This window comes from Mastigoproctus giganteus, chromosome 12 (genome assembly GCF_048544385.1).
Source record: "Mastigoproctus giganteus isolate SK-2022 chromosome 12, ASM4854438v1, whole genome shotgun sequence".
Classification (NCBI taxonomy): Eukaryota; Metazoa; Arthropoda; class Arachnida; order Uropygi; family Thelyphonidae; genus Mastigoproctus; species Mastigoproctus giganteus.
In genome coordinates, this window is record NC_143586.1 from 44337960 (window position 1) to 44570306 (window position 232347).

At 36.2% G+C, this 232347-nt stretch overlaps 2 protein-coding genes across 2 annotated transcripts; one reads left to right on the top strand and one right to left on the bottom strand.

Moving 5' to 3' along the window:
* The first annotated feature begins 11526 nt into the window (after positions 1–11526).
* Positions 11527–51131, top strand: LOC150076999 (uncharacterized). The gene is made up of 3 exons (XM_090386450.1): positions 11527–11604; positions 30807–31700; positions 51084–51131. Exon 2 carries the CDS (start codon positions 30816–30818, stop codon positions 31692–31694), a length of 879 nt encoding a protein of 292 aa, XP_090242576.1. The 5' UTR covers positions 11527–11604; positions 30807–30815; the 3' UTR covers positions 31695–31700; positions 51084–51131.
* A 43100-nt stretch (positions 51132–94231) lies between these two features.
* LOC150077000 (uncharacterized) lies at positions 94232–226348 on the bottom strand. The gene is made up of 13 exons (XM_090385753.1): positions 226266–226348; positions 212062–212118; positions 197054–197300; positions 174655–174935; positions 170642–170708; positions 162036–162394; positions 147874–147937; positions 135407–135763; positions 133048–133520; positions 121569–121901; positions 102370–102435; positions 94398–94483; positions 94232–94301 (listed from the first exon to the last, which is right to left on the bottom strand). The coding sequence occupies exons 3-13, from the start codon at positions 197289–197291 to the stop codon at positions 94232–94234; spliced, it is 2394 nt and encodes a 797-aa protein (XP_090241879.1). The 5' UTR covers positions 197292–197300; positions 212062–212118; positions 226266–226348.
* Between the last annotated feature and the right edge of the window lie 5999 nt (positions 226349–232347).

The window sequence follows — 232347 nt, forward strand, 5'->3', positions numbered from 1 at the left end:
CAATAGGTTGCACATGCATGGCCACACTACACTTTGATCTTAGCCAAAAGGCTGAGAAGCGATGTTTGCACATGGCTGATAGATTTCTTCATGGGCAAACGCCTCAAGTTTCACAGTCACTAGATACGGACCTTTTTAAATTCGCTACCAACTGGAATTATCACCGGAATACCTTAGACCAAAGACTTATTCTATTGCGCAAATTGAGCCAGCTCTACCATTTTAGTTATATTGTAAAACAATGTAACTGAATGATCTCTAGTAATTTGCTAAATTTGTTAATACAATATTTCCTATTAAGCATGTTTTGAAGAGAATATAGTGTTCAAATTTTCCTAACCAATTAACTCGCTACTTACTAATCCTATTAACACCTGACGGGAGGTTCTGGATATCTCGATGTCAGCTTCCTCCTCGTCAGTTAATTCTTCATTATGTAAATCCACTGGCTATCTTTCCGGCCGTGGAGGGAACGCTGCCTTTATATATATACGTATATACACTGTGCTGCCACTTTATTAGGTATACCTACCCAGTAGCGTGTTGAGCTTGCTTTAGCTTTCAAACCAGCCTGAATTCGTCTAAGCATGGATTGAACAGGATGCTGAAAACGTTGTGCAGGAATGGAGTACCATGCAGACACAAGTGTGTCACGCAGTTCCTTGAGATTCGACGGAGGTGTAGGCCTGCAGCAAACAGCCCTTTCCAGCTCATCCCAAAGATGTTCAATAGGATTGAGATCCTAGGACTGAGCTGGCTACTGCAGCAAAGAAAAGTCATTGTCATGTTTCTGGAACCATTCCATAGTGACTCGGGCTTTGTGCACCGCCGCATTATCCTGCTGGAAGTAACCATCTGACTGAGGATAAACTGTCAACATGAACGGAGGCACTTGGGCAGTAACGATGTTTAGGTACGATGTGGCATTCAGACGTGAATCTATGGGTATCAATGGCACCAATGTGTGCCAAGAAAACATTCCCCACACCATAACACTGCCCCCACCACCTTACACAGTAGTCGTCAGACATGACGGGTCCATGTTGTTTTCGCCAAATTCTGAGCCTTCCTGGAACTCGAAGTTCCTGGTTGATGCACCAGGAACTTCGACTCGTCAGACCAAGCAACTGTTTTCCAATCCTCGATAGTCCAGTGCTGGTGTTGCTGTGCCCACAGGAGGCGTGCTGTCTTGTTCTTCATTGATAACGAAGGTAAGCGATGTGGCCGTCGGCTGTTGTAGCCCATTCGCGACAAAGTGCGACTAGTGGTCCGTTGCGATATTTTGTTCTATGCACCAAGGTTGTATTCTGACGTGATGTGCGACATTGTGGCCCGTCTGTTTGCTTGCACAATTCTAGCCATCCTCCTCTGACCTCTCTCATCAACAAGCGATTTTCTTCCACAGGAGTGCCGTTGAGAGGATGTTTTCTGTTCGTTGCACCATTCTCGATACACCCTTGAAACTGTGGTGCGTGAAAAGTTCAGGAGAACTGCCGTTTGAGAAATGCTTTGTTCACCACGCCTTGCACCTACTACCATGCTACGTTCGAAGTCCATTAGATCACTCCTTTTCCCCATTCTTGCTACGGTTTGTACGCTTAACTGATACTAGAAAGGTTGTTCTGCTGTATTTATATCCACAACTGTGCTCATGGGACTTGCAACGTTGTGAGACAAACCATTTGTGTGCACAGCAGGGGTGTACCAAATAAAATGGCAGCACAGTGTATATACTTTGTTGTTTGTATGTATATCCAAGATTTATTTAATGCAGTATTATATTTTCTCCAGTCATCATTCTGGAAAAGGCGATGGCACATCTGGTGGTGACATCAAACCATGACGTCATTCCAACTTTAGCTAATATATATACTTTGTGAAGAAAGTATTTAGAAAAAAAAAGGTGTCTTAATAAATGGGTATTTAGTAATATCTAAAGTCATATTTTAAGGAATAAAATAATTATAGGAAATTGAATTTCAGTTTTCAAAGGATTTTATAAACATAATTCTAGAATGATCAGAATAAAATAATAAAATCTGAATTAAGATTATAAGGAGTTTCGCATGACGTCAGATGCGATATACACAGTTCGCCTATCTGAGTAAGACAAAAACATTTAGAATAGTTTTGTTTGTTTTATCTTATATAAACTTTATAAAGGAAAATTGCGCCATACCTAATTTATAAATGTAGAAATACAAGAGAAAAGAATAACTTTTAATAAACAACCTCTTTATGTCGATCGCCAATGGAAAAGATGCGCGTAATCAAATGCGCAGTGACCTACCAATCGTAGTTGTACAGCAGGATCAGTGTTGCCATTTTAGCGGTTTTCCCGCTAGATTTAGCGGAATTGCTTCAGGTTTAGCGGATTAAAAAGTCATTTAAAAACTTCCAAACATTAAGTCAGCAGAACCATTTTCACCTAATAGATCAGGCAACCAATCTAAATTAAATTTTCCCACCAAGAATTTACAAACAGTGGAAGCCGAAGCAAAGTTAAGTTTGTTTGTTCGTGCTCACTCTTCAATACTGGCAATAGACCACCTTGGTGAATTATGTAAGAATGCATTCCAAGGTCAAACAGCCAAAACTTTAAAAATTCATCGAACAAAATGCAGCGGCATTATAAAATATATCGTACACCCCCCACTTTCAGAAAGATTTATTGAAGTCAGTGCTCATGATTTTGCAAATTATAGTTTGTTACTAGATGAATCAAACGATATTAGTGTGACAAAACTATTAGGTATTGCAATTGTGTATTATGATGAGCAATTCGATAAAAGACTTTCTACGTTCTTAGCTCTTGTAGAATTAGATCAGTGTAATGCTGAAAATATTTCAAATTCAATTAAAATAACGCTGGAAAAATTTAAACAATCTTGTGGGCATTGGGACAGATAATGCTAGCGTTATGATTGGAGTTGATAACAGCGTTTATACACATTTGAAGTCCGATGTACCGAACTTGATATTAATTAAATGCGTACAGTATGTCATTCTTTGCAATTAGCAGTATCTCATGCAACACGCGAAACATTCCCTAGAAGTCTAGAATTCATGATCGCTGAAACTTATAATTGGTTTAGTAAATCCACTAGTCGACAAAATAAATTCAAATATTTATACAGTGCCACAAACGATGGTGCAGATCCGAAAAAGATAGTTCATTCGTGTCAAACAAGGTGGTTATCCATTGAAGTTGCTATAACAAGAATTTTAGAACAGTATATTGAATTAAAAGCCCATTTTGAAATAACTCGCGTTTGACTGACAAATGTTATACCGTAGAACTTCTTTATTCAATGTTCAAAGATGAAAGTAATTATCTTTTATTTTTAAAACCTATCTTATCTGAAGTACAAAGAGTAAACAAATCTTTTGAATCAAATACTGCTGATCCTACATTATTACTACACGATTTAAACACGCTATTGTCGATGATTGCCAATAAAATGTTTTTACCAAATACACATATTGAAAGGATAGAAGAGGACATTAATAATTATTTAGACCCTAAACCATATTTAGATTACCAATTTGAAATAAAAATAAATGAGTTAATAATGAATAAACTTATCAGATGAAATGGCAATAAGAGAGGGAGGTCGTAATTTCTTGATTGATTTGTATCATCAATTAAAACAACGCCTTCAGGACAACATAAAGAATTAGAAAAAATATCATTAATCTCAGTTAACAATATATTAAAGCAACAAAAAGAACCACTGATAAATTTATTACAAAATTTAAAATTTTCTGAAGTAGAAACTGAAAAAATTGAGCAACAGTATATAAACATTACTCTCGTTAAATGGGAAACCATCTACAATACAATGAATTTTTGGTCAGGAGTTTCGAAATATCGAGATGCAAGCGGTGAAAATCCATTTAAAGAAATTAGCCAATTTGCATTGGGTATTTTAATTTTGCCATTATCCAATGCAGATGTGGAAAGAATATTCAGCAACTTAAATCTAGTAAAAAACAAAACACGCAACAGAATGAGTGTTGGCATGGTTAATGCAATCTGATCAATACGATACGGGCTCAAAGGAGTTGAAAAGTTTTCTAAAAATTATGTTTTACCTGAAGAAGTGCTTCGCAAAATAGGTACACAAGAAGCATATGATGAGGAGGTATTGAATTTCGAAATTAATTTAGATTTTTAGATATTGATTTTATATTAAAAACAGAAAAATAAATAACTATTTATATATACTATTTGTTTGTTTGTTATTATTCACTACAAAGTACAAACAAATGAAAATTTAAAAAATTTGGCGGGTCAAGTGTTAAAAATAGCGGATTTTGAGTATGCGGCTAGCGGGAAATATTATTAAGAGTTGGCAACACTGTGCAGGATTAGTTCAAAACAAGATGGAAGTGGCGAAGGGTTGTTTATCCCTTCCGTTCTAATTTTAACAGGTGAACATTGAATGAAATTGAACTTTTTGAAGTGAAACTTCTTTAGGCGCGCTCCAGTTTTTAAATGGGAGTAACTTGCGTTCGTGGATTGACAAAAAACGCAATGAAAATGCGTAAGCCATAACGTAGTGATCACATAACTCATGTGATCACTTAAGTTAACCAATTGGGACAGCGGAAAAATTACAGCGTGCGATGGAGTTGAACAAAGAAGCCGGAGAAGGTCCATCCACATCTTCAGAGCCTTACATCTCCCCAGAAATGTTAGAAGTGAATTTGGAAGGAGTCATGGAAGTTGATACTGCAAATGAAAACGACGAAGAGCCCTCGAAGCCCAACGAAAAGTGAAGAAGCCAAAACCCACTGCCAGAAGTAGTCCATCAAATCGTTCAACACGTAGCGGGCGTAAGCAATAAGATTTTATGAAATCCACGCACAGTTTAAACGTACATTCCTGGATAATGATTTCGGTTGTTTGTTCCGTGTGTGATCGGCTTTGGTTTTAGAATGAGGTGAAGATTGTTGTAACAGATCGAGATCACGCTCTTTTTCAAACAGCATTTCCAAATAAAGATGTAAGTCAAATGTCGGCCTGTAACAGCTGTCGTGGCTCTGTCAAGAACAAAATGATTCTTGTTCTATCGAAGTCAAATGGTTTAAATATCATCCGATGCCACAGCACTTGCCGAAACTAGATTTGGTGACGGAACGCCTCATATCTCCGAGGCTCCCATTTATGCAGATTCGTCACCGGCATTCATACAGTCAATACGGGATCCTCGATCGAGTGATAAATGTTCGCCTGAAGAAAGTTTCACTTAACTTCTGCTATGCATGCTCGGCACACACAATTTTTTTTTTTTTTTTTTTTTTCAAATATTGTCTGCTATATTTGAATTTTTCACAGATAAACAAGAGAAATGGCCTACGAACACTATGAAAGCGAGATATACATTTTATGTGCAATTCATGGAAGTTATACATATAAGTTCTTTTAACAAAACTAAAGGTAAAAAATTATAAAATAACCAATACTATTTGATTTTATTGAAATTATATAAAGTTAGGCAGGATATCTCGTCCTTCCATATGTGTTTGCAGCAGGATTTAAAGTGCTGCACAGTGTTGCCAACTCTTAATAATATTTCCCGCTAGCCGCATACTCAAAATCCGCTATTTTTAGCACTTGACCCGCCAAATTTTTTAAATTTTCATTTGTTCGTACTTTGTAGTGAATAAAAACAAACAAACAAATAGTATATATAAATAGTTATTTATTTTTCTGTTTTTAATATAAAATCAATATCTAAAAATCTAAATTAATTTCGAAATTCAATACCTCCTCATCATATGCTTCTTGTGTACCTATTTTGCGAAGCACTTCTTCAGGTAAAACATAATTTTTACAACACTTTTCAACTCTTTTGAGCCCGTATCGTACTAATAAGATTGCATTAACCGTGCCAACACTCATTCTGTTGCGTGTTTTGTTTTTTACTAGATTTAAGTTGCTGAATATTCTTTCCACATCTGCATTGGATAATGGCAAAATTAAAATACCCAATGCAAATTCGCTAATTTCTTTAAATGGATTTTTACCGCTTGCATCTCGATATTTCGAAACTTCTGACCAAAACTTCATTGTATTGTAGATGTTTTCCCATTTAACGAGAGTAATGTTTATATACTGTTGCTCAATTTTTTCAATTTCTACTTCAGACAATTTTAAATTTTGTAATAAATTTATCAGTGGTTCGTTTTGTTGCTTTAATATATTGTTAACTGAGACATTTTTTTTAATTCTTTTATGTTGCCCGGAAGGCGTTGTTTTAATTGTGGATACAAATCAATCAAGAAATTACGGCATCTCTCTCTGTTATTGCCATTTCATCTGTTGTTGTTGTGATAAGTTTATTCATTATTAATTCATTTATTTTTCTTTCAAATTGGTAACCTAAATATGGCTTAGGGTCTAAATAATTATTAATGTCCTCTTCTATCCTTTCAATATGTGTATTTGGTAAAAACATTTTATTGGCAATCATCGACAATAGCATGTTTAAATCATGTAGTAATAATGTAGGATCGGCAGTATTTGATTCAAAAGATTTGTTTACTCTTTGTACTTCAGATAAGATAGGTTTTAAAATAAAAGATACGCTAAATTACTTTCATCTTTGAACATTGAATAAAGAAGTTCTGCAGTATAACATTTGTCAGTCAAACGAATTATTTCAAAATGGGCTTTTAATTCAATATACTGTTCTAAAATTCTTGTTATAGCAACTTCAATGGATAACCACCTTGTTTGACACGAATGCACTATCTTTTTCGGATCTGCACCATCGTTTATGGCACTGTATAAATATTTGAATTGATTTTGTCGGCTGGTGGATTTACTAAACGCACGATTTTGCATTGCACGAGGGTTTCTAGGAATACAACTATCGTGTTATACGAGGACTGACTATACTAAGATATTATTACACTGTGGTTATTAGAAATAATTATTACTTATTACTCTTATTACTTATTGCTCTGTGGTTATTAGAAACGTTGAAAGAGATGTCGGTAATTCGGATCGCATTTCTCGGAAGCCAAACAAATACGACGAAGAAAAATTATCCAATGCCATTCCTTCGCTGTTTCAAAAAAAGGCGTCATTAGAATTTTTTCCACATTTTTAGATTTGATTCAACAATTTAAAGCCATGACCCAATGATCAGGTCGTTTGACCGCGAGCGTAACTACGTAAAATTGTTGGGGTTCTCCTCAGGGAAATCCAGAATAATATAAAACCGATTCTTCGCTTTATAAAAAAAAAAACTATGAAATATGATATCCCTACTATTTCAATTATGAATTATTTTTATTGTTAATTAAATAATTAATTGAACAATTAATTTAATATTTCTTAATATAAATGTTACATTGCCAAAATACATAAAATGCTAAACATTTATACTCTTCCCGCTAAAAAATCCGCTATCCGCTATTTCATATTTTTATCCGCTAAACCTGAAGCAATTCCGCTAAATCTAGCGGGAAAACCGCTAAAATGGCAACACTGGTGCTGCAATGGCCTGAACAAACTTTGCCTTCACAACGAGTTGCCTGATATTGCACTGCTCTAAAACAAACTGGATCGCCAGAGATGATTAATCTGACAAATTTTAGACAGATTTTAAAGTGAAATTCTGTGTTAGGTATTCAATCCTATATTGATATTGGTGTCGAAATATTTATTGATAAGGAACAAAATTGACATATATATATATATAACATGAGAATTAATTTAATAAGTTAATTTTCATTATTAAAAGTATGAAGTCCTTTAAGTCGTATGAAGTTCGGAGCCAGGGCCATGCAAAGGTACTTGGGAGGCAAAAGGGGTTAAGGGGTCTCGTTTATTTATTTTGAGATTTTGCTGCCTCCCACGATTGGGGACCACTAGACCGCGGCCTGCAGTGCGGCGCATCCCCCATTTGCACGGCCCTGTTGTATTTTCATGTTTCTGCAGCTAGCAGCATTTAAACTGCCTAGTTAATGAAATGGTCGCAGCATAACAAACGTTGCTTTTACAACAAGTTGCCCTGATATTGCACTACTTTCAAATACTTGCCTTGACAAAAGGTTTATGCTTTTTATTAAAAAGAAACCGCCTGCTATTGTGAGAGGAACTAGTAATTCCTGAAATTGGGGGATATGTTAAGTGAATGATAGATTAACCTCTTGCCAATGCCATTTATTTGAAAGTACTGTAGTCTAATACCAGTGCAACCCTTTGCGAAGGTAAAGCTTGCTGTTTCTGAACAGTAGTGTTTCTTTGACTGGGCAGCTTGGTAGCCGTAAAAACCGGTGAAATCACAAAAATAGTCCTGCCGTCTAGCTGTTACTTTATTGAATTAAAGACACCCCCTGCTAAGCAGGATGCCGTTAGCTATATCACTATCCAGGGGGCATCAGGTGGCAACAGCGTGGCCTGATAAACAATAAAGGCAGATTATAATTCTAGTTAACCACAATAAACACAGAACACCATCAGCTAAGCAGCCCAAAGTGGAAGTTCTTGAAACACCTTGGCCTTAAGTGAGAGGAGATAATACAGTGTAACAGTTTCTTGAATATGATCACACACACACATAGAGGGGATGTGAGTGAGCTGACTCTATTAAGACAGTGTGCTAAGATTTTCCGGCTATTGATACAGAATTTGTGAAGGGCTGCATAAAGTGACTGTGTGTATGTACTAGATAGTATGAGCTCCTGCGAGAAACCCGCCAAAACTAGACTCCTCAACCCCTCTGGTGGCCCAAGCCAGAGGAAAAAAAAAGAGTGTGACAGCCTCCTAACGTACACTTACCTCCATATAAAAATATACCTCACAGTTTTCTAAAAAAAAAAACAAAAACCCTTCATCATATAAAACCTCACTAGTAACTCATCTAGAAATAAGATGATCGTAGCTACCAAGTATTGTAACGTCGTAAACAGACTTCTAGAACTCTAAATATCTTCAGTCTCCTTTGACAAAAGCGAATCTTCTTACTTTCCAATAGTATCTTTAGACGAGGTTGATCTATGATTAAAAAGCGTACAATAAGCAACATATCCCATCAATAAAACGGGGATTACACTGTAAAATGTGATCCGATGACTTCTTGGAAGTACTTAAAAATTTAAAAATGACTTAAAAATAGTCAGCACTATTTCCCCAACAATCAACAAAGGGCGATTGCATCAAGTGACTGTACGACCATCAGTCCGTGGAGGATTCTATCATAGCAACCACGTGCAACCCAAAGTGTGCAGAGTGTGTTTTCCAATGGGCACTCACAGATCAGGAGTTCTTCAAGTCTTCTCGCAGAGATACGGCTATGGACTGCGCCAGGTGATAAGGGGGGGGGGGACATCGTGTTTGTGAGCTGCCCACTTCAGTAGCCAGCATTCCGAAGTGCATAACTGTTTCAAAGTTTTAGGGGCCGCAGAAGCCCTTTGTGGAAGAGTATGCATCATAATAATGAAATCACGACAACGAAATCATGGTTGTACAAAACTGAGTACAACTAGACTCTTCTAGAACTCTAAATATCTTCAGTCTCCTTTGACAAAATCGAATCTCGCTTTTGTCAAACACATATTCACATATAATTCATTTAACAGGACACACAATAAGATTACCTGACGTTTCTGGAAATTGGAAACGTCTGTCAACTTACTGTTTTACCTGCCTGTCCCCGATTTTTAAAATGTGTCAATGGAAAATGACTCGCAAGAACCGCAGATCATCATGTACTTCAACTACTCTCTTTAATCACTTTATTATGATGGTGATGCAGCGATTCGTTCCATCATCAGCTGTCTCCAAATGCTCACCGACAACATATTCGCCTTACAGCCAGTTGGATTTAAACCGCTTTGTTAAGAAAGCAATCCGGTACGCGTATCAATGAGTATTTAAGAATGTTGCCAAATAAAAAAAGTAGCATTTCTTTCTTTATAAGATTCTTTCAGGATTATCTGTTTCTACAGTCAGCAGGATTTAAACCGTATAGATAATGAAATCATGGTCATATGGTCTTAATTCCTACAGTAGAACAAACTTGTCTTTATAACGAGTTGCCCTGGTATTGTACTCCTTTAAAAGTTATGGTTCCATAATAATAATGAAGTATACTTCTTATTTTCAGCACTAGTATACTATGTACTTGCATTTTCACATTGATAATGATTTTAGCATTAGTAGAGGCATATGATGCAAGAAAGCAAGCTTATAGCAAGCTTATAAAGCAAGCAGCATCAGCCAGAAAAAAAAAAAAATAATAAAATAATAATAAAAAATCCCATTTCACACATATCCATTCGCTCTAAAAGTTTGTCTAGTTGTTCCTTGAATTTATTTAAACTATGAACTTCCACAACGACAGATGGAAGTTTGTTCTTGCAATCAATCACCCGCTGGCTAAAGGAAAATTTCCGCACATCTATTCTACAACTGTTTTTACTCAATTTGAATTTATGCCCCGTAAGGTTTGTAATCTGAGCAAGAGGAAGAATCCCATCAGCATTGAGCATGCTCAACCCATTCAAGACCTCAATCAGATCACCTCGCAGGTGCCTAGTCTCCAGAAGTTGCAATTTGCAGAACTTAAGCCTTTCTTGGTAAGAGGACCCCTTTGTTCCTCTCACCAATCTTGTTGCCCTTCTCTGTACTCGTTCTAGCAACTTTACATCCTTTGCCTTAACCATTGTCTTATACAAAGAGATAATCACCTCCTTTTCACTAGCAAAATTTTAACTTAGCTGTAGAAAGAAAAAATTAATAACTTTATTGAAACTTATGTTATTTAAATAATTCGATGAAATAAGATATCTTAAAAACAGAAGTAAAAATTCTTATCAGAAGCTGAATTCACGCCGTGAGAATTTAGTAGAATGAGCGTACTGTACTTTTATACGTAATCACACTAGAATTTTCACTTTTTCTTTTGCTTGTTTTTGGTTATTGTTAAGACGAGAACGATGCACAATAAAGAAAGAGAGAAATATTTGCCACTGACGTCTATGCTTGAGACATTTTATGGGCTATCGTCCACAAAATGAGTCTTACGCATTAGATCTGTTAAGTCCAGAGGGATTTTCGTCAAAGTTTAAGTGATTCTTGTTTTTCAAGAAGCAATAAAGACCAAGTCTTTAATTTAATTCTACAATGGTGAACAGCCTACAATGGGAAAGGCAATAATTTTCTTAGGCCATCAACATGTAAATGGTCACGTTTCATTCATTAACTTGTAGAGATTTCTCCATCCTGGACGGTTGGGGTGGGACTGTGCAGGCCATCATTCCCTAATAACACCGACCTGGCGCGACAGAGCAGTTTGGAAGCTTTTGTTCACCTTTACAGTTCACTTGTCAATGCAATTTCAGACCGGAACTAAGAATACTATTAAATTAGTCGGGTGGTGAAAGTCTGGGAATTTTTCATGGGCATGTCATTACTCATCGTGACGTCATGATTTAAAAGTCATGACGTCTTTTAGCAAACAGAAAACCATTTCGTCTTGGGCAAAGCTTTGAGTTCGCCCTGCGCTCGTGGAGGTAGCAATGGTTTGATTTTTCTAAACGTTTCCATCCTGACAAAGAAAGTAATCGATATATCTGGGACATAAGGTATGTTCACTTCAGATGTTAGTTAAATTAAGATTCTTCCCATTAATTGAAGTTGAAATCAATGTTACATGTTATTCATTCGACTAGGATTGTGCAATAGCATCTTTGGAACTGGGTGCATGTTGTGTTTGGCTCATCGTAACTTTTGTTATTACTGTGTTAAAGTCGTTTGACAAATGTTATGCAAGGCCTCTTTTGTGTCTGGACTTAGGACGCTTTGCATCCAGTGCACCACAATTTTTGGACGACCTCACTGCCTTCCCTTGCCATTAATATAGTCATTCCTCTAGTTTAAAGTTATAATCCCGCTTGCTCTCACCCTTTCTTCACAATTCGACTGCCATTACTAATTTATAAAGCATTTTGTATTTTCGTCTACCATGCTAAGCAATATTACACCGAAATGCACTACACTCTCAAAGGTATTTAGACAGTGGTACTTTTTTTAGAATAACTATTTTCACTCTGGTAATTAATGTGTGGTTTTCTAATATACTTAGTTTCTTTGGGTAGAGCTGGGCGTTCTGTCTCCACTGTTATTGGCCTCAACTTATATTAGTCCTTTTATTTCCACCTATTTTACATCTTAACGCTACTATCAACTTCGTATAAAGAAAAAGCTGCCCTACTAGCGTCTTCGTTTCTTACGACTAGTATCATATATCTTTTATTATTATTATTTTTAATAGTAATCTCAGCTGTGAGTTTTCTGAAAGTTGGAAGACAAGAAGAAATTTATTGACTTTATTTCTATTGCTTATTATTTTCAGAGAGAGAGAGAGAGAGAGAGAGAGAGAGAGAGAGAGAGAGAGAGCTCGAAAAAATAGAAGAGAAGTAGATAAATAGAAGACAAAAGAGAACAAATTCTTCGTTAATGAACCCTGAATGATTGTAGGCTGAATGTCTGTGTAAGAAACAATCCTTGCAGTACTGAAGTTTGAAGTTAAGTGTAGGAAGAGCAGAATTTCTTATTTGTTTATTAAAATAATAATTATTATTTTATTTTTTTAGAAATAAGACAGAATTGGGTTCTTGAAGGATTGTAGATAACTAAGTTTTTCTCCCCTCTCCATAGGGAAATTAGCATATAAATAGATCTTAGTAAATTTTTTTGATTATATCGAACACGCTATACTTACTGCATCCTTTGGTGTTTTTTGAATAGAAAGAGGGGTAGAAGACTACATAATCTTGATGTGGTACTTTCCAGTTGCTGATAAAACTTGTATGCTGCAGAGTTACAGTATCTTATTAGAATGGTTAGGAGACTATTAGGACTCTTGGACTCGAAATAAAATATTCATTTTATTTATACATATTTTTATAATTTTACTGTTTCGATTTATGCTTTTATTTTAAACATTCGATTTTCCATTGCTTTTTTTTATAAATCTTTCATCGTATGATTAATTGGCCATTTACAGTCGAACTTGGTTATAACGAGCATCAAGAGACCGATAAAATTTCCTCGTTATAACCGTTACTCGCTATATCAGTGAAAGTGGAGATGGAGAAAACCCCTGGGGCCGTTAAACAATGAACACTTTATCTCAGTGATGAGTTAAATTCCTATTTTTTTAAATCCTCAATAACTTGATAAAAAGATAGATTCAAAAAACAAAAGAAATATTAGAGAGAAAAAAAAAAAAGTATATACCTACATATAATTTTATTAATATGCTTGTAGGGCAGCTTTAACTGTCATTAACACTCAAAGTGATAAAACAACTGGAAAACTGTGTTCCTGGAAATAAAAAAATTGCTTAAGAATTTGGTATTGGACAACAAGCTGTGCCAGATATTAAAAAACATAAAGAATCTATACAGACATTTCCTTTCAAATTCGATGTGGGGAGTGATAAAAGCAGTCTATCAAATAGACAGACATTAAAAGAAGTATTGCTGGAAGAATCTGAATTTCAGTGGTATTCACAGCAACGATGAAATGGCGTGCGATGGCAGCGCCACCTCATAAATGCAAAAGACAAAACATTTATCGATGGATAAATGTATTGTCTTTTTATAGTTTTTAAATAAAGGCGTTACAGTGGGTTTTTTAATTTATTTTCATCGGTTCTACCAATATCATTAAATTTTCCATTTATTTGTGTTCTAAGTTTTTGTTTTTAGGGCTATCTTTTTCTTCACTAATCCGGATAACCTTCCCCCCCACCATTTACCCCGTATTAGCGAGGGTTTACTGTAATAATAATAAAAATACATACTTCTTTTTACAATAGGAATTAAATAATATGTAATTAAATATATTTTCTCCACCGAGTGCATTTTTCTTAATAATTTTTCATTATTTGCTGTTCCTTCGTAAGATTCTTCGCAAGAATTAGCAAAATTGCACTTAATTTGTATTGTTTTCAGCATTTCTACGATCAGTTGTGTTTTTCTCAATTCCACAACTTATTTACTGCCAAAGAAACTCTTTCCGTTGCACCATTCCCGACAAACATAATGAAAATCCAATTATTCTTTCAAATGCAATTTCAAAATGTTAAAATATTTCGACCCACCTCATATCTGTTGGCATTCTTTGGCCATTCCAGTCTTTTATTTTTGAATCATTAGCACAATTTTTAAAATGTGATATCTCGTAAAAAACCCCACTTTCTTCATCCACATCAATTAAATTCATTTTATCGCGACTTATTAAGTATGGAGGCTACATAGGACATTTTGCAATACTGGGCAAACGACTTAAATCCGGGACTGTCCCGCATAATCCGGGACGTCTGGTCATCATCATCAGCCATTTTCAATCCACTGCAGGATGAAGGCCTCTCCAGCAACTTTCCAGTTCCTTCTGTTTTGAGCACTGGCCATCCATTTACTACCCACAAACTCATGAATTTCATCTATCCATCTCCGCCTTTGTCTTCCAGGTTTTCTTCTAGCTCCTCTTGGATACCATTCTGTTATTTTCTTAGTCCATCTGTCATCATGTCTTCGAGATATGTGTCCTGTCCAAGACCATTTTAGTTCTTTAGTTTTGATAAGAAGGTCCTTTACTTGAGTTTACTGCCTAATCCATGTGTTTCTCTTCTTATCTACCAGTCTGATTCCCAATATAATTCGTTCCATTCTTGGCTGTGTAGTTCTCAGCTTCTCTTCGATTCTTTTGGTGAGTGCCCAAGTTTCACTTCCATAAGTCGTGGTGGGGAGTATACATTGGTTCATTATTTTACGTTTCAGACAAACTGGGATATTGCTCTTCAGTATGTGACTATATTTCCTGAATGCTATCCATCCAAAATTTATTCTTCTCTTGACTTCCAGCCATTTATCATTATTACAGCTAATAACCTGTCCCAGATAAGTATATGACTCCACCTTTTCAATTATTGCTCCTTCAATCGTTATTTCCCTTTCTGTGGCATACTTGTTCATCATTACTTTTGTTTTAGCCATATTCATCTTTAGTCCAAAATCCTTACTAACTGTGCATAACTGATTAAGATTTTCCTCTAATTCTTTGGGATCGTGGCTTATGACCACAATGTCATCTGAAAATCGTAACCAGTCTCCTTTCTGTGACCAGTCTAATCTTCTGAAAGCTTCCTCAAGGCAGCAGTAAACAGCTGAGGAGATATTGTGTCTCCTTGAACTCCTTTCTCGATTTTAAATTTCCTACTGTCTTTGTCTAGTCTAATAAAGGAGGTAGCACTCTCATATATTTTCTTCAAAATCATAATATGTGGGGTATCTATGCCTTGTCTTTCCAGTGTCCGAAACATTGCCTTATGCTGTATGGAGTCAAATGCCTTTTCATAATCTACAAATGCCAGGCATAATGGTGTTTTATATTCATTTGCTTTCTCCATTAGCTGTGATATTACGTGAAGGTGATCCATAATTGAGAATCCTGTCCTAAAGCCAGCTTGCTCTTTCGGTTGATTCTCATCAAGTATTCTTTCTAATCTGTTAGTAATGACCCTTGTGAACAACTTGTAGATGTGGGATAACAAGCTAATTTATCTCCTTTCTTATTCAGCAAAACTATGACTGCATTATTCCACTGCTTAGGTGTCACACCTAATGAAAGCGATCTCCTTTGTTAAGTAAGCCCGGTATGACGGAAACCTAAGTAAAAATTTTCAGTATAAAGTTTTTTCCCAAAAATATGTCCAGATGAGCAGAATTTTAAGCATTTGAAGGGATTCCCTTGAAGGTGATCAGTGTTCCTGGGGCGCCTCCGTAGCCAGGTGGGAAGGAGCAGCAGTGCGCAGCACACGCTTCTTGATTAAACCGGGGTTCGAGCCCGTCACCACCAAATACGGAGGATGCGGAAAGGTCAGGGAATGACCACCGCATATCCTGGAGCAATATGGCCTTAGTTGCTAATGCTCCTAAAAACCAAATAACAACAACAGCGTTCCTGTGTACTCATTACGTTTTATTGTAGTTAAATCTTGAGGATGATTGAGGAGGACTAAATCTTGAGGATGAATATTAACCCCAGGGGCTCACATCTGGTGAGTATGGGCTTGGCACACCCAGGGTCTTGAGCTGGATATCAGCATTCTTCTTTTTCTTGGCGATTCCCTTCTACTTTCTCTCTCTGGGTAATTCAGAATTTTTTTTTTTTTTTTTCTGGCTGGTGCAGCATAAGCCTCAGGCTTCCTTGCACCATATGGCTAATAATAATAATAATTATTATTATATCCATTTGGTCCTTAACAAAATTCTTACTTCATAAATCTCATAAAGTTTGCAGATACCCAACTTTGCTCTCTAATGAGACTGGTAAACCTTTAAATTCCAAACTTAAAGCTCACAAATCCTGGAAGCAAGTACCAACGTACCAACGTTTTTTGAAATTATCTACCTTAAGAAAAAAAATTCGAATCATTACTTAAACGAGATTATCAGTCGTACTTGAAAATTATTCAAAATACTGCGGTCAATAATGAGGATCTTAACTCTTTCTGGGCTTGCATAAAATTTGTTAGAATCCAGCTGCCAATACCCGCATTGGCGCGCATCCTTCGCATTCACAATTATTCGCCTCTTTATAAGAAACCCTATATAAGTCAGTATGGATTACTTATTCTTCAAACAACTTCCGTCATCGCTCTCTTGATAGTTTGAAATTTCTGACCATCTAATTTTTCTAGCCTTAAACGGCCTAATTATGGCAAGGATTTAGCCCTTAACTGGCTGCTATGCCTTTTAATTGCACGTACATCATCTCCATGCAAGTGTGGTGTTTCCATCTATCCATTTCAATTAAACAGGGGTGTCCTTCACTGTTCCACTTTTGTTTGGAATTTTTTGAATGATATTTACTTGTACCGAGGGCATCAGTTTTTCTTACTTATGAAGATGGTATCAAAATTTTCTTCCCAATATCCACCTTTCCAAGTGAAGATTAAAAATTTAATTGATTATTAAAATGTATCGTTGTGCATACCGTATATTAACTGTGATCTGGATGAAGGCAAGAGAAGTAAGTTTTACTTCTTAAGATGTTCTTAAGCAGAATAGCTCAGGTAAACTATCTAGTCTCAAAATAACCAATTAACGTTTTTCGTGGCTACAGTCGTAGCTAAGTTAAACCCGAACTCGTGTTTTTCAATGTGTAATTCTGTCAAGGTTTTTTGCTTTTTTCCACTCTGCGATGGTTTTTGTCCAATAATTGCAATTAAAACAGACACTGTAATTCTCAAAATATTTTTTTTTCCTCATTGTTGAAGCATCCTGAGTTTCCTGTACAAATTATCAATTGTGACTCTGCACGTCACAATACTAATATAGAGTATAAATATAACATCCAAAATCTCGACTGATCAGAAGTTCAGTGCACTAATTAGCCATTGGGTGTTGTCTTGAGGGTATTCGGGCTTGCCACTGAACTTTCTCTAGAGATTTTCTCAACGGGTGAAAAAAATATATTGCCTTCGCTGACAGTGTGGTGGTTTCGCCACTTGTCCCTCTTTTTGGAGAGGTCTGGGTTCGAATCCCGTCATAGACTGGAGGAATTTCTAAAGACTTCTTCAATCGAGGTTGTAGTTAGCCGATCTCAGACGGAGGCAGCGGGATTTTTCCCTGTAATTATTCCAGGTTTTTCATCCCGCATACATGCAAATCGGCCCGTGTACACACGCTTATACATTTATAATACAGAATGGCGCAATGTAGTCTAAGTCGCTGACGCGCCTAAAACTCAACAAAATAAATGATGTTCATGGATACTGTTAATTACGTGACGAGTATTTTTATATATTTTTTTTGTTGTTGTTTAGTAGCCGGACTGAGAGTCTAATCTAGTTCTGGAACCAGGTGATAGTGGGGCATTAGTGTGGCAGATATCTGACCGTGAGGTTGGGGGAGGGAACGGTAAACTGTCTGTTATTTCTGATGTCTTTCCTTATGGGTAATCTCTCCGAAGGTTCCAGTTTGCTAGACCAAGTAGGATTTTATCATTACCCAGCCAATACACAAGAAAAACTAGTTTCAATTTATCCAAATGATTTATTTTAATATTTTCAGTGAGAATTATTAACTGTAAATTAAACACTGATAAACGAATTCATCAGCAATAATTTTCTAGCTGTGAATTGTTCCAGTGTTAGAATTAATTGGTGACATCACACATTTCACTGTCCCAGTAGATTTAAGATTCTTTAGGGATGAGCGATGGGTATGTCGAGTACCCAATTGTAGCAGCACACTGTTGTAGCGAATATGACCGTTAGGCGGATTGGAGGACACGAGATTATTTTCTACACAATGTCATGCGTAGTTGGGATTTGGCGTATCCATCCGTGAAGAGGAAGCTCATAGGGTGGGTGGTGGGTTGAGCTGGAAAACTAAGGACATACTAATGTCCATAGATTTTCATTTCATTAATTTCCTCTTAGAGTTTGGTTATAACAGAATAGGTTAAAGTCGAGTTCAAAGGATGTGGTTAAAATATGCTTAAAAGTATCTGGTTATAACTCAACAAAAGGTGCTTTTTCAACCAGTGTGGGACAAATTGGAAAAAAAAGGAATGAAGTTACATCCGTTGTCCGATGGAGAGTTCTGCTGGATGAATGGAGGAATACGTCCATCTACTCACAAATTGGAAAATGTTCCGCGGAAAATGTGTGCTTTGGTTCGTGCCTTAATAAAAGCTGATTTGCACACCTTGCAATCTCGTCTCTTGATGTCTCAACATTTTCTAGATTAAATGATATATGTTTCAGAATTCCTTAATACTGTACATAGATTTAAAATTATGAAATATTGAAACATTGTTTCTTCTAGACCGAGTAGGCGCAAGGGTTTCAAGCGTCCTAGTAAAGACTTAGAATTTGCACCCCAGTTGTATTTTGTACCATCCATCCGCCATGAGTTAATATAAAAACAGCAAATGGCATTTTTTATATTAACCCATTTGAGGGGATGGCCATGATATTTTCTAGTTTGAGTTCTGTTATTCTGTGTGGTTCGGATCGTATAGGGACATCTAACATTTTGCTGTGATAGTAGTAGTAGTAGTAGTGATCGCGGTCAGTGATGAAATAGGATTCTTGTTTGAGTTCACAAGCTCATGTGGTGCATTCTTACCACAACAGTGCGAACGCTAAGAGACCTAGAGATAATTCTACAATTCGACATGAAGTTCTCCGGCAGTTCATGGGGTTTTCTCAATGATGTACAGAATTTTGCTAGCAGAGACAAGGAGGCGATTATCTTATTGCCTTGTAAGTGTAAGTGTGTGTGTTGTCATATGGCACCGGGGTTTCCCCCATCTCCGCGTTGTTTTCATGAACCAGTTCGCTGGGAAATGCCAGAGAAAAGTGTGTGGGACTTGTTCGTATGTAGTATCCTGTACCGTTGTTCATCTGGTTATTTAGCCGTTGGACCCCTACCCAGGCCCAACGTTGCCCCACTTACGCCCTGTGGAGGCAAACCAGGAACGCAGTAGCCTTAGATTCACTCTGGCAGGTCCTGCCGCTTAATTTCCTTATACAATGCCATTGTATTGTAACAATGGGATAATCAATGCAAGTATACAGGTCTGGAAGCTTCATCTTAGAAAGTATGTGGATCTGTTGGAATGAGTGCAGAGAAGAGTAATGAGATTAGTAGTCAGAGACACAACAGGTATTCTTGCCATAAAAGAAGTATCTGGAAACTAAGCACCTGTGAGGAGCCCTTATTGACAAATGGATTACATAAACTAAATGAGGATGGCATCCTTATGTGAGGAGCCCTTATTGACAAATGGATTACATAAACTAAATGAGGATGGCATCCTTATTCTTGAATAATGGCACATAACTAAAATTAAAGGTTGGTCACCAGAATGAAAATTTTCTTTCAGAAGAGTAATACATTGTTGGAACAAATTTTAACTGGCGTAAAATTGGATATTGCCCTCGTGGGTAGCACAGCTAGTAGAATCGCCGCCCTTTCCACACAGAAAAGACCGAGTTCAAGTCCCATCGATAACATGAGGAATTTTTGTGGGCCTTTTTCACGTGGCTGTGTTAGTTAGTCTCAGGAGAAGGTAGCATGGTTTTCATTCCTAGCAACTTGGGTTTTTCGTCCAGCAAACAGAAAATCAACCTCAACACACATGCGATTTACAGACAAATATCACAAATATTTACAGAGAACACGGCCTTAGTCGCTGATGCTCTTAAAACCCAAAATCAATCAACTAACCAACCAATAATTGCGCAAAAAGTTATTATGGGATCGGAATGATGAGTTTCATTTTTTACTAATACGGATCGAAATGAGTTGGATATTTTCTAATACGCAACTCGTTGAGATCATATTAATAACATATAGAATCTCTGTGCGCTCCATTGTGGTACTCTGGGGTGGCCCCTGGTATATATATAGTAACACCACACAGTACCATGGTGGAATATAATTAATGTTTAGGAGCTGCCATGTACAAGGCCCCTGTCCGCATGGTATATATGGTACTGATGTATATAGTCAAGGTGCGCTTTCCTTTCTTAAGAAAATTTTTATAGCCCATAATTTAGTTTTTAAACCCATAATCCCTGTAAGTTATTAGAATCCTATAACCACTATGTATGTGGTAAAACTCTCCACCAGCTAAGCGGATTACTATGAGGTGAGTGCTGAAAATTAAGCTAAGCTATACATACGATCTAGGATAATCAGAGACCAAAGCCATTCGCGCTGTATATATTGTCTGAAAATGGCGTGTTCTGTGGTCGATTTTCTGTTTGCTGGATGAAAAACTCGAGTTTCCAAGAGAGAAAAGCATGCTACCCTTGTCTGAGCCCGACCAACTCAGGCACATTATGAAAAAGGTGCATAAAACTTCCTCCCTTCTTCGACAGGACTCGAACCCAGGTCTTTTCAACCTGGTGTGGGGTGCACAGTGATTCTATCAACTGTGCTACACACGAGGGCATGGTTTTCTCTCCCGGAAACTCTAGTTTTTCGTCCAGCAAACAGAACATGCCATTTTCAGACAATATATACAGAGCAATATATGAAGATAAACACCCTAGTCAGTTACCTCACAAGTGACTAATCCAGATGCTGTAATTTGCAGAACTGAAGCCTTTCTTGGTAAAAGCACTCCCATTGCTCCCCTCACCAATCTTGTTACCCTTTTCTGTATCTGTTCAAGCAGCTCTACATCCTTCCTCCAGACCTGTATTCAGTACTCAAGATGTAGCCCTACTAGGAAGAATTTACTAGAGAAAAGAATATCCTAGACCTCATCATCACCCATGAATCAGATGACATAACAGGGCTGACAGTAGAGGAACCAGTAGCAGGAAGTGATCAGGGAGTTCTACGGTGGATGATGAAGAGAGAGGTAGCAGTAGTAAAAGGCAAAGGAATGGGTTATAATTTCAGAAAAGAAAATTACGATGCCTTAAGGTGCTACATGGCCTCTATTAACTGGGTAGATATTGCACAGAGAACAAATACAATTTAACTGTGGCATGCTTTTAAAACATTAATCACAGATGCCTTGAATGCATATTTACCATTAAAAAAATACTGCATGAGGAGGGTTCCAAGTAGGATGAATAGTGAAGTTGCCACATTACTTGAGCAGAAAAAGGTGGCATGGAAAAGTTGGAGCAATAAAAAGTACTGAAGCCTATAACAGCTACAAGGTGATGTGTAATAGAGCAACAGAAAAGGTTCGACAGGCAAAGGCAGTTTATGAGAAATCACTAGCAAACAGAGCAAAGAGGGGGGGGGGTAAAGAATTCTTCACATATATAAATGCCAAGAAGAGCAGGACAAACCAGATCGGCCCTTTACGTAAGGGAAAGGGGATAGTAATAAATACACCAGCTGCCGTTGCAGATGAACTCAACAGTTATTTTGCATCGATATTTACAAATGAAAAGCCTTTTGTGGCAATGGGAAATTGTGGGAGCGAAGTTAAAAAATATGTAATTAATGATATTGAAAATTTTCAAGATTATTTAATGAAAAAACGTTCGAGCCTACAGACCAGCAAGGCTCCTGGAGTTGATGGAATATACCCTATAATCTTAAGGGAGGCGGCAAGTGAGTGCATTGAACCATTGAGGCTAATTATGCGAGCATCACTAGACTCTGGGGACCCTTGGATTGGAAAAGTGCAAATGTATCTCCCATACATAAGGGTGGCTCTAAAAGTGAAGTTGGAAATTATCGACCTGTCAGTCTGACTTCAGTAGTAGGGAAAATCATGGAGGCAATGATCAAGGGTGGAATTCAGGATCATTTGGATCGAATTCAAATTCTCAAGGATACTCAGCATGGTTTCGTAAAGGGAAAATCATGTTTAACAAATCTGGTTCGCTATTTCGAAAGGGTCACTCACGAGCTGGATTTAGGGAATAATTTCGACATTGTTTATTTAGATTTCAGCAAAGCTTTTGACTCAGTCCCACATGAGCGGTTGCTTTATAAGCTGGAACAGGTTGGAATCACTGGGAAAATCCTTAGATGGATAGAAGGATGGCTTCAGGGCAGGAGGCAGAGGGTTGTGATAAATGGCTATTCCTCAGATTGGGTTGATGTAAGAAGTGGGGTTCCTCAAGGATCAGTATTAGGACCACTGTTGTTTTTAATTTTCGTAAACGACATTGATGAAGGGATAGAGGGCGTGATGTCTAAATTTGCAGATGATGTTAAAATTGGTAGAGTAGTTAATGATCACTGTCAAGCTGAGTTTCTTCAGAGAGACCTAGATAGACTTCAGGAATGGTCAGAAAAATGGCAGCTATTCTTTAATCCAACAAAGTGTAAGGTATTACACCTGGGAAACAGTAATCCCAAAATAACGTATTCACTTGGTGGAGTTCAACTAAACCCAGTACTGGAGGAAAGGGACTTGGGTCTTACGATGCGGTCAGACATGAAATTCTCTGAGCATTGTAAACAGGTTACAAGGAAGGCCCATGGTGTCCTAAGTAGAGATGGAGACGTGATAATCCTATTATATAAGGCCCAGACATGCTAGGAGGGAGTATATGATGAGAGCCCTGTCAATCAATTCGGCCCTGGAAAGATTGTGCAGGGCTCAAGGGGTAGAATTTTTTTCAGCCTGGTCTGTACTTGTTAACAGGAGAGACTGCTTCTACAGGGATGGGATACACTTAAATAGAAAGGGTGCAAGAATGTTTGCTGATGCTATCGAGGCAATGTTAGGTGGGTCGGAAAACTGCTAGATTGGGGGGATACAAGGACTAATAGATTAACAGTAGCCACTGGCAGAGGTGAAAGTGATTCTTGCACTGCTTCTATTGGAATGAGCCGCAGCCTGGAAAATAAGATGCAGGATATTTCAGAGACTGCTGGGAATCATTGGGGTACAAGTAAACACATGGGTTGTGTTAGGGTAGCTAAGAAAAAGAACAGGTGCATGTATACTTGTGTGTACACCAATGCTAGGAGTTTAGTAAATAAATTTGATGAATTTGAGGTATTGCTCAAAACATCAAAGGCAGATATTGTGGGGATTTCAGAGACGTGGTGTCACACAGATATAAGAAATGCAGAACTGGAATTTGGGGAGTACAATGTCTACAGAAAGGATAGACAGGATAGGAAGGGAGGAGGGGTTATGCTATTAGTTAAAAAACACATAAAATCCAAGGAAGTGAAGCCAGTCGACATCGCTGGAGAGTGCAGTGTCGAGTCAGTTTGGTGTGACATAAGCATTGGGAGATCAAAATTGAGAGTAGGAGTGTGCTATAGGCCTAATGACTCTGATGAGTATAATAAGAAACTGTTCGGAGAAATAGAGTGGGCCAGTAAATCAGAGAGTCTTATAATGGGGGATTTTAATTTCCCAGATATTGACTGGAATTTGGGGGCTGGTCACTCACACAGTAGCAAGGCTTTTGTGGATTTATTGGATGATTGTTTTCTACATCAGCATGTTCGGGAGGCAACTAGAGGGAGTAATATTCTTGATTTGATTATCAGTAGTGATTCTTCATGCATTAAGAATCTGCAGATAAATGAACCACTTGGTGGCAGTGATCACAGTGTGCTGAAGTGGGAGTTACTCAAAGAGGTGACTACCATTAGGGGTAAAGGGAAGGGGTATTGCTTTCGTAAAGGCGACTACAATGGACTGAGACAGTATTTAAATTCTATACAGTGGGATCAACTGATGATATTGCCAACAGCAAATTCAAAATGGGAAGCATTCAAAGAACTTATTGTGGAAGCTACTAGGCTTTACATACCAACTAAGAAATATTGTTCAAGGTTTAGGCCTAAATGGTTGTCAGATGAACTAATGAGGCATATGGCAGAGAAGAAAAATGCATGGGATACATACAAATTAACACGTGACACAGAAGCCTATGATAGATACAAGTTGATCTGTAACCAAGTTACAAAGGAGGTTAGGCAGGCGAAGGCAGATTACGAGAGATCCTTGGCAAGGGATGCGAAGGAAAACAGCAAAGAGTTCCTTACTTATGTAAACTCTAGAAGGAAGGGGATGAATCAGATTGGTCCACTTGAGATCGATGGGTCAACTGTTGATGACCCTGCTCGGGTAGCTAACAAACTAAATGAATATTTTGCATCGACATTCACACATGAGGAGTTATTCAGCGAGGGGAATGCCAGAGGTGTATTCAACTCTAGCAGTAAGCTAGAGAATCTTGTAATAACTGAGAGCAAAGTGGAGGAGAAATTGTTGAAGATAAACACAAGAAAGGCACCTGGGTTGGATGGGATCTATCCAGTTATATTAAAGGAGGCAGCAAAGGAGGTAAGCAAACCCTTAGCCATAATTATGAGAGCTTCCTTGGACTCAGGGGAGGTACCCATTGACTGGAGATGTGCAAATGTGACCCCAATTCACAAAGGGGGATCAAAGGCTGACACAAGTAATTATAGACCTGTGAGTTTAACTTCTGTTCCCGGAAACTTAATGGAGGCACTGGTGAAAGAAGCACTGCAGGATCATCTAGACAAGACTTCAGTTATAGCTAGGACACAGCATGGTTTTGTTAAGGGGAAGTCTTGCCTGACCAATTTGATTGGATACTATGATGCAGTCACAAAAGAACTGGATGCAGGGAATAACTTTGATATTATATACTTGGATCTTAGAAAGGCTTTTGATACTGTTGCACATGGAAGACTGCTGCACAATTTGGAGCAGTGTGGCATTGGAGGCAAGTTGCTGCTATGGATAAAGGGGTGGTTGAGGGGGAGAAGACAGAGAGTGGTAATCAATGGACACTGCTCATCGTGGACTAATGTTATTAGTGGAGTCCCTCAGGGTTCAGTATTGGGGCCTTTATTGTTTTCTGTATTTATAAATGATATTGATGATGGTAGATCAGGCTTAATGTCCAAGTTTGCAGACGATACGAAGGTTGGCAGGGTTGTCAAGGACACTACTGACACTATGCTGCTGCAACAGGATTTGGAAAGGTTGAGCAGATGGGCTTCGAGGTGGCAAATGAAGTTTAACATTGACAAATGTAAAGTACTACATATGGGAAACAGCAACCCCAGAGCAACGTATCAACTCTGTGGTACTACACTGACAGTGGTAGAGAATGAAAGGGACCTGGGGGTGGTGGTGCAGGCAGATATGAAGTTCTCTGAGCAGTGCAGACGAGCTGCAAGAGTAGCTCATGGTGTATTGTCAATGATATATAGGAATTTTTCTAGCAGGGATAAGGAGGTGATTATTCCCTTGTATAAGGCAATGGTCAGGCCACACCTAGAGTACTGTATACAGGCCTGGAGGCCTCATTTCAGGAAGGATGTAGAGCTGCTGGAACGAGTACAGAGAAGGGCAACTAGATTGGTGAATGGGACAAAGGGGTTCTCTTACGAAGAAAGGCTTAAGTTTTGCAAATTACAGTGTCTGGAAACTAGGCACCAGCGGGGTGATCTGATAGAGGTGTACAAAGCCTTGAATGGTTTGAGCATGCTCAATGCTGATGGGATTCTTCCTCTAGCTCAGAAAAATCACCTGAGAGGGCATAAATTCAAATTGAGGAAAGACAGATGTAGGATAGATGTGCGGAAATTTGCCTTTAGCCAGCGGGTGGTTGGTGGGTGGAACAGACTTCCATCCCTTGTCGTGGAAGTTGATAGCCTAAATAAGTTTAAGGCTCAGCTGGACAGGTATTTCGAACGAACAGAGGGGTGAAGTGGAAGTGGTTATTTTTATTTATTTATGTTACTTTTTTTTTTTTTTTTTTTTTTTGGCTGATGCTGCATAAGCTTGCTTTCTTGCATCAAATGCCTCTACTAATGCTAATGCTAAATGCTAAGGCTATGTTAGACCACACTTGGAATACTGTGTTCAAGTATGGAGACTGCACCTAAAGAAAGACATCGAGCTTCTTGAAAGGGTGCAAAGACGGGTAACTCGCCTGGTGAGATCTGCAAAAGGGCGTCCTTATGAAGAAAGACTACGAATATGTGGGTTGCAGAGTTTGGAAACTAGAAATCTTAGAGGAGATTTGATTGAGGTGTTTAAGGCTGTGAGAGGCATCAGTAAAATGAATGAGGACGAAATTTTCAAGATTATAAATGATGCTAGAACTAGGGGACATAAATTCAAGTTACGGGGGGAAATGTTTAGATTGGACGGCAGGAAGTTTTATTTTAGCCAGCGAGTTATAAATTACTGGAATAAGTTGCCTTCATGGGTGGTAGACGCCGATAGTTTGGGGAAATTCAAGGGTCATCTGGATGGTGCCTTCGGGTAGGGGAGGCACGTGGAATGATAGGTTTAATTTCCTTTTTTTTTATTAATTATTATTTATTTATTTATTATTTTTTTATCATTATTTTGTTCGGATATTTTATTTATTTATTTTTTTTTTGGCTGGTGCAGCATAAGCCATAGGCTTTCTTGCACCATGCGGCCATTAATAATACTAATACTAATTTAGAGTTTCGTCAATGTCATGCAATAATGCATCCCAAAATTGTTGATGTTGGTGTCAAAAATATTAAAAAAAAACCAAAAATATTCTGCTTTTTTATTTAAAAGAACCCATCTGCTATTAACCAGTAATTCCTGAGACTGGGGATTATCAGGACTTAGTGAATGATAGATTAACTTCTTTCTGATACCACTTATTTGAAAGTAGTACAATAACATTGTAAAGTCAGAGTTTGAACTTTATGAACAATAATATCGTTTCTTTGACTAGGTGCTTGGTAGCCACAAAAACAGGCGAATCCACAAAAGCAGTCCTTTCTACTAGCTATTACTTTATTGACTAAAAGAAAATGATAAACTGACCATATGTAAACTTACTATCATTGTAAAAGAATTGTAGATGGCTCTACTAATGTTTAATAAAATTGTTAATAAAACTCTACTAATGAGTTTTATTAACAATCTGATCCATCTATTTGCATTTGAAATGTTATGGGCCTTTTCACAATGTGGCTGAGATAGTTGGTCTCGGGTAAGGGCAGCATTGTTTTTCCTCCTGAAAAAAAGAGGGTTTTCATCCAGAAAACAAAAAATTGACCTAAGAATGCATGCAATTTATGACAATATACACAGAGTAATATGGCCTCAATCACTGGTGCTCCTAAAACCCTACTACAACAGCAAAATCTAGGACAGAATCATCAATGTTTGTCTTATATGGTATTCAGAAGCAAATTATCTCCTCTCCTGCGTGCAGTGTGGCTTCTGAAGGAAGGGCCCACTTTGGACCATTTAATTAGATTCGAAACATCTATCCAAGATGCTTTCCAAAAACAAGAACATTAAGCGTCAGTCTTCATTGACACGGAAAAAGTATATGATGCAACTTTGAGATTTGGTATTTTAAAAGACCTTTATTGCTTTGATCTATGAGGTCAACTTCCTGTTTGTATGAGGGGACACTCAAAGGATGTTTTAAGTGTTACACTTTTTTTTCCAAAAAAGTGAATTCCATTACACAATTTACTCCCTTGTAAACAGTGCCTTCTATGTTGATGATTTTAGCACATTAGCATTAGCATTAGTAGAGGAATATGATGCAAGAAAGCAAGCTTATGCAGCATCAGCCAAAAAAAAAAAAAAAATCCCTTCCACTTCACCCCTCCGTTTGTTCGAAATACCTGAGCCTTAAATTTATTTAGGCTATCAACTTCCACAACAAGGGATGGAAGTCTGTTCCACCAACCAACTACCCGCTGGCTAAAGGCAAATTTCTGCACATCTATCCTACATCTGTCTTTCCCCAATTTGAATTTATGCCCTCTCAGGTGATTATTCTGAGCAAGAGGCAGTATCCCATCAGCATTGAGCATGCTCAAACCATTCAAGGCTTTGTACACCTCTATCAGATCACCTCGCCGGTGCCTAGTCTCCAGACACTGTAATTTGTAAAACTTAAGCCTTTCTTCGTAAGAGCACCCCTTTGTTCCATTCGCTAATCTTGTTGCCCTTCTCTGTACTTGTTCCAGCAGCTGCTACATCCTTCTTGAAATGAGGCCTCCAGACCTGTATACAGTACTCAAGGTGCGGCCTGACCATTGCCTTATACAAGGGAATAATCACCTCCTTATCCCTGCTAGAAAAATTCCTGTATATCATTGATAAGACACCATTCTTCACTTTTTACGAATTTTAAACTTGCACTAATGTACTTAAATTTTTTTTAGTAGCAGTCATATTCTTTTGTTTCTTTATTTATTCTTTTATATACTTTGACATAGTATCCTATATCTAGGTTACCACTAGTTTTTAATATATTTTACCTTTGGACTTGGTAGATGGACTTTGGAATTGGCATTAAATAATGGTATACACCGATGAGCCAAAACATGATGACCAGCAAGTCGTTATGCAAATCGAAGCAACTGCAGAACTACGGTGTGCGCACGGGTCAGGACATGGTATAAAAAACACCTCATACTGAGCTCCGTTAATCAGTGTTACTCTTGTTCTTCAGATGGGAAAGGCAGTGAACTTAAGTGAGTTTGACAAAGGCGAAATTGTAATGGCCAGACGACTAGACCAGAGCACATCCAAAATGGTATGGCTGGTGGGATGCTCACTGTCAGCCGTGATTAGTACCTACCGAAAGTGGTCTGAGGAGGGAAAACCCACGAACCACCGGTGAGGTGATGGATGACCATGGCTCATTAATGCTCAAGGTGAGCAAAGGTTTTCACAGATGGTATGTGGCAACAGAATGGCTACTGTGGTGCAACTCATCGGTAACTGGAATGCTGGTGATGGGAGTAATGTGTCACAACACACAGTACATCGAACCCTGCTGAAAATGGGGCTGCATAGCCGCAGGCTGCTCTGAGTGCCCATACTAACCATGGTTCACCAGCAACAGTGCCTACAATGGGCACACAAGCATCGAAACTGGACCTTGAGTGATTGGAAGAAGGTCATGCGGTCTGATGAATCATGTTTCCTGTTGCACCATGTGGATGGTCGGGTATGTGTGCATCATTTGCCTGGGGAAGTGATGGTGCCTGGATTCACCGTGGGACGAAAACAAGTCGGTTGTGGCGGTGTCATGCTTTGGGCAATGTTCTGCTGGGATACCCTGGGTCCAGTCATCCATGTGCCGGTATGATTGGCAACGGTCTTCCCCTCTGGTGGTGCCGTCTTTCAGCAGGATAATGTGCCATGCCACACCACTCAGAGAGGCGCCTCCGTAGCCAGGTGGGAAGGAGCAGCAGTGCATAGCACACGCTTCTTGATTAGATCGGGGTTCGAGCCCATCACCACCAAATACGGAGGATGCGGAAAGGTCAGAGAATGACCACTGCATATCCCGGAGCAATATGGCCTTAATTGCTAATGCTCCTAAAAACCAAACAACAAACACCACTCAGATTGCTCAAGACTGGTTCCCGGAACACAAGGAAGACTTCCAGTTATTGCCCTGGCCTCCAAAATTACCCAGACATCAATTCCATTGAGCATCTGTGGTTTGTGTTGGAACAGCAACTCCTATCTGCAGAGTCTCAACCACGGACGTTACAGGAGTTAAGAGATCTGCTGGTTACGTGTTGGTACCAAATACCATAAGACACATTTAGAAATCTCGTAGCGTCCATGTCTCGCTGAGTACGTGCTGTTTTGGCTGCACGTGGAGGACCAACATTATATTAGGTAGGTGGTCATAATGTTTTGGCTCATCGGTGTATGTTGGCCATGCCACATTAAAAATGAAAACAATTTAAAAAATTGTGTACTAGGCTCCCATATGACCTAAACCTGCTATTGTTGGGTTATCTTAAGGAAAAACAACTGCACATACATAAAAGAAGTATCTTTTATGGTATATGCAGATTGTAAAATTTTGGATTGTCTAAGTTTGGTAAAAAATATAAAACTTGTGTTATCTCACATCCTGGGTTGGGAAGGGACTCCTGTATCTAGTTCAAATTCTGAATGTAATCCCTTGTTTGATTGGTAACCTGAGAGAAAGAATGTCTTTGTACATAATATCTCCACTAAAATGCTGGCTGAAGTTGAATTCATCACAAAGTTTTAATTCAGAAGGCCCGAGTGAAGGTTTGGTTTTCGGGCAACCCCTCTATCTTGGGGCCCAGGTGCATCACATTCAGTTACCTCCCTTTCACATGGCTCTGATCCAGCCTGATACATTTTAAATTTGTAGCTTTATTTTATATATTATGCAACATTCACTATAATAATAAGGTTATACTTGTTATGTGAGTATACACGTGACTAAAGAATTACATCTGTATTATATGTCATTTATGTTTTGCAGATTTCTAAAATGAAGTTCCTAGCTGCATTCTGTATACTGGTATGCACAATTCGCTGCAGCAGGAGCACGTGCTATCAAAGTGGATGTTCAGGTTGTTACACACAAGGATGTGGAGGATTTCTTGATAAAATTGCTGCAGCTGCAGGTGGACAGCAATATCCTTCGGCAAACTACCAATATCCTCCAGCAACCTACCAATATCCTGTGAGTAAGATCATAGTTGTTACTGGATGTTATACATGGCCGTGTCAAGTTGCTACAGCAGAAAAAGATATCCAGAGGGATGAGAAAGAGGAAGAAAAGAAGGTAAAGCAAAGTCAAAGTGATTCAGCAGCAAGCAGCCCATCCCCTCCTGTTGCTTCAACTTCTCCTCCAAAGGAACAACAATCACGTACTGAGATGAACCACACCCGCATTAAAACAGAATATGAAAGCTCCTTCAGCAGTAGCTATGGTCGTGAACAACAGACTAATGATGAAGACAAGTCCCAAGAAAGCCCACCAGTAGCTACACCTCCACCAAATGACAGCCCACCCAATGTCATCTCATTCGAAGATAATCTATCATCCATCAATTTGGACAATATTTCTGTGGAAGAGTTGATCCGTCTTCTCTCTGCCAAACTTTCAACCACAAGATCACAAGGGGTTGCAAGTGTTGCTGGGAGCAGTAGTGGAAGTCAGAGTGGATCCAGTAGCAGTTTCCGAAGTCACATGAGTAGTAGTAGCAGTAATGCAGCAAAGGATCAGTCTAGAGCCACTGGTGCCTCCTCTGCAACTAGCTACAATGGTGGATATACAGGTGAAGGATATGTTGGTAGTTATGAAAGAAGATATGGAGCTTCTTGGAATGCTGGATCACGTGGTGGTAGTGGAATGAAGCTGTAGAGAAAGGTATGACCTTCCTTTTTTCTTAAATTTTTCTACATGTATACATAAAGTAAAAGTTTGTGATTAGTACTAGAAATCGACTTCATGTCTACCACAAATTCTGTTTCTTAATGTCTTTCCCAAGCTCTTCCTAAACTGAAATTACAACAATAGCTATTATAAGTTTTTTTTCCCCCTGAATGGCACTGTATGCTGCTGAAAAGAGCTAAACTTTCAGATTCTAGACCTTAAATATTTAACCACAAGGATGACAGATAACGGTTGTTGTTATTTGGTTTTTTTTAGGAGCATTAGCAACTAAGGCCATATTGCTCCGGGGATGTGCGGTGGTCATTCCCTGACCTTTCCGCATCCTCCGTATTTGGTGGTGACGGGCTCGAACCCCGGTCTAATCAAGAAGCGTGTGCTACACACTGGTGGACAGATAACGGATTCCACCCATTAAATAGGCTATTCTTAGAGTGTGCCTACAATGTAAGGTCAGACTAGTGACTCTAAACAGTTTTAAATTAAAGATTTTCTCACTAAATATCTGATCAAGTGATTGTACTGTAGTTATAATTTTAGTTATCTGGTACAATCTGGGGACTGTTTCTTTTTGTTAGTAGGTTACAAAATAAGCTGTAGTGAAACAAGTTTACATATTTTTAATCCTTTACAAAAGTAATCAATTTTTTACATTTTATTGTTTATGCTTTGGTGTAGTAGTCATGTTGAACATGACAACAACACTAAAATGGCATTAACCATGATCAGCAAATATTACGCCAGAGGTACCAACAACTCAAATGCCATCATGAATTGGTAATCTGATTGCTGTTCACTAACTGATTACTATTGAACGGATCAGTACCTTTGTGCCGTATTTTGTTCTTAGTAAACTGTCAAAGTTGATAATTGGCATCATTTTAATTGTATCTCATATTGTGAATACCTTCATGAGTGGCCGAGGTATTGCACTGCTTTGAATAAGTAACGCTTCACTGGTAGAGAAGGCTAATGTTACTTATTCTTGGTGGATACCACCCAGACAGCACAGTTTCAAAGCTGATCGAAGGTGAGGTGACAAGTTGCCTCAAATTTGCACTGTTTCAAATAAACATCATGTACTGAGATAGGGAAATGGTGTAGAGATAAAGTAATGATGTTTATTTGAAACAATGTAAAACCAAGGCATGTTATTATACTGTGAAGGTGCACATTGCTCTGTACATTACAGAAAACACTTTTTTCTTTTCTAATACAAACTATAGTTTTTAAGACTAGAATAGGAAAAGAATGCATCTGACTACCTTTCAGGTTTATACTTTACTTGAGATGAAGTTCTTATTTTCAAGTTTCATTTATTTCTACTATAAGCTAGTACTTTACATTAAACTGTTTTACAAAATTGATGTGATTACCAGATTGTCTGCATGATGAGGCAATACTAGAGTCACATTATGGGTTGATTTGGAAGTGATTACCGAAGGTGGTACTTTGGTATTTATCTTAGGGGCATTATATTTTTTTGATAGGTAGCAATTTTGTATCCAAAATCCTGAGAATTACCATGGAAACAACTATTAAGGAAATTCAGAGGTAACTCTTTGTGAAAGTAGAGAGAGGGTTGAAGGTTGAGAAGACACTTGTTGACTTTAGACCTGGATTTCTGTGGCTCATAATTTTCAAGAAATACATATGAAGGGGGGGGGGGTTGTTCCATGAAACAGAAGTTGAAGGATGAATGGGGGGAAGGAGAAAAGTTGGTTCTGTGAGTTTGAAGTTTGACATTAAATGGATGTTGAATAGTTGTGGCATGCGTTCAGACTGGTTTGGAGGAGAGAGCGATAGTCGCCAACTTATAAAAACTGTCCACGAGAAGGTGTGCAGCAGAAACAGAACAACTATGAGGCAGAGAGCGGAGTGAATTGGTAAGAGATGGGTCATTAATTAACCTAATTGCCCTCTCCTTAATGGAGTCTGGAGGCTTGAGAGAGATTATGGGGCACCATTCCAGATGCAGGAACATTTCTGGTAGGGTGGATTTGAGATTCACACAGAGTGAATAGCTGTTTAAAAGAAAAGTAATGGCAAGAGCGAAATAGAAAACTCAGTTTTTTAGATGTAGAGTAAGCAATAATTCTGATGTGCTTATGCAAAGAGAGATTAGAAGTCAGGGTAATACCTAATAAAGATATATGATCTTATCTAGAAATATGTGTTATTGAAGGTAAGCATAGGAGCTGTAGACTTTTTTTTTCTTTTGCAAGATATAAGGCATAACTGAGGCTTGAAATTAACTAAGTTATCTGTGCTTCATTTGAGAATTACCTGGAGACCAGCATTTAATGAATTGATGGAAAATATTTGAAAAGTTTAAGCTGTTTGTGCAGAGAAAGGTTTCTCAAACTGGAAGGTGGAATGCAATGTTCTATCATTAGCAAAATCATGGATATGATTTCGAGTCAATGGAAGAAGGTCAATAATATACAAGAGAAGAGTGGGAGAAAGAACTGAACATTGGGGAACACCAGTATTAGTGAAGTTAGAAGGCAGAGAGCCATCTCCCATCACTTGAAGTGGGCGATCAGACAGAAAACTGGATACCCAACTACAAAATAAAAGGAGCTGGCAATCTGTAAGATGGAAGCTTTTTAAGACCATTATGCCAAACATGATCAAAAGCCTTAGAAATGTCAAGAGCAACTGTTTGAATTTCACCAAACTTTTCCATTGAATTTGTCCATGTATGGGTAACATAAGCCAGTGATATCACCATTGAATTGACACTGATGGAATTCATAGTGTCAACCATTGATTAGATTGCTTACAAGATACTTTAGGAGTTTGCAGTTAATGGATTTCTTCATTACTTTAGAAAGAGTCCAAGTAAGGGCAATAGACAATAATTGGATGGGTGGGATTTGTCAACCTTTTTAGAAAGTGGCTGGATATGAGCAAATTGCTCCTGTGGAAACATGTGCTGTGAACTGTGAGCCTGCTAATATTTAAGGATGTACTGTACGTTAAGCTTTAACTGTTGATAAAGGAGGCAGATGCCTTTGAAAGCTTCAGTGTTTTATCATGAGATCTACATTGTTTTATTTTATTATACAGACAGTGTATCTTATTTTATCAGTTTTATCTGGCTTAATTACACTATTCATTTAATTTTATCTTATTATTATTAACAATTTTAATTTATTTTATTTCAATAAAAGTTTACAACAGTTGGTGTAGTATCATTGCAGTCATTATGAATATGAGCAAATTTCAAAGCAGAAAGAAAGAAAGAAAGAAAAACACCAATGGAATAAGAGTGTGTAAAAAGGCAACACAGAAAACCAGCAAGCTGAGGAGCAGTTTTGTAAACAAGTGAAGAAATACCATCAGGACTTTCTCGGCATCAAGTTTTTTCAACTTCTGACATCCTTTTGATGGAAGACCACAGGAAGCATTAAGGGGGGTGTACTGAGAATGGTAGGAGGTGGTTTACCAAATTATACATTGCCCTTGCTGTTATACAATATGGAATAGCGTAAAGTATATTCCGAACTTCATAGTGTAAGGTTTAATGTAAAACTAGATAGAGAAATACGTAGCACTGTATTAGAATTAATTAGTAAAATTTATTAATCTTATTAAATTTCATGGTTAATTAAATTATACTTAAATGGAATCATGACCCAGACCAGAGCAGCAAAGCAACAGGAGTGCTGTGGCTCGGGGAGAACCGAAGGGGGTGAGTCTCCAACGCATCACAGTCTAAAAAAATGTGCGAAATGTGAAATATTTGCAGACCTTTCTAGCCAAGGAGGATGTCTTTGTGTGTGTGTTAGGTGTAGAGACTGTGAAGAAATTAGGTGCCAACTCAGCATTCTGATGAGCATCTATCAGAGTTTGAAGTGTAGGGTAGATGCCCATGAAGAAATTAATATGAGGGCCCATCAAGCTTTCAGCTGCCCAACTCAATGCCAGAGCTCACTCCTGTACATCAAGCAACACAGTAGCAATCTCCAAGGCAGAATGTGCTGGTCCCACAGGAACTAATTGTCAGTGACTCTATTGTCAGGGAGACGTGGAATATATTATGCAAAAAGGATAGGTGGAACAGGACCAGGGAATGTCTGCCAGAGGTGAACGCTGATAACGTTGTAGGGCAGATATCATCTTTTAAGGGCACAAAAGGTGATATTGTTGTACACATTGGCACTAATGACCTTAAGAGTAAGAGATCTGCAGATTTACTTAACAAGTACAGGTCAATGCTGTAAAAAATGTCAGGAGTTAGGGTTAAATTTGAAAGTGTCTGCAATTCTGCCTAGAAATGATAGGAGGGAGTATATGATGAGAGTCGTGTCAATCAATTCAGCCCTGGAGAGATTGTGCAAGGCTCATGGGGTACAATTTTTTTCAGCATGGTCTGTGCTTGCTAATAGGAGAGACTGCTTCTACTGGGATGGGATACATTTAAATAGAAAGGGTGCAAGAATATTTGCTGATGCTATCGAGGCAATGTTATGTGGGTCAGAAAACTGTTAGCTTGGGGGGGGGATTCACAGACTAAAAGATTAACAGTAGCCACAGGCAGAGGTGAAAGTGATTCTTGCACTGCTTCTATTGTAATGAGCAGCAGCCTAGAGAGCAAGTTGCTGAGGATTCCAAGAGCTGCTGAGAGTCATCATGGAATGAGTAAATACATGGGGTATTTCAGGGTAACTAAGAGTAAGAACAGGTGCATGTATACTTGCATGTACACCACTGCTAGAAGTATAGTAAATAAATTTGATGAATTTGAATTGCTGATCAAGACATCATAGACAGATATTGTTGGGATATCAGAGACATGGTGTCATAAAGATATAAGCAGTGCAGAATTGGAATTTGGGGAGCACAATGTGTACAGAAAGGATAAACAGGGTAGGAAGGGTTATGCTGTTAGTTAAGAAACACAAATTCTAAGGAAGTGCATCCAGTTGACATGGGTGGACAGGGAAATGTTGAGTCTGTTTGGTGTGACATAAACAGAAAGGGAAAATGAGAGTAGGAGTGTGTTATAGGCCTAATGACTCTGATGAGTACAATGAACAATTGTGCAGAGAAACAGTGTCAGAATGTCTTGTAATGGGAGATTTTAACTTTCTAGATATTTACTGGAACTTGGTAGGTTGGTCAGGAGAAAAAAAAAAAAAGCACCTGGGGCAGATGGTCACTCACACGCTAGCAAGACTTTTGTGGATTTATTGGAGGATTGTTTTCTACAGTAACATGTTCGAGGGGCAACCAGAGGGGGTAATACTCTTGATCTGATTATCAGCAGTGATGACACATACATTAGGAAATTACAGATAAAAGAACCACTAGGTCACAGTGATGTGGGATTTACTTAAAGATGTAACTACCATCAATGGAAAAGGGAAGGGTTTTTGTTTCTGTAAAGGTGACTACAGTGGTCTCAGACAGTTTTTAAATTCTATACAGTGGGATTAACCGATCATGTTACCAACTGTGAATTCTAAATGGGAAGCTTTCAGGGACTTAATCTTGGAGGCTACAAGACTTTTCATACCAACTAAGAAATACTGTTCAAGGTTCAGGCCTAAATGGATGTCAGATGAATTAATGAGGCTTGTGGCAGAGAAGAAAAATGTATGAGATGCATATAAATTATCAGGCGACACAGAAGCCTATGGCACATATAAAATAGTCTGTAATCATGTCGCAAAGGTTAGGCAGGTGAAGGCAGATTATGAGAAATCTTTGGCAAAGGATGCAATGAAAACAGCAAAGAGTTCTTTACTTATGTGAACTCTAGAAGGAAGAGGATGAATCAGATTGGTCCACTTAACATAAGATGCTTCTACTATTGATGATCTTGCTCAAGTAGCTGATAAACTGAATGAGTATTTTGCATCTACATTCACACATGAGGAGGGGAATTCCAGAAGTTTATCACACTCTAACAGGGAGCTATGTGATTTTGTAGTAACTGAGAGCAAAGTGGAAGAGAAATTGTTGAAGTTAAACATAAAAAAAGAACCTGGGATAAATGGAATCTATCCAGCTATATTGCAGGAGGCAGCAAGGGAAGTAAGCAAACTCTTAGCCATAATTATGAAATCATCCTAAGATTTAGGATTGCACATCCTAAGAAGTTTGCCTTTAGCCAGCGGGTGGTTGATTGTTAGAACAAACTTCCATCTGTCGTTGTAGAAGTTGATAGTTTAAATAGATTCAAGGCAGAACTTCACAAACATTTGGAGCGAGGGGATGGGTGAAATAAGGTTTTTTTTTTTTTTTTTTTTTTGGCTGATGCTATATAAGCTTGCTTTCTTGCATCATGTGCCCTTGCTAATACTAATTTTCCATAATGCTAAAATGTGCAAAAGTATCCCCAATTTACAAAGGGGGTGCAAAGGGTGACACAAATAATTATAGACCTGTTAGTTTAACTTCTGTGCCGGGGAAAATAATGGAGTCACTAGTTAAAGGGGTGATAGAGGGTCACCTAGACCAGACTGTAATAATACTTCAGATACAGCATGGGTTTGTTAAGGGGAAGTCTTGTCTGATCAATTTAATTGGATACTACGATGTGGTCACAAAGGAACTGGATGCAAAAAATAATTTTGATATCATATACTTGGATTTCAGTAAAGCTTTGGATACTGTTGCACATGAAAGACTGCTGTACAAATTGGAGTGGTATGGCATTAAGGGCAAGTTCCTGCAATGGATAAAGGGGTGGTTGAGTGGGAGATGGCAGGGAGTGGTAATAAATGGACACTGCTCTATGTGGACTAATGTTATTAGTGGAGTCCCCCAGGGTTCAGTGCTGGCCCATTATTGTTTTGTGTATTATCAATGATATCCATGAAGGTATATCAGGCTTAATGTCCAAGTCTGCAGAGGATACAAAGGTTGGCAGGGTTGTTAATGACACTAAAGACAGTATGCTACAGCAACAGGATCTAGTAAAGTTAGGCAGATGGGCTGAGAAGTGGCAACTGAAGTTTAACATTGACAAATGCAAACTACAGTAAACCCCCGCTATTCGCGGTATCTGTATTCGCGGTTTCGTGTATTCGTGATCGCTGATTTAATATAAAATGAAACCTAAAAAAATGTGAATTTTAAAGCGCCGTGAACATCCGCCATAAAAAAAACATGGGTGTGGCTAAAATTATCTTCCCCGGTCAAAACAGCGCTCAGTGGGTGGGGGGAGAGGGGTGACAAAATCGTGAGCGTGGATGTTTCTCGCTAATCCTTGTTCAATATGTGTTATGCGCTTGCCACGGGAGGTTTCGTCGTTTGTTTTTAATTTATATGCTTATAAATTGAATAAATTTATCAATTTATAAGTTGATATGCTTACAAAAGTGATAAATCTACCGTTTTGCAGTGTAAAACAGACTTTTTCGAGTGTGTTAATGGAAGAAAGTGACTTTATTTGGACAAGTTCTTTCTAACCCGTACAAAAATATGGCAACGAATAACAAGGGAAATGTGAAAAGATCAAAGAAGGTGATGACATTAGCAAATAAAATTGAGTTATTAGATAAAATTTCTAATGGTTAAAATGTCTCCTCAGTGGCAAAACATAAAATCAATGAGTCAACGATACGATCAATCAAGAAATCGGAAGAAAAAATCCGCCGTAGTGTCCGTGAAAACGCGCTAATTGCTTCAAAAATTTGCTCTGTAACTCGTGATGTTAAATTAGAAAAAAATGGAAAAAGCTTTAATTCTGTGGATAGAAGACCGAACTCAAAATAAAATTCCGTTAAGTTCACTCATCATTCGTGAAAAGGCAAAACTCCTTTATCAACACTTTAACGAAACTTGATAGCACTGGCGGGATAAGTTTTTTAGCTAGCAAAGACGCTGGTTTGAAAGATTTGTTCGAAAATTCTAATAAATATTACATTTAATATTAAATTGTTTCTTATTTTCATTTTGATGCCATATGCTTGCATTTCACTATGTGCTATCTATGTACATAGTCATATTATGAAGGTACATATAATACATACATAGACAAAATTTTAGACTAGTTTTTCTTATATATTTCATACTTTGGAACGTAACCCCTTTATTACTATGGGAGCCATAACTCAGTATTCGCGTTTTTGGTATTTGCGGCATTTCTCAGGAACGTAACTCCCGCGAATAGCGGGGGTTTACTGTACTGCATATGGGTAGCAGTAATCCAAGAGACATGTAGAAACTGTGTGGTACTACACTCAGGGAGGTGGAGAATGAAAAAGACCTGGGGGTAATTGTGCAGTCAGATATGAAGTTCTCTGAGCAGTGCAGATGGGCTGCCAGAGCAGGTCATGGAGTTTTGTCAATGATATATAGGAATTTTGCTAGCAGAGACAATTAGGCAATTATCCCTTTGTATGATGCAATGGTCAGCCTACACCTTGAGTATTGCATACAGGTCTGGAGGCATCATTTTAGGAAGGATGTAGAGTTTCTAGAATGAGAACAGAGAAGAGCAACAAGATCCGTGAGAGGAACAAAGGGGTGCATTTACAAAGAAAGGCTTAAGTTCTGCAAGTTGCAGCATCTGGAGACTAGGAACTCGCGAAGTGATCTGATTGAGGTGAATGGGTTGAGCAGGCTCAATGCTGACGGGATACTTCCACTTGCTCAGACTAAGAACCTGAGGGGGCATAGATTCAAATTGAGGAAAGATAGTTGTAGAATAGATATGCAGCAGTTTGCCTTTAGCCAGCAGGTAGTTGATTGCTGGAACGTACTTCCATCTGTTGTTGTGGAAGTTGATAACTTAAATAAATTTAAGGCTGAACTAGACAAACATTTGGAGTGACAGGATAGGTAAAATGGGAAGGTTTTTTTTTTTTTTTTGGCTGATGCTGCTTTCTTGCATCATATGCCTCAACTAATGCTAATGCTAAGATCATCAATACAAGAGTCTAAAGAAAAGTAGGATAATATTAAGTCAACTTGATCTTTAGCTGAGGTGGCAACAAAAGCATCAGGTTTTAACAGGGCGATTCACTACCAGTGCGACAAACTTGCAAGAGGTGTAGGGGGCACAAAGACGAATCGGAATCACATAGCATTGCAGGGTCCGAAATGCCTTCATCATACAGTAGAGGACATTGAACGGGAGGTCGCGTGAACAGCGATCCCGCTGGAAGTCAGCATTTGCAAACCGTTTCTGTTGAAAAAACCAAGCAGCAAAAGTCCTCCGCAGTGGATAATCCGCAGGCTCTAATGATTGGACGCGTTGCAGATGGTATGAACTCATTTGGTTTGTTGACAGTATCCTCCATACAGTGGATTGAGAAATACCCAATCGTTGGCCTATTGCTCGAGTACTCGTACTTGGATTGCCTTCTGCAAGACGTAGGACATTCTCCTTATTGTCTGGTGTCCTCGTTGTTCACTCTCGATTCATGGTACCTCTCGTGAGACAACCAGTCTCACGTAACCTTCTGTGCACACGTGTGAAAATCGTATGATGAGGAGCACGCCTGTGCGGGAAACATTCCTGGTACAATCACATAGCGGCACGCCCGTTCCAGTCCGCAGTTCAATACGCGAGGTGCATGTTGGCCAGTTCAACATTTGAATACTCATCCATCCTACTGCCTCAGGAACCAGTTCGCAAATGCTGACTTCCAGTGGGATCGCTGTTCACACAACCTCCCGTTCAACGTCCTCTACCGCATGACGAAGGCATTTCGGACCCTGCAATGCTATGTGATTCCGATTCGTCTTTGTGCCCCCTACACCTCCTGCAAGTTTGTCGCACTGGTAGTGAATCACCCCATAGATTGGTAAATCTTGTGGCCAATAGTTTGGCAAGAGACTAGAATGGTCAACTGCCATTTGGACAAGAAGCAATTTTTCTTAGCCTGTCAAAGTCTAGTTTTGATGGATTACAACTTAAAACTGCTTTACAACTGTTATGAGCTTTGGTGTAGGCAGAAAATGAACTTGGATATTTGGATGCAAGTTTTTTTTACCTTGAACAGCCTTAGTACATTTATTGGAAAACTAAAGTTTTCCAATAAAGGATGAGATTTTAAGGTGCAGTGTGGAATAAAGGATTTCATTGCTACAAGAATAATTTCACTGATATGATCTGAGCAAATGTTGACATCAGATTTAAATGAACAATCTGTGTAAGGTGATTAGTAATTGCAAAGGTCTTGGCATCTTGACCAGCTGGGTCCGTGTGACTAGAAAAATGAACACAGCTGGAACATTAAAATTACATCACTGCTAAGAAAGTTCAGAGAAATCAAGTTATTATTTGTTTTTTTTTAATTTTTTTAAGGAGCATTAGCAACTAAGGCCATATTGCTCTGGGATATGCGGTGGTCATTCTCTGACCTTTCCGCATCCTCCATATTTGGTGGTGACAGGCTCGAACGCTGGTCTAATCAAGAAGCATGTGTGTGTGTGCTATGCACTGCTGCTCCTTCCCACCTGGCTACGGAGATGCCAGAAAGCAAGTCAAAGAGTTCCAAGTAATTAGTGGAATTGGAAGAGCGACAGGGGCAACAGATGAATTTGACAGAATGGGGTAGAGACATTTTAATCCAGAGAAGATTGAAGAGGATATTCCAAATTACTGTCTCTGATGGGGAATATCATAGCAGACATATGCACAAGTACCATCTTTGAAGCGAAAGGAATTGTACAGTGAATAAATATGACAACTGAGATGAACAGCAGTTGAATCAACTAATGAATCAGTGTTCTGTTAGAAAAATTAAGTAGCGCTGGCAGACTGTTGGTGGAAACGGACATCATTCAGATTTGAACTGAGACCATGTATATATGTGAGATGAACGACGAAATGATTTTGGAGTATTCTGTGTCAGAAATTACTGTCCCCACAGTGGGAAAAAAATTCTATTTTGTAATACAAGTTATGGATGGACATGTTTGTAACCTAAAATAAATATCCAGCTACTGAAGTGTAATTATTGTAACTGAATGTGTATAACATAGCTGTGTTATACAGCAATCTCTTATTTGTAGATATTCAGTTACAATCATTGGAAACCAGGGGCAGCTCATCCATAGTCGCTGCGGCACTGCAGCACCCCCAGCTATCTAAATAAAACTAGATATACAGTGAACGGAGTTATATGAAATTTTGTGAAGAACAATGCAATGCAATGAATATTTTTATTAACAAGACCCGCATATAGTATGCGCATCCTCTATTTCCAGTAATCATTTCAATAATAAACAAATAAAAACACAAAATCATTTCCGGCTTTGAAGTTTAATTAACCGTAGGTCTCACTGTGTGCCAGGCAGTGACACATTTTGCATTCCAGTGAATATCTGGTAGTTGGTTGCCATCGACAACTTGCCAATATATATTTTTTATAGGTGAAACGAATCAAAGTCACTGTAAAGCAAGCAGTGCAGATTTCATCGTTGACCATGATGGGTGTGTAGCTACAATGTTGGTGTCTTTTTGTTATTCGCCCGAATTCCCATTAAGTAACTAAATAATATCAGTGTTAAGTCAATAGTTAACATTCAACAATGTAATTATGTGATTACAACTTAATTGTGAATTGAGCTTGAACTTGGTAAGTTGAAATTATATTATGAGGTGATGTGTAAGTAAAACATTTCTATGACACACGATTTTGTGAAATTTGATTTGACCATGGCCTCCACGCTTCCTCATGAAGTAAATCACGTGACAGTGAATAAACTTCAGCAACTTAGTTTTTCACAATTATCTCTCCAAGAAAAAAATGCAATTAAAAAAGAAAGCCACACCACACTAAAGATTCAAATTTCTCAGCAGACAGTAAGTAATAATAAGAAATATATTTGCAGTTTTAAAATTGAATGGTACCAAAGGAAAAGTTGGCTTTGTGGTTGTGAATTTAAAAATGCATTGTTTTGTTTTTCATGTTTACTGTTTGCAGGTGACTTAACGTGGACAAAAAGTGGCTTTACAAACATAAACAGCATGAAAGAAAAAAACTCTAAAACATGAGAGTTCGAAGAAACATATTGATAATGTGATTCACTATCGCTTTTAGGAAGCGTAAATATTAAAGAACAGCTTACTGAGGCCTACAGACTACCAATCTGCAAACATGACAGAAAAGTTACCAAGAATTGTGAGGTATCTAAAATAATAGCTACATTAAATTTTGTGGACAGTTTGAAATTCTTTTACGTGGACATGATGAAAAAGACGATTCCAAAAATCCAGTATTCAGAGGAGTAATAAATTTCACCTGTACATTAGATTACAATTTAAAGAACCATTTAGAAAATAATGAAGCATTTAAAGGCATTTCAAAACCTATTCAGAATGATATTCTTGACTGTTTGCTACAAATATGCCGGGATGAAATGAAAAGAGAAATTAAAGAAGCTTCATTCATAGCTGTCATGGCTGATGATACAACAGATGTTTCAGAACATATACAAATGGTAATTGTTCTGAGATATGAACTGAATTGAGAAATTTTTGAGTGTTTTTGGGGTTTTTTCACTCCGGAAAACCAAATGGCAGATGGAATTGAAGTGCATATTGAAGTGCATTCTAGATCAGTTAGACATAATCCTCGAAGGAAATACTTAAAAACTGGTTGCTTAGACATTTGATAGCACAAGTGTAATGAAAAGTAAGAAAGGGGGAGTTCAGGCTAAAATAAAAGTAGTGTACAAAAATGCACATTTTATTCATTGCTATGCACACCAACTGAATCTGATGATGAGAAATGCAGCAAGTAGTACCCCCCGATTCAAGAATATTCTTTTCGAACCTCATGCCGATACCAACATTTTTCTCGAGATCACCACAGTGTCTCTCTGTTCTCAGAAAGCATATGGTCAGCCGTGCTGCCTGACCTTCCCCAACAAGATGGAACTTCAATATATGCACCGTGAACAGCGTTTATGAAAATTCTGAATCCTTAAAGTGCATGGAGAACTACAAACAATGGCAAATGCAGATAAGATGATTTCAGAAGCAACTGGAATTTTGCACATCTTGAGTAATGAAAGATTTGAGTTCTGGTTAGAACTTTTCCATCAGATAATGCCTCACGTGGAAGCTATTTATAATCAAATGCAATCTCGAGAAATTGAGGCAGTTAAAATACATGAATATATAGGAAACTTGAAGAGTGCCATTCTAAAAATCAGGAATTCAATGTACTGTGAAAATCCTTCAAAAACACTCATGATTGAAGCGAAGAAAGTATGCAACTATATAAGTGTTGACATAGGTGAGAGATATTCTTTTACAAAGCAATTAATTGCTGCTAAATTGTTTAACAAGGAGAACTTTATTTTTCATATGAAAATGCCCATGGAAGAGGTACAGAAGACTACTAAGGCATATCCCATGATTGAAAGAGAAAAACTTCTTACGGAAGTACAAGTTTTCTATAGCAGACATGATCTACACAATTACTGCAAATTAACCGACTTGCTGAAATTTATCTCAGAAAATAATGTAGCTAAAGTTCTTGGTGAACTTACAAAACTCAAAAGTTCTTTTGACCATTCCGATGACTACTTCAGAGCCCGAATGCTGCCATTCAACATTAAAAAGAATAAAAACATTTTTAAGGAGCACTATGAATCAGGAAAGGCTAAATGCTCAAGCAATGCTTCAATAGAGAAAAGCTTGGTCAATAGTGCACCAAACAGGAATGAAAAGGTTATTAATCTATTTTCAACAAATAAAAACTGAAGAATGGATTTTGTTTTTAAATAAAAGTTCAAGTCTGTTAATGGTAAATGTCTAGTTAATGTTTTGTAGTATTTTTAACTTGCTTATTATTATTACTGTGTATGTTTACATGTCTTATAACCAAGGCAATTTAATGTAACTTTAAGATGCAGCACCCCCAAACATCAGAGTTACGAGATGCCACTGCTGGAAACCCACATATTCAATAAATAACGAAATTTATTTGTGTTAGTATTATACAGATAGTAGTTATCTATATACATGTCATTTTAAAATATTTGTTGAGGGTTGATCTTTTAAATTTTCAATATACTTATACAGTTATTCTACTCAATCAGCAACATTATTTCACTTCTCACTTAGAAGGGAGAGATCTTTTCTAACTAATAAAGATTCACTACTAATAAGTAGTCACAAAGGAACTGGATGCAAAATATAATTTTGACATCATATATTTATATCTAAGTAAAGCTTTTTATACTCTTCCTGTATAAGTTGACGCTGTGCGGTATTGGGAAAAGTTGTTGCCATGGATAACAGGATGTTTGAGTGGCAGGAGAAAGATACTGGTTATTAATGGCTGCTGCTCTACATGGACTAATGTTTTGAGTGGAGTCCCTCAGAATTTGACACACAGCCCATTACTGTGTTCAATATTTATTAATGAGTATTACACATTAGTCTTGTGTTTAATGTCTAAGTTTGTTGATGATGTGAAGGGGGCAGGGGGTAAATGACATTAATCAGGGTATGCTATTCCAACAAGACCTGGAAAAATTAAGTAGATGGGCTGAAAAGTGGCAGTTCAGGTTTGTTTTGTATCCAGATCTCAAGCTGCCTATATTATCAATATATGCAGAATATCAATATAGTATCTTGCATATTATCAGTTAACATTGATGATATGCAAGATACTTCATTTGGGTAGATACAATCCCATTTGGATAGTACTGAACTCAAAGTAGTAGAAAATGAAAAAGACCTTGGGGTAACTGAAGTTTGCTGAGCAGTGCAGACAGGCTTCAAAGACATACAACAATTTTGCCAGCTGGAACAAAGAGGTGATATATAAGGCAGTGGTTAGGCTGAAAATTGAGTATATATATATAGGTTTGGAAGCCTCATTTTAGGAAGAATGTGGATCTGTTGGAATGGGTGTAGAGAAGAGCAACAAGATTAGTCAGGAGAACAAAAGCTGGTATTCTTAAGAAGAAAGAAGAGCTCTATAACTTGCATCATCTGCAAATCCTAGTCAAAGTGTGGCTATAAATGGATTGAGCAAACTAAATTATGATGGCATCCTTACTCTTTCTGAGATTATACACATGATGCAAATTATGAGATTATACATGATGCAAATGTGCATCACAGAATTTTTAATTCACTTGGAGGGGAACCACCTGACTTATGATTTTCTTCTTGCTTGGTGGAAGAAAAACCATATATTTTTGTCAAGTAACCTTTCCAGTGACTGACTAATTCATCCATAGTAAGAAGAAAGCTGAAAAATGTCTCTGCCCTCCCTAATCCAGAAGTTTTCAATCCTGGATCAAACAGGTCATATGAAAGTCAGGTCATATGCAGCAAAAGTGTTAAGTGCATCCGTTTTCATATTGTTGTGTATCTTTGCCTACTAGGTCTTTTTAGTTGCCTTGGCATTTTATACAAAAGAGAAATGAAAAATAGGCAACTTATCAAAATATTAATGAAACTGAGAAATGTCATTCATTAATATTGCATTAATAATTATTCAGCATTTAAATGAATTTCTGATGAGTGAAGTCTGGAGGAGGAATAATTGGTAGAAATGAAGAAATCACAAGGAGCTGATGGTATCTATCTAGTTATACTGAAAGAAGTGACTAAGGTGGTCACTAAAATCAATATATATATATATAGTAACAGAGGTATCCTTAGACCTTTCTTCCGATGAAGTCCCAGGAGATTGGCAGTGTGCAAATATCTCTCCCATATACAAAGGAGGTGCAAAAAGTGACTGCAGCAACTACAAACCTGTAAGCCTGACTTCAGCAGCAGAAATAATTGTGTAATCTATGATTAAGGATGTAGTGCAAGGTCACCTCGATAGTATTAACATTATAAGAGTCTCACAGTTTTGTTAAGGAAAGAGGGGAAAAAAATATTTCTTAGATTTTAGGAAGACAATTGACATAGTCCTGCAAGAACATCTTGTTAAGTTGGGGAACTGTGGCATTGGTGATAAGGTACTACAATAGATAAAGTGTGGTAGTGAATGGGCAGTGTTTTTAATGGACAACTGTTATCAGTGAGGATCCTTCTAGATTCTGTGCTAGGACTCTTGCTGTTTATAATTCTTATCAGTAATACTGATGATGATATCACATTTCATGTCAAAATTTGTTGATATTAAGATTGGCAAGGCTATTAACAATGAGAACTTATTATTATGAGGACTTAGCCTGGTGGCTCATTTATGGGTTCTTTGAAACTACATACAACATTCAGTGATGTCATGCTCTTTGTTTATTCAGTCCACTCAGCTAAAACCCTCAATACCTTTCAACAAAAGTGTTTACTTTATTTTTTCCACCAAAAATATGTTTGTTTGTTATCATTCCAAAAGTAAAAATGCAGGGCCAAGTTAAGCTTATTCTTGATAATTATATGCACTCGCTGAAAACACAAATTTAAAATTAGCATGAATCTCTTGCATCCAATTATTGAAGCATGTACTTTTTACATTTGGTAGCAGCATATCTAGTCATTATTCTCTTTGGCTTCACATCTTGGAAGAGGTTGGTTAGCATACAATTGTTGACGCATACAGGTTTTTCAACTAACATTTTGCTTGCTGTCATTGAATGATAAAAATAAAGGTAATATTCAAACAAAAAAACTTGTCTAAAGTGCTGCAGAGGGGTTTTATTTTCAAAAAAATAATAATAAAAAAATAATATAAAAAATGGATTTTTCACAGTAGTGTTCATAAAAGATTGAAAATAAAGGCAATTTTTTTTCCAATTTTAATACAATTTGTAAGGTTATAAATGGGGCATCTTTTTACCCCATTAGCCAGTGCATGTGTGAGGAACAGAAAATTGGTGGTGCACTGCACCTAGTTACAGGTTGAATAAGACTTATTTTATTGTACTAGGCAGTCCCAGTCAGCTTTTCTGGCATCCCTGCTTTGAATAAGACTTAGATAAAAATTGAGAGACTCCAATTCTGTAAGTTTCAAATTTTGGAAACTAGTCATCTGCATGGGAATCTGATTGAGATGTTTACAGCCATAAAAGAATCGGAAAAATTTAAAGATGGAGGTAAAAAAAAGAAGGGTAAACTGTAGCCATTATCAACCCACTGTAGGATGGAAGCCTCTTCAACAATTCGTGTTGAGGGAAATAGATCATAATCTGTCATGCTGGTCCAGTGTGGGTCGGCAGATCGACCGTATTTAGCAGTCAGGGGCTTGAACCCCGGTCTACTTAAGGAGCATGTGCTACTGCACTCCCGCTCCTGACCACTTGGCTACAGATAGAGGTATATTTCCCCTTTTAAGGATGACAAAAACAAGGGGACTTTTTCCTAATTCAAATTAGGAAAAGACATAAAAACATTTTCCTGTAGTGAACAACTAGACTAAGTGACCACTTTACCTTGTTATATAGGCAGAAATCTCATGTAGAATTTAAGAGGGATTAGCTGAATATTTGGAAGAGGTAGATAACATAAAACTTGGGAGATATTTTCACATTTTTTTATTATTATTATTATTTTTTTTTTTTGTCAGCAGATATTACATAAGCTTTGCTTCCTTGCATCATTCTCTGATTTTAATACAAATACTGTTTATATGCAAATATGTTTTATTAAAGTTGAAATGTGGTCCAAATTTTTGGACTGTATCAAAAAATTCAACATGACTTTTCAAAAAGGTCTCCTATATTCAATAAATATAACTAGGGTTGATGGCACCCACGGCAAATAAAAAAAATGGTTCCCCTTAAAAACTGTTCTTTTGGAATTTTTGCATTTTTAACCATAAAAAAGGCATTCCCCAAATTTGGTGCACAGGGCACATGCCCCACCTGCCTCACCCTAATTATGCCACTAAACACAGGTGAATGAATATAATAGGAATAATTTGTTTTAAAAATGCTACATACTACAATCATAAATTAAAAAAAAAAAAAATTCAGCAATTATAATCGGGGGTGCAACTTTTAAGCACCTACATGCAAACATGAAAATACTACCACTCTCCCACTACAGTACATGAAAAGTTCCATGGAAGTCTGGATGAAGTTATTTTCAGACTTCCATTCTAATAGAGCCATAATTCTGGTGATCATAGTCCAGAGCTAAAGAAACAACTCCATAAACAGTATTTTTTAATAAAATGCCAAATTTATTCTGAGAAAAGATTCAGCAGAAACTATTTTACATTAAGGCAAAAATAAAATACATGAATATTACAAATATATATATAACTACAGACTTACAAAGGTTGTACAATTTGTGAAACTATCACTGGGCTAAATAGTCTCTAGGTCACAGTTAAGCCATCAGCAAAAGTTGAAGCCTTTTCACCATGTATCAAAAGAGTATTTAACTCAATTTCTAAAAAAATGCAGAAATTATTCCAATGAAAGTATTTACTATCCTACTGGAACATATCAAGAAATTCAGGAGGTTTCATTTCATTCTAGAAACTAATCAAGCCATATACATGAGATAATCATTTGATTATACTACCAGCTATCTAATATTCCTTTTACTAATCTGAAAATTTTGACTAAATGGACATTACTGTATTATTATTTGTAAATATAGACTTTTTAGGCATCATGAAATCCAGTTAGTCAGAAGATTCTGTTCAGAAATGTATTTATATAATACCAGCTTTATTAATTATTTAAAATACTACAGAAATATTTAATGAAACCCTCCAGTTTTGACTAGCATCAATGGCATGATATCCCAGTTTCAGATGATGGCCGCAGAAGTTCGTTAAGCAGAGCAATATCATTACAACAATTAACAAAAATAATTTGTAACAGTTTTAGAATATACCTAGAAATAAGGTTCTACATATATATATACATACATACATACATACATAAATACATGTATACATATAGCTGCAAACACTTGGAAACTGTACAAGAGATCTCAGTGACTTATTTTTGTGGGCTTGGTATGCACCTATTAGATACAGCTCACAACCAAAACAATTAAAATCATTTGTGCTTTTATAAACATCACAAGGAGCTTTAAATTAGCTCATAAATAGCTCTCATTCTTTTTATAACTTTATAGTATTTTACACTGTAAAGCTTTCAATTATTACTTAATGAATGTCATGTACACATGCATGCTTAATACTTACAGTTATTAATGACTAGATTAAGATAATTCAGTAAATACCTCCCTAGAAGAAAATTACAAAGCTTGAATTATTTTCTTTCTCTCTTTCTCCCTCTCCTTTTTAGGATGAAAATTTTTTTTATAACTTATAGTATTTTCCACTGTAAACCTTTCAATTATTACTTAATGAATGTCATGTACATATGCATACTTAATACTTAATTACAGGTAGTAATGACTAGATTACAATAATTCAGTAAATATCTTCCTAGCAGAAATTAAAAATCTATTGAATTTTTTTTTTCTCTCTTTCCCCACCTCTTTTTTAGGATGGGCCATCCAAATGAACAATGCAAGACTGAAGAGCAGTAATTAAGGGAATGAAAGAATTGTTATGTACTTTTTGATTGTGTAATTCCCTTCAGAATCAAATTCAGGAATTGTTTTCTTTGTTTTTTTTTTAAATTTTCAATAAATTACTCTAACTTTACCAGAGTGGCTTATTATTTATTTATATTACAGTTTCTATCTCATAATCTTCGATTTAAAGTGTAACAAACTAAATACTTTCAAATTAATTCACATTTTTTAGAATTTAAGAAATAAGATTAAAAGGCAATATTATTCAAAACTCTGCTGAGCTAAACAAAATGAAATTTAATATTTTGATTGATATTAATACAATAGAAGACCATTTATCTGAAGTTCAAAACAGAAACAATCAAGAAAAGAAATCAAACATGTTGGCAATAGTCCCAGAATATGCCACAGCAATAAGTAACATCACTCTTCCATATTTTGTAAATTTTGTGTAGCTTGCTTCACTATTATTGAGTTAATTTTTAAATTTAATTCTATGCCATATAAAAACAATTAGCTTACTTTCTTTATACTGAATTTTGTAAATAAAAAAAGGTAAATTATCCATATAGGAATAAAATTAAATATCCTTCTTAACAAAAATCTTTAAATAAATGTACTATGGCTAATGCTTATTTATTTATAAATAAATAAATAAAACTATGATAAATGAATCAGAAGCAACAACACCTAAGCACATACCTCACTGAGCATAACAAAACTGCAATTTATGGGAGTTTTACAAGTTGGTCACTATGTTGTTTAGGCATATATTTAGCGTCATTTGTATTTAAATATCATTTCATACAAATGAAATTTTTATGGAATGACATTTTATGATGCTAGCATTATTTATATTACAGTACATGAATATGTTAGAAATACTGGTGTTAAAAGGGTGTAATTGGGTGTTAAAAGAAATTTTAACAGGTACCCTGTTAAAATTCCTTTTGGTTAATAGTTAATTAAGTTAAACATTTAAGAAAAATGACAATTTCCAAGAAATCTGGATGTACACTGCATTATTTTTGTGGAAAAACCTTGGTGTGTACTAATGAGATTTAATGTTCAAATAATAAAATATTGTTACATTATATAGTTTATATTATTATATTATATTAAATTATTATAATAAAAGCTTAGATTACTGTCATTTATTAGCATCTACAGTCAGACTGGCTCTGTGTTCTGTCAAAACACTTTCTGAAGTGACTGGCCAATAACAGTCCAATGGGAATATAACAGCTCTGGTTTGAATTACAAAATAAATGGAGAGGCATTAGAGGGTTAGTTTCAGAATTTATATTAAAAAAAAAAAAAAGAAAAGAAATGGATGTACACTATGTTATACATACATAATATATGTAAATAATTTTGTAATTTTATACATTAATTTTTTATGGATATGAAATACAATAAGCAGCACTAATCTAACACATGTAAAGATTAAGATATTTTATTTAGAAACACTTAAAATGTTATAATTTTTAGAAACAATTTAGCAAAATTTTTAGGTCAGTTTTTCTCATCGTAAGGCCCCTGTTAGAATGGCTTCCAGGCGGATATGTAATTGCTGTTATTTGGTTTTTAGGAGCATTAGCAACTAAGGCCATATTGCTCCGGTGCGGTGGTCATTCCCTGACCTTTCCGCATGCTCCGTATTTGGTGGTGACGGGCTCGAACCCTGGTCTAATCAAGAAGCTTATGCTACGCACTGGTGCTCCTTCCCACCTGGCTACGGAGGCACCACCCTGATATGGAATGAAAACTATTGGAACTGTTCAGTTAACTTTGTAACACTTTTAATAAAACAGCTTAATCTTTAGATGTGACAGATTAGTGTTGCTTATTTTATTTCATATCCATAAGATAAATAATGTAATGTCCCTATTTCAATTAATTAATGTTTCTTTTGAGTCCCTTTACTAGCCAAAGAAGAATTCAAGAGGATTTGAAACATAGTCTAAAATTTCTGACAGCTGGGAGCATTGAGCAGAGGTTCACACACGCACCTTACAAATAGCTATTAATTAACTAATAATTATTTAGTGTCTCCAAAATTTTTTTAGAAAATAATTGTAACACAATAATGACTTGAACTTAAAGGGAAAAGCTTGTGTGCTGAGTAGTGGGGAAAAAACCATACAGGTAACTGGGATTAATTCTTTATTAGCACATACATTGTTTATTAATACTGTAATATATATATATATATATATATATATTTATAATTAAAACATTTACTGCGTTTATGTGTGGTGTACTTTTTTTATATATATAAAAATTTAGTAGTTTAATTATAACATTATTTATATATAAATTTTTATACATAAAAAAACATTATTTATAACATTATTTATTTTGCTCTATCTTGTTAAAAACATTTGCTAAGGTTAATGTCTGGCTTGAGAAATTTAACATCCAAAAATTGAAAATATATATTATCCAAAATGGTTCAAGTTCCAACAATTTCAGATAAATGATATCCTACTGTACTAGGCTTTTCGCTAGTTGACTGGATTACAGAAACACATAGGTGCATGGAAAATAGTTTGATTATATTCAGCAGAGTTCATGACTTGAATGTTTTAGGATCAAATAAAAATAGTGTTTGTAAAAATAAGCCTTATCATTATATTTTATCCACTGAATACACCAAATTTTTATTTATACAATTTAAAACAAATATATTGTACTACATAATTGTATTTTCTGAGCTTGTGGGAAAATGAAAAAAATTTGTTTAATGTTGTCTTGAGATAATTCTTCCGCAAGATACAACTTAATATGTCAGATCTTAAAAAGTATTACACAATGCTTTTTTTAAAGATCTGAGTGTTACACAAAAAAGTACAGTATTATATAATAAATATAATGCCACATTAGAAACAAAACCTTTTCTGGTGCACCCTTTCTTTGCCATAGCACATTACATGGCAGAGGAATTTATGCCCAACTACATTTAGCCATTCTCCCATACTAAGTACTACATCCAATATATTTTTTATAGTAATAAAAATAGCAAGATTTGCATCAATATTTTTAATAGACTAAACCATTTTCAATTTGAATTACACAATGGTAAAGAACTAAAAATGGATGTAGGTCTTGTTATTTATATTAGTATGCTACTTACTAGGCATGAAACTTCTTTCAGCTTTATTTTTTTCACTGAGTTAGTTATTCTTTAATACATATATATAATGGGAAAACCATGTTCAAAAGAAATTAATAGATATTAAGACTACTTTAGTTTTGTAAATTACATATATCTTTTACCCCAAAGTAATTTAATGATGCAACACCTATAAGTAATTTTGAAAAAAAAAAAAAAAAAAAAAAAAGATGAAGAAATCTGTACTAATGCTAAAATAATGTATAAGATAAATGCTAATAATGTTATCAAAAATATATTTAATCAAGAATTTGAATATAATGAAATATATTTTTAAAGAAAAAAAAAAGAAAAGAAACCTGTATTAAAATATTTAAAGCTGTTTATGTAAAGCTCTAAAATAGTAGCCTGTTCTATCATGTTACATTATTTGTAAACTCATAAAATTCAAATAACCTTTTCACTGGTAAAACAACTTTCTATAGAAGATAAAAAAAAACATCAATATTTGGGAACAGCATTTATTTTAAAATTTCATTCCAGATGGAAGCCCTTTTTTGCAAATATCATTATTTTAATAAATGAAATTTTAACTTAACATACTAGTCATTCATTTTTTTTTTTTTATTTATTTGAAAAAGTCCATATCAAAATAGCAACTTCTCCAAGGAAATTACACAAAGTTATGCTATTGTCAAGCTAATGATCTCAATTTAAACAGAAGCAGTATTTGTGGCTTCAGGGATCTGTACAGAGGCAAGCTAAAAGTGATGCTATGGTATACTATATTGCTTATGGACTAGAAGGCAAACAGAGTTCTGGTTGGATAAAGTAATTTAAATTTTGCATAGAGTATTAGAGAATGTGCATTCTTCTATTTGCAGAAGAAATTTTTCTTTATTCTTTTTTCCCCCCAACATAACTTTTTTTTTGGTAGCTGTTGGCGCATCGGCTTCTGTGGCCATAATGCACCTCCCAAGGTTTTTGCAGTACTTTGATCCAAGCCCGAGGCGGGATTTGAACCCGGAACCTTTGGGTTGCTAGGCAAGTACTTTACCCACCCGGCTAGCCCGGTTGGCCCAACATAACTAAACATTAAAAAAAAGCATCACGCATACAGGCTGTTTAACTTAAAAGGAAGGGGGATTCTACCTTACTTATTTTTTAAGCTATTTGGCATCTGGAACTTTGTCATATTTGGACTAAAATTTTGAATTTGATGTTAAAATTGGCCTACATGTTACTGTTTAAATTTTATGATTTTTAAATTAAAATTTTGTTAAATCAACTATTTTTTTATCAATGGAAAAGTTATTTCCCTATCATAAGTTTAGTCAAAATGTCATCTGTGTACTTCTGAAATGAATGTAAACTGAATTTATTCGAGAAAATAAAAAAACAAACAAACAACAGCTGTAAGCATGAAAAGATGCAACATAACTACTCCTGTACAGTTAAACGTGTAGTGAAAAGTAAATATTACATACGCTCTTGTTTTTTTATCTTTCTTCAAATAAAATCAGCTTATGTTTGTTCCAAAGTACAATGATGATGTTTTTTAGACTAAACTGACGATGGGTAAAACTTTCCTATTAAGAAAAATGCAGCTGATAAGTCAAACTTTAAATTGAGAAATTTAAAAATCTAAACAGTAATATACTTAGTTCAATTTCACCAGAAAATTCAAAAAATTCAGCCCAAATTTGACAAAAATGTTCCAGATGATAAACAGCCTAAAAATAAGTATGATGGACCCCTGGTGCCTTTTAATTGAACCATCCAATATAGGTATGTGTATGTGTATTTATATATATATATATAAAACAAGATCTTTTAATTATGACTGTGTTATAATGAGCAGAATTCTGGATGATAAAGTTACTAAGAAATGATATAGCCACTATTAAAATTGTTAGCTAGCTAATGTTAGTAATGTAATGATAGCTGGACTCTACAGTTACAGCTCCACAGAATTTCATAACTGAGTGTATTTATTGCAATCTAAGTATCAACAGTTTTAACTATGAGCTAGTGAAGAGTATCATTAGGTAGTATATCTACTGTATTGTAAAACCACATAATGTGGGGAGGAAGCTGCCCAAAGGTACTATGTATTAACACAGTTACAAAGAGAAAAACTGACATAACTGGTTCATGCTAGGAGCATAAACTAGCCATGTCAATTACAATAGTTAAAATTAAAGTGGTATGCTTCCCATCCCCATTCTTCCTGATGTATATTCACTGCAAGTGAACAACCAAATTAAAAAATCAAGGATCTCATACATGTTCTCAGTAGATTTAATTTATAAATTGAATACTTGATAATAGGTTTTCAGCAATTTTTTCATAAACTGTGTAGGGAGTATCAGTGAAAGTCCTTTGTATTTAGACTAATGTCACTGATCTCTCTCTCTCTCTCTCTCTCTCATTGAAATGCTATTAACATAAATTGCCTCATACTGCATTACAGAGAAACAACTTTCCATTTACTTGTAACATATGCCACATGATAACCTATTGATAATTTAAACCATTATGTAAGAAATGTCAAATGATGGCTTATCTTCAGTTGAAATCCAAAAGGGTTTATTGAGCTTGAATCCTATTCTAAAGCATAATTAACTACAGAGCTTTACCCTGGTGTATTTTTTACACACCAAAATCAGTAAATCTTATAAATTTAAATACTTGTTAGAATTGCATCAGTGTGAATTTTAGTATTCCTTCTTTCTTTTGATCTCCATCATTATTTTTTAATTGGACAAGTATGAAAAAGCTTTGCTTCCTTTTATTATTTTGGCACTACTAATCAAGCACATATTCAAAGGTGGGCAGAGCGGGCATATGCCCAACCAAAAATTTGAAATTAAATAAAAAGAATGCAGGAGACGTTCTAAAAAAACTCAAAAACCTGGTCGCCATGCCTGACTTATGATGATACCTGGACCTGTCGCCATGCCTCCCATTACAATACTTGGATACGCCACTGCTACTAATACTATAGCCATAAAAAATGTGCTCCTTTACAATACAGTGTTCCTCAAAAAACACCCATTCCTATGTTAATTTTCCACAGAATTTTAGTTTTTAAATAACAAGACTGTTTCTAATGAAGCTTTCTGATTTTATTAAACACCTGATCAGAGCATTCCAAAGCAGGTGTCATGTTGTCTCCCAAAGGGTGTTGCCAAATTTGGATGTCACATTAACATAGTTTTCATTCTAACTATCTTTTACTGCACATACTGATGTAACTGATTGATTAAAATACAATTAGTGATTAATCCATTACAAACTTACCACATGTATTTCTTCATGTATTCAACACACCATCCAAAATACAAAATTCTGGGTGGTATGCTGAATTATTTTGGCATGTGCATAGTGTCTTGGCATCCAAAAAAGTCTGAAAAGCATTACGCACACTTAAAAGCATTTTGTGCACTGCTTTTCAGGTTGTAAATGAATTATGAACGTCAGTTGTACTACTTAAAAGGGAAGCGCTGTTTATCTGTAGTGCAACACCAAGACAACTTGCAGTGATAATATTACATCGTGAGAAACGAAGTGTGAAGTCTTTCTTTGTCCATTCCTTCTTCTCTTTATATAAATAAAAAAATAGATGCAAACTAATTTAATTACCACACATCCATTTCACTTTAGAATAAGACTAAATATCTGTAAAGCATTTTTATTTTCAAATAAAATAAAAACAAATGTAATAAATACCCTAGGAACCATTACAGAACATGTTAACACTCCATAATGGTATGTATGCAAATATACTAGGTGCTTGTTATTAACTTATATAATAATTGAAACACCAAGAGTTCACACAGAAAAGTAAAATCATAATTATTCTTATTGAAGTTCAAAATGCAGTCCATCCAAGTAAAGGTAGCAGAATGCACATTAAAAGCCAAAACATTTGAAGTCTGTATGAAAATTCAAGTCAGAAATGCAAACAAGACTTTCTTAGTTAACCGCAGTTTAAAATTTTATGAGTGCCTGCACACTTTTCTCCAGAGAAGCACAGAAAAAATGTAAATATTTTATCAGTAATTTTAAGTTCAAGGGGCTTTAATTTAAAGAAACATACATTCCAAACAAACAGCACAAGAATCAAAGCCATATAAAAAGGTAACGATTTTTTAACTTGGAAAAATTAACAAAAATATGTTTTGGAAAACAAATTCTAATGATGATAATAATAGGACTTATTGTTGTTCTATACAACAAGAATCAAGGCATATTATGGATTAAAATTAGTCTGATCTTTATCAAATGATAACAGAGTAAAAGCTAGTCTACAAAGTGGTCCACAAGCTAGGACCACCCTGTAGACTATCGTAACATGCCATGTAAAATATGAAAATGCTGCAGAAGTCGCATGCCAGTTCAAAAAGTACTTTGGACATAAACCACATACTCTTTACTATATTATCATTTTAGAAATATATACACAGTTCAATCCAGAGTTTTATGAAAAAAAAGTTATATTGCTATGCACTCTCAAATGTTTGTGCAATATCCTTTATAAGCTTCAGTCCTGTTAAATTAAAATTTCATATGCCAAAACATATTTGCAGAATTCTCTGTCTGCATGTTAACTACTATTAATATCATGTAGTAAACAGTTTTGTACATTACCTGCAGGAATCCACACGATACCATAAATATGTGGTCTGGGAATGTATAACTAATTTCTTTCATAAAATGTTTGTATTAACTTCCCCGTTCTATACCTATAAATTCTCCATGGCAGTGGTTCTCAAACTTTAGTGACACAGGGATCCAGTTTATCTTAAAAAATTTCTGTGGACCACCAAGCTTAATATTATTTCTATGCTGTAAATGCTTTCAGTTTTTAAATATTTATATGAAATTTTGGGCATTATTCACAGATCTCCTGGAGTACCTTTATAAATCCCAGTTCGAGAAATGCCAATCTCTGGAATGGTGATCCAATAACTGAGGAGGCCACTTGCTGCATTCTTTTACTTCAATATTTCTAAAAGTGTATATAAATTCATATAATGTAAATTTATTTAAAGTGAGGGGCAGATAAACCACTATTCTGGATAATCTGTTATACAGCCCTCTGATATATTTAGGAAGCTTTCTAAAAATGTCGCAAGTTGAGAGTATGATTATATGATTAATACACAGTCATTATACAGAGAAACAGAATTTTAAATTTGTGTATGAAATGCCAGATTAAAAAAAAAAAAACTTCCCAGATCTATCTTTAAATTTGTTCTTCCTATAAGCTAAAGGACAGAATGCAGACGGAAAGCTAAGAAAGGCAGTTACAAATATTCATGGGAAACTTTAAAACTAGATTATATATAGAGAAGAATGGATAGTGTATTCAGGCCCCAGAAAAACATCTAATTTTTTCTTACTGTTATTTAGCACATACATATATTTATTTAGGTTCAGTTAGTCACCCATATATCCAACACTCTAAGACAAGTACCTATTTTGCTTCACAACTTGAGTTAGGTCTAACAATAGATATCAAAACGATATTACGATACAATTTCCTTGTTCAGCATACAACAAGAATCAAGGCATATTATGGATTAAAATTAGTCTTATCTTTATCAAATGATAACAGAGTAAAAGCTAGTCTACAAAGTGGTCCACAAGCAAGGACCACCCTGTAGACTATCATAACATGCCATGTAAAATATGAAAATGCTGCAGAAGTTGCATGCCAGTTCAAAAAGTACTTTGGACATAAACCACATACAATAAAGAGTATAAAGCAAATTGTGAAGAAGTTTAATGAAGTGGGAACAGTGCACAATCTACCAAAACCTTGTAGACCTTGTATCTCAAAGACATCTGACAATTTGGAACTTGTAAGGGGAGATATCAAAAGAAGTCTGAAAAATCTCAAGTAAGTGAAGCTTTAGAACTTAAACTACCTAAAACAAACTTGAATATAATCATAAATTCATTCTGAAAATTGTAGCATCTGGAGACTAGGTACCTTCAAAATGACCTGATTGAAAGTTTTAAGGCTTTGAATAGATTAAGGAAGATCAATGCTGATGGTATGCTTCCTCTTGCTCAGAGAGGGCATAAATTTAAATTGAGGAAGGATGGTGGCAGGATCGATGTGCAGAAGTTGGATGCTTTAGCCAGTGGGAAGTTGATTGTAGGAACTAACTTCCATTTGTTGTTGTGGAAGTGGGTAGTTTGAATAAATTCAAGGAAGAACTAGACAAATGATTGGAGGGGATTGACAGGTTAAGCGGGATGTTTTTTCTTTTGGTTGATGCTTTATAAGTTTCTTTCTTGCATAATTTGCCATTATTAAAGTTAATATAGGATCCTAATTGAAAGATTTATCATTGGATGTTGCTACAAAGTTTGAATGAGGACCAATACAGAAGACTGGAATTTGCCAAACAGTTTTCTGGCTGAGCATTAGACAGTGAACATTCATTTAGTTTAAGTGAAGAGTTACCTTTCTGTGTAGCTTGAGTCCGAGGTCCTCTACTACATTTAAGAATTGATTCAATCCCATTGACAATGTTTTGTGGACTGATGAAGCCACATTTAAACTAAATGGAACTGTTAATTAACATTAGCATTAGTAGTGGCACATAATGCAAGAAAGCAAGCTTATATAGCATCAGTCAAAAAAAACAAAAAAACTTTCCATTTCACTTATCTATTTGCTCCAAAGGTTTGTCCAGTTCTTCCTTGAATTTATTTAAGCTATCAATTTCCACAATGGCAGATGGAAGTTTGTTCCAGCAATCAATCACTTGTGGCTAAAGGCAAATTTCTGCACATATATTTTGCAACTGTCTTTCCTCAATTTGAATTTATACCCCATAATCTGAGCAAGAGGAAGAATCCCACTAGCATTGAGCTTGCTCAAACCATTCAAAGCCTTATACACCTCAGTCAGGTCACCTTGCAGGTGCCTAGTCTCCAGATGCTGCAATTTGCAGAACTTAAGCCTTCCTTGATAAGAGCATCCCTCTGTTTCCCTCATCAATCTTATTGCCCTTCTCTGTACTTGTTCCAGCAGCTTTACATACTTCCTAAAATGATGCCTACAGACCTGTATGTAGTACTCAAGGTGTGGCCTGACCATTGCCTTATACAAAGGGATAATCACCTCCTTGTCTCTGATAGCAAAATTCCTGTATATCATTGACTGTGACCTGCTCTGGAAGCCTGTCTGCACTACTCAAAAAACTTCATATCTAACTGCACAATTACCCCAGGTCATTTTCATTCTCCACTACCCTGAGTGTAGTACTACACAGTTGGTACATTATTGTGGGGTTACTTATACCCATATGCGGTACTTTGCTTTGCATTTGTCAATGTTAAACTTCAGTTGCCACTTCTCAGTGCCCATCTTTTCTAGATCCTGTTGCAGCAGTGTACTGTCATTACCGTCAAATGTTTGAATCACCTGCAAACTTGGACATTAAGCCTGATATACCTTCATCAATATCATTGATAAATATAGAAAACAACAATGGGCCCAACACCGAATCCACAGGACTCCACTAAACATTAGTCCACGAAGATCTGTGTCCATTGATTATCACTCTGTCTTCTCCCACTTAACTATTTGCTATAACTATGTTTATTACTTTCTTAACAATTTCTGCTTATTCTATAAAAAAGGATTTAAATTCTCCTGGCTTGAGTAAATGCTGAAAATTGGACAGGACATGTTCTTAGACTATTTTTCTTTGAGGGAACCATAACAGGAGAAACTGAGGCTGTTAAAAGATAAAATCATTCCAATAATGCAGTTCAAAATTAAAAAAAAAATTTCAGCATTGATTTTTTTGAGAAGGATGGAGCACCAGCTCCCTATGTAAAAACTGGAAATTCTTAATGCAAAAAGTTCCAAGTTCGATAGATTGGATGGTGGGCTCCACTGAATGGCGACTGTGTTCCGTGAATTTATTACCCTGATTACTTTTTCGTGGGGATCCTTAAAGGATAAAGTATTTAGTAATAAGCACAAGTCTCTGCTGGAGATTCAGTGGGCCACAGTTAGAGAATTTCAGAATATTTCTGAAGATCTGTGCCCTGTTATATGTCACTCTGTGGCTAGAATTTTGTAAAGACAAAAATGGTAGCCATATTGAAGAGATGTAACTTTTTTTTCTTTTTAATTTTATGCATACCCTTTCTAGTGTTTCTATTAAAATATATATTTAAAATAGTGTTGCTATTTACAGCCAAATATGTTTTCGTACTTATGGACCACCTTGTAACTCATAACACAAGAAAGATGCATTTGAATTTACTACAGTTATGAAATTCTAACATAACATAACCTATGAAAACATACGCAGATTATTTGTATGTATTCTTTAAATAATTTGGACCATGTTTCACCTAAATATAATTCAACTTAACTATTTATGTGCCCAATGACAATTTATATTCTGTATGTCTCTTAAACCTTTATTCACAGTAATGGCTAATATAACATGTACAGGAGTTGTCATGTAGTTAAAAGGAGGAGCATCAATACCATTGTAATTATGCCATTTCGATATATTTTCAAAAATAATCATATAATATATATTTTTTAGATTCATATTTAACCACTCATATTCAGTAATGCATGCATGTGCGCACGCGCACACACACACATGCACGCATGCATGCGCACACACACGCACAATCAAAATATTAGAAACCTTGTCTCACTAAGAAATTGAATAACTTTGCTAATGATGGCTTTCACATACTATAGTATGGATTCTGCAAGTATGGGAAAGTATTAAGATGAATGCTGTCGATTCTTACTGCAACTGTATTGCAGTAAGAATAGATAGCTCTTTCATTTCCTATGGCTCTGAGATGAAACCACATGTATTCACCTTGCAATATCAGCTCTTTTTCTCTGCTTGGATAAATAGTCAAACCAAGAACTAAATCTAGCAATTATTGGATGGTTTGATGAATTTTCCCATTTTCCCAAAACTATCAAAAAACTAACAATCGGTTCCTGGACAAGACTTCAGAGTTTTTTGCAATTTGTCAAAAATTGACTAAGTCAGATACAGTGTGAAAAAAGCCTATAAAAAAATCCTCCTGACTCAACAGAATACGCTTTTTCCACACTATGTGGAAAGACAGTAATCATAACCACTGTGTTAACTGTAAGGGTTGTCCAGTGAAGAGAAACTTTTATAAATGCTTGAAAAATAATGAACTTTTATTCTCAAATATTTAAATTACTCCTATTATTATCCTAACAAATTACTCAAATTATATCTTGTAGACTGCTTAAATTAGAAGAAACCACCATAAATGCTTTCATAATTCAAGTATCAGTTAAATAAAGAAGTGTCAATTATTGTAACTTTTCAAGTAAATAAATATCTGAAGTAGTATAACATCTCACAATTTATGAGCTTTCTCTCTTTACAATTTATAATTTTTCTTTATTATTATTCTTTATTCGCAAAGAGTTAGATGGCCTAAGCATATCAGAATTCAAAAGAACAAGAAAGTCAATCAAGATTTAATTTTCATTCTTACTAATGTTTGGGAATTTGTATGAACATTTTACAGCAACTTCTAAAAATTATTCTAGCAATTTTCCGCAGTATATTCTAGCAAATCTGATTTCCTTTAAAACTTAATCTATGATGGAGAGCAATAATAATTTTTGCAATTCTCATATGAAATAAAAGAACAGCTACAAGCAAAGAAGGTGCTACAGTTCCAAATGCAGTACAAAATGCATTTTTTAATTTCAACTACACAGCTTAACAATCTCAAAGCACTTTAATTTTTCATACTTAATTCATTGTGCATTTCAAGGAAACCAACTTTTTTCTCAAAATGTGTTCATTTGTTGTAATGGAACTCCCAGTCAACAATATCAACAGTGAATAAAAATCTAAATTTAAAGGAACATTCTTTTCTTTAAATTCTTAAGTAGAAAAATGTGCTTTTTTATCAACAGTAATTTACTTTGCAATAATAAATTACAAAGTAACTACTTTTTGATTAATTTATTTAATTAAAATATTCAAATATATATTCAGCATATAAGTCAACTTCTATTTTTTTTTCAGTTATCTTTCACATCTTGCACAGTGGCGTATTACAATACACCACTGTGCAAGATGTGTATTACAATAAAATTGGCATTAAGAACCAGTCTACTTTTTAATTAAATTAATTTTGCTCTTTTAAAAATTTACATTGTGACATATTAAACTTCACAGTAAACTGCAAAGAAAGCAGTAAGTGTATACAGTATCACCTTATGCAGACCACAAAAACCAAAAAAATACAGGCATAGGTGATGACATGACATAGCTTTTATTGATGCTATATGGATGACATGGGAGGTTTTGATTATTAACTGAGCTATTCCTTATAAGTTTAATACTGTACTACAAATTGGGTTCTCTGTAAACAGTGCCTTAATATGAAACCACTTTTGCTATAAGAAACTGATAATCTTGAAAGTTTACATTTCAAGGCCTCAAAAAACCCGAAACACACCTACCAATGAATTTCACAAGCTTTTTGAAGAACTTGATAAAGAACAAATTCTTGGGTTTTAAAAAATGAACAACAATGTATATTTGTGTAAAAACATATAGGCCTATGGAATAAACTGTAAATATATTGGTATTAATTCAGTCTTTCTAACACTGAGAACATGCCTTTAATTGAAGCTTAGGATTTTATACCAGTTGTGTAAGTTGACCTTAAAATTTTAAACAATTTTTCATTGCTCCAAAGGTTGACTTATATGCTGAAATACAGATATATATATATATATATATAGAGTAATTAGTAATTTATTATGCACTTCAAAGAAAGTGGCTTTCTCTATAGTGAAACTACCAGTTGGCGATATCACACTGTGAATAATCAATAATAACCTAATTTTAAAATAATTTCTGCTTTCATACTGAAAGCAGAAATTATTTTAAAGCAAAAAGCCAACAGACAATCAGTTTTTGATTAAATATGCAATACTAACAATGAAATATCATAAAGTGCACATTTATTTGTAAACTTAACAGAAACGAATAATACAACTTTAGAAATGCATATGATACCAATAATAACATAAATTATAAAAAAAAATTGTCATATAATTTGCTATAAAGTCTATGAAGTATTGCTTTTGTATTTTGCCATCCCTAAGCAAAGTTCTTACAGAGATAAAATACTGAAGTAGACTATGTTATGGCAACAGATCATGTTGCAAACTAATTAACCTGTAAATATGTAATAGTTAAAAGTTAACATTTTACTAGCTATCCACGAAAAATTCTCATTGGGCTATTAAAAAAAATATTTGACTAGTATCATGTACAGTATATTATACAGGAAAATAAAGATGTTTTAATTCAATATTTTATTAATTGCAATCAAGACTACTTCTTTCCTCTCCTCCCATAAAACTATACTATGTCAGAAGATATGAAACTGTACAGCATGGTTATAAAAGAAGTTTTCTCTACTAAATAATTAAGACAGTGAGTCTAAACAAACCTAAAGTAAAATGTATGTTGAACAGATTAAACAGTGTGTCAAACACATCTGAGTTAAATAAACAGATGCAAAGATCTATTACCAATTCCTTTGTTAACACACTGTCTACACATTTTCTTTTCCTATAACTTTTTTTTTTCTTTTATTGCTATATCCATAATACTCGTTAATGGTAACAAGAAAATACAAATGGTATCTGCATGTTTAAAAGAACTCTGAATAAAACAAATACATATTCAAAATATGAAAAAACGGCATGCAAAAAAACAAAATTATATATTTCTTTTGGCAATTCCACAGTAATTCAGCTGTTGATTATATTAAGTAGCTACAGCATGGATTTATTCAAGTATGATGTAACACACATAATAAATTTTTGGTAGCTGATCCCAGACCTTCCTTACATCAGAAGGTGGGTGGAAATCTGCTTACTAAAGGAATTAGTTTTTTTTAACCAGTTTTAAATACTTTTAAGTGTGTGTGTGTAAAGCTTGCACAGATAACATTTTCTAGACTGCATAATCTGCATTACTAATACATCTATAGAAGTCTACAGATCAAATAAATTTAACTACCAAAAAACTGATTGAAACTAATTTACCTTATAATACTACTATCTATATATACAGTATTTTATAAGGCTATACTGGTCCAACAATTTTACTAGTCAATTTTAACACTAATTAAAAACTGGGGCAGGATCCTGTTAGGTCCGATTGCATTAGTAATCTCTCAGATACAATATAAATATAATCAAACAGAGTCCAAAATCTAAAATTATCATCTATTTCATAAACCTGGATAATTACTTGGTGTTTCTTATGAATATAAGTGAGTCTCAAACACTGGCTTTTGGCCATGGTAAAGATTAATGAAGTTTATCGAGACAACAGCACATTCACACTTTTTTTTACCGAATTAAAAACTTTAAATATGTTGTAAACAGTATATTTCTTAAAGATCAGTGTCAGTCATATGTAACATTCCAACAGAATAGTCTGAAGTGTAAGATTTATATAGAGTTCCCATATTTAATACTTTTCACTGCTAATTAATATATTAGAAATTATTTAAGTGAAAAAAATAGAATTCCATCAGAAATGGAAGAAAGCAAGTTTAAAGGACTACATAATAATTTACTAACTTTAAGTAGTCACAGAGTGCAGTTTGTCAAGCAGACAAATTATAAACCTACAGCAATTAAAGTCAAATCAATAAATTTTTTCTAACTTTTCAACTCTTATCCATAATCTATCCATGGCACTAGTGTACTACAGGTACTACAGTTTTATTCCACGTTCATGGTTATCATTAAAAAAAGTATTGTGAAGGCCATTCATAAAATGCAAAAAATTACAGCTGAAATGGAACTTATCACAAATTCTTTTAAAAGGAAATTTCATAGGTGATTACTAGTGGTAGTAAAGAGGAGATTAATTACCAGTTAGCCACAATTTTCTCTAACTATTTTAAAATCCTTTGTGAAATAAAATGACAAAAATTAAAGTATTACTTTTTAATAGCTTAATTTAATTAAGCTTAATCTCACAATTTACCCTACTCTTATTATTTTATTATTTCAGTTATTTTATTATTATTTATTATTAATCTCTATCATTTTTAATAGTTTAATTTAATTAAGTTTAATCTCATAATTTACTCTACAATTATCTCTTCATGATTTGCTTCAATTATCTCTTCATTTTAACATTTTAAAAATATATTATGATAAATTTAAAAAGAAAGTTCCATAAAAAAATTCTGATTAGGTCAAAACTATATGAAAAGAAATATTTCTGTAAGAGTTCCATGAAAAAGAAGAAATTCAAGTAAAAAAAAAAGTTTATTTCATTATAAACATCATAAAGACGGTACCTAACACCATTATTCTGAAATAAATATAACAATATGGCAACAACCATGGTACTGATGAGAAATATAACTGTTTGTTTAATGGTTTTTACTGATAAAAATATTTAATGAAAATATGTGGTTAGAAAATATACGTTCAGCATAATTAAGAGAAGTAATTCCATGGTGGAAAACAAAGATAAAATATTCAGTTCAAGATAACATTAGCATTGTTCAGTTAACATTATAATGAATGAATAATAAAATCATATACCCCATCCCTGCTCAACTAATATATACATAATATCACCTTGTAATTAAGATAACTAATAAAAATCCTGTAAAGAATTAAAAAAAAAAACACAAAACCAAATCTGTATGTTTTCTTAAAATAAGTAAAAATGAACATTTTAAGTAATCTTATAATCATATTAGAACTGACATTGGATTAATAAATAAAAGTAAATTTTGCAAGTTCCAACAATAGACAGTCAAGTATAGACTGCATTACTGTATCGAGTTTTCTAACTTATTTTGAAAGGGTTTGTTGTCCATTTTCTGAAGATTATAAGTTTGTATTCAATAATTTTTTAATCTGTTATCTAATGAACAGAAGTAACTTATATGATTTTGTTAAATGTATTTTATGCAAATTAAGTAAAATCTGAATTGAGCAAGTGAACTCAAATCTATTATATCTATATAAATTCTAATTAAATAACAAAAACTAGGCACAAAAGAGTATTTGTACAGCGTTATAATGAAGTACTACAAATTCACCTGTAGAAATTGTCAAATGAAAGGAATGAAATGACAAGCAAAATATATTAATGCTGAAAAGAACTATGCAACCCATATGTAAGACACTCTTATTTTCAAAAAAACTGAAATTTGATAAAAATTGCTATTTTTATTTCTTTCATTCAAAAAGTATTTTCCATAGTTTATTTATTTTTAGATTTATTTGCATGGTCATAACTGCATATTCATTCAGTTATGACCATGCAAATAAATCTATATTATCTATAAGCTGTATTTATTAAAATACACATTTTATTTATGAATTAAAATCTATATCACAGTATTTATTCTTATTCAATGAATTCTTATTTTCTGAGTGCTCAGGAATTTCAGCTTCTCACATTATAAGCAAAAATATTTTGGTAATATAAGCTGACTACTGTAAATACATTTATATAAAGAAAACAAATCCCAACTTACCACTCCAAAGTTCCAAATACCACTACTGTAAAATTTAGTTATGTCCAATTGACAAATTCTCAATTAGAAACAACAGATTTTATTAGAGGGCTGACTAAGAGAATTTTATTAAAGAAAAATATATATTGAAAAGGAACTTGAGGGGAAAAGTAATCTCCCAATTCATGAACTTTCTATTTCACAAACAAGAACTCAATTTACGAACTAAAAGCTCAATTTTATGAAATCTTGTTTAACTTTAGAAACTGTACAGTGTTTTTTGAAAGTACTTCTTTTATTCATATGTGTTCATATGAAAGGATGAAATAAATATTTTGTATTTATGTATTTAATGTATACTGTACAATGTGACACAGTAGAACCAACTTACAACTCTAGTTTCATATACCACAAAGCTGTGAAATTTAGTTATGTCCAATTGACAAATTCTCTATTACACACCCAAAAACAGATTTTAATAGAGGGCTGACTAAGAAATTTTAATTAAAGAAAAATATGTATTGAAAGGGAAATGGAGGGGGGAGTAATTTTGTGATAGTAAAGTACACTGTGATATAGTACAGTACTTTTCTGCAAAATTTTCCTAGTAAATTAAATCTAGTATAGAAAATTCTTTCCTGGTATTTATTGTAAAAGTAGAGAACATCATTATTACAACTATGAAATTTCTGAAAAGAAATTTACAATAAATAAACCATAAATAAATAAGTACTGTACAATCTATTGGATCTGCATAGTCTTCTGGATTTTGGAAACATAGTTCATCAACATAAGCACTGCCTTTTCTAATACCCATAACATAGTACTGTATTGCACTTTGTTTTTGTTATTAGTATTAGTAATGGCAAATGATGCAAAGAAGCAAACTTATACACCATAAGCAAAAAAAAAAAAAAAAAAACACTTCATTTTTCCATCCCTTTTACTAATTTGTTTAATTCTTCCTTAAATTCATTCAAACTACCCACTTTCACAAAAATAGGCAATAGTTTGTTCCAACAATCAATTACTCTCTGACTAAAAGAAAATTTTTGCACATTGATCCAGCAGCTATCCTTTTTTAATTTAAGTTTATGACCTCTTATGTGTGTTGTCATATAAATATTATATGTATGGAGGGAATTCTTATAATGGACAATATTCATATTAAATGAAATATACATCAACTATTAATACTCTTTAAAAAAAAAAAAAAAAAAGTGAAAAATTTTTGGCACACGTCTCATTATATCACAATCTATGGGAAAAAGTTAGGATCCACTTCTAAAGAACATATTGTGTTTATAAATTGGGAGATTACTGTAAAATGGAAGACTTGTGTCAGCCAACTGGAAAAAATCATCTCCACCCTCAACTTTTAAGTGCAAGCAACTTTTAATATTCTGAATATAATTCTGTTCTTCTGTATAAGGATTTTATCGACAAATCTTAACAAAAATAAAATCACAGAAAATTAATGAATGACTTGCTTTTCATCTCACAGTGCTTATATATACATAAATTCTAAAATGCTTGTTTCTATTAAAGTGCAAAAACACAGAAATATTATATACAAATAAATAAATAAATAAATAAATAAACATTTCTTATAAATAAATGCAACTCAACCTAAAAACCATTAAAACACCAATCTCAAAATTGCAATAAATTTAACTACTTAATCATTAAAAGAAAGAATATGTTTTAACCAGGCATTGTACAGCAAAACTGTTTTACATTAAAAAATTCCAATGAATGAGTGGTAAATGATTACTATTTCCAGTATATTAGCATATGCAGGAGGAAATTATTTATATATAATGACTTATAAGGAAAAATAACAAATATGATCAACTGAATTTACTTTCATATTTTTCTTTTTTTATTTCAAAATTAAAAAAGCAATGTGTTCATATTTAAAAATATCAAATTTGGAAATAGTACAATGCCCAGTGATCTGACTAGATGAATTTAATCCTTCTTAGGATATAGTTATATTAATAATCTTGATTAGAAAACATTAAAATACGAAAAATTAATTAAACATTTATTAATCCAAAACATAAAAGTAAACTGTACTAAAAGCACAATATTCATTTAATGAATAATTTATTAATATTTTTTAAATCCTTCAACTTTATGGCAACAAGGGTTGTTATATATGCCAAGTGACATATAAATTACACGTCACCAATTCATCATTAGCAATGGATACTTTGACTTGGGACTTAATGTTATTTATTACAGTAATAAATACACTGAAATAAATAGCTTAAAAATTTAAATCACACCTTCTCTGATGACAAATGGAGATCAAAAATTAAATAATTTACAAATGACCATGAGAAGCATGAATATACAAGGTGATGTTTTTTTTTGTAACTCGTTAATCTCTCCTCTGATTTATACTAGATTAACCATTTTGTGCTACTACAAATAGAGGGAGAATGCAAAAAGTTAAAGCTTTTCTTATAAAGACCAAAATAACTCCAAAATTAGGTTCTTTACACAAATTATGACTCTTTATACAAAAATGCCATTATCAAAATGTTGTCTAAAGTAATAGTAAAAAACAAGATGGAATAGGATGGAGATAAATACTCTTGGAATATGGGCTGCAATGATATGGATGGCTGACAGTAGGCAGGAAAATGGACAGTGCAGAATGTACAAGTGGACTGACATGAAAGCATTTCATTAAGATGGCAACATGTACATTGAAAAAAATGACAACTGGGAAATGGCAATTATATACATGCTATCCTTTCTTGTTTTCTGTAAAGATGTGGTGGCAGCACATATCGACTAGGATGTTTCTGAGCAAATAGTATAGTCATAGGTCACATATCGACTATGAAAAAGTTTTGTGGAGTAGCTGATTTTTTTTCTGTGTTCTTCTTTTCATTAATATCTGAATCCAGTACAGAGGATAACACTGAAATAAAAAACAGTACTATATATATCATGCATATGCATAATCGGAAATTCAACTTATTTAAACCTAAATAGCTGAGATAAACATTTTTTTATGTGTAATTCAGTAAAGTTTGTTGATAGATGATTAGTTACAATTCCTTGTTAAGCTAAAGTGTTAATCACGTTGATTTTGTTTCAAAATGATAGTTTTTGATGTTCATATAATAAATAAATAAATATCAATTTATTAGCAGGCAGTAGGTATACTATATACTGGGTGGTTATAAAATAAGCTTCCCTATTCAGGAGACCCTAGTGTCAAAACGGTTAGTTAGCTCTGTGAAAATCAGTGGGTATGTCATTTAGGGTATGGGGAAGCGATTTGTAGAAGAAAAAAAATTTGTTCAAATTTTTACCAGCAGGGGAAACACAGCGCTGTACATATGTAAAAGTTATCATTTACTTCAAGACACACTGCTTACACAAATGACATCCTGTTAGATAAAAGCAGAAGGGCCAATGCCACAACCAATAACCATTATGGCTCTTACCAAAAAGGAATGTGCTCTTTTAGTAAAACTGCTCTACCAGAATAATAGTAATGCTATTGCAGCACTATGTGAATATCAGAAACTTAAAAGGTTTGCGTAAAGAACCTTTGATGTCAGTGAGGTTTCGAAAACTAATCAAGAAATTTGAAGCGACCAGGGAGTTAAGTGTAATTCCAGGCAGGGGACGATCACGTATCGGTTGTTATTGTTGTTGTTATTTGGTTTTTAGGAGCATTAGCAACTAAGGCCATATTGCTCCGGGGATATGTGGTGGTTATTCCCTGACCTTTCTGCATCCTCCGTATTTGGTGGTCACGGGCTCGAACCCGGTCTAATGAAGAAGCTTGTGCTACGCACTGCTGCTCCAGCCCACCTGGCTATGGAGGTGCCATTACGTATCGGAATGGAGGCAGTGGATGAAGTGGCGGTTGCAATGGTCAGAATGCGAAACACTACCAGTCAGTAGTGCCTGCCAGAGGTGTGCCAAGAGACACCTCTGTCAGGCACTACTTCTGACCTTCCTTGGTCTACTGTACGTAAAGTGCTTCGAATAATTTTATGGTCGTTCCCATACAAGATTCACGTAGTGAAAGAACTAAAGTTTTGTGATCAGCAACAACGAATAGACTTTGCTCTACGACTTCTGGCTCATATGGAACTTGATGATACATGGGCTCGAATGATTGTGTGGTCTGATGAGGCACATTTCACTCTTCATGGGGCTGTAAATGCACAAAACTGCTGAATGTGGGGAACTTCTCCTCCATCTGCTATGCATGAAAGACCACTACGAAGTCCATACGTTACAGTATGGTGTGAATTCACAGCAGAGTTTATGATCGGACCATTTTGATTTGAAGAGTCTACACCTCATGGCCCCATAAGGTGTATGGTAACTAGTGCACAGTACTGTGCTCTTCTAAGAGATCCCATTATTCCTCATCTGCAAGAAAGGTAATGCTTGGAGACTGTAGTGTTCATGCAAGGCTACACAAAACTGTATCATCCGTTTTCAGAATGTCATCTTAAGTGAAGCAAAGCACAAAGAACAATATCTGTAGATTTCTAAGTTCTGATATCAAAATCTAATCCTAAATTAAGTATTCCACCTCATGTTTACAGTGCCAATCTCTCCCCTAGCGGCAGAAATTTGAACTACTTTTTTTCTTCTACAAATAGCTTTCCCATACTCTAAACGACATACCCTCCGATTTTCACAGTGCTATCTCTAATCATTTTGACACTAGGGTCTCCTGAATAGGGAAACTTATTTTATAACCACCTGGTATATCTAGCAATATATATTCTAAAAATTGTATCCTTGATTAAAAAATAAAAAAATCTAAACAACTAAAACTAAATATTTTATCCCCATACCAACTGAAATTTAAATAAAATGAATTTTGCACCTTTTTTAATACAATTTTAAATTACTGATGCTGTTTTTGGACCATGTTTACTGTTTTAGTAGTGGTAAATAATGCAAGGATGCAAGCTCATACAGCATCAGACAAGAGAGAAAAAAAAATCCACTCATATCTCATCTGTCCATACACACTAATAATTTATCAAATTCAATCGTAAATTTATTCGAACTACTCACATTCACAACACAATATGGATAGCTGCTTCGACAATCAATCACTTTCTGGATGAAAGCTGAAAGGAAATTTTCACATTCATCTACCCTGCAACCATCCTTTTTCAATTTAAATTTATATCCCCTTACGTGTGTGTCATTGAGCAAGAGATACCATCTCCACATCCATCCTAAAATGAGATTTCCAGACTTGTAATCAGTAAACAAGATGCAGCCTAACAGAAAGGTGTACAGAAAGGATAGGAAGGGAGGAGGGGTTATGCTATTAGTTAAGAAACACACAAAATCCAAGGAAGTGAAGCCAGTCGACATTGCTCGACAGTGCAGTGTCGAGTCAGTTTGGTATGACATAAGCATTGGGAGATCAAAATTTACAGTAGGAGTGTGCTATAGGCCTAATGACTCTGATGAGTATAATAATTAAATAATTTAAATAATTGTCGACCAATTCGGCCCTGGAAAGATTGTGCAGGGCTCAAGGGGTAGAATTTTTTTCAGCCTGGTCTGTACTTGTTAACAGGAGAGACTGCTTCTACAGGGATGGGATACACTTAAATAGAAAGGGTGCAAGAATGTTTGCTGATGCTATCCAGGCAGTGTTAGGTGGGTTGGAAAACTGCTAGATTGGGGGGATACAAGGACTAATAGATTAACAGTAGCCACTGGCAGAGGAGAAAGTGATTCTTGCACTGCTTCTATTGGAATGAGCAGCAGCCTGGAAAATAAGATGCAGGATATTTCAGAGACTGCTGGGAATCATGGGGGTACAAGTAAACACATGGGTTCTGTTAGGGTGGCTAAGAGGAAGAGCAGGTGCATGTATATTTGCGTGTACACCAATGCTAGGAGTTTAGTAAATAAATTTGATGAATTTGAGGTATTGCTCAAAACATCAAAGGCAAATATTGTTGGGATTTCAGAGACGTGGTGTCACACAGATATAAGGAATGCAGAACTGCAATTTGAGGAGTACAACGTCTACAGAAAGGATAGATTGGATAGGAAGGGAGGAGGGGTTATGCTATTAGTTAAGAAACAAATAAAATCCAAGGAAGTGAAGACAGTCGACATCGTTGTCTTCACAAGAAAGGCACCTGGGGTGGATGGGATCTATCCAGTTATATTAAAGGAGGCAGCAAAGGAAGTAAGCAAACCCTTAGCCATAATTATGAGAGCTTCCTTGGACTCAGGGGAGGTACCCATGGACTGGAGATGTGCAAATGTGACCCCAATTCACAAAGGAGGATCAAAGGCTGACACAAGTAATTATAGACCTGTGAGTTTAACTTCTGTTCCCGGAAAATTAATGGAGGCACTGGTTAAAGAAGCACTGCAGGATCATCTAGACAAGACTTCAGTTATAGCTCGGACACAGCATGGTTTTGTTAAGGGGAAGTCTTGCCTGACCAATTTGATTGGATACTATGATGCAGTCACAAAAGAACTGGATGCAGGGAATAACTTTGATATTATATACTTGGATCTTAGAAAGGCTTTTGATACTGTTGCACATGGAAGACTGCTGCACAAATTGGAGCAGTGTGGCAATGGAGGCAAATTGCTGCTATGGATAAAGGGGTGGTTGAGGGGGAGAAGACAGAGAGTAGTAATCAATGGACACTGCTCATTGTGGACTAATGTTATTAGTGGAGTCCCTCAGGGTTCAAGTATTGGGTCCTTTATTGTTTTCTGTATTTATAAATGATATTGATGATGGTATATCAAGCTTAATGTCCACGTTTGCAGATGATACAAAGGTTGGCAGGGTTGTCAAGGACACTACTGACACTATGCTGCTGCAACAGGATCTGGAAAGGTTGAGAAGATGGGCTGAGAGGTGGCAAATGAAGTTTAACATTGACAAATGTAAAGTACTACACATGGGAAACAGCAACCCCAGAGCAACGTATCAACTCTGTGGTACTACACTGACAGTGGTAGAGAATGAAAGGGACCTGGGGGTGGTTGTGCAGACAGATATGAAGTTCTCTGAGCAGTGCAGACGGGCTGCAAGAGTAGCTCATGGTGTATTGTCAATGATATATAGGAATTTTTTTAGCAGGGATAAGGAGGTGATTATTCCCTTGTATAAGGCCATGGTCAGGCCACACCTAGAGTACTGTATACAGGCCTGGAGGCCTCATTTCAAGAAGGATGTAGAGCTGCTGGAACGAGTACAGAGAAGGGCAACAAGATTAGTGAATGGAAAAAAGGGGTGCTCTTACTAAGAAAGGCTTAAGTTTTGCGAATTAGAGTGTCTGGAGACTAGGCACTAGCGAGGTGATCTGATAGAGGTGTACAAAGCCTTGAATGGTTTGAGCATGCTCAATGCTGATGGGATTCTTCCTCTTGCTCAGAATAACCACCTGAGAGGGCATAAATTCAAATTGAGGAAAGACAGATGTAGGATAGATGTGCGGAAATTTGCCTTTAGCCAGCGGGTGGTTGGTAGGTGGAACAGACTTCCATCCCTTGTCGTGGAAGTTGATAGCCTAAATAAGTTTAAGGCTCAGCTGGACAGGTATTTCGAACGAACAGAGGGGTGAAGTCGAAGTGGTTATTTTTTATTTATTAATTTTACTTTATTTTTTTTTTTGGCTGATGCTGCATAAGCTTGCTTTCTTGCATCAAATGCCTCTACTAATGCTAATGCTAATAAGAAACTGTACAGGGAAATAGAGTGGGCCAGTAAATCAGAGAGTCTTATAATGGGGGATTTTAATTTCCCAGATATTGACTGGAATTTAGGGTTGGTCACTCACACATTAGCAAGGCTTTTGTGGATTTATTGGATGATTATTTTCTACATCAGCATGTTCGGGAGGCAACTAGAGGGAGTAATACTCTTGATCTGATTATCAGTAGTGATTCTTCATGCATTAAGAATCTACAGATAAAGGGAACACTAGGTGGCAGTGATCACAGTGTGCTGAAGTGGGATTTACTCAAAGAGGTAACTACCATCAGGGGTAAAGGGAAGGGTTTTTGCTTTTGTAAAGGTGACTACGATGGTCTGAGACAGTATTTAAATTCTATACAGTGGGACCAACTGATGATGTTACCAACAGCAAATTCAAAATGGGAAACATTCAAAGAATTTATCTTGGAAGCTACTAGGCTTTACGCACCAACTAAGAAATATTGTTCAAGGTTTAGGCCCAAATGGATGTCAGATGAACTAATGAGATATATGGCAGAGAAGAAAAATACATGGGATACATATAAATTAATGGGTGACACAGAAGCCTATGACATATATAAGCTGGTCTGTAACCAAGTCACAAAGGAGATTAGGCAGGCAAAGGCAGATTATGAGAAATCCTTGGCAAAGGATGCAAAGAAAAACAGAAAGGAGTTCTTTACCTATGTAAACTCTAGAAGGAAAGGGATGAATCAGATTGGTCCACTGGATATTGATGGTTCAACTGGTGATGATCCTGCTCAGGTGGCTAACAAACTAAACGAGTATTTTGCATCTACATTCACACATGAAGAGTTATTCAGGAAGGGGAAATCAAGAGGTGACAATAACTCTGGCAGTGAGCTAGATGATTTTGTAATAACTGAGAGGAAAGTGGAGGAGAAATTATTGAGGATAAACATAAAAAAGGCACCCGGGGTGGACGGGATCTATCCAGTTATATTAAAGGAGGCAGCAAAGGAAGTAAGCAAACCCTTAGCCATAATTATGAGAGCTTCTTTGGTCTCAGGGGAGGTACCCATAGACTGGAGATGTGCAAATGTGACCCCAATTCACAAAGGAGGATCAAAGGCTGACACAAGTAATTATAGACCTGTGAGTTTAACTTCTGTTCCAAGAAAATTAATGGAGGCACTGATTAAAGAAGCACTGCAGGATCATCTAGACAAGACTTCAGTTATAGCTCGGACAGAGCATGGTTTTGTTAAGGGAAAGTCTTGCCTGACCAATTTGATTTGGATCTTAGAAAGGCTTTTGATACTGTTGCACATGGACGACTGCTCCACAAATTGGAGCAGTGTGGCATTGGAGGGGAATTGCTGCTATGGATAAAGGGATGGTTGAGGGGGAGAAGACAGAGAGTGGTAATTAATGGACAATGCTCATCGTGGACTAATGTTATTAGTGGAGTCCCTCAGGGTTCAGTGTTGGGTCCATTATTGTTTTCTGTATTTATAAATGATATTGATGATGGTATATCAAGCTTAATGTCCAAGTTTGCAGACGATACAAAGGTTGGCAGGGTTGTTAAGGAAACGAGTACAGAGAAGGGCAACAAGATTAGTGAATGGAATGAAGGGTTGCTCTTACAAAGGATGTTGTCTGGTTTTTTTTAGGAGCATTAGCAACTAAGGCCATATTGCTCCCGGATATGCGGTGGTCATTCCCTGACCTTTCCACATCCTCCGTATTTGGTGGTCAAGGGCTCGAACCCCGGTCTAATCAAGAAGCGTGTGCTACGCACTGCTGCTCCTGCCCACCTGGCTACGGAGGCGCCACTCTTACAAAGGAAGGCTTAAGTTTTGCAGATTACAGTGTCTGGAGACTAGGCACCGGCAAGGTGATCTGATAGAGGTGTATAAAGCCTTGAATGGTTTGAGCATGCTCAATGCTGATGGGATTGCTCCTCTTGCTTAGAATAATCACCTGAGAGGACAAATTAAAATTGAGGAAAGACGGATGTAGGATAGATGTGCGGAAATTTGCCTTTAGCCAGTGGGTAGTTGTTTGGTGGAACAGACTTTCATCCCTTGTTGTGGAAGTTGAGAGACTAAATAAATTTAAGGCTCAGCTGGACAGGTATTTCAAATGAATGGGAGGGGTGAAATGGGAGTGTTTTTTTTTTTTTTGGCTGATGCTGCATAAGCTTGCCTTCTTGCATCATATGCCTCTACTAATGCTAATGCTAACCAGTTCCTTATGCAATGGGACACTCACTTTCTTGTCCCTGCTGGAAGAGTGCCTGTATATCATTGCCAGAACTGCACAAGCTATCAAGCAGCCTGTCTACTACTCAGAAAACTTCATTCCAGACCGAAAAATTAGTTGCAACAGGTCTTCTTTCTTTCTCCACTACCTTGAGTGCAGTACTACCCAACTGGTATGTTATTCTAGGACTACTTCCCCAGATAACCTTGCATTTTAAAATGTTAAACATCAACTGCCACTTCTCAGCTTATCTTGCTAATTTTTTTACATCTTGTTATAGCATCATACCCCGATTTCTGTTATTTACTACTCTATACAATTTACTTTGTATCATCTGTAAATTTTGATATTAAACTTGATATGTCTTCATCAAAATCGTTAATAAATACTGAAAATGATAAAGGTTCACTGAACCCTGAGGATTTCCCTAAAAACATTAGTCCAAGAAGACCAGTGTCCACTGATAAGCACTCTTGCCTTCTACCATTCAACCATTTTTAATCCATAACAGTAACTTAGTAAGGAGGAGTTATTAACAAAATTTGCAGAAATCTAGGATAATCATTAAACATTTTTTTTAATAGCTTAAATATAATGCTTCATGGCATTAACTTTTGCGGTCGACCATCCGGGACACTGTGGTCTCTCCATTGAAAACACCAAGGCATGTGCAGCATAAGCCATAGGCTTCCTTGCACCATGTGGTCAGTGCTAATACTAATATTTTAGAAATGACTACAACCATCCAAGCAGTCAACCTAAAGTAACTAATATCATTTTTAATTGGATAACATCACCCATTAGGTGAATACACTATCCATTAAAAAAAAATCAGGGCACTGCTGTGACTGTTTTTGGAATTATAGACAGCCTTCGTTTTGTGCTGGTCCAAGTTGCGCTGATTTGCAATAGCACCGATCACTAACCACAAAGCAATTTTTATATTTATTTATTTTTGCAATTTTTTTATAAATTGATAGTTTAAAATCATCAGACAAAATTTATCGGCATCATACTGTGCTATGTATCACTGTTCATGTGATTTAGGACAATCTGAGCAATTAGTGCATCCATATCAGAGACGAGAAAGATTCCTGCCCTCAAAGTAGCCACTCGTGGATGCGGGTGATAAAGGTCCATGTAGCGAAGCATTCAGTTGGTTGTTGTTTACACAATTTACATGTGTTGGAAATTTATTACGCTAACATTTTTTATTAATTGTGCTATTAATAAATTAAATAATAATAATAGTGATATCCATGTTCAGTTTTTGCCAGTCGTGTTATAAAGTTTTTAATTTAATAGAATAAGGAATTGCCATGTCTGATAGAAGAAATTCATTGAATCCTAGAATGCTAATAAAATAAAACAATCGATACAAAGTGGTAGGAAAAAAGTTTGGTGCCAGGAACCCTGTTATTTCTGATTGACTCCATTATATAAAGGATTCCATTTGCACCTGTCCCCCCTACCTCACGTAAATTGAGGGCTACCTTTGGTTCCATCACCTGATAGCAGGTAGCGCTGTTAGCAACCTTCTGTTAAGTAATGAATGGAAGTATCAAATCTAAATGAGCAGTCAAGTGGTAGATTAGAAGAAAAACTTCCAACTGGAAATGTAACTTATGTTATGTGGATGCTTAATACCTATAGAAAGGCTGTGTGAGGCCAATATTATAATATAATTAACAAAAGGCTGTTCATTTCAAATGCTGGTAATTGTAATATTTGAAACAGCTTAAATAAAATGATTTTCTGTATTAACTTTTGAGATCAACTGTCAGGGCCACTCTGGTCTTTTTAGGGATGGTGACAGTGTTCAGGCATGTGTTCTGAACTGTTTTGAATATTTCAATCATGTGTTTGAAAAGGTCTCTCCCTTTTATTCTCTTCTTATTTTTTTTTGATAAAATATTGGAGTACTGGACTATTTTTTGTTGTACTCCAATAGTTGCTTGGGTGCTTAAAACAACATTGTCATCTATAACAATATCTACTGTTTTTTCCAATGCTTGAAAAGTTCACTAGGCAGTAAATAGTGAACTAGCTACAGTTCTCTTTCCGTGCTGAATCATTCAAGTTCCTCTTTGGCTAAAAAAAAATTCTATGTCATAGCGTTTTCAAAAGGAGCTGAAAAGTTATTTATTATGTATTTTTTTTTTTTTTACCATTATGTGGGAAAAACATAATATTTATTCAACAAATAAAGTTTTATATGCATACATATTATCAAAATAATTATTTAAACATGTAGCTTTTGTGCACTGGATGGAAAGAAAAACGCCACAAATGTCAAGAAAGAGATATATTTATAGTGCTGAAACAAAATGAAATGACATACAAGTTCTTTAAATGAAACAGTAAAATGTCCAGTTTGCACTGAAATAATTATGAAAGGTGTCAAACAAAATCTAAAAGATTGCAGACTAATTATGCCACACAAAAATAGGAAAGTCTGGTGCTATCTTATCAGTGGAAGTTCTAAATTTTATGCTGCGGACCATTAAAAGAATTTCAAATACTATGGCAAATAGTTGATAAAAATTTTGGTTATGAGAAAATACTTATCATAACTGGTTTCAAAACACTCTAGTTATAAATTCCTCTGACTTTATGGCCATCCCAAAGAAACAACCAAAAATTTCTTTATTCAAAAACAAAGAGTAATTTTATAAACTCAAAGAAATAAGAGTATATTGCCTGAATATATCACTTCAAGCTTTCTATAGAAGTTTTTGCAACACAGAAGGCATGTCAAAGTTGCATTATTTTATTCAATTTACAAAAGAAATGAATAAAACTTCTCTTAAACCCTCAACATAACAACTCTTCTTTATTCTTAGTAAATACACAATGGGGTAAAATGAATGTGTAATAGGCTCTGCAATTTGATCAGTAGCCAAGTTGCAGGTTTGCACAACCACCAGTTTTTTAAACAGTTTCCTAAGACAACACTCCTTTGCATTAGGTTTTTCAGTCAACTTGTTCCTGCAGTGATGGTAACAGCATTTGGGTTTTGGCTAGTTAGAAATGACTACCTTTGTCCAAGCAGTCAACTTAAAGTAACCAATACAGACACTCCCTGACTTATGTAAGGGTTGCGTTCCGCGGAACGCTGAATAAGTCGGAATTTCCCTAAATGCTTATGCAGCACTCACAAATTTGATGGAAGCAAAAAAGAAATGTTTGATGAACATGTAAATAGAATTATTTATTCAATTTTTTTTTATCTCATGCGCAGGAAAAATTACAAAAATTTTGGAATTCACAAAAATTCTGAAATTTTGTAAATTCGGAAAAAAAAGTCGGAATTTACAAAAATTTCAAAATTATAAAATTACAAAAAGAGAGAGAGGCTAAAGACAAACTTCGGCACATCTATCCTACAACTGTCTTTCCTCAATGCCCTCTCAGATGATTATTCTGAGCAAGAGGAATGATCGCATCAGCATTGAGCATGCTCAAACCATTCAAGCATTTATACACCTCAATCAGATCACCTTGCAGGTGCTTAGTCTCAAGACACTGTAATATGCAAAACTTAAGCCTTTCTTTATAAGAGCAACCCTTTGTTTCTTTCACTAATCTTGTTAACTCTTCTCTGCACTCATTCCAACAGCTCTACATCCTTCTTAAAATGAGGGCTCTAGACCTGTATACAGTACTCAAGGTGTGGCCTGACCATTGCCTTATGCAAGGGGCTAATCACCTCCTTATCCCTGCTAGAAAAATTCCTGTATATCAATGACAAGACACTATGAGCTACTCTTGCAGACCATCTACACTGCTCAGAAAATTTCATATCTGCCTGCACAATCACTCCCAGGTCCTTTTCATTCTCTACCACTGTCAGTGTAGTACCACACAGTTGATACATTACTCTGGGGTTACTGCTTCCCATATGCAGTACTTTACATTTGTCATTGTTAAACTTCAGCTGCCACCTCTCAGACCATCTGCTCAACTTTTCTAGATCCTGTTGCAGCAGCGTACTGTCATTAACAACTCTACCGACCTTCATATCGTCTGCAAGCTTGGACATTAAGCCTGATATACCATCATCAATATCATTAATGAATACAGAAAACAACAATGGACCCAAAACCGAACCCTGGGGGACTCCACTAATAACATTAGTCCACGAAGAGCAGTGTCCATTGATTACCACTCTCTAGATTGGAGACACCATAGATCAGAGTTGATGTTCCAAAACAAACCACAAATGCTCGTTGGGATTGATGTCTGGGGAATTTGGAGGCCAGGGCAATACCTGGAAGCCTTCCTCATGTTCCGTATATTATTATTTGGTTTTTAGGAGCATTAGCAACTAAGGCCATATTGCTCCGGGGATATGCGGTGGTTATTCCCCGACCTTTCCACATCTTCCGTATTTGGTGGGCACGGGCTCGAACCACGGTCTAATCAAAAAGCATATGCTACGCACTGCTGCTCCTGCCCACCTGGCTACGGAGGCACCTCCTCATGTTCCGTGAACTAGTCTTGAACAACTCAGGCAGTGTGGTATGACGCATTATCTTGCTGAAAGATGGCACCACCAGAGCGGAAGACCGTTGCGATGAAAGGGTGTACCTGGTCAGCAATGATTTTTAAGTAAATGGTAGACATCAGAGTGGCTGGCACATGGATGACTGGACCCAGGGTATCCCAGCTGAACATCGCCGAAAGTATGACACTACCGCCACCAGCTTCATCCCATGGCACATCCAGGCGCAATCACTTTCCCAGGTAAACGACGTTCACATAACCGGCCATCCACACGATTTTTCAGACAGTTGACTGAAAAACCTTTCTCATTTTTAATCAGAAAGTTAAATTTCCGGATTATTAAATTGACTTTTAAATCTGGAATTTCTTAAAGATTTAGCACTTATGATCGACATCCTGCAGGAGCTCTCTTACCTTTCAGAAGCTTTACAAAGTCACAGCATCAATAAAAGCAGATAAATTAACTATTCTAACTATAAATGCTATTGCTAATTTCAAAAATTCTGAAGGAAATTATGAAGCTAAATTTGAGAGCATGTTGAAGTTCAAAGAATTTGAAGGAATCAAAATCGAAAGTAAGAACACATTTAAAAAATTACCTCGTGATAAGTTATTAATGCAACAGAGTAATTTTAAATTAAATAAAGAATATGATACTATTGACGAAGAATTGAAAGAAATTTTAAACATATGCTACCCAGAATCGTGGAATATGAAAGAACTTTCATCTCCACAGTAAGATGGTGAAAAATGAATAAGAAATTTAAGTTTTCTGATAAAATATGAAATAAAAATTAATGATTTTAGAGATTTTGTCGAAGACAGTTTATCTTTAAAATCGAGTGAAATTTCCTTTACAATTAAGAAAGCCAAAAATATCTTTGAAACCATTCCAATTAGCAGTGCTGAAGCTGAGCGAGCTTTCAGCGTAATGAATAATATTGTATAAATGAATGAATAATGTTGACAATTAAACACGTTGCAGATTATGATGACCATTCATCTAAATGGAAAACCATTGTTCAATTTGTTCTGGATTGTTACATCAAATAATTCCTCTGTAATCATCGCTATTGAACAAAGTAGAAGATCGACAACAAATATTAATAAAGAAGTAAATTCTACATGTCAATTTTTTAGAATAAAATTTTTCTCGAATATTTGTATATTAATTTTTTTCATGTAATCTGTGATTTTTGTGTACCTTTTGTAGAAGAGTGTTTTTTTATGTGATATTTGTTTTTATATTGTAGAATTTTTTGTGATAGTTTTTGTTATTTGTGATATGGGAAATTTCATGTTATTTTTTATTCGCAATATTAAAATTTTATCATGAAAAAATGTATCCATTATATTTCCCTAGATGTTAAAAAAAAAGAGGCACGTGTGTCAAGCATGCACGGTAGATGGTTTTATGTGAATCCTTTGCATTTCTTTTAGGTATTTTGATTTGCATATTGATTACAAAATAAAAGAGATTTTGTATTGTAAATATTTTATTGAACATTTGCAAATTCATAATTTCTGGAAGACAAGATACAATGGATTTATAATAACTAAAGTAAGATGTATACTTGCAATTGCAACATATCTAAATGTCACTAGAAAACAGCATCAATTGAAGTACCGATCTTGTAGTTGAAATGACATATGCAGCTGTTAAGGTCACCTAACAATGGAATGCTACGAAAATGCGAGACAAAAAAAGAAATTGTTGACAAATATTTGTATTGTTGCAGTCATGACTGTATTGTTGCAATCATACTTACTTCAGGAAGTATGATTGTGATGCCATACTTTTCAAAAATTCTAAAAAGTTAGAACCCAAGACACTATCGTATCCGGGAATCATCGTAAAGGGGGGGGTATGATGACCAGGCTGACTCGAGATATCATACTGGTCACAAAAAATGTGTCGTGCATTCTAATCACACTACTAGTGAGTGCAGACTAGTAGTGTGAACGTGGGACGTGGCTCTGGCGGATGATGTCACTTCTGTGACTATTCAGATTTACTCGGCAGGAATCCTCAAGGATGTTTCACATCAAAAATTTGCCAAAACTGCGAGCCCATTGTTAAAATATTCACAGCTCGCCACTGGTCTTTTCTATTAGTGAAGTGTTACTTATTCGAAGTAGTGCAATACATGGGCAACTCGTTGTGAAGGATGAGATACAGATGAAATGATGCCTTTCACACTACTACTATAGTTTTCCTTTAAGAGTTGTCTATGATGTATCTACACCGATATTATATAGATATAGAATCTTAAACCTTTAAAATATTATGTCTAGTTGCATTTAGTTTTATTTAAATAATAAAAATTTAAGAAAATTTGGTCCCCGGTCAAAGTGGATTCGTTTTAAGTAGAATTTTCTGGAACAAATTATCCTTGGATAACGAGGATCCCCTGTATTAGTTTTAGTAGGAGAAATGAAGCAAAATAGCAAGCTTATACAGCACCAGCCAAAAAAAAAAAAAAAACATACCTCAATCATCCATCCCCCCCCCCCAATAGTTTGTCTAGTTCTTCCTTGAATTTACCAAAACTATCCATGTTCACAACAACAGATGGAAGTTTGTTGTTGGCTGAAGGCACACTTCTGCACATCTATCCTGGAACATTCCTTCCTCAAATTGAATTTAACACCCGCCATGTGTCTGTAGCCCAAGCAAGAGGAAGAATGCCATGATATGGAGCTTACTCAATCCATTCAAGGCCTTACACACCTCAATCAGATCTCCTTGCAGAACTGGGGCCTTTCTTTTGTTTCCTTCACTAATCTCACTGTCCCCCTCCTCTGCACTCATTCCAGCATATCAACATCATCACTAAAATGATGCCTCCAAACCTGTATGCAGTACTCAAGATGCAGCCTAAACATTGCCTTGTACAATGGGATAATTACCTCCTTATTCCTGCTAATAAAGTTTTTGTATGTCATTGACAAAACTCACGAATTGTCCTGGCAAACTATCTGTACATGTCAGAGAATTTCATATCTGCCTGCACAAGTACTCCCAGGTCATTTTTAATTTTCAACTGCCCTCAGCAAATAATATACAATTGGTACATTAATCTGTGATTACTACTACCCATATGCAGTACCTTGCATTTGTTAATGTTAAACTTTGGTTGCCATTTCTCAGCCTCCACCTGCCTAATTTTTCTAAATCTTGTTGAAGTAGCGTACCTTGATTACTATTTGTTGTTGTTGTTATTTGGTTTTTAGGAGCATTAGCAACTAAGGCCATATTGCTCCGGGGATATGTGGTGGTCATTCCCTGACCTTTCCGCATCCTCCATATTTGGTGGCTCACGGGCTCGAACCCCAGTCTAATCAAGAAGCGTGTGCTACGCACTTCTGCTCCTGCCCACAGAGGCGCCCCTCTTGATTACTATCATTAAACCTTTGTATAACCTGTAAACTTAGATATTAAGCCTAGAAAACAACAGGCCCACCTAAATCCTGGGGAATTCCACCTAACAATATTAGTGCACAGAGAATGGTTATCCATTGATAACTATTCCCTGTCTTTCCTCACTTAATCATCCCTTTATCCATAGCAGCAACTTGCTCTTAATGCAAAATTGCTCCAATTTGTACAAAAGTCTTTTATGTGAAAGAGTATCATAAACTTTCCTGAAATCCAAGAATACGATATGAAAATAATTTTTCATCCTTTTTCTTTATTACTGCATCATACTATCTAATCAAATTCATCAGACAAGATTGACCCTTAACAAGTCCATGCTGTGAATGGAATATAACTGCATTCCTGTCTATATGGTCCTGCATTACTTCTTTAACCAGTGACTCCATTATTTTCCCTGGAACAGGCAAGGCACAAAGAATCACCCAAAAGAAACAAGTTCATATTGCAATGATTCCCAACCTTTTTGAAATCCCCCCCCCATGCCACCAGGTATTATTTTCAAATGTCCCCTTTATGGAAATAAAAATAATTTTCCTGTATAACTAGTTGGAATAAACATTTACCACATAAAAATTTATGAATAACTTATGAGCAGTGTAACCAATTACAGATTTAATCAATATTTCCAAAGTGTGAGAACAATGGTAACAAATATGCAGGAATAACAAACTGCTCACTTAAAACACAGCTCTGCATTGAAATACAAAGAGATGTATTTTGGAATTATTCCTTCCTATTTAGAAAAGTTCATGTGTTTTAAGTGAGTACTTTATTCATTACATTTATATCATATCTACAAAAGAATTATAAATTTTTACTATGTGTATAAAACATTTATAATATAAATATATATTAATGAAATAATTTTTATATAATATAATTATATTTATTTAAACAAAGTTTAATTAATACCTGGCTAGTTAACTAATGTTGGGTTCTGCAGTAGCATCTCAGCTACTGCAGAACCCAACAAACTGGGGTGACAAACCAAATAGCACCTGGGGAGCAGTAGCACCCCCTTTGGAAACTACTGCCATACAGTATCCCATATTTATGGCAGCACTTTCTCCAGGAATGTTCCAAATGGGTATTTGATTAGTTCTAGCATTATCTGAACAACCCTCAGTAACTTCCCATAGTCCTATAGTGTAATGTAATATTATAAACAGCCGCAGCAGGCTCTGTTGCTATGGGTTAGGTACTGTATAACCATATAGGACAGTTCAAAATAGTGCAAAAATCTTGGCCTACACTAGTAACCTGTATCTTTTCAATGACCCCTCACCCAAAACATGCACTGATATAAAGCTTGTCTTTGTTTTGGTTAGCTATGGTAGTGATTGCATACACTTACCTTCTAGACATTGTTCTACTCTTTTCAAATTTTTCAGCACAGATGAGAGATCTCGAGTGAGGTTTCCATCTCCTGAGCTATCCATTTTTTTCTCTACTACTTGAGGTAAAATTTCATTAATCATCATCCAGTTATCACTACCTTCTGAAAAGATTTCTCTGAAAATTACATATTAAAAAAAGTTATAATTTCCATATGGCAGCGGAATTACAACTAATGTTCTTGTAGTTAGGTTAAAAACAACAAATTCTGTATTTCTAATTTTAATGCAGAAATACAAATTTGATGGGAATTTGAATAATGCACATGATACACTTATATTATAAGTAGTATACAAATTATCATTTTATATCAAATCATCTAATAATGCAGGAAGACACTGTCCTCTTTTTCAAAATAAAACTTTGAATTAAGTATTAATAATCTAAATATTTTCCTTCATTCTTTATTTTCTGTGACTTGCTCACAAGCATTTCCATGTAAAATTTCTTTAGCTCAGGGGAAAATGATGTGAACAGGATTCTTTTAACAGCTACAAACTTCTTTTCCATCAAACTGTGTTACAGACTTCATTGGAGTAGACGGCAATCTAGTGGAGTGAGGTCTAGTAAATACAGCAGATTCTGAAATTTATTCTAACTAAACTTTTTGATTTTGCCATACATGATCTGAGTTATATGTGTTTTCCTGATGAAATATGAAGATGCATTTTGCCCTAATGAAATAACATATTTGAAAATATTCAAAAGAAAGATATTTCTTGTAATTTGGTGCTCAAACTGTGAAGTTAATGGCAGAAAACTTTTCATTGTGAGTGTTTTATTGAATGCAATAATTCAAAACAAACTATGAATTGAACATCCTACAAAATGTCCAACAAAATCTTTCCTGAAATGAAGACCTCCCCTTGGCTGTGGTATGGCAGATTTTTGGCACTAATCAATGTTGACAATATATAACACAAAAGAATTTATCATGGTATTACATGCTGATTCAAAAACATCATTTGAAGTTCAGTGAAGTACGAATGTTTTATCTGATTTCCAAGAGCATCTGGAGATGTGTGGAATCTACATTCCAAGTTTTCAACCTTTTCTAGTCATTGCAAGAGGCAATGAACAGTGGAATGGATCAAAGTGAGTTTCTGGACAATTTCTTTAACATCAGAGCAAGCCATCAGCAAACTAAATACGTTTCATCAGCTAATGTACAGCCACCAGATCAGAATTTCTGGAATCTGTTGGCATTTCTGCACATTTAAAGTATCGTCTTACAGATTTTGAAGCTTTACATATCTAATGTGCTCTGACATCATTATCTTATAATGTATGGAGAGAAAGAGAGAGAGAAAAAAAACAAAACAAAACACCCAGAGTACTGTTAACTTGAAAAAAACTAACATGGAGTAATAACTAATGTCTATCAAATCAAATCAACATAGAAATGGTCCATGTGGCATGCAAAGATATTCACAAAAAAGACACGAATTTTGTAAATCAGGAAAAGGATATTTCTTATGAGATGGCATAATATAGTGCAATAGAAACTTTTTTTGGCCATCGGACTAGTCAGAGTCATATTTATACTGATGAGCCTCCAAATTTAAAAGTCTTGAGCCTCTCAGATCCTTACAGATTTGTTCATGACCACAGTTTGCATGCCACTGACCTAATATGTTAATAATGCTGTAAAAATGTCACACTCTTAAGTTAAGGAAAATGTTATGCATTATATAGATGCAAAATTTTAAACTGAAGGGAATTTTTTTTTTTATAACTATTTGTAAAAATAGCAAATCATCAGAAAAAAAAATGGTAAAATTACACATTTTAAATAAAGAGTTAAAAAATTCATTCTAGTATGAGATATGGTATCAAACTGTAGCAAGTTTTTTTCTCTTATGTTTTAATCTATAATTTAATTCCCATGGTTACATTTGTGTTTTTTATGTTTTTATTTATATTTATTAGTGAAAAAATATTGAATCACTGAAACCTTAAACGCTTTTTTATATTTTGACAAAAAATTTGTTAAAACTTTTAGTTACAGTTTTACATATACCTATGCTATAGTACCATGGTAATGATAAAATGATTACCATGGAATTTGAAATATTAGAATTACAAATGATTACCATGATTTTTTTTTTAATTCTAAGGTAATATACAGAAAAATTACCATAGAATTATACAATTCTATGTTATTTTTAATTCTACATTAAAAGAAGAAGCAAAAGAGGTAAACAAATATTTGGGAATAATTATGAAAGCATCCTTGGATTCAGGGGCAGTTTCTATAGACTGGAGGAGTGTAAATGTCTCTCCTATTCACAAAGGCAAATCAAAGGGAAACATGAGCAATTAAAGAACTTCCTCATGTTGCCTTTTGCAAGCTTCTGACCAATGTGATTAGCTACCTTGTTGTTATTGCAGAAACAAAGGAACTGGATGCAAACAAAAACTTTGACATTATATATTTAAATTTATCAAAGAATTTTCATGCTGTTTCACTAGAAAGACTGCTATACAAATCAGAAGTGTGGCATTAGGGGAAAGTTGAGTGACAGAAGACAGAGGGGTGGCAATGAATGGGCACTGCTCTTGGAGTAATGTTATTAGTGGAGTCCCCCAAGGTTCAGTGCTGGATCACTTATTGTTTACAGTATTTATTAACGATATTGATGAAGGCATATTAAGCTTACTGTTTAAGACTGCAGATGATAGGCAGAGTGATTAATGATAAGAATCAAGCCATACTACTGCAGCAAGACCTATAAATATTAGGCAGGTGGGCTAAGAAGTGGAAATTGAGGTTTAACATTAATAAATGCAAGGTGCTGAAGGGTAGCAGTAATCCCAGAATAACATGCAATTAGTTGGTAAAGAATGAAAGAAACCTAGGGTACGGTCCAACACGAAGTTCTTCGAGTAGTGCAGATGAACTAGTAGAATGGCTCATGAAGTTCTGTCAATGACATACAGGAACTATGTCAGCAGGGACAAGGAGGTGATTATCCCATTGCATAAGGTTAGGCCACATTTTGAGTATGGCATTCAGGTCTGGAAGCCTCATTTTAAGAAAGATGTGGATTTCTTGGAATGGGTGCAGAGAAGAGCAACCAGATCAGTCAAGAATACAAAGCGAGGCTCTTATAAAAGGATTTGGTTCTGTAAACTGCAATGTGGAAACTAGGCAATTGCAAGGAGATCTGCCTGAAGTATTTAGAGCTTCCAATGGATTAAGTATTAGTAGAGGAAAAATTATATCAGAAAGCAGGCTTATACTGCATCAGCAAAAAAAAATTATTCCAACATCACCTGTTCATCCCATTCTATAGTGTCTAGTTCTTCCTTGAATTTATTCAAACTATTCACTTTCACTTGATTTTATTTTATATTTTCGAATTTTCTTTCTGGTTATATAATTTACACAATTCACTTGCTTTGAAAAAGAATAGGTGGCTTTCTTTGCAGGTTGAGAAAATAGGGGTGACCGAACAATCTGCTTGAATGTACTCCTTAAAACCACAGATTGGACAAATGGCATCATCTCAACATGGCTGCTGGGAGTGGCCATATTTCTGGCTTTTGAAACAATGAATGGGATTTGGAATGTAAGCTTTAACTCAACAGTTTTAAATAGCCAGCTTTAATTGTGGATGTAAGTCGGGAGCGCTGAAGTTTAAACTGATGGATCTAGTTGGAATGAGGTTACCACCTTTTTTAGTCATGATACATTTGGCATTGATTACTTTTTGATTGCTGAGTTCCTGAACTAATTCCTCTTCAGAGCCCATAAGAACACTCTGTGACACCTTTAGAAGAATTTAAGGTATTATGAGAAGTAATGGTTACTAGCAGCCCCATCAAAGGTTATCTTTAACAGCTACTCAATGTTTTGAAGTGGCTGTTTCAATCAGGTCTCTAGATTGTGGTTGTTTTACCATTTTTGGTGATTCAGCAATACTTGGATCCAGAAATATTTGGAACCTATTGAGGTTCCAAGTATTTTTGGATCAAGAGGGATTGGATTGGATTTGGTTTTTGTTTTAATGGCACAAAAACAATGAGGGTTATAATGTGCCAGGAAAAAATTTAAATTTCAAAAAGACAGAGTTTTGTAACCTTTAAAAAGGTTAAGATCAAGAAGAGTAATAACTTACCTACAGGTTGGGTGGATAGAGAAGTTATCACTAGAAAGGTAGGTATATCATGGTGCTGTATTTACAAAGCCGTTTATGATGACTAGAGTCTTGATTGATGTGAGATAGTTTGGTTCTTGAGCTTGATGCTCTAAAGGTAGAAAACTGTTAGGATCCATGGCTCCTTTTGTCCCTGAGAAGTTTATCTTTACCACCCAGATTAACAGCCCTGCTATGGGGAGGCAGAAGCAGGGCCTCTTGGTGGCCAAGTGTGGAGGTAGTACAGTATAATTAAATAAAAATATCAAAGAAGAAAAGTTAAGTTCCTTCTTCTGGACTCTCTTTTTAGTGCATTTAAAAAAGTACAGCTACTTAACAGAAAAATTTAATAACTAACAGAGAAAACAAAGAAAACTAAATCACAGGGGAGAAAATGCTCTATAAGCCACAAGAATTGCTTGGTGATGGAAACAATGAATAGCTGGGACTGACTGATTCTCGAGGCACTACCCCAGTTATGGGAAAAATATTTTATGGTAGTGTAGATTTCAGATTTGTATAGTCTTTGTATACTTTACACAGCTACTTCTAAACAGCTACTGTTTAGAAGAAAAGTAATATGAAGAGAATCCACTTGAAACAAAAAAAGAAAATCCACTCTTGATTCACAGGAAGCAATATTTGTGGTGCTTATGCCAAGAGAGAGATTACAAACCCGAGAGTCATCGAAGACAAGAATGGGAGCAATAGACTCTTTTTTATGAGAAATCAGACAGGACTGAGTTTTAAAAGATTGATGTTAACTAAGTTTTTTTTGCCTCATTGGAGAATTATCTGTAGATTGGCATTTAAGGAATTGATGAAGGACATTTGAGAAGTTGAAGATGATTATGCAGGACAAGGTTTCTCAAACTTGAGGACAGAATGCAATATACTACCATCAGTAAAACAATGAATAAGATTACCAGTCAGTGGAAGGTCATTAATACAGAAAAGCAAAAAAAAGTGGTAGAAAGAACTAAATCTTGGGGAATATTGGCATTAGTTGAGGAGTCAGCAAATGGAGTCAGTAAATGGCTATTTACCATCACTCACAGTGAGAAAGCAATCAGAGAGGGAGCTAACCAATGGCAATCCATAAGAAGGGAGCCTGTTGTTTAGAAGACCTTTATGCTAAAAATAACCAAAAGCCTTAGAAATGTCAAGAGCAACTGGTATTTCACCAAACTTTTCCATTGAATTCGCCCCAAGATGAGTAACATAAGCCAATATACTATAACTGAGTCAACACCAGTGGAATCTATATTGCCAATAGTCTAAGATAGTGGGGATATTTCCATTACTTTGGAAAGAACAGAGGTCAGGGCAATGGTATGATAATTGGAAGGGAGGGATTTTTCATCTTTTTTTAAGAACTGGCTGGATATAAGCAAATATTCATACAGAAGGAAATACATCAGTGGAATAAGAAAGTGTAAAAAGGTGACACAAAACAGTAGCACAAGTTTCGGGAACAAGTGGAGAAATGCCATGTGACATGTAGCTGTATATTTAATTATTATCTTATTCAAATTCTAAATAAACTTTCACTAACCTAGATCACCCTTTAGTGTTTTTATTCTTCATAATTATCTGCAATGCATTTTTGAAAACAATACAACAAAATGTTATAAATTTCTCAGTAGTATCTACAGGCATGACAATGGATGAATCTTGGAGTTCTCTGTTTAACTCTGAAATGAAACACCACTTAAAGTGGAAATTAATTCCCATCACCAAAAAGTATTTTGTCAAGTGGTTTGAAATTAATAAATGATGACTCTTACATCAATTCATTTCACTCATTACTAAACACACATTTGATTTCTATCGCTTACCTTTTCAGATATTTCTACTGCCAATGTTAGTCCAAATCACACTGCCAATAGAAATATCTTAATGTTGCATGTGTATGGGTTTTAAGGCACTGGATGTTTGTTCTCTACTGCTATCAAAAATAGCACTCATCATGTGGCAATTTCTGATTTTCCTGGTGAGAAATTTTCACTACTACAATGAATTGTATAATGATGATAACTATGCAAGGAGAAAGCAACTGAAAAAATGAACTTACTACATTTTTTTTTCAACACAGCATTATGGGTGTGTACTTTGTAGTTTGGCAATGCCTACCTGTTTTTCTCTAAAAGAGAACGAGCACTGGTTCTGAGTTTCACTGATAACTGATGAATAGCTGATATTACTAGGTTATCTAAAGCCTATAATAAAGAAAGAGAAATGTTAGAAATGGGAGGAAGGAAATTTCACTTTATTTCAAAATAAATTACTATAGTGAAGATACAAATATGTTCATTTAATGATCTCATTATTAAATTTTTTTTAAAACCACTTTCTTGCAGATAAAAAATACCATAACTTATTCTTTTCCCTTAGTATACACATGTGAACCGAAGAGAAATACTGCTAAATACTATAAAACTGAACTCTAAAAATTTATTACATTGTTAAAGCTATTTCTAAATATGTTTATCCATGATCTTATTCTCAAGTTCAGCATCTAAAAAAAAGACACATCATATAATATTTGATGTATGATTAACATCTTTAAAAATATATTTATTGAATTCTGGTTAGGATAAACTTGATACCTCTAGATGAGGAATCAAATTTATATTAACCAGAATTAAATAAATGCATTTTTAATTAAATAAATGAGGCACACGAACACTATCGGTTGACTTATAAGATTTTTACAGGTCAAGCATTTGAATAAGTAATTACAAAGTATGTAATATGTATGCTACTTCAAGATCTAGATAAACTAGGTAGATGGGATAAGAAATGGCAACTGAAGTTTAACATAAAAAAATGCAAGGCACTGCATTTAGTTAGCAGTAATCCTGGAGTAACATGTCATTTGGGTAGTACCAAACTCAAGGTATCTGATAAGGAAAAAGACCTATAGGTAATTACAGTCTGATGTGAAGTTCTCTGAACAGTTTAGGCAGGCTGCTAGAACAACTCTGTGGGATTCTATCAATGATATACAGTAAAGCCTCACTTATTGGACACCTATTATCAGATACCTCTAAATAATGGCAGAGTACATGCTTTCTTACAGAGTACAATTAAAAAATCCTCTCAACAATGGATGTAGTAGTAGTAGTAGTGGCATGTGATACAAGAAAGCAAGCATAAGACCTCATGCAGCATCAGCCAAAAAAAACAAAAAGAAAAAAAAAAAAATCCCCTCTAAATATTTGTCCAGTTCCTCCTAAAATTTATTTAACCTATCAACTTCCACAATGACAGATGGAAGTTTGTTCCAGCAATTAACCACCCACTGGCTAAAGGCAAATTTCTGCACATCTATTCGACATCTGACCTTCCTCAATTTATACCCCCTTAGGGTCGTAATCTGAAAAGTGGAAGAATCCCATCAGAATTCAGCGTGCTCAAGCCATTCAAGGCCTTATACACCTCAATCAGATCACCTCGCAGATGCCTAGTCACCAGCTGCTGCAATTTGCAGAATTTAAGCCTCTCCTGGTAAGAGGATCCCTTCATTCCCTTCACCAATCTTGTTGCCCTTCTCTGTACACGCTCAAGCAAATCTACATCCTTCCTAAAATGAGGCCTCCAGACCTGCACGCAGTACTCAAGGTTTGGCCTGACTATTGCCTTATACAGAGGGACAATCACCTCCTTTTCCCCGCTAACAAAATTCCTGTATATCATTGACAACACCCCATGACCTACCCTGGCAGCCTGTCTGCATTTCTCAGAAAACTTCATATCTGACTGCACAATTACTCCAAGGTCTTTTTCATTTTCTACCACCTTAAGTGTAGTACCACAGTTGGTACGTTTCTCTGGGGTTACTTCTACCCATATGCAGTACTTTGCATTTTTCAATGTTAAACTTCAGTTGCCACTTCTCAGCCCATCTGCTCAAATTTTCTAGATCCTGTTGCAGTAACACACTGCCATTACTGTCATTAACAACCTTGCCAACCTTTCTATCATCTGCAAACTTCAATACTTAGCCTGATATACCTTCATCAATATCATTGATAAATATACAAAACAACAGTGGACCCAACACCGAACCCTGTGGGACTCCACTAATAACATTAGTCCATGAAGAGCAGCACCCATTGATTACCACCCTATGTCTTCTCCCACTCAACCATCCTTTTATCCATTGTAGCAACTTACCCTTAATACCATTCTGCTCCAATTTGTACAGTAGTCTTCCATGTGCAACAGTGTCAAAAGCTTCCCTGAAATCCAAGTATATGACATCAAAATTATTTTTTGCATCCAGTTCCTTTGTAACCACATCATAATAACCAATCAAATTTGTCAGACAAGACTTTCCCTTAATAAACCCATACTGTGTCTGAATTATTGCTGCAGTCTTGTCTAGATGCTCCTGCAATGCATCTTTAACCAGTGACTCCATTATTTTACCCTGAACAGAAGTTAAACTAACTGGTCTGTAATTACTCGTGTCACCTTTCGATCCCCCTTTGTGAATTGGGGATACATTTGCACATCTCCAGTTCGTGGGGACCTCCCCTGAGTCCAAGGATGCCCTCATAATTATGGCTAAGGGTTTGCTTAGTTGCTTTGCCGCCTCCTTTAATATAACTGGATAGATCCATCCACTCCAGGTGCCTTTCTCATGTTTAACTTCAACAATTTCTCCTCCACTTTGTTCTCAGTTATTACAAAATCATTAAGCACCCTGCTAAATTTGATAACCTTCTGCCATTTTCAAACCTTAATAACTCCTCATGTGTGAATGTAGATGCAAAATACTCATTCAGTTTGTTTGCTATCTGAGCTGGATCATCAACAGCCAGACCATCAATATCAAGTGGACCAATCAGATTCATCCCCTTCCTTTTAGAGTTTATATAAGTAAAGAAATGCTTGCTGTTTTTCTTAGCATCCTTTGCCAAAGATTTCTCGTAATCTGCCTTCGTCTGCCTAACCTCCTTTGTGACTTGTTTACAGACTAGCTTATATATATCGTAGGCTTCTGTGTTCATAGTTTATATGCATCCATGCATTTTTATTCTCTGCCACGAATCTCATTAGTTCATTTGACAACCATTTAGGCCTAAACCTTGAACAATATTTCTTAATAGGTATGAAATGTTTAGTAGCTTCCACTATTATGGGATACACTTAAATAGAAAGGGTGCAAGAATATTTGCTGGTGCTATCGAGGCACTGTTAGGTGGGTCGGAAAACTGCTAGCTTGGGGGGGATTCAAGACTAAAAGGTTAAAATTACCTGCAGGCAGAGGTGAAGGTGATTCTTGCACAACTTCTATAAGAATAAGTAGCGACCTGGAGCGAGGGATGCTGGGGGTTTCAGGGACTGATGACAGTCATTGTGAAACAGGTGGGTATATGGGATGTGTTAGGGTAACTAATAATAAGGATAGGTACATGTATACATGCATGTATACCAATGCTAAAAGTATTTGTAAATAAATTTGAAGAATTTGAAGTGTTGGTCAAGACATCAAAGGGGGTTATTGTTGGGATAGCAGAGACATGGTGTCACACAGATATAAGGAATGCAGAAATGGAATTTGGGGAGTACAATGCGTACAGGAAGGATAGACAGGATAGGAAGGGAGGAGGTGTTATGCTGTTAATTAAGAAAAACATAAAATCAAAAGAAGTGCATCCAGTTGATATAGATGAACAGTGCACTGTTCAGTCAGTTTGGTGTGGCATAAGCACTGCAAAAGCAAAAATAAGAATAGGAGTGTGTTATAGGCCTAATGACTCGAAAGAGTACAATGAACAATTGTACAGAGAAATAGGGTGGGCTAGTAAATCAGAATGTCTTATAATGAGAGATTTTAACTTACCAGATATTGACTGGAATTTGTGGGTTGGTCACTCACACACTAGTAAGACTTTTGTGAATTTATTGGATGATTGTCTTCTGCAGCAGCATGTTCGAGACACAACCAGACAGGGTAATATTCTTGATCTGGTTATCAGCAGTGATCATTCGTGTATTAAGAATTTGCAGATAAAGGAACCACTAAGTGACAGTGATCACAGTGTACCGATGTGGGATTTACCTAAAGATATAATTACCATCAGGGGTAAAGGAAAGGGTTTTTGCTTCCGTAAACGTGAGTACAGTGGTCTCAGACAGTTTTTAAATTCTGTACCGTGGGATCAACTGACAATGTTACCAACAGTAAATTCTAAGTGGGAAGCATTCAAGAAATTAATGGTGGATGCTAGGCAAAGGAGGTTAGGCAGGCAAAGGCAGATTATGAGAAATCTTCGGCAAAAAAATGCTAAGAAAAATAGCAAGGATTTCTTTACTTATATAAACTCTAAAAGGAAGGGGATGAATCTGATTGGTCCACTTGATATCGATGGTTCAACTGTTGATGATCCAGCTCAGATAGCAAACAAACTGAATGAGTATTTTGCATCTACATTCACACATGAGGAGTTATTAAGGTTTGAAAATGGCAGAAGGTTATCAAATTGTAGCAGGGTGCTTAATGATTTTGTAATATCTGAGAGCAAAGTGGAGGAGAAATTGTTGAAGTTAAACATAAGAAAGGCACCTGGGATAGAGGGGATCTATCTAGTTATATTAAAGGAGGCGGCAAAGCAACTAAGCAAACCCTTAGCCATAATTATGAGAGCATCCTTGGACTCAGGGGAGGTCCCCACACACTGGAGATGTGCAAATAGATCCCCAATTCACAAAGGGGGATCGAAGGGTGACACGAGTAATTACAGACCAGTTAGTTTAACTTCTGTTCCGGGTAAAATAATGGAGTCATTGGTTAAAGATGCATTGCAGGATCATCTAGACAACACTGCAGCAATAATTTAGACACAGCATGGGTTTGTTAAGGGAAAGTATTATCTAACAAATTTGATAGGATATTATGATGTGGTTACAAAGGAACTGGATGCAAAGAATAATTTTGATATCATATATTTGGATTTCAGGAAAGCTTTTGACACTGTTGCGCATGGGAGACTATTGTACAAACTGGAGCAGAATGGTATTAAGGGTAAGTTGCTACAATGGATAAAAGGATGGTTGAGTGGGAGAAGACAGAGGGTGGTAATTAATGGGTGCTGCTCTTCATGGACTAATGTCATTAGTGGAGTCCCACAGGGTTTCGTGTTGGGTCCTCTGTTGTTTTGTATATTTATCAATGATATTGATGAAGGTAAATCAGGCTTAGTGTCAAGTTTGCAGATGATAGAAAGGTTGGCAGAGTTGTTAATGACAGTAATGGCAGTGTGCTACTGCAAAAGGATGTAGATAATTTGGGCAGATGGGCTAAGAAGTGGCAACTGAAGTTTAACCTTGACAAATGCAAAGAACTGCATATGGGTAGAAGTAACCCCAGAGAAATGTACCAACTGTGTGGTACTACACTTAAGGTGGTAGAAAATGAAAAAGACCTGGGAGGATTTGTGCAGTCAGATATGAAGTTTTCTGAGGAATGCAGACAGGCTGCCAGGGCAGGTCATGAGGTTTTGTCAATGATATATAGGAATTTTGCTAGTAGGGAAATGGAGGTGATTATCCCTTTGTATTAAGGCAATGGTCAGGCCACACATTGAGTACTACATACAGGTCTGGAGGCCTCATTTTAGGAAAGATGTAGATTTGCTTGAGCGTGTACAGAGAAGGGCAACCAGATTGGTGAGGGGAATGAAGGGATCCTCTTACTAAGAGAGGCTTAAGTTCTGAAAATTGCAGCAGCTGGAGACTAGGCACCTGCACAGTGATCTGATTGACTGTAGTACCACACAGTTGGTACATGTATAAGGCCTTGAATGGATATAGCACGCTGAATTCTGATGGGATCCTTCCACTTGTTCAGATTACGAACTTAAGGGGGCATAAATTCAAATTAAGAAAAGACAGATATAGAATAGATGTGTGGAAATTTGCCTTTAGCCAGTGGGTGGTTAATTGCTGGACAAACAAACTTCCATCTGTCGTGGAAGTTGATAGGTTAAATAAATTTAAGGAGGAACTGGACAGGCATTTGGAGGGAATGGTGTGATTTTTTTTTTTTTTTTTTTTTTTTTGGCTGATGCTGCATAAGCTCATACGCATGCTTTCTTGCATCACATGCCACTACTACTACTACTACTATTAATTCCTTGAATGCTTCCCACTTAGAATGTGCTGTTGGTAACATCATCAGTTGGTCCCACTGTACAGAATTTAAAAACTGTCTGAGACCACTATAGTCACCTTTATGAAAGCAAAAACCCCTTCCTTTACCCCTGATGGTAATTATATCTTTAAGTAAATCCCACATCAGTACATTGTGATCACTGCCATCTAATGGTTCCTTTATCTGCAAATTCTTAATACACGAATGATAACTGCTGATAACCAGATAAAGAGTATTACCCTCTCTGGTTGCCTCTCGAACATGCTGCTGCAGAAAACAATCATCCAATAAATCCACAAAAGTCTTACTAGTGTGCGAATGACCAACCCATAAGTTCCAGTCTATATCTGGGAAGTTAAAATCCCCCATTATAAGACATTCTGATTTACTAGCCCACTCTATTTCTCTGTACAATTGTTCATTGTACTCATTCGAGTCATGCCACTACTACTACTATTAATTCCTTGAATGCTTCCCACTTAGAATGTGCTGTTGGTAACATCATCAGTTGGTCCCACTGTACAGAATTTAAAAACTGTCTGAGACCACTATAGTCACCTTTATGAAAGCAAAAACCCCTTCCTTTACCCCTGATGGTAATTATATCTTTAAGTAAATCCCACATCAGTACATTGTGATCACTGCCATCTAATGGTTCCTTTATCTGCAAATTCTTAATACACGAATGATAACTGCTGATAACCAGATAAAGAGTATTACCCTCTCTGGTTGCCTCTCGAACATGCTGCTGCAGAAAACAATCATCCAATAAATCCACAAAAGTCTTACTAGTGTGCGAATGACCAACCCATAAGTTCCAGTCTATATCTGGGAAGTTAAAATCCCCCATTATAAGACATTCTGATTTACTAGCCCACTCTATTTCTCTGTACAATTGTTCATTGTACTCATTCGAGTCATTAGGCCTATAACACACTCCTACTTTTATTTTTGCTTTTGCAGTGCTTATGTCACACCAAACTGACTCAACAGTGCACTGTTCATCTACATCAACTGGATGCACTTCTTTTGATTTTATGTTTTTCTTAATTAACACAATAACACCTCCTCCCTTCCTATCCTGTCTATCCTTTCTGTACACATTGTACTCCCCAAATTGCAGTTCTGCATTCCTTATATCTGTGTGACATCACATCTCTGCTATCCCAACAATGTATACACTGCAAAGCTGAAAATTAGAATTACACAAAGAAAGTTGTAATCCTGCAAATCCTGAACAATTGTAGATTTAACAGGCAATACAGTAAAAAGGCAGATGTTCTTGGAATCTGATTTTCTGAGAGCATAACTGGAATTACTTAAAAATATGAACTGTCCGCACTACTGGTTTCCTTGCTTATGTTTAGGATAAATGATTCAGCTGTATTTTATTTTCCCATTTGTACTTGCCTAAAATGATTAATGATACAGTTGTTTCTTACTCATTATAAAAATTTAAATGTTAGTAACACTCAAGTTCAGACATTAAAATTAGATATATTTTTTAAAGATTACTTAAATAACTTAAAATATTAAATTAATTTTTATTTTTAATCAATTATAACAATTTATTTAATTACATTAAATAAATTGTTCCCCTCCCCAAGGGTTCAGTGCTAGGCCATTGTTTTCAGTATTTATCAATGATACTGATAAATGAATATTAGGCTTAATGTTTATGTTTTTAACATCTCCAGGTCAGATCAGCAGCTTGCCTTCTCTTTTATTATTAGTTAATTGTTGATAAGAATTTTCAAATGGAAAACTGCATGTTTGTTAAATTTTTTTTTTTAATGACAGCTTCTGATGATATAAAATTTTTAAAGAAATATTACTCAAAACATTTATTATTTTTGTTACCGGTTATTACAAAATATTACCATAACATAAACAAAAAATATATTTTTAAAAGGACACTAACAATAAAGCATGATCACTTACGCTTATTTCTCTTTTACTATGTTGTCCTCTATCTTTATGGAGATCACAACTTTTACTATCACCACCCTTAAAGAAAAATTATATATTAAAAAATAAAACTGCATTAACGTTAGTGATAAGTAAATGTAAAAGTCTCTCTATGAGACAGGATAGTAAAGCTGATTAGATGAAATATTAGTCCAAAATTCATTGTTTTAATCAATTGTATAAAAACTATTTTAGAGTGGTAAATTTTGTCCAATAATCAAAGCACAGGCTAAGAAGGAATGATCTGCTGTTTTTTTGAATAGGATGCAAGGCAGAATAAGCACTCAGAAATTCTATGCTGTATAAGAATTTATGTTTTATTATTGCAATTATTATGTTTTAAATTAAAACAACTTAACTTAAAAATGTAGTTTAAAAGAAGAATCTTCAAATTATTACTAATTCAAAATTAAAGGAAATGGATGCATAAAAATTTGGTCTTGCACAATCTGCCAATTATCTGCTGGTTCACAATGCAAAATGTTCATTCCTAAACCTAAATTATGTTAAAATAGATACAAGCTCCTTACATTTTAGAAACCAATTCTTATAAATAAATACATAGAAGCTGAAATGTCAGGAGATCATTTCTTAGTAAAACTGAGATTAAAGGTGAGTAAAGTCCTCAAAAGGGATCAGTACTGGAACCATTGTTGTTTCTAATTTACTTCAGTGATATCAATGGAAGAATGCATGGCATGATGTCAAAATTTGCAGATGATATCAAGATTGGTACTGTAGTTAATAATTAGTGCCAAACAGTGCTCTTTAGGATGCTTAGATACACTTCATGGATGGCCAAAAAAGTGGCAGATATGTTTTAATGCAGCAAAATGCAAGGTCCTATCACTTTGGGAAATAGCAACACCAAAATAACTTATATACTAAGTGGGACCAAATTAAAGACGGCAGAGGAATAAAGGGATTTGGGAATTATGATATGGTGGGATGGAGTTCCCTGAGCAGTGTAGACAGACAGAAAGACCCACAGTGTCCTATTGATGACTTGTAGAACATTTGCTTGCAACGATAAGGTGGTCACAATCCCACTGTATAAACCAATTGCAAGATTGCACTTGGAATACTGTTTTCAAGTATGAAGTCCATGACTACAAAATATCACTGAGCATCCAAAGAGGGTCCAGAGATGGGCGACACAACTGGTGAGATTGAAAAAAGGGTGTCCATATGATGAAAGACATCAAATATGTGGGCTACAGAGCTTAGTAACTATGCACCTTTGAGAACACAATTGTGGTGCACAAGGCACTGAGAGGAGAAAGAAAAATGAACGAGAGTGAAATATTCACTGTTATAAATGATTATAGGAATAAGAGCCATAAATTAAAATTAAGGGGTGGGAATGGATTTAGATTGCACTGCAGGAAGTTTTCTTTTAGCAAGTGAGTTATTAATTACTGGAATAAGTTACCTCTATGATGTGATTGAGATACTACCTATTTGTCACTCTCCTCACGCTGGAGAGAGTCAAATAGGTAGTTTATTTTATTATTTTTTAATCCCATCAGTACTGAGTGTGCACATCCTTCCAGAAATGAGGTCTCCAGACTTGTATGCCATACACAAGATGTGCCCGCCTTAAACAATGGAATAATCACCTCCTTATACCTGCTAGCAAAGTTTCTGTATATCATTGACAAAATCCCGTGAGCTGTTCTGGCAGCATGTCTTAACTGCTCAGAGAATTTCATGTCTGACTTTCATGTTAGCCCAGGTCTTTTCCATTCTGCACTACCCTGAGTGTAGTGCCACACAGTTCATAAGCTATGATAGGTGCAACAGGACCAAGGTATGTCTGCCAGGGGCAAAGATTGATGACATTGTAGAGCAGATATCTTTTAAGGGCACAAAAGGTGATATTGTTGTATACGTTGGTATTAATCATATTCAAAGCAGGAGACTGGCAGAATTACTTAACAAGTACAGGTCACTGTTGAAAAAAAAAGCCGTGAATTAGGATTGAATTTGAAAGTGTCTGCAATTCTGCACAGACATGATAGGAGGGAGTATATGATGAAAGCTTTGTCAATCAATTCAGCCCTGGAGAGATTGTGCACGGCTTAAGGGGTAGAATTTTTCTCAGCCTGGACTGTGCTTGTTAATAGGAGAGACTGCTTCTACAGGGATGGGATACACTTAAATAGAAAGGGTGCAAGAATATTTGCTGATGCTATCGAGGCAGTGTTAGGTGGTTCAGAAAACTGCTAGCTTGGGGGATACATGGACTAATAGATTAACAGTAGCCGCTGGCAGAGGTGAAAGTGATTCTTGCACTGCTTCTATTGGAATGAGTAGCAGCTTGGAAAACAAGATGCAGGGATTTCAGAGACTGCTGGGAGTCAGTGCGGTACAAGGAAACACGTGGGTTGTGTTAGGGCAGCTAAGAATAGGAACAGTTGCACTACACTGTATACCAATACTTGCATGTATACCAATGCCAGGAGTTTGGTAAATAAATTTGATGAATTTGAGGTGTTGGTCAAAACATCAAAGGCAGATATCGTTGGGATATCAGAGACGTTGTGTCACACAGATATAGGGAATGCAGAACTGGAATTTGGGGAGTACAATGTGTACAGGAAGCATAGACAGGATAGGAAGGGGTTAGGCTAGTAGTTAAGAAACACATAAAATCCAAGGAAGTTCAGCCAGTCTACATTGCTGGACAGTGCAGTGTTGAGTCAGTTTGGTGTGACATAAGCACTGAGAAATCAAAATTGAGAGTAGGAGTGTGTTATAGGCCTAATGACTATAATCATCAGAGTCATTAGGCCTAAAATCATCAGAGTCATTAGGCCTAAAATCATCAGAGTCATTATAGGCCTAATGACTCTGATGATTATAATAAAAAACTGTACAGGGAAATACAGTGGGCCAGTAAATCAGAGTGTCTTATAATGGGGGATTTTAATTTCCCAGATATTGACTGGAATTTGTGGGTTGGTCACTAACACACTAGCAAGGCTTTTGTGGATTTATTGGATGATTGTTTTCTACATCAGCATGTTTGGGAGGCAACGAGAGGGAGTAATACTCTTGATCTCATTATCAGTAGTGATTCTTCATGCATTAAGAATCTGCAGATAAAGGAACCACTAGGTGGCAGTGATCACATTGTGCTGAAGTGGGATTTACTCAAAGAGGTAACTACCATCAGGGGTAAAGGGAAGGGTTTATGCTTTCGTAAAGGCGACTACGATGGTCTGAGACAGTATTTAAATTCTATACAGTGGGATCAAGTGATGTTACCAACAGCAAATTCAAAATAGGAAGCATTGAAAGAACTTATCTTGGAAGCTACTAGGCTTTACATACCAACTAAGAAATATTGTTCAAGGTTTAGGCCTAAATGGATGTCAGATGAACTAATGAGACATATGGCAGAGAAGAAAAATGCATGGGATACATATAAATTAATGGGTGACATGGAAGCCTATGATAGATATAGGGTGGTCTGTAACCAAGTCACAAAGAAGGTTAGGCAGGCAAAGGAAGATTATGAGAAATCCTTGGCAAAGGATGCAAAGAAAAACAGAAAACAATTCTTTAACTACGTAAACTCTAGAAGGAAGGGGATGAATCAGATTGGTTCACTGGATATCGATGGGTCAACTGTTGATCCTGCTCAGGTGGCTAACAAACTAAATGAGTATTTTGCATCTACATTCACACATGAGGATTTAGTTATTCAGGGAGGAGAATGCCAGAGGTGAACTAAACTCTGGAAGTGAGCTAGATGATTTTGTAATAACCGAGAAGAAAAATTGGTGAAGATAGACATAAAAAAGGCACCGGGGGTGGATGGGATCTATCCAGTTATATTAAAGGAGGCAGCAAAGGAAGTAAGCATACCCTTAGCCCTAATCATGAGAGCTTCCTTGGACTCAGGGGAGGTACCCATGGACTGTAGGCATGCAAACGTGACCCAATTCACAAAGGAGGATCAAAGGGTGACACAAGTAATTATAGACCTGTTAGTTTAACTTCTGTTCCAGGAAAATTAATGGAGGCACTGGTTAAAGAAGCACTGCAGGATCATCTAGACAAGACTTCAGTTATAGCTCAGACACAGCATGGTTTTGTTAAGGGAAAATCTTGCCTGACCAATTTTATTGGATACTATGATTTGGTCACAAAGGAACTGGGTGCAGAGAATAACTTTGATATCATATATTTAGATCTTAGAAAGACTTTTGATACTGTTGCACATGGAAGACTTCTGCACAAATTGGAGCAGTGTGGCATTGGAGGCAAATTGTTGCTATGGATAAAGGGATGGTTGCATGGGAGAAGACGAGACTCGTAATCAATGGACATTGCTCTTCATGGACTAATGTTATTAGTGGAGTCCCTCAGGGTTCAGTGTTGGATCCATTGTTGTTTTTTGTATTTATAAATGATATTGATGATGGTATATCAGGCTTAATGTCCAAGTTTGCAGACGATACAAAGGTTGGCAGGGTTGTTAAGGACACTACTGACAGTTTGCTGCTGCAACAGGATCTAGAAAGGTTGAGCAGATGGGCTGAGAGGTGGCAAATGAAGTTTAACACTGACAAATGTAAAGTACTACATATGGGAAACAGTAACCCCAGAGTAATGTATCAACTGTGTGGTACTGCACTGACAGTGGTAGAGAACGAAAAGGACTTTGATTTGGATTTTATTGACGCATTAGCAACTAAGGCTATAATGCGCCAAATCCAGGTCATATATAAAAAGTTAAACATTCAGTGACCTAATTAGTTAGGCCACCATGTCGAGATATAACATAGATATAAATGGTATAAAAGTAAAAAATATATCAACAAAGAAATAACAATACAATCTAAATTTTAAATACGAGTAAAAACATTTACTGATTTTAAATAGCTAAAAACAGCAGACACATTGTCATTGTCAGATAAAATCTGACTGAGTGTATAAGGCTCCGCCAGATGACTAAAAGCTGTAAAATAAAAATCAAGTTCGTGTCTAAAACGTGGACACTCAGTTAAAATGTGACGTATACTTAAATAGGTGTCACAGTTCTCAAACATAGGAGAGTCATCTGCCCTCAGCAGAAAGTAAGATGTGTAAGATGACTGTGTCCTATGCGAAGATGAGCTAAAACAACTTTGTCTCTGCGATTCCTGTGCAGACTAGACTGCCAATGTCAGATTACAGGCTTTATCTGATAGAGCTTGTTTGTGACTTGCTCATGCCAAGATTGTTGCCACTGGGACAGTAATTTAGTGTGTATTAGCTGCCTGTAGTCTGTATAGGGGACTAACAGGCAATAAGTGTTGTGGGGTTCTGGTGACCTGGCCGCAGCATCTGCAAGTTCATTTCCCCCTATCCCAATGTGGCTTGGAATCCAGCAGAAACGAATGTCAAAAGAATACTCAGACAGAGAGTGTAGCATTTGCTGAATCTGGGTCACAAATGGATGAGGATTATACCTTATACCTGATAAAGACTGCAGTGTACTTAGAGAGTCAGTGTACACCATACTCCTTTAATACCTATGGGTTTTAATGTGGTCCAAGGCTAACTCTATAGCATACAAGTCAGCTGTATATATTCTGCATTATTGGGGAATCTTTCCAGATATAGAACGACCTGGAAAGATAGCAGCAGATCCAACAGACAACTCTGACTTTGAGCCACCAATGAAGACAGGCAAGAAGTCAGGATATTCGGCTCGTTGGGCAGCGTAGAGTTGGTGGTAGACAGAAGATGGAATTATGGACTTACCCCAATTTTTAAGGGAGAAGTCGCATGATGGTAAGCAAGCATGCCAGGGTGGAAGTGGTTGCCTTGGTGACTGGGCAACATTGTCTACCATGATGTCGAGTTCTCTGAGTAGCTCTTGGACACAGATACCAAAAGGCCAGTTGGCAGTCTGACGAGTGTTATATAGGTTTTCCCATCGTGGCTTGAAAATGGATGTCCACGTAGGGTTGTCTGGCAGGGATTTTAATTTAAATGTATATTTTAAAGACAATTGCTTTTGTCGAAATGACAGTGGTGGTTCAGTTGCTTCAACATATAAACTCTGGACAGGGGATGTTCTAAATGCTCCAGTAGCAATACGGATGGCTTGGTGGTGAACTGGGTCCAGCCATCTAAGTACGCTGTTTCTAGCCGATGAGTACACTTGGGACCCATAGTCTAGTTTTGATCGGACAAGAGCACGATAGAGGCTGAGTAAAGTGGAGAGGTCTGCTCCCCATTTATTGGAGGAAATATAGCATAGGAGATTCAACCCTCTTGTGCACTTTGTCCGCAGTTGACGAATATAAGGTAAAATTGTCAACTTCTTGTCGAAAATGAGCCCCAAGAATTTTGTCTCGGGTGCTACTGGAATGATGTCTTGTCTGAGTTTAAGTTCTGGTTCAGGGTGAAGGTTTCGTTTGCGACAAAAATGTACATAGACCGTCTTCTGTGGCAAGAACCTAAAACCATTAGTCACCTCCCAAGAGTTGACGTGGTCTATGGAATGCTGCAATTGTCTTTCAATGACCCTCATATTTTACGACTGAAAAAAGATGCTAAAGTCATCTACAAAGAGGGCACTCTTTACGGTTGGAGGAAGTTGTTCAGTTATAGAGTTAACTTTGATAGCAAAAATCGTAACGCTTAAAACTATCCTTGTGGAACTCCCTCTTCTTGGCAGAATACCTGGGAGAGGGTGGATCCTACACGAACTTGGAAAGACCGGTCTGTAAGGAAGTTTTTAATAAAGAGGGCAATGTGTTCCCTAAGACCAAGGTTATATGTCTTTTAAAATTCTATATCTCCAAGCCGTGTCATACGCTTTTTTCCATATCAAAGAAAACCGACACCTGGTGCTCACGTTTCAGGAAAGCATCACGTATAGATGTTTCCAAGAGGATTAAATGGTCAAGTGTTGACCTGTTCCTTCAGAAGCCACACCGTATATTGGAAAGGAGGTCGTTAGCTTCTAAATACCACAAAATACGAGCACTGACCATTCTTTCCAGGATCTTGCATAAGCAGCTCGTCAGAGCGATAGGACGGTAATTTTTTGGTATTTTTGGATCCTTTCATGGTTTCGGGAAGGGAAGGCCGGTTGCCATATGCCATGAGTCCGGAAATGTCTCTTCAATATAGATTCTATTATAGAGACAGAGCAAACGATCCATGGATTCCAATGAAAGGTGTTTAATCATCTCATAATGGATGTCGTCTGGCCCAACAGCACTCGCCTTGGATAGTGAGAGTGCTGCTTTCAGCTCCCACTGTGTAAAGGGCTGATTGTATTCCTTGCAATTGTTAGAGGACAGCTTCAGGTGATGTTTTTCTGACCTTTGTTTGATCGCGAGGAACTCTGGGGGGTATGATGTTTCTGAACACACTTTAGCGAATGTCTTCCTGAGAGTATTTGCAATTGCAGTTAGATCTGCAATCGTACATCCATTATGTTCCAGGATCGATGAGGGGTGTGAGGTGTATTTTCCGAACTTTGTCCCAGATGGCTTTGGGATTGGCAGCCTGTGTAAGGGAAGATGAAAATTTGATCCAAGATTCCTTTTGGCTTTGACATCTAATGTACCGTGCTTTGGCATGTGCACGTTTAAAGACTATTAAATTATCTGTGGTGGGGTAACGACGAAATATTCCCCATCTTTGTTTTGAGCCTTCCCAGCTGCTGTGCATTCCCATTCCACCATGGTTTTGGAAAACGTGGAAAGCGGGACGATGTCCTTGAAATTGCAACTGCTGCTACCTGGACTATACTTTCTGTGATGTGTTTTACTGACTCATTAATTGGCTCCTGGCCGACTATAGTGGTATTGAATGTGGCCAGATGACGAAGGGCATTCCAGTCAGTGTGATCGATCTTCCAACATGGTATCCTCGACTGGTGACATTGTCTCCCATTTGAAATGGTGGATAACACGGGGAAGTGATCACTACTATAAAGGTTTTCTTCAACCTCCCATGTACTCAGAGGCAGGAGGGAAGGGGAACAGATGGAAAAATCAATGGCAGTAAATGTACGGGTAGCCATGTGGAAAAAGGTGTTAGATCCCACATTTAGAAGGGCCAGATCATTGTTTTCAAGCAATCGCTCGATAATCCGACCTCTTCTATTGATGTCAGAACTATCCCACAGCAGATTATGCCCATTGAAATCCCCTAATAATAGAAAAGGGGTGGCAGTTGCTTAATGAGATCATCAAGGTCTGCCTGGGAGGTGTCGTTCCCAGGTGGCAAATAAAGCGGAAGTTGATAGCCTACTGTAAGATGAACTGCTACAGCCTCTAGATTAGTGGTAAGAAGCACAGCTTGAAAGGGGTTGTGGTTACCCACAAGGATAGCGACTCCTCCGTGGAGTGTCCATCCCCAGCTCTGTCTCTGTGAATAACTGAGCAGTTACGTAAGTAAGGATCCTCATTTGCCTTTAAATATGTCTCCTGTAAGCAAAAGCAAGTTGGTTCATGCTAACTCAGGAGAGCCTTGATGTCATCTCTATTTCTACGAAATCCACGGCAATTCCATTGGAGAAATTTAAATGTACCCATTATTTTGATTTATTGGGTCCATCTGGTGGCTTCCAAAGGGCTGAGGGCTTCATTTTCTCAGTCCTGGGTTTATCTCTCTTTGGAAAGACTGGACATTGGCCTGTATCCATTTCTTCTTCTTTTGTAAAGAGTTCCAGGACAGACTTGTCCTGTACCTCCTTATCTTCGACATCCATTGTCTCTTGGATTGTGGATGCCTGTTCCCCTTTCTTCGGAGTTTCTTTAGCACTCTGTTTTGGATGTGGTGGAGCACTAGGAGGTACGGATATAGCAGTGGCGGCTGACTGTAATTTTTGGGTGGGCTTTTGGGAACTTAATAAATAGCGCGCAATGGGGGTAAATGACTCCCTTGGTGGAATACTCATATCAGTCTGAGTATCAGTGGTACTTTTCCCAGAAGCTTTCTGGGTGTATGAGGGCTTGGCGCTATTTATAGGTTGGATGCGTTTTCTGGCCTCCCGATAGATGTTTAGCTCTGTTTTGAGTTTTTGAATTTCCTCCTCATCTTTCCACTCCTGGCATGCTCGAGAGTATGCAGGGTGTTCTCCTTGGCAGTTAATACAACTTGGCTTAGAAGCTAAACATTACTTGCTCTCGTGGTCTTTAGCACCACAGCGAGCAGAGGTGCCACGACAAGCTGTTTGAGAGTAGCCATACTTTTGGCATTTAAAACACCTCAGGGGGTTCAGGATATAAATCCTCACTGGGCAGTTCAAATAGCCTGCTTTTATGGAACTTGGAGGCCGTGGGGTGTTGAACATTACAATGAGAACTCGGGTAGGGACGAGAGTCCCATCCTTCTGCATCGATATTCTTTTGACAGCCGTCACTCCTTGGTCTTTAAGTTCAGAGCAGATCTCTTCTTCAGAAACACGAAGAAGGTCCCACTCTGATATGACACCGCGTGAGAAATTCAAGGCTTTATGGGGAGTAACGATGATGGGTAATCCCCAAACGATGTGGCTTTCAGTAGTTGTTGTGCATGTTTTTGGCTTGCAGCCTCAACTAAAATGTGTCCAGAATATAGCCTTTTGACAGATTTTGGAGATCCTGTCAACCCTTCTAATCCTTTCTGGATGAAAAAGGGTGACATTTTTCATCCTTTCATCCTTTCATCCAGAAAGGACTTTCATCCTTTCTGGATGAAAAAGGGTGAAAGGCATGGTGAGGCATCCAGTGATGATAAAAAAGCAGCTGAGGCCTTTAAAATTGAATTCCAAGAATTTGTTCATCAGGAGAGTTATCTTCCCCAGCAGGTTTTTAATGTTGATGAAACCAGCCTCTTCTGGAAGAAAATGCCCAGGAGAACGTACATCACTAAGGATGAGGCTAGTAAGCCTATATAATTTCCATAGGCTTAATTTCCATAAGCCTATCTTTCCTATGAAAGATAGGCTTATGCCTATGGAAATTATAAGCTGAACCCTTTGCTAGTGTATCACTCTTAACACTCCCAGAGTATTTAAACAACAAAAAGTCAATAAATGCATGCTGGGAGTGTTTTAGCACAGTGACAGGAAGGCCTGGGTTACAAGATATATCTTCAATGAATGGATGCTTTAAGTTTTCTCTCCTTCAGTGAAGAGTTATCTTTAGAAAAATAAGCTTCCTATGAAGGCACTGCTCCTGCTGGATAATGCACCAGGTTGTGATCCCAACCTTGTTCAATCTCTTGAGGCACAATTTAACTTTGTTTAAGTAAAATTTTTGCCACCCAAAACCGCTCCTCTTCTTCAACCAATGGACATGATTGCAAACTTCAAAAATATATATACCAAGAAAATGTTCCAAGTTGCTTTGCAGCAACCTCTAGTGAAAATTCTGTCACCCTCAAAGCATTTTGGAGGTTGAAATTCAACGTACTGGACTGTGTGAGGCTGATTGTAAGTGCTTGGAATGATGTTTCCACCAGGTGCTTAAGTTCAGCCTGGAAAAATATCTGACCTTTAATCATCCATATCTTTGACAGATTGGAAGATGATGGTGCTTTAACAAATGATATTGTCACTCTTCGTAAATCAGTGGGTCTGGAGGTTGACGAAGAGGATGTGGAGGACCTTATTGATGCTCATGGGCATGAACTAATGACAGAGGAGCTTTGTGAAAACCAACTATAGGAGAAGTTTGTACCTGGGTGAAAAGATCCTGGGATATCAAGATTGAGATCGTTGTCAAGTCATTTAAGAAGTGTGGCATTTCAAATGCCATAGATGGAACTGAGGAGGAGGCAATATATGAAGACTGATTTGTAATCAGACACAGATGAGGACAAGCTAATGGATGGGAGTTTTGACAGTGATGAGGAGTTGTATGAATAAAACTTGAGTTCAATAACTTGATGTAATACATTTTTTTTTCAAATTTTGGTCCCCAAAATTAAGGTGCGTCTTATACATGGAGAAATTCGATAATCCTCAAGGGTCATTATTTCCTGCTGTTTTCACCAACAGTTTTCAGCAGTCAATTTCTGTTTAGCGATAGGCGGACATACTTGTTATAAAGACTTTGATAGTCTTTCTTTAATCGAATAACTTCCAAGGCACATTCCCTACATTTGCTCTTCTCAAATTGTTTCCTAGCCTTATTAATCTATTCTTTTCAATAGAATAAGCTGAGGTGTTCACCGCTTAACTAGTCTATGTTTTGTCTGTTTCCTTGTCACAGCAGCTACACACAAAAAAAAAAACCAAACTATTATTTTTAGGCCACCCCAATAATTAAATTTATCTGATGTGCTGTGTCTTATGTGTGTTAATTGCATGTGTTCTATGGTCAATTTGTCTGTTTTGCTGGACGAAAAACCCCAGATTCTGGGGGGAAAACCTTGCTATCTACGCCCGAGACCAAATAACTCAGCAACAGAGTGAAAAAAGCCCATTAAAGTTCTTTGCGTTATCGATGGATTCGAACCCGGGCCTCTCCACCCAGTGTGGGGAGGATGGTGACAATACCACTGTGTAACCGGCACCACAGTAATAATACATTATGCCACCGTAATATATTATTACGGTGGTGACGGTCTAACCCACACACACACAGCAGCTACAGAGTTCAGTTCAGTGTTCAACGCGTTGAGGGTCAAACGGTACTAGGGTTTCTCCCATCATCACTTTTTTTTATTTTTATTTTTATTTTTATTTATTTTTTTTTTCTTTTGCACCACGGGAAAATCTAAATATATATATATTTTTTTTCTCTCTCTCTCTCTCCTCTGGAGTGGGCCCGTAGAGGAATCTGGCCCACCTTTTGGCAACATCAGGTGGATCAGAGTCTTGTATTGAGACAGTACGTGTTTAGCTGAGACTGGCCCACCTTCCCGTGGTGTGGACGTGTACCCAGAATCATCTGTCCAGGTGACTGATGCTTCTGGGTAGCCAAGTGGCCAGAACAGAACAACAGAACACACACATAATACACACAAACCGACGTCACACACATATCTGGCCCATTTGTAGTGATACTGATCTTCACAGAGATACGAGGCGGATTTGAACTAACATTCTAGGAGCCGCCCCTTACAAAAACACATGTCCCATCATCACGAGTTTACATTGTCATGTGATACAGTACATTGTAAATGCCAGAGATTTAAGAGTGTATGGATATTGCATGGTGTAGTGTTGTGTACCATTGTTCATCTGGTCATTTAGCCGCTGAGTCCTTAATGGGACCCAACGTTGCACACACTTCACCTCGTGGAGGCAGACCAGGTACACCAGCACATAATTTGAACTCTGGCAGGCCCTGCCACCTAATTTCCTGGGATTTCAATGGAAAGGGGAGACAAAGACCAATAGATTGACAGTAGCCACTGGCAGAGGTGAAAGAGATTCTTGCACTGCTTCTATTAGAATGAGCAGAAGCCTGAAAAACAAGATGCATGATATTTCAGAGACTGCTGGGAGCCATTGCGGTACAAGTAAACACATGGGTTGTGTTAGGGTAGCTAAGAATAGAAACAGGTGCATGTATACTTGCGTGTACACCAATGCTAGGAGTTTAGTAAATAAATTTGATGAATTTGAGGTATTGCTCAAAACATCAAAGGCAGATATTGTTGGGATATCAGAGACGTGGTGTCACACAGATATAAGGGATGCAGAACTGCAATTTGGGGAGTACAACGTCTACAGAAAGGATAGACAGGATAGGAAGGGGGGAACGGTTATGCTATTAGTTAAGAAACACATAAAAACCAAGGAAGTGAAGCCAGTCGACATCGCTGGACAGTGCAGTGTTGAGTCAGTTTGGCGTGACATAAGCATTGGGAGATCAAAATTGAGAGTAGGAGTGTGCTATAGGCCTAATGACTCTGATGAGTATAATAAGAAACTGTACAGGGAAATAGAGTGGGCCAGTAAATCAGAGAGTCTTATAATGGGAGATTTTAATTTCCCAGATATTGACTGGAATTTGGGGGCTGGTCACTCACACACTAGCAGGGCTTTTGTGGATTTATTGGATGATTATTTTCTACATCAGCATGTTCAGGAGGCAACTAGCGGGAGTAATACTGTTGATTTGATTATCAGCAGTGATTCTTCATGCATTAAGAATCTGCAGATAAATGAACCACTAGGTGGCAGTGATCACAGTGTGCTGAAGTGGGATTTACTCAAAGAGGTAACTACCATTACGGGTAAAGAGAAGGGTTATTGCTTCCGTAAAGGCGACTACGATGGACTGAGACAGTATTTAAATTCTATACAGTGGGACCAACTGATGATGTTACCAACATCATCAGTTGGAAGCTTGGAAGCTACTAGGCTTTACATACCAACCAAGAAATATTGTTCAAGGTTTAGGCCAAAATGGATGTCAGATGAACTAATGAGGCATATGGCAGAGAAGAAAAATGCATGGGATACTTACAAATTAACACATGACACAGAAGCCTATGATAGATACAAGTTGATATGCAACCAAGTTACAAAGGAGGTTAGGCAGGCGAAGGCAGATTACGAGAAATCCTTGGCAAGGGATGCAAAGAAAAACAGCAAAGAGTTCTTTACTTATGTAAACTCTAGAAGGAAGGGGATGAATCAGATTGGTCCACTTGATATTGATGGGTCAACTGTTGATGATCCTGCTCAGGTAGCTAACAAACTAAATGAATATTTTGCTTCGACATTCACACATGAGGAGTTATTCAGCGAGGGGAATGCCAGAGGTGTATTCAACTCTAGCAGTAAGCTACAGAATCTTGAAATATCTGAGAGTAAGGTGGAAGAGAGGTTGTTGAAGATAAACACAAGAAAGGCACCCGGGGTGGATGGGATCTATCCAGTTATATTAAAGGCGGCAGCAAAGGAAGTAAGCAAACCCTTAGCCATAATTACGAGAACTTCCTTGGACTCAGGAAAGGTACCCATAGACTGGAAATGTGCAAATGTGACCCCAATTCACAAAGGAGGATCAAAGGCTGACACAAGTAATTATAGACCTGTGAGCTTAACTTCTGTTCTAGGAAAATTAATGGAGGCACTTGTTAAAGAAGCACTGCAGGATCATATAGACAAGACTTCAGTTATAGCTGGGACACAGCATGGTTTTGATAAGGGGAAGTCTTGCCTGACCAATTTGATTGGATACTATGATGCAGTCACAAAAGAACTGGATGCAGGGAATAGCTTTGATATTATATACTTGGATCTTAGAAAGGCTTTTTACTGTTGCACATGGAAGACTGCTACACATATTGGAGCAGTGTGACATTGGAGGCAAATTGCTGCTATGGATAAAGGGATGGTAGAGGGGGAGAAGACAGAGAGTGGTAATCAATGGACACTGCTCATCGTGGTCTAATGTTATTAGTGGAGTCCCTCAGGGCTCAGTGTTGGGTATATTATTGTTTTCTGTATTTATAAATGATATTGATGATGGTATATCAAGTTTAATGTCCAAGTTTGCAGACGATACAAAGGTAGGCAGGGTTGTCAAGGACACTACTGACATTATGCTGCTGCAACAGGATCTGGAAAGGTTGAGCAGATGGGCTGAGAGGTGGCAAATGAAGTTTAACATTGACAAATGTAAAAGTACTACACATGGGAAACAGCATCCCCAGAGCAACGTATCAACTCTGTGGTACTACACTGACAGTGGTAGAGAATGAAAAGGACTTGGGGGTGGTTGTGCAGGCAGATATGAAGTTCTCTCAGCAATGCAGACGGGCTGCAAGAGTAGCTCATGGAGTATTGTCAATGATATACAGGAATTTTTCCAGCAGGGATAAGGAAGTGATTATTCCCTTGTATAAGGCAATGGTCAGGCCACACCTAGAGTACTGTATACAGGTCTGGAGGCCTCATTTCAAGAAGGATGTAGAGCTGCTGGAACGAGTACAGAGAAGGGCAACAAGATTAGTGAATGGAACAAAGGGGTGCTCTTATGAAGAAAGGCTTAAGTTTTGCAAATTACAGTGTCTGGAGACTAGGCACTAGCGAGGTGATCTGATAGAGGTGTATAAAGCCTTGAATGGTTTGAGCATGCTCAATGCTGATGGGATTCTTCCTCTAGCTCAGAATAATCACCTGAGAGGACATAAATTCAAATTGAGGAAAGACAGATGTAGGATAGACGTGCGGAAATTTGCCTTTAGCCAGCGGGTGGTTGGTTGGTGGAACAGACTTCCATCCCTTGTCGTGGAAGTTGATAGCCCAAATAAGTTTAAGGCTCAGCTGGACAGGTATTTTGAACGAACAGAGGGGTGAAGTGGAAGTGGTTTTTTTTTTTTTTTTTTTTTTTTGGCTGATGCTGCATAAGCTTGCTTTCTTGCATCAAATGCCTCTACTAATGCTAATGCTAATGCTAATTTTCCCGAGTGCCTGCTCTCCGGTGGAATGGAGAATGAGGAAAAGTGGTGTCACAGATGGTGGTCTCTCCTCAGTTCTGGGCCTTTTTGAGCTGCAGTTATCGGTATCTTCCGATCAGTTAGGTAGGGGCCTTGTTGGGGCTCCAGAAGAAATAGAATTTAAATTACTCATATGAGTAAGATAAAAATTTCAGATGCCCTAAGTACCTCACCCACCACGGGTCCCTACGAGGGGACATCCACTTGTGAACTAGCAGATACTGCATACACGAATGGGACGCCAAGTTCGATTAGGAGCACCATACCCACATATCCAATAAGCCTTGATCCCGTCCCAGGACCAAAGGGAGGGAGACTTATTGGAATGCAGTTGACCCAAGTAGCAAGAACCACCCACTGATTGATCCCAGTCGGGCCGGTCTGGGACCATCCGTCTTGTCGAAGCAGGGGCCAAAGTGGTGTATCAAAGCTGGGCCCCTCAACCATCAGGATCCCCCTTTTCAAGTTTCCATGGGTTGTAGCGCACGGCTGCACACACCGGATTCCAAAGATGTAATGTAACTCTGGAACCAAGGTATGGGTGTTGGATCCCAGTGATGCTAATCTGGCAGCCCAGCAGCATCACAGTACAGGTGCCCATGTCGAGGGGACGAAAAGGACCTGGGGGTAATTGTGCAGGCAGATATGAAGTTTTCTGAGCAGTGCAGACGGTCTGCAAGAGTAGCTCATGGTGTCTTGTCAATGATATACAGGAACTTTGCTAGCAGGGATAAGGAGGTGATTATCCTCTTGTACATGTATAAGGCAATGGTCAGGCCACACCTTGAATACTGCATACAGGTCTGGAGGCCTGATTTTAGGATGGATGTAGAGCTGTTGGAATGAGTACAGATCAGAGCAACGAGATTGGTGAGGGGAACAAAGGGGTTCTCTTACCAAGAAAGACAAGTTCTGCAGATTGCAGCATCTGGAGACTAGGCACTTGCAAGGTGATTTGATTGAATTTTTCTAGCAGGGATAAGGAGGTGATTATCCCTTGTATAAGGCGATGGTCAGGCCACACCTTGAGTACTGTATACAGGTCTGGAGGCCTCATTTTAAGAAGGATGCAGAGCTGTTTGAACACGTATAGAGAAGGGAAACAAGATTAGTGAATGGAACAAAGGGTTGCACTTAAGAAGAAAGGCTTAAGTTTTGCAGATTACAGTGTTTGGAGATTAGGCACCTGCAAGGTAATGTGGTTGAGGTGTATAAAGCCTTGAATGGTTTGAGCATGCTCAATGCTAATGGGATTTTTCCTCAGAATAATCATCTGAGAGGGCATAAATTCAAATTGAGGAAGGACAGTTATAGGACAGATGTGCGGTTTTGTTGTTGTTGTTTGTTTGTTATTTGGTTTTTAGGAGCATTAGCAACCAAGGCCATATTGCTCCGGGGATATGCAGTGGTCATTCCCTGACCTTCCCGCATCCTCTGTATTTGGTGGTCATGGGCTCGAACCCTGGTTTAATCAAGAAGCGTGTGCTATGCAATGCTGCTCCTGCCCACCTGGCTACGGAGGCACTGATAAATGTGCGGAAGTTTGCCTTTAGCCAGCGGGTAGTTGATTGGTGGAACAGACTGCCAACTTTTGTTGTGGAAGTTGATAGCCTAAATAAATTTAAGGCTGAGCTGGACAGGTATTTGGAATGAATGGAGGTGTGAAATCGGAGCGTTTTTTTTTTTTTTTGGCTGATGCTGAATAAGCCTGCTTTCTTGCATTGTATGCCTCTATTAATGCTAATGCTAATACTCTGGGGTTACTGCTTCTCATGTGCAGAAGCTTGCATTTGTCAAAGTTAAACTTCAGTTGCCATTACTCAGTCCGTTTGCCTAACTTTTCTAGACCTTCTTGTAGTAGCATATCATCATTACTGTCATTAACCACCTTGCCAACCTTTGTATCATCTGCACATTAAGCCTGATATGCCTTCATCAATATTAATGATAAATATAGAAAAAAACAATGGGACAAGCACCGAACCTCGGGGGACTCAACTAATAACAGTCTACGAAGAGCAGTGTCCACTGATTACCACTTTCTGCCTTCTCCCACTCAGCAATCTCCTTATCCATAGCAGCAACTTGCTCTTAATGCCACACTGCTCCAATTTGTAGAGCAGTCTTATGTGCAACTGTATCAAATGCTTTCCTGAAATCCAAGTATACAATATAAAAATTATTTTTTTGCATCCAGTTCCTTTGTGACTACATTGTAGTAACTATTCATATTTATCAGACAAGATTTCCTATTAGCAAACCCATTCTGTGACTGAATGGGTTTGTTCTGCAGTCTTGTCTAGATGATCTTGCAAGTCTTTGCATCCTTTGGCAAAGGATAAGTAAATCCCAAAACAGTACATTGTGATCATGCCATGCAGTGGTTCTTTCATCTGCAAATTTTTAATACACGAAGAATCACTGATGAAAATCAGATCACGAGTATTGCTCTCTCTTGTTGTCTCTCTAACATGCTGCTATAGAAAACAATCATCCAATAAATCCACAAGTCTTTCTATTCTGTGAATGACCAACCTTCGAGTTACAGTTAATATGGGGAAAGTTAAAATTTCCCATTATAAGACATTCTATTTATTGGCCCACACTATTTCTCTGTACAGTTGTTCATTGTACTTGTTACAGTCATTCAGCCTAAAACACACTCCGACTGATTCATCACTGCATTGGCCACCCATGTCAATTTGATGCACTGCCTCAGATTTTATGTGCTTCTTAATTAAGAGCATAACCCCTCAAATCCCATCCTGTCTGTCCTTTTCATATACATTGTATTCCCTATATTCAAATTCTGCATCTGTTATATCTGAGTATCACCATGTCTCTGATATCTCCACAATCTCTGCATTTCATGACTTAACTTGCACTTCAAATTTATTTACTAAGTTCCTAGCATTGGCGTATGTACAAGTACACCAATGCTAAGAACATGCATTTGTTCTTACTGTTAATTATCCTTACACAGCCAACGTATTTCCTTGTTCTATGATGACTAATACCAGGGCCTTAGTCGCCCTTGTGCCATAAAAACCGAAACCAAATCAATCTAATAGAAGGCCTTGAAATTCCCCAGTAGTTTGCTTTCTGGGCTGTTGCATCTTCCAATAGAAGCAGTGCAAGAATAACTTTTACTTCTGCCTGTGGCTATTGTTAATCTATTAGTTTACTAGCATCACCATTCAATAGCATCACAGAATTCCAAAAGAGCTTGGTAATGGAATGAAATTTTATTAACTGAAAAATGTCACGTTACCGACATTTTAAGTTACAGTGGGTACAATTATTTCATGTTAGTTGGATTTTACCTTATTCGATCTAGGATGCTACATTTTGCATATTTAATAATGCTAGCTCTACTTGGTAAGCAATGTCTCAGACTGAGAGTAAGTAATTAAAAGTCATGTACATTTTGTGCAGAGCATCTCATTAATATGAATTTTGAAAAATTGTCCAAATTTAAATCATCCACTCATCTGTTCTTGTGGAATAATTCCTGTCAAGATAAGCATTTATATAGTGAGTTCATTAACAAGACTGTCAACATGTGCTGTGCTAACAAGGATTCCATATGTATGCAAGTCATGTCTTCAATAAGTTTGACATTCTTTATTCATTTATTGCTATCAAAAGAACTAAACACATTCTGGCTGCAGACCGCTCCATGCCGAACAGGATTCTCATTTTCTGATTAAGCTGCTAAATGGTAAATAACATTTAAATTTATAAATGTGAATATGCACTTTACTAACCTGAGCTCCTGTTGTAGCCTGCCCTTTAAAACTTCTTTCTTTGTGTTCATCCTCTATTTTTTGTTGCTCACTTCTGCTGAGAAACTCTTTTTGAGAGGCACTAGTTGGCAAACCATTTACTTTAGGGGAATCTAAATTGTCAGTGGCATTAAATGAAGCAGATCGATTAAGACTTGATTCTGTTTCATCCACTGATCTTGATAATAATAATGGCCGTCGTTCAGAATCTGAAACTGTTCCTTGCTTTGAGCCATCAATTTTCTTCCAATTGGGAATGTTTTTTCCAGGGTCACTTTCTATTCTTCTGTGTCCCACTTTGGATTCTGTTTGTAACTGTTAAAAAGAAATCAAACTATATCATACAATTACATAAAATTATAAAAGAAAATCGATGACATAATTTTAATAATGATAAAATCAGATGTATATATACCGTTACAAGTAAGCTTCATAAAACAGTTTAACAATAAAAACAAAAAAAAAAAAAAAATAGTAATAATCATTTTTACTGTATACTTTCAAGAAAATAATATTACAAAATAACATAGTACAGTCTGTCCTCGTATAGCGCGATAGTTGTGTTCCTAGAAACCCTCGTGCAATGCAAAATCGTGCAATATAAACAACAGGCCCTATGGGAAAAATAGGGTTAGGTGCTGACCACTCAAGATTGAACACACATTTGTAACCTAAACACTACCAAACACAATAAATAATCGTAATAAAATACGTAAGTATTTTATTACGACTGTTACATAAAAAAATATTGCTAATGCTTCTATTGTAAGCAAACTTGTTTTTTGTTTGATTTTCTATCCAAACAGATGACAGTCGTTCCATCTCTTCCAATTCTTTGTGTCTTAATCTGATGGATTTTAATTACACTTTGAGTTGTTCCTGCTATGAAAGTTTTTATTTTCTCTGTGTTCTTTGTAATTCTTTGTAAAGGAAGATAAGAAACAGGCCCAAGCCCTGATTCCTGAGGCACTCCACTTGTTATGCTATTTCATTCTGGAAAATATTTATTATGATCACTCTTTCAGCCTCCCCCGATCCAACTAAGTATCTTCCAAGTAATCTCAATTTTCTCCAGTTTATAAAATAATGGTTTCCACGCAAAAGTTGGATAAACTTTTGTGGATAACCATATTAAATATTTAGATATATATTATATAACTGAAATTAGAACAAGAGAAATTTTATAAATTTATTTATTAGCATTAGCAGAGGCATTTGATGCAAGAAAGCAAGCTTAAGCAGCATCAGCCAAAAAAAAAAACCACTTCCACTTCACCCCTCTGTTCGTTCAAAATACCTGTCCAGCTGAGCTTAAACTTATTTAGGCTATCAACTTCCACGACAAGGGATGGAAGTCTGTTCCACCAACCAACCACTCGCTGGCTAAAGGCAAATTTCCGCAGATCTATCCTACATCTGTCTTTCCTCAATCTGAATTTATGCCCTTTCAGGTGATTATTCTGAGCGAGAGGAAGAATCCCATCAGCATTGAGCATGCTCAAACCATTCAATGCTTTATACATCTCTATCAGATCACCTCGCTGGTGCCTAGTCTCCAGACACTGTAATTTGCAAAACTTAAGCCTTTCTTCGTAAGAGCACCCCTTTGTTCCATTCACTAATCTTGTTGCCCTTCTCTGTACTTGTTCCAGCAGCTCTACATCCTTCTTGAAATGAGGCCTCCAGACCTGTATACAGTACTATGTATTGTATAAACTTATAAAAGTATTGTATAAACTTATAAAAGTATTGTATAAACTTATAAAAGTATTGTATAAACTTATAAAAGATCTGATAAACAATTTTTAAGACTTTATTTATTAAAAAACAAGCAGAAGCAGTGGAGGTAGATGGCTGAGATGATGAGCAAGCACAGGGGAGGGGTTATTACATTCTTGTTTTGTTTCAACAAACCAGTGACGTGTAGCTCATATTGAATTTCAGATGTGTCTTAGGACTTTGTCACAATTGTAATAGCAGAACAGTAAAGCAGAACAGTAAAGCAGAACAATGCATGCATCAGGTTTTTTAAAAAGAGCAAGAAAAAGGGTGTACAATTTCTCCAAATGTTAAAAACTGCTTTTGGTTATTTAAATAAGCTGCCATTTATAAGTAGATGAAAAGATTGAAAACAAAGAATCCATCAAAGGTCATCAATAGTCAGGTTGACCTTCAACTTCAAGCATTGATGAAATAGCAGGAATGTGTATAAAAATGTTCATTCTAATTAGTAATTAAATACAAAAAAAAAAAAAAAAAAACTGCTGATGAACTGGGTTGGTTGGTTATTTGATTTTTAGGAGCATTAGCAACTAAGGCCATATTGCTCCGGGATATGCGGTGGTCATTCCCTGACCTTTCCGCATCCTCCGTATTTGGTGGTGACGGGCTCGAACCCCGGTCTAATCAAGAAGCGTGTGCTACGCACTGCTGCTCCTTCCCACCTGGCTACGGAGGCGCCTTAATGAAATGGGAATCTCCTTTGGACCATGCCAGACAATTATAACCAAAAACCTTGGTACGTGTCGAGGAGATCTGATTGAGGTGTTTATAGCCTTGAATGGATTGAGTAAGCTGAATGTTAATGGTATTCTTCCACTTGCTGAGACTACACACATGAGGGGGTATAAATTCAAGTTGAGGAAGGATGGCTGCAGGATAGATGTGAGGAAGTTTGCTTTTAGCCAGTGGATGGAACAGGCTTCCATCTGTTGTTGTGGAAGTGAATGAATTGAATAAATTCAAGGGAGAGCTAGACAATGGGTGAACTGTTTGTTTTTTTGGTTTTCTGGCTGATGCCATATAAGCTTGCCTTCTTGCATCATTTGCCATTACCACTACTGCTGCTACTATTACTTTCTAGATAAGAACACCCTTTTGTTCTGTTCACCAGTCTGGTTGTCCTTCTCTGCACCCATTCCAGCAGATCTACATCCTTCCTAAAGCGAGGCCCCTAGACCTGTATACAGTACATACGATGCGGCCTAACCATGGCCCTCTAATCACCCCTTTATCCCTGATAGTAAAGTTTATGTATAACACTAACAAAATCCCATGAGCTGTCCTAACAGCATGTCTGCCTGCACATTTCACCAGGTCTTTTCATTCTCCAATACCCTGAGTGTAGCACCCTACAGTTGATAAGTTATGCTGGGGTTACTGCTACTCATGTGCAGAACCTTGCATTTGTAAACGTTAAGCTTCAACTGCCATTTCTCAGCCCATTGACCCAATTTTTCTAGATCTTGTGCCAGTAGCTCACAGTGGCGAATGTAACTAACTACCCAGTCAACCTTTGTATCATCTGCAAATAACATTAGTCCACGAAGAGCCCATTTATAACTACTCTCTGTCTTCTTCCATTTAACCATCCTTTTATCCACAGCAGTAACTTTTCCTTAATGCCACACTGCTCCAGTTTGTACAGCAATCTTTAATTTGCAACAGTATCAAAAGTCTTCCTGAAATTCAAGTATATGATGTCAAAATTATTTTTTGCATCCAGTTCCTTGGTCACTGCATCATAGTAACCTATCAAATTGGTTAGACAAGACTGTCCCTTAACAAATCCATTCTGTGATTGCAGTATAATTGCATGCCTGTCCAGATTACTTCTTTTAACCTCTGCTTCTGCATTAGTTCTTTAACTAGTGATTCCATTATTTTTCCTGGAACAGATGTTAAGCTAACAGGTCTGTAGTTACTCACATCATCTTTTGATACTCCTTTATGAACTGGGGATACATTCACACATCCTCAGTCCATGGGGACCCCCACTGAATTCAAGGATGCTCATAATTATGGCTAAGAGTTTGCTTACCTCCTTTGCTGCCTCTCTTAATATAATTGGATAGATTCCATCCATCCAAGGCACCTTTTCCCATCTTCAACAATTTCTCTTCTACTTTCCTTTCAGTTATCACTAAGTCATTTAGCTCCTCATTAGAGACTGATAAACTTCTGGCATCCCCTTCCCTAAAGAATTCTTCCCATTTGAATGTAGATACAAAATACCTATTCAATTTGTCCACAATCTGAGTAGGGTCATCAACAGTTAACCCATAGACAAAGTGGCCCAATGTGATTCAACCCCTTCCTTCTACTGTTACTATATGCACAAAAGTCTTTGCTGTTTTTCTTTGCATTCTTTGCCCGAGACTTCTCATAATCTGGCTTAGCTTGCCTAACTTCCTTTGTGACTTGATTACAGACTAATTTATATCTACCATAGGTGCATGTATCACTTGATAATTTATACACATCCCATGAACTTTTCTTCTCTGCTGCATGTCTCAATAGTTCATCTGACATCCATAGGTGTATTATGACTTGTTATGATGAAAACTAAATTGATGGCTTGATCTTGAATAATCCATACGAGTCTATTGTGAACCATCTTTTCTAGGATTTTTCCTAATGAGTTAGTTAGAGATATAGGACAATAACTGCTGGGGCAGGAAGCATCTTTCCCTGTTTTTGCTATGGCTACTATCATTGACTATATCAGGTAATATCATATTACGACAGAGATTCTGTTGTAATATTGCAGAAGTGTAGACATGGAGTGGCAAAGCATTATGTAATAAATGCCATCTGGTTCAGCAGAACTATACTGAGAATTCTGGATAGCTTCACTGAGTTTAGTAACAGTAAATGGTAGGTTATAGGAATATGACTGATTTGTAGCAAAGTTAATTTTATACTGTTCCACAGACTTCTTTGTGCAACTAAATCAGTATTCATAAGAAGCAGAGGATGAGGTGGCAGCAAATGTTTCAGCTAATGCCTCTGCAATATTGATCAGAGAAGAAATATATTTTCCTTTCCAAGATAAAATTGGGGACAAAGTTTGCTGACACCTTCCACTAACAGTATGGATCTTTCTCTAGATTATTCTGGGATCAGTGTTTCTGAAGATGGTAGAAGTGAATCTAATCCATGCATCCTCGTTTGCTTTCCTTTAAATCCAGCGAGATTCAGTTTTGAGTTGTTTATAGATTATAAGATTCTCCATTGTATCATTTCAATGAAAGATGTTCCATGCTTTATTTTGCTTCCTTCTGGCAAGAAAGCAATCTCTTGTGCACCAAACAATACCTTGTTGTTTGGTGGTCTTTGATTTCGTTATTCCACTGTCAGAAGCTTCAAGCAGTTGTTCTACTATATTCATGGTGGCATTATTAACAGAAGTAGTAAGGATCAAGTGACTATCAAATTGGATTATATTATAATGGCACTAATAATATTAAGAGTAGGAGACCGGCAGAATTACTTAACAAGTACAGGTCACTGTTGAACAAAAGCCGAGAATTAGGGTTGAATTTGAAAGTGTCTGCAATTCTGCCCAGACACGATAGGAGGGAGTATATGATGAGAGCCTTGTCGATCAATTCGGCCCTGGAAAGATTGTGCAAGGCTCAAGGGGTAGAATTTTTTTCAGCCTGGACTGTACTTGTTAACAGGAGAGATTGCTTCTACAGGGATGGGATACACTTAAATAGAAAGGGTGCAAGAATATTTGCTGATGCTATCGAGGCAGTGTTAGGTGGGTCGGAAAACTGCTAGCTTGGGGGGAGACAAAGACCAATCGATTGACAGTAGCCACTGGCAGAGGTGAAAGAGATTCTTGCACTGCTTCTATTAGAATGAGTAGAAGCCTGAAAAACAAGATGCATGGTATTTCAGAGACTGCTGGGAGCCATTGCGGTACAAGTAAACACATGGGTTGTGTTAGGGTAGCTAAGAATAGAAACAGGTGCAGGTATACTTGCGTGTACACCAATGCTAGGAGTTTAGTAAATAAATTTGATGAATTTGAGGTATTGCTCAAAACATCGAAGGCAGATATTGTTGGGATATCAGAGACGTGGTGTCACACAGATATAAGGGATGCAGAACTGCAATTTGGGGAGTACAACGTCTACAGAAAGGATAGACAGGATAGGAAGGGGGGAACGGTTATGCTATTAGTTAAGAAACACATAAAAACCAAGGAAGAGAAGCCAGTCGACATCGCTGGACAGTGCAATGTGGAGTCAGTTTGGTGTGACATAAACATTGGGAGATCAAAATTGAGAGTAGGAGTGTGCTATAGGCCTAATGACTCTGATGAGTATAATAAGGAACTGTACAGGGAAATAGAGTGGGCCAGTAAATCAGAGTGTCTTATAATGGGAGATTTTAATTTTCCAGATATTGACTGGAATTTGGGGGCTGGTTACTCACACACTAGCAGGGCTTTTGTGGATTTATTGGATGATTGTTTTCTACATCAGCATGTTCGGGAAGCAACTAGAGGGAGTAATACTCTTGATTTGATTATCAGCAGTGATTCTTCATGCATTAAGAATCTGCAGATAAATGAACCACTAGGTGGCAGTGATCACAGTGTGCTGAAGTGGGATTTACTCAAAGAGGTAACTACCATTAGGGGTAAAGGGAAGGGTTATTGCTTCCGTAAAGGCGACTACGATGGACTGAGACAGTATTTAAATTCTATACAGTGGGACCAACTGATGATGTTACCAACAGCTCGTTCGTTCGTTATTCGTTATTTGGTTTTTAGGAGCATTAGCAACTAAGGCCATATTGCTCCGGGATATGCGGTGGTCATTCCTTGACCTTTCCGCATACTCCGTATTTGGTGGTGACGGGCTCGAACCCCGGTCTAATCAAGAAGCATGTGCTACGCACTGCTGCTCCTTCCCACCTGGCTACGGAGGCGCCCGTTACCAACAGCAAATTCAAAATGGGAAGCATTCAAAGAACTTATCTTGGAAGCTACTAGGCTTTACATACCAACTAAGAAATATTGTTCAAGGTTTAGGCCAAAATGGATGTCAGATGAACTAATGAGGCATATGGCAGAGAAGAAAAATGCATGGGATACATACAAATTAACACATGACACAGAAGCCTATGATAGATACAAGTTGATATGCAACCAAGTTACAAAGGAGGTTAGGCAGGCGAAGGCAGATTACGAGAAATCCTTGGCAAGGGATGCAAAGAAAAACAGCAAAGAGTTCTTTACTTATGTAAACTCTAGAAGGAAGGGGATGAATCAGATTGGTCCACTTGATATTGATGGGTCAAGTGTTGATGATCCTGCTCAGATAGCTAACAAACTAAATGAATATTTTGCATCGACATTCACACATGAGGAGTTATTCAGCAAGGGGAATGCCAGAGGTGTATTCAACTCTAGCAGTAAGCTAGAGAATCTTGAAATAATTGGGAGTAAAGTGGAGGAGAAACTGTTGAAGATAAACACAAGAAAGGCACCCGGGGTGGATGGGATCTATCCAGTTATATTAAAGGAGGCAGCAAAGGAAGTAAGCAAACCCTTAGCCATAATTATGAGAGCTTCCTTGGACTCAGGGGAGGTACCCATAGACTGGAAATGTGCAAATGTGACCCCAATTCACAAAGGAGGATCAAAGGCTGACACAAGTAATTATAGACCTGTGAGCTTAACTTCTGTTCCAGGAAAATTAATGGAGGCACTGGTTAAAGAAGCACTGCAGGATCATTTAGACAAGACTTCAGTTATAGCTCAGACACAGCATGGTTTTGTTAAGGGGAAGTCTTGCCTGACCAACTTGATTGGATACTATGATGCAGTCACAAAAGAACTGGATGCAGGGAATAACTTTGATATTATATACTTGGATCTTAGAAAGGCTTTTGATACTGTTGCACATGGAAGACTGCTACACAAATTGGAGCAGTGTGACATTGGAGGCAAATTGCTGCTATGGATAAAGGGGTGGTTGAGGGGGAGAAGACAGAGAGTGGTAATCAATGGACACTGCTCATCGTGGACTGATGTTATTAGTGGAGTCCCTCAGGGCTCAGTGTTGGGTCCATTATTGTTTTCTGTATTTATAAATGATATTGATGATGGTATATCGGGCTTAATGTCCAAGTTTGCAGACGATACAAAGGTTGGCAGGGTTGTCAAGGACACTACTGACACTATGCTGCTGCAACAGGATCTGGAAAGGTTGAGCAGATGGGCTGAGAGGTGGCAAATGAAGTTTAACATTGACAAATGTAAAGTACTACACATGGGAAACAGCAACCCCAGAGCAACGTATCAACTCTGTGGTACTACACTGACAGTGGTAGAGAATGAAAGGGACTTAGGGGTGGTTGTGCAGGCAGATATGAAGTTCTCTGAGCAGTGCAGACGGGCTGCAAGAGTAGCTCATGGAGTATTGTCAATGATATACAGGAATTTTTCCAGCAGGGATAAGGAGGTGATTATTCCATTGTATAAGGCGATGGTCAGGCCACACCTAGAGTACTGTATACAGGTCTGGAGGCCTCATTTCAAGAAGGATGTAGAGCTGCTGGAACGAGTACAGAGAAGGGCAACAAGATTAGTGAATGGAACAAAGGGGTGCTCTTACGAAGAAAGGCTTAAGTTTTGCAAATTACAGTGTCTGGAGACTAGGCACCAGCGAGGTGATCTGATAGAGGTGTATAAAGCCTTGAATGGTTTAAGCATGCTCAATGCTGATGGGATTCTTCCTCTAGCTCAGAAAAATCACCTGAGAGGGCATAAATTCAAATTGAGGAAAGACAGATGTAGGATAGATGTGCGGAAATTTGCCTTTAGCCAGCGGGTGGTTGGTTGGTGGAACAGACTGCCATCCCTTGTGGTGGAGGTTGATAGCCTAAATAAGTTTAAGGCTCAGCTGGACAGGTATTTTGAACGAACAGAGGGGTGAAGTGGAAGTGGGTTTTTTTTTTTTTTTTTGGCTGATGCTGCATGAGCTTGCTTTCTTGCATCAAATGCCTCTACTAATGCTAATGCTAATAAAATTGTTCCCAGTTGGCTCAGTGCAATTTCCAGGTAATTTGTTGGTTGCAGGCAACAAAGTCTGTATCCCTTTGTAATTTGCAAATTATAGAAAATATCTGCCGCACCAGGTATGATTATGGCAGAAAAAGTAAATTATTTGGATCTTGAAAAGGTACTCTTGGATTGGCCAATGATGATGTGCACAAAAACATTCCCTTAGGCTAAAATCTTTTAAAAACTGAGGCCGAATTGTTTGCACACCAAATAAATACTGAAGATTAAGTATGAAGAAGAGGACCCTACTATAGTTGGGCATGAAATTTTGTTGATGGGCATTCATTAGGAATTAGAACTTGTACATCATTTTTATTTCAAGTGAGTTTAAGTGCAAAAGTGAATTAACTGCTAACATATGCAGCCATAATAATTTTCTTTTAAAACATCTCAACTACTGAAACAGGATATTCTGACAGATTATTTTAAAGTCTGAAACCAATTCCCCTGTCTATGGTTAGGCCTTTATAAATATGTACACAGTGTAGTAAATGGTGTAGTAAAATTAATTTGAAAATTACATAAATAATTTACAAATTAATTTTATCCATGCAAAATGTACATTACCTTTGGTTTCTTGTTCAATACTGTAGTACATATTCTGAATTAAATTATACTATGTTGTATTAGTAGAATTACATTAAATGTTCAAATTCTTCTTTGTTATTTTGAAATAACAACCGTTTCTGTCATACCCCAGGGGAGAGTTGCTATAAAGAGCTTCAAATGTATTTATTTTCTATATGTTTTTGTTTATACTCTGGCGAAGGACTACTCAGCTACATCAGGCCTACATATATTTTCCCAAATCTTCCCAAGATTTTTCCTGTAGCCTGTTTCACAGATATTTTAATTCTTTCATATTTTCTTTATATTCCAATAAGATTTATTATATTAATTTGCCAAAAATTAATCTGTTTTCTGTAACTGCCTCTAACTTCTTGGATCCACCAATGGAATTCTAAATTTTCTTGTTTTATAGGCCTTCTCCTGGATTTACAGACCACATTCCTTTTACATCTTTCTCTTAAATTTTTCCCATTCTTTATTTAAAGCCATATTAGCATTAGGAATGCCTTTTGAAAAGTTTCTATATTTAATAGTATTCATAAATCCAAGAGTTTTTCAATTTTTGCCTGTTTATACCATCTTTATACCTCTTCTTTTTGGTTCTAATTACTATTTGTAATTTGCTCAATAGAAGATGATAGTCACTTCCAATCAAATCGTTTATATGTCCTTGGACCTTCAACTGGATCTGACATAACATAAAACACAATTTTAAAAAATTTTTATTTTTGGCATTTTGTGTCATATTTTTCAGGTAGAGTTTTGAGATCACTCATAACTCTATTATGAGTTATAATATAAAGGTAGGTTGTAACTCTGAATATCCTCCAGTAACTCTGCAGAATGAAATATATAACTATTTCTGAAACGGTCAGTGATAATTAACTTATTGCTTATTAACAACATAGTCTGATTTTGTTCCTTACCATTAATACTACTGACTTTTCTGACAACCTTTTTGATCTAGGTGTTTAAACCCACAGATTTGAGTCAATCTGGGCTGAAAAGCATAGAGACACTTTTGGGTTTTCTTCTCACTACAACTGAATTAATCAGCCTCCAGTGAAGGTTGCTTGACAAAAATATCCAGTTTTCCTTCTGTCTAATTGGAAGAAAAATTTCTAAAAATACGGTGATATACCTCCAAGTGGATTAAAAATCTGAAGCTGCATATTCTGTAAGGAAGCAGTGAATGTGTTAACTAGATTTTCCTTTTCTATAATGATATTATACTTTTATTTTTCAATTACACCCTCCTTCCATGTGAACTGACTACCTACCTTTGTGATGAAATACCATATTTGTAATTAAGAGTGCATAACCTGTAAAAAAATTCTAGTAGCATTTTACTGTTATTGTTAGGGTTTTCTTCCCAAAATTTCTACAAATTTTCCTAAAATATCTCTTTAGATAATTTATTTACAACTTCAACTATCCATTTTAAATTTTGCTGGATAATATTATAAACTTGCTATAATATTATAAACTTCTAATTTTGACATCAGACAGACCACGTGAATAAGCAGTGAGCATTGTGGAAATAGTGTGCATAGTGCTCAATCATTTTTGAAACACTATTATAATATCCTTTATTCAAAAAAAATAAATAAATAAAATATCTTTTGCAGACATATTTATAACTGCTATATTTTGGACAACTGGGTTACACACACACACACACACACACACACACACACACACACACACACACACACACACACACACACACACACACACACACACACACACACACACACACACAAGAAAAACTCCTCCATTAAAGGATCCCCCTCCATGAATTCCTTGGAATAATTTCATAAGCCCCTTGGGTTTTGTAAGATAATACAATAGAACACATCTCAAGCTTTAGATGTTTTTGACTTGAACTAAGAATTAAAATTACCCAAATTAAAACATATGATCTCTGCATATGAAAGGCACCTTTCATTCAATCTGTTAAAAACAATATGACACTTGGAGAACTAGAATTCTGAAGAGCAAAGAAGAGGAACTGCTAAACATACTTACCTTCTTTCTTGATATAAAAGGACTCCCTACTCTTGACACTTTTGTTTCTGTAGTAGTTCTAGTAGTAGATTTACTGATGGCAGGAGATAATCTTAGATTCAGTCGAACTGCATCTTCTCGTGCTGGACTTTTAAGGTTTTTTAGAGTCCCTCTAGGAGAAGTTGAACTTTTGGAATCTTTGCTATCCTTATCTTTGCCTTCAGATTCTAATCGTGCTCTCCGTAATGCAAAGGCTCTGTTTAGCCTCATCTGAGGACCTGTTTCAACTTTTCCTTTCCCTGAGTGTGAACTATGAGAACTAGGATCTGTACTAGTATCAGAGAAAATACTGGTAGTTTCTGATTTGCTATGATCTAATTCTAAATCTGATCCAGAAAGATTCCATGGTGTCCTCCTCCATTGGGCATTTGTGTGAGGTGACTTGGATCCTTCTGACCTACTGTCTGTTGGCCTATGAGTAGCTGTTTCATTTTCTGTATGAAGATAAAAATTGTATTTATATAGCAATCTTAGAAAATTTCAAAGATTTCAATTAAAAGTTAAATCTATTCTGGCAATATGACTTTACTTTTAACTCATATTCATTGCAAATTTTTATATTTTTAGTTTTGATAAAACATATATTAAGATGACCTCCAATTAATTAAAATTTATGTTTATTTATAACATCAATAAAATATGTATGAATAACTTTTAAGTATTAAATTTACAATAGATAAAATTAGACAAATTAGATTGGTATTTTAATCCCACAGCTTCTTTGACTTTTGTCATGCATTTTCTCCTAATACTGAATTTATTCTAAAACAGAATTTTTAAGCTCAAATAAAGACCATTATTGTGATAGTACTGTAATTTTAGTTAAAGTACAGTATAGGGGATCCTCATTATCTGAGGATAATTGGTTCCAGAAAAGTCCACTTAAAACGAATCCTCTTAAAATGAGGACCAAATTTTCGTAATGTTTATTATTTAAATAAATGAAACTAGGCATAATATTTTAAGAGTTTAAGATTCTATATCTATATAATATTGGTGTTGATACACCATAGACAACTCTTAAAGAAAAACTACGGTAGTAGTGTGAAAGGCATCACTTCATCTGTATCTCATATTGTGCTCATCCTTCACAACAAGTTGCCCATGTATTGGCCTACCTTGAATAAGTAATGCTTCACTAATAGAGAAGACTATTGTTGCTTATCCTCGGTGGGCGTCACCACCCAGATGGCACAGTTTCAAAGCTACCCATAGTTGGCTTTTCATTGGTGGGTGGGCAGGTACCTTGGTATCGGCAAGTGAAGTGTTTCTTATTTGAGGTAATGCAATACACGGGCAGCTCGTTGTGAAGGATGAGTAGACATGGTGTATCTATACCAATATTATATAGTAATGGTTATTATGTACTTCTACATACTAAAAAATGGACGAAGGAAGTGAAAAACAGGACAATTATTTTATTAGACAAGAAGATTGTTCTCACAAAAAAATATTTAAGTGCTTGGTCAATTTTCTCAAGGGAAAAAGTTTTAATTCTTTAATTTTCAAATCATCGTAACTGTGGGGACTCGGATAATGAATACTCGGATACCAGGGGACCCCCCCCCTGCACAGCTTATCACACCTTTCAACAACTCGTTGGAATGTGGGAGGAAACGGAAGAGAGGGGGGGGAGGGAGGGAGGGGGGAGAGAGAGAGAGAGATCACAGGTACTTATGAAAATGAATGGTTTTAAAAACCTCCAATAAATCTGCCAAATAATGATAATAAAAAAAAAAAGTGAGAAATAATGCACATATAATCCTTCTACCCTCCGTTACTTTGAAGGAATAACAAAATTTAAAGGAGTAGAAATGAAAATCTTAGTTAATTTTATAGACAATATGCCATTTTCAAAATCCCTCAATAAATTTGTTATGTAATGAAAATTAAAAGAAAAACAAATTGAAAAAATTATGCATAGATAATCTGTAAACTGAATAATCTGCAGATGGATAATAAACTTTATTGCACTATGCAGCTAACATTTGACGTCAAAGACTAGTTTATGTAAACCGAAAGGACACAAAGAAGTATAACATTATTGCTTATTCTGTGTGGTTAGATATAAAAATTTCCATTAAGATAATTTTGAAAACATTAAATTTTTTTGTTTTGTGAGAAACTCAATAAATATAGCCTACAAAATTTATATAAATTTTGTAGGCTATATTTTTTGCAAAGGCAAAGAAGAAATTCCCAAATTCTGATTAGTTACTGGCATATTCAGGGATTCAAAGTCAAACACACTTATTTCAATATCAATTGTGATGTAGCAATAAAAAAAATATCTTTAATAGATTTAAGATATTTTACTCACCTTCACCTGGAGTAGACTTTCCTGACTGTGAAATTACAAGACTATGAGACATGCTACCCAAGGATTTCGTGCTCCCTGGAGATTTTGGTGTTGTGGCAGAACGAGGTCGTCGACTTTTACACGGCGTTCCTTGGTGATCAGGAGTTTTGATAACTGGTCTTCTTTGATCTGTGCAGGATCTTCTATGTTTCTCTTCATCTGTTTTGCCTCGTGGGGCTGTTCCAGGAAGAATATCATGTTTTCCTTTACCTGTTGTTTCACTAGGTGGTGTTGGCAGACGACGCTTGGCATGTGAAAGTGTTATCTGTCCTCTTGAGGTTTTCCCCCACAGAGGGCTGCTGTCAGAATCTGAAGCATCTAATAATTTTATTAAATATTACAAACTAAAAAATATAAAAATAATACACTCTTTAATTATGTACAGAAATGACAACAGTTGTCATTAGCATATTTGTATTTATTACCTTTCTACTCACCATAATCACATTAAGGTGACCTCCATGACAAATTTCAAGCCTTTACAATATTTACATTACAGGTTTTTTTGTATAGTATTTATCTCATTAACTTAGTTCATTAGTAATTTTAATATAAAATAGCTAGTCAGGTAAACTTATAGGACATTTGTTACTATGCTTACAGGGATACCTGAATATTACTATCAATATAATGCACCTTAAATATTAAAAATAATGCCAATTATTTTATTATTTAAGATGTAATATTTTTTATTATTTATTTCATTTTACTGGTCCCTTTTCAAATGAGTTCAAAATTCTCGTGAAGGAAGTTAAAGCATAAAATATGACTGGAGCTCAGAGAAAAGTAAGGCCCGATTGCATACAAAATTACCTTGAATTGAGAGGGACAATGCAGGATGTACAGAGAAACATGGTGGAGACTGATGCATTCAATTTACTCAAATCACACGGCAAAGATCTGACTACCGAAGAACACCTTGAACTTGAAAACCAAAGAGTGCAAGACAAGGTTGAAGAAGTGCCCCAAAATTAATATTTTTGTTCATTATAATCAAGGACATGGAGAAGCTTTTACCCATTTAGAAGCTGTAATGATTACCACTGCTGAGAAAGATGAAGACACACAAAGGGCAGCAGAGTTAACAGTGATGTAACAAAAGAAAAGTTAGCTGAAGTCATTCATTTTTAAATGGCTTCAATCACTAGTACCTACAACAGAAGAAGTTTCCTTGTCTACAGTCGATTAAGAGATATATATATATACACACACATTTTTTTTTATTCTACAGTGTTCCCTTCTTTCACGGTAACAGGCCTAATGAGGGTGGTTCCATGTTAAATAAATCAACCATTCATGAAGTTTTAGTCTTATTATTATTATCATTAGCCATATGATGCAAGGAAGCCTGAGGCTTTTGCTGCACCAGCCAAAAAAAAAAATCCAGAGTTACCGAGAGAGAGAGAGAGAGAGAGAGAGAGAGAGAGAGAGAGAGAGAGAGAGAGAGAGAGAGAGAAATAAAGGGAATCACCAGGGAAGAGAAGAATGATGATATCCAGCTCAGAACCCTGGGTGTGCCAAGTCCATGCTCATCAGATGTGAGCCCCTGGGGTGTTATCTTTTATTATTGCACCAGTATATAACAAGACTGTTCTTATAACATTGTTTACACAAAACAGCTAAGTCCACTTCTTTCATTATTACTGTGTTACATCCCAACAACTTTATATTTAAAATTTACTATTTAATTTTTTTCAAGGAATGCATCTATCATTATAATATAGGAACATATGGAAAATTATCACTCACTTACCTAACGACTCATTTTCGAAGTTGTTAACTCTGTCATTAAGTGAGACATAGTTCCACTTGTGTTCTGGACTGTCAGTAATTATGTCAGAACATAGTTTCACGTTCTGTTTTATCATGCTCTGGTGAGCACTTCACATATTTATTTGGTTAAAACTGCATTTTATTGTATTGATGGCAGCGTGAAGTGACATTAATGTATAATGACAGTTAAAGTTAATTTACAAGATGCTCTGTATATTCTATTCTTTTAAACAAGCTTTGTTACAGCAGTGCTACTTATCTTAAACTTTTGTGTTTTTATTTGCAACATTAGAAGTTTATTGTCTCTTCAGAAAAAAAAAAGTTTTCAAACTTTGGTTTGACAAGAGATCTTAATCAGCAATTGAATGAGAGCCCTAACATTCACATGAGTGGCATTTGAAAAGTTCACAGTCTGAGTATGAAGGGTTTATTTGAGTAGTCTGGTATCGTGTTACTTTTCACATAGTCCCCTTTGGAGTTAATACACTTTTGCCACTGATGTTGTATTCCATTGATTCCAGCTGCAAATAAAGTTTTCTCTTGGGCCTCCAGAAATGCATCCACAACAGCAATAATGTCACTGTTGGTGGGGAAATGGATGCTAGCCAGGCATTTTTTTCAATTTTTCAATTTTTTTTAAAAAAAATTTATTGTATCAGGCAGTCCCTGCCAAATTCTGGCAACCCACATTATATTTACAATACCATACACACAATATTATAGATAGAATTTATAATATCATTCAGAAAATGAGATACATCCATTCAACAAGTAGGCAACAATATCTGAAGTCCATCTGTACAAGAACTATGCATAACATAGTAATCCAATTGCATGTAGTACAAGGAATTGCATGATCTCACTGAAATCATCCGATATACTTACAGTCTGAGATATACTGTCTGCCACAGCACAAGGAACTGCACATTACTACTAAGCCATCTGAAATGTTTATGTTTTGAGAAAAGCAGCAATGGATAATCCACCTGAAGTCATGCAGCACAAGGAACTGCATATACTGTAATTATAATGCATAGAACAAAAAAGTGTCATAAAATTTCACCAGTGAAACTGCACTAATAATAACAAATGATAACCCTGCTAAACAATCAGTGCAGCACAATGAGCTGCAACAGGCACTCTTATCTGAGACTAACAGAGGTGAATTATCTTTGCATGTCGTTAGTAGAGAGAGAGATTGTCGCTGCATGAGGAACGATGCAATACTTGACAATAAGTGCAATGCAAATAGTTGGAACTGACAGATTAAAGTGGGATGGCACTAAATCTGGTGAATATGAGGGATGGTCTAAGATTTCAAAGCCGCACTTATGTGGTGCAGCCACAACAATAGCAGACTTGTGAGCAGGTGTACTGTCCTGGTGGAACAAGGCTCCTTTGTTGAGTTTTCATTGGTGGTAGTTTGATGTTTTCACACAAACACCTCACAAGGTCAGCATAATATGCCCCTGTGATTGTTTGGCCTTTCTGAAGGTCAAACTTATGCTGATGGAGTGTTACACTAGCAACGCTCCACCAGCATTCCAAAAAACTGATGCCATCATCTGCATGTTTGTTTGTTTGTTTGTTTGTTATTTGGTTTTTAGGAGCATTAGCAACTAAGGCCATATTGCTCCGGGATATGCGGTGGTCATTCCCTGACCTTTCCGCATCCTCCGTATTTGGTGGTGACGGGCTCGAACCCCGGTCTAATCAAGAAGCATGTGCTACGCACTGCTGCTCCTTCCCACCTGGCTACGGAGGCGCCGCCATCATCTGCATGAAGAGCAGATCTATGATGACGGATCTGCTCTATTTGAAGATGATGCAAATGCCCATTTGACTTGATAACTCTTGTTCATTTTTGATCTGCTGTCATCACCTTTGGGACTCATCATACTGACACCTTTTTCATAGTGAGAACCCCTGTTATTATGTGCTACACAAGTTCAGATGAGTTATGTTATGTTATTTGGTTTTTAGGAGCATTAGCAACTAAGACCATATTGCTCCAGGAATATGCGGTGGTCATTCCCTGACCTTTCCGCATCCTCCGTATTTGGTGGTGACGGGCTCGAACCCCGGTCTAATCAAGAAGCGTGTGCTATGCACTGCTGCTCCTTCCCACCTGGCTACGGAGGCGCCTAAGTTCAGATGAGATGCCCAAGATGCTGGCAATATACTGAATTGTCACTCATCACCAAATTATGCACACTGCCAACAACTGGAGTGAGGGATGTTGCAGGTCTTCCACAGTGTGGGTTATCTTCCAGGCTCTCCCTCCCTCTTTCAAATCTTACTGTCCACCTCTTAACCATAGAATAAGAAGGGGCACTCCCCTAATTTTGTAACCATTAGTCCCTTTTCCCCCCCAAATATTGGATGACTGCATGATGACTGATTTTGTCCATCTTTTCTCATTCATACAGGAACTGTAAATTAAAACAGACATAAATTGGAGCTGCATGAAACTTGGTGGGTTACTATTTGAAGTGTTATACATTAAGTATAACATTAATTTTTAATGCCGTACCAGTACCCTTTCATATTCAGGCCACAAACTTTTCAAATGCCCCCATTCATACACATACTTTCATTAGCATGAAGTTGCTGAGCTATTTTATTTTAAAATAAATAAGTTGTTAATAAATGTCTTGACCCTAATTCTTACTGGCTTTAAGTGATTAGACAAATGAAGTAGTTCTGCTGTGATCAGAACTAAGCCATTCATTTATACAACAGGTATGACGGATTACCATATGGGAGGATAAAACAGGAGCGGGACATCACTAAAACAGAATACTTAAACAAGTGATCAAAAATGCAGGAGAAACAATGATCACTTTGTATTGATGAGTTCTTAATTCCTATATCTATAATCTCCAAACATAAATTTCTTATATGACAGATTCTTTATATATCTTCTCGAAACCGTTTTTATGAAAAGTAAAAAAATATAATAAAATTTAAGTAATCTTAAGAAAATTTAGGGTTAAAGCATCATGATATGACAGATTACTTTGATTTGAAAACATATATAATAATTGGATTTGTTCAAAGTGATATATTTAGAATGGGACTATTGTTGCCACAGCATTCATTTTTCTTTTTTCGATGGTCAGTGCTGAATAGACGTTGATGCCCATCTGTATGGAAATTCAGATAGGCACCTGTACTTCCACAAGTACAAGGTACATTTGCACATCTCCAATTTGTAGGGACTTCTTGAATCTAAAGTTGTTCTCATCATTATGGCTAAAAATTCAACTTTCTCTTTTGCAGCTTCTTTTAATATAATTGAATAGGTTCCACCAGCCCTGGTCACTTTGTTCACTTTTAGCTGCAGCAATTTTGCTTCCGCTTTATTTTCTGTTGAAACATTTTTACTTATTATAATTTTTTAAATTGTTTGTATACAGTTTTTCTCCGAGTTACTGCATACAAGAACCACCTGGTGCAGCACTGTCTGTGTTCTATTAGGCCCTGGAGAGATTGTGCAAGGCTCAAGGGGTAGAATTTTTTTCAGCCTGGACTGTACTTGTTAACAGGAGAGATTGCTTCTACAAGGATGGGATACACTTAAATAGAAAGGGTGCAAGAATATTTGCCGATGATATCGAGGCAGTGTTAGGTGGGTTGGAAAACTGCTACCTTGGAGGGATACACGGACTAACAAATTAACAGTAGATGCTGGCAGAGGTGAAAGTGATTCTTGCATTGCTTCTATTGGAATGAGCATTAGCCTGGAAAACAAGGTGCAGGGGATTCCAGAGACTGCTGGGAGTCATTGCAGAACAAGTAAATACATGGGCTGTGTTAGGGTAGCTAAGAATAGGAACAGGTCCATGTATATGTGCGTATACACCAATGCTAGGAGTTAGGTAAATACATTTGATGAATTTGAAGTGTTGGTCAAAATATCAAAGGCAGATATTGTTGGGATAACAGAGATGTGGTGTCACACAGATATAAGGAAGGCAGAACTGAAATTTGGGGAGCATAACGTGTACAGGAAGGATAGACAGGATAGGAAGGGAGGAGGGTTTATACTATTGGTTAAGAAACACACAAAATCCAAGGAAGTACAGCCATTCACCATGGATGGACAGAGCAGTGTTGAGTCAGTTTGGTGTGACATAAGCACTGGGAAAGCAAAATTGAGACTAGGAGTGTGTTACAGGCCTAATGACTATGATGAGTATAATAAACAACTGTACAGAGAAATAGAGTGGGCCAGTAAATCAGAGAGTCTTATAATGGGGGATTTTAATTTCCCAGATATTGACAGGAATTTGTGGGTTGGTCACTCACACAATAGCAAGGCTTTTGTGGATTTATTGGATGATTGTTTTCTATAGTAGCATATTCGGGAGGCAACTAGAGTGAGTAATATTCTTGATCTGATTATCAGTAGTGATTCTTCATGCATTATGAATCTGCAGATAAAGGAACCACTAGGTGGCAGTGATCACAGTTCAATTTGTATATAGTGGGACCAACTGATGATGTTACAACAGCAAATTCAAAATGGGAAGCATTCAAAGAATTAATCTTGGAAGCTACTAAGCTTTTTATGCAAAGAAATATTGTTCAAGATTTAGGCCTAAACGGATGTCAGATGAACTTTTAGACATGTGGCAGAGAAGAAAAATGCATGGGATACATATAAAATAACAGGTGACACGTAAACCTATGATAGATATAAGCTGGTCTGTAACCAATTCACAATGGAGATTAGGCAGGCAAAGGCAGATTACGAGAAATCTTTGGCAAAGGATGCAAAGAAAAACAGCAAAGAGTTCTTTACTTATGTAAACCCTAGATGGAAGGGGATGAATCATATTGGTCCACTGGATATCGACAGTTTAACTGTTGATGATCCTGCTCAGGTAGCTAACAAATTAAATGAATATTTTTCATCTACATTCACACATGAGGAGTTATTCAGGGAGAGGAATTAGCATTAGCATTAGTAGAGGCATACGATGCAAGAAAGCAAACTTATGCAGCATCAGCCAAAAAAAAAAAAAAAAAAAAAAAAACCAACTTGCTCGCACTTCACGCCTCCGTTCGTTCCAAATACCTGTCCAGCTCAGCCTTAAATTTATTTAGGCTATCAACTTCCACAACAAAAGATGAAAATCTGTCCAACCAATCAACTACCTGCTGACTAAAGGCAAACTTCCGCACATCTATCCTACAATTGTCTTTCCTTAATTCGAATTTATGTCCTCTCAAGTAACTGATTATTCTTAGCAAGAGGAAGAATCCCATCAGCATTGAGCATGCTCAAACCATTCAAGACTTTATACACCTCAATCAGATCACCTCGCAGATGCCTAGTCTCCAGACACTGTAATCTGCAAAACTTAAGCCTTCCTTTGTAAGAGAAACCCTTCGTTCCATTCACTAATCTTGTTGCCCTTCTCTGTACTCATTCCAACAGCTCTACATCCTTCTTAAAATGAGGTCTCTAGACCTGTATACAGTACTCAAGGTGTGGCCTGACCATTGCCTTATACAAGGGTATAATCCCCACCTTATCCCTGCTAGAAATATTCCTATATATCATTGACAAGACACCATGAGCTACTCTTGCAGACTGTCTGCACTGTCAGAAAACATCATATCTGCCTGAACAATTACCCCCCAGGTCCTTTTCATTCTCTACCACTGTCAGTGCAGTACCATACAGTTGGTGCCTCCATAGCCAGGTGGGCAGGAGCAGCAGTGCTTAGCACATGCTTCTTGATTGGACCGGGGTTCGAGCCCGTGCCCACCAAATACGGAGGATGTGGAAAGGTCAGGGAATGACCACCGCACATCCCCGGAGCAATATGGCCTTAGTTGCTAATGCTCCTAAACACCAAATAATAAACAAACAAACCATACAGTTAATACGTAACTCTGGGGTTACTGCTTCCCATATGTAGTACTTTACATTTGTCAATGTTAAACTTCATTTGCCATCTCTCAGTCCATCTGCTAAACTTTTCTAGATCCTGTTGCAGCAGTGTACTGTCATTAGTGTCATTAATAACCCTGCCAACCTTTGTATCTTCTGCAAACTTGGACATTATGCCTGATATACTATCATCAATATCATTTATAAATACAGAAAACAACAATGGACCCAACACTGAACCTTGAGGGATTCCACTAATAACATTAGTCCATGAAGAGCAGTGTCCATTGATTACGAGTCTCTGTCTTCTCCCATGCAACCATCCCTTTATCCATAGCAGCAATTAGTCTCCAGTGCCAACACTGCTCCAATTTGTGGAGCAGTCTTCCATGTGCAACAGTATCAAAAGCCTTTATAAGATCCAAATATATGATATCAATGTTATTCCCTGCATCCAGTTCCTTTGTGACGACATCATAGTATCCAATCAAATTGGTCAGGCAAGATTTTCCCTTAACAAAACCATGCTGTGCCCGAGCTATAACTGAAGTCTTGTCTGGATGATCCTGCAGTGCTTCTTTAACCAGTGCCTCCATTAATTTTCCTGGAACAGAAGTTAAACTAACAGGTCTGTAATTACCTGTCTCCCCCTTTGATCCTCCTTTTTGAATTGGGGTCACATTTACACATCTCCAGTCCATGGGTACCTCCCCTGAGTCCAAGGAAGCTCTCATAATTATGACTAAGGGTTTGCTTACTTCCTTTGCTGCCTCCTTTAATATAACTGGATAGATCCCATCCACCGCTGGTGCCTTTTTTATGTTTATCTTCAACAATTTTTCTTCTCAGTTATTACAAAATCATCTAGCTCACTGCCACAGTTTAATTCATCTCTGGCATTCCTCTTCCTGAATAACTCCTCATGTGTGAATGTAGATGCAAAATACTCATTTAGTTTGTTAGCTTCCTGAGCAGGATCAACATCCAGTGGACCAATCTGATTCATCCCTTTCCTTCTAGAGTTTAAAGAGGTAAAAAACTGTTTTCTGTTTTTCTTTGCATCCTTTGCCAAAGATTTTTCATAATCTGCCTTTGCTTGCCTAATCTCCTTCGTGACTTGGTTACAGACCAGCTTATAGCTATTACAGGCTTCCATGTCACCCATTAATTTATATGTATCCCATGCATTTTTCTTCTCTGCCATATGTCTCATTAAGTTCATCTAATATCCATTTTGGCCTAAACTTTGAACAATATTTCTTAGTTGGTATGTAAAGCCTAGTAGCTTCCAAAATTAATTCTTTGAATGCCTCCCATTTTGAATTTGCTGTTGGTAACATCATCAGTTGGTCCCACCATATAGAATTTAAGTACTGTCTCAGACCTCATTAGTCACCTTTACAAAAGCAAAAACCCTTCCCTTTACCCCTGATGTTAGTTACCTCTTTGAGTAAATCTCACTTCAGCACAATGTGATCACTGCTACCTAGTGGTTCCTTTATCTGCAGATTCTTAATGCACAAAGAATCACTACTGATAATGAGATCAAGAGTATTACTCCCTCTAGTTGCCTCCTGAATATGCTGATGTAGAAAACAATCATCAAATAAATCCACAAAAGCCTTGCTAGTGTGTTAGTGACCAACCCGCAAATTCCAGTCAATATCTGGGAAATTAAAATCCCCCATTATAAGACAGTTTGATTTACTGGCCCACTCTATTTCCCTGTACAGTTTTTTATTATACTCATCAGAGTCATTAGGCCTATAACAACAATGCCAGAGGTGTATTAAACTCTGGCAGTAAGCTAGATAATCTTGTAATAACTGAGAGTAAAATGGAGGAGAAATTGTTGAAGATAAACATAAGGCACCTGGGATGGATGGGATCTATCCAGTTATATTAAAGGAGGCAGCAAAGGAAGTAAGCAAACCCTTAGCCATAATTATGAGAGCTTCCTTGGACTCAGGGGAGGTACCCATGGACTGGAGATGTGCAAATGTGACCCCAATCCACAATAGAGGATCAAAGGGCAACATAGGTAATTACAGACCTGTTAGTTTAACTTCTGTTACAAGGAAGTTAATGGAGGTACTCGTTAAAGAAGCATTGCCGGAACATCTAGACAAGACTTCAGTTATAGCTCGGACACAGCAAGGGTTTGTTAAAGGGAAGTCTTTCTGACCAATTTGATTGGATACTATGATGTGGTCACAAAGGAACTGGATGCAAAGAATAATTTTGATATATATTTGGATCTTAGAAAGGCTTTTGATACTGTTGCACATGGAAAACTGATGCACAAATTGGAGCAGTGTGGCATTGGAGGCAAATTGCTGCTATGGATAAAGGCATGACTACTTACTGATAATAATCGTTAGTAATTTAGAAGTTGTATTTTTTAAGAATATAAATTTAATCCTAATATTTTTAGACGAATGGATAAATTTTTGACTGGTTACAAGAGAAAATCCACTAATAATGAAGATACTGATGCTGATACACGTAAAGGTAGTGGGAATAGAAGCAACAGGGAACAAGGAGGTAGAACTCCCAAGACAAGAAAATATGATTCATCCTATTTATCATTAGGATTCACAAGTGTTATTATAGATGGCTTGGAAAAACCAATGTGTTTGTTTTGTACGAAAGTTTTGGCTGTAGATAGTATGAGACCAGGCAAATTAAAAGGGGTACCTTAAAACTATGCATTCTGAATACATTGGTAAGCCCATAGAATTTTTTCAAAGAAAATTAGACGAGTTTAATAAACAAAAGCAAACGTTCAAAAAAATAGCTTCTGTTCCATCAAATGCATTGCTAGCATCGTACCAAGTTTCTTACAGAATCGCAAAATGTAAAAAACCACACACAATAGGAGAAACTCTAGTTTTGCCGGAGAACCAGAAATTGCACAATTATGGATGTTTTACTTCAAGGGAGGCGCCGGGAACATTTTACAGATCAAGGGAGGCGTGGGCTCAGAAAGTTTGAGAAACACTGCAGTAAAATGTGAATGAAAAGAAAATGTGTAGTTTTAACATTATGAACAAACAATGGAAATTATTAATAGAATTAGAAAAGGTGAAAATTTAGGAAATCTCTCCAAAGAGTTTAATGTGAGGATTTCAACAATTTATGACATCAAGAAAATTTCCAATGCTATAACAGATTTTGTGTCAATTACGGATGTGAAGGAGGGTCTAAGTGGGAAAAAGACGATGTCAAAATCTGAAAATGCCGCTTTAGAGAGTGCATTTTATTTGTGGTTTCTTCAGAAGCAAAGGTTAGGTGAACTAGTGTCCGGCCCAATGTTGTGTGAAAAAGCATTAGATTTTAATTGAAAATTAAGAGGTAAAGATTTTAAGGCAAGCACAGGTTGACTGTAAAACTTTAAAGTGTGACATGGTATCCGTGGACTTGATATTCAAGGCGAGAAACTTTCTGCAGATGAATTGGCAGCAGTGTCCTTTAAAAGGAAGTTTGCTTCAGTTATAGCAAATTACGAGAAAGAAAGTGTTTATAATGTTGATGAGACGGGCTTATTATGGAAAGCATTACTGAGAAAAACCCTAGCCACTAAAAGAGAAATGCCTGCACCAGGTTTTAAGATGAGAAAAGAATGAGTTACAATTGCTATGTGTGCAAATGCTACTGGGACGCACAGATTGTCCGTGCTCATTATTGGTAAGTGAAAAAACCCGAGAGCATTTAAAAATCTTTCTAATTTTCCTGTTTTGTATAAAAATCATAAAAATGCTTGGATAGATGTTTCTGTTTTCTGAGATCGGTTTATAAATTTTAATTTAATTTAATTTAATTGTAAGGTAAGATTAAATTTATTTAATCTAACCTTACATTTGATTATCTGGAAGAGCTCTGACATCAATTATGCCGGATAAGACTAAGATGCATTTAGGGCTAAAGCTGCGAGCAAATTTAGACTATGTATATATTAAGTGCAATAGCATCATTAATACACAGCCATTTCTGAATAAACAGAATATTTATAAGGCGGCATCGTTTTAAGTTATATCTCATATTGTGAATACCTTCACAACGAGTTGCCATAATATTGCACTACTTCGAATAAGTAACACTTCACCTAAGGAGAAGACTAACGTTACTTATTCTCAGATAGGTACCAAAGTGATGCAATGATGGCAAAACAGTTATGAAGTATAACTCCACAATATGAGAGATGCCTGATGGTGTATGATTTAGACTAAGATGCATTTAGGGCTAAAGCCTCAAGCTGTGAGCCAATTTAGACTATGTATATATTTTAAAGCATTTAGGGCATAAGCCTCAAGCTATGGAAAAGTCTAGACTATGTATAAGTATAGTGCGAAGGCATCAATAATACATAGCCAAATCTGAATGAACAGAATATTAGCAAAGCGGCATCGTTTTAAGTTATATCTCATATTGTGAATACCTTCACAAAGGGTTGCCATGATATTGCACTACTTCGAATAAGTAATGCTTCACCTGAGGAGAAGACTAATGTTACTTATTCTCAGATGGATACCACCACCCAGACGGCACCATTTCAGGGCTATTTGGCCCTTCTTTGGTGGGTGGGCATACTTGGGTATCTACCCACCCACCGAAGAAGGGCCAAATAGCCCTGAAATGATGCCGTCTGGGAAATAAAAACAAATTTTATTTCCATAAAGATTATATCAGTGGATTGAAACAAAGTCTGAAATAGTTCTGTATCATAATAATTCAAAAAAAAGAATCTTACCTTGCTGTTTCCGACTCTGAGATCTAGAAACAGTTTGCTTAATGCGAACATCTGAGCCAATACCCTAAAAACAGTTGTTTAAGCAGATACATATAAATATAGAAACACCACATATAGAATACAGAGTTTTGGATAATTTAGTTTGTTAAAAAATCTAATCATAGTCAATTTTCAAATACTACTGAAGTTTATAAATAATGCAGTTAGCTCATATTTATCCTCGGGGAAATATATTATTAACTATATTAATTAATGCCAATATCTTTTAATTTCAAGTTTTTTTTTTTTGTAAGTAGTATTATTTAATGCTATGTAAAAATTTTCAAAAAGATTCTGTTTATCTGCATTTCTTTTTTTGAATTTGGGAATGTTGATCCTGAATATGAGACTAATTTTTGCACAGTATCAACTGTTCATACAGAATTTAAACGTAAAAGTAAATACTCAGTAATACTATATCAGATTTATTAGCAATATTTTACTTTTCTTGTATTAAAGATTAACACTGTACTATAGAATATAGTATTAATCTTTAATACAAGTAAACAACAAGTTAAAAAAAATCACAAATTAAAAAGTAGAACCCCTTCTTGAGTTAACAAAAAAAATCTTCCATAAAAAAAGTACATTTTAACATCTTCATCTTTTGTAGGCCAGTGTGATCATTTCAAATCATGTAGATATAGTCGCCTATCATAGCTTCATCCCACTTTCCTTGGTACCTCTTTTGCATTGATTGTATGTCCTGGAATCTCCTGTCACACTCTTCACTGATACCAGCCAGATTTGGTCTGAAAAAAAATTCAAGCGAGAGTGCAAGTTATGGAGGTTCATTGCTATTCAGTATCCTATTTTTCTAAATTTTCAATGAACTTGTTAACTAGTTCCTTGTAATTTTCACTGTTAATATTACTGAAAAAGCAATTCACTGCAAGGCGAAATGAATGCCAGACATTTTACTCAGCATCAGTCATTTTGTCTTCCAATCCTTTTAAAGCCAACATCTGCTTTAACTTATAGACCAATAAATATGGCACCTTTCTCTTTTTCTTTAGAGAATTTTAGAAACATAGACTGTATGTAGTTGAAAGTGTCATCTTAAGGACCCAATACTTTAAACAAACTGTTTGACCAGTTCTGGCTTCATATGCAGTGGTGAAAACAAGAATGTTTCTTGGAACCAAGGGACTATTTACAACACTGTGTGCACCAAACTGCAACTCAATTCTGAAAGAACATTCACTTCTGTAGTGTTGATCTACTGTTCTGCTGTCCCAGGTGCAGAAAAAGCAAGTGAAACCACCTTGAAAACCCAGCCTTGAAGCGCTCACACACATCCCAATTTATATCGGTCATACTTGATGATTTCTAATACATGCTTCATATTCCAGCGGTCTTCTTTAGTATGAACAGAGTGTGCAATAGGAATCAATGGGTGCGTATTTAAATTGCAAAGCAACACAGCTTTCAAATTATTATTTAAGATACCTATGAAAATGCCACGCTTTTGCATATCATACCTAATATGAATTTCTTCCCAAAGATCAATCAAATTAAAACAACAGCACAAGCTTCTGCAATAGCAAAAAGTCATACAAAAGTGACATGTCCTTTCCTGTATGTGGAAGTCATGTGGATGGGATACAGTGATTCCACTCTTTTAAATGAGATGTCAGGAACTCTGTACTGGATCTGATCAGATCCAAGTCCCTTGCTAAATCATCCTGTTTTGGATGATTAGGAAATATGGCACTTGAATAGGTGTCTGAGGTGTAATACCAGTTTTTCCATTCACCAGATTTGTCATTCAATTCCAAAGACCCTTCTCTGGAAGGTGCATGGAATAGACAGGTCTTCATTGTGTGGCACCAGAGCAATACAGGATGGTGTGTTGGGATATAGCACTGCTTTTCAATTCACAGACTTGTGATATATGTTGTTTGGTTTTTAGGAGCATTAGCAACTAAGGCCATATTGCTCCGGGGATATGCAGTGGTCATTCCCTGACCTTTCTGCATCCTCTGTATTTAGTGGTCATGGGCTCGAACCCCGGTCTGATCAAGAAGCGTGTGCTACATACTGCTGCTCCTGCCCACCTGGCTACGGAGGCGCCCTTGTGATATATCCACCATACAACAACAGCAATCACTATAATGTTTTGTGGTCTCCCTCCACATTCAAGGTAGAGCAGAAGACATCAACTTACAACTATCAAGAAACCATCCTTCTAATGGCAACCTGCAACTATCACAACAGAAATGAGGTGTATTCAACCTGCCTTGATCATCCATAGTCATTGCCTTGATCATCCAAAACAGGTTTCACATGCACTGCTAAATTTGTTCTACCAATGATTTCACCTGCTTTGAACCTATATATTATCTACAAACAGCATTTGGACCTATATAATATTTACAAACAGCATTTGGATCTATATAATATTTATAAACATAGCATTTGACCCTTGAGGTGGTTGCAGACATTTCACTCAGGTATGACAGGCTAGGGGTTGCTACCTGGGAGTCTAAAATACTAATGGAACTGATATTCGGCTGACACTTGAGACAAGCGGACTGAATTTCAGTAAAGTCAGGTCTGAACATTGATTTTAATGTTCAAACAAGTGTTAGACAATTTTAATGTTATACAAACATTTGGAGTGACCAGATGGGTGAAATGGAAAGGCTTTTTTTTTCTTTTTTTTTTTTTAAATTTTATTTTTATTTATTTATTATTATTAATTTTTGGCTGATGCTCTATAAGCTTGCTTTCTTGCATCACATGCCTCAACTAATGCTAACTCCAGCTGGCTTCAGTTTTCTAATCACCTGGACTCAGCTGGTTAAGATGCTGAGCTTTTACAATTACTAATGACCTCACACCAATCTACCAGAATACCGGACAATCCTAACCACACAGCCAATGCTCTTGATCTTTTTCTCATAAACAACACTTCCAAGTACACAGATGAGGAGAGGGCCTGTCGGGTAGCTCAGATCGCAACTTAGTGACGATCACTTCTCTAATGGAGCCTTCCCTCACTGCTATTCTCAGCCTTTTGTTTGGCATTACATTAAAAGAATGCAAAATGGGATGATCTGCAAGATCTGTATTCTTCTTTTCCTTGGCTGGATTACTTTTTTAAATCTTCTGATGTCAATGTTTCCTCAGATCCCATCAGTGAAATCATTCTTGTAGGGATGAAATCCTTTATTCCACACCCCACCTAAAAATCTCATTCTTATTCTTGAACCCTTCTATGTGTCAAGGCTGTTCAAGATAAGAATGTCGCTTATCGCAATTAGCTTGCATCCAAATCTCCAGTTTCATTTTCTGCCCACACCAAAGCTTACAACAACTGTGAAGCAGTTATTAATCAGTCCAAACAGATTTTGAAAAATCCATGAGTAGAAAACTTGTTTCTTTTCCAAATGGTAGTCAAGCAATCTGGCCTCTTGTCAAAGCTATTGCATGGAATAGCTTTCACAATGTATTCATACTCTGTTAAAACCTATTGGTTCTATTGCCATCTCAACTAAAGATAAAGTTTATTTACTAGCATCCTACTTATCCTCTAACTCTTGTATTGATGATTGTGGTAATCACTTTTCACCATTCGCAGTACACTCCACTTAATGCCTCCTGTGGTCTTCCATCAGTGTTTCAAAAGAATTTTGAATAATTTCGATGCTAAGAAAACTCCAGGTCCTGATAACATTTCTTCAGTTGTTCTCAAAACCTGTATTCCCGAACTTATTCCAGTTCTGTGTTGCTTTTTTACACTTTCTTATTCCTTTGGTGTTTTTTATTTCTGCTTGGAAATTTGGTAATATTCAGCCAGTTCCTAAAAAGGGTGACAAATCCCTCCCATCAAATTACTGTCCCATTGCACTTACTTCTACTCTTTCCAAAGTAATGGAGAAATCCATTAATCACCAACTCCTATCTTGAACCCTTCTATGTGATCAATTGCCAACATAGACTCAGTCAGTGTCGATCCAGTGGTAATATACTGCCTTATATTACCTATCTCTGTAAAAATTCAACGGAAAAGTTCGGTAAAATCGAAACAGGTGCTTTTGATATTTCAAATGCTTTTGATCAGGTTAAGCATAAAGGTTGTTGTTGTTATTTAGTTTTTAGGAGCATTAGCAACTAAGACCATATGGCTCCGGGGATATGCGGTGGTCATTCCCTGACCTTTCCGCATCCTCCATATTTGGTGGTCACGGGCTCGAACCCTGGTCTAATCAAGAAGCGTGTGCTATGCACTTCCACTCCTGCCTACCTGGCTATGGAGGCGCCTCAGCATAAAGGTCTTCTAAATAAGTTTCTATCTTATGGATTGCCAACTGTTTTTTTTTTGTGATTGGTATCCTGTTTTCTTGCTGACCACTCACTGTGAGTGATGGTAGATCAGATCGCTATCTTCTAACTTCTACACTAATGCTGGTGTCCCCCAAGGTTCAGTTCTTTCTCCCACCCATTTCTTGTTGTATATTAGTAATAATAATAATAATAAAAAAAAAATCCTGCCCACCTCACTCTTCTATCCCTCCAATGACTCTCTTCCATTGACTAGAAATCCTATCCACAGTTTTGCTGATGACAGCACATTGCATTCCATCTTTTAGTTTGAGAAACCTTGCCCTGCACAAACAGCTTCAATCTGTCAAATATTCACTACCAATTCCTTAAATACTGATCACCAGGTAATTCTCCAATGGGGCAAAGATAACTTAGTTAATTTCAATCCTTCTAAAACAATTTTCTGTCATATATCTTAACAACAAAGGATTCTTTTGTTCCTATGCTTATACTCGATGGCACTCAGATGTCCAGACAAGATCACATATCTCTATTAGAGATTAGCCCGACGTCTAATCTCTATTGGTAAGCGCATCACAAATATTGCTTCCTCTGATTTTAAAAAAACTGTGTTTTCTCCTTCACTCTTAGCGTTACTTTTCTTCTAAATTATATTAATCTCACACCTGCCTTACCATGCAATATTGTTCCCACATCTGGGGTGGTGCTTCCTTAACCGCTCTCATGCTTCTAGACTCCATTTAAAAGAGGGGAGTTAGTTGGATTAATGGACCATTATTATTAGCCATATAGTGCAAGGAAGCCTGAGGCTTATGACATATCTAACAAAGTCTCTCTCTCCGTGTTTCACAGACTCCAAGTCTCACAGATGTTCTGTGTTTGCTGCCTGCCTTTTCTATAGATATTTACATGGACATTATTCTTCTGAATTGGCTTCTATAATTCCTCCTCTCTTTTCCAAACCACACCAAATACATGCCACAATCAGTCATCATCATCATTTTACTGTTCAACTTCAAACTGATGGAACCAACTTTTCTTCTTCCTCATTTTTATTCCTTCAACTTCTGTTTTCTGGAACAAACTCCCTTCACACATATTTCCTGAAAATTACAATTTACAGAAATTCAAGTGTAATGTCAACTCACATACATTACTAACCCCTATAGGTTCTAAGTACTAAAGGTATTAATAGGTCCTTTTGTGTTTGGGGGTTCATAAAAAAAAAAAAGTCTGGAGATAACTTATATCTTTGTTTGGTAGCCACAGCAAACTACGATGAAAAATGAATACCATAGTATTGGTATAATGCATTTGAAATGCATGCGTTTAACAAAATTATTTTCTGTTTATCTATTTTTTGTCACTATTTATTTATATTTATTTTTTGATGAATTAAATAGCATTGGTTATTGATATGCCCAGGACCTTTCTCCAATCCAAAAAAATTCTCTCTCTCTCACACACACACACACACACACACACACACACACACACACACACACACACACACACACACACACACACACACACACACACACACACACACACACAAAAGATAAATAAGAGCAGATGGCAAATGAATGGTTTTTGAACAAAATCAAAATGATCAGTTTTAAGGTCTGGAAGAAACTGATTTTCCAAGCATATTAAATGATCACGTATAATCTGCTTTATCAGATTAAAACTGAAATTATTTCCACTAATAAACTCGTCCATACATGGAAACATAACATTTCAAATGAGATTTTACATTTTACTCTTCCATGTTTATTTTTTTCATAAATGCTTGGCCATTATCTTTCAGAAGGAAAATATTAGTGTTCTCTGTCTGCAGAGACATATTCAGTTCATTGAGTTTCTCAAATATATCTGATAAATAAGATAAGTTGCAAAGCCAAATGTTGTTGTGAAAACGTTTTGCAAAATCCAAGTTATTTTTTGATAACTCAATGCAATGATGACAATAAATTACAAAATTTTCCTTCCTTAAGGAGACAAAAATAACACTACTTCATTTTTTAACTCCATTAGTTGTCTCAAACTTTGTCCCCTTGACAACCATCTTACTTCTGGATGCAACAACAATTTATCATGATCAGATTCCATATCCTTGCATAGATTTTAAAAAAGGCAGCTATTAAGTGCATGACGTTTAATGAAGTTGATAACTTTTACTGCATCTTGTAGTACAATATTTATATCAGCAGAAATGTTCTTAGCCACAAGTGCCTCTCGATGAATGACACAATGAGTAAAAGTAATGTTTATTATTAGCAGATTTAATTCTGGCTACAAATCAAGCATTCTTTCCTATCACTGCTCCAGCACCGTCAGTACATACACTAACACAATCACTAACATAATCTAAGTACTAAAGGTACTAATACTAGACCTTCTTCCTTGAAAAATTCATTCCACTTTATATAAATCTAAGAGCAGCTATGGCTCAATATATCCTATGCTTTGGTAATATTTGAAAATTACAAAAGAGTTATCTCAATATTTCTTCATAGGATGACTTCTATCCTCTACTCTCCAGGCATGATTAAAATGATTTAAGAACACATAAACACTTCTTTAAAATTATTAAATGCGTTCAACACTCTCAGAACATGGACGATTCAACACCCTGGGATCATAAACAAAAGCCCCAACCTGACCCCGGATACTTAAAAATAGACATTGATAATAAAATATATCATGAAATAACATCTACTAAATAAAACCACAATGATGACAATAAATTATGAAACTTTCCTTCCTTAAGAGGACCCAGCTTTTTGACTTTCGTTATGTTCATGGTCAGAATACAAATGCGCAATGTGCGTGTGTTTCCAAGATATTTAAAGGAGATTACTTGTTAATAAGCATCCGTATAAAAGTCCATGAATCTGAAATAAGAAATGGACATCATACGTTTTGTTGTTGTTGTTTGTTATTTGGTTTTTAGGAGCATTAACAACTAAGGCCATGTTGCTCCAGGAATATTTGGTGGTAACGGGCTCAAACCCCGGTCTAATTAAGAAGCATGTGCTACGCACTGCTGCTCCTGCTCACCTGGCTACGGAGGCGCCACACACACATAATATGTTGATCGAGTTATTATGTAGTCTCATTTCTAAGGTTTCCGCAATTAGTAATTTTGTGCAATTGTGTTGTATGTTTAAAACCTTAACCTCATTGAACAGGAAAGTGTGATTCTCATTTATGGCATGGAAAGACAATTCTGAAGAAGCTCGTAATGCTCTAACCAACACAGCATGTTGTTTTAGACATGTGTCCAAAAGGCACCTTGTTGATCCCACATAAGAGGAATCACAATCACTGCATGCGATACTATATACCAGGTCATACATTTCTATGGGAGTAGAGGGAAGGACAGAATGATTTTTCTATATGAAATGAAGTTTCTGTGTTGGCTTCAGTATTATTTTGAATTCTGTATACTTGGCAAGAATCTTAAGTTGCCTATACCATTATTCAATGCATGGAATTGCAATAAAATGTTATTTGCTAGTTCTATTAAGAGGATATCCCCTATTTAAAAATCTGTTTGTTAATTCTTCAATTTCTGTATTTAATTGGGGTTATCCTCTTACCACCATTAACAGTATTAGATTACAGGCTAAGGATAGGGAAGACAGTAGAGGTCTGCACGGGCCTACATTTTTTATTTTTACGTGGCCCGGCCCAAAGTCTAGACAGACTGGCCCAGCACGGTATGGCCCAAATTTGTTTTTCAAATTCATTTTCCCCAGAACCGATTTTTATCACACCCCGATTGAAACTTTTTATATATATAAAATTGCTAGCATTACTTTGAAGTTTCATAATAATAAAAAAAATAAAACTTTCAGATTCAAAATTCAATATTAATAACTATGTAACAATAATTATCCAAAATAATTATTAATATTAATTATATAAAAAAGAAAATGTAATAAATTTTCAATTCACCATATTTAATATAATTCCAAAACCAATATTGATATACACCTCTACTTAAATTAAAAAATTAGAACTGACTGTCACTGGCAATTACCTCTTACCTGTATTTCTAAAATATTGGTCAGTATTGGATACAGAAAAGAAGTGGTTAGAAAATGTTACAAGTGAATCTTCTTAGAATTGAAAGTAGGTCGACCCAAAATCTTGGATGTAATAGAACTAGGGACTAACGGTATCACACTTTTAATAAATACTGTATACATACAACTAAAAAGGAAACCATTGCCAGGGTGCATAATGACTCATATCGTACTCTTGATGTAACATAAATTGCAACTTAATGCCCGCTTAAGGGCAAAGGCTACTTTACTGAGTAAAAATACAGACCGGGTCATTTCCACGAAAGAGTACAAATTTCGGTGAATTTTGGAGACAATGGCAAAGTGCGCCTTATTGGTCAATTAAAAGTGTCAACTAATACACATTTTTTCTAAAAACCTTTAAGAATTTCAATACATAAAAAAAATATATATGTAGGAAATAGCCTGAAAAAGTCCAAAATGTTTGGAAATAACAGTTCATTACGATTATTTGTACCTGAACATCATTTCTGTTACCCGGCACGAGGACTGGGTTGGGCCGAAGCCCGAGGGTCAGGTCCAGGCTCATGTAGACCTCTAATGGACAGTAAGCAACATAACAATAGAACTAGCTGTTGTTGTTATTTGGTTTTTTAGGAGCATTAGCAACTAAGGCCATATTGCTCCGGGATTTGCGGTGGTCATTCCCTGACCTTTCCGCATCCTCCGTATTTGGTGGTGATGGGCTTGAACCCCGGTCTAATCAAGAAGCGTGTGCTACGCACTGCTGCTCCTTCCCACCTGGCTACGGAAGCACAATAGAACTAGCAAAAAACATTTTATTACAATTCCAAATATTGAACAATGGCACAGGCAACTTAAGATTCTTGTCAAGGATACAGAATTCAAAATAATACTGAAGCCAACACAGAAACTTCATTTCATAATGAAAAATCATTCTATCCTTTCCTCTACTCCCATAGAAATGCAGGACCTGGTATATAGTATCGCATGCGGTGATTGTGATTCCTCTTATGTGGGATCGACAAGGTGTTTTTTGTATACATGTCTAAAACAACACGCTGTGTAGGTTAGAGCATTATGAGCTTCTTCAGAATTGTCTTTCCATGCCATAAATGAGAATCACACTTTCCTGTTCAATGAGGCTAAAGTTTTAAACATACAACACAATTACACAAAATTACTAATTGTGGAAACCTTAGAAATGAAACTACATAATAACTCGATCAACATATGACATCCGTTTCTTGTTTCAGATTCATGGACTTTTACACGCATGTGTATTAAAGAGTAATCTCCTATAAATATCATGGGAACACACGCACATCGCGCATTTGTATTCCGACCTGTGCACACGATAGAAGTCGAAAAGCTTGGTCTTCTTAAGGAAGGAAAGTTTCGTAATTTATTGTCATCGTTGTGGTTTTATTTAGTAGATGTTATTTTGTGATATTTTTTATCAATGTCTGTTTTTAAGTATCTGACATAATGTTTTCAGTCACTCATGGATTCATGGAGGGTTTGATAAATCTGGGGTCGGGTTGGAGCTTTCGACTATGATCCCGGGGCGTTGGATCCTTCATGTTCTGAGAGTGATGAACACATTTAATAATTTTAAAGAAGTGTTTATGCATTTTTAAATCATTCTTCAATCATTTTAATTGGGCCTGGAGAGTAGAGGATAGAAGTCATCCCATGAAGAAATACTGAGGTAACTCTTTTGTAATTCCACTTTCTGAAAAATATCTTCACCAGTTGTACGTCCATGTAATGGCTGATAGAATAGTAAGTCTTCCTGTACATTGCCATCATAACAATATCTGATATATGCTAACAGTAGGGCTAAGCCTGAAATGTCTATTGACTTGTCCAGCTGAATAGCAAATTTCGAACTTTCTTTAATTCTTACAATAAGTTGCTGGAACTGGTCATTGCTAATTTCCGAAATTCTTTTACTGACTGTGCCATTTGACAAAGGAATTTTACATAATTTGTCTGCATATCGTTTTTCCATGAATGGTTTCTGTTATTTTTACTGCAATAGACAAAATAAGATCTTCACCAATCATATATGGTTTTTTAGCTTTGGCTATTAAATATGATCCTTCATAAGATGCAATTAAATATTTTTCTTGAACACTTACACATTTTTCGAAAAATTGTTTTTCTTGTTTTAAGGATTTTAAGTCTTTCAAAATATTCTACTGGCTTACTGGAGTATTAGTAATGGCCGCATGGTGCAAGAAAGCCTATGGCTTATGCTGCACCAGCCAAAAAAAAAATAATAAAAAAAATAAATAAATAAAATAAAAATATCCGAACAAAACAATGATAAAAAAAAAATAATAATAAATAATAATAATTAATAAAAAAAAAAAGGAAATTAAACCTATCATCCCACGCGCCTCCCCTACCCGAAGGCACCATCCAGATGACCCTTGAATTTCCCCAAACTGTCTGTCTGCCTCTACCACCCACGAAGGCAACTTATTCCAGTAATTTATAACCCGCTGGCTAAAATAAAACTTCCTGCAGTCCAATCTAAACATTTCCCCCCGTAACTTGAATTTATGTCCCCTAGTTCTAGCATCATTTATAATCTTGAAAATTTCGTCCTCATTCATTTTACTGATGCCTCTCAGTGCCTTAAACACCTCAATCAAATCTCCTCTAAGGTGTCTAGTTTCCAAACTCTGCAACCCACATATTTGAAGTCTTTCTTCATAAGGACGCCCTTTTGCAGATCTCACCAGGCGAGTACCCCGTCTTTGCACCCTTTCAAGGCAGTATTTCAAGGAGTAGGCAGCATGTTTAGTTTTGAGATGTCTTCTTAATTTTGCAGGCATCAAACTTTTGCTGGCCAAAGTTTCTAGTGTCATTACAAATTAAACACACTGGTTGCTGTTCATCATGATTAGAGTTAAAAGTAAATCCATATTGCAAAAACGATTCATTATATTTCCTCTTTTTTGTAAGTGCAGGTAATTCTTGTGTCATTTTACTACTTCCCGATATTCCAGCATTCATCACATCATCATCTTTTCCGGTGTTGTATTTTTTTAACTGAATTTAACTATTTGTCAATAATAATAATTAATTTTATTACATTTTAAATTTTCAGTACTATTAAAATTCAAATATTGTTACACACTACTTTCTCTCAATGATAAACTCACCCAAAGTACGTTGAAGATTTGCATGCAAATCAACAGTCAGATTGCCCTGTATGAATAACAACTGAACTGCTTTCGATTATGTGTTTGGAACAGCAACTGTTTGTAGTTCAAAGGCTACCAGGAAAGTTTTGCAATATGTTAGTTCTAAGAACAGTAGGGACTTTAGGTGGGTGTTATTTCAAAGAAAGTCTCAATAGAGGGGGAGCAGTAATAGTCATTAATGCTGTGCAGCAATTTCTGAGCACAGGTGCAATTAAAAATACCAAGTATACCATCTATACCAACCATGGTCATGAAATGAAATTCGTGTAGTTATACAATACAATTTCACAAAAAGAGGTTTGTCATTAGATGAATGTATTTCTTCTAATTTTAATTTATATTTCTTCTAATTCATATTTACCACTAAATCATGACATCATACCATTACTCTCAACACCTCTATTGGATACTCATCATAATTGTACAGGCTCGGCCAGCAGTGTTGTGAAACCATAATTTTTTTAAGTGTAATTCAGATTCTGATTGTTGTGTCAGTACAGCCATAAATGAGGCAATGCCGAGATTACAAAGAATGCAGAGAAAATAAAAACAACTTTCATAGCAGGAACAACTCAAAGTGTAATTAAAATCCATTAGATTAAGACACAAGGAATTGGAAGAGATGGAACGGCTATCAACTGTTTCGATAAAAAATCAAACAAAAAACAAGTTTGCTTACAATAGAAGCAAAAGCATTAGCATTTTATTAGGTAATAGTCGTAATAAAATACAAAAATATTTTATTACGATAATTTATTGTGGTTGGTAATGTATTGGTTACCAATGTGTGTTCAATTTTGGGTGGGTGGCACCTAACCCTATTTTTCCCATAGGGCCTGTTGTTTATATTGCACGATTTTGCATTGCACAAGGGTTTCTAGGAACACAACTATCGTGCTATACGAGGATTGACTGTACTTGGATTTCAGGAAATCTTTTGATCCTGTTGCACATAAAAGATTGCTGTATAAATTGGAGCACTGTAGCACTATGGGCAAGTTACTGCTATAGATAAAGGGATGGTTGAGTGGGAGAAGATAGAGAGTGGTTATTAATGGACATTGCTCTTTGTGGACTAATGTCATCAGTGGAGTCCCCCATGATTTGGTGCTGGGCCCATTGTTTTCTGTATATATTAATGATATTGATGGGTATATCAGGCTTAACATCTAAGTTTGCAGATGATACAAAAGTTGGCAGGGCAGTTAGTGACAGTAATCAAGGTAAGCTACTGCAACAAGATCTAGAAAAATTAGGCAAATGGGCTGAGAGATGCCAGGTGAAGTTTAACAGTGACAAATGCAAGGTACTGCATATGGGTAGCAGTAATCTCAGATTAACATACCAACTGTGTGGCACTATACTCAGGTTAGTGGAAAATGAAAAAATGACATGGTAGTAATTGTGCAGTCAGATATAAAGTTCTCTCAGCAGGATAGATAGGCTGCCAGAACAGCCCATGGGGGTTTTGTTAATGATATACAGGAACCTTTGCCAGCAGAGATAAGGAGGTGATTATCCCATTGTACAAGGTAATGGTTAGGCCACATGTGGAGTACTGCATACAGGTCTGGAGGCCTCACTTCAGCAATATTGTAGATCTTCTGGAATGGGTGCAAAAAGGACAACGAGATTGGTGAAGGGAACAAAAGGTACTCTTACCAAGAAAGGCAATTTCAGGAAATTGCAGCATCTGGAGATTAGGCACTGTGAAGTGATCTGATTGAGGTGTTTAAGGTTTTGAATGGATTGAGCAAGTTCAATGCTGATGGCATTCTTACTCTTTCTGAGATTACACACATGAGAGGTGCATAAATTAAAATTGAAGAAGGGTGGTTGCAGGATAAGCGTGCAGAAGTTTGCTTCCAGCAAGTGGTTGATTGTGGGACAAAGTTCCATCTGCTGTTGTGGAAGAGGGCAGTTTGAATAAATTCAAGAACTAGACAAATTATTGGAGGGGATAGACAGGTGATGAGCGATTTTTTTTGGCTGCTTTATAAGCTTGCTTTCTTGCATAATTTGCAACTACTAATAATAAGTTATGTTAATATGGTTTGAATTCATATTAACATAATTCTCTCCAGCATTTTCCTTGATTTTTGTTTCTCCTTGTTAATTTTTCTCAAATGCAGACATACTTTGCAGAATTTCTTTCAGAGTATAAAAACACTTAAATTCTTTGTGTTCTTGTAGAGATAAGGCTGACTCATTATAGGTCTATTCTTTTTTGAAGAGATTCTTCTGAGAAATCCATAACAGGTTCTTTGTAGGCTCAGTGGGTGGGTGGGGGGGAGAGAGAGAGAGAGAGTCTCTATCTTTCGGGTCTCTCTCTTAGTGGTCACAAGAAGCATACACTCAAAGAAAACTATATACAGAAGGTTTCAGTTTTCTCACATCTGGAGAAAATTTTTAAAAAACTTAAACAAGCATAATGTACATATTTTGTAATACATAATCATACATGTCAAGTTTGTACCATATATTACAACTGTATTTTTTAAAAAATTGAATAATTAGTATTAACTCACCTACTTGAATAAACTCAAAAAACCAACAAACTCACCTGTTTTGAAGTTACTTTTACTGAAGTATAATTTGGAACTGAAGAAGATAGCTGTGTAACTCCAAATACTTCATCAATTTTCCTCCTTGCTTCTTCCACATCACCATCAGTTTGTTCAGTTTCAACAGTATAAGTTCCAGCTTCACTTTTATCATCTTGTGTATCTGGTGGCTGTTCTGGACTTGGTACCTCTAAACTCTTACATTCTCTAGCTTTCCTTTCTCTTATAGATTTTAGGGGTTCAGGTTTAGGAATCTGCTTACATTCCCCATTAAACATCCTTTTTATGAGAAATGTAGCAGTATCTGCCACTCGTCCATCTCCCTCAGATCGTGTCTGTTTTTTAATGTCATCAATTCCTGCAATATTTCAGAAATTCTTTAACCTTAAAGCCAAGTCTGTCTTCCTTTTATTAGTATATTATCATATACTTTAAATACTCCTTCTTATTGATAAAAAGACTAAAAGCATACTTAAGTGCAAAAATAAATTTCTTCTCCTATGGTAAATTTTTCCTATTCCATTTTATTTTAGAACACAAAGCTGTAGTGGCATGGATGGCATCATAATACTTGGTGAGTGTGGTATTATTACACGGTATTTATTTAAATATTTTTATTACTTGATATGTAAATAAATTTTGCATACCAAGGCTTCAATGTATAATCAATTGACGGTTTTGTAATCTAACAACATTGCTTTTTTTTTAATTACATGTCCTGTAGACAAAGTTATGTGAATAAGGAAAGATGGATAAAGTCAATGTACAGTCATCATTTGGGAAAAAAAGAAATCTACACCAAAGGTAATTCATGAGATTATGGTTTCATCATTGGGGGAGGATGCTCCTTTCTATTCCATGGTTAAGAAGTGAGCAGCAGAATTTAAACAAGGGAGGAAGAGCCTGGACGATGACACACACTGTGGAAGACCTGCAACATCCATCACTCCAGAAGCTGTTGACAGTGTGCACAATCTGGTGATGAGTGATTGATGAGCGACAATTCAGTACACTGCCAGCGTTTTGGGAATCTCATCTGAATGTGGGTGTGAATGAACCACATAATAACAGAGGTTCTCGCTATGAAAAAGGTGTCAGCATAATGGGCTCAAAGTTGTTTACAGCAGATCAAAAATGGAAAAGAGTTGTCAAGTGAAGCATCATTTGCTGAATCTGCATCATTTTAAAGCAGATTCAGCAAATTTCCTTGCAAGGTTTGTGTTTGGATGAGATGTGGGTCCATCACTTTCAGCCAGAGAAAAAGGAGCAATCCAAACAGTGGAAACAGCTTTTATGTGCTTTTCTCCCTCTCCAAGGAATACAGTTTTTTTTTGGCACATTAGCAGCTAAGGCTATTTATGTGCTAAGACATTCCCCTCCAAGGAAAGCCAAGTTGATTTCTCTGGCAAGGTGATGGCATCAGTTTTTTGGAATGGAGATGGAGTGTTGCTAGTGGATTACTTTTAGAAATGTCACAGTCACAGGGCCATATTACAGTGACTTGTGAAGTGTTTGCATAAAAACATCAAACAAACTCGGAGATAAAATCAGCAAAGAAGTCATGTTTTACCAGGACAATGTGCCTTCTCACAAGTCTGTCATGCTATGGCTACACTGCATTAGTGTTGCTTTGAAATCCTAGAAAACCCTCCATATTCACTAGGTAAAAAAAAAAAAAATTCACTAGATCTAGCACCAACTTTCACCTATTTCATAAGTTGAAAAAATTACATGGCTGGCATATGTTTCCCCACTGATAGTGACATCACTGCTGCAGTGGATATATTCTTGGAAGCCCAAGAGAAGACTTTCTTCACAACTGGAATCAATGCATTGCAGCATCAGTGGCAGAAGTGTATTGACTCCAAAGGGGACTATGTTGAAAAGTAACATGTTACCAGAGTCCTCAAATAAACCATTCATATTCTGGACACAAACTTTTCAAACACTCTTCATATTTGAAGGAATGGAAACACAAAGTGGGTAATTTTCTTTTTTAATGGCTTATGCTATGTAAGTTTGCGGCATTCCATCATAATGATGCAAGGGAGCAAGCTTTCATAGGATGAGCTATTAAGGGAGGGGCATAATTTTCTAATAATAAAATACTAATATTAGAGACCATTTTCTGATTATGCTGTTTTGACTACTTCACATTTGTTTGGCCTTAACCTGTTTTCCTTGCAGTTATAAAAACAGACAATTCATTATACATATTATAAAGTCATTCTTGAATATGCTTGTCCACAATCTTCTTTTTAATTTTCATCTAAAAGGAAATATCATATCCTTGATCAGCCTTGATGAATCAAGTTCATGATATTAACCAGAATAAATTACAAAATTAAGTATCTGAACTTTGTCATCAAATTTTGCAATACATCTGCTACATAACTGTGGCACGGCAATAGATCTCAATAAGGATATCATAAGAAGTTTATTACTGGGTAGCACAGTATAGCATGGTGGGTAAATTACTTACATGCATTGCCATTATTTTTTTTGGTATTTGTGATCAAATCAATCTGGGATTGTGACATTTTTGACTCCCCATATTTTATTCTTTTGACAGAAAAAAAGAAGAGAAAAGTGATATAAAGAGAAAATAGATCACTTGGAATTAATTTTACAATTTAAATTACTACATATTATACAGTGTTTGCAATCTAATAATCAATCTCCCCTGCAAACACCGGGATTCTGAGACTTTTTGACACTTACAATATCAAAATCAAAAAAAGGAACCTGTAAAAATTATGATTTAGATTTTGAGAAATGCATTATTTCTTGAGTTAATCTGATGCTATGAAATTGACCGATGAATAGGTTCAAAGTCATAACACTTTTAAAATAGTTAAAAAAAACTCTTAAAAGCATTTTAATCACTTACTTTGTCTAGTACAAGTATTATTTAGATAGCAGCTATATTATTTAATAAGCCCAATGGATATTCAGTAAGGTGATGATTTTTTAAAGCAAATAGGTGAATCATATACAATTTTTAGCTGGAACTGATTCCAAATCTGTAATTGATTTTGCTATAAAATGTCAATTATTTTGCATCAAATTAAAAAATATAGATAAAACTTTTAACCCCTACAATTTACTCATTGCACTACAGTTTTAGAGAAAGTATTCAAGATAGCTGTGCACAAAATGAACTCTCACATGTTGCAAATAGTTTTTATTGAAACTAGCCTGAGGCAGTTGCAAAGGGATCTAAGAGACCACCCCAAGATTTTTTTTTATGAAGAAAAAAAAATATTAGATGGAAGTTCAAACAGTTAATAAAATTTATTTTAACTTAAAGGGCCATTCCTTTGCTCGTTCCATCTAATTATTGGTCCACTACTTTAACACTTTATTAGTCGCATGGGTTGATTAGAAATTTGTCATTAGCATTAGTAAGAAAGCAAGCTTATACAGCATCGGCCAAAAAAAAAAAAAAACCTTCCCACTTCACTGATCCATTCGTTCCAAATGTTTGTCTAGTTCTGCTTTGAATTTATTTAAGCTATCAACTTCCACAAAAACAAATGGAAATTTGTTCCAGAAATCAACAACCCGCTGGCTAAAGGCAAATTTCCGCACATCTATTCTACAATTGTCTTTCCTCAGTTTGAATCTATGCCACCTCAGGTTTGTAATCACAGCAAGAGGAAGCATCCCATCAGCATTGAGCCTGCTCAATCCATTCAAGGCTTTATACACCTCAATCTGATCAGCTCGCAGGTGTCTAGTCTCCAGAAGCTGCAATTTTCAGAACTTAAGCCTTTTTTTGTAAGAGCACCCCCCTTCTTTCCCTCACCAGTCTTGTTCTCCTTCTCTATACTCGTTCTAGCAATTCTACATCCTTCCTAAAATGAGGCTTCCAGACAAGACCTGTACGCAGTACTCAAGGTGTGGCCTGACCATTGCCTTTTTTACAAGGGGATAATGACCTCCTTATCCTGGCTTGCAAAATTCCTGTATATCATTGACAAGACCCTATGACTTGCTCTGGCAGCCTGTCTGTGCTGTTCAGAAAACTTCATATCTGACTGCACAATTACCACCAAGTCTCTTTCATTCTCCACTTCCAGTCTCTTTCATTCTCCATTCCCTGAGTGTAACACCACCTAGTTGGTACATTTCTCTGAGGTTACTGCTACCCATATGCAGTACTTTGCAATTGCCAATGTTAAACTTCAGTTGCCACTTCTCAGCCCATTTGTCCAACTTTTCCAGATCCTGTTGCAGCAGCATACTGTCACTGCTTAATATACAGTCATCAATATCATTGATAAATATAAAGAACAACAATGGGCCCAACACCGAACCCTGAGGGACACCACTAATAAGATTAGTCCACGAAGAGCAGTATCCATTGATCACCACTCTCTGTCTTCTCCCACTCAAGTATCCTTTTATCCATTGTAGTAATTTGCCCTTAATGCCATACCATTCCAATTTGTACAGCAGTCTTCCATGAAAAACAGTATCAAAAGCTTTCCTGAAATCCAAGTATATGGTATCAAAATTATTTTTGCATCCAGTTCCTCTGTGACCACATTGTAATATCCAATAAAATTGGTCACAAAACACTTCCCCTTAACCTTTATTCCGTGTCTGAATTAATACTGTTGTCTTGCCTAGATGATCCTGCAATGCCTCTTTAAACAGTGACTCCTTTATTTTCCCTGGAACAGAAGTCAAACTAACAGGTCTGTAATTACCCGTGTCACCCTTTGCTCCCCCCTCTGTGAATTAGAGATACACTTGCACATCTCCAGTCCGTGGGGCCTTCCCCTGAATCCAAGGATGATTTCATAATTATGGCTAAGGTTTGCTTACTTCCATTACCACGTCCTTTAATATAACTGGATAGATCCCATCTACTCCAGGTGACTTTCTTATGTTTAACTTCAACAATTTCTCTTCCACTTTGCTCTAGTTATTACAAAATCATTTAACTCCCTGTTAGAGTTTGATAAACATCTGGCCCTCTCCTCCTTGAATAATTCCTCATGTGAATGTAGATGCAAAATACTCATTTAGTTTGGCAGCTATCTGAGAATGATCAACTACAGTCAAACCATTGATATCAAGTGGACCAATCTGATTCATCCCCTTCCTTGTAGAGTTTATATAAGTAAAGAAGTCTTTGCTGTTTTTCTTTTCATCCTTTGCCAAAGATTTCTCATAATCTGCCTTCGCTTGCCTAACCTCCTTTGTGACTTGATTGCAGACTAGCTTGTATCTACCATAGGCTTCGGTGTTGCCTGATAATTTATATGTATCCCATGCATTTTTCTTCTCTGTAACAAGTCTCATTAGTTCATCTGACATCCATTTGGGCCTAAACTTAGAACAGTATTTCTTAATTGGAACAAAACATCTAGTAGCTTCCAAAAATTACTTCCTTGAATGCTTCCCATTTAGAATTTGCTGTTGGTCCACTGTACAGAACTTAAAAAATCTCTGAGACCACTGTAGTCACATTTACGAAAACAAAAACCTTTCTTTTTGCTGATAATCAGATCAAGAGTGTTACTCCCTCTTGTTGCCTCTCTAACATGCTGCTGTAGAAAACAATCATCCAATAAATCCACAAAAGCCTTACTAGTGTGCGAGTAACCAACCCACAAGTTCCAGTCTCTATCTGGGAAGTTAAAATCGCCCGTTATAAGACACTGATTTACTGGCCCACTTTATTTCTCTGTATAATTGTTCATTGTACTCATCAGAGTCATTAGGCCTATAACAAACTCCTACCCTCATTTTTGCTTTCCCAGTGCTTATGTCACACCAAACTGACTCAACATTGCACTGTCCATCTGTGTCAACTGGATGCACGTCCTTAGATTTTGTTTCTCTGAAATAACAGCATAACCCCTCCTCCCTTCCTATCCTTTCAGTAGACACTGTACTCCCCAAATTCCAATTCTGCATTCCTTATATCTGTGTGACACCATGTCTCTGCTATCCCAGCAATATCTGCCTTTGATGTCTTGACCAGCAGTTCAAATTTATCAAATTTATTTACTATACTCCTAGCATTGGTGTAAATGCAAGTAAACATGCACCTGTTCTTACTCTTAGTTACTCTAACACAGCCCATGTATTTACTTGTTTCATGACTCCCAGCAGTTCCTGAAATCCCCTGAAAATTGCTTTCCAGGCTGCTGTTCATTCCAATAAGAAGCAGTGCAAGAATAATTTCCATTTCAGCCTGCAGCTAGCAGTTTTACAACCCACCTAACATTGCCTCGATAGCATCAGCAAATATTCTTGCACCCTTCCTATTTAGGTGTATCCCATCCCTGTTGTTGTTATTATTTTGGTTTTTAGGAGCATTAGCAACTAAGGCCATATTGCTCCGGGATATGCGGTGGTCATTCCCTGATCTTTCCGCATCCTCTGTATTTGGTGGTGACGGGCTTGAACCCCGGTCTAATCAAGAAGCGTGTGCTATGCACTGCTGCTCCTTCCTACCTGGCTACAGAGGCACCTCCCATCCCTGTAGAAGCAATCTCTCCTGTTAACAAGCACAGTCCCCTCTGAGAAAAATTCTACCCTATGAGTCCTGCACAATCTCTCCAGGGCCAAATTAATTGACAAGGCTCTCATCATATACTCCCCCCCCCATCGTGTCTGGGCAGGATTGCAGACACTAAAAATTTAACCCTAACCCGTGACTTTTTTTCAGCATTGACCTGTACTTGCTAAGTATATCTGCAGATCTCCTACACTTAATGTCATTAGTGCCAATGTGTACAATGATATCACCTTTTGTGCCCTTAAAAGATGATATCTGCTCTACAACACCATCAACTTTTGCCACTGGCAGACATACCCTGGTCCTATTCCACTTATTCTTTTTGCACAATATATTTCCCGTTTCCCTGACAATTGAGTTACTGACAATAACTAGCTCCTGTGGGATTAGTGCATTCTGCCCTGAAGATTGCTGCTGTGTTGCCTGGTGCACAAGAGTGAGCTGTGGCATTGAATTGGGCAGCTGAAAGCTTGATGGGTCCCCCATTTTAACTCCTTCGAGGGCATCTATCCGACTCTTCAAGTTCTCATAGACGCCCATCAGAACACTAATGAGTTGCCACCTAATTTCATCACATTCTCTGCACCTAGCACACACAAAGACATCCTCCATGGTCAGATCATGTCCTGTTCGAGAAAGATCTGCAAACATGTCACATTTTGCACATTTTTTTTGACTGTGATGCGTTGGTGAATTGCCCTCTTTGGTTCTCCTCCGAACCACAGCACTTTTGCTACTTTGCACACGTTGCTTTGCTGCTCTACTCTGGGGCATGGTTTCCATTTAAATACAATTTAATTAACAATAAATATTAATAAGATTTATAAATTTAATTGATTAATTGCCAATACCATATTAAGCTAACAGATTCCTACTACAATGCTACGTATTACACTATCTAGTTTTACATTATACCTTATGCTATCAAGTTTGAGATATACACTACACTATTCCACATTGATAACTACAACATGGTGGCAAGTTTCAAACAGTACAAGTTTTACCGATACTAAGTAATCACCTACAAAATCTCTATCTAAGTTAAAAATAAACTAAGTATCACAACTAGGAATATAAAGCTATTTCACAGAAAATGAATTAATATGCCAATTAAGTCAATAAAATGGTGAAAATTTAAGAAAAACTTCTCTATTTGCTGGAGCCGTAAAAACTTTGCCCACATGGAGCTAATCTCGTTTCCAAAACCTAACTATTTAAGGGCTAGGACAAGCTACTAAAAATACAATATGCTCACAGTCCTTTGATGTATAAATGCCTGAGTTTTTTCACAACACTCTTGAATGCTAATTCAGCCTCTACTTCTGAGATATAAAAGTTACAAAATTATCATCTTGCAGAAGCTACCTGATTTGTCATTACTGAAAATACCAGAATAGGGTTTAGTATCACTTATCTCAAGAAATTTTGAAACAATATATTGAAAACAGCCTCTCTGTTTATCTATGGCCTTGATGAACTGCTTCATCAGTCATAGTTTTATATGTAGTGGTGGAAAAAGCAATTTGTTTAAAGAGAAATGCAAAAATTACAATCTAATGTGGAGCCTTTGAGTTCATTCCACACCATAAGCACATCAAATACAACTGATTTTTGTCTTCCATTAGCTCACTGTCACACATTTTTAACATACAGGTGGCAAATGTAATGTGGGACCTGCGATTTGTCTTGGTCACCAATTCTGATACAAAAATAAGTATGACGCATTTTTTTTTTTTTTTTTTGTAAAAGTCAGTGATCCACTGTTTATGATATTGTGGCACAAAATTTTTATAAGTGTAGCAGAAGCAATCAGCAATCAGGATTGTTGACAACACATTATCTTAAAAAATGCTACCTTAATAATAACAATGATAAATTAATAATAAAAACGCTTATTTCATTACTAAAAAATACAATTCATAATATATTCTATGTCAATTGGGTGCACTACAGCAAATGTAATACCATTTTAAAACTGTTCTCATAGTTTTCAGTCAGAATAAATATGTATACTAGGGAAGTCATTAATAATAATTTCCTTTCATTACATAAAATATAGAACTTTACCTTTGCTGTCATAGCTTCCTCTTCGTGTGTGCAAGTAAGCATGAATCTTGGAATCCACAAAGGATGCCTAAAAATAAATTTTTATTTCAAATGGCTAGTTTTGCACCACAAATAAACAAATAGTTAATACTAAAAAAAAAAAATAAAAAAAGTAGTATTGTTAAGAGGGTTCCAGTTTGAATGATTTGTAAAGAAAAATTCAAATGGGAAAACCTACTCTGTAACGTATATTACATTAACATGGCTTGCAGACACAAGTGAAAAGAAGATCTGAACTTTATTCCATGAAACACATTATTAATGCACATCCATAAAACTTAAGCTTAATGACAGAAATTTCAAATTATATGTAATTGGTTTTAATCAGCTTAAAAAGTTCCCCCCCTTTAAATTTTAGAGCTATAATGGGAGTGTAATTTATGCATGATTTTCAGTATCCAAAGCAATACCATTTCATTGAGCTTGTGCTTTTTTTTTTTTTTTTTAATTTTTTTTTTAATGTTAAAAATGTAAAATTTTCAAAAAGTGCCAGATTTTTGAATATAGGATTTACGTGGTTTTATTTTTTACCATTATGGCTATTTCAATTTAAATTATTTTCTACCCATCTTTTCCCAGTCACCTTTCAAGCTACAATAAAATCTGCATTAAGAACCACTGTCTACTTTTTAATTTATTAATTTCAACTATTCTGCCCTTTCTTTTAAAAGTTTACATTGTGACATTTTATTACACTGCACAGTAAATTATAAAGAAACCAGTAAGCATAAACAGTACTCCCTTAATCAGGCATAGGTGACAATGTAACATTGCTCTTGTTGATGCTTTATAGGTACATGGGAGGCTTTGATTGTATAATGGTTGTTTCTTGTGACCTGTTTAGCACTATGCTGCAAATTTGTTTCCCTGTAAACAATGCCTCATATGGAAGTATGTTTGCTATAAGAAATTAATTGAAAAGTAAAGCCAAAAACATAAATCCAATTCAAATTCCAAAAACTGTTTTTATCTGATGAAGAAGAAGAAGAAAACAAATTCTTGGATTTTATAAGATAAGGAACAACACATATTTATGCAATAATATACACATAATAAATTATAAGTATACTGATATTAATTCATGCTTTTCTAACTTTCAACATGTGACTTTCATTCATGTTTAGGATTTTATACTTGGCACATACATCAAAATTTTAGACAATTTTTAAGTGCTTCAAAGGTTGACTAGTATGCTGGAATATATGGTAATCTGAAATTAAATGTGTTTGTCTCTAGGGCAAGCACCTGTTTCTTCAGTGACTCAAATTAGTATTAGTAGTGGAAAATGATGGAAGAAAGCAAGCTTATACAGCATCAGCCAAAAAAAAAAAGGGGGGGAGTGGGGAAATGAAAACCATCCCACATCATCCCTGTCTATCAGCTCTAACAGTTTGTCTAGTTCTTCCCTGAATTTATTCAAACTACCCATTTATATAACACCAGATGAAAGTTTTTTCTAACAATCAACTACCCCCTGGCTAAAGGCAAAACTTCCACATAATCTATCCAGCAACCAACCTTCCTCAATTTAAAGTTATGCCTCCTCATGTGTATTATCTGAGCAAGAGGAAGGATGCCATTAGAATTTAGCTTAGTCAATTCATTCAGAGCCTTAAATACCTCAACCAGATATCCTTGCAAGTGTCTAGTTTTCAGATGCTGCAATTGTAGAACTGAGGCTTCTCTTGGTTAGCATACCCTTTTGTTCTCCTCACTAATCTTGTTGCCCTTCTCTGTAGCCATTCCAATGGATCAACATCCTTCCTAAAATATGGCTACAGGCCACTGATATTTATGTAGTTTCAATGTATGCGCAATAGTGTTTCTACTATTAATAATATTGTAAAATTTTCTTGTAAACCAGTATATTGGTGTTAAAACTTGGAGCTATGAGCCAATGTAATTGTATGGTGTACTAATTCAGATGCAACTGAACAGTTTTAACTGATAGAGTTTATGTGATATTTTTATCTTTGTTCTAATGTACATCTAATTTCAGAAATAATTTCTGATTACCGGAGTTTCAAATGCATATATGAAATTCCTCCCCACCTTAATAAGCATGAAACTTAAGATGAAATTTATTTCTACACCAATTGTCAATTCAAATAAATGACATTGTTTTAACAGAACTTTATTTCATTAATGATGATGATGATACAATGTTTAATTGTGATTTTAGTAATATCTATAAATTTACTGTAAAGAACCAGCGATAGTTCTGACGCTTTTACCTTTTTTTAATTTAGAAATTACATGACAAGGTACCAATGATAAATTGATTGTTAATATTTATTATAAAAGAAATGTGTTCAATTTTGAAACTGCAAGGCATGTGAGGCATGTATCAGAACACTCCCAGACATTCCATTTATACTGGTGACACCAAGTATGACAGTATAAATGGGATGTCTGTAGAGACCTCAAGATGCATGCTGGGGTTCCTTCTGAGTTTTCAGGTGGTTTTACTTGCTTTCTCTATTTCTGGGACAGCAGGGCAGTAGAACAGAGCTACACTACGGGAAAAGAGAATGGTCTGCTAGAATTAAGTTTCAGCTTGGTCACACAAGACAATCCCTTAGTTTCAAGAAACAAAATTTCTTCCATCACTCCATATGAATCTGGGACTCATCAAACAATTTGTTAAAGTACTGAATCCTCATGGTGATACCTTCAAGCATGTACAAGCTGTTTCCAAAATTGTCTGATTCAAAAGTGAAAGGTGGCTTATTTATTGATAAGTGTCTATTTATTGGTACACAAGTTAAAGCAGTGTTGGCTTCAAAAGAACCAAAAGACAAAATGACTGGTCCTTCATGATAATATGGTGGTTTCTGATTAGTTATAGAGGTCTAGGTTCAATTCACGTTGATGACTGATGTAATGATCAGCATGACTGCAGTCAGAGGGAATTGGGGTTTTCCCTGTAAATAAGAAAATGATTTCCGGCATTATTTGTCAATGATCTCTGACAGATATTAATGAACACCTTGTGATTTGTGAGACACAGATAAAAAAAAATGTGGAAAGATTACTTTCAGAAATTACCTGATGGGGAAAATGAAAGGGGAATCTACTTTTGAAGATCACAGCCCAGAGATGATAGATTTGAATATCACAAAAACTGATGCTAAATAAGCACTGAAAAAAGATGAAAAATGCAATCTCCTGGTGTGGATGACTTTCTTATTGAGACTAAAAGCAGGAGGTGAGTCTGAAGTCAGGTGAATAGAGAGCCTATTTAATTTAAAAGAACTGGAAATCTCATTTACTATGAATAAATAAAATGATATCAAATGACTGGACCAAGGAAATTACATCCCAGTTTTTAAAAAGCAGGTTTGAGAAAAACTAGCAACTACAGAGCTATTGCTTGTCATACCAAAGTGATCCCATATGCACACCATATGCATGTCAGTGAATTATGTTGTAAGCCTGTTACCAGGTGTTCTCAGTAAGCTTTTATAGATTCTATTTGATACTTAAGGATTTACCTATCTAGTTTTCCAGCCTTTAATATGTAAATTATTATCCATTTCAGCTACTTTTTAATTTAAAACACTATAATTTTAGATGCTTATGTGCATTTCTTTCTTTTTTACATTTAACCCAGGAAGAGGAGAAGAAGAAAAAGTGGCCATCCAAACATCAGCTTTAATTCCCCCTTTAACTAAACTGTCTCATTTATTTTTATTTTATTTTATAATTAGTTTTACTTTAACTTGTAAATTTACCATTATAAACATAGCCATATTACTATACAGTGTTATGTGCTCATTTACCATAAGAACACCTGAGTAACTCTATGCTCTTAAAAAAAGTAACAATCCCCACCGCCACACTCCTTTTTTTGAATTTTTTGCCAGGAGTGACTTTTGATTAAACAGAACTCAAATTAACAATATTTGGACTCTCAAGACTCTATGACGCTTATAATATTTTCTAGTGAAACTTAAGAGTGAATATGACAATACCCTTTTTGGACTAGGTTCTGGGGTTTTTCCTATTTTATGAAAAGGACGACTTTCAACTTCATACTTTGGTGGGGCAAATTTGCTGATACTATCTCTGATTCCAAATTTCTTCCTTGGTGTAGAAACTTCACATTCAAATGCCACAGTGAAGGCCATAGCTGCAGGAGAAGAACTAGCAGACACATTTTCATGTTCAGCATTATCTGGGGTGATGCTCTCACAGCCTGGAGCTTCTGGCAGTTGGGACCTACTCATAGGTGGCTCACTATGTTGGCTATAGTCTTAAAAAGAATGTAATTAAAGTATTAATTTCAAAATAAAAAAAATATATCTACTAATTTATCAATACAGTTTGATCTACTTAGTCTGAAAAAAAAAAAACAAACTTTTTTGGTTCTAGGTAATTTCTTAACTTAAAAAGGTAATTTCTTTTTTATCTGCAACAGTGATTAATTCATTTATAAATATCTGAATATTCTAGCATTCAGCTATGCAAAACATAATCAGGATAGTGAAAGGTACAATTTCAAAACATAATGCAAGCATATGCCCATAGTTAGATATACAGATGAATATCATTAAAAAATGTAACAAAAATCTAGGACACTAGTAATGTTGGTAAATGATGTTACGAGGTTTCCATGCATAAGATAAACTACATATATTATATATAAGTAAATATACATAATTAAGGAAACTGTTTACCATGTGAAATAGGAAACAAAATAGGTTTTGTTTAAACATATATTAGGCACAAGCTCAATATTACTGATATACACATATATATATCTCAATATCTAAATTATGTCTATAATGTCTAAATTATGCATGTATAAAAATACCACTTAATTGAACTAATCGAACTATACCTCAGTATCTATATATCTATAATACTCAATACCTAATAGATTATTTGCTGGTTATGTTTCAGGATTCTTTTTGAATCCTATCTTCAGACAAAATGGGACTATGGGTTAAAAGGGGAATCATTCAACAAAAGTGGTAGTTATTTACATAATTTTGCATAATAAACATAAATTTTTACATTATTTAATAATTACATAATTTTCATAATTCAGGTCAACTTTATAATCATTTTATCCAATAAAGTAGAAAAATAAATTCAAAAGTGTCCTTAATTATATCCGCTCAGTGATCACTGAATTATTACCACCTACCTATGTGTTGGGTCACCGCTTGCACAGATAATAGCCGCTCTTCACCTAGGCATCGACTCCACTAGATATCTGAAGATGTCCATAGGGATCTCAAGGATAGCAAGGCTTTCCACAGTATCAAAATAGATGATGGTTGTGTGTGTCCATACACCTCACTTCTTGTTCCAAAACATCCCATAGGTGTTCAACTGGATTGAGGTCAGGTAAATTTGGAGGCCAATCAAGATGGTCGATATCTTCACTTTGTTCCTCAAACCACTTGTGCATAATGTGAACCCGATGACATGGTGCATTATCATCTTAGTAGATCATGTTTCTGTGGGGAAAAATTGCAACATGGTAGGGTGCATGATCCCCTAAGAGTTGCCAGTAGGCCTCACCAGTGAAATATTGATCTATACACCAGGAGGGTCCTAGTTCTTGCCAGCAAAATATGCCCTATATTAAGCAACCAGTGCCACCTGCCTGGATAGTGAGCACTATGCACAATGGGTCCATGGACTTGTGTTGCTTGCACCACTAATTTAGATAAAGAGTTTTTGTAGATTACTACTTAATATACGTAAAACTGTTATTTCGTTCAAATCTTGCATTGTTTTTGTATAGAGTGGTAAGAAATTCAAATTTTTAATTGTGTTAACTAGGTAGCTCTAACGTATAATTATATAGCGTAATACGCATCACTGTTTCTATTAGATAGCGTAGTATTGACATTTAATTAATTAAATTTATTGATCTTATTAATTTAAAATATCATGCCCCAGACTAGAGCAGCAAAGCAATGGGCTTGGGGGAGAACTGAGGGGGGGGGCGATTCTCCAACGCATCACAGCCTAAAAAAAATGTGCAACTTGTGAAATGTTTGCCGAACTCTCTGGAACAGAACATGATATTGCCATGGGGGATGTCTTCGTGTGTGTGCGCGATGTAAGGAGTGTAAGGAAATCAGGCGACAACTCAGCATTGTTATGGGCCTATATGAGAGCTTGAAGGACAGGGTGGATGCCCTCGAAGGATCTAAATTGAGGGGCCCATCTAGCTCTCAGCTGCGCACATCAACACCAGAGCTTGCACTTGGTCATCGCGCGACACAGTGGCAACCCCCAAGGCAGAATGCACTGGTCCCACAGGAACTAGTATTTGTTGGTAACTCTATTGTTAGGGAAACGGGGAACGTGCTTTGTAAAAAGGATAGGTGGAACAGGACCAGGTTATGTCTGCCAGGGGCAAAGGTTGATGATGTTGTAGAGCGGATATCATCTTTTAAGGGCACAAAAGGTGATATAGTTGTACACATTGGCACTAATGATATTAAGACTAGGAGACCGGCAGAATTACTTAACAAGTACAGGTCACTGTTGAACAAAAGCCATGAATTAGAGTTGAATTTGAAAGCGTCTGCAATTCTGCCCAGACACGATAGGAGGGAGTATATGATGAGAGCCTTGTCGATCAATTCGGCCCTGGAAAGATTGTGCAAGGCTCAAGGGATAGAAATTTTTCAGCCTGGTCTGTACTTGTTAACAGGAGAGACTGCTTCTACAGGGATGGGATATACTTAAATAGAAAGGGTGCAAGAATATTTGCTGATGCTATCGAGGCAGTGTTAGGTGGGTCGGAAAACTGCTAGCTTTGGAGGGATACAAGGACTAATAGTTTAACAGTAGCCGCAGGCAGAGGTGAAGGTGATTCTTGCACAACTTCTATTAGAATAAGTAGCGACCTGGAGCGAGGAGTGTTGGGGGTTTCAGGGACGGATGGCAGTCATCGTGAAATAGGTGGGTATATGGGATGTGTTAGGGTAATTAGGAATAGGAATAGGTGCATGTATGCTTGAATGTATACCATTGCTAGAAGTATAGTAAATAAATTTGATGAATTTGAAGTGTTGGTCAAGACATCAAAGGCGAATATTGTTGGGATAGCAAAGACGTGGTGTCACCCAGATATAAGGAATGCAGAATTGGAATTTGGAGAGTACAATGTGTACAGAAAGGATAGACAGGATAGGAAGGGAGGAGGTGTTATGCTGTTAATTAAGAAAAACATAAAATCAAAAGAAGTGCACCCAGTTGATATAGATGAACAGTGCACTGCTGAGTAAGTTTGGTGTGACATAAGCACTGCGAAAGCAAAAATAAGAGTAGGAGTCTGTTATAGGCCTAATGACTCGAATGAGTACAATGAACAATTGTACAGAGAAATAGAGTGGGCTAGTAAATCAAAATGTCTTATAATGGGGGATTTTAACTTCCCAGATATTGACTGGAACTTGTGGGTTGGTCACTCACACACTAGTAAGACTTTTGTGGATTTATTGGATGATTGTTTTCTGCAACAGCATGTTCGAGAGGCAACCAGAGAGGGTAATACTCTTGATCTGGTTATCAGCAGTGATCATTCGTGTATTAAGAATTTGCAGATAAAGGAACCACTAGGTGGCAGTGATCACAGTGTACTGATGTGGGATTTACTTAAAGATTTAATTACCATCAGGGGTAAAGGAAAGGGTTTTTGCTTCCGTAAAGGTGAGTACAGTGGGATCAACTGAAGATGTTACCAACAGTAAATTCTAAGTGGGAAGCATTCAAGGAATTAATCGTGGATGCTACTAAAAGTTTCATACTTATTAAGAAATATTGTTCAAGGTTTAGGCCTAAATGGTTATCATATGAACTAATGAGACTCGTAACAGAGAAGAAAAATGCATGGGATGCATATAAATTATCAAGCGACTCAGAAGCCTATGGCAGATATAAGCTAGTCTGTATTCAGGTCACAAAGGAGGTTAGGCAGGCGAAGGCAGATTATGAGAAATCTTTGGCAAAAGATGCTAAGAAAAACAGCAAGGATTTCTTTACTTATATAAACTCTAAAAGGAAGGGGATGAATCTGATTGGTCCACTTGACATTGATGGTTTGACTGTTGATGATCCTGCTCAGATAGCAAACAAAACTCAATGAGTATTTTGCATCTACATTTACATGTAAGGAATTATTAAGGTTTGAAAATGGCAGAAGGTTATCAAATTGTAGCAGGGTGCTTAATGATTTTGTAATAACTGAGAGCAAAGTGGAGGAGAAATTGTTGAAGTTAAACCTAAGAAAAGCACCTGGGGTGGATAGGATCTATCCAGTTATATTAAAGGAGGTGGCAAAGCAACTAAGCAAACCCTTAGCCATAATTATGAGAGCATCCTTGGACTCAGGGTAGGTTCCCACGGACTGGAGATGTGCAAATGTATCCCTAATTCACAAAGGGGGATCGAAGGTTAACACGAGTAATTACAGACCAGTTAGTTTAACTTCTGTTCTGGGTAAAATAATGGAGTCACTGGTTAAAGAAGCATTGCAGGATCATCTAGACAAGACTGCAGCAATAATTCATACACAGCATGGGTTTGTTAAGGGAAAGTCTTGTCTGACAAATTTGATTGGTTATTATGATGTGGTTACAAAGGAACTGGATGCAAAAAATAATTTTGATATCATATATTCGGATTTCAGGAAAGCTTTTGACACTGTTGCGCATGGGAGACTATTGTACAAACTGGAGCAGAATGGTATTAAGGGTAAGTTGCTACAATGGATAAAAGGATGGTTGAGTGGGAGAAGACAGAGGGTGGTAATTAATGGGTGCTGCTCTTCATGGACTAATATTATTAGTGGAGTCCCACAGGGTTTCGTGTTGGGTCCTCTGTTGTTTTGCATATTTATCAATGATATTGATGAAGGTATATCAGGCTTAGTGTCGAAGTTTGCAGATGATAGAAAGGTTGGCAGAGTTGTTAATGACAGTAATGGCAGTGTGCTACTGCAAAAGGATGTAGATAATTTGGGCAGATGGGCTAAGAAGTGGCAACTGAAGTTTAACCTTGACAAATGCAAAGTACTGCATATGGGTAGAAGTAACCCCAGAGAAAAGTACCAACTGTGTGGTATTACACTTAAGGTGGTAGAAAATAAACAAGAGTAATTGTGCAGTCAGATGTGAAGTTTTCTGAGCAATGCAAATAGGCTGCCAGGGCAGGTCATGGTGTTTTGTCAATGATATATAGGAATTTTGCTAGCAAGAAAAAGGAGGTTATTGTCCTTCTGTATAAGACTGGTCAGGCTATGCCTTGAGTACTGCGTACATGTATGGAGCCCTCATTTTAGGAAGAATGTAGATTTGCTTGAGCGTGTACAGAGAAGGGCAACAAGATTGGTGAGGGGAATGAAGGGATCCTCTTACCAAGAGAGGCTAAAGTTCTGCAAATTGCAGTGGCTGGAGACTAGGCACCTGCGTGGTGATATGATTGAGGTGTATAAGGCCTTGAATGGGTTGAGCACGCTGAATTCTGATGGGATCCTTACACTTGTTCAGATTACGAACCTAAGGGGGCATAAATTCAAATTAAGAAAAGACAGATGTAGAATAGATGTGCGGAAGTTTGCCTTTAACCAGTGGGTGGTTAATTGCTGGAACAAACTTCCATCTGTCGTTGTGGAAGTTGATAGGTTGAATAAATTTAAGGAGGAACTGGAGAGGCATTTGGAGGGAATGTTGTGATTATTATTATTTTTTTTTGGCTGATGCTGCATAAGCTCATACACTTGCTTTCTTGCATCACATGTCACTACTACTACTACTACTACCACCATAGAATTTGGCATCAATGATAATCAGTAGTGAGGAGAAGGTATCTCTTGGGTTATCCTCTGTGGAACCCTTATGCCTGAGTGTGCAGTGCATTGTCATCTGCGATATGTGCCTTGCATTTCCCCACATTGCACTGCGACACCAACTGTTGCATAGTGACCTGCTGTTGAGTCCATACAATGTGCCACACCCTTTGCTTAGCACAATATCCACCTTGCACAATCCTTAACAGTTCTGTCGGCTGCAGATGGTTTGACCTATTCCACACCATTCTTTCTACACTTTAACCACAGTGGGCTGTGAGCAACTGACAAGACATGCCATTTCCAACATGGAAGTATCTAACGCAGTGTTTCTCAACCTTTTCTTCGATGCAGCACACTTTTAAATTTTGAGGCAGATTACAATCATTACACACACACATATATATATATATAAATTTATAATACAGTGGATTTCGGTTATTTGGGCCACCGGTTAATCGGGGCAGCCGTTTATTTGAGGCAAATCTTAAAAAACAGAAACCAATCGAGAAAATAGCCAGGGTTTACTTCGCTTAATTGGGACAAAATTGCCGTTTAATAGGGGCAGGAGACCGCAGCACTGGAAATTACCCTACAATTGTCTCCGACGGTACCACGTGGTTCGGTCGAAATTCTGGAGGTCACAACCATAAAACAATAAAAACAATTAGCAGTCACCTGTTTATTGGGCTTTTCTGTTAGTGAAATCTATCATAAACGGACAGTAAACTCGATCTTACAAAATTTGCAATAATACTGACAGCTGAAATTCTGTGGGTTATTATGGTGAAATGAGTTTACACTTTCATGAAATCTTCAATCATATAAAAAAATTAATTTTCAGATCTTCTCTTCATTCCTATTTTTAAAGCTTTGTAACTCGTTACTCCATTCTTACTTGCGTGTATCGTGTTACTTGCAATTTGTGTGTGCCGTGTTCTTTGTTATTGATTACTTATCTTTTTACTGTTTTAAATTTTAACCCCCGTCCACAAATGTCAGTGAACAGAAATGTCAACTAGTTCATATGTACATATTACAGTACATATTAATTATTCCGATTATCACGTATATTCTTCCGATTTTCACATATCATTTAATTTTTTAATTGGTAAGGTAATAAAGGGTAAATTTGTGCTTAATATATCTTTACTTTTATAGCCTGTGGATAATATTCCTCATATTTTCTCTAATTAGAATCGTTGTTTAATAGAATTAAAATTCAATTCACAAACGTGATCACAATGACCGGCACTTACTACACATCGTATAGTGAACAGTACTTTACTATGGTGAGTTCGTCGTAACGTGATTTGATTGTACAGTGAACTAATTGTAAAGGGGGGGGGGGTACATTGTATTTTTAACTATTTACGTGAAACTTCGGATAATTGGGGGAGCCGATTAATCGGGCCAAAATGCACTGGTCCCAATGTGTCCCAAATAACCGGAATGGACTGTATATATAATATAATATTTATAATATATATATAATATTTATTTATACATATATTCACAAACTGGAAGTTAATTAACCTTATTTCTGTTGGGTATACTTAAAGATACACTTATTATTTGTTTTAAATGCTTTTAATGTTCTTTTTTGAACATACATGAAGTGCATGAAATTTAAAAGAACATATGTAAAAAATTAACACATTTAAATATAAAAACAAATAAATATACAATTATAACATTTTAATCAGTGAGACGGTTGGTTTGATGGTAGGCTCACAGTCTTTTGATATGAGGATTTATTGTGGATAGGCTTACTCTCAGCTACTCTTCTACCGACTTTAGTCTGTCTCTCTCTTTATTTAATCTCGTTTAAAGCGGAAAATCCAGTTTCGCACAAGTAGGAAGTAGGAAATGGCAATAAAATTCTAACTGCCTTTTCGAAATTCATGTATATTAATTTTGAATTTTGTAATATTTTAATTTACTAATAATCAAAATTTGATAATATTAGCATTATTAAAGTGAATTTCCAGCGACTGGCCACTACGGATCTCGGCCAATTCTCCTTCCTCTTGCAGATTAAGTTCTAATGTTGGAAGGTTTCTTGTTGCAGATGGGTCTCTTACCCACAAATATTTTTTGGTATCAAGGGATGGAAAATAATGCTCAATTTTTGTCTTTAACAGGTCTAATGTTTCGCTTATTACATTAATTATTTTAGCAGTGAAGGGAAACATTTCTAAACGTGAACAACTTGTCAGTAGAAGTGAGTAAATTTTCCTCTGAGCCTTGCATACTGATATTTAATTTATTAAGCAACATGAATAAATCTGCTAGAAAAGCTAATTTACAGCACCAAATATCATCATTTAAATAATCACAAAATTCTGATTTCTCCAGCGAAAAAATATGAGCATCTCCTCACACAACTCGCACAAGTACATTTCCTTTCAATAGCCACCGAATCTCAGGATGCATTATTAAAGAAAATTGATCACAATCCAGTTCCTCACATAATTTTCCAAACACATGTATTTTTTGTGGTCTAGTTTTGATATAATTGACCATTTTAACTGCTTGATCAAGTATAAGTTTTAAATCGGGTACGACTGTCATCGCTACTAGAACTTCTGTCTAAAACAGTGTGTTGTAATAATATTTGAATTGCGTCATTTTACCAAGTTTACAAATCCTTTTAGTGCTCCTGTAATCGCGGGAGCACCGTCAGTACAAATGCTGACACACAACTTCCATAAAATACCTCACTTTTGTAAATAATTATTCATTAGTTCGAAAATATCATGGTCGATTGTGCTTTCAGTGAGTTTGTCACAAAAAATTACTAATATGTTGAACAACTTGTTCTTCAATATCATCAGACATTTTTTTTATAAGCCTGCTAATCGTGCTGCTCGAAAGTGGTACTGTCATTATTTTCTTTTCAGCTTCCTCTTCCAAAATACTTTTCATGATTACCTGACATGCCGGTAAAATCAGACTTTCTGCAATCAGGTGAGATTTCTCTTTTCCCCCCCCCCACCAGTTTGGCTACTAAATAGCTGGCTCCTTGCACTTTATCAGATATTTTAGCCATATTATAAAATTCTGTACCTTGTTTTCTAGTAGAGGCTTGCAGTCTTTTAAAATACTTCATAGTTTTAGACGATAAATTCTCGTGTTTCATAGAAAAATGACTGCAATTTACTCGGCACCATTGATTCTTTCCACAATTTTAAACCACATACCACACATAAAGGTTGAGGATAATCTTGGGTACCAGCATACGAAAATCCCATCACAAAATAATCATCATCATATTTACAACATGTTTTCTTTTTTGATGTTGATGGTTGCTCGTTTTTGTTTTTGTCATTTTCTCCAAGCTCGCTGTTATCAAGTTGCCTCTTCTGATTTCCTTTCACTAAAAATTTATCCATTGCTAATAATTTCTAAAAAAATTAAAGTTACTTCTAGAGTAAACTTCTAGAGTTACTTCTAGAAGTAACTCCGTATTGGGCTCCTGTTCTATATGAATTAATTGAATATGACATTTTAGAGATATAAAAACACAAAAAGTACTTTAAAAACACATTTGTCAAGCTCTCACTATATGGCCACCTATGCTCTCGCCCATATGCCACTCATATCATAATTGTTAATTTACAAAAATCTTTGTAAGGTAATAAGTTATCACATAATAATTACAACAGTCTATCTTGACTAATAACAAAACAAACTGAGTACTACAACCTTTAGCTTCGCGGTGGAGACGGCGGCTTCACCCCCACCACGAGTTTCCGTCCCCACCACGAGGAGGTAGGTGGGGATAAATAATAAATAACTAATCACAAGATAATAAATAACAAGATAATAAATAACTGATCACAATTTATACAATATAAGCTAATTGCTTTCACTATTCATCATCACATTTAACACCGGTCCAGTTCCCACAGACCCGACAATGACGTTATTGTGACCGGCAATTCCCGGCACCAGCCAGGAAGAGCCATCCAGTTTAGTTGTTAGAGGAGCCCACCCTGACACAGCACTATGCTAAACTCAATCAAGTTCAGTTCTTCTTTTTAGTATGTCAATTGCATGCAAATACCGGGCCACATGGCCATACGCCATACATTTGTAACATTGTGTCGGAGTCCATAGGTCCCGGACCTGGTGGGAACTCCAGTCCACAAAAATTCTTGGGTGATTTAGGAGCATCCTTCTGATACACGGGGAAACCTCCACCACATAATTATATCCAAGAGAGTTCCTGGCTTTATTCCTTGTTAACACTTTAGTCTCAGAGAGAACTTGGTCTTTATTGACACCATTGTCAACCAAATTTCTCTTCCAAAGCTCCTTCAAGAAATGTTCCTGGGTAACTTCTGGATCTACGTCAAAAACCACAAGTCGAGGCATCCTCCGAAGGGTTTGTTCAACCTCCAGTCCTAGATCTTGTACTTTTGAACATTGCTGTATCTTATGAACACCTTGTTCGGATGCGGTCTCAATCATTATTCGTTTATTTCTTATTGGTCTCACTGAAACCAACTTCACATCAGTTAGAACCAGGGCAACTCGGCACAAGTAGAAGTATCAAACATTGTGGGATGTCTAGTTCCATTTATGGGTGGCTCTGTCAACATGTTTATACCAAATTCCAGCAAAGCAATTCACTAGTAGTCAAATAAGTCCTGGATTAACAGCCTTCTATTCAATACTTTCTTCCAGATTTCCTATTTTCTGGTAGACTTTTAGCTCTAGCCAGAGTAAGCCCACTTTCTTCTAACGTTTGCTCGACACCATCAATTCATTTTCCTCTTGGTCTGCCTCCACATCTATTACCATTCATTTTTGCTTTAAACATCTCACTAAGTATATAAGTGCTTAGCATCATAATACACAGCCATTTCTGAATAAACAGAAAATTTTTAAGGTGGCATCGTTTTAGGTTATATCTCATATCTCATAGGTTATATCTCATAACCTAAAACGATGCCACCTTAAAAATTTTCTGTTTATTCAGAAATGGCTGTGTATTATGATGCTAAGCACTTATATACATAGTCTAAATTTGTTCGCAGCTTGAGGCTCTAGCCCTAAATGCGCCTTAGTCTAAATACATCTCACTAACTAATCTCACTTTACCTATTCTTCTGTGCTTGTACCATCTTAAGTTTGCTACATTTACCTTTGCTAACTTTAAAAGGAACTTAAAAATTGTTACCAACAGGTAATTTTCTCTTTTTGGCAAATTTTTTTTTTTGCTCCAAATCAACTTGTTTAATTGGTTTCCTTACACTTTCTGCATGACTTATTCTATTGTTTAGGTCTGTCTAATCTTACAACTTCATTCAAGACTGTTCCTAGTACACAGTGTTCGGTTACTTTCATGTACACTGCAAATTGTTTTTTCTCCTTCTCAACTTTCATAACTTTTGTTTTTGTGTAACTAATTTTCATGCCAAATTGTCTACAACCTTCATCTATTTTATTCAAGATTCTTGATCCTGCAGGCTACTATTTAATAGTGTATTATGAATTGCACATAATAATGACTCAATTTTTGTATCACCTACATTAAGTTTGCCAGTATGTTACATTCTATTATTAAATGGTTCATTAAAATTATAATTAGATAGTATGAATCAGAGCTGTAATACTCAATATGTTCTACGTTGATAACAATATTAGTAAAATAATAAGAGGAGTTTACCTCAATATAGTACGTAGAACACTTCCGTATGATACCCTCCAGAAATTAAAACGAAAAAAATCGAAACCTTACCGGTACATTAGAGTAAAATATAAATAATTAAATAATCAATTTAACACAATTCAAATCAATTTAAAACAATTAAAAATCAAATTAATGCAATTAAAAGAATCTAACAAAAATATTCAAAACGATTTTCCTTCCTGAAGCTGACAACGCTTTTCGACCGTATGTTGTGATCACAGGAATGAAAATTACCGAATCGGGTTAAACCTGAAACTTAAATAGTGATTATTTGTCTTCGCGCATGCGCGTAAAGGTCCACGCATCGGAGATCAAATATGGCCGCCGAACATTAACAGAATTCTCGTGTAATTTAATTTCAACAGTTTCTGCAATTAATAGTCGCGTATAATTACGTTGAACGTTAAGTATTTTGGCCTCGTCAAATAAAAAAAAGTATGTTTTTCGTTAATGGCATGAAAGGCTAATTCTGACACTGCTGAATGAGAAGCACGAACTGAGGCTTCATGTTGATTTACACGAATATTAAGAGAAAATCGCATTGAACCTTGGTAAGATGAGTCGCAATCACCGCAAGAAATGTTGTATACCAGATCATTAATTTGTGTTGAGAACGCGGAAAGAACCGAGCGATTGTTCAGTATAGTGTGTAACTTCCGTATTGGCCTAGCTACAATTTTAAATTCAGTATCTTTAAAGAATCTGTTAAGCTGTTTGTGCCACTGTTCAACATATGGGACAGAAATAAAGTATTTTTTGATATTACTATTGTTGATTGGTGTAGTATTTTGTATCCTATCCTTAGCCTGTACCCTAATTCGGTTTATTGTGGTAATGGAATAACCCCTGTTTAAGAATCTGCTAGTTAATATTTGTATTTCTGAGTCCAAAGCAGATTCCGTCGTTGAATATTTATAGGCATTTAGAAATTGATTAAAGATAATCGATCTTTTGTAGGTGAACGGGTGATAGCTATTATAATGTAGAAGCATACCGGTGTTTGTAGGTTTTCGATAAATGCTAAATTGTATTTTATTCGAGTCCCGGGTAAGCGTGAAATTTAGAAAGTTTATTGACTTTGTATCCGTATCTTCTCTTTCCAATGTAAATTTGAGTCTAGAATGATGTTTATTATTATTTTGTTTTTAGGAGCATTAGCAGCTAAGGCCACATTGCTCGGGGATATGTGGTGGTCATTCCCTGACCTTTCCGCATCCTCCGTATTTGGTGGCGACGGGCCCGAACCCCGGTCTAATCAAGAAGCGTGTGCTACGCACTGCTGCTCCTTCCCACCTGGCTACGGAGGCGCCCGAGTCTAGAATGAATATTAATAAATGAATGTAAAATGTCTTGTATAGTACTACTATCGGTAATAACTAGAACATCGTCTAAATACCTCCCATAGTATGTGGTACGGGGTCAAAAAGGTGTCAAATGTATATGCTCAATCGTTGAGAGATAGATCTCTGACATTAAGCCATTCAGGCTCAAACCCATTGGTAATCCAAAAATTTGTTTGTACACCTTGTCTCAAAAGGTGATGTAGTTGGCCTCAACTAACAGTTTAATTAAGTGAAAAATTTCCTTAATAGGTAGCTTCGTATAATTAATCGGTGTTGAGTTTTTATTTAACATATCCCAAATAATATCGAATGTGTGTTCAACGTTTACATTCGTATATAACGAGGTAACATCTAGTGAGAATAAATTGTCATTGTCGCCAAGTCTACAGTCTTTAAGATTATTAAATAATGTATCGTAGTTCTTAATCCCAAATTGTATTACCTGTCTAAAGGGTTTTATAATGTTATATACATGTGTGGCTAAGGATGAAAATGCCGAGTTCACGATTTGTGAAGTAGACTCGGCACTGTTTACCAATTTGGTCAATCAATACAATAAAATGTTAACCACGTATCAAAAAAATGACTACATTACTATGGTTCAGGTAAAGGAATTGAAGTCCAGAACATACAATATTCCTGCACTTTTCGGTCAGGTAAAATTACACAAGACTGGATTTCCTATTCGACCTATTGTTTCCTACAGGAACTCGGCATTTTCATCCTTAGCCACACATGTATATAACATTATAAAACCCTTTAGACAGGTAATACAATTTGGGATTAAGAACTACGATACATTATTTAATAATCTTAAAGACTGTAGACTCGGCGACAATGACAATTTATTCTCACTAGATGTTACCTCGTTATATACGAATGTAAACGTTGAACACACATTAGATATTATTTGGGATATGTTAAATAAAAACTTGACACCGATTAATTATACGAAGCTACCTATTAAGGAAATTTTTCACTTAATTAAACTGTTAGTTGAGGCCAACTACATCACCTTTTGAGACAAGGTGTACAAACAAATTTTTGGATTACCAATGGGTTTGAGCCTGAGTGGCTTAATGTCAGAGATCTATCTCTCAACGATTGAGCCTATACATTTGACACCTTTTCGACCCCTTATCACATACTATGGGAGGTATTTAGACGATGTTCTAGTTATTACCGATAGTAGTACTATACAAGACATTTTACATTCATTTAATATTCATTCTAGACTCAAATTTACATTGGAAAGAGAAGATACGGATACAAAGTCAATAAACTTTCTAAATTTCACGCTTACCCGGGACTCGAATAAAATACAATTTAGCATTTATCGAAAACCTACAAACACCGGTATGCTTCTACATTATAATAGCTATCACCCGTTCACCTACAAAAGATCGATTATCTTTAATCAATTTCTAAATGCCTATAAATATTCAACGACAGAATCTGCTTTGGACTCAGAAATACAAATATTAACTAGCAGATTCTTAAACAGGGGTTATTCCATTACCACAATAAACCGAATTAGGGTACAGGCTAAGGATAGGATACAAAATACTACACCAATCAACAATAGTAATATCAAAAAATACTTTATTTCTGTCCCATATGTTGAACAGTGGCACAAACAGCTTAACAGATTCTTTAAAGATACTGAATTTAAAATTGTAGCTAGGCCAATACGGAAGTTACACACTATACTGAACAATCGCTCGGTTCTTTCCGCGTTCTCAACACAAATTAATGATCTGGTATACAACATTTCTTGCAGTGATTGCGACTCGTCTTACCAAGGTTCAATGCGATTTTCTCTTAATATTCGTGTAAATCAACATGAAGCCTCAGTTCGTGCTTCTCATTCAGCAGTGTCAGAATTAGCCTTTCATGCCATTAACGAAAAACATACTTTTTTTTATTTGACGAGGCCAAAATACTTAACGTTCAACGTAATTATACGCGACTGTTAATTGCAGAAACTGTTGAAATTAAATTACACGAGAATTCTGTTAATGTTCGGCGGCCATATTTGATCTCCGATGCGTGGACCTTTACGCGCATGCGCGAAGACAAATAATCACTATTTAAGTTTCAGGTTTAACCCGATTCGGTAATTTTCATTCCTGTGATCACAACATACGGTCGAAAAGCGTTGTCAGCTTCGGGAAGGAAAATCGTTTTGAATATTTTTGTTAGATTCTTTTAATTGCGTTAATTTGATTTTTAATTGTTTTAAATTGATTTGAATTGTGTTAAATTGATTATTTAATTATTTATATTTTACTCTAATGTACCGGTAAGTTTTCGATTTTTTTCGTTTTAATTTCTGGAGGGTATCATACGGAAGTGTTCTACGTACTATATTGAGGTAAACTCCTCTTATTATTTTACTAATATTAAAATTATAAAAAGAAGTGGTAATAAAGTGCACTCATTCCAAGTTTAAACCACTTTCCAGTGCATCCTTCAATCTTCACTGCAGATTTGTCAATATTATGTAAACTTTTTTATTTTCTTTAAAATATTATCCTTGATATGTTTTTTTTCGCAATTTGAAGGAATAGATTTCTTTGTAACCTGATTGTATGCTTTTACAAGATCAAAAAATCTTAAATACAGGTTCTTGTTATGCTCCCATGACTTTTCTATAATCTTAGTGGAAATATTGGATCCTAGCATTGCCTATTTAGCTTAAAACCTGACTGTTCTTTCCTAAGGTGACATTAATAATACTTCTGATCCTCTTCTCTAAAATAGTTGTAGATATTTTGTTGTTGTTTGTTTGTTATTTGGTTTTTAGGAGCATTAGCAACTAAGGCCATATTGCTCCAGGAATAGGCGGTAGTCAATCCCTGACCTTTCCGCATCCTCCGTATTTGGTGGTGATGGGCTCAAACCCCGGTCTAATCAAGAAGTGTGTGCTATGCACTGCTGCTCCTTCCCACCTGGCTATGGAGGCACCTGTGGATATTTTACCTGATACACTAAGGAATAAAAGGAATACTAAAGCTGCCTGTGTAACAGGCAGCTTTAGTATTCCTTTAGGGGATACCAAAGATTCCACACAGGCATCTTTGTTATTCCCTTTTCATATATGGGAATAATTAATGTCTTGTTATAATCTTCTGGAACTTGTCCTTTGAAAAACAACTTCTAGATAATATGATTTAACTGCTATCTAATTAGTAGCTAACCACCTCCACAATATTAGGTGCAAGTTTATTCCAACAACCAATTACTCTTCGGCTGAATGAGAATTTCTGCACATCCATTCTGTGACCATCAAGCAAATGAAGAGCCTCCTCATTTTCTTGATTTACAATCAAGCAAATGAGGAAGCTCTTAGTCTAATTTCCCAAAAACCAAATGTACAATATAACAGTCACAAGTCATAACAGTGTTTCATTGGACAGAATCCAAATGCAGTTTTTCTAATATATTGAAGAATTTTGTGAATAATATCATCATAAATATCATTAAGAAAATTCTATTTCAAGGTAGATCTGGAGTGAGTTAAACAATATTTTTTAAAAAATCATTTGAAATCTGGATTGCTTAACTCAGCGTTTCTCAAACTGTGGGTCGCAACCCATTGTTGTTGTTGTTATTTAGTTTTTAGGAGCATTAGCAACTAAGGCCATATTGCTCCGGGATATGCGGTGGTCATCCATGACCTTTCCGCATCCTCCGTATTTGGTGGTGACGGGCTCGAACCCCGGTCTAATCAAGAAGCGTGTGCTACGCACTGCTGCTCCTTCCCACCTGGCTACGGAGGCGCCCGCAACCCATTGGAGGGGTTGCAAGCATCTTGGGGAGGTAGATACGGCCAAATGGGTAATGTATAAAAAATCATCTTCATTCGAAGTAAATATGAGGGTTATATGTCAGACATGTTATTAACACTCATTTGAATTTCAGGAAAACTTTTGATACTGTTCCACATAAAAGACTGTAGCACAAAGTAGAGCAGCATGGCATTAAGGAAAAGTTACTGCTGTGGATAAAGGAATAATTGAGTGGGAAAAGCAGAGAGTAGTTATCAATGGACACTGCACATTGTGGACTGATGTTATTAGTGGAGCCCTGCACCCCCAGAGTTTGGTATTGGGCTCATTGTTGTTAACTATATTTATTAATGATATTGATGAAGGTATATCAGGCTTAATGTCCAAGTCTGCAGATGATACAAAGGTTGGCAGGGTAGTATGCTACTGCAACAGGATCTAGAAAAATTGGGCAGATGGACTGAGAAATGGCAGTTGAAGTTTAACCTTGACAAATGCAAAGTACTGCACATGGGTAGCAGTAATCCCAGAGAAATGTACCGACTATGTGGTATTACACTCAAGGTAGTGGAAAATAAAAAAAAACCTAGTGGTAATTGTGCAGTCAGATATGAAGTTTCCTGAACAGTGCAGAGAGGCTGCCAGGGCAGTTCTAGGGGTTTTTCAATAATATATAGGAATTTTGATAGCAGGTATAAGGAGATGATTATCCCATTGTACGAGACAATGGTTTGGCCACACCTTGAGTACTGCATACAGGTCTGGAGGCCTCATTTCAGGAAGGATGTAGAGCTGCTGGAATGGGTACAAAGAAGGGCAATGAGACTGGTGAGGGGAATAAAGGATTGCTCTTACCACAAAAGGCTTCAGTTCTGCAAACTGCAGTGTCTGGAAGACTAGCTATAAGATAGGCGCCTGTGAGGTGATCTGACTAAGGTGTTTAAGGCTTTGAATGGATTGAGCAAGCTCAATGCTGATGAGATTCCTCTTGCACAGACTATGCACATGACAGGGCAAAAATTAAATTAAGAGATGATGATTGCAGAAGTTTGCTTTAGCCAACAGGTGGAAATTTGCTGCAAACTTCCATCTGTTGTTGTGGAAATGGATAGCTTAAATAAATTAAAGGAAGAACCAGACAAATTATTGGAGGGAATGGATAGGTGAAATGAGAAGTTTTTTGTTTTTGTTTTTAGCTGATACTGTATACGCTTGCTTCCTTGCATCATTTGCTACTACTAATACTGACTCGTATTTTATGGGTCAGTCTAGTGATCGCTGTAAGATTGGCAACTTTCAACAAAGGTACAGTACAATGCACTCTCAATATGTGGAATAACAATATTGGCAGAATTATTTTATCTTACTGGTTGATGAAATTTCATGATGAATAATTGAAAAGGGAATTGAGAAAAGTAACATAGAATAGAATATCACTAATATACAGACAGGGTGATTCAAAAGTCTCCATACATAGAGAATAATGTTTCTTTTTTTTACATGTAGAGCATGATAAAGTGACAGTTTGTTAAAAAAGTGACCATTTTCCCTATGTATGGAGACTTTTGAATCACCCTATAGCATTAACACAGAAAGTATGACGATGAATGTGATGATGAATATATAGCCCAACAAATTATACCTGATTTTCATTAGGACAGTGCAAAGATTAAACTTGCATGGAGAGCATTTCATAATTACTTTCTTATTTTGATCAGAAAAAAATTGATAAATATTCAACAATTGTTGATTTATGAAACTGTTTATCTTATGGAGCTCTGTTCACATGCATAATCATTGTAATTGGGTATTCATAACTCAGTGAGTGTTGTGATAATTTATCATTTCTCGTGCTTTTGATTTGTGCTGCATCAGTATGCTGGTAATAGTTAATATATTATTTAAAATTAATTTAATATAGAGATAAATGGTAATTACATAAAGAAATTCCAAATCTTTTAATTTTCACAAAGTCCAATTATACACTGGTTTACAGTGTATCTGGGGTTTGAGTAAAAGCATGTGGCAGTTATTTATTCATGTTTACTGATTACTAAACCAAAGTCTGTTTGTTTCTATCATGTAAAGATTTTTCACAATTCATTAACAAAATATTACCTAGATATTATTCACAAATGTGTACATAACTATAGTTTCTGCAATGGTTTACAAGTTTTATACCCCTATATTCGTAATCAGTATCAAATATTTACCTCAAATACAACAGATTGTGCATGTTTAACCCGTAACTATGCACACTGCAAGGTAGCCAACCCTGACCCAGGAAGGTAGACGGCTCCCACCCAGCTCTTTCGGCCCATCTGTGATTCCCAGAATTTTATTTTCCGAGTGGAGTCTGAGAGACTCCTGTGTTTAGTTACGAGTTAAACTTATCTGAGCATGCGCTCACTTGTTTGTACAGTCCACTCAACCACAGAGCCTATATAAGTGGCACATCCCTTACGAGGTCACAGTACTCCTGTAAAAACCGTTGTGAGCTCTCATTGTGTGTTAGTTTTCTTTTAGTATGGACTGTTTATACACTAGAAAGTGTATAAACAGTCCCGACATATTTTGTTACATATGTGGTTGTTTTGTTCCTGTAAAGCAGAGGCAAAAATATTACCGATTTTGTAAAAAAATTGTATTATGCATACTTTGACATAAAACTAGGCGATCAGAATAAATCGTGGGCACTGCATAAAGTATGCCATACATGTGTCGAACATCTTAGAAAATGGAGTCAAGGAAAAAAGGTGTGCTTGCCATTTGCTATTCCTATGGTGTGGCGCGAGCCAATAAGCCATGCCGAATGTTACTTTTGTGTATGTGATGTTAAAGGTTACAATTCAAAAAATAAAAAGGACATCAAATATCCAGATCTACCGTCAGCCATAAGACCAGTTCCGCATGGACCTGATCTGCCTGTAAAACCTCCACCAGAAACTTTGGAGTCCACATCTTCTTCCACTGAAGCAGAAGCTAAAGAGGTTAGTGAAGAAGAATGTTATCAACCAGAAAATATTTTAACGCCACAGCAATTCACGCAAGTCGAACTGAACGATTTAGTAAGGGACTTAGGTCTTCCAAAGTATGCTGCTGAAATTCTGGGATCCAGATTTCAAGCGAAGAACTTGTTTGCTCCGGGTACATTATTTTCCTGGTACAGAAATCGCGAAAGGGAGTTTATACAGTATTTTTCACAAGAAGGTCCTCTCGTATACTGCAGTGATATCACTGGTTTAATAAGTGCCTTAGGAGCTCCATCATATGTTCCTAGTGAATGGAGACTATTTATAGACTCTTCTAAGACTAGTTTAAAAGGTGTTCGCTTGTGTAATGGAGATAAGTACACATCTGTGCCAGTTGATCATTCAGTCTACTTAAAAGAAACTTATGACAATCTAAAGTTGCTTCTGGAGAAAATTAAATATCAAGATCACGAATGGCAACTACGTGGAGACTTAAAAGTGTTGTATGTTCTTGGGGCAACAGGGTGGGTACACCAAAATGCCATGCTTTATTTGTGAATGGGATAGCAGAGCTAAAGTGCTGCATTGGACAAAGAAGCAATGGCCTTGGAGGCACAATCTTACACCGGGGTCAAAAAATATTGTGCATGAAAGTTTGGTGAAGCCAGATAAAATACTTTTACCTCCACTGCATATCAAATTAGGCATAATGAAGCAATTTATTAAAGCACTGAATAAGGATGGCATCTGCTTTAAATATCTTTGCAGTAAATTTCCTGATTTATCTGATGCAAAACTTAAGGAGAGTATCTTCATTTGTCCCCAAATTAGAAAATTGGTTTTAGATGGTCAGTTTGAAACTACTATGACTGATGTTAAAAGGGAAGCCTGGATTGCTTTTAAAAGTATAATGGAAAACTTTCTAGGAAATCATAAATCACAGGATTATGAGAAAATTGTTCAAAATATGCCCGAAAAGCTTCGCAATTTAGGTTGCAATATGAGCATCAAAATTCACTTTTTGCATGCCCATCTTGATTTTTCCCCTGAAAATCTTGCACAGATGAGCGAAGAACAAGGGGAGAGATTCCATCAGGACATAAAGGAAATGGAGCAGAGGTACCAGGGAAGGTGGAATACAAGTATGATGGCCGACTATTGCTGGTGTTTAAAAAGAGAGAAACCTGGCACTGTACATAAAAGAAAAATGATTAAACATTCTTTGCAAAGAGACAAAGGTCTGATTAATGAAAGTTTCAGAATTTTGATTAATACTTGTTAGTATTTACGTATTTTTTGATATATGAAAATGTAATCCTATCAATTTGTCATTACTAAATACAATAAAGTTATATACTTTCGTAAAAAAACAATACTTTTTTATTTCTTAAATTGTGATGTATCTGGATGTGACAGAAAAAATTCTAAGTCATATTTGAAATCACAGCAACATATTTCGGCAGCAGGACCTATTGAAATTCAAACCCCAGTGAACAGACTTAAATTTTAAACTAGTGTTATCGGTAGAACATCTAAATCATAATGTGGGTTCGATTGGTATCAGCTGTTTGGGTAGCATTAGCAGGGCATATTGATGCAAGAAAGCAAGCTTATATAGCATCAGCCAAAAAAAACACACTTCCCATTTCATCCATCCATTAACTCCAAATGTTTGTCTAGTTCTGCCTTGAACTTATTTAAGTTGCTGACCTCTACTACAACAGATGGAAGTTTGTTCCAACTATCAACCACCCACTGGCTAAAGGCAAATTTCCACACATCTATTCTACAGTTGTCTTTCCTCAATTTGAATTTATGCTGACTCAGGTGAGTAATCTGAGCAAGAGGAAGAATCCCATTAGCACTGAGCTTGCTATTGAGAATGGATTGCCATTCAGGGCCTTATACACCTCAATTAGATCACCTCGCAGGTGCCTAGTCTTCAGAAGCTGAAATTTGCAGAACTTAAGCCTTTCTTGGTAACACCAACCCTTTTTTCCACTCACCAATCTCGTTGCCCTTCTATTGTTCCAGCAGCTCTACATCTTTCCGAAAATGAGGCCTCCAGACCTGTATACAGTACTCAAGGTGTGGCCTGACCATTGCCTTATACAAGGGGACAATCACCCCCTTATCCCTGCTAGCAAAATTCCTGTAGTTGTAAGAATTTAATGCTAACAAGCAAGGTAAGCACCGTATTTATCCCTGATTTGAATTTACTTCATAATGGCTGTTCCAGAAAACTTTTTTTTTTTTTTTTTTTTTTTTTGTTTCAGTGTGCCCCACGGTGAATGACTTTTGGTAATAATGCCTATATCTTGAACAAATTTGTCAAGGCACCTATATATATATAACTAGGTATCCAGAAAAAATTTGTCATAATGATTGTCATATAGTGTACTTAAGAATAAATATATATAAGAAGTGTAAGGAGATTAATTTCTATATAAAAATAAGATACGAGGTCAAGAGTTGATCAGTATCATTGTAATCAACTTAATATTCAATTTTTAAAGCTGCAGCTAACATACTTCTGAGGAAAATTATTCTTCTTCTAGTGAAACATATTTATGATACTGCCTCTTTTATAACTACCGAAGCACTTTTGGTAATATAAAGCATGTGTTACTTAAAAATTAAAAGAATTTTTGGTGTGGCACAGGAGATGAAAATATGATCCAAGGTTTTAAGCAACATGTCTTTAAAAAATAAAATAAAATAATAATATATAACAGTAAAAAAAACTTACCAGGACTATCACCAGACAGGTGATCTTCATTTTCCCAAAAAGGTTCAACAACACCATTTGGAGCTAAAGATGGAAGCGGTAAGCTGTCAGGAGGCTGATCTACTCGAGTTAATGGAAGAATTTTTACAGGTTCTTCAGGAAGTTCAGATAACTCTTCATTATTACAAATTTTGTTGGGCAAATCCTTGGCTTCAGGATACTGGGGTTCTTCTATTAAGTTACTTTCTAGCAATGGCATTTCAGATGGCTAAAGATATATTTAGAATACCAGCCTAAGAAATTTTCTAATAATTACAGTCTTAAGAAACTTCTTTTTTTTTTGAAATAGTAAATTTAAAAAAAAAAAAAAACACTCAATATGGAATAAATACTGCAAGGTGCTACCGAAAAGTTTCCAGGTTCACCTTGCAATGACAATACAAATCATGGTTCATTTCTTCTGCTAGATGGTGATAGAGTGAACATCAGTTTGGTTCCATTTTCCTCATCTTGCTTGTTTCAGTGTTATTTTATATGCCTCTGAGTAAGGTTGTATGAAATACTCTTTGTAATTTATGTTGTTTTACTAGAATTCTGGAATTAGTAGTAAAAACAAGTTTCACAAGGGCTGTATGTTAACTGGCACTTTTTTAGAGTTTTTACAGCATTTATGGCTGGTTGTCAGGCTCAAATGTCCAGGAAAATAGAGCCCTGGAATTGGTTGCTGCACATTATACGGATCAAATGAACAAATGCACCCACTCATACTGTGTACGTTCTGTACAATTATCCCTTGCCAAGAACACCTTGGTCTTAGGCCCCATCCTGTAACAATACAATAATTTTGATATCATATACTTGGATTTCAGGAAAGCTTTTGACACTGCTGCACATGGAAGACTACTGTACAAATTGGAGCAGTATGGTATTAAGGGTAAGTTGCTACAATGGATAAAAGGATCGTTGAGTGGGAGAAGATAGAGAGTGGTAGTCAATGGATGCTGCTCTTCTTGGACTAATGTTATTAGTGGAGTCCCCCAGGGTTGGGTCCACTGTTGTTTTGTATATTTATCAATGATATTGATGAAGGTATATCAAGCTTAATGTCCAAGTTTGCAGATGATACAAAGGTTGGCAGGGTTGTTAATGACAGTGTGCTACTGCAACAGGATCTAGAAAATTTGGACACATGGGCTGAGAAGTGGTAACTGAAGTTTAACATTGACAAATGCAAAGTACTGCCTATGGGTAGAAGTAACCCCAGAGGAATGTACCAACCATGTGGTACAACACTTCGGGTGGTACAAAATAAAAAAGACCTGGGAGTAATTGTGCAGTCAGATATGAAGTTTTCTGAGCAATGCAGACAGGCTGCCAGAGCAGGTCATGGGGTATTGTCAATGATATATTTTGCTAGTAGGGAAAAGGTGATTATCCCTTTGTATAAGGCAATGGTCAGACCATGCCTTGATTACTGCATACAGGTCTGGAGGCCTCATTTTTGGAAGGATGTAGAGTTGCTTGAACGTGTACAGAGAAGGGCAACGAAGGGGTCCTCTTACCAAGAAAGGCTTAAGTTCTGAAAATTGCATTGGCTGGAGACTAGGCACAAGCCTAGTCTCCAACCAATGGGTTGAGCATGCTGAATTCTGATGGGGTTATTTTGCTTCCTCAGTTTACAAACCTGAGGGGGCATAAATTCATATTGAGGAAAGACAGTTGTAGAATAGATGTGCAGAAATTTTCCTTTAGTCAGCGGGTGGTTAATTGCTGGAATAAACTTCCATCTGTTGTTGTGGAAGTTGATAGCTCAAATAAATTCAAGGAAGAACTGGACAAACTTTTAGAGGGAATGGATGTGCGAAATTGTTTTTTTTTTGGCTGATGCTACATAAGCTCATGCACTTGCTTTCTTGCATCACATATCCCCATTACTATTACAATCAATTTGTCACCTATCACACATGGAATATCAGGGTTCAAATTGAATTGGGTATTGGAGGAATTCTTAAAGGGCTTTTCAATCAAAGCTGTAGTTAGTTGATCTCAGGAGCAGGGTCCTCCACCCCCCACTCAGTGGTGAATCCAGAAAAAAATGACAGGAAAGGCACCATTTGTGATGGGGGCACACTATTTTGTGTCTTGTTTGTGCACAAACAAGCAAAAATAATGCACAGAACTAGACAGATATGACACTCAAACATATTGTGACTGGCAGACACAGGCACACAGCTAAAGTCCGAATTACTTTGAAGTCAACATTATGTACTACCAAATTGTGTGATGCCTCAAACTAGAATGGCGATCACAACAGCATAACTTTGCCAACTGTAGTCAGTTGAAAATGGCTGAGCCACAATGCAAAAATAGATAAAATCCTATGTTAACAATGAAAAAAAAAATTTTTTTGTAGCTAAAGGGAATTTAAATGATTGGTGAATATTCTCTGAAAAACAAATTTCTGATGGATTCTCCGAATCTGCAACTCAATTCGGATTCTCCAAATCCGAATCGAGCCCCAAGGTGGGGGCAGTGGCAGATTCCAAGAATCTGCCACTGCCTCCACCTTGGGGCTCCCAGGCTTGCCTGATAACTCCAGTAAGTGTCTCTGGTAATAAAGTTGTCCCTGGTGTGCCTCCTTGTGGCCAAGGTTGGGAGTCAGGGGACCAGGTGTCCCATGCCCCCTGGCTGCAAAGTTGCCCGGTGCCGGCACTCAACACAACACCACACATACTTAGACACCTACATACATACACACACACACACACACACACACACTTGCCGGCCTTGGCTTTTTGCCTTTTCAGATGCTACAGTGGTATATAGGGGAAACCCTAGATACCGCAATTAAAACAAGCACACTTTGACCTTGACTGCCCCCACCCAAAGGATTATCTTGATTATTTTAGCCAACATAATTTTCAAATTGGCATGAGAACACAAACTTGTACAAGCAAAATATATGATAAAAAGATCATACATAGCATGCATCATACAAACCTATGCACTATGACCAAAGTAGTCAGTGTGGCAAGTAATATCCAAGACAAATCCCTCTCCCTAAACACACTTTTCACACTTCTTGTAATAAAAAATTAAAAAATTACAAGGATCTAGCTCCTTGTAATTTTTTAATTTTTTTTTTTCAAGATTGAAATTTAAACTTAACAGGAAGCTTTAATGACATTTTGAAGATACAACAATAACTGACAAATCAAGAGATAATGAACCAGAAGTGCTTCCAGCAATGGCAAAATAGATGGACAAAGTGTATTGCCATGAAAGGAGACTACTTTGAAGTTGGCCCCATGGAATATACAGCAAGTGAAACAAACATTTTTTTTTCAGTCCAGAATCTTTTGATTAGCAACATGGTCATATTATAATAAAATGTTTTGCATGAGAAACAGTTTTCCTTCTTAAAATATTAAATGACATTTTCCAGTATATAAAAAAAGGCAAGTTGTATTTTGCATTTTTTTTATTCTCTCTTTCTCTCTCTCACTCCCTCTCTCTCTCTCGAGATCATCATCATGAGAGAATGGAATAATTGGCAACAATCTTCTTGACTCTATTAGTAATCACTGTTTATTACTAATATGAATGAAAGATATAAAAAAACTTTGAATAAAAGATTTTGTAATTTAAATTCATAATAAAGTGAACTGAAGAATATATCACTTAAACAGTCCTACATGGTTTCCTCAAGTTGTAAAAAAAAAAAAAGGTTATATATCATTTTAGATATAGATTTACTATCAGTAATACTGACTGTTATTCACTCTTTTACACAATGTATAGAGAAATTAAACTAATCTTAAATCAAATATGTACATTTCTCTAAAAAACATTTAATTTTGGCAGACAGAGTAGGCACAATACAGATACAAAGAAGAATTCAAATTGCACCACCATAATGAACTTATATGAGTTGCTGTTTTAATCCACATAAAGAATAATAACAAGTATATAAAAAACATTGCATCATGTAAAGTTAAGAATTTAATAAGGAAGTTGGCTAATACATCAAACTGATACAATAAGGATAAATGGAATAAGACCAGGGTATGTCTGCAAGGGGCAAATGCTGGTGATATTGTAGATCAATTCAGCCAAGCACAGTTAATGTTTGTTAACTGATGGGATTGTTTTACAGGAATGTGATTTACTTAAATAGAAGGGGATGCAAGAATATTTGCTGATACTATTGAGGCACAGTTAGGAGTGTTCGGAAACTCTTGTTTGGAGGATAAAATTGATTCATAGTTTAACAGCAGTTGCAAGCAAAGATGAAATTGGTTCTTGCATTGCATCAAAGTAGATGCAATGCAAGAACCAAGACAAGAGTTGAGGTTGTTTGACATGCAGTAAACTGAAAAGCAGGAGGGGTAGCATTTACAAGGCTAGCTAGTGTCTACATGGGACTATCAATTACATAGGTTGTAATTAATAGTCCCATGAGAGTTAGTAAAATTACAAAGAGGCACAGATTTACTTGCTCATACACTAATATTAGGAGTATACTGAATAAATCTAATGAATTTTAAGTAATGGTTACATCATCAAATTAGGTGATTTTAATCTGTACAGAAAGAACAGACATGGCAGGAGTGGGGTGGGGAATGATGATATTAGTTAAGATGCATGTAGACTAAATAGTACAACCTTGAAGCTGACTGGGCTAGCCGAGTGGGTAAAGTACCTGCCCGGCAACCCAAAGGTCGCGGGTTCGATTCCCGCCTCGGGCTTGGATCAAAGTACTGCAAAAACCTTGGGAGGTGCAATATGGCCACAGAAGCCGATGCGCCAACAACTACCAAATCAAAAAAAAAAAAAAGTACAACCTTGAGCCAGTATAGTGTGACAAACATTGGGAAAACAAAAGCAAAAGTTATAAGCCAAATGACTATGATAAGTATAATGAACTATACAAAATGACAGAGTGGGCCAGCAAATGGGAGATTTTAACTTTCCAGGTATCAATATGAATTGATATCTGGGACTTCCTTAGTGGCAGCTCATTCAATTCTTAAACATTTCTTGATTTGCTGATTTCTTGATTTGCTGAATAACTGCTTTCTACGCAAACATGTTAGAAAGGAATGAGAAAGCAATATTCTTGATCTGCTTATCAGCAGTGATTTAACATGTTTAAGAACCTTCAAGTAAAGGAAATTTTATGTGGCAGTGATCATACCATATTGATGTAAAACTTATTCAAAGAAATAACTACTGTCAAGGGTATGGGGAGGTTTTTGTTTTGCAGAGGTGACTATTATGGGCTTAGACCATTTTTTAACTTCCTTTTCAGTGGATCAACTGAGGTTGTTGAAAAATGTAAATGTTAATTTACATTTTTCCTCTATTAATCATAGAGGCAAATAAAAATTTTATAATGACTGAGAAATGCTGTTCAAGATTTAGACCAAAACAGATGCATATTTTCTTGCAGGATTGGTAAATCCTTATTCTCAAAAATAGCATGTAATTAATTTGGAATGGAATTTAGAGATATTGTGTTACCAACTACGCCTAAGATATTATTTAAGATTTAGACCAAAATTGATGTCAGATGAGCTGACATCAATGAGCTCAGCAGCAGAGAAGAAAAATGCATGGTATGATTACAAACTTCCATGGAATAGAGAGCCCTGCATTTGTACAAATTAGTGTTTTAATCAAGTTACTTCTTACTTAGGAGTTAGGCAAAGCTAAGGCAGATTACGAGGTCTTTGGTTAAGAGTGCAAAGAAAAGCAGCAAGAAATTCTTTGTGTATGCTAACACAAGAAGGAAAGAGAAGAATCACATTGGTTCACTGGATATGAATGGTATAACTATTGATGAAAAGAGAGAGAAGGTTAGCAGAAGTCTATTAACATGACTGGGAGTTAAATAATTTTATAACAACAGAACAGAAAGCAAGGTGGAAGAGAAATTGCTACAGCTAAAAGTGAAAAAGTGCAGAACTGATGGAATATATTCAATTATATTAAAAGAGGCTGCAAAAGAGGAAGTTAAACCTTTAGTTATAATAATGAGTGCATCTTTAGATTCAAGAAAAGCCTCTACAGATTGGAGATGTGCAAATAGATCTAATCACAAGGACTGTTCAAAGGGTGAAGGGGATAACCACACGCTTGTAAGTTTGGCCAGTGTGGAACAAATAATGGAGTCAATGGTTAAAGAAGTAATGCAAGGCCACCTTGACAGGAGTTGAACTACAAGGCAATCACAGCATGGAACTGTTAAAGGGAGATCATGCTGACCAATCCAATTAGCTATAGTAAAGCCTATAATACTGTACCACATATATGCTTATTAGAGCAATGTAGAATTTGGGAGAGGTTGCTACTAATATGAAAAGCATAAGTTACACTAAAGAGAACCAAGGACAGATGCTGAGACAGATGTTCTTTTTGTCACAGAATGCTGCAAGCAGAATCGGCCCCAGGTCCATCAGGCCCCGTGCGAGATTTTTTGGTGCACCCTCTCCAATTTCCTATTAAGTTTATGCATTATATTTTTACTATTAACTGAAAAATACTTACTTTTTTATTTTAAAAAAGAAACAATGTATGAGAGCCTCTGAAGGATAGAATGAAATATATTATTTATTATAACATAAATTGTATCAACGAATATCATATCATGACTTTTGGAAGATCACAACTTGAGATTTACAGCAAATCAGTGAATTTGTGGGGCATTTTGCACCCCCTAAATTTTGGCGCCCTGTGCAGACGCATCGCTAGATCACCCCTGAAGCCGGCCGGCCCTGGCTGCAAGCTTATCCTGTTGGTGCAAATCAGACCGATCTCTGTTGATGCTGGAAAGAGTATATTTATATATAATGGGTTTGAATGAAATACCTCCTCTTCTAGTGATGTTCTGTGGCTAAGACCTTGGAATGCTGGAAGTTGATGAGCAGCCTTCCGTGACAGAAAGGAAGTTTTATGTCTCTATATTCCTTAATTTGGTATCTATGGCTTTCTTGGGGACTGAATTTTTCTGCATTAGTGCTGGATCACATAGATGGTGTTCTTGGTTTTGATGGATGTAGTGGGAGAAAGGATATAAGAATTTGTTTTAGTTTACTATGCTGAAAAAACACTTAGACACTGTGTTTCCCTACAAATAGGGTGAGAATGGGGATTGAGGCATGGGAGGGGATGCACTGGAAATGCTTGCTTTTTTTTTTTTTTTTTTTTTTTGCATGATTTTCTGGTATAATTTCCATCAGAGTGGAAGTTTAGGACCATCTCACTCTGTTAGTTTCTATATATTGTGGCATTATCTCTCAAATACTGCCAAGCTGTTTTGCCAGAGAGAGGAGGAGACATTAGATTACCTATATATCTATATGGAGGTATAAAGATAATCCACTGAATTATACAGAGAAATGATTGAGTTATTTCTGTGTACAAAGCATGCCTTTCACTAATGATAGTATATGCCAGGGATGGCCAAACTTAATAACCCTAAGAGTACACAAAATAGTCTTTGAAGTCTTGAGATGCATGAGAGGTAGTCCTTGAAGGCTTTTGAGAACCATACAAGATAATTTTCAAATATTTGACAGACCAAGTTTTCAAAGTGCATGGTGACTTTCATTAAACAAAATTCACATATGCACTAAAAATTTACTTTTCAGATTAAGCCATTTAAAAATCAGTTCATAACTTCATTTTAAATAAATTTAATATGCATATTAATGAATAAAGTAAAAAAATCCTTGCTTATAATCCATTGTAAAATGAAATGACAATGTAAAATAGAGAAAATACTGCCAAAAAAACTGGAGCTGAATTATTATGATTAATTTCATGTTTTAGGGTCTGTTTAAAAGTAACAGATGTTTTGCAGGCAAAACTGTATTTCCCAATAGAGAAGCAGTGCATAAATAAAGGCACAATTTTTTCTGGGAATCTTTGGTATTTTCATTACTAGTCCATTTATTTTTGTATAAATAAAAGTTAAACTGCACAAATTTCTTGAAAAATTCCAACTGGCATTAAATTCAATAGATTTCTGGTTGCTTCCCATGAGGGCTTTTTAAAATAATTTCCTGTTAATCAAGGCATTATTTTGAGACGAATTTTCTCAGTTCATATTTCCCCGAGAGCTGTAGTTCAAGTGTCAAAGAGCTGCCTGTGACTAACAAGTCATGGTTTGGTCACATGTGATATATGCTATCTATTTGCGGAAAAGAGATAGTGCATGTAAACAAAAGCACATGAACACTCAAGAAAAATAATGAGCGCTGAAGATTCAAATTGAGTTGGCCTTCCTGAATAGCCCTTTGCAGTGACAAGGTACCATTAATTCTTCATTCAAATCAAGCCAATATCCTACTTGGTGTCATTAATCTTAGAATCTTATTGGGCTCTGATAAGTGAATACACTCATGTGATAATCACATGCTGTTGTTTGTTTACAGCTACTATCTCTTTTCTGTGAATAGACTATGGATGTGTAGATCACATTTCTTTAAAAAGAGAAATGAGTGAATGTCCGCTTGGCAACCATAAATTCATAACTTTAAAAGCAGAAACAGTTCTAGAATCAATTCCAAAATACATTGGCTAACATTAAATATGCTATGAGGGTTATCCCAAAAGTAATGCACACTGAGCACACATTCCTCACTCCATATGCCTGAATGACTGATATTTATCAGGATAATAATTTGAAGTTTAACCTAAACATTAGTGTGCTTGACACAAAGTTCCTGCATTGAATGTTTATGTAGAGGCTTTTAAAATGGATGGTGATATTTCTTCAAGTCAGATTAGTTTCAGATCACAGATTTTTTATTAAAATTGATATTTTATATGGTCAAATGCTGACACAAATTTATGAATTGTTGCAGGAAGTGTGTGGTGAGTCAACAGTCGATTGTAATACAATTTTACACTGGCCTTGAAAGTTTAGTCAAGTTCAAACCAGTGTTGAAGACAAGCAATGCTTAGGTAGACCAAGAACATCTATGAAAAATATATTAGTAGTCATTATTACCACCATTTTGGAGGGAGACAGATGTATGGCTTGTAAAGAAATAACCAACAAATCTGGAATGCTGAAATCATCTGTTCACTGAATTTTAACTGGGATGTTAGAAAAAACATGCATGGGTTAAATGCTGTTAAATGAATAATGAGCAAAGCATAAAGAAATTGCAATGCAGGTGAAGAGTTTTTAAAATGCATTTTTGTCATTAATAACACATGGGCACATGACTTTAAACCTGAAATCAGCTCAGTGGAAGCATCATTCTTCACCATGCCCTTCTATATGACAGTGGCAACAATCAAAGGTGAAACAAATGTCCATCATAGCCTATGATTGAAGATCTTATTGCCACTGATCATGTGCCACTTGGGAGATGAGTAACTGGAGCCTACTATACAACTTTTCTTCATAAGAAATGGCCAGAGATGTACTCCACTAATAACTTAAGACTTCATATCACACAGTCTATACAGTTTGTTTTCAATGATTACAATTAGGAATCCTAAGTCCTGATAATTTCAATCTGTTCCCCAAGCTCAGGATCAAGATATCGACGAGGAATATTACAACTTTCTGAAAGTGATAAAGCCCAAGAAACCTACAGGTAAAAAGAAATCCAAAGAAGAAAAAATTAGTCAAGAAACACTTGTCATGATGAATTGAAGATGACAAATGAAGAGCAAAAAAAACATTGACAAGGAGAAAACTGAGTTATGCAAAGCCATTAGAAAGAGACTCAGAGAGGACATAAGAAAATTTAACACACGAAAAGTAGAACAAGCATTAAGGGAAAACAAAGGATTTAAATCAGCAGCCATGAGCAGTAATACAGAAAGACAAATGATACTGAAACTGAAGAATAGTTTCAGTATCAAATAGCAGAAGACTATTATAAAGAGTTATACAAGGAGCGAGGGAATGATGCCAGCAGTAGGGGAAGATGGATCGCAAATTAGTAACACATAAAACATACCTGATATCCTTCCTGATGAGGTAGAACATGCATTGAAGAAAATGAAGAATCAGAAAACCCCGGAGGAAGATGAAGTTGCCGTAGAGTTGTTAAAATTGGGAGGAAGAGACATGACACAAAAACTGGCAAGACTTCACAAAATGCAGTAGAAAAGGTGTGATGCCTAAGGAGTGGAATAATGCAATCATAGTTTTTCTGCATAAGAAAGGAGATATATCAGAAATTGGAAATTATAGACCAATTAGCTTGTTATCCCACATCTACAAGTTGTTCACAAGGGTCATTACTAAGAGATTAGAAATACTTGATGAGAATCAACTGAAAGAGCAAGCTGGCTTTAGGACAGAATTTTCAATTATGGATCACCTTCACGTAATGTCACAGCTAATGGAGAAAGCAAATGAATATAAAACACCATTATGCATGGCATTTGTGGATTGTGAAAAGGCATTTGACTCCATACAGCATAAGGCAATGTTTCGGGCACTGGAAAGACAAGGCATAGATACCCCATATATTATGATTTTTAAGAAAATATATCAGAATGCTACCTCCTTTATTAGACTAGACTAGACTAGACAAAGACAGTAGTAAATTTAAAATTAAGAAAGGAGTTCGACAAGGAGACAATATCTCTGAAGCTGTTTCTTTCTTTTTTTTTTTTTGTTAATTGTTGGTGCATCGGCTTCTGTGGCCATAATACACCTCCCAAAGTTTTTGCATTTTTACTCTGATCCAAGCCCGAGGTGGGATTTGAACCCACGACCTTTGGGTTGCCAGGCAGGCACTTTACCCACCTGGCTAGCCCGGTCAGCACCGAAGTTGTTTACTGCTGCCCTTGAGGAAGCTTTCAGAAGATTAGACTGGTCAGAGAAAGGAGTCAATGTGAATGGAGAGTACCTAAACCATTTATGATTTGCAGATGACACTGTGGTCATAAGCCACGATCCCAAAGAATTAGAAGAAAATCTTAATCAGTTATGCAGAGATAGTAAGGATTTTGGACTAAAGATGAATATGGTTAAAACAAAAGTAATGATGAACAAGTATGCCACAGAAAGGGATATAATGATTGAAGGAGCAGTAATTGAAAGGGTGGAGTCATATAGTTATCTGGGACAAGTCATTAGCTGTAATAATGATAAATGGCTGGAAGTCAAGAGAAGAATAAATTTTGGATGGATAGCATTCAGGAAATATAGTCACATACTGAGGAGCAATATCCTAATTTGTCTGAAATGTAAAATAATGAACCAATGTATACTCCCCACCACGACTTATGGAAGTGAAACTTGGGCACTCACCAAAAGAATGGAAGAGAAGTTGAGAATTACACAGCGAAGGATGGAACGAATTATATTAGGAATCAGACTGTTAGATAAGAAGAGAAACACATGGATTAGGCAGCAAACTCAAGTAAAGGACATTCTTATCAAAACTAAAGAATTAAAATGGTCTTGGGCAGGACATATAGCTTGAAGACATGATGACAGATGGACTAAGAAAATAACAGAATGGTACCCAAGAGGAGCTAGAAGAAAAAAACCTGGAAGACAACAGTGGAGATGGACAGATGAAATTCATGAGTTTGTGGGTAGTAAATGGATAGCCATTGCACAAAACAGAAGGAACTGGAAAGTTGCTGGAGAGGCCTTCATCCTGCAGTGGATTGAAAATGGCTGATGATGGACAAAGATTTCAGTCTTTAGAAGGACTGAGTACAGCTTTGACCTAACACATCAGACAGCTTAACTATTATTATTAGACATATGATGCAAGGAAGCCTGAGGCTTATGCCGCACCAGCCAAAAGAAAATTCCCGAGTTACCCTGAGAGAGAGAAGTAAAAAGGAATCACCAAGAAAGAGAAGAATGATGATATCCGGCTCAGGACCTGGGTGTGCCAAGCCCATACTCACCAGATGTGAGCCCCTGGAGGACTACAGCAGATAGTTAAACGGAATTCAAAAATTATCCAAACATTGGGAAGCAGTCATAAGGCACAAAGGAGACAGCATTGAAGGTTTTCAATCAGTATCATTAATTGTTTTGTTATTGAAGTTTAAACATAAAAAAAAAAAAGAAAGAAAATTTTTTTATACTTTATTAAGCATATTCTTACATATAAAAAAACGTTACAAAAACTTGTCTAAAGCATGCCAGAGAAGTTTTATTTTAAAAAAATTAATTAAAATGTATGTTTTCAATATAAAAAAGTAGTTTTCACAGTTGTGCTCATAACAGATTGAAAACAGAGGTGGCATCAAAAAGTGAAGAATTTTGAATTGTTCCTTGCAGATTTTTAAGGTTAATAAACTTGGGTTTACTTTTTCCAAGTACATGTGTGGATTAAAGGTAAATTAACACAATGCTGGAGGGTTAATGATATATGTAAGATAAATGGAAATCAGTTTAGACATAGTTGCTTAATAGTTCCTTAAAGGAGTTACAGATTCTTTAAGAAATTAAAGCTAGTTTTTACTGTATACCGAGTGATATGACTGTCTACCTTCCACTTGTCTACATGCTATAGGTAAGTATTATAGAAATTTATTTATGCAAGATGTCTCTCAAGATGATAAATAGTCGTACAAGTTTAAATTCTTGTGAGAATCTTAAAATAAGGCTTTCAAACATGACCTTGTAACCTGTTGCTGGTCATGTAGGGGGAATAATTTTAAACCCAAATGGGTTTTTTTATTTTTTTTTTATTTTGCACTTGGAAAATCATTCTGTTCACTCGGATGCAACTCACACTGCTTTCAATTTTTTGCCAAAGTTTCTCTATCACAAATTCACAAAATCTTCATTGAAAAGGATCAAAATTAACCTCAAAATGGTAACATTTTATATATGATATCACTCAGCTGCTTGTGGATTAACATACATTATGCAGACTTAGTGTTTTAACTGATCAGTGATAAAGCTGGCATACCCATATGAAACCTATATGAGTACACCACCTTTATTATTGATCAATTAGAAACCATTATACCTATAAGAAAATAGTACTTAAAATGGATATGCTAAATTTTATAGAAATTCAACTTAAATTCACATGAATAAAATATTTTCACTGAAATTATAGGTACAGCATGCCAGCTTCTAAAAACAAGAAATATGGCTAGACTTAAACAAACAAGTCTTTACATTATGAATAAACATCTCTATTCCCAATGAATTATAGTTTTATATATTTGTAACATTACCCAGATGGCCATTTTGGTGTTCAATAGTACTTCATCAGTAAGTAATTAGGCACCCAACTTATAGTTCTTTGCCTCGCAATATGAGATTAGGGTATTCTGTAGTAAATTTAGTTTGCTTTCTTACAAACACTAACACAACAATAGCAAGACCAAGTTTATAAATTTCATTATCTGAAGCTTTTTAGCTCCTATTTTTTTATTTTTTTATTTTATTTTTTATGATTTATAGCAATTACACCATTTTACAACTTCATATTATAAAAATACATCATTACTAAGTTGTCAGGTGCTGCACTAATTGGTACCTAGTTACCTACTGATCAGATTTTTTTGTGCTAAAATGGCTATCTGAGTAATGAATAAATATTACGAATAAACAGCAATATATTTCTCCTTTGGGAGATCAGCGTTTATTTACAGTGTAAGACTGATGCACCTTGGTGTGATTTGCTTCACAGTATGAGAGTGATGCATTTTGTAGCAAACTTCTTTGTTTTCTTTCTTGATAATATATATAAACAATGCATTTGCAGTAATAGCATAACAAGTTTATATACTCCTTTATGTGAAGTTCTTTAGCTCTGATATTTTTTGGATTAAGAACTGAGGTATAAAGCTTGTGCAATTTAACGATTAACTTAAAAGTTTTTGATCAAAAGCTTCAATAACAGGCACTTAATGTCTGTTTTTCCATGTGTGCTGATATACTAAATCATACCAGTAATTATTCTCTGTAAAATGCTGAAGTTTGAGAGGCAATATTCTTACTTATATTTTCAATAACAGCATTTCCAAAAAGGATATTGATTAGATGATTATGATTAAATAAAATTCTTTATAGTAGTAGAAGTGAATCTGCCTAGAAAAATATCATACGGAATCATGCAGAAATCAACATGCACAACAAACATTTTAGGCTAAGGTAAAGAAAGCCAACACAAGAATCACGGCAAACTTCGGGAAAAAATACCGGACAAACTGGTTTGTCATTACCGCAGTTTCTCCCTGCATTGTCGATAAAAAGATGGTGCATGTTATCAGTAGCAGCAGTAGAAGTCAAGAACGAAGTATTGATTGACACGTAGGCGTGACAATGATGTAATCGTTAGTTTTTTCTTGTTATTAAAAGCAGTTTACTGGAGTTCATTAGTGTTTTCACTATTAAAAAACCATATTACTGATTTCTTTGTACGTTTTTAAGGTTAGGTTTCCTAACCTAACCTTAAAGGATAAGTTAGGAAAAAAGGAAAAGGTTTCTTTATTTTTTGTTATGTTTTGTAACCTGACCTTTAATGCTAGGTTAGGAAATAACAGGAAAAGGTTTCCTTACCTAATTTTAAGGATTATGTTACGAAATAATAGGAAAGGTTCCCTTATGTTTCTTTATATTTCCTAACCTAACCTTTAAGGTCAGGTTAGGAAATAATTGGAAAAGAAAGAAAGATTTTTTTTATATATATACGTATCATAACGTCAATCAATTGCTTAACGCTATGATGTTATCATCTGTCACACCTACATGTCAATCAATATATTGTTCTTGACTTCTACTGCCACTACCGATAACACGCACCACCTGTTTACCGATAATGCAGGGAGAAACTGTGGTAGCGGCAAACCAGTTGGTCTGGTAAGTTTCCTGTGGTTCTCGTGCTGGCTTTCTCTACTTTTGCCACATTTTAAAGTTGCATGAAACTCATACGACAAGATTTCTATAGAATCTGATTTACAGCAACACCAATATGAAGACTTACAAAATCTTTATTAATGTCTATAGATACAAAATTGAATACATAAAGCAAATGGGATATAAATGAACAATATTCTTCCAAACTTACTTCTGGGAATAGTTGTCCAGTATTAGTTTCGGTAAAAGAAATTTGTTCTGTAGATTTCTGCAAAAAGAATTAAAAATGTTAACACCAATGAAGTAAGAACTGAAACTTATGTCCTAAAACTAGAGAAGTATGTATTCATGCCTTTAAAAAAAGACAAATATCTTTTCAAATATGCCCCTTTAACCCTCAGTTTTTTCCTTGTGGTTCTAAGAATGAAGCAGGTAACTATAGACCTGTAAACTGACTTCAGTGGTAGGGAATATCATGGAGGTGAAGACTAACTCAGTCATGGTTCCACCATGGCTCAGTTAGTCTATTTAAAAAAAAAATGACCACACCTGTGTGCAGTTGTGGTCATTTATAATGAATATGATCTCACAAAGTGTGCAGTACAGTTCTGTAGTAAGGTCTCATAACAGTCATATGACATGGCCCAACATGCTGGTAAACCATTCCTTGAATGCCAAAAAAAGAGATGACCATAACCTTTCCTGCTGAAGCTGCAACGTTTGCTTTTTTCTGTGTTGGCAATAACACAGACTTCCAAACAGAGTTTCATTGCTTACTCTCTGGGTGGAAATGATGAAGCCAAGTCTCATCTGCCATTATCACTTTGTACAAATCCTCACCATCTTCAGTAACCATCCAGAGCAGCTCCTGACAAACCTCCATGTGAACTTGCTGTTGCTCAGGTGTGAGTAGTCTTGGAACCCAGCATGCACAAACACGTCATATGCAAATGGCCCTGGAGAACACCATGCATACTTCCTAATGATATTCTCAAGATCTCTGTCAGTTTCCTTACTGTTATATGATGATCTTCTCTCACGATTAAAAAAGCAGTGTTTATGGTTTCTATAGTGACAGTAGGTGGTTAGAGCTTCAGGACCACTGACTTTTGTGATTGAATCACATTTATCTTTAAACATTCTAAACCACCTGTAAGTTGTGCAATATGGAAGCAATATTTGAGAGCTGATGTTTTCTTGAGATGGAAACAATATTTGAGAGCAGCATACTGTACCTCACATGTGACGCCCGTTGTTACACAGGAAAAACTGAACAGGCATACACTTGACTGACAAAGTCACACTGTGCACACGAGTCAACTTCACAAATGCTATGTCATGCAGCTTGGTTTGGACTTAAATTCTGCACTCAGCTAGAAATAACAAACAGTATGGTTGTTCATGAAAAAGAAATTATGATCACTCTTCATTGAACAGCTCTCATAGTTTCAAAAACAAAACTTTTATTAATTCTACTGAACATTTAAAAACAATGCTATAGACCAAATATAAACACAAAACTATTAGTTTCATGTTTATGTTTTGATACTTTATATTTTGAAGGAAACATATTTGATACTATTTTCACAAATTTATTTCAATTATATATTTGAGAATAAATTATATTCTCAAATTTATTTCAAAATTTATTGAAAACTTGGATTGCTGTGAAGCATGTGAAATATGAATATTATACATTTGCTATCTTTCAATTGAGTGAGAACATCATATTTCATTTTTTCATCTTTATTATGTGAAAACAATAACAAATACAGTGGATTCCGGTTATTTGGGCCACCGGTTAATCGGGGCAGCCGTTTATTTGGGACAAATCTTAAAGAACAGAACCCAATCGAGAAAATAGCCAGGGTTTACTTCGCTTAATTGGGACAACATGCCGTTTAATTGGGGCAGGAGACAGCAGCACTTGAGATTACCCTACAATTGCCTCTGACCATAAATCTGACCACAACCATAAAACAATAAAAACAATTAGCAGTCACCTGTTTATTGGACTTTTCTGTTAATGCTTCAATCATATAAAAAAATTAATTTTCAGAATCTGCTCTTCATTCCTATTTTTTACGCTTCATAACTATTTACTCCGTTCTCACTTGCGAGTATCGTGTTACTTGCGATTTGTGTATGTGCTGTGTTCTTTGTTATTGATTGCTTATCTTTTTTACTGTTTTAAATTTTAACCCACACCCAAAAATGTCAGTGAACAGAAATGTCAACTAGTTAGTATGTACATATTACAGTATGTATTAATTAAGCTATGCACGTAAGCGTAAATTTATTTTTATTTTTCTAACCTGTGGAAAATATTCTTCCAATTTTCACGTATCATTTAATTTTTTAATTGGTAACATAATAAAGTCTAAATTTGTACTGAACACAGTATATCTTTACTTTTATAGCCTGTGGATAATATTCCTCCTATTCTTTTTTGCTAATTACAATTGCTGTTTAATAGAATTAAACTTTAATTCACAAACATGATCACAATGACCGGCACTTACTACATATCGTATACTGAATGGTACTTTACTATGGTGAGTCCATCGTAAAGTGATTTGATCGTACAGAAAATCAATCATAAAGCTGTATTTTTAACTATTTACGTGAAACTTCCATAATTAGGGTAGCTGCTTAATCAGGCCAAAATGCACTAGTCCCGATGTGTCCCGAATAACTGGAATCGACTGTATTTCAAAAACAACTCGTGTAAGGCCACAGATATTTATAGAACTGGTGGGAAAGTAAAATCAAGTAACCTTGAACTAGACATAAACACATAATTTGAAACTTGGTAGCACTGGCACCTTTTTTTTTTATGTAAACCCCAAACAAGAGAGGTATTAGAACCTATAGTACTTAGTACCGTGCTTGGGTTGGAGATTGAGAAGACGAAAGAAGATATTTGTTGACATTGGACTTGAACTTCTGTAGACTGTAATTTTCAGGAAATACGTATGAAGGAAGGTTGTTCTAGAAAACGGCAGTTGAATGAATAAACGAGGAAGATGAAAAATTGTGAGTTTGAAGTTGGACAGCAAATGGATGTTGGCTGGTGGCGGCACGTGTTCGGACTGTTTTGAAAGAGAGAGAGAGAGAGCAGGAATTATAGAAGCCAATTCAGAAGAACAGTGCCCATGGAAGTATCTGTAGAAGAGGCATGCAGCAGAAACAGTATGTCTATGAGACAGCAAGTGGAGAGACTCTGTTAGACATGAATCATTAATTAACCTAACTGCCCTCTTCTGAACGGAATCAAGAAGCCTGAGAGAGGTTTTGGGGGCACCACCCCAGATGTGGGAACAATATTCCATGGCAGGGTGGATTTGCAATTTATACAGAGTGAGCAGCTGTTTGGAAGAAAAGTAATGCCGAGAGCGAAAGAGAAGACCAAGTTTTTTAGATGCAGAGGAAGCAATATTTGTAATGTGTTTGTGCCAAGAGAGAGAGATTAGAAGTCAGGGTAATCCCCAAAAGAGATATATCATTTTGCCTAGAAATCGGAGTGTCAATAAAGATAAGCATAGGAGCAGAAGAATCCTTTTTTGCGAGATATAAGACAAGACTGAGTTTTAGAAGAGTTGAAATCGACTAAGTTTTCTTTGCCCCACTGGAGAATTACTTGAAGATCGGCATTTAAGGAATTGGTAGCAGATTTTCGAGAAGTTGAAGCTGATTGAGCAGGACAAGGTTTCTCAAAATGAAAAGTGGAATGCAATGTGCTATCATCGGCAAAACTATGGATAGGATTTCCAGTCAATGGAAGAAGGTCATTAATATACAAGAGAAAAAGAGTGGGGGAAAGAACTGAACCTTGGGGGACACCGGCATTAGTGGAGAAGTTAGAAGATAGAGAGCCATCTACCATCACCCTCAGTGAGCGATCAGAGAGAAAACTGGATAACCAATTACTAAAAACAGTTGGCAAACCATAAGATGGAAGCTTGTTTAGAAGACCTTTATGCCAAACATGATTGAAAGCCTTTAAGATGTCAAGAGCAACTACTTGTGTTTCACCGAACCTTTCCATTGAATTAGTCCATAAATGGGTAACATAAGCCAGAATATCACCAGTGGATCGACACTGACGGAATCCATACTGGCAATTGTTGATCAGATGGAAGGTTTCTAGGTAGTTTAAGAGTTGGCGGTTAATTGATTTCTCCATTACTTTAGAAAGAGTAGAAGTAATTGCAATGGGACGATAATTGGATGGGAGGGATTTGTCACCCTTTTTAGGAACTGGCTGGATATGAGCAAATTTCCAAGCAGAAGGAAAAACACCTTTGGAATAAGAAAGTGAAAAAAGGCGGCAAAGAATAGGAGTAAGTTCAGGAGCACAGGTTTTGAGAACAAGTGGAGAAATAAATTTATAATATTTAGATCGGAGTGTAATACATCATACCATTTCCATCGCAAAAAATAATATCAATAACCCCATAAAACACATCAAAAATAGTAAAACACTTCTTGTCCTTCCTTATCATAGTAATCTTGCAGGACAATTTTGGCGACTATTTGCAGGTACAGACATCACTCTTATTTTTTCCACTTATAACAAACTCGGATCATTTTTCAACAAATATAAAGAAACACATAAATATCCAATAAGCGAAATTAATAATATTATTTATTTAATAAAATGTCAACACAATTTTAACGCCTGTTATATTGGTAGTACCACAACCAAATTCGGTTCAACCCAATCATCCAATACCAGAGCATACTACCACTACAATAGCTTCAGAACTGGACAATCTAGCACTGGACTTACTTTGCATGCTCACTCCAACAACCATACTCCCTTAGTTGACTCAGCTATTATCATATTAAAATTAAAAAACAGTTACAAAATTTTACAATTCGAAGCCCTCATTATAGAATGGTTTTGTCACCACTCCGATCTAAATATTATAAATGCGAAACTCCCCTTCAATCTTTCTCCGGTTTGGAATCTCACCAATCTGAGATTCCCGCAAGTAACAAAGTGTGCATCACGGGATTACAAAATTCTTCTTAAATACAGTATGCATTCCCTTTTCATTTAACTTGCCAACTGAAGATGTTTTTTAACGAAAGTCCTTCGTTACGACTTTTGGCTTATCCACTATTTACAGATTCCCAATTTAACCTAATTTAATGACAATCAAGGATGGAGTTGGTGCACTTCTACTTCCTTGTGCATATTTTAATCCCGTATCCATCATAATTACTATTTACCCAACCCTTAATTTAAGAACCAATCACCTTAAAGCAAGTCACCCCTTGCCATTCAAACCATAACAACTGCAGATCGATCAAGGTGAGTCTGAAAAATTAAGCCCTTGCTATTTTTTGAATTTAGTCCAATAAAACAGTACTTTAATTCATACTATAACTTCAAAGTGTCCAATTATTAGATTTCCTTAATGCATAAAATACACCTAATCTGCACTGTCTATCTAATTTTCATTCCAATGCCTTTGAACATGCCAGATAGTAAGATACGATTTTCACAAATACTTATCAAGCATTTCATTAATAAATTACATATCACCTTTCTACAGAAATGCCTAAATCACAATGTGATTCCGAAATTCGTCCGTATATTTCCAAATTAAATCTACAAAAAATACCCACACATCGTGCGTCAAACTTCCATCACCATCATACGAGATGAACTACGGAAAAGATTTAATAAGAAATATCAGCTGCAACACCAGATACATTATTTAAAATTTAAACTTAAGAGAAACATGCAACCTAATACCTGGATCGAATTCACAAACTTCAACAATATACGTATTAATGCAGTCCTTAAAGAGGTTGAACTAAAATATTCTAAAAAATGGATCACACTTACCCAGGAAACAAAAATAACAGCTCCACAAATTTCCACAGTTAACATTTCTTCTAAAACTTTCACTCCTACCGAACTCGCAAGTTTAGAGCATGGATTCAACGTTGCGATAAAAAGCCATCAATAACCCATAAAAGAAAGTATTATTGAACTTCCAACAAAACTCGAACATCACCCCGACAAATGGTGCATTTTACATCAGACTAACATTATTATTAATTCAAAACTCCCCTTCCAATCTAATATAAATGGAGGGATACCTGTCAGGTATCCCTCCATTCTTCAAGAAACATTGTTTCAAAGGTGGTGGTGGTGGCACAGCATCTGTGGGGTTCTCACATGCAATTATTCTGTAAAAACTATAAGAAATCAATTCAAAAACTATTGAAGTAAAAGTATGTTTATATTTTGAAAGATGAAAAAATTTCAGATTTTTAATAATTTTAACAGTTAATGCAGGATCATTATTTTCAAGAGGTACCCGTGAGATAATCTGCCACCAGTTCTGGGTTAAGAATAAAATAGAGAATGAGAATGTTTAATTAGATAGAAAATCTTGTTCTAAGCTGGAGCACATTTTGAATATAAGTAAAGTCCTTTAGATAATTACAAGATATCTACAAGAATGGAAGAAAAGGATTGTAATTAATGGTTAAGCTTTAGAATTGGATAGAGTTAGAAGCAGGGTCCCTCTGGGACTGGTGCTGGGATTGCTCCTGTTTCTGATTTTCTTATATGACGCTGATGAAGGAAAACAATACAAGATATAAAGATTGGGGTGGTGGGTAATGCCTACAGCCAAGCAGTGCTCCTTCAGAACAAGCCTGGATAAACTCAAAGTTAGTCGGATAAGTGGCAACTATGTTTTAGATATATCTACCTAAATTGCTAATATCTTTTCAAATTGTACAACAGAAATATGGAATTTGTCTCTAAGTTAAATGTAAGGCCAAGCCTTAGTGATGAGGACTTGGTGCTTGGTCTCCAGCGAAAGCAGAAAGTCTTTCCATAATCAAAATTGAACAAGATAAAGCTTACAAAAAAAAAAATAATAAAATAAACTTATCTGCAAAAAAATCTAAACTTCTCAAACATTTCTTCATTTATTTCATAAATATACATTGTCTTGGTTCCAATCTCAACGATGTCTATTTCCACTTATAACCAGTGGTGAGCTGTGAATATTTTAACAATGGGCTCGCAGTTTTTCCGACTTTCTACCGAGTAATTTGATAGGTCACAGAAGTGACATCATTCTGCTGTTTCCACCAGAGGTGGTTCCCACCCTTGCACTTCTAGTAGTGCGATTAGTGCACGTGACGCGTTTTTTGTGACTGCCGGTACGATGATATCTCGAGTCAGGAGTGGATTTGGGGGGTGGACAGATGGGGCTTGTTACCCCCTTAACCATGCGTATCAGTGTATGTATATAAGGTCTATCTAAAAAAAAAACATAAAAGCCTGGTCGTCATGTCTCCCCTTACGATGATACCTGGATACGATAGAATCTGGAGTTCTTTTTAGAATAGTATGACGTCACAATCATACTTTCTGAAGTTACTACTGCAGTAAGTATGATTACAACAATACAAGTATTTGTCATATGACTGTGAGAATACAAGTGTTTATCATATGACTGTAACAATACAAATATTTGTCAACAATTTCTTTTTTTCGTCTCGCATTTTCGTTACATTCCATTGTTAGGTACCCCAAACAGATGCATATGTCGCTTCAACTACAGGATTGGTACATCAATTGGTGCTATTTTACAGAGATATTTAGATACTCTGCACTCGCAAGTATACATCTCTTACTTTAGTTGTCATAAATCCATCGTATCTTGTCATCGTATCATCTCTTACTTTAGTTGTCATAAATCCATCGTATCATCGTATCTTTCATGATTTCCATTTTCATGGAAATCATGAAAATTTGCAAATGTTCAATAAAATATTTATAATACAAAAGCTCTTTTATTTCGTAATCAATAAACAAATCAAAATACCTAAAAGAAACGCGGACGTTGTTTCACATAAACCATCTACCGTGTGTGCTCGGCACATATGCAACTTTTTTATTTGTCATTTTTTAACAACTAGGGAAATATAATGGACACATTTTTTTCACGATAAAATTCTAATATTGCGAAATATTTCCCATATTACAAATAACAAAAACTATCACAAAGCATTCAACAATATATATTTTATGAAAAAAAGAAACGATTACATAAATATTCAAGAAAAATTTATTCTAAAAATTGGCACATACAATTTACTTCTTTATTAATATTTGTTGTTGATCTGCTTTGCTCAAAAGCTGAGCGATGATTTGACGTAACGATCCAGATCAAACTGAAGCAGTGGTTTCCCATGCAGATGTCATAATCTGCAACGTGTTTAATTGTCAACATTATTCATTCATTCACTCAATATTATTCATTATGCTGAAAGCTCACTCAGTTTCATCACTGCTAATCGCAATGGTTTCAAAGATATTTCTGGCTTTCTTAATTGAAAAGGGAATTTCACTCGATTTTAAAGATAAACTGTCTTTGATAAAACCTCTAAAATAATTAAATTTTTATTTCATATTTTATCAGAAAACTTTAAAAATTTTTTTGAAAACCGAAAAATTTCTTATTCAGTTTTCACCATCTGGTCACCGAGACGAAAGTTTTCATATTCCACGATTCTGGGTTTAAAATTTCTTTCAATTCCTTGTCGTCAATGGAATCATTATTTTCATTATTTAATTTAAAATTGCTCTGTTGCATTAATAACTTATCCTTTAAGGATAAAACAATGTATTTAATAACTTGTCAAGAGGTAATTTTTTAAATGTGTTCTTACTTTCGATTTTGATTCCTTCAAATTCTTTCCACTTCAACATGCTCTCAATTTTAGCGTCATAATTTCCTTTGGAATTTTTCAAATTAGCAATAGCATTGATAGTTCGAATAATTAATTTATCTGCTTTTACCATAGTGATTCTGTAAAGCTTCTTAAAGGTAAGAGAACTCCTGCAGGACACAGGGTAGTAAGATATCTTACTACTCTGTGCTGCAGGATGTCGATCATTAGTGCTAAATCGTTAAGAAATTTCACATCGAAAAGTCAGTTTAAGAATCCCGAATATTTAATTTCTGATTCAAAATGTTTGCACAAAGCGGGATAATTCCTTCAACCCGCAATTGCCGTCCGCAAGCAATGAGCTGCTCATCATGGCTCGAACACACGACCGATCTTTATAGTTTCCACACCAAGTTCTTTAGCAATCATCCTTAATTCGTGCAGGGTTTTTACAGTTTTAACAGTTTTTTTTTTTTTTTTTAATTATTGTCCCTATGCCATTATATTTTAGAACATTTCCTTCACAGTGAAAGACTCGACGAAGTTTCAAAATCTGCCAATTTCTTCTTTGCAAAGTTCGTGTAATATTTTAGTTGCCTCAATCCCTCTCCCCTGTATGTTGCTACTGTCAGTCTGTCACTAGTTCTTTGAATATTGTGCACAATGTCGGAATCACATGGATATTCAGCTACTGTGACCATGTAAACATAGACAAGAGAAATTTATTGGAAGGCATGGATCACTCACTTTTCCGAAAAACATAGCCTGTTTGTCGGAGTAAAGGGGAACCACAACACAGGTTGACCAGAGGCTATAATCCGTGTCGGGAATCTGCTTAATACTTTGAGTGGCTACGGAAAGCATATTGATGAGCGCAACTTCCCGGTATATGACTGCAAGTTTTAGGGACACCACTAACATTGTGAAACGGTAATCGCTTTCACCCTTAATTCGCGCTTTCTAATTACCTAAATTGCCTAAAGGCCAAAGGTGAGAACGATGCATACACAGTTGTCTCTCCTAATCCGTTCGTTTCATAGAAATTTTCTTCGTTCAACAGAAACTATTTTAAATGTAATTACCAAGAGGAATCAAAAAAATTCACTATAAAGAAGTTCGTTAAACAGAGGTCCAACTGTAATTAAATTAAAAAATGAAGCAATTTTAAAATACATAACCGATCGAATGCTGGGGATGGTGCCCCACTCATCGCACCGTAGTTTCGGCTCTGGATACTCAATAATTGCATTCAGGATTTCATTTGTAAAATAAATGATCTCGACAATGGGCTCTCGCGAGCTCACTATAGCTCACCACTGCTTATAACCTGCCAAGTTCCATTTATTTTTTCTGAAAGAATCTTGATCTTTGGATGCCTCAATCACTACTCATCTCAGTTGCCCTCAAGTATCTGTTATACGATTCCTTTGCTTTAAAGATGGTACTTGTGCATATGTCCATTCTGATAATCCTTGTCAGAGATTTTCTAATCTCCTTATGACCTTCACTGGCTCAAAATCTCTTTATCTCATTATGTCAAAGTCATCTGTTGCCTCTATCATTCTCATTTCTATAAATCACTGAGAAATTTGACTTCCTTTCTTTCAAATTCAACTTTCTTGAATTTGATATTCCTAACTGAGGTAATTTTCCTTAGCAACTTTAATGTTCACTGTTCTGGATAGCTTCAACTTTCTAGTAACATGGACATGATTGTTTGAGATACTGAAGCTTTTGTGATTACTGATGACCTTATGCAACTTGTTAATTTATCAGCCAGAATATTAGACAATCAGAAAAAATCATGTGCCCAACACTCTTGATCTTTTCCTCACCAAAGCTTCTCAAAGTACATAGTTAATGTTAGTGATCCTCTAAGGTACCTCAGATCACAACTTGGTGAGTATCTTCTCCAATGGAGTCTCTCTCATAGCTACTCCCAGCTTCAGGTTGTTTGGCATTACAAGGATGAGAAATGGGATGATTTGCCCAATTTCTGTTCCTCTTTTATTTCATGACTGTTTTCATTCTTCTGATATTTCCTCATATGGTGTGAGTGAAAATTTTCTTATAGGGACAAAATCCTTTATTCTGAATTTCACCCAGAAATCTTGCCCTTTATTGGAAAATCTAAACGTTGATTTTCCAATAAATGTGCTAAGGCCATTCAATGTAAGAGTGCAGCATATAACAACTGTCTTGTATCCAAATCTGGAGCTTCATTTGCTGCTACACTAAAGCTTGCAAAATTGTAAAATTATTATTAATAAATCCAAACTCAATTTTGAAGAGGATAAGGGTTGAAAAGTTGCTTCTTCTCCAAACAATAGTGAAGTCTACTGCTCTCAGGACAAAGCAATTTGATTTCTATTTCCTGTCCATTCGTATCTTCCCCCTCTGTTATAATTTGATGGCTCTGCTGCATCCAGCTAAAGAAAAAGCTGACATCAGCAACTTATTTTTCTTCTAACTTTTGCACTGATGATCTTGATAAATCATCTCTAACCATACCAAACACTTTCCACTCAATGTCTCCTATGGTTTTCTGACAGATGTTAAAAGAATTCTGAATAATCTCAATGATAAGAAGTCTCCAGGTCCTGACAGAATTTTACCAGATGTTCTCAAAACTGTGCTCCTGAGCTTGCACCAGTTTTGTGTTGTCTTTTTACCCTATTTTATTCCACTGGTGGAATATAAATTTCTGCATGGAAATTTATATTCAGTTCTTAAAAAGTGTAAAAAATATATCCATTCCAATTATCATTCCATTGTGCTTACCTCTGCTTTTTCCAAGATAATGGAAAATCAATCAATCACAGACTATTAAACTATCTCAAACCTCTCTATCGATTAATGATCACCAATATGGATTACGCCAGCATCAGCTGACTGGTGATATTTAACCTATTTAACTCATCTTTGGATAAATTTGATGAAAAAGTTTAATAAAACTCAAGCAGTTGCCCTCGACACTTCAAAGGCGTCTAATCATGTTTGGCATAAATGTCTTATAAACAAGTTTGTTTCTATTTTATGGATTGCTGACTGTTTTATGCAACTGGGTGTCCAGTTTTCTCTCTGATCACTCATTGTGGGTGATGGTAGATGACTCTCTGTCTACTAACTGCTCCACTAATGCTGGTGTTCTCCAAGGTTCAGTTCTTTTTCCCACTCTTTTCCTCTTGTATAAAAATTAACTTTTTCCACTGATGGAAATTCTCTCCATAGATTTGCTGATAACAGCACATTGCATTCCATCTTCCAGTTTGAAAAACCTTGCTCTGTGCAAACAGCTCCAACTTTTCAAATATATCCATTATCAATTTCTTAAATGCTAATCAGCAAGTAATTCTTCAGTGGGGCAAAGAAAACTGACTGAGTCAGTTTTCTTTTTCACTAATTCAGATTATCCCTTCCTTCATGCACAGTCCAAGCTACAGATGTTTTACTGTACTTATATTAACAAATTTCCAACAAACAATGCAACAATTATGTTTTCGTATAAAAATATCTTAAAAATATAAAAGTTTCTATAAAAGTACCAAGATTAATCAAATGAAAAGCTAGTCAAAAATAATAACAGCTTTTATCTAATAAATGATTTTTAAATATTGTATATAAGAGGACATTATGATTGACAAGAGTATTAATTAATAACAATTTTAATCTTTAAAAATGAAAACTAAAAGATTTAAAAATCTTCTTATGGATGAAAGTCATTTTAATAGTCTGAATTAACAGTTTTTAAATGGTTTGACTGGATTCAATACTGAACCAAATTAAATCAAACCATTAATTAATGAACAGCTGAGTTGGCTAGTTGGCTGTTATTTATTTATTTTTTGAAACATGTCAATATCTACATAATAAAAGTGGTTTAATTAAAATTAAAAGTTATTTTTCTCTTGCATAATAAAAAATCAGCAAACAGGCTTTTTATTATTTATTTTTAAATGTTTTTGACTTCTTTTATAAGCTAGCTGACATAGGCAGTTAATGTTCTTTTCATTTAAAACAGCACCATAAAATTGTGCTATTTACATTTACAATGCACAGGCAAAAGCATAGGCAAAAGGTCAGTTAGCACATCAGTGACTTAAACCATATTTCTCCAATGTATATTATGTGTATCCCCTCTGCCTGAGATTGGCTAACTACAACCCCCCATCAAAATGAAGAGGCTTAGATTTTCCTCCAGCATGTGAAAGGACTCAAACCAAGACCTCACCCAAATGATTGAAACCATTAGACTGTTGGAGAGGACTGCTAATTAATTAACAATGGCCTTGCTAGCTCAGCTAGAACACTGAACACATAATCTTAACAAAAAACTCTGTAACATCTATAAAATCTAACAAAAGGAGCCTGGCCATAGGTTTGAAATAATGAACAATTTCTGAGCAATGAGGAGGTAGCTGTTGGCTAATTTAGTTTAAGGATTTCAAGTTTTAATTAATAGCTTAAATAATTAAATCTTTATATATATATATATATATATATATTTTTTATAACAAATTTTAATTTACACACACAAGCAGCAATTTATGCTATATTTCACTTAAGTATCGACTTTAAAATTACGAAATATATGTACTAAAAATGTAATTTTTTCTTTTAGTACATATGTTTTATAATTTTACAACTCAATTTTCTTTTTAATTTCTGAAAGGGTTTAGGTTTTTTCTTTTTTTTTTTTTTAATTCTGTTTGGGCAAAACCAATATCTTTTTTTTTTATGTAGTAACTTTTAATTTTTAACAAAAAATGAAATATTAAAAAAATTACAACTTTTAATTTTAAAAACACAAAAAAAATAATTCTGCTAAAAATTAAAAAAATATATATATTTTCCATGAATCTATTAGTCTTCCATTTTCACTTTAAAAGATTGGAAAGTGTGTAAAATTTTAAATGCATACATGAACTTATAGTAAACTGTACTTATAGTAAACCGTTGTTTCACTGTACGGTTCCTACAGGTTTCACTGCCTTCCTAAATGTAAGAGGATTTTTCTATCTTCCTATATTTAGGAAGGCAGAAAACATTTCAGATTTTCAATCATTGATCAACAGTTAATATGGAATTGTTATGTTGGAGTGACAACTGTCAGGTACCCCTGTGCTGCTTCTGGGTTAATGTTTAACTTTTTTTTGCCCCTCCATTACATTAAGATCAAAATTCAACTTTAGTGCAATAGAAAATGTGAGTACCACTGGGGTTGAAAAAAAAAAAGCATCATCATCGTTCAAAAAAGTAGATAATGCAGTAAAGGGTATGATAATGAATTCGTTAATTCCTTTAAGTAACTGCTTCCACAGCTATATTAACTACATAAGCTGCACTGTGTCATTCATAATTTTGCAATAAAGTTTTTATTGGAAAATTACAAATTTCATTGTAAACCAGTAAATATTTTAGCAGTACATTCATTGTATATTTTTTTGCAAAATCTATTTCATTCGGAGATTCACAAAGCACTAATAAGAGGGGTAAGTCAGCCAGGACCTAGAAATATTTTCATTATAATGAAATTTTTGTTATAATTGGAATTCATTGTTATGGGATTTTATTGTATCTGAAAAGTAACAATGTAATGTAATACACTGCAAGAAAACTTTTTCAACTTATTACTTTAGAACACATATTACATCAACTTCACAATATACTGCAATAGTTAAGAAAATAAGGAAATAACCTTACCACAGGTTCTTTCTTTGTGAGATGAAAAGGTTTTGCTTCAGGAGCAAATATATATTCTGAGATTTTTTGAAGGTAGAAAATATCTGGCCTTTCATACGATAGGAAAGATAAGATTTTGAAAATTTAATTTTCATTTTATTCCTACTAATTACTAATCCCATTAATATTGCAAATTTATAACCTCATCTGAATAAAAACATTAGCATTAAGATCAGTTGAGGCATATGATGCAAGAAAGCAAGCTTAGACAGTATCAGCCAAAAAAAAAAAAAAAATCCTTCCCAATTCGCCCATCCGGTCACTCCAAATGTTTGTCTAGTTCAGCCTTAAATTTATTTAAGCTATCGACTTCCACAACAACAGATGGTAGTCTGTTCCAGCAATCAACTACCTGCTGGCTAAAGGCAAACTTCTTGCACATCTGTTCTACAACTGTCTTTCCTCAATTTGAATCTATGCCCCCTCAGGTTCTTTCAGTCTGAGCAAGCGGAAGTATCCTGTCAGCATTGAGCCTGCTCAAACCATTCAAGGCCTTATACACCTCAAACTGATCACCTCGCAGGTTCCTAGTCTCCAGATGCTGCAACTTGCAGAACTTAAGCCTTTTTTGTTAGTGCACCCATTTGTTCCTCTCACCAATCTTGTTGCCCTTCTCTACCATTACCATGTAAGTTTTGCGCCAAGCAACTGATATTTTTAAGTAACTTTAATGAAGTGATACTTCCTTAACACTAATGACATACAAAAGGAATAGTGGAATACAATATACCTTCACTGCTTTTAATTAACTAGAAAGGATGGTACACTTCCAGATGCCCCACCACAAATTCATTCTTCATTACCAAATAGGTCCACCATTACCAATCTCCTTGCCACCACCCATAGCATCCTTACAGCATTTGAGAGAAAAGAAGAACTCCTCATAACGTACCTCAACATTGAAGCAGCTTTTGATGCTGTTCAGGTACCTGCCCTCCTACAACTGCTTGAAGACCACTACTCTATAGGCGGGGATGCATTGCACTTCCTCTCATCACTCCTTCTCAGCCGTACTATCATACTCCATCATTCAAAAAAAAACTTATATGAAGCAAATATCCACAGGAGTACCACAGCGGGAAGTCCTCTCTGGTCTCCTCTTTACTGCCATTATATCCCCTTTTATAAGCCAGAGACCAGATGTATTGTCTTACGTGGATGATTTAAAAATATCGACTACCATCCAAGCAAACATAGACCCCTCTAGATCACAGAGGAAATTAAGTATCCTCCTCACACTAGCGGGCTTCCTTAAACAATTTGGCCTTAACAGCAAAGTCTAAGTGCATGCTCTACTCCCTGAGGAAAGAAACAACAATCATCTCGCCCAACATCGGTGGAGTTTCCATCCTGACTATTCCTTATAGGAATATGCACAACAAAAAAAGAAGCTTAGACTCCAGGAGCTCTATTGTCAGCAATATGCAACACCACTACCAATGAGAAGCAGCCACCAGAGACAGAACTCAGCAGTCCAACCTTCAAGCCAATAATGCCACAAGGTATAAATTGTGCAGGAATGGTATGTAGAGCACTCCAAGAATATGCAGCATCAGTTATGGTCTGCACATTCACTAGACATGAATCATGTAGATCAAGGCATTTGAGTTAAGTACTCAACAACAAAAAAATCTGATGGATCCAAAATCATTCTTAAATGGGAATGAAATAATATCACTTCGGCCAGTTATGCACATGTAGTTGAATTCATATCACATCTACATCAAAGCAGGACCTACTTTTAAATATTAGTAAATATATGTATTAGGTACATTCTCTAATATTTTAGTAGGTCAATGCATGCACATATTCCTACAGATGAACTTATATATAATGACTCATTTCAGTCTTTCAAATTGTTACCTTTTGTTCTTTCATCCCATCCACCCATCATAGTTTTGTTTTTCCAGTATTAATCCTTTAGGTCTCTGCTCTTACCAAATCCTTTTTTTTGTAGTCTATGTACAGAATTTGTAATAGTTTATCATTACTGAATTGGCAATTTCAAAAACATTGTAAATCATATTTCTCAAATTTTACAGGAAATGATAAAAACTGAATATATTGAGATAGAATGGAGGTGTCTGAAAACTAATTACATTATGCTGAAGATAATTCCCCAATCATTTTAAATTTACTTTCAAGAGTCTTTACTTAAAGGCCAGGTTGCATTAATGTCATATTCAAAAATATACATGATGTCTCAAAAATATTAGTACAAACATTTAGGGGAGGTAGGTAACATCTGAAGGAATGTGAATTGCATAGGAACCCATAACCGGAAACGTCACCGTAAGTCGGTAGATGGCGCGGTAGTTATGTTTGTTATTTGGTTTTTAGGAGCATTAGCAACTAAGGCCATATTGCTCCGGGATATGTGGTGGTCATTCCCTGACCTTTCCGCATCCTCCGTATTTGGTGGTGACGGGCTTGGGCGCGGTAGTTGTCGCACAAAGAGCATGCATCGATATAAGAACTGTGATCTGGCAGGCATGCACCTAGTGTATGGATTAGCAGAGGGCAATGGACGAGCCGCTCAACGAATTTATGGAGAATGCTTCCCAGACAGACATGTACCGGACCACCGTTTGTTTGCACGTGTGCATCAAAATTTGTAGTGTGGGCAGGCCACGTTCGACGCGAACTCCCACCATGGAAGAAAGTGTGTTGAATGCCGTCCAGAATAATCCTACTACCAGCACACGTGCCGTTGCCTCTGCCTTAGGAGTGTCTCGTTGCAGTGTACAGTGTGTCTGGCACAATGATTCCTTACACCCCTTTCATCTCTAAAGGGTTCAGTTACTGCTCCCCCAAGATCATCCTGCACATGTGGCTTTTGCGCAGTGGTTTCTCCAAGAAAGTGTTCAAGACTTGAATTTTCCAGCCTATGTTTTGTTCATGGATGAGGCTTGTTTCACTTGGGAAGGCTTATTCAATCAGCACAATGCTCATGTGTGGGCTCACGATAACCCACACGGTGTGCGTCCCCATGCGGCACAACATTGCTTCGCAATAAATGTGTGGGCAGGTATGGTCGGTGACTGCTTAGTCGGCCCATACCTGTTACCATCCCACATGAACTCCGCTAAATATCGGATCTTTCTTGAACAAGTTCTACCAGGGTTACTTGACAGTGTTCCAGCAAATGTGAGACACAACATTTGGTTTCAACATGACGATGCACCTGCCCATTATGGAAGGTGTGTTCGTGACCATTTGAACGGGCGTCGATGGATTGGCCGAGGTGGACCCGTTGCCTGGCCTCCACACTCACCTTATATATCGAGCCTTGATTTCTTTCTGTGGGGGGCCCTCAAATCTATCGTGTATGAATTGCCTGTGGAGACGGAAATGGATCTCGTGGCGAGACTCGCCTGCGCTGCTGCTACTGTAAAAGAAACTCCAGGTGTGTTCGACCGTGTCCGCCAATCCGTGCTGCGTCGGTGTCACACATGCATCGCGTCTCATGGTGGAACCTTTGAGCATCTGTTGTAACATCATGAAATGCTTCCATCTTGTACTCCATTGTTAATATTATGTCAAATAAATGTTTGCCACTAATTACTGTCTTGTGTTATTTCTGCTTCTTGTGCCTCTGCTACTACTTTCCCATGACGTTTCCGGTTATGGGTTCCTATGCGATTCACATTCCTTTAGATGTTACCTACCTCCCTTAAACGTTTGTACCAATATTTTTGAGACACCCTGTATAGTTTCACTAAACACAACTGCAGTGAAGGTTCATGCCTAATATAATGATAAAAATTAGATGTCACCCAATTTGGTAATTTAGCAAGAATAAGCATAAAATAAATGATGCTCTATCTTTCTGAAGGTGTAAGAAAGAACACTAAGAAAACATAATTTATATATGAGCATAACACATATATAAGGAAGACTACTGTACAAGTTGAAGAAGTATGGCATTAAGGGCAAGTTGCTGCTATGGATAAAGGGATCATTGAGTGAGAGAAGATAGAGAGTAGTAATCAATGGACACTGCTCTTTGTGGATTAATGTTATTAGTGGTGTCTTCCAGGGATCCATGTTGGGTCCATTGTTGTTTTCTGTATTTATCAATGACATTGATGAAGGTACATCAGGCTTAATGTCCAAATTTGTTTTGCAGATGATATGAAGGTTGGTAGGGTTGTTATTGACAATAAGGATAGTACGCTACTGCAACAGGATCTAGAAATGTTAAGCAGATGGGCTAAGAAGTGGCAATTGAAGTTTAACATTGACAAATGCAAAGTGCTGTATATGGGTAGCAGTAACTCCAGAGTAACATACCAACTGTGTGGTATGTTACTCAGGGTGGTGGAGAATGAAAAAGACCTGGAGGTAATTGTGCAGTCAGATATGAAGTTTCCTGAGCAGTGCAGACAGGTTGCAAGAGTAGCTAGCTCATGGGGGTCTTGCCAATAATATATAGGAACTTTGCTAGTAGGGATAAGGAGGTAAGCAATGGTCAGACCACACCTTGAGTACTACGTGCAGGTCTGGAGGCCTCATTTTAGGAAAGATGTAGGGCTGCTGGAATGAGTGCAGAGAAGGGCAATGAGATTAGTGAGGGGAACAAAGGGTTGCTGTTACCAAGAAAGGCTTAAGTTCTGCAAATTGCAGCATCTGGAGACTAGGCACCTGCGAGGTGATCTGATTGAGGTGTATAAAGCCTTGAATGGGTTGAGCAAGCTCAATGCTGATGGGATTCTTCCTCTTGCTCAGAATCCGCACCTGAGGGGGCATAAATTCAAACTGAGAACAGACAGTTGTAGAATGGATGTGTGGAAATTTGCCTTTAGCCAGTGTGTGGTTGATTGCTGGAACAAACTTCCATCTGTCATTGTGGAAGTTGACAATTTAAATAAATTCAAGCTGAACTAGACAAATTTTTGGAGTGAATGGATGGGTGAAACGGGTAGGGTTTTTTTTTTTTTTTCGTTGATGCTATATAAGCTTGCTTTCTTGCATAATATGCCTCTAATAAACATTAACTCTGAATACAGAAAATCATATAGAAGCCAGTTTGCATTTAATTTTCTTTAAAGTTTCTCATTTATAGGTATATAAAAAAAAAAATTGAAAAATAAACTGGGTTACACATTAACCCTTTAAAGGATAGATATGTACATAAATTTACATTTATCATGTGTAGGTGTGTATATTTACATTTCAAGGTTGTTTCAAAAAGATTGTTATAATGTTCGTCTATTTATGTAGTTATAAAATTCTAAAATCTTCCGGTATATGTTGCTATCTCTTATCTGTATTTTTCATTAGACACAGTTTTAATAGATGAAAACAACTTTCAAAACTGGAAGAGTAAATTGCAACTGTTAGTCATTGCTGTCTGATTTGTATTTATAAATGACAAAATTCTCTCTAGAATTCAGATCTAAAAGTTGAAGAAATTGAATCAAGCGATAGAAAAAAAACAAATTTTTCTGTTTTCACCCTTGTTGACCAAGTTAAAAAAAAAATTAATATTTAAAATCATTTACGACAAAGTTTCAAGTTTTACAAATTTTCAGAATTCCACAAAGAAATTCACTCTAGAGAGCCCACTGTAATCAGAAACCTCACCACCACAAGCCCACACACATTAGCAAAACTCACTCCTTAAGTATTAATAGTTGTCTTCTTTCAGAAAATTTCCCATGCATTATGTGGACCTGGTGTCAGAAAAGAAATTACATTTTTCTCTCAGGTTTACATTAATTTTTAAACTTAAAAGAGGAACACAGGTTTTAATCCTAAAAACACAATATACTACAATACATATTTCTAACAATATATAAAAAAAAATTGTTTAGATTTCAAAGAAACACTTCCAAGTTAAAGAAGTTAACTGCTTGTGTATGATCAGAATATTGCAAGCATATGAACATGCACAGTCTATTCCACATAATCCTTCATGTGCCAACAGAATACAGCTTGTAACAGCTTACTCAAAAATTCTCTGGAATGAAACCAATTAACTTCTGTTATTGGAGAGGAGCTAATTCGTGTACTTGTAGATGGTACACATACATAGTATTTA

Bases quoted from the DNA above. Each gene is read 5' to 3' on its own strand.
- LOC150076999 (XM_090386450.1), top strand. From the start codon at position 30,816: ATGAAGTTCCTAGCTGCATTCTGTATACTGGTATGCACAATTCGCTGC.
- LOC150077000 (XM_090385753.1), bottom strand. From the start codon at position 197,291: ATGCCATTGCTAGAAAGTAACTTAATAGAAGAACCCCAGTATCCTGAA. The intron at 135,764-147,873 runs GTAAGATTCTTT...TAAAATTATTAG, and splicing joins TCAGAGTCGGAAACAGCAAG to ATGCTTCAGATTCTGACAGC. The intron at 121,902-133,047 runs GTAAGTATGTTT...TCTTTTTAACAG, and splicing joins CTTTTATATCAAGAAAGAAG to TTACAAACAGAATCCAAAGT.